The sequence below is a fragment of the Balaenoptera acutorostrata genome, chromosome 12 (genome assembly GCF_949987535.1).
Source record: "Balaenoptera acutorostrata chromosome 12, mBalAcu1.1, whole genome shotgun sequence".
Taxonomy (NCBI): Eukaryota; Metazoa; Chordata; class Mammalia; order Artiodactyla; family Balaenopteridae; genus Balaenoptera; species Balaenoptera acutorostrata.
In genome coordinates, this window is record NC_080075.1 from 87,364,466 (window position 1) to 87,621,043 (window position 256,578).

At 46.7% G+C, this 256,578-nt stretch overlaps 2 protein-coding genes and 1 long non-coding RNA gene across 7 annotated transcripts; 1 reads left to right on the forward strand and 2 right to left on the reverse strand.

The window, feature by feature from the left end:
* Positions 1 to 34,603: 34,603 nt before the first annotated feature.
* GRHL1 (grainyhead like transcription factor 1) lies at positions 34,604 to 81,016 on the reverse strand. Of its 2 annotated transcripts, none has more exons than XM_057558607.1 (16): positions 80,878 to 81,016; positions 77,444 to 77,630; positions 74,846 to 74,916; positions 72,509 to 72,899; positions 71,382 to 71,458; positions 69,762 to 69,918; positions 69,465 to 69,576; positions 68,403 to 68,497; positions 50,013 to 50,171; positions 45,582 to 45,633; positions 44,159 to 44,298; positions 43,046 to 43,083; positions 40,808 to 40,899; positions 40,385 to 40,470; positions 37,797 to 37,861; positions 34,604 to 36,616 (listed from the first exon to the last, which is right to left on the reverse strand). In XM_057558607.1, exons 1-16 carry the CDS (start codon positions 80,895 to 80,897, stop codon positions 36,502 to 36,504), a joined length of 1,857 nt encoding a protein of 618 aa, XP_057414590.1. In that variant the 5' UTR covers positions 80,898 to 81,016; the 3' UTR covers positions 34,604 to 36,501. The 2 variants fall into 2 exon arrangements, with proteins under 2 accessions (XP_057414590.1, XP_057414589.1); XM_057558606.1 differs by having other exon boundaries at positions 45,546 to 45,633.
* Positions 81,017 to 95,808: 14,792 nt separating this feature from the next.
* On the reverse strand, positions 95,809 to 153,360 carry TAF1B (TATA-box binding protein associated factor, RNA polymerase I subunit B). 3 transcript variants are annotated; one of them, XM_057557916.1, is made up of 15 exons: positions 153,286 to 153,360; positions 151,784 to 151,882; positions 148,350 to 148,437; positions 146,088 to 146,185; positions 144,347 to 144,442; positions 141,396 to 141,549; positions 135,373 to 135,529; positions 124,904 to 125,003; positions 112,304 to 112,451; positions 107,402 to 107,579; positions 106,786 to 106,832; positions 104,171 to 104,261; positions 100,537 to 100,607; positions 99,764 to 99,986; positions 95,809 to 96,181 (listed from the first exon to the last, which is right to left on the reverse strand). In XM_057557916.1, the coding sequence occupies exons 1-15, from the start codon at positions 153,301 to 153,303 to the stop codon at positions 95,977 to 95,979; spliced, it is 1,773 nt and encodes a 590-aa protein (XP_057413899.1). In that variant the 5' UTR covers positions 153,304 to 153,360; the 3' UTR covers positions 95,809 to 95,976. The 3 variants fall into 3 exon arrangements, 2 of the variants coding, with proteins under 2 accessions (XP_057413899.1, XP_057413900.1); XM_057557917.1 differs by lacking the exons at positions 106,786 to 106,832; positions 107,402 to 107,579; XR_009009871.1 differs by lacking the exons at positions 95,809 to 96,181; positions 99,764 to 99,986; positions 100,537 to 100,607; ... (1 more) ...; positions 106,786 to 106,832; positions 107,402 to 107,579 and adding an exon at positions 113,067 to 113,267 and having other exon boundaries at positions 112,344 to 112,451.
* Positions 153,361 to 153,376: 16 nt separating this feature from the next.
* Positions 153,377 to 228,496, forward strand: LOC103003672 (uncharacterized). Of its 2 annotated transcripts, XR_009009872.1 has the most exons (5): positions 153,377 to 153,542; positions 164,920 to 165,098; positions 218,936 to 219,148; positions 226,483 to 226,685; positions 227,344 to 228,496. It is a non-coding gene; the product is annotated as an uncharacterized LOC103003672 (long non-coding RNA). The 2 variants fall into 2 exon arrangements; XR_452288.2 differs by lacking the exon at positions 218,936 to 219,148 and having other exon boundaries at positions 153,392 to 153,542.
* Positions 228,497 to 256,578: the final 28,082 nt, after the last annotated feature.

Consider the following 256,578-nt stretch of genomic DNA (forward strand, 5'->3'; position numbering starts at 1 on the left):
GAGACCTCAACTCAGATTTTGCTTTCTTGTTTTTTAATTGGTATTAATCAACCGTCGCTCTTAGGAGTGCATCCCTGGCCTGGAAGAGTTTTGAAAGCCGGCTAGCCCCAGGTGACATCGCCTGCATCTGCTCCTTACCGCAGGCACCCAGAGCCCGAGCTTCTAGGCCTGTGTCTGCCGCTGACCCCGGTCCCCAGGCAGCTCTGGGCTGCAGTTTCCGCTTAGCTCAGTGGGGGTGGGGGCCAAGACGGGTGCCCACCAGAGAGGCACCTGGTGAAACCCATTCTTCCCAGACCAGGTGTAAGCGTTACCCCCTCTGGGAAGTCCTCAGGCCTGAATGAGAGAGATGCCTAGGACCCCTTTTTTTCCCCCAGTACTTCGGTTGCCTGTTTCTCAGGGTGCGGTTTATCCAGTTCTGCACCTCCAAGTTCCTGAAGTGCAGCCTGTTTTATGTGTACCCTCACAACCTGCAGCGAGGCACGAGACAGCCCTTCATCCATCCACGTGGCCCACATTTGCTGGGTTTGGATATGGGTTGGCACAGCGCACGGTGCAGAGGCCACAGTGAGGAAGCCTTGACCCTAAAAGCTCAGAGCAGGTGAAAGTAGAGGATCACTGCCCTGTGGGGATTGGCTCGGAGCGAGAGAAGCCCTGGGCCCAAGGAACAGGCCGTCAGAGCACCAGGCCCTCCCCCTTAAACTGGTAAGGAAGCAGGTGGGACCCGGGGCTCTGGCCACCTTGTTCCTCAGCAGGCCTGCTCTGTTGGGCAGAGGGGGCATAGGCTGACCTGCAGCTTCTCTCCATTTCATCTTCTTCAGATCCTTCGCAGTACCTTTCATGGCCTGTAACTTCTGTTTCTTTAGTTATTTGTTCATTGTCTCTCCACCAGAAGGAACCCTCCCAAGGTTAGGGACCTTGTCTAATTCACTGTGAACCCCCAGTGCCTGGCTCGCTGCAAGTACACAGTAACCACTGGTTGAATGAGTGAATGAAGGCCAACACCATCTGGCCTACCCACTTGGACATGCTGCAGACCCCTCTACTTCACTGTCCTTGAAACTGAACTTCCATTCTACCCCATTCCGGATTTCTCACCTCCAGAAGGGCACCACCAGATACCTCATTCCTTCACCCAGAAATCTGAGAGTCACCTTTGACCCTTCCTTTTCGTGCACTTGCTTCCTTCTGCCAATTACTGCGTGTTCTGCTTCTTCCTAAATCTCTCTCAAACTCTTAACTTCTCTCCATCACCTACTCCTGCTCTGGTCCAAGCCACCATCTTCTCTCACCTGCATTATTCCGCTGCTTCCCAACGGGTCTCCCTACCTCTAGCTTCATCACCTGTAATCTGTGCCTCATCTCACTGCCACAATGATCTTCTAGAAGTAGAGATGGTACCAAACCCATAATCAAACTCTCAGTTTGGAATCCGAACAGCTATGGGACTGACACTTACTCCTTAGGTGGGAATCCATGAGTCTGCGTAACCAGGCCCCAGCCAGTGCTTCCTGCATCATTCCGACCAGTTCCCCAAATCCCTTTCCCTCCTGCCCCCATTGCCTCCGTACGGAACCCTGTGCTGCCCACATCAAGTCAGATCACTGTCTTCTGCTTTGTACGTGGCGTTCCTTCTGTGTGGAACACCACAACCCTTCTCCGCTTTTACTCTGTAAGACAGCAGTGTGCCTCCTCAGCAAAGCCCTTCCTGACCCCCGAACAGCAGGACGACTCAGCCAAGTGCTAAGTGCAGGGTTTTGGAGTCACACCCGGATGCAAATCCCAGCTCTGCCAATGTGGCCAGGCCATGTGGCCAGCTATGTCTCTGCAGAATAGGAGGTGGCATGGACTCTTCAGGAGCCTGGAGCACAAGCTTCTCTCACCTCCAGCTCAGTTTCTGCTCCCTGGACAGCAGGAATACCTGGAAACTTGGGCAGCAGGCTGGCTCGGGGCTCTTCAAGCATAAGGCCCTACCCTTCCTACATCTGTCCATGTGACAGAGAGACAGGTCTTTGCTTATGCTTGTCCCTCCTCCCTTCTTCCCCACCTCTACCCAGATACTGCTTCTCCATGAAGCCTTTCTTCCCGCCGCCCCCCGCACCCCCACCCCCCCGACACACACACACCAGTCTGTGGTTGCTGCCAAACCCCAGATGCTGGTCCTGCCTGTAGTCAGTGGATATTGACATGTTTATATAGCTACTTTATTTATTTATTCATTTTTGGCTGTGTTGGGTCTTCGGTTCGTGCGAGGGCTTTCTCTAGTTGGGGCAAGCGGGGGCCACTCTTCATCGCGGTGCGGGGACCGCTCTTCATCGCAGTGCGCGGGCCTTTCACTATCGCGGCCCCTCCCGTTGCGGGGCACAGGCTCCAGACGCGCAGGCTCAGTAGTTGTGGCTCACGGGCCCAGTTGCTCCGCGGCATGTGGGATCTTCCCAGACCAGGGCTCGAACCCGTGTCCCCTGCATTAGCAGGCAGATTCTCAACCACTGCGCCACCAGGGAAGCCCTGACATGTTTATAAACTGAAGACAGTTACAAGTCGTTCACACAGAGCCATCACGGAGGCCCTCATTGGCACCAGGCCCCACAGACCCTCAGGCAGAGCGCGGTCCAGCAGGCAGGCTGGGCCTCGACACAGATAGTTCCTGGATGAAGCAGAGCATGATGCCCCCAGCTAGACTGCCACCACTTTCTCATGGGTCCTCCCAGAGAGTCTGTGTATATGGAAAAAATACTTTTACACAGAAGGTAGTGTTCTGTGCACCTTGTGCATCTTGCTTGCTGATTTCACAACATGTCTTGGAGCCTGTTGCAAATCAGTACAAAAAGGTCACCCTCGTGATATATCACGGTTAAATACTATTCTGTTATGTGGACGTGTTGTACTTTATTTAACCACTCCTGCTTGAATCACTGGGGTATTTAGGCTATTTCCAGTTTGCCAGGACATCGTGTCCATTCATTGTTTGCCCACATGCAAAAATAACTACAAGATTACTTCCTAGAATTGGAATTGCTGGAAATGCTCTTGCATTTCTTTTCCTTTTCCCTTTTTTTCCCTTTTGATAAATTTTATCGAAGTATAGCATAGATACAGGGAAGTACAAAAACTTAGGTGTACAACTCGGTGAATTTTCACAAGGCAAACACACTTGTGTCACCAGCATGGAGATCAAGAAACAGAGTATTAGCAGAATCCTAGACGCCCCCTCCCTGACCCCATCCAGGATAATCCCTATCATGACTTCTAACACCATAGGATGTTTTTGCATGTATTGAAACTTGTACAAAGAGAATCATATGGTTTGTTCTCTGTTGGATCTGGCATGGAGTTGCATGTAGTTCAAGATCATTTATTCTTGTTGATATAAAATACAGCACGGTGTATCCATCTATTCTCCTGTCGACGGACATCTGGACTTTCCAGTCTGGGGCTGTTATGAGTAAAGCTGCTATGAAAATTCTGATACGTGGGTATGTGCATTTTTAATTGAGGAAAATTGTCAAATTGCCCTCCAAACATGCTTTTGTGTCCATTTACCCCGTGAACAGTGAACTGCAAAGCCAGTCCCCTCTCCCTTCACTAATACTGAACCATCTCGAATTTTTGACCTCTACCAAGCTCAGTGGAAAAAATGAGAACTCATAACAGTAGATTGCATTTCTTTGGTGGAGTTTCCTTGAGAGTTTTTCATGTATTTGAAAGCCATCATGATTTCGGTTTCTGTGAACTTTGAAGGAATTTTAAATGACAGTACAGGAACTTGAGCATGTTTGTACGCTGAAGTGAAGGGCTCAGAGGAGGAAAACGAGTGACGCAAGAGGGAGAGGGAAGGGAAGGAGGTTGGGGAGTGGTGTCAGGGGAGGGCTGGGAGAGCACGTAACAGGGAGGCCGGCCCTGGGCAGGAGGAAGGACCTGCTTCATCAGAGAACAGGGGAAGGAAGAGAAGGTGGCTGGGGAGTCAGGAAGATTCTGGGATGCAGAGGAGAGACGGCCAGGGTGATGCCCTGTGACCTACCTTCTTGGTGACTTAGGAGCCATCAGCTGGGGAGGGGGCCCTGGTGAGATGAGAAAGGTTTGGAACAGACTCAGCGGGAAACGTGTTAAGGACTCGGCCAGGGAGAGCGACAGCAGTTGCCCACTGCACTGAGGACCCAGTTAGGATGCTGGAGTTACCCTGGACAGAGTATTGGGTTGGTGTCCGAGCTTCTGGTATTAAAGTGCTGGATCACCTGGGCAGGTCTCTTTGTCATCTTTGAGCCTGTTTTCTGACCTGCAAAATAATCAGTCGTGAATTGTGATCAAGGTTTTGTTATGAATGAGAAAAATAAGGGCAAAGAATACATTTCTTCCTATAGTTAAGCACAGTTTAAGGACTATCATTTACTCAGAGATTGTATCCTCCTGATTTTTTCTTGTTACAGTCTCACATCTTTTAGGAAGAGATGGTGATAGCAGATGGTACATCATACTCTAAATTGTGAAAACAAAACATTGGCAACCCTATGGCAGCCCCTCAAACTTGTCTTGAAATTTTATGGTCAGTGAAATGCCCAAATCTGGGAATCTCTGTACTAGATGTTTTTGGAGGTCCATTCCATCTTGGATAACCGTGGTTCTACAAGGGTGGTCCCCTTTCCATGTTGAACTTGGAGGAGCTGATTACAAGGCCTAGTCAGAAACAGATGGTTGGCGTGACTCCACTTCACTCTGCCCTGGGCCTGGCAGCTGCCAAGAGGCAAGGATCCACAGAGGGCAGGCAGACTCTTTCTTTCTTCTGACCCTCAGCATCCCCTGTCCGGGTTGCACACTGGCCAGCCCGGGCTTTGCCAGCTCTTGAGTATTTCAGCCTTTGGCCAGAGCCCAGCTGTGGAGCCAAGAGGAACAAAGCGAATCTAGAGGCTGCCTTCCCTGCCCCGACTGCTGCCAGGGTGGGTGGGAGGGCCGGGGAGAGCTGACTGGGGAGGGGAGAGCTGGCTGCTGGCGAGGCCTTGGTCCGGCCCATCCTTCCTGCCTTTCTCTTTCGCTGGGCTGAGCTCACTGTCTGGAAGCCACACAAGGACCGGAACATGGTGTAAACTGACTAGCTGCTTGACCGGCAGGCTGTTGACTAAACGACCTAATCAATGATTGATTAGTGGATGGATTAATGAATCACCGACCCACCAACCCCCCTGTTGGATGATTGATCCACCAACCTGACAGCAGGCATCCGTCACTCCTAACACCCTCAGTTTCTTCATCTGTAAAATGGGGTAGTAACTGAGGACTAGAGAGGTGAAGCAGCCCTGGCTGACACAGGTGGAGCCAGGCTTCATCTCTCAGACCCACGTCCAGTGCGGCTTTCTCCCAACCATCTCCTCCTGGAAAACAGGCACTAAGAGCACGTGTGAGTCCTGTGAGTGGACCTGGGTGGTGGCGGGGGCCTTGGCAGCTCTCACGAGACACAAAGGGGAAGGTCAGCTCCTCCCTCTTCACACACACACACAGACACACACACACAGAGACACACACACACAGACACACACACACACACACACACACAGAGACACACACACACAGAGACACACACACACAGACACACACACACACACACACACACACACAACTTCATGGTGGCTGCGGCAGCCTCGTGGCTGCTGTGCTCTGCCTTCTCTCTGTGTGTCCCCAGGGCCAGGGCACGACCTCTCTGTGTATTGCATCTTCAGACCTTTTAAGAGGGAGAACCGGGCTGTGTGTATGTCAGGTCCCCAGGCCCCGGGTAGAGGGGCCTCCGACTTGCAACATTTGCTAAAGGAAAGCTCCGGGATGCGGCGGTGGGCGTAGTGGGCGCCTGGAGGCTTCTTGGAGGGATGGGTGCTCGGTGGGGCCTTGAGGGCCTGGGCAGGACAGCCTGTGGTGCTGTGGGGAAGGAGAGCCCTGCTATGTGCTGGGTGCTAGGGGACCACGGAGGGACCAGCCCAGCCCCTCCCCTTTGGTCCCACCATTTGGCAGGAGAGACTGACCTACAAACGAGGGAACGTACCGTCCACAGCGGCCACGCTGGAGGCGCAGGTGCGGGGGGAGCGGAAGGGACCTGACTCCCTCTGCCGGCGGAGCTGGCGGGAGGGCCGCCTGGGGCCATTTCTGCAGGCGATGTCATTGGAGCTGGTGTTAAGGGACAAGTGGGCGGTAGCCGTCCAGGGAGCGGAGGTGATGTTTCAGTGTTGACGACACACCTCATCCACCTGTGCCTAGGCAGCGGGTGCCCGATAGGTGGAAATAAGCCTGGGGAGAGACCCGGGACGAGAGCAGCCGGTCCAGCGGTTCTCACACTTGAGCAGCATCGGAATCCCCTGGAGGCTGCGTCAAAACAGACTGCTGGGTCCAGCCCGGCGCGTCTGATACAGCAGGCCTCCAATGGGGTCAGAGAGTTTTCATTTCTAACACGTTCCCAGATGTCGTTGCTGCCACTGGTCCAGGGACCAAGCTGCGAGAAGTACTCATCTAGTCCGCCCTCCTCATTTTGTGGGAAGAGAAACAGACCCAGAGAAGGGGAACGACTCATCCAAATCACTCTCTAAACGACCAGAGCCCACGCCTCCGGGCTCGGTGCCCTCCCCCACATTATGAGGCCCCCTGGAGGGCACCCCAGGACCACTGTCCTGAGAACAGCCCCGGAAGAAAGCCCTCAGAGGCCAGTGCGGTGTTGGGCAACAGCACAAAGTACCTGCTGGCCTAGGCGGGCAGCCTTCCAAGTGTCCCCGTGGCCGCCCAGGCTGCCCGCCTGGCCAATGGCCTGTACCTGATGTGCTGCCAGCCCGGCTTCCCCGGGGACCCAGCTGCTGGCGCCAGCCCAGGCGGGCAGCAGGGCCAGCGGGGCGGCAGCTCGAGGCGTTGGCAGAGTGGCCGGGGGAGGAGCGTCTCACAGGGGGACTTGCGTGGGCCCTGCAGGGCCTGAGCTGGGACCTGCCGGATGCCAGCTCCTCACGCCTGTCCTCTGGGGAGCGCCAGGCCGAGCCTCGGTTGGGGGGCATTGCCCCGGGGGTCCCAAGCTGGCCTGACTCAGCATAGGAGTGGATTTTAAACCCTCGAAGGAGGTACCAGCTCCCAGCTCAGAGCTGAGCACAGCAGAACCAGGGGGCATCGCCCCGCTTCCCTCGGTGGGCTGGTCCCGCTGCCCGCTGCGCCCCGGGTACCAGGGGCTCCTGGGTGCTGGCTCCTGCTCCCCGGTTCCCTCTCTGCCCTGAAGCCCCTCGTCTTCCCCATGAAGCCCCCGCCCCAGGTGCAGTCAGTGCCCCTCCCTCCTCGGTGTCCCCGTGCGGCATCTCTACAGTGACATTTGTTATATTTACCATTTGTTTATTTACCCTTCGGTTCCTACCCTGAACTGGGAGCTCTGACCTCAGAGCAGGCCCGTGTTGATTGGGCCAAGAAATGAGTGAACTGCTTAGCCAGGATGAGTTTAGAAAACGCCTCGTGCCCTGATTTGTCCGGATCCCCTGCCTGGACACCCTTCTGGCTCTCTGTCACTCATGGACCCCCGCTGGGTCCCTCGGGTCACTCACTAGGCTGCCACCCCATCGTGGGCTCTGAGAGAGGTAGTTTGCTCGGGCTCACGATTTGGGAGCCATCTTCACTGGTCTTCTGTGTCCCTCCTGCCGGGCAGGGACGCTGAGAGGTGGGAACCTCCTTGCCAGGAGCGACGCCTCTGCTGGTGCCGCCACCCCGGGGGCCTCGCGGAGACTTGGGGCAGGAAGCCAGCAGGACCTGGCCCCTGTGCTTAGCTCCCCCAGGCGGGTGTGGACAACAGCAGCTCCGGCTTTTGCTCTTTCTGTTGCAAGGCAAGCAAGCTGATGATGAAGCCCGGCGCTCTGCCGGCCACCAGGGAGAGACAGGTGTGACCCAGTTCCTGTCCTCACGGACTCTGCTCACTACCCGTGTGACCTTAGGCAGGTTGCTTAGCCTCTCTGAGCCCCAGTTTCCTCTTCTGTAAAATGGGGATGGTAAAAACATCTACTTACAGGAATGTCGTGGGGATTAAATGAGATGATGTTCACGCAAATACGCAGAGGTGCTTGCCACATAACTACTCATAAATGATGACTAAGAAAGCTGTCCAGTGATAGGGAGGCTCACAAGGAAAGTAGTGATAACGGTATAGTTTGGTAAGTGCAACGAGAGAGGAAAGCACAGCAGGCTGTGGAAATACCGGGGGTGGGGAGCTGTCTTAGCCACTTAGCTCAACTGGAAGGAGGAGACCTGATGAAGATCTTAAAGCGGAGATCATTAAAACGCATTGTAAGTAAGCAAATGGGAGAGAAGAGACAATTCTCCCCCAAGAAGAATCCCAAATGACATGCAGAGATAACCCCCTGCAGGGACTGGAGCTTAAACCTTCTCCCCCAGAGTACGAACTGGATGTAGTGACTCACTTCTAACACATACAGTATGGAAAGGGCAATAGAAACTTCACAGTGGAGAGAGCGTGCAGACATGGTCAGGTGATGGGGGCTAACCTCACTGTGATAAGTCGTATTGACGTTACAGGCCCCCGAGGTGAGGCGGGGAGGCCACTTCCCGTCTGTGTCATTCTTTCCCTGATTCCACAGCCCCAGTCTAACCATGAGCATCCTCAGACAAACCCAGATTGAAAGATGCTCTACAAAATGCTTCACCAGGACCCTTCAAAAAGGGTCAAGGAGAGACTGGGGAACCATCACAGACCGGAGGAGACTAGGGGGACACGAGGACTAAATGCACCGCAAGATCCAGGATGGGATCTGGAAGTAATGAAAGGGCATTTGTGGGAAAACCAGTGAAATCTGAATAAAGTCTGCGGTTTGGTCTGTAGTGTTGTCCCGATGTTGATTTCTTAGCTCTGACAAATGAACCACGGTTATGTAAGACGCTAACCTTAGCGGAAGCTGGGTGGAGGGCGTGCCGGAACTCTCTGTACTATCTGCAGGTTTTCAGTAAATCTAAAATTATTACAAAGTAAGAAAAAAATTTTAAATAATTCACTGTAAGAGATGAATCAGAGCAGGTTTTGCAGATAGCACACGCGTGTGTGCACCTGTGCACATGTAGGTAAGGGAGCAGTACATACCTGCCAAGCGGGCCAGAGGGGAAAGCATGGAGTTTTGGGGAACTGTGAGTGTGGCTGGATCCGAGAGGGAGGGAGTCCTGGGAGGCTGGAGGAAGGCGGGGGCCGCTGCAGGGGGCCTCTCTCAACCACGCTGAGGAACCTGGGTTTCCAGGAAACGGGATGCACCATGCAGAGTTGACACCCCAATTCTTAGGGAGACCGACGCCTGATTTGCCCCATCAGCAGTCTCCATCCACAGTACTGTCCATGACTGTTCCCAGACCCTCAGTGCTCCTGAGCCCTCCTGTTCCTTATGACTCAGCTAAAATAGCTTCAAGCGCTCACGTGCAGCCCTCATCCAGCTGGAAATCTGCATCCTTTCCAGTATCACCAGGGATCCCCCGAGGGCTCCAACTCTCCCGGGCATCTCTGGCTCTGAGACCTGTTTGTACCAATTTCTCCTCCTCTTCTCATCTCTTGGGCACGGACTCCCCTTGGACAAGCCCTTGTCCATCATGGCCAAGTGTGTGGACGCCTTGAGTGAAGGTCACGCTGAAGGAGGGGGGATAAACAATGACAACACAAAAAACGGAACATCCCTGTTACAAAAGCCCAAGTCCTCTGTCCTCCAGGGATTGTTCTCCACGTGCCGTGCCCCCCTCTTCTCTCGTCCCCGGCTCCCTCAGCCCCACTCCGTTAACTATGTCCCACCCTCAACCCAGAGTGGTCAGGCCTTGGGGACTCTCTCCACAACCAGTGACCCACGCGTAGGTGGTTCTCCTCCAAGAATAGCTCTGCAGCCAGCTCTGGGACTGGCCGTGTTTTCTCCCTCTACACCAGTAGTGAATGGGAATATGTATTAGGATTGTGATAAATACAGGGACGCCCTGCAAGGGACGAGCTCCCCAACTTGAGATGCGCCCAAGCCAGAAAGGGCAGAAATCCATCAGGGGTGTGGAGTGATTCCTGCCGAGGGTATGCTGGCTGCTGGGGCCCCAGGGCCAGTCCTGAGATGCTGGGGGCTCAGGGCCACACCGTCTCCACAGCCTTGGGCAGTTCCTCCCAGGACCCCACAGTATGACAGGCCTCTAGACTGTGTAACCGCACTTGGCAGCCCATTCTCATGTAGAGCATTAGCCTTCCCACCAGGAAGTCCCTCCTCAGCTCTTGCCTGAGTTGGCCGTGCTATCTGCCATTAGCTAGGTACCACAAGCCCTTGGGATGCAGTTTTAGCTTGGTACCCCCATTCCAGCATAACAACCAACCCAATAAATGCAGAGCTTGCCAGGGAATCAATCTGAAGTTCACGGCCCCTCATCAGGCGTCTACCAAGATGGCAGCCCCACAGGCTGGCCAAGGGTCCGGGAGAAAGACTCAAATTCCTCTTCTTTGGCAAATGCACTCCGTCTTCTCTTGCCCGCATTCATCAGCAGCGTCGGTTCCCAGTCCTCTCTGGTGCTGGGAAGCCGCTTTGACTGGCTCATGCAGGGGTTGACTCCCAGGGAATTGAGCCTCAGCAGGAAGTCCTCACTCATCACACCAGCCGCCCTCCGGGGCCTGCCCCGCACTCCCGCTTCCGGACTACGTGCAGCACGCCGGTCTGCCCTTTGCCTCCCGGGCTCCTTTGACGGGGCTTCCCGGGGCCTCAGGCCCTGCAGGCAATTGGACGCCCTGGCACTTGGGCTCAGGAGGAGGCTTGAGGAGCCGTGGTAGCTGCCAGGTGACAAGGCACCTCACCTCCTGTGGGAAGACGGCTTCCCAGGGGCAGGTCCCCCAGCCTGGGCAACGATCACGGACCCAGGGAGGCTTGACTCTCTCCCAGCGGGAACCTCTGACCTCTGATTTGTCTGATCTCAAGGCCTGACCCCAGATCTCAGGCCACCTGAGTTAAGAGCCGGCCCACATGAGCCGTCATGATGCTCCCTTACACACACATTTACAAAGCACTTTTTCCTCCATTTTCTCCTGTGGTCACCCAGGCAGCGACCATTACCTTCATAGGAGGTCAGTTTCTTCAACTCTAAAATGGGAGCAATCATACCTCCTTAGCGGGGTTGTGTTAAGAACTGGAGGTGATATTCCACAAAACATGGCCCTTATAGGCAGTCAAATTATCCCCATCCAGAGCAGGTAATTTTTTTGGCTTGGCTGGGCCCAACCTTGCCCTCATGTCAGAACCAGCTTGTGTGTGATTTTGGGGGTGGGAGAGCTTCTTATTCTATGCCTGAGGGAGAAGGGGGCAGCTGGGAACCTCACACTGGGATGGCACCCATTACCCCGGATGTGGGACCCCCAGGAACCTTGGCAGGGACAGGGGCTAGAGTCCCACAGGGCTGGGGGAAGCACCTCCGGAACGCTGGTGTAGGAAACAAGGCCACTGAGTTTGCACCGCCTGGCTGGTGGGCCGGCCTCGGCTGGGGTGGTCCCAGGGCACTCTCAGAGGGCACCCCATCCTGCAGCCAGGCCCTCGAGCATTTTCGGACACACACACTTTGCTGCTCAGCCTTTTCAGAGTGGGGCTTGGAGACCCTTCAGTCTCCCTACCTTCTGGCTTCCTGGTTCACAGAGCTCTGGGCGGCGAAAGAAGGGCGGGACGAGGGTGTCACAGGCCCAGCACATGCTTCGGGGTGGAGGCACGTAGGAAGGGGTGCTGGGAGCTCCTGGTCCCACAGGGCCCACTGAGGGCTTTGTCTGGTACCCCGAGAGCAGGAAACGCCCCACCCTGGGGAAGATCCCTCCCCAGCCTGTGGGTGGGCCTGGCCCGCTTCCCCTGCAGAGGGACACACCCAGGCTGTTGGCCGCCACTGGGGAGGCGGGGGGCAGTGGTCATGGTGAGGCAGGCTCCTTTTGGCCTCAGCCTCAGTTTCCCCTTCTGGGGTATGAGAGGACCTTGCTGGTATGGTGGTAATGGACTGGCGAAAGCACAGATAAAATAAACCAACCAGGCTCTCTGGGTTCCAGCAAATGTCAGCTGGACTGCAGATGCCCTGGCAGTCCAGATCAGGGAGTGGGGTTGGGGAACATTTGTTCCCGAGATTGCCCCATTCATGTGTAGATCCCACTCCTCATTCAGAGGGCACGAAAAGGTTAAATGACCGTCACCCCCCATCCAGAAAGTGGACATGTTATTCACTAATTCATTTCAACAGACCCTTGCTGATGGCCAGCCCTGAGCTGGTCCCAGGTTCCAGAGACAGTGAGCCTTTCCTGCCCTCCTGGAGTCCACAGTCTGGGGAACGATGGGGATTGGGGGGACACATAGGTGAGCAGGCACTGGGGGCTGGGCCAGAGGAACTGCATGGGGAGGGGGGAGCCCAGGGCAGATAGGCACTTCATCCTAGGGTCAGAACCCTGCCTCATGGCCATATTTGAGCTGAGCTTCAAGGAGGAAAGAAAAAAGGAAGAGTAAAGGAGTGTGTGTGTGTGTGTGTGTGTTGGGCGGGGGACACAGATCCAGAAGAAAATGAGTGGATCATGAAAGCCTGGAACATGAAGGGGCTGGGGGGAATTGGTCTCCAGTTCCCACACACAGACAGGTGGCAGTTGGGAACTCATTTAAAAGACCAGGGGCTTCCCTGGTGGCGCAGTAGTTGAGAATCTGCCTGCCAATGCAGGGGACACGGGTTCGAGCCCTGGTCTGGGAAGATCCCATGTGCCGCGGAGCAACTAGGCCCGTGAGCCACAATTACTGAGCCTGCGCTCCGCAACAAGAGAGGCCGCGATAGTGAGAGGCCCGCGCACCGCGATGAAGAGTGGCCCCCACTTGCCACAACTGGAGAAAGCCCTCGCACAGAAACGAAGACCCAACACAGCCATAAATAAAAAAAAAAAAAAAAAAAAAGACCAGATTATCAAGGGCCTTGCAGGCTATGTTAAAGGGTTTGCATTTTATTCTGAGAACCGAGAGCAGGCATTGATAGGACTTACAGGAACAGGCAATCACATTTGCATTTTAGGACCATGCCTCTGACTATGGTCCTAAATCTGCGGAGAGCAGATTGACAGGTGCAAGGCTGGGGGCTGGGAGTCCCGTCTGTAGGCTGCTGCAATCATTCCTTGCTGCAGAGAAAAAAATGCGGGTGTTTTAGTTGTCTATGCTGTGTGACAAATTACCACAAACTTAGAGGCTTAAAGCAACACACATGTTTTTAAAATCTCAGTTTCCATGAGATAATAAAAGAGGAGTCTGGACGCAGCTTAGCTGGGTCTTCTGCTCGGGGTCTCGTTAATCTGCAGTCAAGGCAGCATTTGGGCTGTGTTCCCATGTGGAGGCTCAACTGGGGCAGAACCTGCTTCTGTGGTCTCTCAGGTTGTTGGCAGAATTCCTTCCCTTGCAGCTCCATGACTGAGGGCCAGACTTCCTACTGGCTGTCAGCTTAGGTCCTGGAGGCTGTGCTTAGGTCCTGGAGGCCATGCTTAGGTGCTGGAGGCTGTGCTTAGGTCCTGGAGGCTGTGCTTAGGTCCTGGAGGCCATGCTTAGGTGCTGGAGGCTGTGCTTAGGTCCTGGAGGCTGTGCTTAGGTCCTGGAGGCCATGCTTAGGTGCTGGAGGCTGTGCTTAGGTCCTGGAGGCCGTGCTTAGGTCCTGGAGGCCGTGGTTAGGTCCTGGAGGCCGTGCTTAGGTCCTGGAGGCCGTGCTTAGGTCCTGGAGGCTGTGCTTAGGTCCTGGAGGCCGTGCTTAGGTGCTGGAGGCCGTGCTTAGGTGCTGGAGGCTGTGCTCAGGTCCTGGAGACTGTGCTCAGGCCCTGGAGGCCGCCTACATTTCCCTGCCACAGGCCTTCTCCATAGGCAGCACAGCATGGCAGCCCTCTCCTCCACGCCGGCAGGAGAGACACTCTCTCTGGTCAGCCAAGACAGAGTCTTCAATGGGGGCGGGGGCAGGAATGTAGTCATCAGAGTGACCTCATCTTTGGTGTATCCCATTGGCTAGAAGCAAGCCACGGGTCCCGCCCATGCTCAAGGGGAGGGGCTTAAACAGGGCATAAGGCCAGGGTGGGAGATCATGCGGGCCATCTTAGGACTCGGCTGCCACAGGGGCCTCCTTCTCTTTACTTGTATTCACACCCTTCAGTACCTATGGAAACCTGAAAAGAAGATTTTATATACAAATCCACACACCTAGCTGGCCCTCTTGGCTGGTCAGGGGCCTGGAGCTCTCCTCCCTCCCCACAAATATCCTGGGGAGTTTAGAGGCTGCAAGGAAGCTGCACAAAGCTCTTTCTCTCACATATCTGCTCCTCTCCAGGAATTTACCTGAGGGCTGAAAGGCCTCATCAGAAAAATGTGACCAAGATCTGACCAGCCCCTTTCCCACCAAGTGGTCCACAGCAGCCAATCATAATTCTGCATTCCTCAGGACACAGTGATTGGTTAAAGGGTAGTATGCGGCATAACCCAGACCAATATTGCTTCTTCTGGGACTTGGGCTGGGGCTGGTAGGAATCCCCGTCCCTTCCTCTCCAGGGTGGCTATGAGGATGTGCTGGGGCCATAGAACTACCCCTGTGCAAGGAGTCAGCTCTTCACCAACTTGTGATATTGTCAGACTTTTCCATTTTAGCTGTCCAGAGGGATTGAAGTCACACACTATTGTGGTTTTAATTTGTATTTCCTGGGGACTAGCGATGCTGAGCATCTCTTCATGTGTTCATCGGCCCTTTGTACGTCTTCTTTCGTGAGGTGTCTGGTTGAATCTTTTGTGTTTGTCGGGTTGTCAGGACCATATATTCAATGTCAAAGCCACTTTGTGTGTTTCCATGCTGAGGAGACTTGACACACCGATTGTGTCTATGTGTGTCCTCAAGTGTGGACACACACACACACACACACCTCAATTCTTTTCAACAGTGTGAGAGGAGACTGACTTCCATTTCAGCCTCATTTCAGCTGTTCCGTGAAAGGACACGCAAAGGGCAGGTAACATGTCCTCCATTTTATGGTTGGAGAACCTGAAGCCAGACAGACCAAGGTCATGACGTCAGTGACACAAACCTGAGTTTCTGAGCTTTAGGGCAATGACCCTCTGAGACACCTTTCGTGGCCTCCTTCAGAGAAGCCTTGCCACCGTCCAGGTTCTTGAAGTTCAAATCCACGCCCTGCAACTACTCTCAATGTTAACCAAACATCAGGGTGGAAGGAGGGACCCGCATCCCTCCTCTTCACCCCAATGTCTCTATCTGCCCCCAAACTACCCAGGTGGCGTCTTTGCTGCTTTTCTATCCTCTGATCTCAGCACCCAGCAGAGGCCTTTGCCGTCAGCGCTTGCTGCAAGCCCTCCCCTCCCGTCCCCCCTCCAGGTTCAAGTCCTCCCAGACGCCCTCTGAGTGTCGCCCTCGGCCCACCTGCAGCTTGGAGGGCTGGGCCCGGCTCCTTCTCGGCTGTCCTCCGTCCACACCCAACGAGTAGTGCAGGGTCAGCCTTGCACCTGTACGTCCCTCTCAGCGTCCCCTTTCTTCCCTCCAGTCCTCCCACCTCCCAGCTCCCTGTTCAAGCTGGCGGCTCTGGGCCCATAGCCATGGGGGGAGGCCACACCCAGATGTAGCCCGGGAGCCTTTCCCAAGCTCTGGATTCCGAAATCCCGAGCCCTCCCTCGAGGGAGGAGAAAAGATTCAGGGCACAAAGTGTTCATGGAGATAAGGCTTTTCTACAGCACTATCTGCGGCCACAACACTGGGACTGCAGATCCCCTTGGGTACCCTGGGGACAGCCCCTGCCTTATGCTCGCCTGTTTCACCCCGGAGCAAGAAGGGGCACCCCTGCCTCGGCTGAGGGGCTGAGACTAGGGTCTTCTGCTATTGAGGGTCACACCCATGGTACAGGGTTCTCAGCACCCCTAGTGTATCATGCAGGGTTCCGCCAGAGAAGCAGAACCAGTAGGATGTGTGTGTGTGTGTGTGTGTGTGTGTGTAGCTGTACATAGGTATGTATTTGTGTATGTATTTGTATATGTGTGTGTGTATATATATGGATGTGTATATATATATATTGCAGAAGCCAATTCCTTGCAATAAATCTCTTTATGTATGTATATATATGATTTCCATATATAATATAATATATATTATATAATATGTATTATATAATATATATTGTATACGATTACATGTATATCTGGAGAGAGAACGAGAGAGAGAGATTTATTACAAGGAACTGACTTGCACATTTGTGAGGGCTGGTTAGGCGGGTCAGAAATCCGTAGCGCAGGCAGCGGGCTGGAGCCTCCTGGGCAGGACTGATGCTGCAGCCAGAGGTGGAATTTCTTCCTCTTCAAGGAGACCTCAGCTTTGCTATTCAGGCCTTTCGCTGGTTGGATGAGATTCACGCACATTATCGAGGGTGACCTCCTTTATTTAGAGTCACCTGACTGCAGACATTAACCACGTGGACAAAATCCCTTCACAGCTACCCCCTAGGTTAGTGGTGATTGAATAACTGGTGATGAGAGCCGGGCCAAGTTGACACGTGAAACTAACCATCACACCCAGGGGCCGAGAGCTGCTGAGGTCCTGGTGGCAAGGAGCAGTCTCAGCCTTGGTGACCGTGGCTTTCAGGCACAACCAGCCTCCCCCAGACCGTCGCCCTGGTTCAGCCCTTGCTGTTCTTGCCCCTCCGCCTTTTGGCTGCTGTGTGTGCGTGTGTGTGTGTGTGTGTGTGCGCGTGCCTGTGCATGTGTGTGCGTGCGCGTGTGTGTGCGTGTGCGTGCATGTGCGTGTGTGCACGTGTGTGTGTGCACGTGTGTGTGCGTGCGTGTGGGCCGGTGGGGTGGCGGGGGCGTCTGGAGCTGCAGAGCGGGCTCTCCAGTCCCCAGGGCTTCACTCAGATGCATGCCCTCCGCTCCTGCAGGGCTCAGGACCCGGCTGAAGGCCTCCCCAGGGGCTGAGCTAAGGGCTGGTGCTCAGAACCCATCTCCTCTGGCCGGCCCTTGCCCTGGCCTTAGGGCGACGCCTTAGCCCGGCGCACACAGCCTGGCCGCCGCCTCCGCAGGCCTCCACCCGCCCACATCAGAGAAGAGGGGCCCCGGTTCTCATGCCAAGGGCCCTGCTTCCACATGGCAGAGGCAGAGGAGAGGAGGCAGGTGTGTGCGTGACTCCAAATTCCTTCTGCCACCTGCTGCCCTGAAGGTAAGGCTGAGCCCGGAACTCTGAGTGCCTGTGAAAAAAGTGCTTCTAGCCACACATGTCACCTGCCTTGAGCTCACTCACCTCCGACCTCTGCGGGTTGTCACGTGCTAGAGGAAGGAGAGCTGTGGTGGCCCGAGCCGGCTCGCACCCTGACTCTGCACGTCCCCTCCAGCCCATGTTTAGTGGTGTCACGTTGTAGCTTGAAATCAGCCGTTATGAGAATAGTGACAGCACAGAGATCGGAAAAGCACTAGAAATTAGCCCCCCACCCTCGTCCAGAGAGCTGCTTGTTAAACGCTTACCAGCGCAGCACTGGAGAGACCCAGAGGGAAGGCTGGGATGCAGGGCAGGGGTGTTAGTTATCTGTTATCGAGTAAAGTGCCTCCACCCCCCGCCGAAAACTGTACTGGCTTAAAATGACAGCGATTTATTCTTTCTCACGATTCTGCGGGTTGCGGCGGTGGCGATCCTGCTTCCCGAGTTGGCTAACCTCACTCTGGCAGCTGCATTCAGGCCGTCCTCTCCAGCAGGAATGGCCTGACTTCCCTACAGCATGGCGACTGGGTTCCAGGAGCGCAGGAGAGCAGAGGCTGCCAGGTCTCTCGAGGTCTAGGCCTGGGACTGGCCCAGCTTCACTTCTGGCACCTTATGTTGGCCAAATGAGCCACCAGACCTGTCCAGATTCAGTGTGGGAGGGACCCAGAAGATCATGAACATGGGGAGGTGCGGATCCCTGGGGTGTCAAGCACAGGGGAGGAGAAAAGTGGATCTCAGCCATGATGGGGAATCAGGGTTTCTAAACAGTACACCTCACAGCGCCCACCTGTGTCCTGAATGACGTTGCACCACAAGCACAAGGCACGAGGGCTTTGCATCCACCGCCCCACTGGGTGCTCCCAGTAGCCCTGGAGACAGGCGGGACCAGCCCCTGTTTACAGACAAGAGGCTGAGGTTCAGAAAGGTTCAGACACTTGCTCCCGGTCTCTGCTTCTCAGAGGCTGAAGCTGGTCTGGGAGGTTGAGGAAGAGATTCCTGCTCCAGACGCCCCTTAGATGGTGTGATTCTGGCACACGGGGTCTCTGAAGGGGTGACAGCCATCTTGAGGGTCTTCCCTGGATGATAAGAAGGGGAGCCTCTCACGGAAGAGAGAGCAAACCCTGCTACCCCCAAGTCAAATATCGTTCTCCCGACTCCTGTCCTTGGACTGTTTGCTCAGAGGGGGTTGGCCTCTGGCTCTTGTCCCACCTCCTCACATGCACAGTACAGCAGAGTGAGTGGTGTGACGTGAGGTCCCTGGCTGTGTGGGTCCCGATGGGTGCCTGATGCCCCAACATCCTGGCTTGCCCGTCCACACCACTGGGGCCATAACCCAGAGGAACAGGCATTGTGCCCTTGAAAGCCACCCGCCCCACCTGGATCTCAGTTTCCCCAGCTTTCAAATGAGATATTGAACTTGCAGATCTCTCAGAGCTGCCCCATCTCCACACCAGGTGTTCGAGGCAGGCTCCAGAGACCCACGTGTCCACCTACACTTGGCCGAGTCTTGGCTCCTGGAGAATCTCTCAGAGCTTTTATCCCTGACTCTGGATAATCCTTCCTTTTTTTACAAAAGTGTGGTCACAGTTGGTGCAACAGATGTCACTGGAATCCTGCCCTGTGCTGGGCACTGAGGACAGGAAGGTGGATAGGACATGATTCGTAGGGGAGAAGGCATGAAAGCACATATTACAACTTAAGAGAGTAAGTATGGAGGGAGTGTAAGTCTGTACAAAGTCAAATGTAGAAAAGTCATTTGGCACTATGTATCAGGAACCTCAAAATGTTTATATCTTTTGAGCCAATCATTCCACTCCTGGGAATCTAACTTGAGGGCCTGATGATAAACAGGGGAGAGCAAAATGCTTATTGCAGCATTAAGTAGAAATTGAAAATAACCTAAATATTCAACAACAGAGAACAGGTTAATTGGACCATGTCATAGACATTTAACGAAATATTTCACAGCCATCAAAAACGGATGTTACAAAGAATTTTCAGAAAATGCTATTTTGAAATGACATCAACTGAAAAATGCAAAACAGAATTGAGGAGCCAGGGTTTGAGCTACGTTTAGGAGAAGAGAAAAGGAGAATTCAAAAAGAAGAAACTTACTAGAACACTAACAGTGATCACATTTGGGTAATGGGATGATTTAATGGGTGATTTAAAAAACTATTTTCTTTATTTTCCAACTATCTTTAAGTTTAATTATTTTTTCCCCAGTTTTATTGAGATACAATTGACATCCAACCATCTTTTAAAGCTCAATTCAAAAGGAATCTCCTCCATGAAGCCTTCCATAATTCCCCCAGGCAGAGGTGATCTCTCACTTTCTAACCCCCCAGAGAATTTGTTGTGCCTCTCTGCTGGCATCTACCATCTGTGCAGTTCTCATGTCTGTCTTCACCGAGGCTGAACTTCTCAGGGATGTGGTTGTGTAGCCCACATCTCTGGGTCCCAGTACCTGGCTCCAGGCCTGTCCACACTGTGTACTTACTGGCCATCTTGATCTACTTGGGTTCTGGCTGGCTCTAATGCCTGAGGTCCTCTTTCTTTTGCTTCTGAGGACTCCTTTTCAATATTAACACTTTTATGGCAACTGTATCATCTATCAGTGGGAAAATACATAAGGACAAAAAGTATTGCCTGTTTGCCCCATGAATTCACCAGTGCTCCTTATTGGCTGACTTTTCTCCTGGTTATGATTCACGTTTCCCTGCCTTATCACATGTCTAATCACTTTTGGTTGGATGCTGGACTTTGTGAACTACATTGCTGAGAGTTTGAATTGTGTTGTCTTCCTTTAAAGATTACCGAGCTTTGTTTTAGCAGCTAGTTACATTTTTTTGCAGGTCAGTTTTGTCCTGTCAAGACTTGTTTTTAGGCTTTGTTTGGACAGGTCTAGAGCAGCCCTTACTCCAGGGCTAGTGTCTTTCTACACTGAAAGTGCTGTCTTTTCACCAGGAGCCAGAGGAGGGTGAGAAAATGACAGTCAAAGGGCACAGGGAATGTTTTTGGGTGACAGAAATGTTTTATATCTTTATTGTAGTGTGATTACATGCCTGTATGCATTTGTCAAAACTCAGAACTGTACACCTAAAAGTGGTGAATTTTACTATATGTAAATGATACCTCACTAACCTAACTTTTTTTTTTTTTTTTTTTTTACTAACCTAACTTTTAAAAGATGGTAGCTTTCCTGAGGTCACAACTGGATACCTAGTGTGTTTGGCAAGGTCTTATCGCTCTGATGTCCCCATTACAGGGTGTCTTCTGGAGTCTCCCTCAACTTACCGCTCCCAGGAGGCTCTTTGACAGTTGCCCGGCACCTGTGCAGCTTAGTATTTGCTCAAAAAACTCAAGGGGACTCCCATGCAACTTTCTGGGGCTCCTCCTATGCATAATTCTTGGCTCAATTCTCTTCTCTGTTCTTCTGAGACCCCATAAATTCTAGCCACCTCAGCTGCCCTGACCTCCAGCCTCTGTTTTCTCTGCCTGGTGAGACCACCACTCTCTGGGCCTCACTTCCTGTGTGTGGTATAGAAAGTGACTGGGCTGGCTCCAGGCAGAGTGCCAGAGTGAATGTGGAGCTGCCCTCATGTGTGTCCTCCTCTGGGGACCACTGCCCTGCAGTATCATCCAGTGCCTGAAAACAGTTGCTTCATGTAGTCTGCCCAGTTTTCTAGTTGTTTATGATGGGAAGGTAAGTCTGATACCTGTTACCCTCTTATGGCTGGAGCCGGAAAAGAGTAGTACTCTTTTTTTTTTTTTTTTAATTTACTCATTTATTTATTTATTTATTTATTTATTTATTGGCTGCGTTGGGTCTTCGCTGCTGCACGCGGGCTTTCTCTAGTTGCGGCGAGCCGGGGCTGCTCTTCGTTGTGGTGCGCGGGCTTCTCTTGTTGCGGAGCACGGGCTCTAGGTGCGTGGGCTTCAGTAGTCGTGGCACATGGGCTCAGTAGTTGTGGCACACGGGCTCAGTAGTTGTGGCTCGTGGGCTCTAGAGCGCAGGCTCAGCAGTTGTGGCGCATGGGCTCAGCTGCTCTGCGGCGTGTGGGATCTTCCCGGACCAGGGCTTGAACCCGTGTCCCCTGCCTTGGCAGGTGGATTCTAAACCACTGCGCCACCAGGGAAGTCCGAGTAGTACTCTTTACATTTAGAATTTGGGTTTCTGTTTTATTCCTCACCAGTGCACGTGCGTATGCTCCCCGCTTTGTGCTCCATGAACGATCCAGAATGTCCCACGCTCGTCCCCTCTGCCCAGAACGCTGACCCTCCCCCCACCACACACGTGCTCTTACTCATCCTTCAGATTCTGTCGCACTTCCCCGGGCCGGGGCCCATCAGTGTGCTCCTGTGTCTCCCTGTGCGTCCCCGGTAACATCTTGTTTGCCTCCCCCGTAGCCTGAGAGGCCTGAAGGCAGGTTCTACCACCTTGGTCCCTGCTACATTCTTATGTGCTGGGCCTGTTCAGCATCTGTTGAGCAAAGGCGTGAGGCAGCCCAACACATGCACACACCCCCCAACATGAGTGCAAACACGCACGCATGCATACACGCACGTGATTCGTGCAGTCTTCAGGCCCTGCCCTGCTGCTCATGGATGCCCAGGGCCTTGGCCGTGCTTCCCGCCCAGGCTCCTGGGTCCCTGTGCCCTCAGATCCCTTTGCCATCCCTCCCCGGGGTCCCAGCAAGCGCTGGGGAAGCTAGCGAGCCCTCTCAGTGTGGCCGCTGCGTACACAGCCCTTTCTCCCTGAGCAGAGCCCGGGGCACAGTGGGAAGTGCAGAGAAAGGCTGTGCATTTGCTGTTTTGCTTCTTCCAGGAAGTCAGAGCCACCTTCCCAGAAGGCCACCTGGCCCTGAGCCTGCTGCCCGGGGCCCTGCTCTGGGGGAGGGGACGTCGTGTGGGAGCGCTGCTGCCTGGACAGGCCGGAGGGACTGTCCCGCCGCCTCCCCTCCGACGGGAAGGTTTGTTCAGGTACAGCTGTGTTCCACCAGCCATCAGTCACAGAGCCCCTCTCACGGGTGCCCCCCACCATCTTGTCTGTGTCTGGACTTCATCACAGCCTTCACAGCCCTGCCTCTGGCCTTACTGTGTCCTGTCTCTGGTCCAGCTGGACCCAGAATCCTGTCTCTGTCGCCCAGAGCGGGTTTGCAGCTCCCCTGCTCAAAGCCCCTCAGTGGCTCTGCCTCCCTCTGGGCCAGTTCCAAACACACATGGCAGCTGAGTGAGAAATTCAAGTCCCAGGCCTCGGTCTGTGCCCTCGGGGTGTCCCGGGAAGCCACTGGGCAAGTGCCCACATCAGTGGGAAGGGGCCAGGGCCGAGGGGTGGACATGCGCCCACCCCTTCCCATGGAAGGGCACCCTGTAAGGGGGAGGCAGGCGGCTCCGTCACACTGTCCCTCCAGGTCTGCAGCCTGAGCCCCCGCTTGGGGCCCTCACAGCAAAGCTCGGCCGCTCCGAAGCAGGCCCGGCTCTCCGCCCACGTTCTCCATGCTCTCCTCCCAGGGAGCTCCTGCCCAGCCTGCACGGTCCAGCATCACCATCACCTCCTCTGTGAAGGCTTCCCAGATCACAGCCTCCAGGCCTCCCCGCACAGCTTCTACCTCTCTAGACTCTGGTTAACTCCCCACCTTTCTGAGAGTCCTGGGACGGGGTCATGGGGGATGTGGGCATGTAGGGCCACCCCGCATCCCATCCTTCCAGAAACCCTGCCTCCGGGAAACCCTGGGTAGGAAGTCACGGAGGGGGACGGCTTGTCTTCCTCTGCGGAGGCCCACCTCCCTGCTCTTGCACAGTGGCCGGGGCCTGGCAGTGACCTTGGTTTAGCCTTCACCCTGAGCGAGGCCCAGAGGGGAACTGGGGGCCAGTGCAGGGCCCTGCAGCCACCAGTGACGGGGTGGGTGGAGGACGTGTCCTGGGGCGCTGTGGGTGTGGCCTTAGCTGTGGTTCCTTCCTGTTTCCCATGCTGGTTTCCCGGCTTTCTGACTAAGTTAGAGTATTTTCTGTTGCTTGCAACCAGGACGCCTGCCGAGATGAACAGAGAAGCCAGAAAAGCCAGAATCCCCGCACCCAGCACTGTGCCCAGGGTGAGGTTAGAGCCCAGGAAAGTTAGCCTACTCCTCCCTCAGCCTCCAGACTGGCACCCCTGGGGCCAAATTTCCCTGGGGCAGGAACAGAACGGCTGCAAGTGTCCCCGGAAACAGGCTGACTTTGCATAATTCCCTCAGGGATTCCTGAGCGGCCCCAGGCGGCCCGGCCCGTGGCACCTCTTCCCAGAATCAGAGGCCAGGCCACTGGCAAACCCACCAGGCCACCACCCTCCACAGGCACAGGCACACGCATGCACGCACATCTGTCACGGCCGCGCCTCATCCGCGTAAGGCATTAGGTGCCACTTGAGACCCTGCCCTCCCAGCACTCTCATTGCAGGGGTGCTCGAGCACCCTCGGTTTCAGGGCTGCCTTCAGTGGGGTTCTCTGACTACGCTGGACCCAGATGTCTCTCCCAGTCTTCTCATCCCTCCAACCCCCTTCTGTCCCTTGGGGTCACACACCTCTCCTGTCCCCCCCATGAGGCCTTCGTTGATCTGGTCACAGTTCTGTCCTCCCCGCTACAGGCGCCTCTCCCAGGCTCACCCACAGCTCCCTGGCCAGAACCTGAGAGCATCCTTAGCGAGATGCTCCCTACAGACGCCCTCTCCAGCGCACTGGCTTTGTCTACACTGGCAAGGTGAAACGAGTACCCCCAGGACGGAGAAGCCCCTGAGCAGATGACATCAGACTGCTTGAGGAAGACGCCAGGCCAGAGAATTCTCTGCGGTGCCTCTGAGACGGAAGACGCCCGCTCTGGGCCTCCGTTTGGGCGCCACTCCCCAGCCCTGCTCCACGGACCGCCTCCCCACCCCTCTCAGGCGGGCGGACGCCCTCTTCACCCCACACCCATGCTAGGCCGCTGTGTCCCCCAGCCAGGTGCCAATGCCTACCTTGCTCTGCCTCACCGAAGCTTCGGACCAAATTGTTAGGAAAGGGAGCGAAGAGGAGAGGAGGGGAGGGGAAGAGCAGTTGTTTCCTGATAGAAGGCGGGCGGGGGGGGGGGTGGCAGGCGCTTGGTGCTGGGACAGGGCGTCCTAAGCATCCCTGGCTCACGGACCCGAGCGAGCTCAGCACCCTCTCCATTTCACACAAGTCCGCGAAGTTGGTTTTATCACGGCTCCTGTTTTCAAACTGCAGAAACTGAAGCTCAGGAAAGGCTCAGTGACCATCCCGTCACCCAGCAGAGAGCTGCAGCACCCAGGCGTCGGCTCCGTGGGTGATTCTGTGTGTCTGGGACACCTCTGTAAGCACCACTGGACCCCGTTTCTCACCTGTCGCAGGCCCCCAGCTCTGGGTCCTCCTCCCCTGCACCATGTCCCTTCAAGCTCTAGATAAGAAGGGCTCGCTCAGGGACTGCAGTCACCTCCCTGCAGCCTGTGAGCCCCCAGGGGCTGTCCCTGCAGGGACAGGAAGGCAGGGGGCAGCCCACCCAGGAGCTGGGCAGCTGCAGGCAGAGCAGCGCTTGCCTGGAGCCGCAGGAAGGGCGCAGGCCCGGGGGATGCCACTTCCCAGTTCACTAGCTAAGTCCCCACGACTCTCCCAGCAGCAGGTCCCCGACTCTGGGTGCCCCTGCCTGGCAATCACCAAGCAGCGGGGGAGAGGCACTTTCCCAGAGCAGAGGACGAGGGTGAGGAGGGGAAACATCCGATGTCCTCAGGCTTCCATATGGACGGGGTTCCCTCCCATGATCCTGCTACCCTCTCCAGACGCCGGGGAGTAGCCAAGGTGACCTCCCCACGTTCCCGCCCAACCAGGGAGCTGCACGGTGCAGGGCGCAGGGTGGAGGCTGGCCCGGCGCCCTCCGGGAAGCGGCTTCTGCCCCTCGTGCAGGCGTGACGGGGTTGGGACCGAATCCCTCCTGCCTCCCCCAGCCGCGTTCTGTGCTCCAGGGTCCAGGCAGGGCGTGGAGCTGGGGTCACCAGGCCCAGTTTGTCTGGCCCCTGCTTACCTCTCGGTGCCTCTGTTTTCCCACCTGCGCCTCCAGCTGTGGCTCGGGCAGACCTGCGCTCACACCCGGGCCCTGCTGCCCCGTGGTGGCTCTGTGACAAAGCCCCTTGTCCCCGTGTTGTCACGGGCCTGACGGGAAGAGAAGAGCCGTCTCCCTGTGTCCTGAGGACTGTGTCTGGCGTGTGAGGGCTGAGGGAGCCCGGTGGGGCTGTGACCCCGGGTGGGGGAGCCGAGAGCCGGCCTGGGGGAGTGTTCGGGGAACTAAACGCGGATGACAGAGGCTCGAGCCACAGGGAGGCTCCCAGGCGGAGGACCACCCACAGTGTGGGCAGCGTGAGAAAGTGGGTCACTGAGCGCCGCCCCCAGGGCTGATGCCCACGGGAGCAGGACAGCCGGGGCCGGGAAGGAGCCTGATGGTGGCGGGGCCGGCCCTGGGCCGAGCCGCGGCGCTGGGGGTGGCCCCAGCCTTGCAGCCTGAGCCCCGGCCCCCTGCGGGGCCAGAGGTCCTCCCCTGTCTCTCGGGCGGCCTTCAGGCCCGAGCGATGAGAGGGGAGGAGGGGATGGCCTGGGAGGCCCTGTGCCAGCCGCACGTGACTCCTGTCAACTGCAGGGGCCTGGAATCATCCGGAGGCCAGAGCGGGAAGTGGGGGAAAGGTCGGAGCGTCGCTCCAGCGGCGGCCGTGCGCCAGGGCCCACGGGAGGAGGGTGGCAGGTGGCCAGCTGGGCCAGAGACACCCACGGGCCGGCGCCTGCCTGTCTGCCGGCCGCCCGGGAAGACTGCGCAGAGCTCGTGGAGGCCGGGCCTGCCTCTGCCCTCCTGGTCGGGCGCGCTCAGTGGGTGGAGGCCCCGCGGCGGCCGCCTCCCCGCCCTGCCCCTGACCGGGGCTTCTGCAGCCTCGGGCCTGGCTTCCCCAAGGGAGGGCTTCCTGGGAACGGAGGGCCAGGTGCGGGGGGGCGGCCTAGGGGGTCTGGTGCGTGTGAGGCCCCTCAGAGCTAACTGTCTGTCCCTCCGCACCGGCGGCAGAGGCTCTCGGAGGAGACACAAGGACAGAGCGGAGAGAGGTGGACGGGGCTCAGCCTCGGCGTTTCCTCCCTCGGCGAGGCCTGCCCACGCCAGGCCATAGCTGGGAAACGGGCGGCGTGGGGCACCCGTCCAGGCATCCGGCCCTTTCCGATCCACCGACCTCCCCCGAGATGCCCCCGAACCTCCTGACGGCGAGCACAGAGCAGCCCACCGAGGGGCGCCGCCAGCCACCTCCTCGGGCCTCCAGGGCTGAACATTCAGGGCGCTTCCAGATTCTTGCTGAGCTTGTTTCAGGCAGCGGATGTTGAAGCCCGGCTCCTGCTGAGTGCTTCCCAGGGCCCGTCCAAGAGCCCACCTGGTCCCGGCAGAGGCAGTTGTACGAGCAGGACTCCAGGATCGAGGGGTGGGGCTGCTGGGGTGCAGCGCCTGGGCGGAGAGCAGCAGTGGGGCTGCTGGGGGAGCCCCGGGCGGACCCGGCCCCGGCCTGGGGTGCTCCGGCTCAGCTGAAGGGCGTGTAGACATCCACCAGGTAAAGGGGAAGGGGCCAGTCGCGGGAAGGCATGCGGGCCAGGGGAGCAGCAGGGGCAGAGGCCCGGGGGCTGGAGCGGGAGGGGAGAGGGGGGCCACGTCCACGGGGACCTGGCCGGTGGCCTGTGACTTAGGGAGACGCACCTTGGCATCAGCTCTGGATGCAGGTGGGCTGGGGCTGTGGGGACATGGGGAGAAGGGAGAAAATTGTTTTCAGGTAGTAGATAAACCCACATAGTCATTACATTAAAAAAAAACTTAATGAGGTATAATTCATATATAACAAACTGCACCCAGTTTGATAAGTTTTGACTATGTATACACCCATGAAACCATGGCCACAATGAAGAGGACAAACGTCTCCATCACTCCCAAAGCCCCCCTGTGCCCTTTGTACCTCACCCACCCCTCCCTGCCCCCATCCAATCTCAAGCATCACTGACTTTTCTGGCTCTGTGGATTAGTTGGCATTTTCTAGTTTTCTGTGAATGGAGTCATATAGTATGGTTTGGTTTTTTTTTTTTTTTTGGTCATCTTCTTTAACTTGGCATAATTATTTTGAGATTTACCCATGTTTCTGGGTGTGTCTATAGCTTTTTCTTTTTACTGCAGAGTAGTAAGTATCCTGTTGTATTCTTCAGCTCTAAGGGAGTCTTGAAAATCCAAAACCCACAGCCGCGACGACAGCCAGCGGCCACCGCAGGGGGCAGAGAGGAGCTGGAGCTCCTTCAGAGCCCCTTTCCCAGAGAACAGTTATTATGTGGCCTACCTGGGGGTTCCCTGGAAGACCCTGCTTGCAAAGCTGTCTGTATCTGACCCAACTCAGAGCCCAGCCAGTGCAAAAACTTTTTCCCCATGGGTACTTGTCGAGAATATCTGGATGGAATTGTCCAATTTCACAGCTGCCTGAGAGGCCGGGACAGTGGGGCAGACAAAGGCCAACCAAAAGGCTTACGGGGAAAAACTGGGCCATGACAAGGCATAGGTGCTTTGAAAGGCTCCTGGGAGCCTGGAAGGCCAGGCACGGTCTAGGGCTGTGTGCACACCCAGAAGAGGCCTGAGGGGGCCCTGAGCCCTCGCCTCTGGCTGAGCTGGAGGCCTAAGGCGGAGCTGTGAGCAGCGGGGCTGAGCGGGGACGCTGCACCCCGGCATCCACCCTGAGCCCCTCCGCAAAGACTAGGCGACGCATTGGTTCCAGGCGTTTCAGGAAATCTCTGACCGTCGGTCAACCGCTAAACTAAGTGAGCGGAGATTTCAGTGTCCACGCTCAACGTGCAATGCAGACCCTACAGAATTAGTTCAGAAACGTCACCGAACTAACAAACAACAACAAACCCTGGGAAAGGAGGAGAATCTATTTTCCAGAGTAGCCGTGTTGCCTTATCTAAAATGTTCAGTTTCAACAAAACAAATTACAAGACATGAGAAGAAATAAGAAAGTATGACTCATAAAGAGGCAAAAAACCCAATCAGTAGAAACTGTCCCTGAGGAATCCCAGATATTGGACTTACTAGACAGACGTGTTCAATCAGTTATTTTAAATGTGTTCGCAGACCTACAGGAAACCATGTCTAAAGAACAAAAAGCGAGAGGATGACGCCTCACTGGACAGCAGCCTCGTGCTGTGGGCTCGCTCAGGGTCGCCCGCACTGCCCCCCAGCCTGCGCCCTCTGAGGGCTGCCCGGAGATGGCTGCCCTTGGAAATCTGGGCTGAGGGGCACTAGACGCCCCTCAAGGCCCCCGCCCAACCCAGAGGGAGTGGGAAGGGAAGTAGCAGGCCGGCCGGCCTCCGGGGAAGCAGCTGGTCCAGCCTGAGGGGGCATCCCGCCTGCTTCTACTGAGCTGGGCACACCAGGCTTGGAGGACAGACCCCACGTGAATAAAAATGGGAAACGGGAGTCAGCTACTGGGAGCAGGGTGGAAACTGAAAGGGACACGGCTGTCTTCAGACAAGGCGCCACGCGGCTCTGGGGAGGGCTGAGGGATGGCCGGCTCTGTCTGCTGCTGTGTGATGTGGGACAGGCTGCCGAGCCTCTCTGAGCCCGTTTGTTTCTCTGTGAAGTGGATCATGAACCCCTCTCCTCCCACCTCACAGCGTTGCCTTGAGAATCAAGGGCAGACCGACTGTAAGGGCGGATTCCTCCTGTCTCTCGGCTTCTCCCCCAGGACCCTCCTGGAGAGGAGCTACTGCTGCTGGGGCACCTTCTCTTTCTGGGGCTGCACCCCTCAGCCTGCGTGGCCTGCAGGATGTTTGCCTGCTCTTATCGCAACCCGCGGGCAAACAGAGGTGGGGAGCTCCGTGTGGGCACCTGGTAACTGGGCCATCTGTGCCGGCTGCCAGGCTCACCTCGGGCTCCATCTGCGGCCACGGGGCCAGGAGGCCACGGCCCCCACGTGGTCCAGCAGGACGTGGACATGGGAGGGTGAGGCCGGGGGACAATCTGGCTTGCTGCACGTCCGGGAACCGCAGCAGAGAGAGCTGACTGGCCTCAGGTCCCAGGAGGCCGAGAGGGCTGTGTCCACCTGGACCACCCTCCCTGCACGGCTGAGCCCAAGATCTGGGCACACAGGCCACCTTGGGATAGGGTCACCCCAACACTGCCCAGGGATGCGGAGCCAGCACAGGCGGTCTGCGCACCCCCAAAGGATCACTCTTTGGCCTTGGCTTTGGGTACACAGCCAGGAGTGGAGGGCGGGCTGAGTTCTGGCCGGCTGCGCATTCTCGGGCACCTCAGGCCTGAAGGAGAGCAGGTCTGTGCATTTGTGCGGGAAAAACATTTTTTTATTAGGACTTTATTTTTTAGAACAGTTTTAGGTTTACAGCAAAATCGAAAAGTACAGAGATATTCCATGTATTACCCCCCTGCCTTCACACATGCACAGCCTCCCTCCCCCATTATCAACATCCCTCGCCAGAGTGGGACATTCCTCACAGTTGATGAGCCTCTATGCTACATCATTATCACCCAAAGCCCACAGTCTATATTAGGGTTCACTCTTGGTGTGGCACGTTCTGTGGGCTTGGACACCATACAATAACATGTCGACATGTATCCATCATTATTGTATCATACAGAATATTTTCACCGTCCTAAACATCCTCTGTGTTCCGCTTATTCGCCCCACCCCCATAAACCCTGGCAAACACTGATATTTTTACTGTCCCTATTGTTTTGTTCTTTCCAGAATGTCATATAGGTGAAATCATACAGTATGTAGCCTTTTCAGATTGACATCTTTCACTTAGTAATATGCATTTAAGTTCCCTCCATGTCTTTTCGTGGCTTGGGAGCTCGTTTCTTTTTAGCTCTGAATAACACTCTGTTGTCTGGATGCGTCACAGGTGATTTACCCACTCACCTACTGAAGGACACCTGGGTTGCTCCAAGTTTTGGCAATTATGAATTAAGCCGCTATAAACATCCATGTGCAGGTTTTCGTGTGGATACAAATTTTCAGCTCCTTCGGGTAAATACCAAGGAGCATGATTCCTGGATCATATACATGGTAAGAATATGGTTTTGTAAGAAACTGCCCAACTGTCTTCCAAAGCGGCTGTACCATTCTGCGTGCCCACCAGCAACGTCTGGGGGTCCTGTTGCTCCACATCCTCGCCGGCATTTGGTGCCATCAGTGTTCTGGACTTTGGCCATTCTAATAGGTGTGTGGTGGTGTTTCTTGGTTGCTTTCATTTGCATTTCCTTGGTGACCGATGACGTGCAGCATCTTTTTATATGCGTTATTTGCCATCTGTATATCTTCTTTGGTGAAATGTCTGTTAAGGTCTTTGGCTTCTTTTTTTAATTGGGTAGTTTGTTTTCTTATTATTGAGTTTCTAAAGTTCTTTGGAAACTGTATTTTGGATAACAGTCCTTTATCAGATGTGTTTTTTTTTTAATAGGAAATTTGCATGGGGCAGCTTAATTATTTTTTTTTTAATTTATTTATTTATTTATTTTATTTATGGCTGTGTTGGGTCTTCGTTTCTGTGCGAGGGCTTTCTCTAGTTGTGGCGAGCGGGGGCCACTCTTCATCGCGGTGCGCGGGCCTCTCACTATCGCAGCCTCTCTTGTTGCGGAGCACAGGCTCCAGACGCGCAGGCTCAATAATTGTGGCTCACGGGCCCAGTCGCTCCGCGGCATGTGGGATCTTCCCAGACCAGGGCTCGAACCCATGTCCCCTGCATTGGCAGGCAGACTCTCAACCACTGCGCCACCAGGGAAGCCCTCAGATGTGTTTTTTGCAAATATTTTCTCGCAGCCTGTGGCTTGTCTTCTCATTCTCGTGACATTGTCTTTTGCAGAGCCAAAGTTTTTAACTTCAGTGAAGTCTAGTTTATCAATTATTTCTCTAATGGATCATATCTAAAATTTCATCATCATACTCAAGGTCATCTAGGTTTTCTCCTATGTTTTCTAGGAATGTTATAGTTTTGTATAATATTTTACATTTAGGCCTGTGATCCATTTTTAACGAATTTTTGTGAAGGCTTTAAGTCTGTGTCTAGATCATTTTGGGGGAGAGCTTCTGTACCCATTCTAGGGGGTAAAATGTGAACTACTCTTGGCACTTTCCTGCCCTCCTTTAAGGTGGCCCAGGCACAGCAGTCTGCGTGATAAACAGCCTGGTGAGTTTTAAGCTTTTGGGACCAGAAGGGATCATGCCTCACCCCTGCAGAGGGCTGTTTACAGGGAGAGGCCTCTCCTCCTGCCTAGAGAGCCGGCCACCTGGAACCCTCAAGCATCTTCTCTTCCCATAATTCCCCTGGTCAGCGGTTGAGTTCTTAACATATGGGAAGGAAGGGAGGAAGGAAGGGAGGGAGGGAGGGAGGAAAGCCTCAAAGGAAATAGGGAGTAAAAATACAACTATCTTGCACTATTTTAGTTTTTATCATCTACGATTTTCCTGAAAATTAATTAAGTGTGCTTTTTTTTCAGCGAGGCCATGCAACGAATGGAGAGGTGACCAGATGTGACTGTGTAACTTGCTGTCCGGCCTCAGAGTCTCCTGATCCCAGGGGCTGGTGTGAACTCGTGTGAGGAGGCTTTGGACTTAATTTGCTATAAAGAGAAAGAGGAGACCATGCACGGAAAGGAGTAGAGGCCAGAAGGAAAAATCCCCCCAGATGGTTGAAATAATCTTCCTGCAAGTACACAATGAAACCTGGACACACGTGTGTGCTGGTTGGGAACATTTTCAGGAAAGTCCAATTTTCTTCCCTAATCACTGCAAGAAAACCCACGCACCCACCAGATGCATTACCCTCCTAAAAGCCTGCCTAGCCTTCCTCAGCATTTTATCCTTGAGAGAGAGTATAGTAGAACTCCTCAAGGAGAGTAAAATTTAGGATGGAGCCTCCAAAGGAGGAAAGAAATTAAGCTGCTGGTGACATCAAGGTCCAGGACCAAGCTGGGCCACCTTTCAGCTTGGAAAGCAACACGTTTCCTTTATTGTTTAACCAGCTTGGAGAGTTTCTTATATTTGCAACCCAAACTTTCTAGCTGATATACCCGTCACGAAAGCCAAAGTAATTTAGAAGGTTTTCTTTAACGTTGCATGTCCGAGACAGAGAGAGAGAGAAAAGGGCAATTAGGTCATCGGTAACCTTGAAAAGAGCATTTGCAGTGGACACAGCATGTGACAGTGGAAAGAAACGGAGGGTTGGAGTTGGACGTACTGCTGTCTCTCCCTAGCAGTGTGATCTCCTGAACCTCCTCTGTGAAATGGGGCGATATCCCCCCTCACTGGTCCCGTGAGGATTAAAGGAGATCATCAAGCACCCTGCACAGAGTTCCACAGATGGCGTGGCAGGGACAGAAGTCAGGCTGCCCCGGGCTGAGTGCGTAAGAAGTGAGGAAGCGGGACAATAAACAGATTACTCCTTCGAGGAGGTAAACACACAGTTCACAGAACAAACAGCCACTGAACACGAAGTTACGCTCACCTGCACTCAGAGGTGCACAAATGGAAGCAGTGAGATGCTGAGAAACAGACTCACGTTCAGTGGGCAGGGATGTAATCGGTTTACTCTGGGTGGCAGTTTTACAGTCTCTACAGAATGTTCACAGACCATAGCCTCTGACTCAGTATTCTTCTGCTAAGAACTCATCCTACAATTCTACCTCACAAGTACGTAAGGACAGACCTGCCCGCAGGTTCTTCTGCAGCAATGTTTGTAATGGCAAAATCTCAGCCTAAATGTCCATCAGCGGGTTCTGATTAGATGATGGTTATTTATCTAATGGAACACAACGCAGTCATTAAAAAGAACTCACGTCTAAAGAACAGTGATAGTGTTTTTGTGAAAACGTTTGCAAAAAAAAATAGTACGACCCTACCTGCAAAACTGTATGCACAGTACGCCTGAGTTTGCTTCGAGGACTCTTGTGTGGCCTTAGAAAAATGATCGGTGGTTCTCTCCGAGGCGTGGGATTGGGGTGGCAGGAAATTCATCCCTCAGAGAGATCCTCTCATGGAGCTCCATTCGTTCTAATGGCTTATGTTTTTTTCTTAGCCATGTGTTACATTTATAAAGTTTTTAAAAATTTGGCTAAAAGATTTGAAGTGGGTGACAGCTAAAGGAGTTCAGGGCCAAGGGCGTGTGTCAGACAGAAGCGACCCCAACAGAGAAGGAACAGTCTGCGGGCCTGTTACTCCACACCTGCCGTGACGCCCTTGGCGAGGGGGAGGCGGAGGGGAGGCGTGGGTTCAAGTCCTGACGATGCCCCTTACCAGCCTATATTTGCTGTATCCAGGTGGCCAGCACCTGCGGCTGAGATGCCATACGGCTGACACCGGACGACACTAATGTGCCGCCCCCACAGGGTGAGCAGAGGGCAGCGATCTCGAATGAGGGCGCGCTTGGCGGCCCCAAGCAGGCGTGGTCCAGCCCTCCACGCCTGCGGCCGCGTTCGCCTTCTCCTGCGACTCCGTCCCTGCGATGGCCTCAGCGGCTCTGCTTTCCTGACTGCCGCCAGGTTAGGCGAACGACCCCCACTCCGTCCCTACGGGTCCAGGTCCAGCCTCGCTCAGCTCTGAGCTCCTAACTTCCAAACCATCTCCCTGATGATGTCTTGCAAGGGACGGGGCTCGTCAAGGGCACCAGCGTGGCACTTAATCATCGCAAAATCAGTTACTGAGCGCCTGCCGCGTGACTAGCACCAGGCTGGGTGCCAGCGACCCAGGGAGATGAGAGGCGGTTTTGGGTCACAACGTGCAGCAGGAGCGCAGGGACAGGCGACCCGGGCGCGTCCACTGTGGAGACTGGGGAAGCCCCTCGCCTCCAGGGCAAAGCCAAGCTTTGAGGCAAAAGAAAGAGCTAAGTGACCAAGGGAGAAAGAAACCCAGAGTCAGGAAGGCAGGGAGTGTGAGGGGATGGGGCAGAGGAGTCTAGGAAGGCCCCGCAGGGAGAGGACATGTGGGCCTCAGCCCACAGGCTCTGGAGCCGCTGGGTGACCAGGAGCGGAGTCCGCGCCTCAGAAGTTCTGACGCGTGGCCCAAGGATTAGAGCACAAGGTGCACAGATATTGCAGGACATCTATCAGGGAGTTTACTTCCCTCACGTGATCATGTGTTCACTAGAAATATATTTTAGTGCCTATCCCATTTAGGCCCTGGATTACCTGCATATGCTTACAATAGCCGTTTGACTTAGAAATTCTGATGAACTGAGACATTATTGGTAGAATTTTATTTTATTTTATTTTATTTTTTTGCAGCTGCACTGCACAGCTTATGAGATCTTAGTTCCCCGACCAGGGATGGAACCCCGGCCCTCGGCAGTGAAAGCACCAAGTCCTAACCACTGGACCACCAGGGAATAGACGTTTTCTGTTAAGCTTTTAAAAACCAAGAACACTAAGGTTTTAGGTCTGAAAGCGTTTATCTTAAGCTTTGGTGGTTAAATTTTGGCAGTAGTTGAAAACTAATTCAGGGCCCCCTCAGTTAACAATTACTCGGATCATTTCAGACCCCTCTAAGGAAAAATTAAGAGGAAGGAAGAGACCCAAATATACATGCTGGGAAATAAGGAGAAAATGCTAAGGTGATTCTTTTCAGCTCTACTATTTTAAGATCTCAGATTTTGCTTTACTGACTAATGAAAGGAAAAGTCAAACTGAATAACAGGAAATGACATATTACGAAATAGACATATAAAATTTAATCCCTTTGGTTTAACATACATCTTCAATTGTACAATTAAAAACAAGACAAAATCGATCCCATAAAACAAAATATAAAATATTGTTTATATGACCCGTGTCCCATAATATCTTATCTTAGAAAACCAGCAATTTAGTTCACATACTTCATTGGAATATTTTAATGTAAGAATGTAACTATCAACCCTACTTATACAAATAACCTACCTCCCTGAGCCTAAAGGTACCTGCGATTTTAGTTCCGTTACAAAATTACACTTTTTAGGATTTTTATGTATTTCAACTTGTGTACAAAATGTTCCCCTGCCACAGTAACACAGTCTCATAAATTCATGAATGCCTTCTAGAATTGTTAGCATACTAGACAACCAAAGCTTGAAGGTTCTGGAACATGATAAAACAGAAGTCATTTCTCATAACAGGAAGATCAGGAAGAATTCCATCTTGAGTTGTGTCACCCACTTCACAGTAACCACAGCACGTGTTATGATTACTGTGTTTACTCCCTCTGTCAGGTCCACCTGACTGATACTAGCAGACACAGCAGTCATGAGCTGCAGCAGTGTTTTTTCCTTTACTTCATTTGTTAATCAGTGCTGACATCCACATAATAACATTTGCAAGAGCAAACAGAATCTCTGTCGTCTGAGAAGGTTTTGCTATGCTACTGAATGACTGCTGTGTCTGGGAAAACGCAAAGAAAGCGTCTGAGTGGGTTCCACTAAGCGCAGTATGCTATCTGCTGGGTGTAGGTGATCGAAAATAACTTATCCTCTCGTCTCAAGGAAGTCTTTAAGGTAGCCCTTATCACATCTCTTCACTATATGTACACGGACACCACACGTATATATTATCTATTTATATAAGACAGGTATGTACACATTTACAGACACGGGCCTTCAAGACGTATTGCACTTACATACACGCAGCTTTAGCTTTGACGGACGCACACTGTAACTGTTTAAGTTCTTCATGAGAGAGGCAGTTGATATGTTCAAGACAGTTGCAAAGGAAGACTTCGGAAACTTGCCCTATTGGAGTAAACATTTACTGGGGAATGAGAGGCCGAGGGAGAAAGGGCGCACCTGGTCCTCTTGGGGTGCCGTGCCCATAACCTGAGGCAGCCATAGTTACACCGAGTCTGACGTGCACTAGTGAGCAGGCCCACTAGCACTGAAGAGACAATATTTTTATAAATAACGTAGCAGATACCTTAAGGTTCCCAGGTAATCTAGTAAATCTTGAAACAAAGTTTTCACTTTTAATGCTAAGTATTTATATCAGAAAATTCAAACATCGTGGTATATGCTTTCTCTGTCATCTGAAAAACGCCAATGCAATATAGTCAATGCTGTCGCCAAGCCAAATGCAGCGCCATCTCCAACTGGAAAGGAACCCCTTCCACTGACATCCACCCATGTTTGGAAGGTGGCCGACCGGGGAACCTGCGGCTTGCCAACCCAAAGGCCCACGTGACAGCTTCCCTGAGCTCACTGGGAGTCGTGGGCCGGGGCGCCCTCAGATCTCGGTGAGGGTGAGTTTGTACAACCCCCCGGCCTCTTCGATCTGCAGCTGGAAGGTGTCTTCGTTGGAGTAATGCTTCACGATGTTGTCGTCCATGTTCACCAGGATCCTGCAAGAGGGGAGCCAAGACAGACCCACTCAATCCTGCCCGCTCTGCAGTCAGACCCAGCCTTCACCGTTAGCTCTGCCACTTACTAGCTAGGATGCGGGAGGCAAACTGCTTAAACCTCCCTATGCCTCAATTTCCTCATCTACGAAACGGGTATAACAGTAGTGCCCACCTTATAAGATTATTGTAGGGATTAAACGAGGGACTGAAGTAAAACACTTAACATGCAGGGCATGTGATAAAGAAAACACACTAGCTTAGTTACTGTTATTATTTCAGCATGTAGTAATCATTCAATAAACAGCATTTATTATAATGAACAAAATAAGTCTACAGAGGAGCACTTCATTGGTCCAGCTTTCGAAAGCACATCAGTAAGATTAACCTACATGATCTGAAGCCAGAGCTCCCTGACAAATTATCTTCCCTTTAATTTAATTACCCTTAAAGTTTAGCTGAACTACTATCAAGTCCAACCATTCCCACTAGGCCCATCTAGAAAATTCCATTTGCTTTAGAATTAAGCCAAAAAATTCTTATTCTATACCCTGCTTACCCATGCCAAACAGCACAGACGCTTAAGTAAGACAGTACTAAAAATAGTAACTTCTGGACAAAGAAGCAATATTCTGCGATTTAAAACATGATCCAGGGCAGGAGGATGGAGTGGGAAGGGCAAAGGGTTTGCAGTCGGTCAAAACAGAGCTTGAGTCACGGCCTCGGCACTAACTCACCACCTGCTCTTGGACAAGCCTCTCAGGCTCTCTGGGCCTCGGCTGCCTCGTCTAAAAACTATGAGTAGCAGCATCTGTCTTAGGGTAACATGAGAATTAAATAACACACGAAGGGCCCAGTCCAGTGCCTGACTCACGACAGGGCTCAGTAAACGGGGTAGCGACTGTTGTCGTCCTCAGTAAATTCCATCACGTGTTCTGGAATTTGCAGCCACTGCACTGCAGCCAAGCATGGGAAGAACAAAGACTCTACTTGAAAAAAACCCACAAAAATGTCCTGGAAAAGTAAATCAACTTTATGGGATGATTTAGTTAAGAAAAAATACATGCTTGCATTGATGCTTCTCTAGCTGGTTCTTGACTGGGCACAAATGCACGTGGATGACATGCACGTTACATAATAGCAACACTGCTGAGAGGTATGAAGAATGCCAGTCACTGCTCACCCTTTTTTACACTTCTTGAATATTTTCCCAATCTTGTCTTGGGGAACATCATATTTGTCTGAGATCTGAAAGAGCAAAAGAAAAATAATCACAAAATGCTGTTTTCATGGCTTGAAAAAACAAACAATATATATATTAATATAGTGGTACAGACACTCGACTTTCCATCTCTCACAGATGCACATGCAAAGACACAGATGAGAGCCCATCTGTATGCTGGGGAGGGGTGTTACCTGCCTTTGGAGAAAGCTGGAATCGGGTGTTTGTTATTTCTCGCGAGATTACAGATGTCGTAAGTCTATCATATGGCCATAGTTTTTTTAAATTAATACCTCACAGAGCAGTTTTACGTTTCTAGAGAAACTGAGCGGAAAGTACAGAGCTGCTCACTGCCCCCCACACCAGTGTGCTGCACTTGTTATGTGTGATTGAGCCGACACTGTGGTGACTCAATCGCCACTAGGAACTGAAGTCCATCATCCACTCGGGTTCCCTCTCGGAGCTGTACGTCCACGGGTTTTGACACGCGTACAATGACACACATCCATCTTGTCACAGGTACTTTAATCAGCACATAAAGGCCTCGCTTTGGAGTCAGACACACCTAAACGGGATCAGTTGTGACTCAACTTTCCATTGGCAGGTGACCTTTCTAACCCTCAGCCTCCTCTTACGTCACCTCACCCACCCCAGCACTGCTGTGGGATTAAAACGTGTCCAGCACAAAGCAGGAGTTAATTTCAGGTACAGAATTATGAGAAGGAAAGAAACTATTTCACATCCCACAGCCCAGAAGGAACACCAAGGCCCTGATCACAGCAAGGCCTGCACCTCTGCCGGGGCTGCCCAGAGCCTCTCCAGAGGGCAGCGAGCCTCCGGCCAAGGTGTGGCCCCTCCTCCCTTCATGACAATGGGTGGTCCACACAGTGTGATGAAATCAGTATGGTACAAACTTTGGAGGTTTTCCTCTCAGGGCACAGGCTCTATCTGTACAGGGAGGGGATGGATTACCACAGGACAAACAGCTGATTCAGTCTAGATCAAACGCTTTATCTGCACTGCTGTCCAGACCACTCCCACGCTGGGGTCACTGCCCACCCAGCCTCAATCTGAAGAGCACAGCTCCAGGGGGCCCTGAAAACGGGGCCTCAGGAGACCAACCTTCAGATCACTTTCAATCTAACACAAATATACATTTCAAACCAAATCCAAGCTCCCATCATACAAACAAGTTCATTTCTTTTCTGTATCACTGGATAGTAATTCTTTGTATATTTATGTAATCCCCGCCCAGGAGATGGAAGACTGTAATGAATTCCTCATGAGTTGCGAACAAGTTATATTCGGCATAGTGAGTCTTTTTTTTCACATTCTCCTCTCCCCATAATCAAGAGTTTGCATGATTCTTAAGAAGGGCTGTCAGAAGACAAGGGAAGCCAAAGGGACCCAGGAGAAATCACAGGAAGCAGAGGGCTACGGGTGGCGCTGGCTGTGGTGCCGGGGCAGGAACGGCCGAAGAGCCGCTGTGAAGGCCGAGCTCCCTGAGGGGCTGAGCGATAGCGCCCCCAGCCTCTGTCCCGCTGCCCTGCTTTAGTTTTCTCCATCGCATTTATCAGTACCTGGCAAATTACACAGTAATGTCTTTGTTTACGTTATTGTCTCTATCGTCCTAACTAGAACCTAAGCTCCATTTGGCACTGTGTCACGTACCCTTCTAACTCCAGGGCCCAGAACGGTGCCTGGCACAAAGCAGGCCCTTAACAATTGTTTCTTAAATGAATCCAACACACCGCAGTAGTCAGGGGTTGCGGGGGGGGCCGGGAGAAACCCATCTCCAGCCCAGTTATGGGCGTGCTTTGAGCTCAAAGATCCCGATGATTTACAGGGGGCCGAGGTTGATAAATATCAACACACGGTGCTGATTCCTTGAGTTTCACCCTGGGGCAAAGCCAAAACGGGGAATCAGCATGGCGCCCTTCTCACATCTCTCTCTGATGTCTTAGGGGCAGGATGGGGTCAGTTTGCTTGTGGGCCCTTTGCTGAGGTCCTGCAGGAGGGGCTGTGGTCGTCTCTGGTCACACGTCTGCATTTTCATGAATAGGCTCTGAGTAAGATCTTGACACAAGTTCGGTCACGCCCCAGATCAGGAGTTTCAAAGGCAGACCGAGGCGCCACTGTTTTATGCGTGAAGTTTTTAAGATTTTATTTGTTAGAATTAACTTTTGTTGGCTTCTCAGTAGTTTAAGTGGCAATCTCCCTTTAACCAAGTCTATGAAAATTAAACTATTCCATAGGTCATCGCAAATTCACTCAATTCAGAGGATTAGACTTTGCTGAGTGATTACTAGCTACCAACCAGTGCGCTGGGTGCAGCGGTCTGAGGTGGGGACAGCCCTGCAGCCGCTGAGGAGCTTGGGACGTGGGGTAAAACGTGGCACGTGCTGCAGCCACAGACAGGGCGCTGGGACGCAGGAAAGGCTTCAGTACCACACACAAATCCGGATGGTCCGGTAAGACTTGTTCCAATCCAATTCTATGTAAGTTTGTTTTTACTTTTTAAAGAGAACCACAAAGTTCCTCTTACTTACAGCTTCCATCAGGCCTTTCAAAGACGGAGTCTTGAGCATCAGGGCATCAAAGACTTCTTCCGACTCCTTTCGCACATAGAGCAGCACTGACCCCCAATCGGGAATAAGGAGGGAAAAAGAAAAGTGAACTTCATTGACAGGAGCAAAATAAGAAAAAAGACTGTGGGTATTGGTTAAAATAAAAGGAGACGTCCACATTAAGGACAGCAAGCATGAACCGATATAAAATCTGTCTTAAGGAACACAGCTTTCAGCTCCTTTTAACTCTGCTGGAAGTCCCAGCTCAAGCCAGGAGCTGGTCTGATGGAGGAACACTCAAAGAAGTCAGCACCGATGAGATCTGTTTGAGCAATGTATGCTTTTGACAAATTCAGAGCTCACTTCCCACTGAAGACTCCTACTAGGAAACGTAAACCAACGCACCTCTCTTTGGTTCTTCTACTCGGCTCAGCTTAGCAGGAGGAGGGATCACAAAATCGTCTTCCGAGCCATAAGGCCCCCTTTTCAAGTTAGACCTGCAGGTGATCCGAAGTATGCAATTAGTGACTTCACCTTAAATCACTAGCAGAAACAAAAGAAGTTTGGGGGTGTATCGCTGAATCTTAGATTTAAAATGACTTCGTTCTCTATCTGGTCCAGCTTCCTTATTTTGTGGATGAAAACCTGAGGCCCAAGGGAAGATGCCAAGTGAACCAGGCTCGCGCTACTGAATGGCAGAGCTGGGACTACACTCAGGCACCTGCCAGACACCCTGGCTGCTCTTACACAGCTCAAGCTGCAGGTGCGGGAACGCAGTTTCTTTCCAGGAAAACACTTATGAAGGAGGTGGGATCTGAGACGTACATGAAGGTGGTAACAGAGGAGAGGGCATGTCAAAAAAGGGAGGAAGTGTGAGCGGGAAAATGCAAAGCCAGGCTGGCTGAAACAGAATGTTCCAGAAGAAGATAAATCTGATCTGGAAAATCTTGATCATTCAGCTCTGAGGAATTCTAGACTTTATGTTGCAGTTATCAGGGAACCTGAAAGTTCTGTGAGACAAGAATGCTGTAATCAGTGTGTGGTAGAGATCGGAGGGGACTCCAGGACCTACAAGCAGAAGAACCAGTTGGAGGACTTTGGAGACAATCGCAGCATAAAATTCCAAAGGGTTAAAATACAGCAGTGTCAGCAGAAATAAAAAGGGGAAATGTTTACAGTACGTTTGGGGAAAGAAGCGAAAAGATCACAGTGATTGGCTGTCAAAGTCACAAGTTATGCGGTGTTCAATGTTGTGAGGTTCAGAGTAGGTGAGCAAGAAAATAGTAAAAAAAAAAACTGAAAATGAAATAAGTGCTTGCAGAATTCTGAGCAGAATCATCACTTCAAGAATAGAGGCTGGGCCTTAAAGTACTCTGTCTCAGCTTCCAGCATGTAACAGGCCTCCAACGAAAGCACCTGCAGGATTTATGTCTGAGAACACAATGAGTTAAAGAGGCAGAGAGAAGGCCTGTGGCCAATTCGGGTGGGCACGGGCAGCCAGGATGGCCCAAAGAGGGGGGCTGGACCCTCAACATGGTAGAGTGCTGAGCGGGAGGGCTGCTGGCGTGGGCCGAGGTGGGTGCCCCCAGGTGTGGGGAGCAGCGACACCTCAAGAGCAACAAGCACACCCAGGGGCCTCCTCTGGGTTTCTAAAGCCCAGTCTCCACAAGGAATCAGGGTTTCTTGGAGAAGAGGCTGATTTGAGGGCCGGAGAAGGGAAAACGCAAGTGCCTGGAACACACTCTGCCTGAAAGTGAGGAAGTGCTCGAGCAGTGAAGACAGGAGGGTCATGTCAAAGGGATCCAGGAGCAAAAGCTTGAGGGGCCCCGTAGCTCCGGGACAACGTGAGCAGAGTAAATGACGCTGATGGATCCGAACTTACTGAATAAAACGAGAAATCGCGAGTCCATGCTGATATAAACATGTAAATGAAGAAATGCAAGGTGGGGCAAGGAATGAGATATTTACAAAGCTACAAAGCACCTCCCCTCAAAACACTTACTACAAAAGGAGAAGAGCAACCCCACAGTGAGAAGCCTGGTAGACACCGCCTGATTCGAGCGATCAGAGCGAACGTCACCCGCCGCGGGGTGCACTGAAAGTGTGTGCCCCCGACAGGACACACTGAGAGCAGGGCCTTGTCTGTGACGTTCCCGCCAAGACGCATCATCTACCCCAACCAAGAGGAAACAAAGGACAGACCCAGGCAGAGGGATGTCCTACAAAACACGGGTCTGTAACCTTCAGAAGTATTAGCTCAGGAAAGTCAAGGGGAGATTGAGGCCGTTCCAGATTGAAGGAGATTAAGGAGACAGGACAACTAAATACATTGTGGGAGTCTGAACTGGACGTTTTCTTGCCATAAAGGATATCACTGGAACAACTGGCGAAGCCTGGGTGGGAACACGGACTGGCAGGTACTAAGGTCTCAATGTCAGTATCCTGCCTTCTTCACGCAGGAGAACATCCTCATTTGTGGAAACATCCACCAAAGTATTGAGGGATGATGGATGGGTCACTGGGTCCGCAACTTACTCTCAAATGGCTCAGGAAAAAAATGAGTTCTTTGTATTATAATTATTCTATACGTTTGAGATTGTTTCAAAATAAAAAGAATTTGCTAAAACAAAACATAAATCTTACCCTTCACCCTCCAATTCTTCTGAGGCAATGGGAAGGACCTAAGACCAAAAAAAAAAAAAGATTGCTTTTCAAGAATATGCTAAAATACTTTAGACCTTAAATGAATTATTCCCAAAATGAAAATAATTTTGAATGTGACCAATCTCATACAAAATCCTCTAGCCTTATTTTTCAATGCCCAGATTCTTGAGGATGTCTTAAACTCCTCTAACTCAGGGGTTGGCAAACTACAGCCCACGAGACAAGCCTGGCCCTGTGCCTGCTTATTATTGGCACACGGCCACACCCATTCACGGCGCAGCGTTTATGGTGCTTCTGACCCCACAATGGCACAGGTGAGTGGTCACAACAGAGACCGTCTGACCCCCAAAAGCCTACAATGTTTATTATTTGACCCTTTACAGCACAAGACTGCTGACCCCTGCTCACCCCAAAGCTTCTCATTAGAAACTGAAGACATTGGCAGTGACTTTCCTGAAGAATTCTGAAAACTCATGTCTGTAGGAATCTGTGTACAAAGCCCATGGCGGACGTCTTTGGGGTATTTCTCTGAGCTCAGCTTGGCGGGCACGCTCCACTCCACCCAGGTCCTACCTCCACTGAGTTTCTGCTCCAAGCAAAGCTGACTGCGTATTTGTTAAATTTCACATTAGTCGCCAAAACACAGCCAAACATGTGCCAGTGATGATCCCCTAACTTAAACCATAGAGAGAGCCCTCAGATGTGCTTTATCCCATTAAGGGTCCCACCGCAGGCATTCCTCTGGCTTTTCCCTCCTGTCCACACCCATGTAAGTTAAATTCACAGGACCACAGACTCAAACTCCAAATTCTGTTACTACTCCAGTATCCTTTAAGTGAGCTAAGATACAAATAGATAAGTTCACACAGAATTAACTTGCCGGGTCTTGTACTGTGGTCCCACCAACAATGCTTACACACACTCGACTGCACGGACATCATGTTGCCCAAACCCAACACTCCAGAGAGCTGACGCCTAACACTGGCCAGACCTCGTGAAGTTTTGGCTTCTGTTTGCCATGAATAATGCCAAAGACTTTCTTTCTGTGGAGTTTCACTTCCTTGCAGCCACCCTGGGATCCTGGTTACCTACGTGAGCGCCCCGCTGAAGGTTGGCGAAGTGCACGTCAGGAATGAAGAGGACAGGCTGGGTGTCGAGATCAATGAAGGGCTTGAAAACCGTGATATCCATTCGTTTGTGAGAGGGAAGCAGCGGTACTTTGACATCAGAAACTTAAAAAAAAAAAATGAGGACACCACAGTCAACAGCTTACATATGCAGACTGGATGCAGGCCACAGAGCATTTTCCTCACTGTTTAAGAAACTTAAATTGTAGAGGAATATCAAATACAGGTCATGCTGCCTGAACTGAGAAAAATCACAGCTTATGTGAAGGAATAGGTCGTTCGTATTTGCACTAAAATCAATTGCACATCTTATCAAAATCAGGAGAGAAAAAGCCATCTTTAAGCAGACACAGACACACACACAACCAGAAGATCCAGAACAGAGGCAAAGCATGTTTAGTTTCTGCCTGAAAGGCTAAAACTTATGACTGTATAAACATAATTTGGAAGTAATTTCACGCTAGCTCTCCTCATTAGATAATTTGTTCTGACAGCAACATACTCCTGAATTCAGAACACGAACCTGAACTTCAGACCTTCATCTTCAGAACCGAACCTCAGGGAGGCTGAGAGTCAGCATGACTATCTAACTCTTATTAACTGAATTACAGACTCCATCATCCCCCACCCTGCGGTGCTTGGTGACGAGCTTTCCTAGCCAGTTAGCTGCTCTCTGAAGTGACGTCGTGAGGCTGCAGCGTGATGCCAGCGAGACAGCCCTGACTGTTGCACTCAGGCCACGTCTGCTGGGCGCCAGCCATGAAGAGAACAGGTGCGGCCGCCCGCATACTGTGGATGAAGCGCTGCCCACAAAGAGCAGCTTGCTTTTTTTTTTTCCTTTTAGTTGAGAGCTACAGGATTTTGTGAACGTGAATGCTGGTCACATTAAAAAAGAAAAAGCGAAAAAGCTTTCCCAGTGCCATGTCCAAACAGAAGCCCTACAGATTCTGCAAATGTCAGAATACTCAACATAAGAACACCACACTCATTTGGAATGAAGACAACCTGAATTCCAAAGGGTGTTATTCTTAAAAAGCTAGACAAGCTCCAATTTCATCATGAGCTATTCGGGCGGACTGTGTGCTATTTTTCAGGACTGGAGCCAGCAACCTGAACCAGAACTGACAGCCAAAATCGTCTGAACTCTGGAGAAACTCAGGAATCCTTCCTGCAGTTCCCCAGAAAATGACTTAGTTCAGCCCTCATCTGTCCTTGTACCTGGTTAAAGGAAGCAAAGCTACCACCTCACAGCAGTAAAAAATATCCACCACTCTATCTTCTGCTTGAAACCTTCAAGTCACTGTTCTGAATGGAAAAGGTCTAAAATGCTTGGTGAAAACACTTCTACTTACAGGCATTCAACTGGGAGCTGGGGTCAGTACACTTGCCTTTTCTTTTGCTTTGTTTTCGTTCTTCATCCCTGATTTTCCGTTCAGCTCCCTAGGTCAAGAGAAGACAAGACATGGTTCTGTTTATCTGATCCTCTTGAAAACAGTTAACTCTTATCCTGACCTATGGGGGGAAAATATCTCCTCTTTGGAAATGAGCTGCATCGCTTATTATACTCATGAAGCTTATCACAGTAGTTTCCTCTAAAAAGCCCATTCTTAAAACTATTTTTAACTATATGAAATCACAGGAAAACACTTATTTAAAAAACAAATAAATAGAGCAAAATTCCCCTCAACAATTGACGTGGCCAGGTTAAATGGAAAGTTAAGAAAATCCATGAATGTACCACACACTGGCTTCAGAGACACAAGTGACTTTTCTTGTTGTCTATTAATAAGAAAATGAAAGAAAAAACACAAGTTAACCCTGCTTTGAGTGTACTTTCCTGTATGGGCAATGTGGTCACTGAAAACTGTGATTCTGTCCAAGGACTTGGCATCTACTAAGTGACAGATAGGACCAACTGTGACTCACAAAAGCAAACGTTTAACTAGAAATCTGCAGTCACCTAAAAGAGAAAAAGTATGCTCCCAGGCCTACAAAGAGGACATGTGTACACAGTGTGCTCCAACCACACAGAGAACGGCACTGCCACACAGCTGAACTCACAAGCCTGTTAGTAACAAGCACGACCTGAAAGTAAGCAAGCAAGTGCAATAAAAACAAAACTATTCGTTAGTCATTTTGCTTGACCTACTGGCATTTTTTCTGGATGACGTAGATTTCTTTACAAAGTTATTCAGGTATGAACTTACTTGACTTAAGGTGACTTACCTTTCTGTAAATAAATTCCCTAATAGCAAAGAGAGGCAGTAAAAATCATCCCACTGATTTTGGCACGATTGTACAACAAAACCACATTTTAAAATACGGAATACAAAACCCCCTTCTGCCTTTTAGAGGGTGTTGCTCCACTAATGCACCAGTAAACATACAACCTGCTTATCAACACTGCTACGTGATACTGACACAAACATCCCCTCCCTGACGGAGGAGAACAGGCAGAGATCGCCAGTCTCCTCAAGTTACCGACTGGAGTTGGTCGGTATCTCTCAGGTCCTTCTAACAGTCTAACAATAACTTCATGTAGATGGTTAAGTTATATTCCCTAAAAGGAAGTTTTACAAAATAGGACACTTGGGCTTCCCTGGTGGCGCAGTGGTTGAGAATCTGCCTGCCAATGCAGGGGACACGGGTTCGAGCCCTGGTCTGGGAAGATCCCACATGCCACGGAGCAACTAGGCCCGTGAGCCACAACTACTGAGCCTGCGCGTCTGGAGCCTGTGCTCTGCAACAAGAGACACTGCGATAGTGAGAGGCCCGCGCACCGCGATGAAGAGTGGCCCCCGCTTGCCGCAACTGGAGAAAGCCCTCGCACAGAAATGAAGACCCAACACAGCCAAAAATAAATAAATAATAAATAAATAAATTTAAAAAAAAATAGGACACTTTCCTCCTTATTTATCAGCTACATCTACAAAGAATGAGAAGCGGCTTTTGCTTCCACTCAAGATTTACCCTCTGCTCAGAAACAACTGACAGAATGACCAAGTGCATGAAACAAGGATTCTGAAGGCCCCAGCCACCAGGCAATGAGGAAGAGCAATTCCATAGAAACGGGAAACCAGCGAGGCGAGACCCCCAGGTGCTGAGCACCCTCCAGAGTTTCCAGGCTGCGGCCCAGGGAGGGATGTCCGGGGGTCTCCACGAGCCGGATTCCTCGGAATGAGAAGGCAGAGGCGAAGCAGAGAGATCAAGGCGGCAGGCAAAGTGGCAAAGAGGAAAGTTGGGAGAGGAAGAACCCTGGATGTCTTCAGAGGGGCCCACACACTCAGCAGAGCGCCGAGAGTGCACAGTGTGAGGAAGCCACCTGCAGTCGGGGAGCAGAAAACATCTAGAGAAAAGACTAGAGGCCAGGGCCAGAAGCAGCACCTGCTCCCAGTGATCAGACTGGAAAAACGGATAATTCACGGGCACTGGGTAGAAGAGTCAGGAAGAGCTCGCCTCAGCCGTGGGGAAGAACGGCCTGACACTGAGCACTGCTCCAGACCCGCCCAGCAGACAGGAAACGGGAGACCTGGGGAGACCAGCCTGTTTCCAAGGAACTTCACTAGATCTCAGGACAAGATGCAAGAAGATTCACAGGATGACAGAAACATCCAGCCCCCAACAAGGTAAAACTCACACGTCTGGTGTCCAGTGAGATGCCAGGCATGCAGGGAGGCAGGAGACCAAGAGTGAGGAGGATGATCAAACCACTGAAACAACCCAGAACTGACACGGAAATTAGACATGAACACGGTTACCGGAGCCTCAGTCCACGTGTTCAAAAGCCAGTGGACGGCTTCCTGGTGGCACAGTGGTTAAGAATCCGCCTGCCGGTGCAGGGGACACAGGTACGAGCCCTGGCCCGGGAAGATCCCACATGCCGCGGAGCAACTAAGCCCGTGCGCCACAACTACTGAGCCTGTGCTCCAGAGCCCGTGAGCCACAACTACTGAGCCCGCCTGCTGCAACTACTGAAGCCCACGTGCCTAGAGCCCGTGTTCCACAACAAGAGAAGCCACCGCAATGAGAAGCCTGCACACCGCCAACAAAGAGTAGCCCCCGCTCGCCACAACTAGAGAAAGCCCGTGCGCAGCAACAAAGACCCAACGCAGCCAAAAATAAATAAACAAACAAACAAACAAATAAATAAACAAATAAAAGAAACAGCAGATGTCAGAACATTTTTTAAACGGATAAAACTTTAATTTCTCCCTAGATTTTTAAAAAAAGAACATGGACATCGCAATAGTTTGTCTTTTGGCTAAAAAGAAGAATGTGGTATGAAGGAAAGAGATGTGACTTAGGGTCAGAAATCCCTGCTCTACAGCAGATGCGACCTGTCATTTGTAAAATGCAGCACATATTAAAGCACTGTGGTGGGTAGACTAACGCCCCTCAAAGCTGTCCACGTCTGAACCCTAGAACCTGTGACTCTGTCAGCTTACACAGCAGAGGAGAAGGAGGCTGCTCCCCAGCTGACTTTACGACAGGAAGAGTATCCTGGGGCACCTGCGTGAGCCCAATCTAATCACAAGGGTCTACGGCAGCAGGAGAGCCAGAGGAGCACGTGTGAGGACGGCTCTGAAGGTGGAAGGGGCCATGAGCCAAGGAATGTGGGCTGCCTCTGGAAAGCAGAAAAGCAAGGAAACAGGTTCTCCCCTAGGGACTCCAGAAAGGAATCAGTCTTCCAACACCTTGATTTTAGCCCAGTACGGCTTGGGTCAGACTTCTGACCTACAGAACTGTAAGATGATGGATGTGTGTAGTTTTGAGTCACTAAGTTTGTGGTAATTTGTTCACAGCAGCAGAGAACTAATACACCTAGCACATTATCAGGCACGTGGCCAGTACTCGGTAAACATCGCTGAGCCTGGGTGTTTGAGGGAGTCCTCTGGGCCTGGAGGGCCTCAGGCTCATCCACGTAGGGCCGCATGCTTGCTCTGTGCACCCAGAACACAGGCCAGGACACCAGACCCCTGATGGCAAATACACTGCCAGTTTCCTAGTACTTTCTAAAAATCTTAATAACAGAGAGGCTTTAACAGGATGAAAAGAGGAGACTGGCAAAAAAAATACAGTCCGATATTTCTGAGTGGGAAAAGTCAGAGTCTTCTTCAATCTTAGTTCAGCGGACGGCTCCGCCCCGTTCTTGAGGATACCACTGTCTCCAGACCCCAAACCAGCGTGGGCCTATAGCTTCTCTCTGGATTTAATCCAGCTGAGCCCCTCGCTCTGCACCTGGCAAAAGTGCACATCTCTTCTCCAGAAAAAAAGCAGTCATACCAGAGAGAAGAAATGACACTGACATCATTTGGGCCTGTGCTCTCTCTTCCTGCCTACCTGCTGCTGTCAAGAAGAATCGGAATCTCATTTTCTCCTGCCTTAGTGAGCTGGCTGACAACTTGCCAAACAGCCTGGAGGGAGGTGAGCCAGTGAAAACACACGCGCAGAGTCCTCAGACCCAGAGCTCAGGAAGAGCTCCAACACCGCAGCCGCGGCCTGCAGGTCCCCGTAAGCTGAGGGGCCACCAAGGATTGGGTGCAGCTGGCATGAGTCCCTGTGTGCCACCCTATCAGACACGCCCGACAAAATGTGCTCATCGACGCTTCCAGTTTTTCAGTCAAAAGGAGATTATTTTTCTCCCCTATATAATGCGATTTTGCATGGCTAAAACATGAATTGCTTATTTAAAATAAGGTATTTTATATTATCAGCAATACATTCTTATTGAACTTAAACAGCTCCTGGTCTTTTCCTGTGAGGAAGGGTGCCCCTTGCACGCTGTATTCTAAGTGTCCCTGCTGAGTCGGCAGCCTTACCTTGTCACAGAAGACTTTTATCTGGCAGTACGCCCGATGCACAGGCTTGTTGCTGCGGTTGTTATAGCTATAGGTGTCGATCTGAATGTTCAGAGGCAACCCCTTCACACCTTTCTGAGAAGAGAAATCTGTGCTTAAGCAGTTCACGGAGATGAAAACCTGCAACGCGAAGAAAAGGTTCTGTAAGCACCAGGCACTGACGGTCGACCTTCGCACAGCTTGTAAAAATAGTAACGTCACCGAACCTACCCAAATATGCTCTAAATGAGAGCGCAGCTCCTTGTTTAAAAGATTTTTTAAAGAGGTAACAAAGGGTTTATTTTAAAACCACCTTTGGTCATAAGAATGCAGACCTTAAAGGGAAAAAACAGACAGCAGCTCTGACCCCCTGTCAATTCTCCCCCCAGAACACTTATTTAGTATCCTACGGTGGGGCTGAGGCTGGTTGTCTTTCTTGATGTCATTTTTGAATGTTCCAAATGGTATACATTCTCTCTGCAGCTGTTTTAGAGCTTGCAACTAACTCTTTGGGGATCCGTCTGTCTTTATGTCTACACCACCTCCTAGGATGACCTGTAACATCTATGTCCCAATATTCTGGAATTTAGGAAACTGTTCGTTAGAGAGACCCAGGTGAACCTTGTACAGAATACCAACACGCTCCATTTCCCCCACCCCGCCCCGCCCCGTATTTGTGATTCTGGATTTTAACCTCTCCACACTTGGTCACAGGTTTTTGAGCTCCCTGTCAATGCTTTCGTTTTAGAATTTATTTCTGATGCATGAGCACCACATAGTGGGTATTACTGGAATTACAGTTTTTAAAACCAGTTGGCGCATTTCAAAGACCCTAGACCCTTACTCTGGATTCCTGCCAGACCGTGCGTGAGGTGACAACCCTGCAGCCCTAACAACCAAAAACAGATCCGCCACAGTCGTGGTCGTGCGGGGTGCCGCTGGCTGAAGCAAGACCCAGAGAGGGAGGGAGACGTTTCAGTCAGCAGAGGGGGGAAAACCTGTAAGAAGGTAAGATAAGAGAGAACGGAGTGGGAACAGAGGGTAAGGAGAAAAAAATTATAGCCACAGGACAAAGAACGCTCTCCAGAAGGTACGCAAAATGCTGAACCAGGGTTTCTATTCTTGCTCTAGTCTATATACTGTTTTTAAGTAGGAAGAGACCAAAACATCCTAAAAAGATTGAGAACTTGTCCAAATAAACAGACAGAGAAGTCGTCTCTCACTCGTCCCCCCACTCAGCCTTGTCCGCTCTCTCGTGCTGAGGACACGCTGGCAGCATGGCCCCGCCTCCCCTCTGTCCTGCCCCTCTTCCTGCTCCTGTCCCCTCCTGTCGCAGTCCGGTCCCCTCCACAGCTCCTCTCTGCTGCTCTCCATCTAAAGGTCCGACTCAAGGCCCTGCTCCCGGACTGTCTGCATTCAGCCCACACCGTGACACGGAGCCGACAGCAGCGAGCTGTCGTGCTGGGCATGCACCTTACACACGCGACCTTGTGTCGTCAGCACAGCCTGGAGGGCCTGTTATCCTCTGTTTACAGGTGAGGCCTGGAGAGACTTTTTAAACTGTCCCCAGGGTAGAAAGCAAAGGGCTGGGATTCATATCCAAGACTTTCCCCCTTCACTTCTGGCTGCCTCTGTTTCCCAAACCAACTTTTTATCCTATAGACAAATCACTTGGCTTTTCTTTACTACCTGGAATGGTTTGCCATTTTTATATGTGTATGTTTTATGTCCCTGACTAGATCGTAAATACTCAGCAGGCTGGGTCCATTTCTCCACTTGACACGGTTCCTGATCTAGGACTGCCTTATCTTACCTATGATTTTTTCTTTTCATTTAAGTAATTTGCAGCAAATAAGCAAATTGCTCTAATTTTTTAAATACATAAATCTAGATATGTAGGCAAAAGTGGCACACATGAATTTCAAATCCACTACAGAAACTTAGTGCTTTGACTTTATATCTTTTCCTATACGTTTTTTTAAAAACCGTTCCATATATAATCCAGAAATCAAAGTTAAAAAGATAGTCTATAGAATAGATGACAGAAGGACAAACAGAAAGGCAGACAGAAAGACAATAGTTCATGCAAACAACTGAGCACATAAAGTAACCAAACCACCACATTTTTCATTTTACAACTAAATGGAAAATCTGAAATTTTCTCCATCATTCCAGGTCACCCAGCTCGATTCCTAACTCAAAAACAGCTGCCTGGGAAAGTTACACTTTACCCTCAACAATTCCAGGAAGTCTTTGACCCAAAGTGATGTTCCCTTTACAAGAGGATTTCACGGTAATCCAACCTAAAACCTAACCTGCCCTTGCTTCCCAGTGTCAAGTTTCTATTCAAAGCAGAAATAAGCAGGAGCCAGATCCCAGGATCAGTATAAACATGGAGACTTCAGAGAGACATTACTCTCACTGTTATTCATGATCACTTACAATTGCTTTCTTATGGACATGCTTCTCCTATTTTTATATTAACTCTTTCTAAACCTGGCAGTGTTCTAAATGTGTCAGAGAAAGTGTACGGCGTCCCTAACTCAGCATTAAAAAAGTGCCACCTTCTCTAGATAAACACACAAACATACCAGTAAACAGTGAACGGGTTGTGTGGTATCTAGGCCAGGGACACGAGGTACAGGAACAGTGGGCTGAAGCCCTGCAGGAGAAAAATGGGGGCGGCACAAGAACAAGCCGGACAGTCACAGGGACAGCTGGCCCTGAGGGGGACACGCATGCCGTGTTTAAGCCTCAACCAAAGGCTGGCAAGGGTGCAAGATGCCTTATATATGTTCTAGCAAGAGGTAATGTGGTCAACAGGAAAGGCTTTGGTCTGAAAATCAAAATGCCTAAGTTTTGGTCCCAGCTCTGTCACTGACTGTGCTGTGAGGTGGGCAAGGGTCCCCCACTGTCAAACACAGGGTTGGATTAGACGACGATCTCTAGATGACTTTTAACTGCAGTCCCAGCATATTTACACTGAAAGATGATGAATCCTATATCCCTACTCTGTATTTCTAGTGACAATAATTTTGTGTAATACGTTGATCAATCAACTTTTTACAAATCATGTTCTTTTAGGAGTACCATGTGAAGTTGCCACTTAAAGTTATCATACTAGCTACTTGTATGAAATTAAGAATCTTACAAAGCAGTGGTTCTCGAAATGCGGCCGGAGCATAAGCCTGGCCTGGGAGCTCGAGTGCTTCACACCCTGACTCACGTGGAATCCCCGGGCTGTCAGCCTGTACCGGAGACGGTGACGGTGAGGCCATGTCTACAGTTCCTGTTCCCACGCCTGGGGTGCGTTTCAGGCTCGAGAACTGTCTTAGGTCCTACCTGGGTAATTCTCGTGATCAGCCAGGATAAAAACCACTGCTGTTCAAGTAATTAATCTTCTATATACTTACACACTTTGAGCGATAAAAGATCTCCTTTGGCTCCAAAACTCTGAGGTTATTAAAACGAGTCCCAATATATGGTTTCCTTTCTTGAAAGAGTTCCGATGTGCTTACATGTATTTATATGTATCCCATCAGGTTGTTTTTAATTAAAAAAAATTTTTTACAGAGGTACAGCCCTATCAAATAAGAATAATATTCATTTAATCAAAGGAAAGATAAAGATGAAAGCATATGCTCAACTTTGCTATTCAATAAGGTCGTGTAAATCCTCAAGAACTCCTACTTTAGACGACAGAGACCAGAAAAAAAACCTATTAAAAACCTGTCAGACTTTACTTCTTATGTTTATCCCTCACGTGATGTTTGATTTTCATGGGGGTTGACGTGTACGGATGAACTGTGCGTTCGGGTGTGAGACTGGCCGGTGGCGTCACGCCCACGGAGGACAGATACGACGTTTGAGCAGCCCTTCTTGTTCCTGGAGCCTGGTACACAGCACACGCTCAGCACACAGGTTTTCAGCAAGAGGAGGAAGATGCCAAGGGAGTAGTGAACAAACACGACCAAGAAGAAGTACAATGCAGACACCTAAAGCAGCTTTCACGTATTTATCTAAACCAGCAGTGGGTTACCTTTTTCTGCAAAAGGGCCTGATAGAGTTTTCACCTTTGTGGGCCACATGCGACCACCCAACTCTGCAGTAACGGTGCGAAAGCCGCCACAGACGATACGTGAACAGATGCTGGTGGCGGTATCTTGAAAAATCTTTGTTCACATAAACAGGCCCCTGGCTGGCCAGGGCCTGAGAGCTGCAGTTTGCTGACCCCCCGAGCTACACCATTCTCTAAGCTGCTGGGATGGTAATTGATCCTTACGACATCACAATGTGGTAAAAACAGCGAGGAAGCACTACCCCCCTTTTTGTAATTCAGTATTTCCACTTTCCCCGCAGGTGACCTCCTGAGAAGATACCCGCTATGGACTTCCCATTAGTGTGACCTTCACCCACACACCCACACTCTTGATCAATGCAGCCCACGCTCGTGGACGGGACTACACTAAGTTCTGCGGGAGAAGCTCGGTCAGTGTCTGTGAATCTTTACTTAGGAAGGTGACAATCTTTAATCAGCAGCACCCAAAACAGGGAGAGAGCAAGCGTAGGAACACGAGGCAGAGCTGTGCTCTGGGTCCTGGGGCAGCAACATGGTGGATGTGTTCTGTTCCTCACCGCATTAACACCTGGGGTGGGTTCTACCTTGAGTGACTTGGCCTTGACTTGGCCTTGGACAATAGGCCAAGTCACCCAAGTCTGGATAAAACAAATGTTCAGACCATACTCATTGTGCAGAGAAATATTTTCTATAATGAGATTAAAGAAAAACTCCAATATCACCTACAGAAGGTGGGAAAGAGGTGAAAAGGAAGATGGATTATTACACATCCAACTCCTCCTCTATAAAATACACGTGTGTGTGCATGCACACACACTTAAAACGCCTTATTTCTGAAGTCTGAGAGTAGGCTGAATGATACACAACCTTCCTTCTCTAGAATGACGTAAATAAAGATCTTTAAGAACTCAAGTAATGACCTTTTCTCTGTTTTCATACCTCCTTGCCACTGATTTGGAGGAAAGGTTTGATGTTATTCAAATAATTGGAACATAAATCTCAAAAGATGAGCAACTAATGTTCCCAACTAAACTCACTAGAGAGAAAAAAAAACTAACCACAAAAAACCCTGCTAAACAGGTGGAAAGATGCTCAGCAAGATTCCTCTTTAAATGTCCAGCCCATTTTTCTAAGACAGTTCCTCATTCTTGGCCAAGAATTCATGCACTTAGAACTGCTCAAAAAATTTAATTTTGTTTTCATGCACTTAGAATTTTTCAGAAGATTTAATCTTGTTTTCAAACCTCAGTTTGAAAATGAGAAAAAACCAACAGAATAAAGATTTACATTATCAAAGGAGTAACTTGTATAGATTTTTTCATTCCAAATGTTTATAAGCACAGAACCAACAAGAAATCAGACCTTGAACTAATTTATGATGATTTTTCCAGGAAGCATTATGGCAGCCGCACAATACTGTTCACCAGCCAGCTGCTGTGTCCACTGTTACTCCTCAAATGGAAAGAAAAGGAGAAGAAAGACACAGGGAACTAATCTGCTCAAAACACAGGTCACAATCAGCAGTTCATTTCCCAGTCAGTAGAATGAAAGCAACTGAGAACAAATTTTATAAACCCCCAACTCGCCTGTTCTTTGGGGGTTTTATCATCAATACCACAAACCAAGGCACAATTCCAGAAAACTTATGGACTCTCTAGTCTAAAGGGAGTAGTCAGATGTATGAGCTTTGACAAGTGAGTTTCATTTGTGGAGAGACATTCTAGAAACAATTTTTCACCCACCTAATTCACAGAAAGAAAGCATTAACAAAGCACTTGGAATTCATCAGGAAGAAGTTACAAAAATTATAAGCAGGTGAGTCAGAAGCTACGTGATGAAACCGACTAACTTAAATACATTAGGGTAATTTTCATAAACAAAAAGGCTGTTCCTTTTCAAAAAGTTACCACAACAGTAATACTCATTCTATATTATTATTCCTGTACAAGAACCTGACAGCCAAATAATATAGTTTTAATTTTTTTTCCCACTGAGAGATTTAGGTGGAATTTTACACGTTATTATAACATTGCTTCTAAAATGGTGAAAATCATTTCCTTTGACTTCCATAATATGGTTTTCTCAATGAGTGGAATAAAAAATTTCAAAATGTGAACCTTTAGATTCACTAAGAACATTATATGAACCACTCTTATGACAGTTTGGATAAAGTTTTCTTTTTAATTAAGTTTTTTTAGGGGATAAAGTTTTCATTTCAAGGGCTCTGATTTTTCCACTACAATAGAGTAACAAGGCGTAATGCTCATAAGAGTGAGAGGTCACAGGAGTTCAGCCACATAATGTCACCTCAGTGACCGGGACAACTAAGTCATCAACAACCTGCAGTGCTTCTCCAGAGTCTGAAGGAAGGGACCCAAATTCTTAAGGCCCTCCAAAACCCAGCTCCAAACTCCCATTCTAGTTTCACACCTCCTTTACAGGAATTTTTACACACACGTTGGGGATCTTTATTTTCTCTGCCCCTCAATTTAAAATAACTTTTATTCCTTTCTCTACTGACATCTCTCTTATAAATAAAGACCTAGTAACAACTGATAGAACTTCTCTGAGATGCGTTCCCTAACTATCCCAAAAGAATTACAACCCCGTTTTACTATCTATCACATTGTAATAAGTAGCCCTGCCCCCAGCACCCTGTGGCCCTACTGTGAGCTTCTATTTCAGGCCAAGGGCCTGGTATCCACACCCCCGTCACCTCTACTGAACACTTGGTCACTCTGTCACACTGTGATTATAAGTGCTCTAAGCCCCTTGATGGCAGGGATTATGTGTGACCCATTTTAAAAATTTCTTCCCGTGTTTAGTATATTTTTTGTATTCTCCTAATGCCTATTACTACTAAATGGTACTGAATTAAAAGCTGGTAATGAGAGACAGAAAGACCATAGGTATATAAAAATCCAGCTATTATCTCCAAATCTTAATTTAACAAGCTTCAAATCCTCACAAAACTTTAAATACACACAACAGTGCTCCCCCCCAAAAAAAACAAATGAAAAGACTCGGAAAAAAAAAAAAAGAGCTAATACAAATTTACATAAATTAACCCTTCTTTCTTCCGGCCTCTAGGAGAGGGCCCTTTAAACAATAAAATGGCTACAAATCAGGAAATGAAATGAAAAAAGAGAGACTGCTTCCCTGACATTAGGCAATCACCAAACACCAGTATCACCACAGAATCTTAATCATTTATTCTTACTCAACAATTTTCAGTCGCTCACCACTGCCTATGTAATAGACTAAATTCCTTAGCAGTCAAATGCCGTATGTGATGCAATCTGCCTTTCCAGCCATATTTTCCACCACCTATAGCAGTACTTCTCAAATGTGAATAATACACGTATCCTTTTTAAAAGAGAAAAAAAAAGTTCCTCAACCCCTAAAAATATATCCAATCCTAGTCTGAGAAATACGACTCTACTCAAACAGCTACATAATGTTTGATCACACAGCACCCTAAGAATTCACCTGGCCTTTATCTAGCTCAAACCTAACACCTAGGCACAAACACTAGCACTGAAGCCTCCTGGCAGCAATTGGCACCAGAATATACTTGTGATTTTAAAAGTCTAATCACTGAATTGAAAACGCAAAGAAATTCCAAGCCCTATATACTTGGTCCACAGACCCCAAGGGTTTGAGACAACTCATTTACAGGGAGACGTCCAAGGTCCTCACTAGGGCACCACAGGGCCTTCAGGATCTGGTCCCTACCTCCCCTCCGCCCACTTGCCTTGGATGTCCAGCCCCAATTTGAGCTCTGCACTCATACACATCAAGTTTATAGGCTCATTCTGGGCTCTGAATGCTCAGCTAGTTCTTACTATCCTTTAGGACTCACTCAAGTGTCACCCTTGAGGAACTTTCTCTGCTCTTCCTATTCCAAGGTAAGTTCTATTCCTTTGTGTTTACTTTTATCACTGTACGTACTAGAGTGGCAATCTTCTTCACTAAATTTTGAATTTCCTGAGAACTGGGCCACGTCCCACTCACCTTTACATTCCCAAGGCATCCTTGCAGTGCCTGGCCAATAAGAAATACATGTTCACTGAATGAATGACCCCAAATTCCTAAACTCCAGCCAAATAAAACTACATGCTGCTTTGATCTTTAAGTTACATTTACTGTACTCTTGCAGTGTACTGACTCTTTGGCCCTCAAAACAACCTACGAAATTGGTTCTACTCTGACCCCATTTCACAGATGAAGTTTAGAGGTTCGGTAACTTGCTGCCCAAGTTCACAGGTTATTTATGATCACATCCTTCCTCCAAGCAGATTGAACACCTAGGTCATCTTGGTAGAACCTAGGATACCAAGCAGCTCTTTATATATACTGGACATTAAATAAATATTTGTTGAATGAATAATTAAATTGACTCTATATACCCCCTCAATTTGGAAAAGATTATGGAATTTAGAGGCTCACTGATATATATATAGAGACAGACAGGTAAGTTCTAGGGCAGAGATAAATTCACATGGGGAGCCATGAGGTAATATTCTACTGCATCTATTCACTTTTATACTTTAAAACATTATCTACACTGACCATCTTTCCATTACAGAAACTACAGGTACCTAACAGTCTGTATTTGATAACTAAGCATGTTATCCCTTCACTGTAGCTTTGTGTCATATTGACAGGTGTGGTAACGTCTACAACTTCCTTGCAAGATTTGAGTGTTGCAGCAGACAAATCCCAATGTTGTTTCCTGCACTGCAATGTCTGGGCCTCAATATGTCACAGCACCTCTGGAGAATAAGTAAGCTGTTCCAGGTGCCTCGTTTCCACTTAAATTCACAACAGCTACTCTGTGGGGGAAAAATAAGGAAGAAAAAAGGTCCCATCAAACAGCCTTTGCAAAAATATTCTGCGGCTACAATCTCTCAAAGCATGGTGCCCAGTGCCATCTCTTCCATAAAGTCTTTGACTCCCTTAGCTGCCAAGTACCCCTTTGCCCTGGAAATCTAAAGAGCATTTTAAAACCTCACTTATGACCTGTATCATCACACAGAGAGTGTCACCTCTTTTGAGGACAGGCTTTCTGCTTGCATCGCCTTTTACTCCCTCACAGTGCCTGCAGAGAGAAGCACAATGAATAATTTGCTGAATGAATGAATGTACAGCTGAGAAAGTCAACTCTCTGCAGCATGACTTCCACACAGTAGCAACTGATTAACTACCCTGCATAGAATTTCCTGGAAGGATGTTAGAAGTGAGTTAAATTGATCAATAATAACTGAAAAAAATTTTCAAGGGAGAACAGTGTTTTGCTCTTTTAAGTCAGATTATGTACAACAGACTTTTGGAAAAGTGTCAGCCTACAGAGCTGAGAGCATGCCTGATTACCCCGTGTCAAAATTACATGTGGGCACCGTGTATTATGGTGCACATTCAGAGAGTTCAAGTGAGTTCTAACTGCTTGGTAAATGTACGCAAGAAAAGAGAAAAGATCTAATAGAAGAAAGAAAAGAAAAAAGAAAAATGGGCTGATTTAACTATGGAAGACACTTCCCAAAGCTGATAACTGAAAAATGTTTTATGTCCCAAGAACGCACTTATCCTTGTTGTGTTCCCTGGAAACATTTACCTTTAACACGAGCATCACATGGTTCAGAATCTGGCTACTCAACACCTTTTAATTCAAGAGAGACAGTGTCCAACTACGGCTGAGGTTCAGGCTCTGAAGATACAGACAGTAAAAGACACACGGTACACAGATGACAAAGACAAAGCCAGGACCCACGCCTCCTGCTCCAAATCCGTGCTCTTGAAACCACAATGACACAATGAAGCATAGGAAGCTTGAAGAAGAACCTAACGGAAAAACTGTTCAGTGAAGTAGGGGAAAAAATGACCCCCAGATGGCTGTGAGCAGAAGGTCCCTCTTTGCTCAGGAGGCATGAGGTCAAGGTCCTATACCCCAGATCACGTGGGGAGTGTACGCCAAGTCCCTCTGTGACTTCCTAACGCACAAGGGACTTAGAGATGGCTCGGCCCCGTCAGACAGTGACAGCTGTCACGGGCACCGTCCCCGCTGCCTCTGAGAGTCTTTATCACTCTAACCCATTCTAGTATTAAAATTCAACTTAGTCAAATAAAGAGATCACATTCCTAAGCTCCTTCCTGGAATGTAACTGATCTACTAAGTTGAAAGCAGAAGCCCTAGAACAAGTTTTAATTTAACTCTCTTCCGTATCAGTCAAAAAGATCACTCTAAAATATTTCTCAGTAGCTTTTCTTAGAAACCTCCTGATAAATGAAATTACAATATGAGGTCAATAACATAGTTTACTCTCACCAAATCCAACAGTACTAATTAGAATACAATCACCATTTTCCCAATATGCGTATTTGAAGTTATGCCGGCTGAAACCAATGGAGTGGGAAACAGTTTAAAGGAAGAAATCAAGGTCCAATTCTAAAGTCTAACCAGACAGGAACACTTATTGAGCATTATACAGCAGACACAATCTTAATCAACATTCCCTCCCTGCCAACCAAAAAAACCCCAAACCAAACAAAGCCTGATTATCTTAGTTCTGTATGAGCCTTGTCGCTCCCCTACTTTCTCCCGATGTGCAGGTCTAATTAATTAATTAAGCCCCAGAAGGTATCAGAGACTGAGTCATAAACTCAGAAGCAGGATCCAGTTCCACGACTGATTCACCGGCTAATCCTAGGAAAGTCACACTTCCCCACTATTCTCATGACATGAGGCGAGTAAAAAATCCCACTGCAGAATAACATCAGCGCGAACAAAAAGCCTTCAAACGTGCAACTAGTATGTGTGTTCTTTCTCGGACCATCAAACAACCATCAAGAGACAAGAACCGGAAGGCTGGGGCAGCGAGGAAAGGGGTGTGGGAAGAGCAAAGCACTAACCTGCAATCTTCTCACACGGACACGGCATGGGGCGTCTCCCCAAAGACAAAACAAGGATCCAGTCATCACCCTTACTGTTGCCACAGTGTTGCCTTCCCACGCCGCCCACATGGGCAGCTTTAGTTCCTGCACAGATTGCAGAGAGCCAGGGAAAAGTCCCAAAGAGAGAAAAAGAGAGAGGGAGAAACATTCTGGAGGCACCTGCGGCCCATCTTCCCTCTGTCATATCCCACAAGCAGGGCCTGGTGAACTTAAGGACACTTGCCAGATACAGTGATCGGGCACCTGTTGTCCCAAATAAGTAGAACGTTTGTTTGAAATACGAAGATCTGGATGCAGGTGTGACCAAGGCAAACACAGGCCACATTCCAGCATCTCTAGGGACAGAGCAGGGCAGGGGAGCAGATAGGTCATAAGGGAAGACTTGGCAGGCAAGCTGACTTCCAATCAAAATCTCTAATTAGATACTGTGAACTTTAAAAAGCTAAAGAAAAAGTCCCTGAGTAATGAATGTAGAGTTCACTTATATTTACTACCAGATTTGGACTCTCGGATGAAGAAGATCTGCCATATAAAAAACCCCTGAACTCCCAGACCCTGCATTGCCCTGAAATCTCTATTCCAGGTAAATTCAGTTATGACTAAAAATGTCTGGGCAGAGTCAAAGCTCCCTGGTTTAGCTTACAAGTAGCAAAACTGGTTGAAATGACAGATTTAGAAAACCACTCGAGATGGAATTTCCAGGAAGGACCCAGGAGCAGGAGGGTTAATGTGACAAAGTGTCAAAAAGAAAAAGCTCTAGAGAGGAGCTCATTGTTTCGTGACATGGCAGGGTGGAGGATGGGGAAAACCTGACCCCTCCCCACCCCCAAAAAAAGACTGAAAAACAAGTTCAAGTGACAGCACTTTTCAAGTGGCTGACCAGACACGGTGCCTCAAATCCGTTTCACAAGACGCAAGTTCCACTACTAAACCGAGGCTTTCTTCAGCTGCCACGTGTCCCCCTTGTCCAACCAGAAACATCGTGACTTGGCCCTCACCCGCAGGTGTGTGCAGCGATAAATGCGTGCTTTTGTTACCTGCAGGTTCTGAAGGTCCACCGGATTCAGGACGGACCTCTTGCCCAGACACTAGGGTAACACGTGAAACGCTTTGCAGCCAAAGCCCAACAACCCTCCCTTTAAAAGAGAAACCTCCCTCATAATCAGACCCAGAACAGGTTCTTCAAAGTCAGCTTTCCAACTGCCAAGTAAAGAGTTTATTCTGTATCAGCTAATGGAAAGCATTCTCCACACATTTCCAATCAAGAAAAATTTCTTGTCACTTCCAATACTGATCAAACCACAACTCTAAAGACTATTCATTCCCCATAAAGGAATGTGACTATCTTTCTGGCACCAAAAATTTTATTTTTTACTTTAATAAATATGTATTTTCCAACTGCATGGAAGGACACCCCTGGAATAGAAAGAACGTCAGCTAAGAAGCCTCCTCGGCTGCCTTGAGTTTCTCTAGGGTCTAAGGACAGGACACACGGAGAGTCTAGCCTGCATCTGTCTGGACTCTGAAAGTGTCTTACCTTTGTTTGTTTGTTTATTTATTTATTTTGGCTGCTCTGGGTCTTGCGGCATGCGGACCTTTTAGTTGCGGCATGCAGACTTTTTAGTTGCAGCATGCGAACTTCTTAGTTGCAGCATGCGGACTTCTTAGTTGTGGCATGCAGACTTTTTAGTTGTGACATGCGGACTCTTAGTTGTGGCACGCATGCGGGATCTAGTTCCCTGTCGAGGGATCAAACCCGGGCCCCCTGCATTGGGAGCTCAGAGTCTTACCTACTGGGCCACCAGGGAAGTCCCTTACCTTTGTTTTAAAAGTAACAATGCTTCCTGGCTTCCTTTTCTAGTTAGGCCAGGGAGGATACACTTTTGTTTTAAATCTCCTGCCTATATTTAATTGCAATTGCAAGTAAGACGTTTGACTCACCTCTCCCTCCTCCCTCCTATTCACACTGGAAATGTAAAGTTGAGAAACAAACCAAACCTGTCCCTGCTTAATGCAACCAAACTGGCAACACCTTATTTTACTGGAGCACTTGATGGATGCTTCCACCAGAATGGAATCCCTATAAATGCGAGCAATACGCTCAGTCCAAACAAATTAAAAATTACTCTCACGATGAATTCCAAATATTATGCTTAAACAAAACAACAAACTGTTATTAAACTCATAAACCTGCATCCCACAGCACACACAAAAAGTCTTAAGTTCAAGTTACCAGCATGGTTCCACCCCTCTGACAGAATGAACTCCGGGAGCCTCAATAATCCCTCGGCAGGAACCCCATACACTTTTGCTAAGACAGGAGACAAAAGGGAAAGATACCAGGGCTCCAGCGGGACCCAGGCCCCGGTGCTCGAGCCTCAAGCCTCTCGGTGCTCCAGGCAGGCTCTGCATTCTACTTTAATCCTCTTTCTTTTGTAACACGAGCCTCTCCATGACAGAAAACATTTGGTTCCAAAGGACAATCCTTCAGAATGCCTTGGAGTTCCTCCTTAGAGCTGACAGATTCATAATTAAAAGTAAAAGCACAAAGTACTCTCTCACTGAGGGTTTTCTCCCTCTGGGGAAGGGGATGCTCTGATTTTGTCCTATCCCTTCTCTGCAGGCCAAGGCACCACCCTGAAGGTGAAACATGTGAGGGAAGTGAACCATGAAGAGATGAACAGCTTGTTGAAATGGGCTCTGTCCCGCCAGAGATACGATCCTGCCACAAGGACAAGGTGCAGTTCCCTCTGCCCGCGAGAACGCTCATCACACCTGACCCAGAGTGCCTCCTTCTGTGGGTCTGATGAAGACATCGGGAAGCACCGGCTTCCAGCACGGCACGGTGGGACAACTCCCGAGTCTTCAGCTTGTTTTAAGCCACGAGTGCAAAAGCCAGTATAAAGAAACTCGGACTCCACACCTATTCCTTGTCTGACACTGCTCACTCCAGGTGGAGCTTTAGTGCGTGTCTGACGGCAAGCTCTTTTCTGCTACTATTTAAAAAACGAAATGTATGAATGGTAGCTGCACCCCAATCCACCTTCTAGTAAGGATTAGAAGTCACCTCTGGGAAAAACGTGTTAGATATTTTGTATCCCTGGGGTTTCATTACACCTTTAAAAGGTCTGCTTCGTACTCATGGAGATCATAGCCACATGCAGATGATCAAAGCAATCTTGAGCTCTGCTTTCAACTGCACCTGTTTTCCCTTTTCCCATATTGTCTAGTTAAGTATAACCATGCCCTATCCCACTAAGAGATATCCCTTCCTGTGAGTGCTCCCCTGGATGCCAGGGCTCACTCAGAGCTGGCTGGCTCAATGTTCACTTGATTCCATACAGAGGTTTTTTGGTTTATAATTTCCTCTCCTTTGCAGGTAAACATCACTCATCCAACAATCAACATAAACTGTTTCCTTGTAGCAAAAGTGCTCTACTTACCACAGGAATTTATATTAGTGAATCCGTAATGCTGCTCTATTAATAAGAATGCTGACAGTTTTAAATATTTCCCCCTGTCAGGAACACCTTCTGTCCATTACAAGGTGTAGATTCTTACCTCCTCAGGTGATCTCATTTGGATGACCAAGCAGCAAACATCTTCCCACCTGGAGGACTAAGTACTTTCTCATGGGTACTGAGCAGGCAGCACTGACCCGTTAAGTGTGAACACAGAGACGGCACCTCAGCACAGTGCCTGGCATAAAACCGGCATTCAAAGAAGTTAATTCTCTCTCCCTAACTTCTTTTTCCTCTGTTTATTTTAGATCTTCAGGCTTCATATCACTATCCAAATCTCAAAGCTCTTGTAAACTCTTAGATTTACAATCCAAGCAAAAAATTATACCCTGGTCCACGATGTGCAGCCTATCTAGAGTTACTCACTTGGTTGTGGAAATACTGAAACTGGTGCAGAACAGATAACGCCAACTTATAAATTATTTGTGTCTCCAAAGTTCATTTGTAAAGTTTCTTTTCCTTAGAAACATGATGTTATATTTAGGATCTCAGGCCACAAACGCCTATTTAACACACAATACATCTGAACTACAACACCAGTGTTTCTGCCGGGATGGAGCACAGCATCATGGACATAGCAGGCACTTGGATATTTGTTGGGTAAAGTTATGAATTCCTGCAACTGGGGGCAAGGTGCACAGCTGGCTTTGGATGAAATCTTTATATAGTCTAAGTCTGTGTTTATCTTCCTCCCACCTTCCTTGATGTCTCCCCATGCCCAACAATTTCCTAATGCTCTCTTCCCCAAGTGACCAGTGCCCTCCTATCTTACAAACTGTAAACTTCAGCATCTCACCAGAGTGCCATATTTTAATGTTTCAAAGGGAACCGCTTCTTCTCCCTGCCAAAATTACCTCAAGCAGCTGATCTCAGCCATAAATCAGAAGGGAAGAAATCTGATTAAGTTATTTCTCAATGAAATGTGAATGTCAGATAAACTTTAATTTGTGTAGATATTCCTGACTCTTAAAAAGATGCCCGACCACCCAAACAAATCTAATTTTGTGTGGAGTACAGAAAAATGAATGAAATAGGTCTATACAGTAGAGAGATCAGGGCCGCCAGGGGGGATTGCTTCTAAGATATTTCTGCTTTTCAAAGCAACTTCCTTCTCCCCTGCTGCTTTGAAGTCTAATAACTTTTTTTTAAACAAGTTTCATAACTTCTTCAAGTTTCCATGGTAACAGCAAGTATATGATTATGTTGGTAATGGACTGTGTACAAGCACAGGATAAGATGAGTCTAGCTTGGACAGTGCTTTTCCCAAACTAGAACCTAAGCCAAGGTGTTCAAGATTCAACCTGACACGTCCTAAAAACAATCACCTCCAAAGAGCAGCAGAAGCTACAGAGAAGATTCTCATGTTGACCCTGGGCTGGAATTCTGGTTTCACTCCTCCTGGCTTGGCCAAAAGGGTATATTAGATATCTTTAGAAAGTGGGGGGAGAAGGGAATGCCACATGTCTCCAAGAAACCCTATGTTCGTGGAGGAGAATGAACTGGAATTAAGAATCAACAAATGTGTCCTAAATTAGAACAAGAAAGTGGGTCGCTTTCAAAAAAAGAAGTAGAAAAAAATCTATACAGGATTCTGCATGTATATCTATTCACTCTAGTTGCCCTGGGCCATCAATTACTTTCAGTGTGAAAACAGAAAACATCAACTTGGCCAGGGAAAGCAAAATATCTACCGACTTAATTTCAACACACACTTGAAGCTGATGCCTGATATCAGCTTCAAAAGGCAGCAGCCTCATTAAGAAATGACACGAGCCCCATCTGGGGGCTGGCAAAGGCTTAAAAAATCAAGTCAGTGCTGGGGGTCTGGAAAGGAGAATGAAACTGAATTTACCTACATCAATTAACAATGCTATTAAGGCTACTTAGGACATGCCTCCGACAATATTTCTCTTTAATACAAACAAGCTGAAGACCTTCAGAGTAAAACCAGCCATTATCCCTACCCGTCATCTGGACTTTCATTACTCCCACCCTGAAGAGTGACACATCAAACAAACAAAGCACCCTGCCCACATGCAGGGCCTTTCCGCCAAGATCTCCGTGTACCCTGACAAGTGCTCATTAGTCCTGACGACACCCCAGCAAAGAAGAGAGTTGACCACTGTGGCCTTTTTATTCTCCTAGGCGGAAAGAGGGGGAAAACTGAGCCAGTGAATCAAGGGACCAATCCAAGGTCACAGGTAAGTCAGAAAAATGAACTCAGGACTTAGATGCGCTTGATCAGCTCCTCCACAATTTCTCCATCAGCCCCTAATGGCAAATAGGACAAACTTCCCTAGCTTGATTTAAGAACAGAAGCACCCGGAGGGCACACGGCCAACTTTTCTTATAGGCTGCTTGCACACTGAGTCCTATTATGATATTTAATTTCAGAATAGCTGTAACAACAATAGTATAAAACGGAATGTTTACTTTTCCTTCTACTAGCTTCTCTGTAGTGAATTCACTCTTTAATCAAGCACCAAACTCTGGACTAAGCAGCCTGAAGACGTTTGCATAGGATGGAGGTGGTCAGTAGGAAAACTTTAAGGCAATCACAGCAACTTAAGCTTCCTAACAGACTGGCAGACCCCACTTACTATATCCTGCACTCTTAAGACACACTTTTGCCTTAGACACCACAACCACAGTAAGAAAGGAAAGTAATTATAATACAAAGTTAACATGGGTCTCAAGAATCCAGTCATATGATTTTTAAAAGCAAGCTTAGGTGGGAAAAAATTAAATTCTACAATACTTAGCACCTAACACAGTGTCTTATTCCATAATTGCTAAAATTCTTGTTGAATAAATAAAAGAGAAAATAGAAGAAAGGTTGAGAAAGGACAGGAAGGTGATGGTAACTTTGTACCTGGTCCTTGATATACAAAAGTATTCCTACGACTGCAACCAACAGTAAAGATCAGTCTGACTTGAGCAACTGCCCGAAATTAATGTGTTTCTATTGTGTTGCCTGAGCTCCAAATTTTAAACTAAGGCAAAGAAAAAAAAAAATACCAGGATGCTAATAATTTAGTGAAGAGACGGGTTCTACTAAAAGGGAAGAAGGCTGTAGGAAGGGCAGCAATGACTGAAAAATCTGCTTAATTTTTCTTAAAAGGTACTAAAACTTCCAAATACAATTACCCAAATGACCATCTGAATTGGAGGCAACTCTTCACTTGTCAGAGCCCAAGAAAGAAGAACCGTAAGCAAGCTGTATTCCCAGGGTAGCGACACAAGACAGAACACTTAATGACAACCTGTACTCGAGGGCCTTTCTGAAGAAACGCCACCAGCTTCACAGGCCCTGTTCCAATCACCCTTACTACACACCTGGAGGAGGGAAGAGACAGGAAGTGATTCCACTCTGCAAAGGAGGAAACGGAGCCCAGATTGAGGAGTCAGACTCGAGGCCAGACAGTGGCTGCCGGCCCTGCTCCGGGAGAAAAGAACAGACAGGGGAGAGGGACGGCTCTGTAACATCAGGGAAAGTGCCATATGTCCAGAAAACGTTAACCAATGAAAAGACAGAAAGTGAGAACCAGCTGGCTGAGGAACAGGACACAGGGACAGGCTGAGGAGGGGGCCTGTTTCTTCTCCCGGAGTCCTGTCCTGCTTCAAGCCCCTCATGACCATGGCTGTGACCTGCCTTCCTAGCCTCGCTTGTTCTCCCTCCTCCTTAGCAAAGGAGTGAAAACAAGTAAAGCTGTAAAAAAAAAAAAAAAAAAAAAAAAAAAATCGGCTGTCAAATCACTAAGTTCCTCCCACTCCTCCTCAAAGAGCTGGTTAACACAGGAGTCCCTGGACTTCGTTACCTACCTTTGCTTCATCATTAATGTCCCAAGTGAAAGAAATGGCATTATAAGCAATCTCCTCAATGTTACTGATGGTGTTGAAGCTTTCTTTGTAGTCAGCTGTATGAGGGATGAGAAAGAAAAAGAAAGTCGTGGTTTCTAGTTTCCAACATGAGATTACAGCAGTTCAACCTAAGATTCAGCTTTTAATATTATCATTGCTGGATACTTTAACATTTTACTGGGTTGAAAGAAGTTCAAAAAAGGAAGAAAAAGAATCACAGAATTTTTGTAATGGAGGCAAGCTTAGACATATTTAAATTTATCCCATTTTGTCAAAATCAGGACACTTAGGTCTAAAAAGTTTAAATAACTGTCCCAAGGCCACAAAACCAGTCCAGAGAATCAAGACTGGAACTCAGTTCTTTTCATTCTTCTGAAAGAGAACATGAATATTACCACAGGCAAAGAAAAGAAGTAGCATAAAGATGAAGAGCCATCTTGCGATACAGACAATGGTTTTACACGAAAATTATATACATGGCAAGAACAGGGGTTTTCAGAAAGCTACCTGACTAAATATGGATTTGAACAGGTCTGCTGGTATACTCCACGTGATGAATCTCTGGGTCTATTTACAGACAGAAGAGACTTTCGATGCAGTTCAGCACGTAACTAGGGAAGATCGTGTGTGTTGCTGCACATCAGCAGTATTTTCTTTAACTTGGTGATTTTTTTTCCTCCACCTTACTATCATCTCCAAATTATCAGAATCTCTTAAAGAAGACATTACCCCTCAAAAAATCTGTAGACTGAAAAGCAGGACACTCTTACATGAGCTGGCTCTACAGCTCCTGGCCCCAGTGTCACATGGAAAGCCACCACATGGGGCAAGTGTCCTCATGAAGGAAGTAATGTTAAGAGCACCGATTCCAGGAGGCCAAGGACAATGTTTGGAAGAGATCAGTAGCTGGCATAAAAATTCAAATGCGTTCGGCAGGAAGCTGATCACTGCCAAAAATAACTGGATTTAGAAAACTGGATGCTTGCACCTCTGGGAATGAAAGCAGGCTCCGGAGCTACTTACCTATGTCAATGCATCTTTGTTTAGCCGTGTGCTGCCGCGAATGCCAGTATTTCCAGTGCCTTAACTGATCTTCCCTGCTTTTGTCCTCGGCAAAAACCACCATGATCACGCTCTGTGAAAGAGAATGCATCACAACGTAAAGACACGAAGGCGTGAGTATCTTTTGGAAAACTTAGCTCTCGATTTTGCGGTGAATTAAAACTGCAATTTTAGATCTTAATTTAGAGCTGCCTCAGACCCGGAAACAGTAAGCTCTGACCAGCTCTCCCAGAGACGAGGACTGAGAGCAGGGCTTACTCGGACTTTGCTGATGGGGTGGTGGATGCCCTCGCTGCTGCCCACTTCCTTCAAGGTGACGGGATAGAACTGGCCTTTGTTCAGGTACGTCATGGTGCTATCTCCCGGCTTCTGTCGGAGCGATTTTGAGGCTTCTAGGGTATATTCAAAGTTGTTCCTAGAAAACAACAAAACTCACAGATCTCTAATTCACTCTCTTGGAAGCTTCTTAAATGCTTGAGCTCAAACTTGACATGCTTTAGTGTGGAGGTATGCAGAGAGCAGATGACTAGAAACATCCAACTGACCATGTCATGCTATAAATAGATAGCATTTGCTGCTTTTTCCAAAGTAAATATAATCTTAAGCAACCCAGAAATTCTCAAATCTCTCAGATGTGGGACTACTAAATGCCTACTAGAAAATCTGTGAAGTGATGTTAACAAATTAGAAGTTTGGAGGCAAAGGATATTAATGATATGAACGAGTGAAAAGCACTCCGGAAGGAACTCTCACAAGACATGCTACCAACCTGGTATTTACCCAGCAAAGGTTGCAAACAGGAGGCTGGGAGGCCTCTGACTAAATGTGATTTGGCCTGCACAGCACTTTTTTCTTGTTTTTGCTTATAATTTAAATGTACTCAGATGGCACTCCACGGTTGTCTACATTTTCTTTTATCTTATAGCACCACGTATATATTCCCCTGAAGTTGTTTAATAACCTTGTTGGGCCAGGGGTTGGCAAATTACTCCTATTTTTATAAATAAAGTTTTATTGGAATGTAGCCACGCCCTTTGTTTACACATTACGGCTGCTTTTGTGCTTCAGCGACAGAGCTGGGCAAAGCTGGTCAGTTGCGACAGAGGCTGTATGGCCCACACAGCCTAAAATATTTACTATCTGATCCTTTACAGAAAAAGTTTGCTGACCCCTATCCTAGATCCTGAAGGCATTTGAGTTTGTGACTCCTGTACCTTGAGGCAGGTCTATAAGGCAGTCTCAATTCCCATAAAATCCTAGACTTTTAAATAAAACTTTTATTTTAAAATACAGCACACATAAAAATGCATAAAACGGAATTACAAAATGAAATCCTAGACTCCTAAAAAAACTAAAGATGTTTATATATAACTTGGAAAATATTGTTATTTCCAGAGTGAGATGCAATTTTGTGACGTATAAAAGAGGTTGTCAGCCCAGTAAACAGTTGACTTCATTTATTTTATCACTAGTGAGACTAATAAAAATATAAAAGCCTTTATCCACCTGCTGTTATTCCTAAATTCTCACAGAATTATACATTTTTGGAAACAGAAGGGACCTCAGATCTAATTTAATCCCTTCATCTCTTCTCTGAGATTCCATTCTACTACCACTGCTACTGCCATCATATAAAGAAACCGAAGGAAAGAAAAAGCACCAACACCAAGAATTAGGGAAACATGAAACACAGTTCAGAGTGCAAAATTGAATGCACTAAAGCAAATGTCCTCCAGCAAAGATGTCACCACACTAACTGCAAGAAAGTAAAGTTGAAAGCTGCGAAAGCCACCTCTGATTTTCCAAGATCAAATTAACAAAAAGGAAGTAAGTCGTACAAGCTGAAAGTTAAAAATCAAATTAAAAGACAACTATTACCCAGAAACACTGTCAAAAACATAGTCCTCTGAATTCATGCCAGGCATCCGCAGACTGAGATCCGAGGGGAAGAAAACCTGAAATATCAACGTGATAAGCCACAACGATGTAACTGGTTATCAGGCTCACTAAAGACCGACGTCTGGTAACAGCATCAGAGTATGTGGCTTACAGCAACCCACCACTCTTTCAAAATTTGTCTGAAAGAAAAATTTTAACTCTACAAAAAATTTTAAAAGAAAATTAAAAAGAAAAAAATATCCATTTATACACCCCTTTGTTAAATTAAGACAATTTACATAAGTGCTCCCACAAAGCCCTTCCTTCTTCTCTTTTCCCATCTTTCCCACACATCCCAATTCTGTCCAAACTCTGGAATCTGCAACCAAAATCTCATGACTTTTAGGAGTCAGCTCTATCGCTGCACCGAGTTAAGATACAGTATCAAGTCGGCACCGTGGCTGGATGGATCGGTGCACTTTCCCAGGAAAGGTTACTATTCTACTCACTCCGTAAGTGGAGACGGATGCTCCTTTCCCCCATAAGTCATTAAATACAGTTCCAAACGTCCTCAGCCCCTAACTTTTACCCGAGTGACGTGTTCATCACCACGGAGCCCTCAGAAGTACTTGGAATTAATTGGCAAATGTCACACAATGCGCTTGTCATCAAGCTCTACCCGCCTCCCCGACAATGTACCAAGCAAGAAACACTAAGCAAATATATGATAAATCATTTTATATTAAGAGCAGTTGCGGGGAGCTTGTTTTGGTCTAGGACAAAAGCCGAAAACAGACTGTGTGTCTATGTCTGCTGTCCACGGAAGATTACGTACGCGGCTCTCCTTCTCATTCTCCAGCAAATCACTTTGCTGAAATCATAATTGTTAACTCAGCTGCTTGTAAGATTAGACATGTGCCCTTGATAATAATTTCTGGTTTTATAGGTTTAGTTTACAAATTATACCCATGGACCTTTTCTCTTTAAGAAAAAAAGAAAAACAACTCTTCTGTTCCCAATCCACTGACTTCAGGCTGAGTTTCAAGCTTACATAACAAGGAAGAGGTGGAACCCAATACTTATACAAACACACAGCGTCTTAGGAAGATGCTTTTCATTTCCTGTACCTCCTGAACGCCTTCCTTGAAGGTCTCTGAGAAGGTAGAGTCTGGAGTACGCCTCTGAGCGTTTGGGGGTTGAGCACCAGAGCTGAACTGGTCAGCATTCAGGTTCCGGTCGAAAACCACCACGCGCTCTGTGGGCTCAGGATGATACACTGCTGGCGGGATCCCCACAGCAAAGCCGTGGTGCTGGGTCTCCGTCTTGATGGAGTGGGTAGGCATGGCTGCTATGGAGACAGTGACCGTGGTGTCAGGAGCTGTCAGATGGCCCCTCTTGTCGATGCCCAGCTGGTTGCCGTGGGGAAGCACAATGTTAAATGGCATGTTTTTCAGCACTTGCACTCTGTTTTCTCCAGCAGAAATGAGGGGCTGCTCAGTCACGTTTGATATGCTATTTCTTTAAGAAAAGAAAAGAAAAGAAAAGAAAATTGTGTTTTCAAACTCAATGCTGATACAGTTCCGTGACAATTTTTATTTTCCTAATGGCACTGGGCTATTGGGTCCTGTGCAATAATAATAATATACTTGGTAGAAACCAAATAAAGAGGAAATGGTACAACAACCCATTACCAGAGAAAGGAAAAAAAATGCTTTATAGTTATAGGTCAAGTAAAATCCAAAAGTATTGAATAAAATTTCATTTGAAATGCTGAGAACTCAGAGCTTTCCTCTACTATATTTTATTTCCAATAATCCTAATAAAATTATCATATTTTACTAGAAGCCTGAAGCTACAAACGTGATTAACTGGAGCAGTATAGGCTGGTGCTTAAAGTACAGACCCTACAGTCAGACAACGTAGATTCAACATCTCTCAGTAACTACATGCTCATCTACAAAATGGGGATAATAATGGTACCTATCCTCACAAGGTGGTGATGAGGATGAAACGAGAATACACTGAAATGCGTATAATGACGCCTGGCACACAAGGGCTCAGGAAGTGTGAGGTACTGGTCCTCTACCACCACTTCCCCCAGTACTTAGACTCACTTGCTTTCCTGTTCACCAAAAAAAAAAAAAAAAAAAAAAACACCCTATGATTACATTGTACCAGCAGATAGATTTGCACAAATTACTTTTGGCTTAATAAATATCCTGGGCAATATAAGATGATTTTTAGTTTAGAGTAAAACTGATACATTTTCAAAGCCCCCTCAAACCATATAGGCTGATACCTTTAAGGGAAAAAAGCTATTCGGCAATTTTGCACATTTCAAGATCAATAAAATATTCAAACCTTAAACCATAAGTTCACTCCCAAGACTGTCTTAAAGAAATTTCTTTAGAGAAAAAGGAAAAAGCTATTTAGAAAGCTGTTCATTAAGGTTGTAATAGCAAAAATCAGATACAGCCTTAATGTTAAGGATAGCTAAGGTCTGCCTTAAAATACTCTAGCAAAAATAAATAAAATTTAAAAATTAATTAATTAGAAAGTTGGAGAAGAGGGAAGAGTAGATCAAAAAGGAGGAAGTAAGTTGATAACAGTTGAAGCTGAGTATCTACTGGCTTATACTATTTCTCTACTTTTGTTATGTTTGAAAGTGCCTATAACAAAAATTAAAAAATAAAAGCCATAGGTCCTTTTCCAAATTATGAAGATTAAAACAGCAATATGGAAAATATTTATGAAACATACTGAGTAGAAGAAAATCCTATCTATGAATATAATCACAGCCCCATAAAATGCGTCTGCACGCCCAAACGGCAAACAACTAAACTGTGAGCACAGTGGGATTCTGAGTGATCATTCTTTCTTCAAAAATGTTTCATTCTTTTATTACTAATAGAACACAGGGCAATTTAAAAGGTGCATTTAACTTTTTTTTTTTCATGGCTATAAAGTCAAGTCTTAATTTGAATTTCTGAAAGTTTTAACCTAAAAGATTTCAAAAATAACCTCAACAGGAGTTTGGAATACAGCTGAACATACTTTATTAAATTTTACTAAGTTAGGCAGTTATTCAAGATCACTGACACTTATTTTTTTTAATGGACCCCCACCATCGCCTTAAGCCACATCCTTCTTAAGAGAACCTAAAAGATAAATAAGCAAACAGTGCACTCACGTGATTACTAAAAACATCCCTTTGGGTGAGGAGAAAGTCATTGTTTTTGTTTTCTAGAAAAGGCAACCACACCTAAAGAAATGGGTGACTTCTCAGCAATAGAATCGTAATTAGTAAGAGACAAATCAGTAATGAAACCTGAATTCAGATATTAAGAGTCCAACTTACCCATCTCTTCCACTAGCGCCTGTTCATTTAAACAAACTTTTGCTTTATTTTCACAGAAACATGGCATTTTCAAGTGTACTGTTTTATGCTCTATATTAAACATTACCTTTTGCTATGATCTGGCTCTGGGTGCTCAACATCTGGCTTTGCTGTTGATGACCTTCTCTCTCGCGGAACCTTAGATATTAACACACATGACAACAATTTAGTTCTTACTCATGAAGTAGAGATACAGCCCTTACTTTTCAGTAAGCTCAACCATTCACATGTCTACTGACTGCCTACCAAACCCCAGGCTCTGAGGACACACGATGAATAAGACAGTGTCTGCCCTCAAGGAGTTTACAATCTGGTCACCGGGTTGATATGTAAAAACCAACTTTCATTTAGTTGCCAAATAAATTCAGAATATCCAAAATTTACTTTGTCATTGAGTTTGGGTTTTATCTGTTAAAAGAAATACCTCTGGTTTGGTTCTACCCATTTATCTACATAATGTAATAGAGAAGAAGCTACTGAAAACACAACTGGGCTCTTTCAACATTCTCCCTGCTCTTCTCTGCTACCCTTCCTTTCAGATCAAACACAAAATCAAAAGGATCAGCCATATTAACAGTTCACTCCAAGATCCAAATGTTGGCTCCAAATGATAAATTTCTTCAGATACGTTGGGATTCACACTGTCTGTTACCCAAAGGACAAATCAAACTCTGTTGGGTCTATTCCTTTTTTGATTCTGCTCCTCTTTGCATAGGAGGTGACAGCAGGCAAACATTATTGGGTGTACTGCAGACATCAACCCAGCTGAGACTTATTCCCAACATGTACTCCAAAACCGCTAAGACGTTTGAAACTGGTTTTCAACGTGAACGTAGAAATTCTATTCCTGCATTCTTATTCTACCCTTAAAGACAAAAATAAATTATTGTTTCACGTATTAACAACATGCTTTTAAAGCTTTACCAAAGTTATTATATAAAAATGACTGATGGTTACACCCAAAGAATTGAAACAAATAAGTCAGTTTATTTAAAAAGGAAAATAAATAACCCTACAGCTATTGCAAGAAGGTTGACATACAGTACTACTAAGATTGCCACCCTTAATGGACAGACATGAGGATTTATCTCCTCCTAAGATGTAAAATACTTTTAGGATGACCCTTTATTTAAAATACACACACATACAACCACTACAATTAGTGTTATTACATAGGTCTTTCTGGCACTAAACTTGTTGGTTTTCTCCCATTCTCAAAAGTTTCAATTAAAAATACGTAACTTCAAACTTCATAATTAATACTTAGAAACTTATGGTTTTACACTGAGTCAATAAAACAAGCCATAAGAAGAACAGATAATATAAGTTCTACTTCAAAGGAACCCTTTGTGGCACACGTCCCAGGCAAGGGTTTCTTCTAGCATCCTTGGTTACTGTGCAAGTTTCCATTCATATTTAATGGGAAAAAACTTACCTCGGACCTCAAACACAAGCTGGACACATGGCCTCATACCAGAAAACAATTAAATCTTTTGTTTAGGTCGCCCCCCCCATTTTGATAATCAAACTATCTTCTTTGCTTTTTACCCTCTGCATTTCTTGTATTCAGAGAAGAATACAGTGTCAGAATGTAACAGAGGGCAGGCAACTGGTGAATCTGGGTGAGAGCATCTGGGAGTTAATTATCTTGTTATTCTAAGTTTTCTATAGGTTTGAACGTTTCAAAAACAAAGAGATGGTAAAAATAAGCTGTAATATATAGCCATTCCTGGGCTGTATCTTACAGTTTATATATATACGGGCTATGGGTCAGAGAGAAGAACGCCAAAGTGAACCCAGCAAGCAGAGCCTGTCCCCCATGGGGCAGCAAGGCACACTGAGGGGGGAGCTTGGGCACAACCTGAAACCCCGGCTGCAACACATACTAGTTGTGTGACCTGAGAATCTTATTTTTATCATCTGCAAAACAGGGATAATAGCACACACTTTCCACGGTTGTTGGAGGGATCAGAAATCACATGCATTCTGGTAACACGGCTAGCACAAAACAGGTAATCAGTAAGTGGTAGCTAGTATTATTAGGATAATGATGATGGTACAGATCAGCGGTGTCATCTCCAGATATGAACACCATGTAAAACTCCAGGCAGAGAACAGGCTGTGTTTAATTAAGACTAATCCAAATCTCTAGGAACAGGCAACAAAATATATCCTGACCTTAGAACTAGAAAGTCCAAGGCTAGAAAATACGGGTTTTGCTTTTTTCATGAATCCCACAATCAAATCAAATCAAATGCTCTGTAATATCACTTAGGGAAAAGGAAAGCACTCTCACTACATAGGAATAAAGGTTAGAGCGCAGGTAAATGAACCAGTGTCCACTCTTGATGGCACTAAGAACTACCTTTGGAAAAATGATCAATCTCATTAAGGCACAGGTAACATCTTCTTTTATGGGAGCTTCACCTTTCAGATAGAGCCAGAACAGCTGGCTACTTCACACGTTTTAAAAATGACCCGTTGATTCCATGATTGTAGATTTTCAGCTTTGAACCACGGTAAGTCGAAGTACTCATTAAACTATTTACAGTCACTACAGAAGCAACCTGCATTACATTCTACCAGCAAATTACTGCTTTATATGCTGTTGAATCAAGTGCGCCTCGGACTGTTGTTAGGGTTTTCAAAGAGCAGGCAAACCCACCTTGTAGTAGTCATAGAGCAAGCCCAGCGCAGCTGCACTGTCTTCGTCTCCATTGATGCTCATCATCGCTTTGGTTGCTGCAGTGAGAGGGTTTTCCAGGAAAGATTTCCAGGCTTCATCCTCACTAGTGTAGGAACGACGCTGTGGATAAAGTGCTTCATTCTGAAGAACCAACACTGGCCGTTTGCTTAGGAGAAATTGTTTTAAAAAGAAAAAATATATATTTATCTCTGTCTCACATCTTTTTCTACTGCAAGTCATCATAAGCTAATTTTTAAAAAGGCAAACAACCAATTCCTTGATGTTCCAATAAAATAGTCCATTGTTTCGTCAATGACCCTAGTAAAGTTAAATTAAGACAAGATCAGAAGACAACCCACTTAAATGCAGCCCAATGGGTCACCCAGTAGGATATAGGGTATTTAGGCAGCCAGGGAACCTGCAGGTAACCTGCACATGGGACCCAGGACACACTACCCGGCACCAAAAAAACCCAAAACCAAAAGTCAAAAATCCACTCCAAGAAAATGTCAGGCTATGCAAACACTTTACAAAAACAAACACAAGGACAAAGTAAGGCAAAACAGAACATTCACTCTCTTCAGACATATACATTCAGGACTGTACCCTCTTAAACAGAGTATATATGGTTCAATCACCATGCTGGTACATGACATCTCCCTCTTTCTCCCGGTGATGCCATGCCTTAAAAACTACAAACAAAGAGGAGAGGAGGAGAAGACGGAAAGAAAAAGGGCTACTTGGTTTAATCCTCGGGGGTATATGAGAAAGTTAGAATATTCTACTGATTACCAGCAGATTGAGCATGGAATGTGGCCAAAGGGGACTGTAAATCAGTAAGAAAGCACAATTCTCTGGCTTGGGAGTTAACTGTTTATCGCAGAGATAAACACTTAAGAATCTACAACAATAAATGCAGCCACTGAACAAAAAGAGATTTTTAAGGAAATAGGTGGGGAAATCAGTTTTTAAAAATCTTTACTGGTTTTTCATACTGGGCAAGAACTGTTCTACTTTAACACTGTAGTTCGGTGGGGAAAATCCAGAAAAATCAACGGAGAACTTAGTAGAGTCTTATAGAAGATTTGACTTAAAAGATTAAAGCCAACATTACTGATTCCAAAAACTTGAAATGTAAACAGCCTCAGTAACTGTTCAGTTGGTTCAGTTTAGTAAGTCAATAAAGAGAAAAAGTGGAACACTACCTCCAGCAAAATCAAGCAGTTTTTTTTTTTAAGAAAAGCTTTTTAAATATTCAGAACTACTCTGAACTATCACCATCCTAACAAAGCAAATTAAAGGATCAGTTCTCATTGCAACACACAAATGAAATATGTAAATTGCCTAAAGGTGACCTACCTACTCTAAAAGTGAATGTAGAAAGATTGATTATCTTCTCAAGTAATCAACAAGGTTAGGGTTTGGCAGTCACCCAGGCCCTTTAAAAACAGATATAGATTCAGTAAAAGGAGAACATCTTTGAAAAAAAGGGGGGAAAATAATCCTACAACTTAATTTATCCTCAGTCAAAACTGTCTTATTTCAAAGCCAATGTTTTTACTCCTAAAGTCCTAGGAGCTCACATTTGGTGGGAAAAGTTTTGAGGTGGTATACTATTTGAACACAGAATAAACACGATGGGTTGTTCAAACCACATGGTTGGTTTAAAAATGAAGACTTTCCACAAATCTCAAATTAAAAAAAAAAATTATGTAATATATAAAGGGGCATTCCCTGTGCCGTCAGGAGGACAGAACAACAGCTACTGAACCAGTGGTACCTTGGGGGTGATTTGGTGTCCTAAGCTATTATTAATAGTGTAATAGCTACTTCCAGAAGATTATGACAGCACTTGGCTCATTCAATTCCCATAATGCTAGTTTTTCAGCTTCCCTTCTTCTCCCACCCCCATCCCAAATCTGCACAAGCAACAGAAAATAAATATTTTTTTGCCAATGGTTTTGTTTGTGATCACCCTGAAGGTGTCTTACATTTCCAAACTGTGCCTAAGGCCAAAATTGGAGCTCTGGAAATATGCCTTATCTAAACTATAAGTCAAGAAATAAACACGAAACCAGCTGCCTTTTTCAGTCTACTTCCTCATGACAGTCAGGCTGTTGTTAGTCCCTAAAGCCTCATCACTGCCCTCTCCCTGAGTCTTAAACCCTTCATCAATGATCTCTGGAAGACTTCTGAAATACAGTTCAAGCAATAATTTATCTGCATATTCTACACCACAAGATTAATTGAAGTTTAAGTGATTCCATTTAAGTTATTCATACATAATAATATCTAAACCTCTCATCCACAAGAAGAGCACCCTTAAACAAAGTGATCCTCAGCAAATCATTACAAAGCTGGGAGAGTTACCCCTCTGCCCCGGATTTACTGATCTCAAATACACTGACTGGTCTGGTGCGATTTACTTGGGTTTTTTCGGGGGTTTTTTGTTTCTTCTCTTTTTTGGAGCAATTTTATATTTACAGAAAGGTTGCAAAGAAAATACAGAACTGTCCCTCACCCAGTGTCTCTTAATGTTAGCATCTTACATTATCGCCTTACATTTGTGAAAATATTTCTTTAATCACGATCGCCAAAAAGCACGTTAGTAAGTAAAGTGCTTTCTAGTTTACCATCCTGATTTCAAAGTTCCATGCTCTTGATATTTCTGAGCATTGCTAGTTGCAATAATCTGTAATTACCATCAGCGAGACAAGTGGGAAAAAAAACTCCTGCAACAATTTTCGCAGCCAGGGAAAAGAAAATGCCAGGACACCGGAGCACTTCCACTTTCCCCTCAATTTCTCCTTTCGGAAGTTCTAGCAGCCTGGCCGAATGACACGGCTGAGCGACAGAGATTACCTGAGAAGCTCTCCCTTTCCAGCCGCGGAGCGCGTCCCAAAGAGCTCCACTGTCCCCCCACCCCGAGCGAAAACGCCCCGGCGGGGACACGGGGCCGCCGGCGGGCAGAGCCCCAGCCCGCGAGCGGGGCGCCCCGAAGCTCCCGCCGCGCACCCGGGCCACCGGAGAGCAGCAGCGGGGCGCGCCCGTGGGGTGATCCCCCAGACCTGGACGCGGAGGCCGGGAGTGGCGGCTCCTCTCCGGAGTCAAGGCCCCCAAGGCAGGGGTCTCCTCAGGGGTCTTCGGGGGAACAAAGGCGGCCGGGGGGGCGGACAAGCAGAGGCCGCGGCGGAGAACAAGGCGGACGGCGAGACGCGCGCCGCCCGCCCTCCCAGCCTGGCACCCTCGCCTCCTAGCCCGGCCTCGCACCGGCGCCCCCCGCCCGCCAGACCTTGCACCGCCCCGGCCCTCGCCTCGCCCGCCCGCCCGGCCTCGCGGCAGGTGCGGCCGGCCGGCCGGGCAACAGGGGCCCGGCCGCACGGCCGGACTCGCCCGCCGGCGCCCTCACTCACTTGTCGTACTCCTGTGTCATCGCGCTCGCTCGCCGCTGCCGGGCCGCAGAACTGGACTTTCGGGTTGGGACAGTACACCCGATCCGGGGGGAGGAGGCGGCGGCGGCGGCGGCGGTGGCGGCGGCGGCGGCGGCGGCGGCGGCGGCAGCGGCGGCGGGTCCAGAGCGGCAGCCCCGACGGGTTGGGTTCGCTTTTCTCGCTCTGAGCCGGCTCAGCGCGGGCAGCGAGCACAGGGCGCCCGGGCTCGGCCTCCCATTGGCTGGCGGCGCGCCGGCACGGGGCGGGGCCTCGGGGCCGGGAGGCTGGCGGCGCTGCCTGATTGGCCGGCGCGCCGGGGCGCCGGGGCGGGGCCGAAGGGAGCCGACGGGGCCTAGCGGCGCGGGCGGGGGTCCGCCGCTCCGCGTGGCCGTGTCCGTGTGGCGCGCCCGGCGCTCGCGGCCTCCCTACTGTCCGGCCTGGCAAAGCCGCGAGGCTCCCAGCGCGCACCTGCAGCCCCTCGGCGGTCCTCCGCGCGCCCACGGCAGGGCGGCCAGGCGCTGCGTCCCCGCTCTGCCCCACGGTCACAGCCCTCGGCCGCCCACCCGCGGGATGGGCCGTGCCCTGGCGCCGCCTTCCCGGGCGCTGGGCGCTCTTCCTTCCCCGCCCGCCTGCCCACCCAGGCCACCCGCTCATCCAGTGATGGAGTTTCCCCACGCGGCGGCTGCGCCCCTCACCGGTGCCCGCGGTCCGCCGCTCGGCTGCCTCGGGCACCTTCCCGCCTGGGGTCTGTGGAGCGTCCCGCCCTCCTCGTGCCCCCGCTCACCTCTCAGTCCGCGTGCTCTTACTTACGAGGCTCTGGCTTTTACCCGAGGAAGCTCAGATGTCTCCCTGCTCGTCTTGCCCACCGACACTGTCTGGCTTTAGAACCCCCTGTTCATCCACTTCAGGTTGTCCACTATGTGACAGTCACTGGAAGACTGTCACAGTCTCCTAACCCGTTGTCTCCCCCGCCCCCGGTGCGGCCAGCGTGGGTGCCCGTGGCGTGGTCGCCCCACCCTCGCGGGAGCCGCTTCCATCCCAAGTGCCTGCGCCTCCCCTCTCCTGGGCCCCACCTCTCTGGACGACCCCACCAGTCTCGAACTTCCATTTCTGCCTACATCTTAGCCCTCTGGGAACCACATCCCGACTTCACCCGCCACCCTGCACTCTCCTCCCCACTGCCGCCCCTCCCGGCACCCCTAGAGCCATCTCACTCCTCTCACCAGCCGACTTCCATTCATTTCCACCCCTACTTACTCCTGGCCGCAGTTGTCCTTCCTGAGCCGAAGCTCCCTTCTCCAGGGTCTGCCCTTCATTCAACAAATATTCTATGCCAGGCACTGTTCTAGATGCTGGGGATACTGCAGTGAAAAGAGGGGACGAAATTCCCTGCCTTCTTCCAGCATCCTTCTTGCGGTAACAGACCGTAGACAAAATAAATTGTATGATATGTTAGAAAGTGGCAAGTTCTGCAGGAGAGAAATAAAGCAGAGCAGGCAGCTGGGGAGCAGGCGGTGGCCTCGGTTTTGAAGACTTGAAGGAGGTGAGGCCTTCAGGAGGTGGGGGAGGGGTGGTCCAGGCAGAGGCTCAGCACTGGGGAAGGTGGGGACGCCCGGTGCGTCCGGTGAACAGCAGGAGCCCAGAAGGGCTGGAGGACAGAAGGGTAAGGGAGATGCATTCAGGGAGGTAATGGGGGCAGGGAACACTCTTTGTGGGGCTTGGGTGCCCTTGTACAGCCTTTGGCATCTACTGAGTGAGATGGGGAAGCATTGGAAGGTTTGGAGTAGGGCAGTGACATGACCTCACTCCTGTTTGAAAGTAAATAACCTGGCTGTTGGGTGGTAGGGGACAAATGTGGGAGCAGGGAGACCAGGCCAAAGATACTTGTTGCTTGGCTTACGGTGGTAGGGTGGAGTGGTGAGAAGTGGTCAAATTCTGGATCTTTTCTGGAGGTAAAACCAACAGGATTTCCTGAAAATCGGATATAGGGTGTGAGAGAAAAAACAGAGAGTCAAGGACTACGAGGTTTTCAGCTGAAAACTGAAAAGAATGCTTGGCCATCATTGAGATGGGGAAGACTGCAGGCGGAGAAGTTCTGGAGGAGGTCAGGGTTTCATTTTGGTCATGTTAATTTCAAGGTTTTTATTAGAGATCCAAGTAGATGTATCAGCAGATGGTTTGATATGAGCCTGGAGTCCTGGGAGAAGTCAGGTTTGAAATGACATCCGGGAATCATCAGCACAGAGATGGTATTGAGAGCCTGGAGATGGGATGAATCTCTGTGGCAGAGAGAGAGGAAAGAATGGGACCAACACTGGAGGAAAAGGAAGCAAGGGGGAAGGGTGGTCAGCCAGGTCACATGCTGCCAGGAGGTTAAGGAAGATGAGCATTTAGCAACATGGAGGCCATTAGGGCCTTCATTCAGTACCAGCTGATTCCTCATCCACTCCCACCAACTTCCTGCTCCCTGTTCTCTAGGCCTCTTGGGACCTAAACTGGCAACCACAGACACTTCTCACCATCATGCCCTTCTGTCATTTCCAGTTTCTGTCCTCTAGCCCTGGGTACCACGCTGAAGCCAGGGAGTCTGTTCTTTTTTATTCTTCACTATCTTGTTTAAATAAATTATATTTTTAAAGTGGGCTAACTTAAAAAAAATTAAGTAAATAATAGTACAGGTGGTCCCCAGATACGGTGCTAATCAGCAGAGTTGTGCCGCAGACGTGACTCAAGTTGGGAAACAATGTCTCTTTACCTCATCCTTCCCTCTTCTTCCTCTAATCTGTCTCCAGATGTGGCCAGAGTGACCTCTATCAAGCACAAATTTTAGATCGTGTCACCTTTTACACTCAGGATAAAGTCCAGACGCCTTAGCACGAGTGTGACTGAACAGCTCCGCCTGCCCTTTTGCAATTCTGCTCCTGCCCCTGCTCTGCTCTGCTAAGAACACTCCCTGCCCCCCAGCCCCTGCTCCTCCTCTTCCTGCTTGGCAAACCACTCAAGCGTCCAGGCTGGGCTACGACCCCCTCCCCTTCCTCCAGCTGTCCTCCCCAGCCTTCTAGGCTGGGTTAAGTGGCCTACGTGCACCCACGGTACTTGTGCGTCACCCCATCACCGCACTTACCACATTCTGTTTGTAATACTCGATTTTCTGTTTGTTTCTGTCTCCACCATAAGTGGGAGCTTTTCAAGAGAGGGCAGGGATTGTACCACTTTCATTTTACTGTCCCCAGCCTCCTGGTATTCACATAGAAGCTGTCCAGGAAGTGTTCACTGGATGGGTATGTTCCTCTGCAGGCATCTCTTCTGGCCCTCAGCCTCCTCCCATCTGGACCACATCTGGGATTGGCTTAAATGACTTTCCTATTGCAGAAGACGCATGACCTCGTGCTTCAGTCCCACTGCCTGATACACGATAGGCACAAAATAAATATGGGATGATGAATGAATAAATATCAAACCATAAATCCAAAAACAAGAACAGTAAAGGCCCAAGGTTATTAGAACTTAGATGTACTAATAAAAAACATTGGGTCTATTTTGTAAATCTGAATATTGGCTTATTTAGTTTGTCTCCAAGAGCTCTCTAAAATAGAAGTTAAAATCCATATCTATGAGCTGTTGGCAATACCTTCTTTATTTTAATTTTTTTACTATTCTTAAAATTATAAAAATAATACATGCTTATAGTAAAAAAAGAAGAAGGAAATGTAAGCAATACAGAGGGTTTAGAGCACAGAGTTGCTCCCTCTTCCCTCCTGTCCCTCTCCCCAGAGATAACCACTGTTACCAGTTTTCGTATAATTTTCCAGATATTTCATATGCATCCACAAACATACATATGTTTTATTTTCTTATACAGTGGGATACATACTGTGCACAGCCCTCCTCAGCTTGCTTGCTTTCACTTACTATAGGGTCTTGCACACTTTCCATGTCAGCACCTATACATCTACTGCACCTTAAAAATGGCTGCATATTATTTCTTCGTATTGATGTGTGATAACTAGACCCTATGAGTAAGCAATCAGTGTTTTTTTTAAATTAACAATTCTTTTTAAAATTTTATTTATTTTTGGCTGCGTTGGGTCTTTGTTGCTGCATGCAGGCTTTCTCTAGTTGCAGCGAGCAGGGGCTACTCTTCGTTGCAGGGCGCGGGCTTCTCATTGTGGTGGCTTCTCTTGTTGCAGAGCATGGTCTCTAGGTGCGCGGGCTTCAGTAGTTGTGGCACACGGGCTCAGTAGTTGTGGCTCGTGGGCTTTAGTGCACAGGTTCCGTAGTTGTGGCGCATGGGCTGAGTTGCTCCGCGGCCTGTGGGATCTTCCTGGACCAGGGATTGAACCCGTGTCCCTGCTTTGGCAGGTGAATTCTTAACCACTGCGCCACCAGGGAAGCCCCTGGGTCCTTCTTTTTCTAAGAGAAGGAGGATCTTTGAGGTAACTTCACAAGTCGTGGGCTTCAGAATAGGAAACGAATTCTGGGCCCCTCTCCCGTAGGAGACCACCTGGTTTTAACAGACTTGTGGAAGTAAAGAGGCGGACCGGGAGGTGGATTGGGAGAGTCACAGACCTGTGTTCTAGTCCAAGTTCTACTGACCTGCTGGGTGACCTCAGTAGAGTCACTTCTCTTTGGGCCTCTGGAAAAGGATGAGGTTGGACAGGTCATCTGGTCCCTTCCAGCTCCCGTGTCCCCCAACTCTAAGAATGGTTGCTAAGAATAGTTCTGATCTTAACTACCCACAGTTTACAGACTGCAGTCCAAGCTCCTAAGCCTGGCATTCAAGTTCCTTCCCAATTTGGCCCCAACCTACAGTTCCAAATTTATGTCCCAGTTAAAAGCCCCCAGTGCCCTGGACCCCATCACAGAGTTCCCTGAATACATCCTGCAATTTCAGGCCCCTGGTTTCCTGTGCTGTTCCTTCTCTCCACCTCACCACCCCCGTCCTGCATCTTCTTTCAAGGCCAACCTCCAATGCCATCTCCTCCAGGAACCCTTCCCATCCTGTGCAAATTCCTCCCCCAGCTCCTCAGCTACCCCTGAATAACCGCTCATCACGAGCATCTGTGCCTTTTAGTTAATTCAGTTTTGCATGAGTTTGAGGGGATGACTTGAAGTGCATAAGATCTGGATTCAAATCTCAGATCTGCCTCCTGTTTTTACTTTAAGCAGTCTACTTCACTGCCAGTCCCCAGTTTTCTCAACTGTAAAATGAGGAAAACAGTATCAAGTTTTGCAGAGTTACAAAGGATAATGCAGTTATAAAGAATTTCACGCAATGCCTGGCTCAAAGGCCCTGAATGGTTGGCTTCCATCTTCTTTAGAGACCGGCAGGGCAGGAACCCTGTCCCATCCATCCAAGCACTTGTTTGTTGGCCCTGCGACCTAACTGTAGCCTGACCAGCCATTTGCAGGGCTTGTCACAGGCAGGGACCTCACCCTGAAACAGCCCATATTGAAGGGACAGCTGAAGTAGTAGCAAGACGAGGGCACAGCCTCCATGCCTGACACCCAAGAATCTGTACCAGCGAGTTCACCAGAGCCATTGTGTCTTCCCCCGTTTGCCAGTGCCTCTTGTGAGATGAAAGTCATCCACTCCGGACAAATGGGGTGTGGAAGGGAGAGTGTGGAATCTCCACCCTTGCCTCCCAGCTCTGTGATTTAGGAGATTCTGGAACCTCTGAGCCTCAGTTTCCTCAACTGGGGAATATGAGAGATCCCTATCACCAAGGGCGGATAGGTTTGTTTTGTTTCATGAGAAGTGTTTCAAACAATGCCAGACCTATTAGAACTCAATAAACATTAAATGTTCCATCTCCCCATTTTCCTCACTGTATTATAAGCTGCTTAAGGAACAGAAACTATATATCATATTTTTTAAAATCCCTCATCATCTAGCATGGGGATGAGCGCTTTACAGAGGATCAACGAGTGTTGTTATTCAGGATGGTAATGACAGTGACCTTCTGGAGGTAGCCGGTGTTCAGAGCAATCACATACCTGAGTCATCTGGTTCTTAAAGCAACCCTATGAGGTAGAGAGGGTTACGCCCATCTTGTAGATGGAGAAACGAGGTCCAGAGAGATCAAACAACATTTTCAAAGTCTCATAACCAATAAATTTGGGACATGAACCCAAGCATCTCATTTCCAAATCCCACACTTTCCCTCTAGGTGGTGGTGGTGCTGCTATGTGAGTATTTCTGCCTGATATTCTGGGGTTTCGCCTGTGGCCCCGTCATAAAACAGCCTGGACACTTCAAATGTGGCAGAGCCATGGCTGGGGCTCCTTGTGACAACATCTGGCTTGGGAGATGGTGTTTGATTGTTCTCTAAGTTGATTCCCAAGCACTGACTCTCCATCTTGTGGTCTCCACACACTCTCTTTTCAAATGTCTTCAGTGGCATTGCTGCAAACGTGCTTGCTCTTGGAGACTTTGCCCCTACCCCACCTTGGCCACCTGTTGGGCCAGGATGACTGTGGTCTCAGGTGAGTCTCGTCCAGTACCTGGCCCTCCATCCAGACTCTCTCCCTGTTTCTGAATGGAGGCAGAAGGAGCCATGTCGAGTTAGGTGTCACCCTCCTTCTGGCAACTAGAACCCAGATATCTCACATTCTTTTCTTATGGCTTCACTGTAGATCAGTCATTCCAGTGAAGGCTCAACAGCTGCAACAGGAAACCTCTCTTGCCTGTGACTAACGCTGAGTGAGGTGGGGCCATGATGCTTCCTGCCGGTTCAAGAAAACGCCCCAGGCAGGGGGGCTGGGAGGCCCTGGCTCTGCTTACTGGCTCACATTTGCATATTTTACTCTTCGAAGAAAAGGTGTCTAGTGGTAAAACATCTTCAACTATAAAATAATATCCATTTAAAGCTGTAGCATCTCATCAAATTTTAATACAAGAGATACTAATCTCATAGGTAGGAAAACAGGAAAGGGATTGTCACTTGCCCAAAGTTGACATTTCATGAACTCGGTTTTTATGTGTAGATACACTCACTTGCGTGTATCTTTTCTAAACCATGAGACTATCAATTCCAGTATCTGGAATTTTGAATTACATCTGTTGGTGATAATTAGAGAAAGGAAGATTTAGAGATTGAAAAAAGGAGAAGGGAAAAATCAGGAGAACTTTGCGACAAGCATCAAGAAAGAAGAAGAAGTAGAAATCAGGATTGCTTTCCATGAGGGGAAAGGGACTGGTTGTGTTTGGTCTGAAATTATCGTGGGCATCACTGTGGCTGTATCACTTGGGAATTGGGAGACAGTTGAGCATTACTTACTTAGGTATCCTTCAGTCCTTTTAAGAAAAGTTCCTCAAAGCATCACAAAGCTCCATGGGACTCTACTCTGGGGTCATTGTGGGGATCAGCAGATGAGCTCTGAGAAGAGAAATCAGGGGGCTTCTAACAAGTGGATGCAGGACCAGGCAAAGCACAGAAAATGCTTTTTATACATATGATGCTTAGTAAAGCAAAACCGACGTACAGGCATCTCACTGAAAATGTGTAGAAGAGAAATCCTGCAAAGTTTCTGATGAGCTATGGTGGTAAGTGGAAATTAATTGTATAAACCTCATTATCACCAATTAGATGTGTAAAATCTCCTAAATACGCTTCTTCTATGGCATGTTACATATATCATTTTATCTTTGTGAACTCTATTTTTCATATAAGGTCTCAAGCGTCTTAACCTCAAAATCTCCCACCCAGCCCCAGGTGTATAGGTGCATACTCAACTCACTGTCTGGCAGTCAAACTGCTCCATCTGGAGACAAGGGCATGTTAGCATGAATGTTGTAAATGCCCTAATGAGACGTGTGCTCTGTGCATTGGGAAGGATGGATTCTGCCTGGGAGCTGGGGTGGGGAAAGTGCAGGAGATGGCATCTGGGCAGGGTCATCAAGGAGGAATAAATGTTCTCCTGAGACAAGGGAGGACAATCCTGACAGAGAATGCAGCACGAGAAAGGTGCCGAGCGTGAGTGTTCAGGAGCCCCTTGCCCGAGATGGGGGAAGCAGGGGCAGGGTGTGAGACAGGGAAAGTTGTGTGAGAGCCACATTGTAATGGACCCCAGGCCACCCCATCGGGTTGCAGGAAGCAGGGAGCCATCAAAGGGTTTTGAGCCTCAAAGTGCTATTAGATCTATTTTTGGAAAATAACTGGCAGAGGAATGAGAAATGTTTGGAAAGGTGAGAGGTTTTGCAACCTACCAGGAGGGAGGAGATGAGGGCCTGAGGTGGGCGGTAACTGTGTCGAAACTAGCCAGAGAGAAACTCGGTGGTGGAACTGCCAGGGCTGAGTGATGGATGAGACGTTGGTGGTGACAGGTAGCGAGGGCTGGCGACATATAGCTTGGGTGGTTAGCCAATGGAGCTGTGGTTGAGACCGGAGCACAAAGGACAAACAGGCGTGGGGAGGAGGCTTGGAGGAGGGGTTTGGTGAGGATACACTCTCCTCACATACGCTAATGTTCTCTTCTTTGGAGTAGCATTGGGGTTCCTTAGATTCCAAACTGACATCACCAGGGGTTGAGGTCTTCCAGAGACAGCTCTGTAAGTTGGCAAAGCCCACGGATTCTGGAGCTAGGCTACCTGGGATCAGAATGTCTCGATGTCCTTATTTGTTAAATAATACAGTACCACATCATCCGAGATGATGAAAGGATTAAAAGAGGCGATTTGGGTCAAGTGCTTAGGACAGTGCCTGGCACATTCTGAGTACTATATAGATAGTGGATGAGGCCACAGGTAGACTGTGGGCAAAAGTTATGCCCATTTCTTTCCCCCTTCTGTCTTAAAAGTACTTCAGTTTGACTCCAAACCAACATTTGGAAGGCAGACAACTAAGTTCATTCATGTAGTGATCATTGCACTGTGGTAACTGATAAGAAAGTAGGAAGCTTTTTGTAATTTTCCTTTTTTTATCATCATTACTTTCATCAAAGACATTTATTAAACAAATACTGGTTGTAGGGTTCTATATGGAGCCATGAGAAATGGCCCCCAGTCTCCAACTTCCTGCCTAGTTAGGACAACAGGACACACGCTGAATCAGGCTATACTGAATGCCAAAAACAGGAGGCGCTGTGGGTGCAGAGGAACTGAAAGAACGGAGCTCCCCTTGATGCCTTTTCAGACAGAGGGGCAACTGAAGTAGGCTGGGGTGTGGGCGGAGGCAGGTGGTGGGGGGTAGTTCCTACCCTCTGCGCCGGGGGATGGGTGGTGGGGTGCCAGGGGATAAAATGCAGACTCTGAGGCCAACCCACCCACTCTGATCCTCAGGCAGTGGTGAGGAGGGGGCAGGCAGGGGGGCCCTGTCTTGATCAGATGCAGATCCCTGGGCTGCACTTTGAGAAAGACATTGTGGCTAGACGGGCGTGGCGAGGGGCTGGCGTGTGCAGACTGTGTTTCGGCAGGATGGCTGGGCGGGGAGTGGGAGAGGAGGCCCTGGCCTGAGGGCCCCAGCAGGCTGACTGCTTAGGGTGCCAGGGACCCCAAGCAGAGACCTTCCCAGGGAGACTTTTATTTCTGGTGTGAATTTCTAAGAAGAGAAAGGCAAAAGTCAGTAAACATGTTTTATAACATTTTCTTATCCTCTAACATGGTAAAGAACACATTTTTCCTACTTTAGCTTTGGGAGTTTTAAAATTCAGAGACCATTTTTTTCATTTTAGGTAATGTTTAACTTAATCACTTAATCTGAATTAATGTGGAGGACAATGGTGACAAAAGATAATTACATTTAAGTGGTATTCTAACTTAAAAATTCCTTTGGGAATATCTGTGAGTCACCCTGTTCAACTCAAATATCCATAAAACATGTACCTTACATGTTTTATGGATATTTGATATTTGATATTCGATAATTGTTCCAGAAGGAAATCATTGTTGCAGAGGGCAAAAGGCCAAGTCAGCTGAAATAGCAGTTTCTTAATTTATAGTCAATAAAGGACTCTTTTGTAAGTTCTTCTCAAGTCATAGTGTATTATAAGGTAAGTCTGGCACTAAAATCACTTTATGCTTAAATACTTCACAAGGGAACATACACTAAGGGCTTCTTGAAAACATTTTGTGAGACAATACTGTGTGAATTTACTCGGCTTTCAAGAATGCAAAGGCATTTAAAATTTTAAAAAGTCACCGGCTAAATACTCAAGATAAAAATACACACTTTTAAACACTTTTAGCTATCTGCGATATTTAATAACTCAACAGAGTTCTATAGCCACCATACTTTGGAAATTCTATTCTTCAAGGTTTTCCTTGAGACTCGGAAGTAATGCTTCTTCTTTCCTTCTAAGCAGTGTAGCTTTCTGTGTCAACATAGGGTGGAATTAGTACTTCTTTTTTTTCCCCCTAGGTGGCTTTGTGCCAATGGAGGGGGGAAAAAATCCCAAAGAGATAACAAAGGACTATAGACACTCTGCAGGTCAGTGTTCGGCCTCCTTCCTTTGGGCTACAGAAGTGCCACTTCTGAGTGGCAGTGACAGGTCTGCTGCTTCCCGGCCAGAGGGAAATGCTACCTTTCAGGTGAGATAAGGCTCCTCGCCCTGCGAACCATCATTACGTTCCCATAACAATGTTGATTGATCCCATGCAAGAGGAGCCAAAGCTGGCAGGTAGGAGACACTCCCATTCCTTTTAAGTCTAACACAGAATCTCACACTGCCTAAAGAAACCTGCATTTTTTGAAGGATTAAAAAACAAAAAACCCCAAACCAACAGAACTACATTCAACATGTATGAGCTATTCCTGTAGACTAATGAACTGTTTGGGACAATGTTCTGTATTCTCGTGGGAAAAGACGCTCATTGTACTTTCACCGAATTTAAATTTTTAAAGAAAAATTTTAACACGTTTAAAGTTTTTGCTTTAATCTACTGTGATGAAACCTTTAATTGCTGTAGTTGTAGATGGATAGATTTATCTAAATACATCAAATGAGAAAACGTGTAAAATGTTCAATAAGTAGATAGGTAGATAGGTGCTTAATGAGTGCGTTTCACAGCTGTGCTTTCCGAGATGTTTTGATGATCTAAGACAACTAAAAATACGAAATTTAACTCGATTTCAGCACATGCATGCTATCTTTGCATGGCCATGATCTTAGACTGATCATTGAGAGACATAAAACAATTTGAAGACTTTTTTTTCCCAGAAGTATCTGCTGTATTCTATTTTCACCCCCTAGAAGTATCTGACTTCACACTATTACAATGGTTACTGGATCTGAGACCATGTGAAATCCTACTTGGTTCTACTTCCCTTTAGGGTGGTCCCCTAAATTGTAAAATTATGTTTCACTGCAGTGGTAAGCAATTTAATTTAAAAAAAACAAAACTAAATGAGATTTATTCATAAAAGAGATTCCATCCAAATCAACAAGTATCACAAGTCACTCTAGTGGCAAAATAATTTATTAGTTCCCCTGAAAGGGGAATCAATTTGAAAAGACTTGATTCCTGCTTCTGGCAGGGGCAGTCTGCCCAGGAATCCAGCTCCTCCACGCCCGAGCCTTCCAGGGGTGTAGGTCTCTTCCCCGTCAATGCTCCTTTTGGGCTCTATTTGTACATCCATTATGGCACTTTGCCTGCTTCTGCCTTATTTCATAATCATGTTCCTTTGCAGTTTAGAAATAGCTGAGGCAAGTATTTAGGCAGAGAAGGCTTGAGGAGACCACCTACAGGGTGCCCTGTGCCAACACGGGTGGGGTGATGGCAGCACAGAAGGAATGGCTGCCCAGCCTACTAAGGTGCCCTGAGGGTGGAAGGGACCCAGAAGTAGCTCCCAGCGAGGATAAGGAAGGTGGCTGTTGGAGCTGAGTGCCCCTGCTGTGTGGACGGCCCTGAGGCCAGTGGTTCTCACACTCTAATGTGTATCAGAATCACCTGGAGGGCTTGTTAGCAAATTCAACTCTTTACTCAACTGAAGTACGATAGCACTTCAAATCATGGTGTTGATTCCATAAAATTTATATTCAAATAATTTTCCAGTTCAGATCTTTGGAAAGCAATGTTTTAAGTTATAGAAAGACATGCTTCTTATATACTCCCCCCAGTCCCACCCCTGGGCAGTGTTGTCGCTTGTTTCAATAGTTCGTCTCTTTTTATAGCTAAGTAGTATTCCCTTGAATGGATACACACCACATCCATTCACCTGTTGATGGCCATTTGGGTTGTTTACCTTTTTTGGTGATCTCAAATAAAGTTGCTAAGAATATCTGTGTACAAGTCTTTGTGTGGAAAATGCTTTTATTTTTCCTGGGTAGACACCTAGTAGTGGAAAGGCTGGATCATATAGTAGATATATTTTTCACTTTTCAGAAACTACCAGCCTGTTTTCTAAAATGGTTGTACCATTTTACATTCCCATCAGCAGTTGGGAGCACCAGTTGCTCCAAATCCTTGCCAACACTTAGTATGGGCAGTCTTCTAAAATTTAAGCCATTCCACTGTGTGTGTAGTGGTATCTCCTTCTGGTTTTAACTTACTTTTTCCTAATAACTAATGATGTTGAGCATCTTTCAAGGGCTTATTTGCTCTCTGTGTATTTTCTTTGGTGAAGTGTCAGCTCAAATCTTCTGCCCATTTTTAATTGGGTTGTTTGCTTTCTTATTATTGAATTGTAAGAATTATTTATACAGATACAAGCCCTTTGTCAGGGCTTGTTTTTGCAAACATTTTTTTGCAAATATTTTCCCCGAGCCAGTGGTTTAAATTTTCATTTTCATAACAGTGTCCTTTGAAGAGCAAAGCTTTCTCAAAAAGAGATAGATAACCTGAATAACCCTATAGATATTAAACAAACTGAATTTATAGTTGAAAACCTTCCTACAAAGAAAACTTTCCCAATCCAGACCCAGATGAGCTTCACTTCACTATCTGCTAACAAGTTCCATACACTTAAAAATACTGAGACAGATTGCTCAAAGCTATAAAAAGTTTTCAGCACCCACAAACTGAAAAAAAATAAGGTTTTGCATGCATTTCAACCTTATGAGTTATATTTAAGCCTAATAAAGAAGTGTTACTTCTCTGAGTGCACTCACATCTAAAAACTATTCAGCCACAGGAAAAGCTTATCCACCTACTGCCTGAAAGGGAAGAGGGGGATTACTGCAACGGTAATAGCATGCACTGAGCACCTCCTATGTAAAAGGAAGAACCCAACACAAATGCTTCTGGAAAACAAACAAGAAGAAAAGGGGATACTTCATAACTCATTCTGTGATTATAGCATTACTCTGATACCAAAACTGGATAAAGAAATCACAAGAAAGGACAGCTACAGAACAACATTCCTTATGAATATGGATGCAAAATTTCTTAACAAAATTTCAGCAAATTAAATTCAACAGTACTTTAAAAGGAGAATAGATCATGACTAAGTGGGGTTTATCCTAGGAATCTAAGGTTGGTTTAACATTTGTAACTCAGTGTAAACTACCATATTAACTGGCTAAAAAAGAAAAACCTGCATCTCATAGATGCAGGAAAAGCATCTGAAAAAAAAATCAACATCAATTCCTGACCAAAACCTCTCAGCAAACTAAGGTAGATGGGAACCTGCTCAACTTCATAAAGAGCATCTATGAAAACCTTTTCTCTCTATACTAACTCCCTAGGAGATCCCATGTAGTCTCACCATTTTAAAATATTACTTATATGCTGATGATTCCTACATTTAAGAACTGAAGCTGATCCTTTTGACATAGGTTGGATCACATCTTTCTTTTGCTCAAAAATGTCCAATGGCTTCCTGTGACACATTTGGGACAAAAGCCAAAGCCCTTATCATGGCCTTGAAGGCAATCTCTTCCAAGCCATCTGTTACCTCTCTCCCTTTCAACCCCAAAACTCCAGCTGACCCAAACGATTTGCTATTCCCTGAATCCATTAAGCGTACTCCTGCCTCAGAGCCTTTGCGTGTTTCCTCTGCCTGGAATGATCTTCCTCTGGATGGCTACATGGCTTGCTCCCTCGACTGTACTTCATACAAGTTGGTCTCGGTTCAAATGTCACCTCCTCAGAGGGTCCTCCGTCAATTACTTTTTACAAAATGGCCCACTTCATCACTTACCCTTTACTTTTTCTTCATTGCACTTCATTACCCCAAATATTATTTATTTGTATACTATTTGTCCCTGCCCAATTAGAATAGATGATCTTTAAAGGCCTTGTTCAGTCTTGTACCTCCAGGGTCTAGCATGTGCCTGGAACATATAGAAGTTGCTCAGTAAGGGTTTATTGCATGAATAAATGAACTATGAATCAGAATGCCTCATTTTCCAATATCCTCACCAGGTATTATAAACCTTTATAATCTTTGCCAATCTAACATGTGGGAAATAATATCTCCATAATTTGTATTTAATATGAGTGAGGTTGAGTATCCTATCATGTTTTTTAGCTTGGCCTTTGTTTTTTGTTTTTTGTTTTTTTCAGAAAGCTATCTTTTCATATCTCTTGTTCGGCTTATATTTTTCCTATTGCTTTGCAAGTGGCATTGGTACATTAAAGGAATTATTCCTTTGTCCATCATATACTACAAATATATTTTTCCAGTTTGTCATTTGCCTTTGACTTTGTAGTCACATTATCAATCTTTTCCTTTTGGTTTCTGGTTTTGAGACATCTTAGAAAGTCCTTCCCCAATCCAAGATCATCATAGCATTCACACTTGTTTTCTTCTAATACTTTATATATGTATATATAAAAGATTATAATGTTTAGATCTTTGATCCATCTGGGATTTATTCTGGGATATAAAGAGTTAAGGAAGTGATCTAGTTTAAAAAGAAAATTTAGCTTTAAAATACAATGAATACAAATTCCTGGATACCATTTATACAACATTGTTATTTTAACAATGAGAACGTTCATAATTTTAAAAATAAATTCAAACAAATTTCACCTGTTTTCTAATATACATTTTTATAAGCGGTTTGATACATATATTTGTATGTATGTACATGCTTGCAACAAAATTCTATTTTTCACCATTCTCTGTAATGTTATATTACAATTTGACATTACTGTCACTATTAAAATATTTTCCCCAGAAAGTTTCCATTTCATTTTTCTCAACATTTTCTTACTTTCCTGGATCTTGAAGATTTCTTTTTTGTTGTACTGTATTTTGCTTTAAAAAGTCTCTTTTCTATTAAGCTCACTTCTTCATGGAGAAGGGAGGTCTTTATTCTTAGCAAGAAGGAGAAGAGATTTAGTATAAACTGATAACTCAGAGAAAAATTTGATTCTTCGTAGGTTGTCACATGCTTACAATAGCTAGAAGGGGAAGAAAAAGGAAGACACTACATTTAAAGGTCTTTTAGAAACGTATGCATCCATCCCTTGAACATCCCCCAAGTAACTTAAAAAATATATATGGTTAGGCTTAAAATAGTACTCTGAGCTGGAAGAAAACAGAACAATTTGGAAGGAATCCTAAATTTCATAAAGGAAAAAGATTTCAGCACTGTTCCTGGCCACCATGCAATGGGACACAGGTGGTACAGAGCCAGGTCTCATGACTTCTTCCACTCCAGGTGGGCCCCCCTCTTCTTACCATGGTCAAGGCAAACAAAAGCAGACAGGGAGAGATTCTGGACATATTTTAAAACAAACAAAAGAAAAAAAATAATCCCCACCTTCCATCCAAAATAAGACACCAGGCTTAATAATGTATGTTGCAATTCTGTATGTATTATAGAAAGAAGAGTTTACAAAGCAATTTTGCTTATTTTAAAGTAGTAGAACCTGAATCTGATCAAATCTCTCACTACCATCAAATCTCTAAAACTTCTAATTTCTAACTCTAATTTCTTCTTTTCTAATTTTTCTCTATATTAAGAGAGATTCTTTCAGACAAAATATTACCAACAAAAAGGGTAAAAATATTGTTCTCTTGCCTAGGGACCATAAGGAAAACTCTATTTTTACAACAGAAAGCTAAGAAAAGGTATACTAAGTATCTGCTACAGTAAGACTTTTTATTTCTAAGTTGAATCAATAACAATACCTTTTAAGGATTGCATTCCTTATCATAAACTCAGAAAGTTTAAATTTTCCTAAAGTTTTAAGTGATAAAACCAAATATACTATATAATCATTTAAATTCATCAAGATTGTTGGCTCCGCCTCAGAGAAGAAGGATAAACACCTTCGAGTATCTGAAGTGCTCTTGCGGCCTCTCTCTGCTTAGTTCTCAAGGCCTGAGTGTTCTCAAAATTATTTTATAGTACAATGTTTGTCTCTTCTGAACCCGCAAAAATGAGTCCTTCTGTGTAACAAAATTCTCCATGTAGCTGAAGATCTGCCCTCTTAAGCATCAAAACATTTCATTTTGACCATTTTGGATGGAAATCTTTTAAAACTGAGTTATACATTACTTGGTTATTATTAAGCAGAGCATATTCAGCATATTTTTTAAAGCCTTTACAATTATATTGTGACAACCTGTCCACTTTTATTGTGGAAATATTAGAAAATACAGGTAAGAAAAACAAATCTAGAGAGGATGCACACAATTTGGGGACACGCTCTGTGTTAAAGCTGAGACATGGTCAGGTTTATTTAGTTCTGTGGAGCTACTGTGTGTCACGAATGAACTTCAGACCACTGTAATTTGAGTTCTTTTGTCTGCTTCTGCTTCTGATGCTGGTTCCTCTATTGTTTGTCAAATGAGTATCATTTACATTTGCTGTCAAGACGCTTATCAGCAGACACCTCTCAGTCTCCTGCCTACTCTGTTTCTTTTGATGATGAGGAAAGTGGAAGTCAGACAACTCAGCCTGACGGAAACACACCTTCAGGCAGAGTAAGCAAGCTCCGAGTGAGCTTTCTGAGAAAAGTGTATGAGCTTTAGTCATGGACTTAGTGACCTTTTCATAGGTTAGCTGAACGCTTTTTTGCTTACTCTGTGGTTCTAGGCTATGGTCTAAATAGGCAAGGTGATTCGACGGATGATTTTGGTGCATAAAATCATGGGATCATAAAATTATTCGTCTACATGGTTTGGTGTTTAGCCTTGTAATTCCTACAGAGAAAAATATCTTGGTTGTTTCATCTCCGACTATACCAAGGTCTATTTGTAACTAACTACCTTTTATTACAGTATTAAAGCCATGAGGAACATCCAAAAGTCCACTGATCGTGCCATGTGAAAAGTGTAGGGTACAGGCTCCCCTCTAACTTCCCCAGGCTGACGCTGCAGACAGAACAGCACCAGCACGCCACGTCCTAACTTCCCGGTCCTGTGTGTGGGCCCCTAGCGGGACAGAGCTACAGCCTTTTCTCCTCCTCTCGACGAAACCTTAAATCTTAAAAAGCCATTGCACTGACCGCTCAAAGGCCTGTATCACCGCAGATGCGGAGCTGACCGGGGGTTGGGATTCTGGCCTTTCGCGGTTGCTGTTAAGACAGTTATACTCTAACCATTCTAGACTTGGCTAAAGTTTTTTTGAGCAGTAAATTTCAATACAGATAACTTCCTTTTATTATCTTCTACTGTATTTTCTACATTTTATATATCCTTGATTGATACTCAACTCAGGAAGTTAAACTCTTCAACAGAAAATTAGTTTCGTTTAAAAACATGATCATAGTTATCATTTATTGAGTATTTACTATGTGACAGACACCATACATCTCATTTAATTCTCATGAAAACCCTATGAGGCAGCTTCTATTTTCCATTCATTCATTCAACAAATACTTGGTGAGCACCTACTATGTGCTACGCACTGTTCTAGGCTCTGAGATTTTTCACTAAATAAGGCATAGTCCCCGCACTCAAGGACCTGGCATTCTAGTGTACGTATAATAATATAAATAAATATATAAAAATATGTAATAAATATATAATGATACGTTATATATATCATAATATAATACATTCAATAGTGACAAAAGCTATAAGAAAAAAAGATAGGCAGGGGGGTTAGAGAGAGATGAGGTGTGTGTGGGTGTGAGGGCGGAGCTGTGATATTTTAGCCAGGATGGCTAAGAAAGGCCTCTCCGAGGAAGTGAAATCTGAACAAAAACCTGAAAGAAGTGAGCCCCTGTAGACACAGGGCGGAAGAGCATTCCAGGCTGAAGGTACAACACGTGCCAAGGCCTGTGCGGGGCGTGTGGCTGCCAAGCTCCGGGAACGGCCAGGAGGCCAGTGCGAACCTGGGCGGCGAGCACGGCAGGCGGAGGAGCGGGAGGTCAGAGAAGAGCGGGGGCTGGTAGGCCCCACAGGGGCTTTTGACTTTATTCTGAATGAGACGGGAGCTGTTAGAGGCTTTGAGAAGGGGAGGAAGGTCAGTACTGCAGCCTGCTTTTACAATCAGGGCAACAGAGCTGCAGAGATGGTAAATAACCTGCGCACACGAGCGAGCGGCAGGGCTGGGATATGAACAGCTGGATTCACGAGCACGTCCTCTCAACTGTGGGAATGTGCCTTACAGACAATTCCGACGTCAATATGGGAATGAGATTAGTATAAAAATATAAGGTTACCATCAGAAAAGTCTTTATAATCTAAAACTTCCTCCAGCTTTATTGAGGTATTACTGACATACAACGTATGTGAGTTTAAGGAGTCCGACATGCTGGTCTGACACATGTGTATATTGTGAAGTGATTATCACCGTAAGGTTAGTCAACACCCCCATCCCTTAAACAACACTCACTGTGTAATTCTGAGTGTCTTGACTCTAAGTTCACCACCTTCTAATTCCAACAAATAACCTATCTGGCTCTTACTACAACCAACTCCTTTAAATTATACATGGCCTTTTTTTATTTAGAAAAGACTACTACTTCAGGCCAAACTAGAAGTTTCATCATGTTTTTTATCCTGTCATTTCTAAGAGCATCACATACCTTTTACAGAATTTCTGAGTACTCAGCCAATAGAGGGAATTCTTGGTCATCAGTGACTGGCCTTTCTGCTTCAGGACTCCCTGGAGGCTATGCCCATGGAAACAAGTTCTATCACTGCCCTCTTCGGTCCAGCTGAACTGAAAACTTGAAGGGCTTTTTTTTTCAACAGTTGGTGTTGAATCAACCAGTGTGCTAAATTGTTTTTGTAGACTCACGACCATTTCTGGAAATGAAGGAAAAAAGAAAAGGAATAAAATAAAAACTAATGTTAAGTCACAAATAAAGTCTGTAGTTTACTTGATAGTAATGTACCAATGTTAGTTTTTAGTTTTGACAAATGCACCATGGCGATATAAGAGCATAACACTAGGCGAAACTGACAGTGGATGAGGGATGTCAAGGAACTACTTAAAAAGGCTTTAAAAAGGTGAACTTTATGTTACGTATATTTTACCACAATTAAAAAAAAAAGAATGAACAAAACAACCTAAAGGCAGTTCTCCAGATAAAGAGTTCTGAAAGTCATAGATATATGGCATTTTAGATTTTGGTGGAAACGTAAGTTCTGTTTTGAATAATGCAATGTTCCTGAAATAAATAGGTAAGATTCCTACGGACATTTCTTGCAGAGGATGATGTCTCTTTGGATGTGTATTGGAACACTTCCTAAAGAAGTGAAGAAAGTACACATGCATTTACTTTGCAAGTTAAGATACTTAGCTTTTCTACAACCATGTTGTTACTTGGCGTTAGCAAGAGGAAATGCAACTCACCCCTTCTTTTATAGACCACTGATCTGTCAATGGCTGAGTGGTAGAGTGGCTTTTCACTTTTCCATAGATACCTGTACAAGGTAGAAAAACATTTGGAGCAGGATGGAGAATAAATGGACCTCAACATATTTCAGAGAAGTTTCTCTAAAGCAGTGTCTGAAATTCGTGATAACCCCGTGTAATAGTTCTGACTTAGAATGACCTACTGACAAGCGTCTGTATAGAGCTTATGACCTAGGAGTAGGCAAGTAGCACTGAAGGAGGCAGCAAGGCCACAGAATGATATGCTCCTCCCCAAAGTCTCCCAGATGCCATAAGATCCCAAAGAAATGGTTAATTACATCAAACTGTAGAAACAGCTTCCCTTACCATAAAATTCCCTTGCTGTCTGTTCTCATAAAGTGGAGCCACCTGAGAAATAACTGTTCCTCCCTGTCTTTGGCCAAATGCCCTTCTGCTGAGGATGAAGTTAGTGGTACTTCTGATTCTGATAACTTGTACAAAGTTAACCATAAGTGCCCACCTTCTGATGTAGAGGTGTAATCATGGTTAATAGGTGATGGTCTTCCTGAAAATTATGGGTGAACTAAATTTTAATGAACCATACCACATTTAAAATATTCAGAGAGCTTGTCATTTGTGATTCTTTCAAGTATCTTTTTGTTATTTATTTTATCAAATAATAAGTGACAACATACTCAAGGTAAAAAAAATCTCTTAATAATAAAGAAGTTCCCTAAACAGTCTAATCCCACTCCCTAAATAAACCCACTGTTAAAAATTCCTTGTGAATACCTAATCTAGATAGATTTTCTTATGTATTTATAATAAACGCCCATACAGGTGGCAATTATGCTATAGTCAAGGAGGCACTCCTACTTCCTTGGGGTCATATGCCCAGAAGATGGGAAAGGTGGGCGATCTAAAATGATAATACTGTTTAGATAGTCCTTCTTTAAAAATTTACTTTACTTTGTTTACCTCTTCCCAAAACTACAAAAGCTACGAAAAAACAGAGGCCCACTACAAAGTCCTAACATTTTCTCCAGGATGCCACAAAGCCCCGTATGCTTTGTTTGTCCAGTCTCCCCACGTGATTTGTTTCCCCACTGTTAGAAATTAAGGTATAATTTACATGTAGTAAAACTGACCCTGTTCAGTGTACAGTTCCACTAGTTTTGATAAACACATACAGTTGTGTAACCACCACGATTAATCTACAGAACAGTTCCACACCCCAAAAATCTCTCATGCCTCTTGACAATCAACCCCCTCCATACCCACAGCTGAACTTGATCACAGACAACCACTGATCTGTTTTTCTATCCCTATAGTTTAGCCTTTTCCAGAATGTCATATAAATGAAATTAGACCATATGTAACCTTTTGAGTCTTTCATTAGCATACCGTATTTATGATTCATTCACATTTCTGGATGTATCAGAAGTTTGTTCCTTTTTATTGCTGAATAGTATTCCATTTTACAGATATGCTACTGTTTGTTTATCCGTTTACCAGCTGAAGAGCATCTGGGTTGTTGCCAGTTTTTGGCCACTGTGAATGAAGTATATATATCTACATATATTCATATATAGATTTTTGTGTGAACTTAATATTTTGCCCATTTAAAAACCTGAATTGTCTGTCTTCTTACTATATGAGAATTCTTCATATATTCTAGATGCAAATCTTTTATCAGATATGTGATTTGCACATATTTTCTCCCAGCCTGTAGCTTCTCTTAACAGGGTCTTTTGAAGAACAGAAATTCTTTCTTCTGATGAAGTCTAATTTATCTTTTTTTTTCTTTTATGAATCATGCTTTTGGTATCATATCTAAGAAAATTTTTGCCTAACCTAAAAGGCTGCAAAGATTTTCAGCAAGTGCTTTGAAATTTTCCTCCATGTTCTTCTCAACATCTCCATGGAAACTGGAAGTCATCAAAGCAGTCTCTAAAGGGGTTTTTAGGCTTTCAACTACTGTTTATTAGTGTTTTTCATAATCGCATGCATAGGGACCCATGCTTAGCTATAGAAAATACTTTAATAACTTTTATCTGACAATAGGGAAGATGATGTCCAGAAGAATAGAGAGGAAAATTAGAAATTACATCAGCAATAGAGGTGGGGGAGGGTAAAACAGGTAATCAGCACGCACTGGGGCTCTGTGCCCACACATCAGTCAGTAGTGACTTACGTAAGTTACCTCACTCAGCCCAAAGCACATACTCTATGAAGGATCTTGGTAATGGATGCCCTGGACAAGCTCCTCCCTGGGGCCTGGTGTCTGTCTGGAAAATGCCACTTTGAAACTAGACGTACTTTCTTTGGTCACTAAATTCTCCCTTAAAGTAGCTAAAAAGTCAGGAAGTCTTAGATGTGCAATTGATTGTAGCACTGCAACATGAGTTTGAGCTCTAATAGCTATGTCTGAAGTGTAAGCTGTTGCCCAGTTTGAGTTCATGAATGCCTATTCACTACTGAGACGCCCAAGTGGCATGGCCCCTGAATACCTAGCCTTGCAGTATCGGTCAGGACAACCCTAGCTGGCCCCAAAAAATGAAGGTCCAATGGCTGATTCTCCAAGACAACCTAAAAACACAGGATAACCTTCTGTTCTTGCTGCTACTCTTATACCTGCTGAGATCCAATGACTTCTCCAACAAGGAAGAGGAAGGGCCCGCCCAGTTCCCCGGGTGCCCGCGGCTTTCAGAAGTTCACCTCCCACCTCTTCTCCCTCATCATTATCCAACCCGAACAGGAAGAAACTGCTCATCTTCTCCCCTTTTCGGCAAGGATCCTCTCTCCCACAGCACTTTATTCATCTCTGTAAGTCTGTTTCTCTGTTTAAAAGCTCTCTTAAATTTAGAGGAAAAATAATCTAATTCTACCCGCAAAAACTGAAATTTAGTTCTTAGTTAAGAGTATAAAGCAGGCATTACTAGCCCTATTTTATTGATGAGGAAACTGGAGCTGAATGAATTATCATTTTAACTAATTTGAGGAACCCTGACTTTTCTCAAGGGATATAAAAATTACTTGATCAAATGAGTACTACTGTAAATTTACATAAACTAGAGAGATGTTAACTTTTTCTTCAAAGTCTCACAGAGACTCCAAATTCTAAGAATAGATATAAAACCGTTCAAATCAGAGATCTATAGCAATGTACCCTATATTACATAAGATAGTGTCTCTGAAAATTTATGAGCTAACTATGTTTTAGTGCACTGAGGCTAAGAACTTAAGTCATTTGCCCACAGTCAAACAGCTGGCTGTAATACAATCAGGATTCAAGCCCTGCACTGTCTGTCTCTAACGCTACGCTCTTTCCACTCTACCACGATGGACCTACGTCAGAATGAGAGCTCAAAGTCAAACAGTGAGACTGACTGTATGGTACCCTGGATTGGATCCTGGATCAGAAGGAGGACATTAATAAAAAAGGACATTATTAGTTTAGTTAATAGTAATAGAAAGAAGAAAAAAGTTAATTTGGATAGATGGGTTAATAGTTCTCGAAAAAATGTCACAATGCTGGTGAGTCTAAACTGATGAAACTTCAGCTTTCAAATGTAAAGTAACAGACTTGAAAATAAAGTAGGTAAATCTAAAACTAGAAGAGATAACATACTTTGCCCTGGCTTCCTCCCATTTTTGTTTTTTTTCATCAATAGCTTTCTTCATAACTTGGTACCATTTTCTGAAATCAAACCATGGCTTATCTGAAAGAAATGAAATCCATGATTATTAACCAAATACATCACATTATTATAACACACACTGTTCCTCTGAGTCTTCACTCACTGATGTGACTCAGCATTTATATACCAGCCCTTGGAGATTACGGAGGGAGGTGCTGCTGTCTCCATGCTCTAACACAACTGCTGAGCAATCTGCCGTCACTCCCTTCTCTGAGTTCCTACCTGTACTGTGGCCCTAACTAAATTATACCGAAACCAAAAACGTCTGTTTCTCCTAGGTTTGACGATTACCCCCCTGGGAATAGAAGACATATTTTGTTTGCGTAGAAGACTACACGATCAGGCCTCTTCCTCCTGACCCAGATCCCAGCACAGTGCCTGGCACAGGGCGGTGCTCCAGTATGTCTAGGAGTACGTGAATTAAGGAACAAACGATGGCTATATGTGTGCAATGGCACCAGACTTGTAGCTTCATCAGCTCCTATTTCTGTTCTTCCTAGTCCTAATCCAAAGCCAAAGACTCTAGAGATAAGTAAGAAAGTAGACTGCATTGGACAGGTGGAGTGAGTGTGTGTTCAAGATGTCAAGGTGAGATAGACAACAGAATTGAATATACAGTCAAGCATAAAACTACACTCCTCACTCTTTTATTCAATCCATGTGGGGAGATGGGAAGAGTAGGGAGGAAAAAAATGAAATTAAAGGTAAAGCAGGAAAGAGGCTTAGAGAGTGAGGAAGTTTGAAGAAAGGAAGGCTGACAGGAGGAAGATGGCTGAGCGAAAGGCTGAATTTTTTATATATTCTCTAATGAAGATAGTCTCCCTTCAATGTCTAGTTAAAGATCTTTCAACTGGCCAATATAATCAATACTTATGGCCTTGTAGGCCACAGAGCCACAGAGGACAGGCAACTACCAAAAGAGCTATAAGGAAGAAGGAAAACTATAACAATTAATAGAACACAAGGTTCTTTGACCTTAAGTGAGTCATAACTTCTTAAACTCCTCATCAGTAATGTGGGAAGGCAGGGGACAGTGGACAGCTAGAGAGCAGAGAGAATGGGGACCACAATCCCTGCCCTGCTGACATTGTAGGTTTATTTTGAGGGTCACGGGAAGATAATATGTCAAAGCACCCTTTACTCTAAATGTCTACACAGTCTATGAAGGCCCTTTAACGTCAGAAAACATCTTGTCCAACCTTTTACTCTATGTAGGAGCCAACATGAAGCAATGTGCAGAAAGAAGCACGCTGCACATATTCTGGAAAGAACACACAAACTAATTGCCACCATTAAATCTAAGTTCCTAAAACCAATGAACATATATGTGGAATCTTTAAAAAAAAGTCAAACTCATAGAAATAGAGAGTAAAAAAGTGGCTGCCAGGGGCTGAGGGGTGCGGGAAAGAGGGCGAGATTGGTACAAGGAGACAAACTTTCAGCTATAAGATGAATAAGCTCTAATGTAAAACATGGTGACTATAGTTGGTAATACTGTATTGTATACCTGAAATGTGCTAAGAGAGAACATAAATATTCTCACACATACAAAAAGGTAAATATGCGAGGTGATGGACGTCTTAATTGACTTCATGGGAATCCTTTCACAATGCAAACACATCAAATTGCTACAATGTACACTCTAAATATCTTACAATTTTATATGTCAATTATACCTCAAAAAAGCTGAAATTAAAAACAAAACAATGAACATAAATCCTAGTGAGAACATTAAGAAACTGGAATTGAATGTAAGAATTCATGTATTTACCACACTTTATTAAGTGGATATTAGGCCAGTCACTCTGCTAGACACTAAAGATACATTAAAAAAAAAAAAAGTAAAAAAGATATGGCCCCTCCCTCTAGAAGCTTGCAATCTACCTACTTGTCTGCCTGTCTGTCTGTCATTTACACAGCAGTCACTATGTGGCAGATACTCCAGGCCTTTACAAATACTGGCAGCCTAACAGGGATAGACATGCTTAGTCCGCTAGTTACAATTCAGTGTGTTAAACAACTAAGAGAAGTCTGGGCAGGAGTGGCTGTGGCAGGGTCATCGGTTCTGGTTTGGGAAGAGGTGAGCTGGGGAGTGGGTGTGGAGAGGCCAAAGAGGGCATTTATGTTGCGCCTTGAAGCATGAAGATGGACTTGCCAGGGATAGAAGGAGTTAGGGGGTGAGAAGGAAGGAACACTTCAGGTAGAAGGACCAATGTGAGCAAAGGCTGAAGGCATTAGAATAGACGGTACAGTCACAAAGCTGCCAGTAAGTTCATGGTCTAGTATGGCTAGTGAGTAGCAGCTGGGAACAAAAAAGCAGGCTGGCCTTTACACACAGTAGGAAGTCACTGAGGTTTTTTAGTAGCCTTGAGATATAATTAACTAATTATACATATAAAACATTCTGGTACAAGGTACAATTTGTATATATGTATACGTATATGTGTATCTGTATATTTCTCAAAGTTTCTTCCCTATATTTATTGTATCTTTTAATCCACCATTTACAATCACTTTGAATTTGATTGATAAAAAAAGTAAGTACCTTCTTCATTCTTTTCATTATATTTCTCAGCAATATTAGACAAAGACCTGGAGATACAAATAAACAAATCAATTTATTTAGAAATCATTTATTGGAAGCCAGTTAAATTTTGAATTCTTCTGAAGGAAACGTATAGAACAGTACTTGAAACTGATGCCAACTTTTAATGGAGAAGCAATCACTGAAACAGGGAAGAAGACACTATAAATACTGCCACTCTTTGTTGGCATTTTAAGATTCTTTTACTTTCCAAAATAATCTTTGAAGACACAGTGCCAGAAGCCTAAAGGTATACAGATGAAGTGCTAAATGACTCTTTAGGATTTGTGTATGATGATTTAAAATTCCAAAATCAGTAGAGCAATGAGAAACACGTGTATCTACCTAAAAATAGGAAGAAAACATGATCCAAACAACCTACTAAGGGAAAATGAAATCTCTCACAACTAGCTGAGTCAAAATATTATATAAGAAGTAACTGTTGCTACTAGTCAATGTTCTATTAACACCTGAGAGTCTCTATTTTCTACTGAGATATAGCATATGGATTCCTTTACTCTGAATAATTAGGTAAAAACAATACAATTTTTTCCTCATAAAACTGACATACACTTACCATTCTAAATTGTCATCCAATAAAAAGAGCAGTTTCAATACCACTACAATGACAGCTACAGCTTGTACATCATATTTAACAGTTTTTGCCTTTTTAGCTATAGGATCAAATGTTAGAAAATCCACTTCTCCTATTCCAGTCACTTTCACCACGTGGCAGGTTAAATCATGCATTTCATCTGTTGAAGAATGAAACAGTAAAATGTGAATTAAATTCTTTGGCTAACTAGACTATACTAATGTGTATATCTATGAGATAAGTTTATCTTAAAATATGATACTATGCTAGAACTCTGAGACATACATTTGTAAATAAAGTAAACCAAGAAATGATATTTGTATAGAAAAATTAATGGTTGAATGCCAGCAAGGAGTACCTTCTCCTATTCTGACTTCCCAAAACACCTGCTATTTATAGGACGCACCTTGGCACCGAATGCACAGCCACACACCGCTTTTCTATTGTTTCATCCACGTTCCTTGTCTGTGTTTCTACAGCAATTTGCATTTACCTGAAACTAACTCGCCTGTAAGACCAAGAGCTTCTCTAAAAATGCACACTCACTCACCAGCAGGAAGCCTGGCTAGCACGCTGGAAGCCTGATGTGCATCTCACTAGCTGCACTGCTTTCCCAAAGAAACTACATGCTCAGCACAGACTGCATCTATTATTCAAGGCGGAATAATGTGGGACTTGGAGCCAGAAAATCTACGGCCTATGTATTTAGGCTTTCTAATCATTAGCTTTGTGACTCCAAATTAGAGTCACCTAACCTCAGTTTCTTAATATATAAAATGGGTTATGGTGAGGATAAACATTAAATAAGATAGCACAAGTGAATATACTTTGAAAACTCTAAAGTACTAAGCAAATTTCTTTACTCACTAATTTAAGTACCTAGGATGTACCATATTCTATTTTAATTAAATTCAAGTAGAATGGCTATTATTTATGAGCATAATAAATTGTATTATATTGAATCTCCTACACGCATTCAGTCATTAGGTCCTATTGATTCTATTCTCTTAATGTAGTATACAATACTTTAACTTTATAATAGTATATATAATATTACACACAGCATATATAGTATATATTATTATATATAGAATTATTACTATAAAGAATGGCATTTCTTGAAAAATGTCTCCCCTATTTATTTAAAATTAATTACCTTGAAACTGCTTCTCTTATGCCAAAAGTACAGAGTAATAAAAAAGCAAGTGGAAGAAATGATGAGGAAGGAAGCCAGGACAGCAGAGAAAAACTAAGCAGTACAGGATTCTGAACTGGAGCATTATGTGGAAAGAGCACTAGCTTTGGAATGGGACAGCTGGATTTAAGTATGTACTCAGCCATCTACCAGCCAGGCGTCACTCAGCTTGCCTATGTTTCATCTATAAATGAGAATACCCACCTGCCCACCCTTCCCACCTTCACAAATGAGGTAATATAGATGGAGGCACTTTGGAAACTCTGTAATAAAGTTCCCCACAAATTATATACATGATTGTGAAAGCTGCCAGAAATTCTCTCTGGCAGGCTCCTCAGTCCCAGTATGAGGGACAATACTAAGAAATGTGTTTGGAGTTCACTCAAAGCCATCAAAGAGGCAGTGCTTACTCAGTAAGGGTGTGTGTGACATGTTTGCTAAAGCCTTTCTACCTAGTTCCAGAGATGACACTGTCATACATAAAGGCACTGAGGAGGGGCATTTGTTGCCCCAGTATGCTTAAAACCACTTTTAGCTTTCTGGGAAAGGGCCAAATACACAGGTTTCTTCTTTTGATCAACAGCACCATAGAACTGATACTACTGTAGAGAGCAAACTTTAAATTCTGAAAATGGCAATATTCTAGAGGTCTTCTTATAATCTTATGGGTGCTTTGTCAATCAATGACACATTTTACAATATAAATCCTAAGGTGCAGGGACTTCCCTGGTGGTGCAGTGGTTAAGAATCCACCTGCCAATGCAGGGGACATGGGTTTGAGCCCTGGTCTGGGAAGATCCCACATGCCACGGAGCAACTAAGCCCATACACCACAACTACTGAGCCTGCGCTCTAGAGCCCGTGAGCCACAACTACTGAGCCCACAAGCCACAACTACAGAAGCCCGTGTGCCTAGAGCCCGTGCTCCGCAACAAGAGAAGCCACTGCAATGAGAAGCCCACGCACGGCAATGAAGAACAGCCCCCGCTCGCCGCAACTAGAGAAAGCCCGCGAGCAGCAACAAAGACCCAACACAGCCAAAATAAATTAATTAATTAATGAAAAAAACAAAATCCTAAGGTGCAGGGACTATTACATGTTAGTCTGTCGATCTATTTTGTGTGTTGTTTCCTCCCCACAATTAAGTAATACAAACTCAGTACAGTACATTTACAAGATACATAAAGGTAGAAGAAAGGAAAAAAGGCATTGCCATAGCTTAGAAATAGCACTTCAATATTTTGGTATATTTATTTCTAATATTTTAATGAATATTTTAATTTTATGTAGCTATGGTTATATTATATATAATTTTATAATTTGGCCTATTTCAGTTTTTATTATAACATAAACATTTGCCATGTTTTATATACTCTTCACAAACATGATTTTAAAAGCTGCATAATGTTCCACTGAATATACAAAACATTATTTACTTAAACATTACCTTTCTGTAGGATATTTATTTCTAATTTTTCAGTATAAATAAGAAGGTCAATAACATTTGTGTATACTTTTTTTTTCTACATTTCAAATTATTTCTCTTGAACAGTTTGTGAGAAGTAAAATTTCTCTATCCTGGTTCTTTTTAATACAGTCTCCAAAAAAGGCACTTAAACATATCAGATGCTAGTAGTGTCTCTCTGCCTATTATAATGGTTTTAATTCTACTTGTTACTCTCAGGAAGAGTTAGGTAAGAAATAGTATTAAATCACACACACTGGTCAGAAAATACTGCCAGCCTCATCTCTGTCCAACAGCAACTACGTGAGCTAGACACTTTCCATAACCCAGCCCATGTCAGTTACGTGTTGGTAATTCCTTGTATTCCTTCCATATCTTAGCATTCCCATTATAAGCTCAGGATTTGGGAGTATATGAGAGAACACAGGAACTTTCCATATTTTGAAAGAACCATCAAAAAAGTAAATGAAAAAACCAAAATCCAAAACAATAATCTGATCTATGTAATATGCCAAAGCGCAGAAATCAGACTTTACAAATTCTGGAATCTTTTTTTTTTTTTTTTTTAATTAATTTATTTATTTTTGGCTGCTGCGTTGGGTCTTCGTTGCTGCGCACGGCATTTCTCTAGTTGTGGTGAGTGGGGGCTGCTCTTTGTTGTGGTGCGCGGGCTCCTCATGGCGGTGGCTTCTCTGTTGTGGAGCACGGGCTCCAGGCACACGGGCTCAGTAGTTGTGGCGCACGGGCTCTAGAGCACAGGTTCAGTAGTTGTGGAGCAAGGGCCCAGTTGCTCCGCGGCATGTGGGATCTTCCCAGACCAGGGCTCAAACCCATGTCCCCTGCATTGGCAGGCGGATTCTTAACCACTGCGCCACCAGGGAAGTCCCCAAATTCTGGAATCTTAATCAAATAGCTAGTGACTTCTGAAATCTTTTTTTTTTTTTTTTTTTTTTTTTTTAAAGGATTTTCTTATTTATTTATTTATTTATTTATTTATTTTTGGCTGTGTTGGGTCTTCGGTTCGTGCGAGGGCTTTCTCCAGTTGCGGCAAGCGGGGGCCACTCTTCATCGCGGTGCGGGGACCGCTCTTCATCGCGGTGCGCGGGCCTTTCTCTATCGCGGCCCCTCCCGTCGCGGGGCACAGGCTCCAGACGCGCAGGCTCAGCAATTGTGGCTCACGGGCCCAGCTGCTCCGTGGCATGTGGGATCTTCCCAGACCAGGGCTCGAACCCGTGTCCCCTGCATTAGCAGGCAGATTCTCAACCACTGCGCCACCAGGGAAGCCCCGACTTCTGAAATCTTAACCGGAGACGTACATTCCTTAGCTTAATAAATCATGTATTTGAAAAGTTTATTTTTTTCCTTTTTAAAAAAATACTTTAAAAGTATAGACTTAATATTTACATTTGTGTATATATGTTACTACAATTTATGTTTACTTTTATAGTTAAAATTATGTCATACATACAGTTTTACATATTGCTTTTTTCATATAATATATGTATTTTCCTCCCCTATTAAAAATACATTCAATCACATTTTTTATATTGCTTAAGCAATAATATAGTCACACCATGTTTGTAATTTCTGTTAAGAATAGAAATCCTGCATTTCTCACATTTCTAGTTTAGCAAGAAATTCAGGAATGGATTCCATCGGCAGATTCCATTCGGGTTACCTGTGTCTTGGTATATTGTGAACAACAGCTAGTAAGGCTGTCTTCACATTCTGTGTTTCATCCTACCAGACTTGGATCTCCATTTCTTTTAGGGACTGGAAATAGCAATATATTAGCAAACAACAAAAATGTTGCCATAGATTAACTTCTGGGATTTTTAAAATTAGAATTCTTTATGTAATAATCATGCTTCATGCAAATGAAGAAGTGCTGCTTTTCTGGGAAGAGTGGGTACCTAGGTAATTAATAACACATACTGAAACATATGTTACTTTACTTGTACTCAGCAAACTTACTGTAAAAACCGAACATATTCTCTCAAGCTTATCCCTCACACCAAAATAGAACTCATTATTGCTGAAAAGTGTCCTTTTACTCATTTTAAATGGTCCAAAATATTTTAAGAAAGGATTTTAAAATTAAGCTTCATGTTACTATGGACCCTGTCAGATGACTCTAATAGTCTCTGATTTGAGAAGATGCAATATATTGTTCATAATAATTTAGTAAGTCAAAGCTTGCTCATTATATACACCACACACTTACCAGGGAGATTGACTTCCATCAAGTATTTCATACACAAGATGTTTGGATGAAGACAGCAGTCTTCAGTTATGTCTGGAAAACGTGGCAAATCTAAAAATGTGGCAACTTCAATTATTTTTTTATAGATATCTTCATAGTTAGGCCAAGACTGGAATGAAAGAGATAGTCAAGGTAGCAATTTTTGCAACACAAATTATTTTAAAAACTACTTTCTGATTTTAAAAGTAATATGGGGACTTCCCTGGTGGCGCAGTAGTTAAGAATCTGCCTGCCAATGCAGGGGACATGGGTTTGAGCCCTGGTCTGGGAAGATCCCACATGCCGTGGAGCAACTAAGCCCGTGCGCCACAACGACTGAGCCTGCGCTCTAGAGCCTGCGAGCCACAACTACTGAGCCCGAGTGCCACAGCTACTGAGCCCGTGTGCCTGGAGCCCATGCTCCGCAACAAGAGAAGCCACCACAATGAGAAGCCCATGCACCACAACGAAGAGTAGCCCCCGCTCACCGCAGCTAGAGAAAGCCCATGAGCAGCAACAAAGACCCAACGCAGCCAAAAACTAAAATAAATTTTTAAAAAAGTTTTGTAAATAAAAAACAAAAAAAATAAAAGTAATATGTATTCATTGAATAAAATTTGGAATGTAGAGAAAAGCATTAAGGGGAAACGCCCATAAATCCCAAATATCCTCACTAAGCAGTTTTAAACAGTAATAATGGTAAATTAAAATTCTATCTGGCTCATAGAACTCTTACTGGCCTTACCCATGGTATAGTGAAATCATTACTTCTTGCCAATCATGGAAGAATCTGGTATACAGCTGCAACCCAACTGGAGTTACAATGTCGTCATAATCACTCCAAAGCATGACTTCCCTCTCACCCTCCTTCACCGGCACCCTCTCGCCAATCTTCAAATTCACAGCTAACAGATTTAGCTCAGTGTTACATAATATTCACATGCTTCTATGTGAGAGATGACACCAGGGTTTAAGTCTAATAGGTAAAAATGTGCAATTCAAACTTCTATTTTCCCACATTAATAGCCTATAAGAGTGTCTTATAGAATTCAGGAAAATCTATGAGCTAATATTAATAAATTAATTCTGTTCACTTTAAGATCACCCTTGTAGTTTATTGGGTATGCTACTTATATTTCTGCAATTTCCAAACATTCTTCTTATTAATACTACATATAATTTTTCCTCATTTACTCATCCACTCACATAAAAATATTAAATTTAGAGTCTATTCTATGCAACATACTTTGGGAAATATAAAGGTGAATAAAGTGATCTCTTCAAGGAGTTTATACTCTAGAAAAGGGATCAGTATACAAAAATAACTATAGGATGAGATAGAAAGTTATCAAGTACTACAAGCAAGAGTTTTTTTTAAGGCTTATGGGATTTCAGAAAAACTAACATTTCCGATACGGTAGGACCCCATTAAAACTAGGCCTGAATACAAACATTTTGGAAACCTGTTTGGCAGTATCTATTAAAGTTGAGTGTGGACATATTCTACAGCAAAGCAGCTCTAGCTACATATACCCAACAGAAATGTGCATGCATGTCCATGAAAAGACATGCACTAGAATGTTCATAACACTATTTGTGAAAGTCCCAAGCTAGAAACTACCCAAATGCCATCAACAATAGATTAAGTACAAGAATAAATGTCTAGTAAATTTTGATACAGTCTCACAATGGAACATTACACAGCAAAGAAATGAATGCTCTACATGCAACAGTATGAATGAATCTTCAAAACATAATGTTAAAAGAAACCAGATGCAAAAGAGAATGACTCCACGTATGTAAAGTACAAAACTTAGCAACTCAGCACCGAGCTTCTAGTCTATACGGTTAGAAGTCAGGAGACTGACTGATTACTCTTGGAGTCATGGAGGTAATGACTTCAAGTGAGCATAAGGGTGGAGCTCCTAGGGTGCTAAGAAGGTTGTTTCCTGATCTCGGGGCTGGTTCAGGTTATGAAAATTCATCAGGTTGGGTACATTTGTGATATGTTCACTTTTCTGTATGCATGCCTAGTTAAAAAAAAAAAAAAGCGGTAAGAGAGAAAGATAATATCAGTTCAGTAAACTATTCTGTGTAACAGAATCACTTCATACATCACCTTGTAGGAGAAATAATCTAATTGGCAAATTCAGAGTTGGAAAGACCTTTAAAAGTATATGGTCTAACTTTACAAAATCCCCAGCAGGTATATGTCTAGCCCTTCTTATAAATCTCCAGTGACGGGAACTCAGTACCTTCCCTGAAGGTAGTTTATTCCATTTTTAATGGGTTTAATCATTAAAAAGCTCTTCCTTATTCTAAGCAAAAATCTGTTTCCCAACAATTTGTGCCAATAATACCATTATGTCATGTCTTGCCCATTTTCTAAATGTGTGAAGGTGTTTGGAAGCCAACTGAAGGAATGAATATTTCTCTGTTAAATGTTACTTTGGTACATTCAGCTCATATGCAATTAAAAAGCACAAGGAAATGCTTTATAATGGTACAAGAGTATGCTTATAGGGACTTCCCTGGTGGTCCAGTGGTTAAGAATCCGTCTTGCAATGCAGGGGAAGCTGGTTCGATCCCTGGTCTGGGAACTAAGATCCAGCATGCCGCGGGGCAACTAAGTCCACGTGCCACAACTAGACAGCCCGTGTGCCGCAACTAATGAGCCTGCGCACTGCAACAAAAGATCCCACGTGCCGCAACTAAGACCCGATGCAGCCAATAAATAAATAAACAAATATTTAAAAAAAAAGAGTATGCTTAAGAAAACAATCAAAGTGTTAACTATGCCTGATTTTACTTTGCCTGAGGTTACAACCTTCTTTGTATTGTATTTATTTTGATACCACTATTTCAATGTCTAAACTCTTGAGTTTTATTAGGAAAAAAAAGGCTTTCAATTAGCTATATTATTAACATATGATTAATCTGTAGCTGAAGAATACAAAGTAAATTTCTGTCAATCCAAAATAGCAATGTGGCCTTTCAAGTCTTTTTTTAAATGTTGAGATACAGTAATTCTACTTGTACACTAAAATACTATTAATTGTATTCTAATCTGTGAATTTAAAAGAGAAAAAAGGAAAACATTCTCAGTGACTTTTGGCAAAAGCTCTCTTTTTTCTTTATAAAATTAACTTATTTAGACATCTGCTGCATTTCGCACAAAATCTGAAGCATCTTTTCAAGTTAAAACAATTAACATTACTGACAAGATTTATGGCAACCCTAATCCTTTCAAATAATGAAGGTAGGAGGTGAAATTAAGTACTTTTATCTGCAAACAAAACAAACACTAGAGCAGTGAATGTTCCCCTTTGAAAAATAACCATCTCAAAAACCCAATTTAATGGATGATAAATTCATGACAAGTAATTGCAAGGTCATTAATGAAAAGGAATCTGGTAAGCTAAAAAGACTTAACATATGTGTAAAACATCCACACTAACATCCGCTCCCTTCCACCTCCGACATCACTTGAAGTGGTGGCCCAATTGTCCCTACAGGGCTGGCTATGGACTAACCCCCCTAGACATCTGCTCCTATTCCAACCAAGGCAGGCCACTCTTGAACCACTAGCTCAGCAAAGTATCCAACCTTGGGCAGAAGGCTGGGAGTACTGTTACACAGCATTGTTTTAGAGAATATGATCACAGTGTCACATTTTTCTTTCTGTCCCATTGTCCTTAGCCTGGAGAGGGGGAATCAGGCTCTAATTTTGACAAGATTCCAAAACATGGATATATAATAATTACAGTGAACATTTAATGACTGCGTTAGAATAGTCTTACTTTGACTTTTAGAAAATGCATGCATGTACAGAGCACACCCAAGGAAAGGGTCTCATAGAAGCTGCTGGGTCTTTGTATTTTCATTTGGCGTGGGGAATCTCTGATGTATTAAGTAGAATAAGAGGACTACCAGAATCCTGTTTAAAACTTTGCATATTTAGTTAAGGTATAATAGTACTTTGTTTTATACCGGTCTTTGGTTATCTGCTAATTAGTCTACTTTTTACCTCAAATTTTTCGTGGAATAAGATGTAAACAAAAGAACGACAGAGGCAGAGATAAGAAAACTAGTCTGTACTGCTCAAAGCACCATTTCTATCAGTACCACTGGCAAGATGCTTGCATAAAATATTCCTAGATCCCACACCAGACTTAATAAATCCATCCCTAACACTAGGACTAAGAATCTGTAGTTTAAACAAGCTCTCCACGATATTCTTGTGCAAAAAAAATAATAATAAAATAAAATGAAGTGGTTCTCAACCTCATTTTTCTTGTAGCCTAGAAGAGACCCTCAGATGGTTTTACTTCACAAGCTTGACAAGAGAAGCACACCCACAAATTCCAGTGATGGTTAAGATGTTGTGGGAAGCCAGGAACAAAAGAACACATCAGCTGGTTTCTATTCATGCTGCCTGGCAGTAGTAATTCTGGAAGGGAGTGGGAGTGAGGGAAACTGAGAACACCTGTTATCATAACACTCGTCTTAATTTCCCTCAGGTAGATTTCAAACCTGTTAGATTATTACTCTAACAAAGATTGCACAAACAATCCCAAGAGCTACACACGGCCTACAGAGTAAGATGGTGAAAAAACCTAGAGTTTGAAGACTCAGAGTGTATCAAACGTTGATCCAACAAGACAGTCACTTGGAGAGGCTGAAAGAATGACTGACAGCTCTGGAGGAGTCTTTTTCTTCCTTCAACCAACGGGACCTAGTTTCACAAAGGGTGTAAGGCTGCTCCAAGGCAAAATGAATCATCATGGCAAAGTGTCAGTCAGTGGGTCTGGCTGAACCAGCATTACATCTTTTCTTTTTACTCAGAGAGGATGCTGTTGATCAACATTCAAAATACTGGAGATGTACTTTGGAATGAATTTCCAGCTTCCTCTTTATTACTTCTTGCTGAGTCTAGTGAGGGATGATGAAATGACTAATTCTTGAGAGGATTTAGAATTACTGTCAAGGACCATGGTAGAATAACATGTATGTTACATATTAAGTGTTAAGAAATTGGTCTGTGGGTTTTAAAATACATAAAAATAAAGAAAATCAAGGCTGAAAAGATGGAAGTATCCCTACTGTGTGTTAAGTCATTGGCAGAATAAATTCTATCTGTAACAGAGATAAGTGTGTCTAGGCCCAACCTTGGTTCAAGCAGCAATTTGACTATTTGGTACTCCATATGGAGATGGTATCCCTGAAAAAGAATAGATTTTTAGTTTATTCTACCAGATGAACTGAAAGATTTTTGCTAGAAGTAACTGATGCTTCAAATCAGCACCACACTTCAGAAACTTGACTCAAAAATAAAGCAGCAGAAGAGGCAGAGGCAGAAAAACGAGGAGGAGGTTATCTTTAAATTAAACAGGGACTTCCTTCGTGGTGCAGTGGTTAAGAAACCTCCTGCCAATGCAGGGGACATGGGTTTGAGCCCTGGTCCGGGAAGGTCCCATATGCCATGGAGCAACTAAACCCATGTGCCACAACTACTGAACCTGTGCTCTAGAGCCCGTGAGCCACAACTACTAAGCCCGCACACTGCAACGAAGAGTAGCCCCCGCTCTCTGCAACTAGAGAAAGCCCGCGTGCAGCAACCAAGACCCAACGCAGCCAAATAAATGAATTAAATAAATAAATTTATTTTTTAAAATAAAAAATAAATTAAATAAATAAGGAAAATGAAACAGCTACCTACCAGGAGGTTGGGAATCATAACTCAGAAAAAGGAGATGGTTGGAAATACTAAAACTTAATTTGCACACCTGTCTCCTCTCCTGAACTTTGCTCTTATGTCAGGGTAATGGCAGGAAGACTCAAACTCTTATGGCCCGCTTGTTAGAAGAAACAAACCACATCAATACTCCATACTCTGTATTGCATTACCCTATGTTTTAAAGTGAGTTTTGTCAGATTTGTTGTTAGTGGGACAGAGGGGCCCACTTAAATATTAACAGAACAATTTAATGGAAAGAAACAGTTCACACAGGATAAAGGTTTAAGGGTCTTTAAAGCTTTTTTCTCCTTTCCCTTTGATTTGTTTTTAAGGTGTGCTCAACTTTCTGGAATAACAAAAACAAAACAAAACCAAACACAGAAGAAAAACAGTCCCCAGCAGCCCACACACACAAAACTCCACTGGCATTATCTTCATCACCATCTCCTAGAACAATTGCACCTTTTGTCGTTTCTGGTGGAGGTACAGCTGCTGAAGAAGCCAAGACTTAGTAGAGAAAGCTAAGACATGGAAGGAGGAAAGAAAATGCTGCCTTTGTTAATGAAAAGCTGTTTCCACTTAAAAGTTTCAACATACTATGGAATAGTGAATGCACTTTTGTAAGCAAAGGCAAAGCATACAATGAAGAAAAGCTGCCTGTCAGTTAAGTAAACAGTCATTTGAAGACATCCCAAACCTTCCCGTTTTTCTTGAAAAAGTGGGGGAGGGGAGGAAGGGACTATGGACTATTACGAGACGTGGCTGAGGATGTGTCTAAAAGGCATAGTAAATATGGCACATAGGGCTTCTAGAGTGCTATAGATTCATTTAATTACAATACTAAGAAATCACAAGGCTAATATGTTTTTTAAAAGACCACAAGGCTATAATAAATTGTTCTAGCATGCATTAAAAATGGCGTGCTTGGGAAAGCATTTTATTGAATTTCACAAATATTCCAGTGAGTTTATTTTCCTTCATGAAGCAATGCCTTAAGACAGGTAAGGACAAGCTAGAGTTTCTGTTACACAACAGCAGGCTCTTGTGATAAACCTGATTACAATACCCTGTCAGAGGTGAACTTCCTGCTTTGCTATTAAAAAAAAAAAGTACAGTGCCTCACCCTTACTTATTCTTAGTGTTGTTTTGAAGCAAAGATTCAGCTGAGAAAAAGCTAATGCTACATGCACCTGTAAACCCAAACTTAAAACAAGACTTCCTATTGCAAAGGAAAATTAACAAGGAATAAAAATGTCAGAAGAAATGACAAAGCACTGTAATATATTATTCATGGAGGAAGGATAAAATGAATTCCACATGCATTATGATTCACAAAACAGTTCAATTCACATTTTTACTCTGCTAGAATTATCTTAATGGTTGTAAATCTATCAGTAGTAGCAAAAAATACTTTTTTATGTTCAAAGTCTAATCTTCTGCAAGTTTGTGGTGAATACATTATTTTATGTGAAATACAGTCTTGGTCCTGGGGATGAGATCATTTCAGAAACATGCTGTCGACTTGCACAGACCAAGATAAACCTTATGAATAAATTTGAATTTATGAACTGATGACCAACTGAACAGGAGACAGTTATTTGTTTTGGCCCCAGGATCAGAGCTGGGAAAAACCTGAGTCCTCCTTCTTAAGATGTGCCTGTCCTCCAAATATTCTGCTGACTGTGGAATACCTATGTTCGAATTTCACATAACTGTACTAAAGCAGATTAAAAGCTTGTATCCAAAAGAGTAGACAATCCACAAATAATTTTGATTTGATTTTGGCAGGGTTATGTGATTATTTTTGTAGCAGGCTAACCTTTGTCATTATTCAGTTTTCCTTAGATGAGTATAAAACTTGGTTCTCATTCCTTGTCTTGGGAAGCAGAGGTAGGGGGAGAACTGGGCTGAGCATGCTGGGTACTAGGGGTGGGTACTGGCACGGGATCAAACCAAATCACAGATAATTCACATGAAATCAGTGGTTTCACTTAGCAAACATGAGGTATGATTCTCCTAAAACAAGTATCATCAATGTAGCCTCAAACATACATTTTCTGACTGGAGTAATTTACTATTGGTTTCAGTATATTGGTGAACAGTACAAATAACTGATAAGATTATTTATCTCACACACTGGTTTTCATGAGTGATACTGACACACCCATAACTCAGTTTTTTAACTGTCCTTGCTTATAAGCAGAAGTTATATCCCTTACACATTTACCACTAAAATATCAGTGGAATGCTTTTTCATTTTTTCAATCAAATGCCACTATTTAATAGCCTCTGGGTATATTATATAATAAATACAAAAGAAGCAGTCTGGATGTTTACTACTTAGGTGGAAAAAAATCCCCAACAAATCTATCTGAAATCTCCTCTAAATAAAGTATTTAAACTCATTCTGTTTTTCAGCTATTTCAAATCATTTAACCAATAAACACAGACAGAGTTCTTACCATGTATACATAATTATTATATATTAGGTCTTGATTAGGTATGATAAAATAGAAGCATTACACATGATTCCTACTCTCAAAGAGTAGTTAGGGATGCAAGAAATACACAAACAAACCCGACTGCTACATCTGCCAGTGGACTCCTTTCTCTAGACCTCCCTCTGTGCCTCCCCATCCAGAGGTAACTAGTATTCTGAATTTTGCTTACCATAAACTTATTTTTTAAAAATAGTTTTATCATGCACATAAATATATTTATATAAATATATTTAGCTTAACTTCTTTTGTGAGCTTAACAAAAATGATATCATACTGTATGTAGCTTCCTAAGTCTTGCCTTTTACACTCAATAGAATGTTTCTTAGAGTCATTCCTGTTGCTCGTGGCTGTAGTTGATTCATTTTCATGGTAGTTTAATATACCATGTCTGATTATGTCACATTTTATCCATTTTCCTGTTGATAGACATTCAGATTGTTTTCAGTTTTGTTTTGTTTTGTTTCTTTCATTACCTAGCTGCCTTCTTTAGCCTTTAATCCCCAAACACAAAACTCCATCAATAGAGAACTAGTCAGGTAAATTGTGGCATATCTATACTGTGCAGCTCCTAGAAAAATAAAAAGTTAATAAGAAAATTGCAGTTATATAAGAGAATATCCCTACTCTTAGAAAATATACACTAAAATATTTAGGGATGATGGGCCATGATAAATGTAACTTACCCTCAATGATTCAGAAATAGAATTGCATAGATAGATACATAGATAGGGAAGAACAGCACAAAGGATAAAATAAAATATTAACAATAGTTGAATCTGGGTAAAGGATATATTTTTATTTTTGCAGCTTTTCTATAAATCTAAAATTATTCCAAAATAAAAAGTTTATTTAAAAAAAAAGTTCTCTAAGATACAAGTGAAAAAGGCAAAGTGCAATAGTTACTGTTACCAAGACATAATCTATTTTTATGCTTATACTTCCTATCAAAATCTCTACAAGAAGTCACTCCCCTATTTTACATACCCCGTCCCCTCAACTCAAGATTAATTTAAAAATAGTCAACAAAAGAGATTATTACTAGGCAAGTATTTTGTATAAACAAAAGCCTACAACCATGATCCTCCAATAACATGGTCCAGCTGATGGAAAATTCTGAAGCAAAGATGAGACAATATTCGTGAATAGAGATTATAATTTTCAAAAAAAATCCAAGAATATACGAGCAATGAGATATTTTTAGGCATTCAAGAAAGAGCTGTTTACGTAACACTCAGCTAAAAAGCATCTGAATATTGACTATTTCTAAATGTCTAAAAATGAGTATTTAGAACAATTCTGCTTCTGCCCTTAAAGGATTAACTACTATGGGAAACTACTATGGGAATTGACTTCCCATGATAAACAGAGAACTGGAAAAAATACATGAAACAACAGTTTTAGGCACTGGATAACAGGAAGCACAGGACTATATAATTGCTGAGAGAAGAGAAACAAATGGCCCCAGATTACTGCCTGGAGGCAGTCTCCAAGCTGTAGTGCAGGGAGCAGGGAGTGAAACAGAGCCCAGTGGTCTTGCTAAGTTACAGAGAGAGAGATTAGAGTTCCTGGAAGCTGAGGTGGCTATAATTTGCAGGCAGAGTACCAATGAGGATAAAACTGCAGAGAAAGAACTCTGGAGGTCTGCAAAGGGGTCCTCTCAAGTCTTTGACTGAGTACCAATCTGTGCATGTATGAGAAAAAACCTGAGGCCAGGGGAGAAAAAAAAATCATTGGATTTTTTCCAATGAATCCAAACAATTCTCAGAGTTTGCATAAGGCACCAGCTGGAGTGGAGAGACTTCATAATAGTGGGGGCTCTGGGTAGAGTCTTCCAAAGGGACATGCCTTAGTAGTGGGGCTTACTTAGTCTCACAATATAGGCTGTGGAACAGCCATTAAAAAAACAAGCTTCTAAATGATCAAACTGATATCTAAGTTACCTAATCATACACCAGAACAAAAAAAAAATCCAGTATTCAGCAACACAAAATTCACACTGTCTTCATCCAATCAAAATTACCAGGAATGCAAAGCAGGAAAATATGGCACATAATCAGGAGATAAATCAATCAACAGAAACAGACCCAGAAATAACAGAGATAACAGAATTAGTAGATGATAACCTTAAAGCAACTACTGTAAATATTGTCAATAAACTGGAAGATGTAAAAGAAAACATAAACATAATGAGGGAAACGAAAAAGATAAGACTAAAATGGAGCTTCTAGAAATGAAAAATACAGAATCTGAAATGAAAAAAATACTAGATGGGTTTAGCAGCAGATTAGACATTCAAGAAGTAAAGATCAGTGAATTTGAAGATATCATCTTAGAAACTATCCAAAACAAAACACACTGAGGAAAAGAAAAAGAACAGAAGCCTTAGTGAGCTGTGGTCTAACATGTAGTTGGAAGGAAGGAAGGAGAGAAGGAAGGAAGAGAAGGGAAGAGAAAGGAAGGGAAGGGAAGAGAAAGGAAGTGAAGGGAAGTGAAGGGAAGGGAAGGGAAGGGAAGAGAAGAGAAGAGAAATCAGACAGTCCTGTAGAAAGAAACATTTTTAAAGTGCTGAAGGAAAAGTACAAACCCAGAATTCTATACTAGTGAAAATGTTTTTTCAAAAATGAAGGCAAAACAAAGACATTTTTAGACCAAAAAGTGCCAAAAGAATTCACTGCCAACAGATCTGTACTATAAGAAATGTTAAAGGACTTTTTTAGACAGGAAGAATGCCAGAAATGGCAAAATGTGGGTAAATATGAAGTAGTTCTTCTCATTTTAATTTCTTAAAACGATAAACAACTTTTTAAAGCAAAAATAATTCCAACGCATTGTGGAATATCTAACAGGTAAAGATAAAATGTTTAACACTAAGGGATGGGAGGAGGGAAGTGGAAGTATATATATTCTTGTAAGGGTCTTACACTATACATGTACTGGTATATTATTATTTGAGGCAGATTGTGGTAAGTTAAAGATGAATTTTATAAACTCTAGAACAACGTCTTAAAAAAATAGAGGTATGGTTAATAAATCAATAGTGGAGATAAAATGGATTCATAAAAAAAATCTTAATTCAAAAAAGGCAGAAAAAGAAGAAAAAAGAAATAAAGACTAGATGGGACAAATAATAGTAAGATGGTACAAAAACAGAACAAAAGACCATACAATGAGTAAAAGGCCTAAAGCACTGTAGTTCCAAGTCTGAGACTACCATCTGCATGACCTCGGCAAATCATTCTACCTGTCTGAGGTGTTTACTCACAGGTAAAATTGGAAAGATGGTGAACCATACTCATGCAGGGGTTTAGTAAGGATCATAAATGTCTCTTGGATTAAACTGAAAACAATGTGAAGGTTGTGAAGGTTAGGAAAGCCTTTGAAAATAATTCCTTAAGTGGGTAAATGGAGGATAATATTTAATATTAATATTTAGTACACTGAAAACCTTCTGATGAAGAGCACAGGGAAAATAACCTTTGAGTACTATAAATAGTGATAAAGACTCATAATTAAAAGGACAGAAGCGCTGCCATTGGAGACATCTGAAAAGAGATCTAGAAGAAGCTTAACACAAGCAAAGGACTTAAAATAGTGCCTCTTGAGGGACTTCCCTGCTGGACCAGTGGTAAAGAATCCACCTTCCAATGCAGGGGATGCAGCGATCCCTGTTCAGCGAACTAAGATCCCACATGCTGCGGGGCAACTAAGCCCACGCGCTGCAACTACTGAGCTCACGCACCTCAACTAGAGAGCCTGCGTGCCGCAAACTACAGAGCCCATGCACCCTGGAGCCTGCGCCACAATTAGGGAGAAGCCTGCGCACCGCAACGAAAGATCCCGCATGCCTCAATGAGGATCCTATGTGCCACAACTAAGACCTGACGCAGCCAAAAATTTTTTAATTAATTAACTAATTAATTAAATATATTAAAAAAATAGTGCCTCTTGAAACAACATAATAACTTTCATCTCTTTTCTCCAAAGCAACATAGTGTGCAAACAACAACAAAAAATACTGTTTTTTAAATTTGAAATTACCTAAAGGTCTCTATATAAAACTTTTAGTCTCAACAATACACCTATTTGCAATGCACACACCTCACATTATAGCTGTATTTTGAGGATAGCGTAACCTAAAGGATTAGATATAGCCACATAAGGAAAATAAAAAATAATAATTCTACTCTTCATTAAATTATGACTAATGTCCATATTTGAATAGAACAAAAACTAGATGACATTTTTTAAAACTCCAACACCAAATAAGTCAGGAGAGGAATATAAATCACCAAATTACTCTTGTGTCTTATAAGTGACTACAAAGTAAAAAAGAAAATAACTTACCTCTATAGCAAAGATTCCTTTGTCACGCCCATATAATTTCATCTCTTCTGGAAAATGCTGAAAAGCATTTATATAAGGAATATGTTCCTCTTCAACGAATCTATATTTTTAAAAAGAGTTTCAATAAAAGGTATGTACTGATTTGGCAAAGTAAACAAAAGAGGTAAAAATGTATTTCAAAGACAAGGTAAGAATCAGTTGAGTATACTGTATATCCTACATATATGTAAGGATAATTAATCTGAAAATATCTATTATTCTCTGTACCCTTGTGTGGAGAAAACATTTAGTTGATTAATAATCTCTTAAGTTTCTGCCCAAATAGACAAAATATTTCTAAAAGGTGTGTTTATCTTATTTGTCAATTTACCACCAGGCTTGCAGACATGGCATTCCTTCCTCCTATCCCTAGTTCCTCTCACATGATTAGCTCCTACTTATCTCTTAAATCACTTCTTCAGGGAGACCTTCCTTGATCCCTGTTTTCCTTGTTAGAATACCTCCTTGCCCACCATTTGGTCTCCAGTACCTATGACAGGGCACGGTAGGTGCCTGTCACTGGAAGAACAATTAAACAAAGGAACATTTGTTCACCACTCCATCTCAATGTCTGGTACACAGTAGCTGATCAAATATTTTGAGTAAATTATTGAGTTTGAAGAAATTAGCACATATATATAAATAAACACTCATACATACTTATTTACAATTCATTCATTCGTTCAACAGACATTTATTGAGTACTATATACCCAACACTATTCTAGGCTGGGGGACATAGCAGTGAACAAAACAGTAAAATATTCTTGTTCCCATGGAGTTTACATTCTAGTGAAAAGAAAAAGATGACATAACAAATAAATGAAATTTATAGTATGTCAGATAGGAAAAAACGGTAAGAAGAAAAATAGAGAAGAAAAGAGAAAGAGGGATGGGCACAGACTAACAGCATCCCATATACCCCTCCTAACCAACAAACCACTACTCCAGGCACGTCCCCTGGAAACACTGTCTCTACTTATAATATTATTATACTTTTCAAAAGTTTCAATCTGTGACAGACTGGAAATTTAACAAATTGGTTCTTCATTACAGGTAATTTTAGAAGCAATGCATTAGAGGAAAGTTGTGTCTACCTGTAAAACATATCCTGAACCCCTTCACCTCATTCCATTTCTATTACCACCACCCTAATCCAAGCCACTACCTCTTGCTTTAAGTATAGAAAAGACCACCTGGTCTCCCTGCTTCCACCTGTGCCTACCTAGAATCCACTTTCCTCACAGTTGCCTGAGTGATCTTGAAAACATTAATCAGATTATATGTCTCCTGCTAAAATCTTCCAGTGGCTTACTATCACACTTAAAGCCAAACTCCCACTGGGAATGGGGTTTCCTTTTGGAGTGATGAATATATCCTGGAAATAGAGGTGACGGTTGCACAACCTTGTGAATATACTGAAAACCACTGACTTGTACACTTTAAAAGGGTGAGCTGTATTGTATATGAACTATACCTCCAAAAAAAAAAAAAAATCCGAACTCCTAACTTGGCTTACAAAGACCTACATCTGGCCCCTGTTTATTACCTCCCTGTCCTCATCTTCCTACTTACTCCTCCTTCAAGCTCTGACTCCCATCACTTCAGCCTCCTCTGCTCCTTGATCACACAGAGCTTGAAGCTGCTTTAGAGCCTGGCACTAGCAGCCTCCCTCTACCTGGAACGTGAGTACTTCAGATGTTCAGCTGCTGGTTCTATTTTCAGTCAGAGTGCAGCGTAAACTCCACCTTCTCAGTGAGGCCTTCCCTAATAACCCACTTAAACGAGCCAGCTGGTCATTCTCTATCACATCATCCTATTCCAATCTTCTGAACAGCACTTCACTGTCTGATCGTTTTAAAATTTTTTGTGTATTTGCTCATCTGTTTCCTCCTCTAGTCTTAAACTTCACGAGAGCAGGGACTTGATCTATATATGGTTCACAACTGTATTTCAGGCGTCTAGACTCTAGAACAACACCTGTGTATAGTAGGTATTCAATGAATATTTGTGGAACAAATACATGTTGGCTATTTTTATTTATTATTATTGTTATTGTTAGGTAGGTAGGGTTCTTTAAAGGCTACCTAAGGGTTATGAATTTATCCTAAGGACTACGGATGCTGCTAAAGGATTTAAACAGGGAAGTGACATGCAGGATCAGTATAAAATGTATGGGTATTGGGGCCAGGCTAATAATGTATTCCCTTCAAATCAATGTTCTTTAAGTAGTTTTTCAATAGTAGGTCTCAAACTTTAGCATCCATTAGAATCCCCTGGAGGACTTATTAAAACAGAGACTACCAGGCCCTGTCCCCAGAGTTTCTGATTCAGAAGGTTAGAACGGGTCCAAGAATTTACGTTTCTAACAAATCACCGGGTGACGCTGACACTGCTGTTCGGGGGACCACACTTTGAGAAGAACCTGTGACTTGGAGCTCTCTTCCAAGAAAAGCAGAGAAAGAGGATGAGTGGTGAAGTCTCTTCTCCTATTGCTCCAAGCAGTTAAACTGGGTCCCAAATTTGTATGTCCCACAGAGCAAAATAAAAGCCCTCCAGCTAACTAGATCTAATCGCCTCGAAGGGAATTCCCCTTGGAGGGGGAAGGGAGGAAAGAGGCAGAAGGAGAGGGGGGAGAGACAGAGAGACAGATAGACAAAGGTGCAGGATCTTACCCCATCCTTCCAACCACATAGAATACTCTCCCTGAGAAGAATTTTCGGGCAAATATTACTTTCTCCATCTTGTTAGATTTCTAGGAGAGTTGCGTTACCCCCTTACAGATTGCCCTGGGTGGGATGGCTAACCCTGTTATCCAGCTCCAGTGACATGATTAGACTGCTGTTTCTATTAAGATCCCTCTGGTTATCAGGAGGAAATGGACAGGAGTGGCACAAGACTCACTTGGAAGGTTGCTAAGTAACCCAGGTGAAGATAGAGGGAATCGGGGAAAAATCGTTTGAGAGTTATTTTGGAAGTATAATTGACAGGACATAATGATTAACTATACGTAGAGAGAGGAAAGAGTCAAGGATGAGTCTCAGGTGCTTGTATGGGATGCAACATGGCCCAGGTATTTACGAAAAAGGAAATACTGGAGGAGGAGCTGGATTGAGGAGAAAGATGATGAAGGAGTGTCCAGAAGGCAGGTGAATATATGAATATATGGGTCTGGTCCTCAGTAGACAAGTCTGGGCTGGAAATTCAGATTTGGGAGTCATCATCACATAGATGGTAATTAAAGCCTTGGGAAAAGATGAGATCACCCAATGAGGGCATACAGAACAAGATGAGGTATGTATGTATGTATGTATGTATGTATGTATGTATGTATGTATTTATTTATTTATTTATGGCTGTGTTGGGTCTTCACTGCTGCGCGCGGGCTTTCTCTAGTTGTGGTGAGCGGCGGCTACTCTTCGTTGCAGTGTGCGGGCTTCTCGTTGTCGTGGCTTCTCTTGTTGCAGAGCACGGGCTATAGGCACGCAAGCTTCAGGAGTTGTGGCACGTGGGCTCAGTAGTTGTGGCTTGCGGGCTCTAGAGCTCAGGCTCAGTAGTTGTGGCACATGGGCTTAGTTGCTCTGCAGCATGTAGGATCTTCCTGGGCCAGGGCTCGAACCCATGTCGCTTGCACTGGCAGGCAGATTCTTAACAACTGTGCCACCAGGGAAGCCTCGAGGTTTTTAGCTTAACAGTAAAATTCACTGAATCATGGACTATCTATCTGCATGTACTGGTTTTTGTGTTTTCTTTTAAACATCTTTATTGGAGTATAATTGCTTTACATTGTTGTGTTAGTTGCTGCTGTATAACAAAGTGAATCAGCTATACTTACACATATATCCCCATATCCCCTCCCTCTTGCGTCTCTCTCCCACCCTCCCTATCTCACCCCTCTAGGTGGTCACAAACCACGAGCTGATCTCCCTGTGCTATGTGGCTGCTTCCCACTAGCTATCTATTTTACATTTGGTAGTGTATATATGTCCATGCCACTCTCTCACTTTGTCCCAGCTTACCCTTCCCCCTCCCCATGTCCTCAAGTCCATTCTCTACATCTGCGTCTTTATTCCTCTCCTGCTCCTAGGTTCTTCAGAACCATTTTTTTTAAATTCCATATATATGTGTTAGCATACGGTATTTGTTTTTCTCCTTCTGACTTACTTCACTCTGTATGGCAGACTCTAGGTCCATCCACCTCACTACAAATAACTCAATTTCGTTTCTTTTTATGACTGAGTAATATTCCATTGTATATATGTGCCACATCTTCCTTATCCATTCATCTGTCGATGGACACTTAGGTTGCTTCCATGTCCTGGGTATTGTAAATAGTGCAGCAATGAACATTGTGGTACATGACTCTTTTTGAATTATGGTTTTCTCAGGGTGTAAGACCAGTAGTGGGACTGCTGAGTCATATGGTAGTTCTGTTTTTAGTTTTTTAAGGAACCTCCATACTGTTCTCCATAGTGGCTGTATCAATTTACTTTCCCACCAACAGTGCAGGAGGGTTCCCTTTTCTCCATACCCTATCCAGCATTTATTGTTTGTATATATATATATTTTTTAAGTCTTTTTTTTTTAAATTATTATTTATTTACTTATTTATTTTTTGGCTGTGTTGGGTCTTCGTTTCTGTGCGAGGGCTTCCTCTAGTTGCGGCAAGTGGGGGCCACTCTTCATCGCGGTGCGCGGGCCTCTCACTGTCGCGGCCTCTCTTGTTGTGGAGCACAGGCTCCAGACGCGCAGGCTCAGTAATGTGGCTCACGGGCCCAGCCGCTCCGCGGCATGTGGGATCTTCCCAGACCAGGGCTCGAACCCGTGTCCCCTGCATTGGCAGGCAGATTCTCAACCACTGCGCCACCCGGGAAGCCCTATTGTTTGTATATTTTTTGATGATGGCCATTCTGACTGGTGTGAGGTGATATCTCACTGTAGTTTTGATTTGCATTTCTCTAATGATTAGTGATGTTGAGCATCCTTTCATGTGTTTGTTGGCTATTTGTATATCTTCTTTGGAGAAATGTCTATTTAGGTCTTCTGCCCATTTTTGGATTGGGTTGTTTGTTTTTTTGATATTGAGCTGTATGAGCTGCTTGTATATTTTGGAGATTAATCCTTTGTCAGTTGCTTCATTTGCAAATATTTTCTCCCATTCTGAGGGTTCTTTTTGTCTTGTTTATGGTTTCCTTTGCTGTGCAAAAGCTTTTAAGTTTCATTAGGTCCCATTTGTTTATTTTTGTTTTTATTTCCATTTCTCTAGGGGGTGGGTCAAAAAGGATCTTGCTGTGATGTATGTCATAGAGTGTTCTGCCTATGTTTTCCTCTAAGAGTTTGATAGTGTCTGGCCTTACATTTAGGCCTTTAATCCATTTTGCGTTTATTTTTGTGTATGGTGTTAGGGAGTGTTCTCATTTCTTTCTTTTACATGTAGCTGTCCAGTTTTCCCAGCACCACTTATTGAAGAGGCTGTCTTTTCTCCACTGTATATTCTTCCCTCCTTTATCAAGGATAAGGTGACCATATGTGAGTGGGTTTATCTCTGGGCTTTCTATCCTGTTCCATTGATGTATATTTCTGTTTTTGTGCCAGTACCATACTGTCTTGATTACTGTAGCTTTGTAGTATAGTCTGAAGTCTGGGAGCCTGATTCGTTCAGCTCTGTTTTTCTTTCTGAAGATTGCTTTGGCTATTCAGGATCTTTTGTGTTTCCATACAAATTGTGAAATTTTTTGTTCTAGTTCTGTGAAAAATGCCAATGGTAGTTTGATAGGGATTGCATTGAATCTGCAGATTGCTTTGGGTAGTAGAGTCATTTTCACAATGTTGATTCTTCCAATCCAAGAACATGGTATATCTCTCCATCTGTTTGTATCATCTTTAATTTCTTTTATCAGTGTCTTATAGTTTTCTGCATACAGGTGTTTTGTCTCCTTAGGTAGGTTTCTTCCTAGGTATTTTACTCTTTTTGTTGCAATGGTAAACGGGAGTGTTTCCTTAATTTCTCTTTCAGACTTTTCATCATTAGTGTATAGGAATGCAAGAGATTTCTGTCCATTAATTTTGTATCCTGCTACTTTACCAAATTCATTGATGAGCTCCAGTAGTTTTCTGGTAGCATCTTTAGGATTCTCTATGTATAGTATCATGTCATCTGCAAACAGTGACAGTTTTACTTCTTTTCCGATTTGGATTCCTTTTATTTCTTGTTCTTCTCTGACTGCTGTGGCTAAAACTTCCAAAACTATGTTGATAATAGTGGTGAGAGTGGTCAACCTTGTCTTGTTCCTGATCTTAGTGGAAATGGTTTCAGTTTTTCACCATTGAGAACGATGTTGGCTGTGGGTTTGTCATATATGGTCTTTATTATGTTGAGGTAAGTTCCCTCTATGCCTACTTTCTGGAGCATTTTTATCACAAATGGGTGTTGAATTCTGTCAAAAGCTTCTTCTGCATCTACTGAGATTATCATATGGTTTTTATTCTTCAATTTGTTAATATGGTGTATCACATTGATTGATTTGCGTATAATGAAGAATCCTTGCATTCCTGGGATAAACCCCACTTGATCATGGTGTATGATCCTTTTAATGAGCTGCTGGATTCTGTTTGCTAATATTTTGTTGAGGATTTTTGCATCTATGGTCATCAGCAATATTGGCCTGTAGTTTTCCTTTTTTGTAACATCTTTGTCTGGGTTTGGTATCAGGGTGATGGTGGCCTCGTAGAATGCGTTTGGGAGTGTTCCTCCTTCTGCTATATTTTGGAAAAGTTTGAGAAAGATAGGTGTTAGCTCTTCTCTAAATGTTTGATAGAATTCACCTGTGAAGCCATCTGGTCCTGGGCTTTTGTTTGTTGGAAAACTTTTAATCACAGTTTCAATTTCAGTGCTTGTGATTCATCTGTTTATATTTTCTATTTCTTCCTGGTTCAGTCTCAGAAGGTTGTGCTTTTCTAAGAATGTGTCCATTTCCTCCAGGTTGTCCATTTTATTGGCATATAGTTGCCTGTAGTAAACTCTCACGATCCTTTGTATTTCTGCAGTGTCAGTTGTTACTTGTCCTTTTTCATTTCTAATTCTGTTGATTTGAGTCTTCTCCCTTTTTCTTGAGTCTGGCTAATGGTTTATCAATTTTGTTTATCTTCTCAAAGAACCAGCTTTTAGTTTTTATTGATCTTTGCTATCGTTTCCTTCATTTCTTTTTCAGTTATTTCTGATCTGATCTTTATGATTTCTTTCCTTCTGCTAACTTTGGGTTTTGTTTGTTCTTCCTTCTCTAATTGCTTTAGGTTTAAGGTTAGGTTGTTTGAGATTTTTCTTGTTTCTTGAGGTAGGATTGTACTGCTATAAACTTCCCTCTTAGAACTGCTTTTGCTGCATCTCATCGGTTTTGGGTCTTTCGTTTTCATTGTCATTTGTTTTAGGTATTTTTTGATTTCCTCTTTGATTTCTTCACTGATCTCTTGGTTATTTAGTAGCGTATTGTTTGGCCTCCATGTGTTTGTATTTTTTACAGTTTTTTTCCTGTAATTGATATCTAGTTTCAGAGCACTGTGGTCAGAAAAGATACTTGATATGACTTCAATTTTCTTAAATTTACCAAGGCTTGATTTGCAACCCAAGACATGATCTATCCTGGAGAATGTTCCATAAGCATTTGAGAAGAAAGTGTATTCTGTTGTTTTTGGATGGAATGTCCTATAAATATCAATTAAGTCCATCTTGTTTAATGTATCATTTAAAGCTTGTGTTTCCTTATTTATTTTCATTGTGGATGATCTGTCCATTGGTTAAAGTCCCCTACTATGACTGTTACTGTCGATTTCCCCTTTTATGGCTGTTAGCATTTGCCTTATGTATTGAGGTGCTCCTATGTTGGGTGCACAAGTATTTACAATTGTTATATCTTCTTCTTGGATTGATCCCTTGATCATTATGTAGTATCCTTCTTTGTGTCTTGTAATAGTCTTTATTTTAAAGTCTATTTTGTCTGATATGAGAATTGCTACTCCAGCTTTCTTTTGATTTCCATTTGCATGGAATATCTTTTTCCATCCCCTCACTTTCAGTTTGTATGTGTCCCTAGGTCTGAAGTGGGTCTCTTGCAGACAGCATATATATGGGTCTTGTTTTTGTATCCATTCAGCCAGTCTATGTCTTTTGGTTGGAGCATTTAATCCATTTACATTTAAGGTAATTATCAGTATGTATGTTCCTATTACCAATTTCTTAATTGTTTTGGGTTTGTTATTGTAAGTCTTTCCCTTGTGTTTCCTGCCTAGAGAAGTTCCTTTAGCATTTGTTGTAAATCTTGTTTGGTGGTGCTGAATTCTCTTAGCTTTTGCTTGTCTGTAAAGGTTTTAATTTCTCTGTTGAATCTGAATGAGATCCTTGCTGGGTATAGTAATCTTGGTTACAGGTTTTTCCCCTTCATCACTTTAAATATGTCCTGCCACTCCCTTCTGGCTTGCAGGGTTTCTGCTGAAAGATCAGCTGTTAACGTAATGGGGATTCCCTTGTATGTTATTTCTTGCTTTTCCCTCACTGCTTTTAGTATTTTTTCTCTGTATTTAATTTTTTTTTTTTTAATTTATTTTTGGCTGCATTGGGTCTTCGTTGCTGTGCGCAGGCTTTCTCTAGTTGCGGTGAGCGGGGGCTACTCTTCGTTATGGTGTGCAGGCTTCTCATTGTGGTGGCTTCTCCCGTTGCAGAGCACAGGCTCCAGGTGCTCAGGCTTCAGCAGTTGTAGCACGCAGGCTCAGTAGATGTGGCGCGCAGGCTCAGTAGTTGTGGCACACGGGCTCAGTTGCTCTGTGGCATGTGGGATCTTCCTGGACCAGGGCTCGAACCCATGTCCCCTGCATTGGCAGGTGGATTCCCAACCACTGCGCCACCAGGGAAGCCCTGTATTTAATTTTTGACAGTTGGATTAATGTGTCTTGGCGTGTTTCTCCTTGGATTTATCCTGTATGGGACTCTCTGCGCTTCCTGGACTTGATTGACTATTTCCTTTTCCATATTAGGGAAGTTTTCAACTTGCATGTACTGTTAATCACATCTGAGAAAAGCCTTGTTATTTGGTTGATGTGGCCAAATTCAAAGGCACTATCCTCATTTACCAGAGGCATTTTATTTAATCAAAGGGCCTAGTGCCTATAATGATGATGATGATGAAGAAAACATAAACAACAATAACCAACATTGAGTTCTTATTACGTGCCAGGCGCTATGTGCTTTTCATGTAGTACTAGTTATTGAAAGTAGTTTCAAACCCTCTGAGGTAGATATTATTATTAGCCTCATTTTACCAATGAGGAAACAGAGGCAGAGAGAAATTAAATAACTTACTCAAGGTCCTATAACACATAAGTGGCAGAGCCAGGATTTGAACCCAGGAGTCTGGTTCTAAATCTGTGCTCTTAAAATCACTCTATACACTGAAAAAACCTCAAATGTTATTATTTAGAACACATATTAAACAAGGGAAAATTAACACATTAATGATTTTGGCACATCTTCTATTTAATGAGAAATTCTTATACAGAACGCCATAATTTATTCATTAACTATAAAACCCGGCAGATTACCTTGAAAAATGTAAATGCTGACTATCTACATAACAGGTTCTTTTAAGAGCTTTGTTTTTAATTTTGGCTTATAAACACAGACAACCTGTATTTTAGCTCTTAACAATACCAATGTATGCTTTTGTGCAACTACTAATAACATTTGCCAATGTAAAGGTCATCTGTTCATCCTCTCTCTTAAAAATGAAAAATACTGGGCTTCCCTGGTGGCGCAGTGGTTGAGAATCTGCCTGCCAATGCAGGGGACACGGGTACGAGCCCTGGTCTGGGAAGATCCCACATGCCGCGGAGCAACTGGGCCTGTGAGCCACAATTACTGAGCCTGCGCATCTGGAGCCTGTGCTCCGCAACAATAGAGGCCGCGATAGTGAGAGGCCCGTGGACCGCGATGAAGAGTGTGGCCCGCGCTTGCCACAACTAGAGAAAGCCCTCGCACAGAAACGAAGACCCAACACAGCCATAAATAAATAAATAAATAAATAAATAAAAATAAAATGACTAATACTCTTATTAAATAAAAAAAATGAAAAATACTTAATAATACTACTCAGGTAATTAAATGTCACTTTTCATCTTCAAAGCACTTTACTCACATTAGAAAATTAATTTTCTAATACCCCATCGTAAGATAAATAGTATTATTTCCACTACCTAAATAAGGAAACCAAGGAGATGAATTATTAGCCCAAGGAGAATTAAATTTCAGAGTTAGAATTCAGACTGCCCAATCTTTCCCTTCCTTAATTTAAACCTCCTTGTAAAATCCAAAATATCCAAGGTTGTCTCCTAGTGCACACAGATAGTCAGCAGAAGCATCATTATACGAGAGGCCCAGCTTACCTCAGAAGATCCGCAAGAGTGATTGTCTCCCTCTGCCAAAGCAATGACAGGTAGCAGAAAGCTAGCGTCCGTGGCACAGTCATCTTCACAATTCCCTTCTCCTTTCGCAGTGAATACTCAACTCCGTCAAGAGATCCGGAACAGACAGATGCAGTTTCTAAAAGGACAAAGGGAGATTTTTAAAAGTACAAGCAACTATTTTGGACAACAAAGAAGAAAAACAGCAAAATCCAAAGAGGTATTTTAAATATCTTTAGATTACTGATATAATCTTTACAAAGAACAATTTGGCAATAAAGAGCAATAACGATTCAGAAGAAAATTGGCCAAAAAGGTAACTGCTGGTTCTTTGTGGGAGTTGGATGAGCTGAGATTCCAAGGAGGGATTTGTCTTGTTTGAATTTTTGTATAGTTAACAGGAACAATTTTTCAAATAAATAAAAGGACAAACAATTACAAAGCAAAAAATGTGTAATTCCTTTGAGTCACGCCTCAACTCACACTCACCTGTTCCCTTCTCTGAGAGGCTCTCCAAACACTACCTAAGGCAGCACCCCCTCCCACTCCCATCCTGCAGGCATCCTCCCCCACGGGGCATTATTCCACCCTCAACTCATTCATTCCACAAATACTTATCCACCTCATTCTTTGTGCCACTCTTCTAGGTCTGGGGAAATGACAGTGTACAGTCTCTCATCTCTCCTAAAACCTACATACTGGTAGTGAGAGACAGTAAATAAACACCCACACACACACAAAAATTTGCAGACAGTGGTTAAGCACAACACAGAAGAATAGCACTGGAGGGGCATACAAAATGATGGGAAGGGAAGAGACGTGTGCTATTTTACACGGGTGGTCAGAGAAGCCTCTTTGGGAAAGTGACATCTGAGCAGAGACCTGAATGAAATCAGAGAATAAGTCTTAAGGATCTGGAGAGGAACACCAAGTACATTAGCAGAGTCAACCTGAAGGAACATCAAGGAAGCCAGTGTGGCGAGAGCACCATGGGTGAGGGGAAAGTGTTAAGACATGACAGGAGAGAGTAAGAAACCATATTGCTAAAGGGCTTTGTCAGTCACGATTTGTACTTTAGATTTTCTTCTAAGTACGTAAGAAGTTTCTGGAGAGTTTTAAACAGAAGAGCTACATGATCTCATTTATGGTTTTAAAAGGTTCCTCTGGCTGCTATGAAGAGTGGAGCTGGGGAGGGCACATGGGAGACCACGATTCCAGGTCGACAATGACGGGCACTTGTACTGGAGTGGCGACCCTACAGATGGTGAGAAGTGGCTGGATTCCGGACATATTTTGAAAGCAGAGTCAAAAGGATTTACTGATGGACTGGATGTGAAGTATGAGAAAAAAAGAGAAAACAAGTAGGATTCTAAGGGTTTGGGACTGAGCAACAAGGAGAATGGAGATGCCAGTTACTGAGACAAGGAAGATGGCAGAAGATCAGGTTTGACAAGAGAAATCAAGATATCAGAATTGCACAAGTATAAGATTTTATTAAGCATACAAACAGAAATGTCGAGTAGGTAGCTGAATATACAAAATCCTATAGTTGAGAGGATGGGCAAGAGATAGGAATTTTAGGGTTGTCAGGATATAACTGGTGTTTAAAGTAAGGAGTGAGGGTAGATTAAAAAAGCAGGATGAGGAATGACCCTGAGAAACTCCAAGCTTTCTTGGGCAAAAACTCTCCAAATTATCCCTCAAAATCCCCTTTCCCAAATCCTGTAAATCCTTTCTTCATTGCATTTATCAGGAACTGAACTTTCCTTTTTCATGGTTGCATTTATTGTCAGCTCCTCCCAGCACACTCTAAGCAGCCTGAGGACAGTCTTGCTCACCACTGCGTCCCCAGAGCACAGAACAGTCTCTAGCACGGAAGAGGAACCCAATAAATATTTGGTGACAAACGGTCTAGCAGTTCTACCTCTCAGATTTCATCCTAGTGAAATGATTTTAAAAACATGCAAAGATTCTGGGTCAAGGCATGTTGTGGCAACACTGTTTATAATAAGACAAAAATTTCAAACAACCAAGTGACTGGAATAGAAATGTAATTAAATAACTCCATGCAAGGGAGCAGTGCATAACAATTTACACAATGCTTTAGATCAGTGGTTCTCAAGGTACAGTCCCTGGAGCAGGTATATTAGCATCACCTGAGAACTTACTAGAGCTGCAAATTATCGAACCTACCAGCCTGTGGTTTAACAAGCCCTCCAGGTGATTCTGGTGGATGCTAAAGTTTGAAGACTACTGTTTTATAGGAATATACAAGGACACAGATTCCCATAAAATATTACGTTAAAACTTTCTATATATATCATATATATAACTACATGTAGGGACTTCCAGTTAAGATGGCAGATTGAAAACATACGTTAGGCTCTGTTCTGTCCCACTTCAATTATAAAGAAATTTTCAAAAGCTATAAATACAAGAACAAATAACATGGAAAAGGAGACAACAGCAATAAAATTTTAAAAGCTGGAAAGCAAATGGATGGATGATTATTGCCTTAGCAGTGCTGAGAAAGCTGGATTCACAGCCAGCAGTAGGGAAAGCCAGAAATCAATCTAATTTTCCCCTGGGGACCTCTAAAGAAAGCTCAGGAATCGGTTAAACCAGGTACCCCTGGAAACTGAGTGAAGTAGGACTAATACTGGGAGGATAGCTTGAAAGTCCGATTAAGAAGAAGTTAGGCACCCAGACTTCTCCCCAAACTCCATGCGGCCAAATGACTGCTCCCCAATCTTGCCAGAAAATTGGAAGTTTCTCCTCTAGAGAGTAAAACAAAGGGCTCTCTGGGATAGGGAGTCAGTCACATACACAGTTGAAGTACGGGTATCTTACTGAAAACAGGAGGATTAAGAGAACGTTTACATATTGAGTATAGAGACAACCCCCTCCTCCCCTGAGGCCTTTTTCCCACCCAGTTCCCAGAACAGTCAGGGTTACAACCTCCAAATGGAAAATCTGATTAGCTAAGGGGGGAAAAAATTAAAGATGACAATGCTGAAGGTTCACTAAGAAAATAAACCAAAAAAAAAAAAAGAAAATAAACCAGAGCAGAGCTGACAAGATCAACCACGGGTACAAAGTTTCAATCAACTTTTCAATCTCCATTCTTAAACAGGACTAGCCATTTTAGGCTCGGTAAACACTTGAAGAAATCCTCTAATATAAAAAGGCAAGGCCAAAACAAATTTTCAGATCAGTGGGAAATAATATTAATATCCTCAGCAAAATAAGAAAAGATGCTCCACAAAAATGAGGGAGTGAACCAAGAGGGAAGATGAAGTGAGATCAAGGAAATAAGAAATTTAGCAAAAGAGAGGTGACAGAATCCTTGGAATGGTGGTAAAGAGATCCCAAAGACAGCTGGGACACAGGTCTAGAAATACATCATTCTAGATCAGAGTAGCTCAGAAGCTCCAGAAAGTCTATTACAGAAGATGAAATTGACAGAATATCTAAGGAATTGAGAGATTTTCAGAACTGAGGGGAAGTGTGGAGATACATTAGTAATAAATTATAGATTAGTAATAAATAAATAGAAAACTAAACAAATAACAAGACAATTATCAACTCTGGAAAAACCGAAAGATATGCAGAAAAAGTAATCATAGTAAGCTATGTGGTTCAGTTCTGAATAGCATTTATACACTTACAATTTAAGCACCAAAACTTGATCCAGTAAAAAATTATATTGGAAAGATAGAGAATGAGAAATTCATAATTGTGTGTTGGTAACTACATGGGGAGGGGGGCAGTGAAGGATGAGCCAAAGAGCTAAGGCTTCATCTTCCATAGTGGGAATTTAATTGCTAATGTCCAAAACCGGAAATCAAGATGTAGTACTAGAAGCATGCGATAGAGATACGCAGGTTGCAAAAGAGTTGAAAATGAATGCCTCTTGGAAACAGGACATTTCGGGGAGACAATGAACTGCAATTTATTTTTATTTGTTATTTTTGTAATTTATTATAACAAGTCATAAATTTATTTGAATTAACATGCATGTAGAATTCTGATTAAAAAAATTTAAAGAATGAAGAAATAGCTCACATTTTTGCAAAACAAAATAATAAAACTCTTTCCCTTTCTCTTTATATATACATGAATAAAATACCTGAGCTGGGACGAAGTGACAGAGTGGCATGGACATATATACACTACCAAATGTAAAATGGATGGCTAGTGGGAAGCTGCTACATAGCACAGGGAGATCAGCTCGATGCGTGGTGACCACCTAGAGGGGTGGGATAGGGAGGATGGGAGTGAGGCCCAGAGGGAGGGGATATGGGGATATATGTATACTTATAGCTGATTCACTTTGTTGTACAACAGAAACTAACACAACATTGTAAAGCAATTATACTCCAATTAAAAAAAAAACAAACCTTTTGGAGTATAGTAGAATACAGTGGCAGTGGTTATTCTGGGGTGATACAATAACTGGTGATTTTATTTTCTTTATGAATATCTGCATTTTTTTGGCCGCACCTCGCAGCTTGTGGGATCTTAGTCCCCCGACCAGGAATTGAACCCGGACCTCGGCAGTGAAAGTCCTAACCACTAGACCGCCAGGGAATTTCCATGAATATCTCCATTATATAGTTTTGTAATAAGAGTTGTTTTAATAGTTACACTTAATGTAAAAATGAAAATAAGGCTCTAAGGATCATCATTTACTAAAAAACAAACATGCAAACAAAAACCCCTAACATAGGTAAATAATCACGATGCTTTATTTAAAAGGCTTGGATGGGGGTACTTCCCTGGTGGTCCAGTGGGTAAGACTCTGCACGCCCAATGCAGGGGGCCTGGGTTTGATCCCCGGTCAGGGAACTAGATCCTGCACGCATGCCACAACTGAGAGTCTGCATGCCGCAACGAAGATTCTGCGTGCTGCAACTAAGACCCAGCACAGCCAAAATAAGCAAACAAACAAACAAACCAAATAAATAAATATATTTTTTAAATAAATAAAAGGCTTGGATGGTTTAGAGTCCTAGTCCTCTGGGACTATCTGAGCCAGGCTTGCCTGAAAGCATGGAGAAGGAAACGCCAGAGATTCCATGCTGCCCAATTAGCCTATGATTCTAACTTCTTTGGACACAAAATGTAACTTAACTGATATCTGTGTCACTGTGCAGTCCAACAAGAAATGTAGATAAGCTGAAGAAAACAAAACAAAACAAAACAAATGGGGATATGCTGATAATAGGAATGTTTAATATTTGGAGGGCAAGGGGCTTGCAAAGAAGCACTCCATACTTCTGATGTGTTTTGTTGAAAATTTTATATAACCATGCTTAATGCAGATTTCAACAATCCCTAACACCAGAGGTTTTGGAAGCTATCTCTCAAAGAACTCTATCAGCACACACCAAGATTCTAGCAATCTATAATAAATTCTTGGTCTGTTCTTTGAGCTCTGTTTTCTACCACTTTTTTTTTTTTTTTAAAGGAGTGTGGAAACAACTAAAATCATGAATGAATGCTTTCAGGAGGTCTATATCTGTAACCTTAAATATATTCCTTACCTACTTTAAATTATGGAATTAAATCAGAAGGTAAGACACCTGTATACACACACATAATATGGTACGTTTTATTCAGCCTGCTATGCTGAGAAACTGGGCGACTTATCTTTGACTCTTGTCTATCTTACCTTATGGCTAAGTTCTGTCATTTCTCTGCTGCAACTTTTCTCCGAAAATTCTGAGCCCACACCTATCTTTATGGAGCTAGCATCCTTTCTGGATCTACTTACTGTTTAGCTCCCTTTAAAAATCACACCAAAAAACTCATGTAGAGACGATGTACCTTTTTAAAAACTGCACTCAGATTTCATTTAGTTTACCTTTCTCCTTGCCATATGATTCAACAAGTCATTCTTCCTTGCTAGGCCAAGTTTCCCTCCTTGGAATATGAAGAGATTAGACTATTTTTAAGATGCATTGCCAGCTTTAAAATTCTAGGTAGTTTGATTCTCATCTTACCTGATTGTGACGCTTTGATGATGGGGAGAGGCTTCTGAGCGTGGACCTCCGGCTGAGATTCCGCTCCGCTTTCAACAAACGAAGGACAGCTCAAGTCACTCAGCAGCTCAGGCTCACTGTCCCAGTCTGAATGACTTGGATTATCTTCTAATACCTATTTTGTAAAATAATATAAATTGTGACTTTACAGGAATTTACAACATAATTAACTTCCGCAAACTTAAACAATTCCTGAGCATCACAAACACCAGAGGAGGAGCCCCCCTAGACAGCTGCAGCCGCCTGCCCAGTCCGAGGCCGAAAGACCCTGACTTCCGCACGTAGCTCCCCAGCACCTCCCGGCAATGCTTCTTGGAGAAGGGCTTCAAACGAGCGTGAGCAAGGAAGCAGGCAGACGTGTCAGGCCTCCTTCTCTCTGTAACTAACACCTCTCTTGCAGCTCTAGTATCAACACCAATAAAAACATCAAGTGTCAATAATGAGTCCAGGCACACTAAGGCTTGACAAGGATATACTATCTCTTACCCTTGTTTAATTTTTCACACACGTATTGTTGAAATGGTGGTCAGAGTGTCCCTAAGAAAGGTCAGCTGGCTGGCTACCTAAAGGCCTCACTGACCGACATTACCTTGGGGAACAGATCACAGTCAACAAGCCATGCTCTCAACCATGCAGGCCAAGAAACTTGATCTTATTATGAGGAGATAAAGCTCATATTAAAGAAACTCACAAGAGAATGAGACAAAAAAATCAGGGACAGGATAATGCTTGTGTCTTCTGTCAAGCACATCCCCTCCGACAGGCGAGCCCACGAGGGGCCAGGCAACCATAAAGCTGGCTGATAAGCGGAGACTCTGAGAAAACCGAAGCAATCCTGAGGAAACTTCCACGGGCTCCCGCAGGCAACCATCTGCGGGCAGCTCCACCACGCACTCTGCCCTCTGTCGGATTCTTCTGGTGTGCTGTCCACGCTCCCCTCTAAAGCCAGTGTCTCCCTTTGTGCACTCGATCACACCCCCTTTCTACTCAAAGATTATCACTCCCTTCTATTCCTTCTCCATCAAGAATTTCTTCTTTCTCCTGTATCATTCCTATCAGTGCACCATCATGAATTCCGCTTGAAGAAAAAAATTCCCCTTGACTCCAGCTACAACGCGATCTCTCTGTACTTCTTCGCAGCGAAATGCCCAGAGAGAGCTGTCCAGACCTGCTGTCTGCAGTTCCTCTCCTCTCAGTGCCCCGTTCCAGCCGAGGTTTCGATCCCACTGCTCCGCTCTTCGACTGTCAGCCCTCTCCCTTCCCGACCTGGAGGCAGCACTTCTCCCAGTGGATCACGCCCCTCCTCGTGAAACACTCTGTCCCTTGGTTTCCAGAATGCCCCCTTCACTCCCTAGGCTTTCCTCCCACCTCACCAGTGGCTCCTCAGACTTCTTTGCTGATTCCTCCCTCTTTTATCCCAGACACCTTAACCCTGGAGTGGCCCAGAGCTCAGTTCTTGGTCCTCTTCTCTGTCTTCACTCCTCAGGGATGTCATCTGGTCTTGTGGTTTTAAATACCATTTACTACATATATTGCTTTCAATTCTAAAATGCACTCCCATGTCTCCACATTTTAACATCCCTGAAATCAGGATGTATCTTACAATCAGTGGCATGTCATGATTTAATCTGCAGCATTATCTTTTCTTGGAAGTACTTAAAATAATGGTGCATCTTACAAACAATGGCATTTTAGATTTGATTATAGTGTAAGCTGCCAGCTTCTAAATTTACATCTCCAGCCCAGACCTCTCCTCTGAGCTGAAGATTTGTATATCTGAGGACTTGACATCTCCTCTTGGATGTCCAAAAGCTGTCTCAAACTTACGCCCAAAACTGAACTATCATTATTCCTGCTCCACCTGCTACTTCTTTTCTTTTTTCTTTCTTTCTTTATTTAATTTATTTTTGGCTGTGTTGGGTCTTCATTGCTACGCACGGGCTTTCTCTAGTTGCGGCGAGCGGGGGCCACTCCTCGTTGCAGTGCGCGGGCCTCTCGTTGCGGTGACCTCTCTCGTTGCGGAGCACAGGCCCTAGGCAGGCAGGCTTCAGCAGTTGCGGCACGCAGGCTCAGTAGTTGTGGCTCGCGGGCTCTAGAGCACAGGCTCAGCAGCTGTGGCACACGGGCTTAGTTGCTCCACGGCATGTGGGATCTTCCCGGACCAGGGCTTGAACCCATGACCCCTGCATTGGCAGGCGGATTCTTAACCACTGCGCCACCAGGGAAGCCCCCACCTGCTATTTCTAAACTTCTCGTTCTTAGGACCTATTTCTTTCACTGCTGGGTCACTAAATTCTGCATGTGGAACCTACGAGACCCCAACCAAACAAGGAAACACTGGGCCAAGTTTCTAAGCTCTTAACAAAAGTCTGTCAAATAGATTCAGAATCTCTTCCCAGCCCTGGAGAGTAAGTATCACACATAAAACACATCAACGCTTACCAAACCCACGTTTCTCAGCAGTGGAATCCTCCCCTGCCCCAGATAAAATGACCCATGGCACACTTACAAAGCACTAATAGCAAACTGCTAAAAAATCTAACTGCTTTGATGGATGGGGGTGGGGTGGTGAAACACCCAGATGATAACTGAGCTGAATCTTGAAACACCAAGTAAAGGAAGTAGGTGCTCCAAGCAGAAAGAATAATATATGCAAAAAAGTTTTTAATAGTACAATGGTAGAAACTCCTTAAGCTTCTATTTAGAAACTTAACCACAAATTTCAGATGTCAATGTCTTACTTGGGGTCAATGTCTAGATCAGTGACCCTGTCCTTCTGGACTATAAAGGAAACCTCTTCACTGAAAATCCTCTGACAGGCATCATAAACCCAGGTAAGGTTGAACCTCATCTTCATCTCTACCTTTCGCTAGACATGTTTTCTGGTCCCACTTTTCAGAATTGTGACTTACCGTAGTTTTCCTTCTACTGGTATAAACTGGGTTTTTGCAGTATGCCTGCTTGCTCTTCTGAAGGTAGCGCTTCCAAAAGTTATGTAAGACTTCATTCTAAGGTAGAAGGGAAACGCGCGGTGCTTCAGGTTATGATGAAAAACATACTGGCATATCTACACCACAGAATCTCTACTCTCCTGTACTTTACGTGCTGCTTCCATCTAAACGTATCCTTACCTTTCTTACCTAAATTTCCTTTAGAAGAATGATCATTTCAACGTCAGGTATACGGGAAGCATGGAATAAATTCTTCTTAATCTTAGATTTTAGTTCCTTAAAGTCACCTAGTTGAATCCCTTCCTTTGACAAGTTAAGCAAATTAAGATTCAGAGAAAGAAAGCAACTTACATGTGACTACACTTCCAGTTAGGGGCAAAGCTGCTACTGGGTCCAGTGACCTACTGACACCCCTCCCTCTCACTGCCCCCACCCTCGTCCACGTGAAAGTAAAACAAAACAAACAAACAAAACCATTTTTCCATTTATTCATCACCTGCTAGGTACAAGGCATCCATAAGCTTTAACACAATCCTGCAAGATAGCTATTATCTCTTATTTTACCACTGAAGAAACTGAGTAACTTTGCCAAAATGACCCAGCCAATAAGTAGAAGAGCCGTGAATGGGATGTGGAGTCGGTCCTGACTCCCGAGCCTGTGTTCTGGCTGTACCATTTAACCGCTCAGGTCTAAACAGTTATACTCGTTGGTGAATTTCAGAGAAAGTGTTTTCAGGATCAATCCCGATGAAGCAGGTAGAAGGCTACACAGGTGTAAACCCTACTGAAGCTATCTGGTGTAACTAACAGAAACCACTTATTGAAAAACACTTATACGTAGGATGACTATGCAAGGAGAAACCAGGTTCACAGAGCCCAGACCACCAGTAACCTTGCCTAACGCGATGACTGCCACGGGTAAGGCTCAGGGTCCACGTAGGCCACGCACTGGCCCCCGGGTCATCCTGCCAGCCTGCCGCAGACACTGGTTTGAATGGCAAAGGCTACTTTACGGATCTCTTCTTGGTGACTTCAGGAGACATTGATCTTTCTCCCTTTTCTTTTGGCTCTTATTTGCATTTATGAGCATATTGCTATATACTGTCGTGTTTACTCACTCCACATATGCATGAAACCCTCTCTCCAGCTAAGCTGAATCCAGCAGCACCAGTGTCATCTGGAAACTTGTTAGAACTGAAAATCCTTGGGCCCTACTCCAGACCTACTTAATCAGAAACCCTGGAATGAGGTCAAGCAATCTGTGTTTTAACAAGCCTTTTAGGTGATTCTGATACACACGCACTCAAGTTTAAAAACCACTGGTTTAATGTATCGCTCCACAAAGCGCATTCTCTGGAACTCAAGCCCCGATGGCTGCTACCCACACACACACATGCCAAAGGACTTTGCTCTCAAACTGTGAATACTGCACACTACATCCCCTAGGAAATTTAAAAGCACATTAACACATAAAAGGCACCAGTAAGTGGGCAAAGTTATTTGTTTTGCTTTAACCCAGTGTTTCCTAAATACCTGAAGACTAAAACCTTATTTTCTTTTGGATGTATTGCTTGCATCCAAATAAATGATTCTTTCATTAGGCCTAATGTTATTACTGAGAGCCCTCCTTAGTATCACTCTAAATCTACTGTTCTTCAAACAACAAAATGTAAAGCTAACATCTAGGCACAAACGGACTTACCTTTAACTCTGGGCCTACTCCAAGGGTCTGTAAGGCTTTTGCTTGTTGATAAAGTATGTGCTGAAAACCTTCGCACACATACCAATCCCAGCCTTTCTCTAAATGACAAATGACAGGTTTCAGACATTTGCATTCCTAACTTACTAAATGTAATGTTGCTACATAGTTACAATTGTGTTTTATACACTTCAACTGGAATTTTTTCGTACCCCTGAGTAGAGTTTCCATTCTTATACTCTCTTGTTTCCCATCTGGCAAATCTGTACATAAATGCTAAAGCTAAACATCATTTTAATAATTTATCAGATTTTAAATATTTTTAATTATCTGTAATTTTTCTGAAATGTTAATGTCAGAGACAGAAAAATGAATAGTCACCACATTAAAAAAATGAAATAAGTTTTATAAATGTATACTGCACTGAACAATGCCCAGCAGAATCCTAAATGAAAGGATCCTCAACACTCAGCCACTGCTTCTATGACTCCTCTGTTCCAACTCATATGGAAAGGGAACAATGAGTATTTGGAGAATGAATGAACAAAAGTGAAGATGAGAAGCTCCAAGATCGCAGGAAAGGATAATAAAAATATACAAAGAAAATAAACTGCTCAACGGCATTCTCCCTTTCTCAAGATGGTTCTAGGTTCTGGGGTGAAACTGAAAGCAAGGAAACTAAGATTTATTGAGCTCAGCCTAGTTACCAGGTATTTTAAGTAGGTTATTTTCTTCCAACCTCAAAACAACCTTGAGAGATTGTGACGAGAACTGCCACTACAATGGACAAAGCTACACGTTTAAATAAAACTACCAGTTGAAGAGAATGTTAAAATCTGTTAAGACCCTTATGTTTTACCTCTCCCTACTGTACAAATACTGTAACTCTTTGAAAAATATGTTATGAGTGCACAGCTTCTGAAGTCTGTTACCATGACTCCAAGAGGCTCTCTCCCCTCAGAATGTCACAGGACTCCTATGCCCCTCCCTTACCTCAAATGTCACAAGGCCTCCCCACCCCTGCTGACTAACGCACTTTCTGGAAAGGGTCTTAGCTTGTATAGAGTAAAATAGGAAGCCTGTAATTTTGACGCTTTCCAAAGGTGAGGGAGTTTAAACTCTCCAAGCTCTATCCATGTGTGCTCTCTCCTTCCTGCACACCGCTCTGACAAACTGATAAAGTCGTATTTTAAATTCTCAGTCTGGGTTCCTATTCTATATAATAAATGGTATTACATTCTCACTTTACAGATGAAGAAACAACTAAGGACAAAGAGGTTGAATATAAGACTCAACATTTAATTTGAAGCACCTGACGTTCCCTCAGCAATTTAAGTTTAAAATATACAGTTTTAACTATTAGATAGGTCAAGTCCAAATTAATCAGGTTTTACTCTAATAAAATTTAATTAAAATTAATCAGGTTTAGCCTAATAAAAATAGTCACTACTAAAGGTTAAACAGGAACATGAGTTGGCATTTAGGAAGTCTCTCCGTTATTCATCTAAGAACAGCAATGTATTTCACTAACATTTATATATATAATACATTTCATGTGTGTATCCTTAAAGCTACCTCAGATAGAAGAGTCCACCATTACCATTAGCCTAGTTTCAAACCTGAGAATCTGGCCCTAGGCAATTAGTCACAGAAATAAAAAGCATCAGCTAAACTTAACCTCAGATTCTTCTCAATAATGGTTAATTATTATGTACTCACTGGATTAATGAAATAGATTACCTTTCAAAGCACACCCATCCTGAGGTTATTTTAAGGGAAAATAATTTTCCCTATTTTAAAAGGGTGTGTTCAAAATTCAGTGTGAGAAATGGATTTCTGAAAGCTGAATATCATGTTTAACTTGCCTAACCTGACAACTCCACAGCTGATTCATTTCAGAAAATAAGCATTTTTCTTTAAAAGCACAGAAAATCATATAATAGATAACAGATATAAAACAGAAAAACATATACCAACAGACAAAAAGAAATATGCTACCTTTGCTATTATTATTTTTTGCATAATAGTTGCTCCACTGAAAAATCAAGTCATTAACAATAAGCAGAATAAAAAATGGACATGTTTTAAGACATGTGCTTCCAATTTTACCATCAATAATTATCCACTGTAATTCTACTTTGGATTACCTGCTTAAAATTCTGGCAACTTCTTTAGAATCTATTTAAAATTCCATTCCACATCCCCAAGTAATGAAAGTGAAAACATGATTGAAAAATGCTAAGCACATATGACGAAAGAGCTTACCAAGTTTTCGTTTTCTTTTAAGTCCCCGGTTGATGGCTTGTATTTTAGTATTAGGAATAGCCCCAGTGTTTATAACTTCCCTAGATCTCTGCAGGAAATAGAAGCAGACCATTAAAAAGACCATAAAAAGATAGTTTTACATCTCCTTAAATATACTGCCAAGCATGCTCTGGGATGTATAATGAACCAGACTGTGAGTGCCAGGACCAATGATGGTAATATTTTGGGAAAATTAGATAAAGTGTAACATTCTGGTTAGCCTTTTTATTGCTTTCTGATTCAAAATTTCTCAGTACCTAAAACTGTGCCAGGAATACAGTAAACACTAAATAAATGTATGTCAAATGAATAAACTTTTATTTTAAATCAATTTTTAATTGTTTGAAACCAATTGTAAAGTCAAATTTATTCACTTTTTTCTCTATCCAAAACATACTTTGAAATTAAAATAACTTCTGTATTCACTGTAGTCAGCAATGCCTAAGCTACATACAGATTAGTTTCATCCTACTTTTCTGTGTGTCTGAATAATACTCTAAAACAGCTTTATTTATGAAATTATAAAAGTGCTACTTTTATTTTTAATCAAACCTATAGGATTTTAGAATGACTAAATGCTGAGTACAGTTCATCCCAAAGTCTTCAATTCCAAGTCCTCTCAAGGGCTGGTACCTAAGATTCTGGTTCTCTCACAACCAAAATATAAAAGAATTAGGTCTAAATGATGGGGAAAAGGTGAAGATTTTTAACCAACAGGGAACATTTATATATTTGTCCAAATTTAGAGATTTGGAATGAAATTTATCTTCAACTTTCATTAAGAACAAAAGAAATGTCTCTAACAGGATCTTTGGAATACATCCTCTCCTGTTAAAGAAACCACATTCAAAGCAGTTCTGGTGGACTGGGTTGGCCACACTGAGAAAATAAGACACGTGAGAATACACACCGAAGCAGTTACCCAGCAAAAACAGGTAAAACCTATAAAGAGTAGGCAAGGAAAAAAAAAAAAAGGCTTAAAATCTGGATTAGACAAAATGTGAAATAACTAAAAGCTAGAAAAAGCTACATATACAAACTGAAGCTGTAACTAATTAAATTACTGAATAGTTATATTGTGGAATATTTATACAGTCAGTTAACACGTCCACAAATGTTTAGAATAACACAGGACAATATTTATTAAGAAAGAAGATTCAGTGGTACTCACCCACGTCCCCTTTCCCTTCTCATATACAGAAAAAAAAAAAGACTAAATGGAAGCTATCGAAAGAAATGTTGTATGTTGAGATCACTGATAATTTTAGCTTTCATCTTCATAATTTCTAAATTGTCTACAATAAATCTGCTCTTATGATCATAAAAATCTATTAAACTCACACAATTCTAGCATACACCTTTATTAAATAGCCACAAAATACTTCCGAGAATGTCTATAATATAAATTGGCCAGATTTAAGACCTGAAAATTTTTTTCCTGTATAAAATCAATCAAGATAACATTCTAATTCCTTTATCAGTTCAGAAGGCCTTCTTCCAGACGGTGGAGTATCTAAAACATGAGAATTATATACAGAGTAAGTTGAAGGGCAATGAAAGGAGCAGAAAAACACGGAAAGTTGTGCCACAGCTTCCACTCTTTGCAGGAGCAAACCACCGTCTCATCGGCCGTCCCCCACCCACTGGATTTCCACACCGCCACGCCACACCCCCGCTCTCCAGGAAGGACTGATCGTGTCACACTCTATATGAAGACAATAAAGCCAAGAGAAACCACTGAAGTTGTGCAACACAGAGCTCTGCCTATCACATGGGAGGCACTGAGACAGGTTCTGCATCTGTTGAAAGATGGTGCCCACCCTCAAGAATGCTACATTCTTGACAAGTTGTTCCATACAGGCTGATATCTTTCAGATGTGGAAACAGTGGTATTAGGGGCTTTCAAGTTAAAAAACGACTGCAGCAGATTTTATCAGACAGAAACAAACAGAAACATTATCAAAGACAGAAATAAAAGGAAGCAATTAGTTAACATAGTTTAATTTCTCCGAAAATGGTATATGCTGACTTCATCTGCTAACGATAAACAGTCCATTTAGACACATCTTCCTTCACCATGTTTACATTTGCACTGCTGGTACAAAAGCAAAAACTATTAATGCCTCAATATACATCAAAGCAAACTGCACACATTTAAAGTGTACAAGCTGATGTGTGAGTATGTGTGTACACCCACGAGACCATCACCACAAACAAGGTAATGAACATATCCATCACCTCAACAATTTCATCGAGTGAGTACGTATCTTCTTAATACTCTGTGTGACCAAATGGGAAGCAGACTGAAGAACAAAGACTGTCTCAAGGAAAAGCTCTTGGGTGACTGAGTTGCAAGCTAAATTAACCGCTTTTCTCAAGAAAACAATTTTTACTTCATACATTTTGTCCAGGCTTTTAGTTGTTTAAGGTGGGCTCCTGTTACTCCATCCTGGCCAGAAGAAGTTCACACAGTTACTTATATTTGTCCCAAATTTACCTTTCTTATATAGGCCTATACGGCAAAGGTAGTATATCTGTTCCTTCCTGGCTCTGTAGACTTTGAGCAAATCCTTTTCCAGAGAGCAGAGTCCTGGTACGTTTAGCCTGTCCCATAGCAGGCTATCCACACCCTTGATTATTTTGGTTATACTGCCCTGAAGGTGTGGTAACCAGGAGAGGACCTAGCACTCCCAGTGTGAAGGTAGCCTCATTTACCAAGGTTCCACAGGACAGTAGGCCAACCTCTACCTTAAGAGACAGGTGTGGTGGAATAAAATGACCACTGGCATCGGAAGCCTGAGGTTCAAGTCCTGGCTCAGCACTCTATCCATGTGACTATGGCAAACTCACTCAACTGATGAGTCTTGCTTGCCCCATCTACAGATAGGTGTAATAGTATACATATCTCACAGGTTGTTATGAGGAGGGGATGAATTAATGGATGAGAAAACACTCTGTAATGTGTAAGGCACTGTACAAAGATATAATGACGATGAAGCACATTTCTCATACTCCCAATAGTCTAACATTCCGTCTTCCAAACCTCTAAGCTACCACAATACATTAAAAACTCTTAAATAAGTGGTAACTAATAATAAATGCATCATCTTGTAAGTGCAATTTTAATTATTTCCCCTTATATACATACTACACAGTCTGAATCAGGAAAACATTTATATATGTGGCCCAACATAATTTCAAAAGCTCATCCTAAATCTACCTTACAAAGTCTTCAACCCTTGTGTAAGCATTTGAGGACCGCTTACATTCTTCATATTTGGACATTGCCTGAGTAATAAAAATAGATCAGTTTTGGGGGGACCTATGCCACACATTAGGCTGAAACTGCAACTTTTAAAGCACAAGCAAATTCATAAATGAGGTCTGTTACTTACTTCTGTAACATTGTGGCAAGAAGTGCAATAATATTTGCCTTCATCAGTGAGACCCCAAGAGACAGCAGCACACTGAGAACAGCGGTCTTTGAACTCTTTCTGTAGGACAAAAGGAAAACCACATTCAATACATTGTACCTAAACCCTGCAGTTCTACTTAGAGGGTTCCCTACAATTTTACTCTATACATAAAGAATCACTGAGAATAGAAAATATACCAGAGGGATTATCTATAAACAAGAAGAACAGTTCAGTCTGAGCCATTTGAAACTGAATTAAACTATTAAAGAAATGTTTCTAAAATATGCAGTGTGTGAGGGTGAAAAAAAAAAAAAGACAAAGAAGACAAGGTGGTAGGGGTAAAGTGGGGGAAAAAAAGGTGAGTAAATAAAACTCCTTGAACATGCTGTGAGGAAAAAGATGATAAGATTCAAGTATAGAGAAGACTTAAAAAATAGAAATAGCATACCATTTGGAACTTCCTCCAGGACACTAAGAACACATACCCTCCACAAAGGAACCAGAGTTTTATTAGGGTTGTTTCAAGTTTCGATTTGTTCACTCAGCAATATAAGGAGTACCAACTATGTATGTACTACGCACTTAACTAGGTGCTGGGGATTTGAGGGTGAGCAAAACAGACAAGATCCCTACTCATAACTATACATGCTAATGGTGAGTTCTAATTGCTAATTTCATTAACCTAGCATCTACAGACGTTAACCCTCATTCAGTAGACATTTATTGAGCATCTACAATGAGTAAGGCCTTCTATCACCATAATGCTTCTGTACATACATAGACTGGCACCAAATTATCCATTCGCAACTCTCTGCTGCGAGAAATCTTACTATCGTTGATCTAATTACCAACTATTCCTCTAACGCCATCAAAGAGTGGCGTTTTATGAAGTGGGTCAAAATGCATGCCAAATCTATTTCGACAAGTTGGTCAAGTTTTCAGTGACCCCATGTGGATAACTATCGTAATCTTGGAGTGTCCCCAAACGCGAATTTGGAATTCCTGCACAGGCCATGGCTAAGATTCGCAGAGACACCGGCAGGGGTTACTTGGGGGCATTCTGGTTCCAAGCCCGGTCTCCCTCGCCCAACCTCCAGCATCAAAGGGAACTTCTAGGTGGTCCCGTTTAGAGGAGATGAGCCACGTGGGTGACCACCCCACAAAACCTACAACTTCAGCCTCCTCCCGAAACACACTCACATCGACCAACACCCCACCGTCCCTTCACCCACAACCTCACCCAGCCAGAAACTCCAGCCTCTTCCCCCAAAGCGCGGGCACCCGCGGCCCGCCAGCCCCGCCAGCCCCATCCCTGTCGCCAGCCCCATCCCTGTCCCCACCCCGCAGCCTTCCGCCCCGTCCCCGTTCGGCCAGTGGCCGCCCCCACAGCCAACCGGCGTCCTCCACCCCTTCTCCTCAGCCTCCCTCCCCTCCCGCCCCGCCGCCCCGTCGCCCGGCTGCGCGATACTCGACCCACTCACCGCCTCCTCCAAGTCCATAACGGCAACGGCGCCGCCGCCGCCGCCGCCGCCGCCGCCGCCGCCGCCGCCGCCGCCGGAGCCCGTTACCCCGGCAGCGAGCGCAGCTTCCGGGAGCGGAGGGAAGAGCCCTCCGGACGGAAACCGAGACCCTTGACTTTGGATTTCCGTCTCTTGCGGCGGCGGGAAAGCTTCCGCTAGCTCCGGGATGAAGCTCCACTAATCCTGCATCCGCAGACAGCATCCCTTTCCTAGTCGAGGTAACTAAAACCAATCAGTAAAAAAGTGGGCGGTGCCTACTGCTGAGAGGATTCAGTCTCTGTTCCGACAGCCGTTCCCTCCCGGCCGCTCTCCTGCTTTCGGGCTGCGAGGGGGGAGCGGTGGCGTGGACTCAGAGCGCTCGGGGCGCTCCACCTGGTTCTGGCACAGGAGAGGCACCGGGTTCTGGAGAAAAGAACACGTGGTTGAGTTAGACCTGGGTTTGTAATCACGGCTTTTCTGCTTCTTCGTGCCTCAATTTCCTCCTCTGTAAAAATTAGCTGTTACCTGTGGGTCCCTTGCGAGGGAGCCTCACATGGTAAATGCGCGTTAAATTTAGCTTTATTGTTGTCCCTTCATTGGGCACTTTCATTTCATTAAACAGGCGCTGTTTTAGGTCTTGGGGATTCAGCAGTGAACAAAGTAAACAAAAATTCCTGCCTTTATGGAGATTATAATCTGGTGGGGAGAGACAAAAATACATAAGGAGAATATATGGTATGTTAAACGGGCATGAGCGCCAAGGAGAAAAATAAAACAGGAAAGGAGAATGGGAGCCATACTGTGGTTTCAGTTTTAAATGGAGTGGTCAAGAAAGGTCTCCCTGAGATGGTGACCTTTGAGGCAAGGGAGCAGGAACCATGTTGGGAACCTCATTCCCGGCAGAGGGAACAGTGAGTACCAAGGCCCTAGTCCTGAACCTCATGCCAGACCATTTAAGGATCAGCAAGGAGGTCAGCGAGTGGCTGGAACAGTGAGCTAAAGGGAGAGTAGAAAATGAGGCAGGGGCAAAATACAGCTCTAAGGACTTAGACTTGGAGAAATTGGAGACGCCGTTGGGGGAGTTACACAATCTTACATGTTTAACAGATTACTCTGGCTGTTGTGGGGGGAATAGACTGCTAGGGGGCAAAGATAGACGTTGGGAGGCAAGTCAGGAGTCTGTTACAATAATCCTGGTAGCTTGAACCAGGTAAAAGCAGTGGAGACAGTGAGAAGTAGACAGATTCTGGACATGTATATTTTGAAGGTAGAACCATAAGGATATCTTGATGGATAAGAAGCCCATCAAAGCAGCTATCGAGGATGAAGGGAGTCAAGGATGACTTCAAGATTTTTGTCCTGAGCACCTGGAAGGGTGAAGCTGTATTTGACAGAGTAGGGGCAGACTATGGGTGGACCAGTTTGGGAGGGGGGTAGAGGAGGAATCAGGAATTTGACTTTGGACCTGTGAAGTTAGAGATGCTTATAAGACCTCTAGGTAGGATGAGAAGGCAATTGGATATAGCAGTCTAGTATTCAGAGGCAGGTTCTGGACTGGAGATATATATTTGGGATTTATCTCTGTCTAGATAGTATTTAAAGTCATGAGAGTAGAGGAGATCACCAAACGAGTAGCTCTGTATTCACTCACTCCTTATTCACCTGTCAATTCATTTCTTTTGCAAAGTCATTAAACACCCACTATATGGCAGGCACTGCACCAGCAGTTGGGAAATGAGAGATAAACAGGACAGAGTCCTTGCCTTCAAGAGGCACCCAGTCCAGTGGAGCATTCAGTCTTATTATTTTAATCATGGCATTAGATAAATGCTCTTCTCCAGCTGTGTCACCCAGGTCATTTACCAGGCTTGGCTCTGAAACTTCAAACTCTTTCCAAAAAACCTTACCCATCTTCAAAGCATTAAGTATTGTCATATGAACAGCTTGATTATAAGCCTCTAATTTTATAGACAAACCCTGATTTCAAATGTTGAAATTTTACAATGGGAAGGGGGCACTGCTGACTGCCCAACTAAATTGGAGTTAGTATATTGAACTGAAATATGAGCACCATGGCATCAGGAAGTTTTGTCTTTTTGTTTATTGCTATATACCCAGGGCCTAGAACAGTACTTAGCTTATAGGATGTGATCAATAAATATTTGTTAAATGGATGGATGACTTTGTAAGATTTTTATATATATGCAAAATAGTTCAAATAGATGACGTATCTTGATTTGAGACTTTGGACATGTGGTTGCACAGAAATGAGTCACAGATTTTCCCAGCCATTCCTTAACAGAAAATTGAGTGTTTTGAGCAAAGTCAGACTCCTTGGAAGAAAATGTCTTCTTAGACTGTAAGACTTCTCTTTTTCAGCAGAGAAGCTTTAATATGCATTTCTTAAAACTGGTTCACATGCCATTGCTGACCTGTCAGATTGGCACAGATAATTTTTGCTTAATGGAAATAATCAGTGGCAGAAGGGCTCAGTGAGATGGACTCTGTCTTGTACTGCAGGTGAGAGTGAATGTGGGGCATATTTCTGGAAAATAGTTCAGCTGCATAACAGGTGATATGGTGGAGCAATATTGAGGCAATGCCAAGAAGAGGAAACAGGGAAATAAAATTAGAATGGAGATAATAAACCCTTACAGGGATTGAAGAGTCCCTGGGCCAAGATTTGATATAACACCAAAGCCTGATTGAAGGTATTAATATATCTAAAGAAAGAATGTGTAATCAGCAAGAGATGTATTTAACCCTTCAATCCTAACAAAAGGAGGACCTAACCATAGCAAGGACCCCCATACCACTATTAAGCCCATGCAGTCAACGTCCCCAGGGTACCATACCTCTTAAGTGACAGACACAGAATCCAACACAAACTATTACTCAATTCTGCCTGTAGGGAGAGAGGACACTGAATATAAAGGATATTTTCTCTGGGTATAGATTACTGGATTAGCAGTTGTTCTTTCAGCTCTCTGAAGACATGGTTCAATTTCTTCTAACTTTCATTGTTTCTGTTGAGAAGTCAGCTACCAGTATTATCAACTATATGCTAAGTAACTAGAAAATTCCCAATTGTTTGGAAATTAAGCAATAAACTTCTAAATAACCCAATCAACTGAGCAGTCACAATGGACTGACAGAACATTTTGAACTGAATAAAAATGGAAATGTATCACAGCAAAATTATGAAATGCACTTAAATCTGGAGGGAAATTTATAGCCTGAAATTCATGTATTAGAGAGAAAAAAGAAAGGCCGAAAATCAGTGATACAGACATACATCTCAAGAAGTTATAAAAAGAAGGTTAAACCAGATAATAATAATAATAATAATAATAATAATAATAATAATAATAATAATAATAATAATGGAAGGAAATTAAAAAGAAGAGAGATTAATAAAAGAAAAAGCAAACATTCGGTGGGGGGGGCACAAACTAATATTAACTCTTTAAAAAGAATCATAAATTCAGTAAACCCTGGAAAGACCAATCAAGAAGAAAAGCAAAATTAATCAATATTAGAACAATAAAAGTGACATCACTACAGATACCATAAACATTAAAAAGATCATAAGAGGATACAGCTCTAAGACAACAAATTTGAAAATGTTGATGAATGGACAGATTCCTAGAAAAACACATAATCAAGAGCTATGCAAGAAGAAATACAAGATTTGAACAATCTTATATCTATTTAAGAAATTGACTCTATAAGTAAAAAAAAAAAAACTTCTCACAAAGAAAACCTCAATCTCAAATGGCACAGCTGGTAAATTCCACCAAAATTTTGAGAAAGAAATAACACCCATCTTACACAGACTGTTCCAAATAATGGAAAAAGAGAGAGCAGTTACCAATAAATTTTGTGAGGCTACCTTAAACTTGACACCCAAATCTGACAAGGATATTTCAAGAAAAGTAAAAATTAAAGTCCATTCTCTCCTCAGAACAAATGAAATATCAGAAGATTGAGTGCAAGTCCTTTGCTGTATTCAGCAATATATAAATAGAACAGTAAATCAAAATGACGTTGGGTTTATTCTAGGAATGCAAGGTTGGTTAAACATTGAAAAACAATAACAACAACAATTTAAATAGTAATCCAGATAGTGTGGTGCAAGGATAGACAGAAGATCCATGGAACTGAATACAAAGTCCAGAAACTGACCCATAAATACATATAAGATAACCTGATTTTCAACAACGGTGCTGCTAAAATTCAGTGGGGAAAGGATTGTTCTACAATAAATGATTCTGGATCATTTGAATTGAATTCATATGAAAATTATCGACCCCCTATCTCACACAAAAATTACTTTGAAATGAATCACAGACCTACGTGTGATAGGTAAAACCATAAAGCTTCTAAGGAAAAAAAAAAAAGTAGGTAAATATCTTTATGGCTTAGTATAGGATAGATTTCCTTAAAAGATCACAAAACAGCACTATCCGTGAAAGGAAAGATTGTTATATTGGACTTCATTAAAGTTTAAAATTTTAGTTCATCAAAAGACATTGTTAAGGCAAACAAAAGACTGAGAGAAGGTATTCATAATTCATATATTCAACAAAAGACTTATCTCCGTAACAAAGAATTCTTACAAATCAATTAAAAAACAATTAAAAATAGGCTAGACTTGAACAACTATTTCACAAAAGAGGACAGCTAAAAGAACAATAAATATATGCAAAGGTGCTTAACATCATGAGTCATCAGAAAAACAAAAATTAAAACAACATTGAGATGCACCACACATCTACCAGAATGACTAAATATTTTTTAAAAATTGAAAGTATCAAGGTTTGCCAAGAATATGGATGAATTGGGTCTCTTCTACATTCCTGATGGGAGTATAAATTGAATATTTTGGAAAAGTCTTGGAAGTTATACTAAATCTATGCTAATTATGACCCAGCAATTCCACTCCTAGATACATACCCAAGGTAAATTAGTGCATATGTTCACCAAAAGATATGTACAATTATTTTCATAAACCTTTCTTTATAATAGCCAAAAATTACAAACAACCAAATGTCCATCAACAGGAGAATGGACAAGCAAATGTGATTTAGTCATCCAATGGAATACAGTACAGTAATGAAGAGGAATGAACAACTGCTACGTAAAACAACATGAATGAAACACAATGACACGCAGAAGAAGCCTATGGTGAATTTAAAATGGCCTTAAATTTTTTGCCATTTCTCCCATTGGTTCTCTTTTTTTTAAGAATTTCACTTTTATTTATTTATTTATTTATTTATTTTTGGCTGTGTTGGGTCTTCATTTCTGTGCAAGGGCTTTCTCTAGTTGCGGCAAGCGGGGGCCACTCCTCATTGCGGTGTGCGGGCCTCTCACCATCGCGGCCTCTCTTGTTGCGGAGCACAGGCTCCAGACGCGCAGGCTCAGTAGCTGTGGCACACGGGCCCAGCCGCTCTGCGGCATGTGGGATCTTCCCAGACCAGGGCCCGAACCCGTGAACCCTGCATTGGCAGGCAGACTCTCAAACACTGTGCCACCAGGGAAGCCCCTCCCATTGGTTCTTGAAGTAGAATATGATGTAACAAAAACCTGGGACTTCCCTGGTAGTGCAGTGGTTAAAAATCCACCTGCCAATGCAGGGAACATGAGTTCGAGCCCTGATCCCACATGCCGCAGAGCAACTAAGCCCATGCACCACAACTACTGAGCCTGCATGCCACAACTACTGAGGCCCGTGTGCCTAGAGCCCATGCTCTGCAACAAGAGAAGCTACCACAATGAGAAGCCCATATGCTGCAATGAAGAATAGCCCTCACTCGCCACAACTAGAGAAAAGCCCGCACGCAGCCACGAAGACCCAACGCAGCCAAAAATAAATAAATAAATAAATAAATTTTTTAAAAAACCAAAAAAACCTAAAACATGTGCCCAGATCTAATCCTATCCTAACACATATCCCTTAGACAGCAAAATACCAGAGAAAAATTATGAGCATGCATACCCATTATACAGATATGTATTTTTGTATATATTATATACATGCAGGACTGTTCTAGTGATGTATATAATAGAACACTCATAAATATATGAAATAAATATATGTTTATTGATAAAATAAAAATTTAATTTACTTATTAACATAATAAATAACTTTCCTTTCAGTGAAAATACTAGTAAGAGTTATGTAATTAAAGAGTTCACTAGTCTTTAAATCTTGGCTTAATACTGTAATACAGCGATTTGTAGTTTTTGTCCTAAGTTCAATTTAATACTTCTTTTTAATGGCAGTCATAACAGAAAAAGATACCTCACAAAGATGCATAGACCCAAGTGTTTTCATAACAATGGACACATTTGCAAACATCTAGTCTCAAAATGCTCTCTCCATAGCATAAGTTACTTCAAAAAAAGCAGTTACTTTTTTATGCATTAAACAACTGAGTGCCTAGCTTGTGCCAGACACTTCTTATTTATTTATTTATTTATTCATTTTTGGCTGCGTTGGGTCTTCATTGCTGTGCGCCGCGGGCTTTCTCTAGTTGTGGCGAGCAAGGGCTATTCTTCGTTGCGGTGCATGGGCTTCCCATTGCGGTGGCTTGTCTTTGGTGCGGAGCACAGGCTCTAGGTGCGTGGGCTTCAGTAGTTGTGGCGCCCAGGCTCAGTAGTTGTGGCGCCCAGGCTCAGTAGTTGTGGCTCGCTGGCTCTAGAGTGCAAGCTCACTAGTTGGGGAGCACGGGCTTAGTTGCTCTGCGGCATGTGGGATCTTCCCGGACCAGAGATTGAACCCGTGTCCCCTGCATTGGCAGGCAGATTCTTTTTTATTTATTTATTTATTTACTTTTGGTTGTGTTGGGTCTTCATTTCTGTGCGAGGGCTTTCTCTAGTTGCGGCAAGCGGGGGCCACTCTTCATCGCGGTGCGCGAACCTCTCACTATCGCGGTGTCTTTTGTTGCGGAGCACAGGCTCCAGACGCGCAGGCTCAGTAATTGTGGCTCATGGGCCTAGTTGCTCCGCGGCATGTGGGATCTTCCCAAACCAGGGCTTGAACCCGTGTCCCCTGCATTGGCAGGCAGATTCTTAACCACTGCGCCACCAGAGAAGTCACCAGACACTTTTTAGATACAAGGAGGAGATAAAGCAATAAACAAAAACATCTCTACCTCATGAAGCTTACATTCTAGCTGAGGGAGACTCATAATAAATAAATAAATAATTATAAAATATGTCAGATAGCAAAACACTGCCATGAGGAGAAAGAAAGCAGAATATGAAGATTGCGGGTGGGTGGGAGTTGCTATTTTAGAGAAAATGGACTAGGAAGGCCTCTCAAAGGTGAAATTTGAGAGGAGACATAAAAGAACTGGGGGACTGGGACTTCCCAGTGGTCCGGTAGTTAAGACTCTGCTCCCAATGCAGGGGGCCCCAGTTCGATCCCTGGTTAGGAAACTAGATCCCGCACGCCTCAACAAAGATCCTGCGCGCCGCACCTAAGACTTGGCCCAGCCAAATAAATAAAATAAATAAATTTTTTTTTTTTTAAAAGGAACTGGGGGACCTAGCCATTTAGATTTGTTGGGGGTTAGCACTCCCGGTGCAAAGACCTTGAGACAGTAAGGTGGTCTTTAATAAGCCAGGAGGAGGTGGCAGAGGGCAGGAGGTCAGAGAGGTGGCCAGACCAGGTCATGAGTAAGGTCTTGTGGATAATAGTAAGGACGTTAGAGTTTATTCTCGGTGAGATGGAGAGCAGAAGAGTGACAGCAGCTGACTCATAGTTTAGAAGGGTTGCACTGGGGGTCTGGAGAGTAGATTGGAAGGGGCTGGTGGAGGGGCAGGGAGATCACTTCGGAGGCTACGGGAATGAGCCGGGTGCGGGCTGCTGGTAGGGTGAGGGTGGTGATGCTGATAAGAAGTGGGCACCTTCTCCATAGATTCCAAAGCCACAAGCAAAAAGTCTTTCCTCACGGGAAGGGGTGCGAGGAAAAGAGAAGAGTTAAGGATGACAGCAAAGTCTGGGGTCTGAACCTACATAAGAATGCAGTTGCCATTTTACTGAGACAGGGAAGACTTAGGTGTGGGCTTACGGTAGAGTTTGGGGAAAAAAATCAAGAGTTCAGTTTAGAAGGTGTTTAAGTTAGTGATGCCTATTTGATATCCAAGTGGAGATGCTGAACGTGCTGTGGAATAGATGTTTGATGCTCAGGGGAAACGTAGGAACCGGAGGCATAAAGTGGGGAGTCAAGAGCCTGGCTAAGGTCATCAAGGGTGTGAGAGTAGACAGAGAAAAAGGTGTGAGGAGTGAGACTGGGCGCTCCAGCATATGCACGAGGAGGGGCCAGAAGGAGGACCCGGAAAAGGAGCCTGAGCCAAATGCCTGGGGGGTAGAAGGGTAGCCAGGAGCGTGCGGTGTCCTGGACGCCAAGTGAAGAGAGCGTGTCCAACAGGAAGAAGCCCTCAACTATGTCCAGTGCTCCGGAGAACTACGGTAGGACAGGAACTGGGGGCTGACCGGCAGATCTGGACAATGGTGCCATCAACGACCTTGACAAGAACGCCAAATAGAGTGTGTTCAAGAGCGTAGACCTCACTTGCGCGGAATTCTGTTGCAGACAGAGGCAGGGGAGCCGTAGCTGGTAGGTGATGTAAAGTCCAGAGAGACTTTGGTCTGCTTTTGTTTCTTTGCTTGCTTAAGACGTTTATAAGCTGATGTAAATGAACTGTCAGAGAGAGAAAAATGCTGTTGCGGAAGAGACAGGGCACGATTTCAGGGGGCTCTCCCTGAGCTGCGAGAGGGGCGCGGGATATGCGGCCCAAGCAGAAGGGTTGGCCTTGTAGGCAATTCATCTGTGAACTGAGAGCATGTGCGCAGGCTCAGGCACTGGTGGGAATGGCTGGAAAGGCTTTTCTGACTGTTCCGGTGAGATGGAAAGGAAGTCATCAGCTGAGTAGGGTGGGGGCTTGTACGAGGTCTAAGGAGGGATCGGAGGTGTAATAGCTCTTGGAAATGGGGGAGTTAAACCAGAAATCTAATAAATTGTCAGGCAGCATGAGGGGCCCCCTGGACGTCTGTGATCGTAAATATAGAGATAAGGCCACTCAACACATGCAGCCATTCAGCTGCTCACTTGGTTAAAACATCCCATTTACTCCAAAGGGACAAATCAGGTGTATTCACAATTCCAAAAATGTCCGCCAGGCAGTATGCCACTGACAGCCACTTGTTATCACATGTCCAAATCTGATACTTGCATTTTGTGTAAAAAGAAAAAAAAGACGACTCATCTGCAAGTCTGACAGGTCTTTTTAGTATTTTGCCATGAGACAACCAACACACCTTCGAGGTGGAAAAAGGACTTTCATGGATATTCAGCCCGTTACAGGTTACGGTAACAATCCTGTGGCATCTGCAAGGTCTTGTGTTTATAAAATCAGCCAGATCCATGGCATCCTGCAGCGATGTGCACACTTCTACCTTCAACCTTTGCTGCCACTTCCTGCTAGTGCATGAGGCCATGGATGGATTTCACCCACGGCGTTGTAGGCAACCTTATCTCAGAGTCCTTTTATTATTCTAGTCAAAGCAGCCACTCTTTCACTGGTTATATGGACACAATGTTACCCGAAATATTGCTTTTATAGAAGAAATTATTTACTGTTGAGAATATATGCTCCCTGGTACATCTTCCCATTAGCAGCTCCTCGAAAGTAATTCTTTCCATATTTCATTTTGGAAACAATCTAGTGACTACCATGAACAGGGACTTGTTAGAAACATCTGTATTTTATCCAACTATATAGCAAACCTTCAAATTGCAAACCTGTGTAATTTGTTTCTTCTAAATTGTCAGCATTTTCTACATCTTCCAACATTATTTGTTTTCTGTTATTTCAGCCATATTTATTACAACAGAATAGAAAACTGATAACTATAAAATATAACTTTAGGGAGTAGATAGATGCTTTAGAAAACGCAGCTGGGTAGGTATATACCATGACTGGGTGGGGTAAGTGCACAGAATTTTTATGGGGTCATCATGGAAACCTCTCTGAAGAAGGGCCAGGTGAGCCAAGGTGGGAATGCAGTGAGAACCATGCAGGACTATGGGGGACTATGTCCCAGGGAGAGCGACAAGTCCCGAGACGGAACCGGGCTTGGTGTGTTTGAGGAACAAAAGGAAGCCTGTGTGTCTGGAGGGTAACAGGTGAACAGGAGAGTCATTGGCCTCGGGGTCAGATGCTGGGCAAGGCCCGATTGCTGATTGCTGAAGGTCTCCTGGACCCACGGGGCTAATACGAGGCCAGTACGCCCTTACAGCCCCTTCTACGTGTTACACCAGGCGTCCCTGGTGGGTCCTGCCTCCTGGCCACCATCACTGGCTCCCACCAGGGAGGCGAGAAGGGACTCCCGGTGGATCAGCCACGGCTGCCTTGTCCTGCCCGCTTAACCCGGGCCTGTGTGTGGGGATAACAGGCTTCACAAGATTCTGACTCAGAGAGAGCAGGGAGAGCCTGGGGGAGCAGAAAAATGGGGCCCCACATAGGCATAAGCCAGGCGTTGGGGCTCCACTGGGAGGCCAGATACTCCCACCCCAGGAGTGGAGGGAGGAAGGGCCTGAGGACACCAGGGTGCAGCCCCCTCTTCTCACCATTCTTACTGAAATTCACTTCCATCTAAAGGCGTGCATTTGTTAAAACCCTCCACGAGTCTTCCGGTCAAGGGCACTTAACAGCGCTGGTTTCCTTAGTGAGTGAGAGCCAATGCATATGCAACGTTTTCTGGGCCAAACACCAGTCTAAACCTGTTAACTCCTTTGAATATTATCATCATCAGCAGCCCCATTTTACAGACAAGAAAACTAAAACAAAGAGATTTTAAATTTCTGTAAGTGGCAGAGCCAGGAGTCAAAACCAAGTAGCCTAGTGGAGAACACAATTTTGGCCACATGGCCCTCTCTGGAAGGTCAACCTCTTGAAATACGGCAAAATACGGCACTCCACAGTAGGTCCCTGTGGCTTAGCCAGTAATAAGATATTGACTACGTTAAGAACCTCAGATGATATTGTAAGGCTCAGAAAATGTTTGAATATAATTACTCTTAGTTCAACAGAAGCTGAGGGACAATTCAGTACCGCAAACAATATCGTTTTATTAAGAGAAATTCTGTGTTTCAAGACCACAAGTGACCTAGTGGCTACTGATTTAATGGGGATGTTATTGGAGGAGTTTGATGTGTTTCACTCTGTCAAATCCTAGCCCCAATAGGGACATTATTTAATTAGTGAGAATATATCAAACCAAAGATCACACGAAAACCAGAAATGACTTAGAAATTATTACACTGATTTGATGAATGCTCTGTCTGTAAGCAGTTTTATTATATAAACAGATATAGTTTGGTTTATTTAGAAAATAGAAGGGAATGTATTTTTAAATTGTGATTTACGTAGAAACTTATACATAATATATATTTCCCTACCAGTTGTTAAATATGAGTATTTCAAATATTTCTTCTGAGGCCACGAAAGGTATTTCAATTTAATTCTAAATATTTTGAGAAGTCATTGAAGGATTTTGAACAGAGGAATGACATGGTCTAATTTATTCTTTTACTTATTCAGGTCTCTGTATGGGGAACAGCCACAGATCACAAGGGTGGAATGAAGATGGCTAATTGGGAGTGTCGACTGAAAAACTGCACAACCTAAAAGTTGAGAATTATGTTTTATTCAGCGGACATATTGAGGACTTAAGCCTGGAGACAGCCTCTCACATAGCTCTGAGGGATTTCTCCAAAGAGGTAAGAGAGGAGCCAGGATATATAGGAATTTTTGCAACAAACAAACAAAAAACAAAAAAAACCCCAGGTAGTTGGAACATCAAAAGATTACTGTTAGTTAAAGAAAAAGCAGAATCTCAGGTTAATGAATTTAGCACTTTTCTATGTATGGGCAGATGCAGGATGCTCATTGAAATCATTTCTTTGATATGCACCTTAGCCATCTGGGGCCCATATCCTGCTCTCTCCATCCTGAACACCCGACGGGTGCACCGTGGGGGGGTGGGGCGCCTGTGGTTGCTGATGGCTTGATGACCACAACATCCTTTGTTTACTGATATGGCAGGCGACATTCTTTGTCCACAGGAGGCTGTTACAGGAATCCAACCCAGACATGGGTGTACTTGGATAAGAGCACCGTCGTGGGCAATGGGATATAGATATACTTTGAAGGTGGAGCCAACAGTGGATTGGGTGTAGTTGTGAGAAAAATCCTAGGAATCTAGGATAACGTAGTGAGGTGAATGGTGGAGCTGAGATGGTTATGAGCAGGTTTGGGGTGAAAATCAAGATTTGGGACATGTTAAGTTTGATATGTCTCTTAGAAATACAAGAGGAGATATTACAGATAAATGAATCTGGAATTCAGAGATGTTCTGGCTGGAGACGTGGATTTGGGCATCCTAGTGTCAAAATGCGATTTAAAGCCCTAGGACTAAATGAGAACACCTGGGGAGTGAGAGCAGCGAGTGAATGAGAGGCGAGAGCCCCAGGCTGAGACGCGGGCTCTGTGACGTTTAGAAGTCAGAAGGGCAGAACAATCTAGTAAAGGGAGTAGAGAAGGAGCAGCTAAGGGAAATGAGGAAAATGGGCTGAGTATGGTGACCAGAACCACGTGAAGAAAGTGTCAAGAAAGAAGAAACATCAAATGCTATTAAGAGTTAAGCATAAAAAAAAAAAACAAAAATAGTTAAGCATAGAGTTGAGCTTAGCACAGGACTTAGCAAGATGCACGGCACTGACAAGACGGTTTTAGTAACGTGTTAAGGATGACAGTTGAATTGGAGTGGGCTCAAGGCAGAGCCGGAGGAAAAGGGTAGACCGTCAGTAAAGGCCTGTAAGGAAGAGCGGGAAGGTACAGAGAGGGTAAAAATGTGAACTATTGCAGCGGGTTTGTATGTGAATGGAAATGAAACATTGACTGGGGTGGGGGGTAGAATTACAGGATGAAAGTCCTTGAGTGGATGAGAGGGACAGATCTGACCCCAGATGAGGCCACCCTGAGGGGCTGCATTATTCTCACCTGACCAGGCCATGGAAATTCCTGGAATGTGGCCACCTCTCAGCCAGGCTGGGGCCCCTGTCTGCCGGGTGTGTCCACATCTGAGCATCGGAGCTGGTTCCACCGCCTCCTCCGGACCTACCCTCCTCCCCTGGTGTTGCCAACATCCCAGGGCTTGGAGCCCAGGACAACTCAGCTAGGTTTTAGTTAAGAGGTTCTGCTGAGTGTGGAAATAGCTAAATACTATTTCTAGGAAGCGACAGAGCAGAGACTCTGCAATCAGGAGAGTAGATTTGAATCTTGGCCCTGAAACTTACCTGCCAGCTGTGCGACCTGGGCAAATCACTTCTCTGAGTCTCAGGTTTCTCATCTGCAATGTAGAGATGATAACTTTACCAAGACGCCTTCTGAGATTGTGAGGTAGAAACGGGATAGTGGATGTGCAAAGGCCGTCAAAGCTCTGTAAGCTGGGACGTGAGATACAAATGCCATAAATTGTCATGAGGCTTCATTCACTATATCATTCCCCCATTCATCTCACAAAACAGGCACAGCTTGTAGAGGAAGCATTTCTTGGGACACATTCCTGGGCCACTCCTCTCTGTGGGTTTAATTTTCATAACTAGACTTTTAAGTTTTTTTAAAGATAAGAGCAAGTCTTGGCTCCTTGTAAGAGCCTCCAAATTTCATTACAGACATAAATATATCACGTCAAGATCACCAGTTGAAAGGGAGGGGAGATGTATTATTATCTTCAAAGCTTTCTGGGAACCTATTAAATGCTAATAACAAAGCACTGGGATAAGCCAGAGTGCAAACACCGTTCTTGACACCTATCACATGCATGAGCCTCCTTTCTCCCTGGGCGCCCATCAACATTTCTGCTGGAGGAAGAGAGAATCAAGTGTGTCCCCAAGAATGGACCCTCCAAGGCCTGCTAGCGGCCTGGCCTATCCATAACTGAAGCTGAAACCCCCTGTGTTTTGCGTAGTGCTAGGGAGAAAGGTAAAGACATGAATACTGGCTGGGTACAGAGTGCTTGGTGCTATAAAAGGCCCATTACTCAGGTTATCTCATCATTGAGTTGGGAGGTAATCGTTCTCTCCTCATCAAATTAGGAGGGAAGTTGAGGCTCGGGAGGTCACATTGGGTCATGTGGCCAATAAGAGCCAGAGGGGGACATTGTAACTCATTTCTTCCTGCTTCAAAGCCCACTCTTTCTGCTAACAGAGTAGGTGCTTCATAAAGGTTTTCGTAGTGAATGAGTGAGTGGATGAATGAAGTCCTCTGGTTGCAAAATTGCCTTGTCAAAGGACACCAACAGCCAGAAGGCACAGCCCCAATTAAACAGAAGCAAAACAACCTTGTAAGATTCATGTGAGGTACTCAGAGTGTGGCCTAAATATCTCAGGAGTTTCCCAAACTCTCGAGTGATAAGATCACAGGCAAGTTGCAGAACCTGCTGGGGGCTGGTTTCTCCATTTCTAATCTTGGGGCAAACATGTCTTGCTCCTCCCTCCCTTCCAGGAAGCAGAGTTAACAGAACACAGGTGTTTGTAGCTCTGGCCACGGGCCTTAAAGTCCTTGAAAGATGAGTCCTGGCTTGTGACCCTCCCGTGGCTAGTACTAGCTACATAACTCGTGGGGCCCAGCACAAAATGGAAATGTTATGCCCGTGGATTGAAAATTAATAAGAACTTCAAGGCGGTGACCTCAGAGCAGTAAAGCGAGGCTGGGGCCCTTCTGAGTATGGGGTCCCGTGTGACTGTACAGGCTGCACACCCACGAAGCCAGCCCCGCCTGTGGCCGTTGATTCCGGAGAAGGCAAGAAAAGATCTTAAAAGGAGATTGGTGGGACATCTTGGGAGCACCAAAAATAGGACAAATCAATAAAGTCACCATGGAGATCAGGTTCTAGTTTCTTGAAAGACACAATTTCAGACTAGAAAGAGTGTTAAAATTCATCTAGTAAAGACAAATATCATGTGATATCACTTCTTTGTGGAATCTAAAAAAATAGTACAAATGAACTTATTTACAAAACAGAAATAGAGTCACAGATGTAGAAAACGAACTTACGGTTACCAAGGGGGAAAGGAGGAGCATAAACTGGGAGATTGGGATTGACATATACACACTACTATATATAAAATAGATAACTAGTGAGGACCTACTGTATAGCACAAGGAACTCTACTCAATACTCTGTAAGGATGTATACGGGAAAAGAATCTAAAGAAGAGTGGACATATGTATATGTATAACTGATTCACTTTACTGTACACCTGAAACTAACACAACATTGTAAATCAACTATACTCCAATAAAAACTAATAAAAATAAATAAAATTCATCTAGTACTAGTCTTCCATTTTATAGGTCAGGAAATTGAGACGCAGACAGAAGCAGTGACTTGGGGAGTCGTGGGGTACCACAGAGAAAGCAAATCCTCTCTGAATCTCATTTAGTCTCCTTATCAGTGAAACAGCGCAGGCCAGATTGAATAATGCATTATTTCTTTTTTTTTCTCCCCTATCCACACTAAAATAACAGTAAAATAAAAGGGTTAAGTCCACTACTGTATAGCACAGGGAACTATACTCAATATTTTGTAATAACCTATAATGGAAGAGAATGTAAAAAAAGAATATATATTTATATATATGTGTGTATAACCGAATCACTTTGCTGTACACCTGAAACTAACACAACATTGTAAATCAACTATATTTCAATAAAAATTTTTTTAAAAAGTATTAAGTCCACAAGGACCAAGGAAATGGGAGGAGAGGCAATGGTAATTGAAGAGGATTTGAAAGTGGGCATGTGGGGTAGGAGGACACACAGACCAGAAACGGGGGAATTGAGTGAAAATCTGATACTGCCCCTCCCCCTTCCCAGAATGCCAGTAGCAAGTTTTATATCCCCCCCAAGGCAGGAGATAAGAATCTTCTCTGGAGTAAATCCCAGAGACTACCATTTGGGATTCTTTACAATGAGCTGGTTTGAAGTTCTGTCCTGTCAGTCTGAAGCCCTAGGACCCAAGTCTGGCTTATGTGCAAAGAGATTCTAGGCTCCCAAGTGAGAGCCGGTGGCTAAGTACCTCCAGACACAGGGGAAAGCTTCTAACTTGAAGGCAGAAAACAAAACAAACAAAAAAAATGGGAAAAAGAATTGGGAGGATCAGAGACAACCTCAAACTGACAATCTCCCTGAAAAGAGTAGGGATGATCTATGAAAGAAGAACCAGAAAGCTTTGGAAAAAAAAAAAAAAATCCACGAAATAAGGAAAACCTCTGGAAAGTTACATATATGAGTCAAAATAAAAATTCAATATAAAAACTAGGGCTTCCCTGGTGGCGCAGTGGTTAAGAATCTGCCTGCCAATGCAGGGGGCATGGGTTCAATCCCTGGTCCCGGAAGATCCCACATGCCACAGAGCAACTAAGCCCGTGGGCCACAACTACTGAGCCTGTGTGCCACAACTACTGAAGCCTGCACACCTAGAGCCCCTGCTCCGCAACAAGAGAAGCCACCGCAATGAGAAGCCCGCGCACAGCAACGAAGAGTAGCCCCCGCTCGCCGCACCTAGAGAAAGCCCGCGCGCAGCAAAGGAAGACCCAACGCAGCCAAAAATCAATAAAAATTTTAAAATCTAAAAAAAATAAATAAATAAAGCAAGAGGATAAGTCTAAGAGGTGAAAAGCCAACTACTAGAAATGCCAGAAAGAGAACCAAGGGAACAAAATTATTAACAAATTAACAAAACTTCTCAGAACTAAAGCATGAGTTTCCAACTCAAAAGAGCTAGCTCAAGGGATGTGCCCGGCACAGAGAATGAAAAAGACCCATGGTCAGGTACACCACTGTGAAGGTTTTGACTATCGGGGATACAGAGAAGGTACTATAAACTTCCAGAGAGAAAAAGAAGATCAGAATTAGTGGACCTCTCCACAACACTTTGGGATCTAGTGGACAATGGGCCAATGCCTTCAGTATTCTAATTTATATCCTACATTTCTATATTCAGCCAAACTGTTCATCAAATGAAGATAGAGTAAGATATTTTCAGACATGCAAGAACGAGAATCATTTACTTCCCTTGTAACTTTAGTGAACTACTGGAGGTAGTGATCCAATAAAACGAGGGAGTAAACCAAGAAAGGAATACATGGAATCCAGGAAGCAAGGGATCCAAAGCACAAGAGGCAACATGAATCCCCACAATGATGGTGAATGGAAATTTCTGGTTGACATTGGTACGGCATACAGTTTAAATTGGAGAACTTGGATGGAAGGCTCTGAGAAGAAGGTCTCTAGGAATAAGATGAATATGATATATTTGAGATTATGGAAAACATTATAATAGAATTGAAGCAGGCTTTATTGGGATATTAGGAAAAATTAAATGTGTAGAAAATCAGGCACATGGGAAAATTGTGTAACTCCAGTAAAAGTGAAGGACTGAATAAGTCAGGTGATATGGGGTGGGCAGAGAGTTCAAGTGATGCTCTAGTAAATGACATTTGCACAATCATAATTAAATTATGTTGGGGGGATAGGGAAGTGGGAATGGGAAGGTGAGGGAGATCTGAGTCCTTATTTATCATTGTAGGGACTCAGTAGTAGTGTCTCAAAATGTAAATTAATAATTAAGAAATAGGGATAGCTCCAGTCCATGGTTTTTAATATCATCTGTAAGACTTCCAAGTTTAAAATGGTGAAGGAAAGGTGTTCCCACTTCTTTTTTCACTCAAAAAAAACCAAGGAAAATAACAAGAAACACAAACTCTATTCTTGACACTTGGCAGACATTGCAAATCTGAACCATTAAATGTGAACCACTAAGTGGCTAGAAGAATGACAAAAAAATGAACGAAGATGAATCCAAATGCCAGTAGAAGTATAATTTATTTATAATAAAATTCACCAATTTTAAGTCTACATGATGAATTTTGACATATGTCTTTAGTAGTGCAACTGCTGTCAAAAATATGATTTAGAACATTGCAGTCAATCCCCATCCCCAATCCCCGAACCCGTAGCAACGGCTGATCTGCTATCACCACTTCAGATTCTCCTTTTCTAGAACTTCATATAAATGCATATAGTATGTAGTCTTCTGTATCTGACTTTTTTCACTTAGTAATGCTTTTGTGATTCATCATGTTGTTACATGTGTAAGTAGTTTATACCTATTAATTGCTGAGTAGTATTCCATTTAGGTATAGATTTTTCTTTATCCATTTACCAATCAATGGACATCTGGACTGTTTCCAGTTTTTGGCTACTCTGAACAAGGCTCTTATAAATATTCACGTACGGATCTTTGTGTAGACATATATTAAATATTTTCACTTCACTTGAAAAATACACAAGAGTGGAATTCCTGAGTCATATGGTAAGTGAATGTTTAACTTTGTAAATAAATGCTAACCCATTGCTCCATGTTCTAGCCAAACTTGGCATTGTCAGTCTTTTAAATTCTATCCACTACAGTGGATATGTAGTGGTATCTCCATTTGGTTTAAATTTGCATTTCCCTAACAACTAATGAGTTGAACATCTTTTCATGCGCTTATTTGGCATCAGTGTTTCTGATAAAATGTTCAGATCTTTTGCCTAATTTTAATTGTCTTGTCTTAATATTGAGAATTCATTACATATTGTGGACATAAGTCCTTTATTTTGTGTATGTTTGCAGACATAGTCTTCCAGTCTGTGCCTTGCCTTTTCTTTTCTTTCTTTCTTTTTTTTTCAAAAATTTATTTTATTTATTTATTTTGGCTGTGTTGGGTCTTCGTTGCTGCGTACGGGCTTTCTCTAGTTGCAGCGAGCGGGGGCTACTCTTCATTGCGGTGCCTGGGCTTCTCATTGTGGTGGCTTCTCTTGTTGCTCTAGGCTCTAGGGCGTGTGAGCTTCAGTAGTTGTGGCACACGGGCTCAGTAGTTGTGGCGCACGGGCTTAGTAGTTGTGGCGCACGGGCTTAGTTTCTCCGCGGCATGTGGGATCTTCCTGGACCAGGGCTCGAACCCGTGTCCCCTGCATTGGCAGGTGGATTCGTAACCACTGCACCACCAGGGAAGTCCCGCCTTTTCTTTTTCCTAATTGTGCTTTCAAAGAGCAGACATTTTCGATTTTGATGAAGTCCAAGTTATTGATTTTTAAAATTTTATGTGTCCTATTTTTAAAATCTTTGCCTAACCCAAGATCACTAAGGTTTTCTCCTATTTTTTTTTTTTTTTTTTAATAAGTTTATTTATTTATTTATTTTTGGCTGTGTTGGGTCTTTGTTGCTGTGCGCAGGCTTTCTCTAGTTGCGGCGAGTGGGGGCTACTCTTTGTTGCGGGGCTTCTCATTGCGGTGGCTTCTCTTCTTGCGGAGCACGGGCTCTAGGCACACAGGCTTCAGTAGTTGTGGCTCACGGGCTCTAGAGCACAGGCTCAGTAGTTGTGGCGCACGGGCTTAGTTGCTCGGCAGCATGTGGGATCTTCCCGGGCCAGGGCTCGAACCCGTGTTCCCTGCATTGGCAGGTGGATTCTTAACCACTGCGCCACCAGGGAAGTCCTCTCCTATTTTTTTAAAGGTTTATAGTTTTAGCTCATTTTTGTACACATACCCACCAATTATTTTAGCACCTTTTGTTGAAAAGATTATCCTTTCTTCCATTTAATTGTCTTGGCACCTTTGCTAAGAAACCAATTGACCACATATATGTGTGGATCTATTTCTGGACTTTCTATTTTGTTCCATTGGTCTATATGTCAACCTTTACTTGAATACCATTCTATCTTGATTTCTGTCAGCTTTATAGTAGGTCTTGAAACCGGATTGTGTAAGGCCTCCAACTTTGCTCTTTTTCCATGTTGTTTTGGCTATTCTACATGCTTTGCATTTCCACATAAATTTTAAAATTTGCTTACTAAATGTTTCAAAATAGCCCTGCTAATATTTTGAATGTCATTGTGTTGACTCTATAGATTAATCTGGGGGAGAATTGGCATTTTAACAATACTGAATCTTCCAGTCCATGAGTATGGTATATCTCACCATTTGCACTCATCTTTAATTTCTCTCAGTAATGTTTCATAGTTTTCAGAGTACGGTGATTGCATATATTTGTTAACTGTATCCCTATTTCATAGTTCTGTGCATGTGTGCTTGTGTATGTGTTTGAGAGAGAGAGAAAAAAAGGGAGGGAGGTAGAGAGTTTCCTTTATGTTCCCAAAGTTGAGCAAAAGAAAATTGGTTAATTAAGGATTGTGGTTAGCTGAATTCCAGTTAAGTAAGATTTTACTGTATTTGGCATTCACACTAATAGCTCTGATTATGTCACACCCCATGTTCAGAAACCTTCACTGGGAAATAATTATGGGATGTGCTCAAAGAATGTAGTATCAGTTTACAAAGGGAAAAATTGGAAACAACTGAGCAAGCTGATTAAGTGCTGCTATGCTCTTACCTTGCAGCCATAAAAATGACATTATGCAACAGTGGTTTGCAGAACGGGGTCAGGGTGTCTTACAGGGTCAGGCAGGCATCAGGGCTCCCACTCATGTTCTGATCACAGTAGTTCTACTTATATCCCTTTTGGCCTTTGAGGTTCCTGGTAGGATTTTGTTTAAAAACAAGAGTTCAGGTGCATACAATATTTAAAAACCATTATTGCAAAAGAATTTTTATTGACCAAGAAAGATGTTAATGGAATTATAATCAGATTAGAAAAGAATCTGTGTTTTATGTCCCTGTTTGGGGAAAAAACAAATATGTGTCCAGAAAAAAATTGGAAGGTTATACATGTTTCAAAATATTAATAGCAATTACATCTGCACAGATTGTGACTTATTTCTGAATGTTCTCATTTGTATTTTTCTAAATATGTAAAGTGTAAAGTGTATTGTTGTTTAATGAGAATAGAATAAACTACAAATTCCTTAGCATGTCATTCAAGGCTCTCCACCATCTGATATTAAAGGTCTTTCTAGATTCCTTGGTAAACCTCAGCTCATCATAGAGTTACAAGTTTAGTCTCGAAGAATTACTCATCGTTTCCTGAATACGCCCTTCATTTCCCTGTCCCCACACCTTTTCTCCAGCTATGTTCTTTCTTTTTTTTTTTCTCTTTTTATTTGGCTATGCTTGGTCTTAGTTGTGGCCGGCAGGCTCCTTAGTTGCGGCTCGCCAGCTCCTTAGTTGTGGCATGCATGTGGGATCCAGTTCCCTGACCAGGGATCGAACCCAAGCCCCCAGCATTGGGAGCGTGGAGTCTTAACCACTGTGCCACCAGGGAAGTCCCTCCAGCTATGTTCTTAGTCCAGAATTCCCTAATCACAGACCCACTGGCGTTTAACCCACTCAAAGTGAATGTGATAAAATGTACATTAAAGGGGAAAAAAAGACAATTCAAAGCTATATAGAGAGTATGATTTCAACTAGTTTAAAAAACACAAAGAAAAAACTGGAAGGAGCAATGTAAGTGATTTATAGAGGCAGCACCTCTGTATCAGGATTATCCGTCTTTTGTTTGCTGCATTTTATTACACTTTCCAAATCATCTACAATGACCTATTAAAATAGGAAAAAAGGAAAAAAATCATAGCCATTTTAAGACCTGTATCAAATGCTAATCCCTCCAAGAGCTTTTCACAAAATAGTAATAATAATAATAAATTTTTTAGATTCTCTGGCCTGTGTCTCCTAACAATTTCACTGTATCTGTGTGTTGCATGATATAGTATGAAGAGCCCTGAATCTGTAGGCAGAAGACCTGGGATTAATCCTGGCCTCTCCTCTTGCTGGCCTGTACTTGGCAAATTGCCTTACCTCTCTGAGTGTCTGATACCTCCCAGGGCTGTAGTAAGGATTAACTGAGACAACATGAATAGGCTCTGTAAACTGTAAAGTGCTTTTCAAATGTATGCTGTCTGATTCTCCCACGAGGCTGAAGTTCAGTCATCCCAAACTATCCACCATAGGCGACACTCAACAAAAGGCTGTTGATTTAAATCTTCCCACGGTTCCAAAAGAGAGCAAAAATCTCTTTGTATCCTGAAATGTTACCAGTAGACTGGGATTTAAAAAAGGCCTGTGCTCCGGAGAGCTGGTGATTTTCGTTTTGATTTCCCTTTGCTGTTCCCAGGACCTGTGGCCTTAATAAGCCATCCAGTAATCAGTGGGCTCCAGCACAGCCTGGGGATGCTATTCAGTGTTACTAAAAACAAGAAATTACAGGCCAGAGCAATACTTACACTGAAGATGGCTCTGGGTTTATGACACCTACCCCCAGGAGTTAACTCCTTCAACTGCATTCAAGACCCTAACCAAGGGACTTCCCTGGCGGTCCAGTGGTTAAGACTCCGTGCTTCCATACACTGCACAGGGCATGGGCTCCATCCCTGGTCAGGGAACTAAGATCCTGCATGCTGCAATGTGGCAAAAAAAAAAAAAAAAGAAAAAAACCAAGACCATAACCAAGAATGTTACAGAGGATTAAGCATTTGTATTTGTGAGCTCAGAATGAACATGTCCAGATCGAAGCCTGCACTTACTAGAATATTCGTTCCAAGGGCAAGGTGTGGGAGAAAGAGCATAGAACTGCAAACCAGAATTCCAATCCCAGTGTTGCCACCAGGGCCATGTGTCCCTGAGTAAGTTCTTTCTTTGCTCTGGGCCTCAGTTTCTCTATCAACAGCGTGAGCATCTGGACCAGCCCGCTTCCAGCTCCGGAGTTCTCAGATGTTAGCATCCCTCTCAGCTTAGCTTCCCAGTGCTCCAGCTTGTGCCCTGCCATGGGGACCCTGCCTGTGTGACCTGGTGCTGTCACATCCTAGCCAGGGCCTCTGCCTTGTCCCCAGGCACACGTGACCCAGGCGGGCTGAAACTCTGCTGGAAGCTCAGTGAGAAGGATGGGCTGACTTAGGGCTTGAATTGACTTCCCAGAGTAAAATCAGACAGACGGGGGAGGCAGATAAATACCAGCCAGATGGAGGCTCCATGGAAAGTAGACCCAGGACCTTCTGAGGCTTTGCTTTTGTAGGGGAGCAAGGTCTTCCTTCTACCTTCCTAGGGTTTTTCAGCTGGCCTGAGAATTAAATTGACATAAGACAGATCAACAGGAGAAAAGCATACAGATTTATTTAACAGAAGTTTTGTGTGAAAACTTAGGAGCCCTCAAAAGGACATGAAGACCCAAAGAAGTGGCAAAATCTCTGTGCTTTTATACGAGGTAAAACAGAGAGAAGCAATGGTGGAAAAGAAACTAAAGTAAGTGGGTAGGCTAAAGGAAGATAAGAGTTATTTTAACAAGGCACAGAATTCTGTGGTCTCACCTGACCATTCTTTTTTTTTAAAAACTTCGTTCTCATAGAATTTTTTTTTTTTTGGCTGTGTTGGGTCTTCGTTTCTGTGCGAGGGCTTTCTCCAGTTGCGGCGAGCGGGGGCCACTCTTCATCACGGTGCGCGGGCCTCTCACCGTCGCGGCCTCTCTTGTTGCGGAGCACAGGCTCCAGACGCGCAGGCTCAGTAGTTGTGGCACACAGGTTTAGTTGCTCCGCGGCATGTGGGATCCTCCCAGACCAGGGCTCAAACCCGTGTACCCTGCATTGGGAGGTGGATTCTCAACCACTGTGCCACCAGGGAAGCCCCACCTGACCATTCTTTTTTTTTTTTTTTTTTTTTTTCTAACCATTCTTGATGATAAGCATGTTACCGTCTCTCTGGTGTAAGAAGGACATCTTTCACATGGGAATTTCATCTCTTGCTTTTAAGAAAAAAAAAGGAAAGTCAGGGTGTTCTTCTTGTATCTGCTGTTTTTTTTAAATGCCTTTAACTCAAAATGGGCGATATGCCAGAGTGGCATATTTTGAGGTGGCGTGTTCTGACCTCCTCCTTGAATTGATGGCGTTGGACCAGAGTTTTTGTAATAGCAGTCGTTGTATTGGGCCCTGGCCTGTGCTTGGCACTCCACAGAGTGCTTCCACACGCATTGCCTCGTTGTGCAATGGGTCTCCTTACGCTGAGGCTACAGGTTGGGAGACAGGCTGCGGGATTTCCCCCACGACAGAGTCACCTGTGGGGAGTCAGGGCCTGCACCCCCGCCTCTGCCCGCGGTACTGTGGGCTGTAGTGATCATGCATTCACACTGGGCCTACCATTGGGCAGGCACTTTCTGCCTTGAGTCATTCAATCTTTACAACAGCTCTGCAGGGCGATAGGTTTCACTAAGGAGAAAACCAAAACGGAGCAGTGGAGTAACTTCCCTAAATTCATGCAGCCAGTAAATGCATCTAAGGGCTGGAACCTGGGTCCCTCTAAGTCAAGTCTGAGCTCTTAACCCCTCTACCCTGCCCCCATCCCCCAGTGCCTGGAAGAGCAGGAAGGTCTGTCCAGGAGCCAGGTTTCTGATTCTGTGACTTCATCTGAGATTTTAGTCTGGGCTTCTGGAGGAGGAGCCCTCTTAGGTTTGCTCTCATGATCTCCCCTTTTCTCTCCTAACCCCGAAGCCGGAACCACATGGCATGAACTGACTCTCCTCTGCGTGACCCTGGACAGGTCCCTTGACCTCTCTGGATGGGGCCTCCTGGTCTGTGAAGGCAGAGGAGAGGCACTAGATGCCTGCTGAGGGCCCTGTGCTCCTGTGTGTGCTGGTGTGTCCCCCTGAGACCAAAACCTGTGTGAAAAACACAACCCCAAATGCCTGCTCTGCTTCTGAAGTATCATTGGAAGGATTAAGGAAGAACAAGGATTCAGACTAGCTAGGAGTCAAGTAGTCCCTTGAGACCCACGAGGCCTGCATTCTAGAAACTTCTAAAAGTCCCAGATTCACAGATGCCAGTAGAGCGCACGATTTCTCCTAACAACACACGCTGAACACTAGAACTGAGAACATTCCCGGGACCCCTTGGCCGTTTAGTGAGCACAGTGCTGCTGCACGGGCGCCCCCTGGGAGACCCCCAGCTCTGTGCCCAGCCACCCAATGACGTTTCAGAAAAAGGACGCATTACCACGTGTGGTGGCTTCCAGGGTGGCTCACGTAAACCAGACTCTGAAGGCCAGAAGCCACCTGGGAACCGTTGGGCCCCAGAGAGGGAACGTCCTCACCGCTAGCGGCCAGGAAGCCTCTTGCGATACTTCTGTCAACTTCAACATCTTTGCACTCTTCCCTGGGAGACACTGCAAATGATGAGAAGACATTTCTGGGGTCTCTCACCATGTGAACCGGGTGGCCCCAAAGAGAGAGTTTCTTTTCCCTGCACGTGGAACTGAGAGTGAATCACAGGAAAAAACATGATGTGCCTCAACATGAGGCTTTGAGCTGAAAAATCACACGTGAGATCCGGCTGTCTCGTAATTTCATCCCGTTCAGTTTGACAAATATTTATCACTGCCTCTGCACAGAGCTGTGCAAAATACCAGTGGGAACCACCCCAGGGAACCTCTAGATGCTTTTTCGTCCCACCATCACCCAACCTTAAGAGGCTGCTTGTGATGGTTCCGACTTTTCAGAATGAGAAAACGGAAGTTGGACAAGAGAAAATGACTTGTCCAAGATAACACCATTCATAAAATGGTTAATCCAGAATTTTAACCCATTTCTATGTGTCTCCAAAGCCTGAGAATGAGTGGAGAGGAGAGGGTGATTTTCTATAGGTATAGAAAAAACACTAGAAGGAAACACGGAAATGTGAGCAATGCTTCTTTCTGGTAGTGGGGCTACAATCATTCTTTGTGTATCATTGTGCTTTTCCATCTTCCAATTTTTCTCTGTCCTTGGACCTGAGGTGCAGAGGATGGCACTGAACATACTCCTCAGTCCCTCTCTAGCTTTATTTATTTATTTATAATTTTTTTTTAATTTTATTTATTTTTGGCTGCATTGGGTCTTTGTTGCTGCACGCGGGCTTTCTCTAGTTGCGGCGAAGGGGGGCTACTCTTCGTTGCGGTGCTCGGGCTTCTCATTGTGGTGGCTTCTTGTTGCGGAGCACGGGCTCTAGGTGCGTGGGCTTCAGTAGTTGCAGCAGTCGGGCTCAGTAGATGTGGCACGTGGGCTCAGTAGTTGTGGCTTGCAGGGCTCAGTAGTTGTGGCACGTGGGCTCAGTAGTTGTGGCACACGGGCTCTAGAGCACAGGCTCAGTAGTTGTGGTGCACGGACTTAGTTGCTCCGCGGCATGTGGGATCTTCCCAGGCCAGGGCTCGAACCCGTGTCCCCTGCACTGGCAGGCAGACTCCTAACCACTGCGCCACCAGGGGAGCCCTCCAGGTTTATTTAAATGATGAACCAATTCCCTTTATCCCCAGACCCTACTCCCACTCCCCCCTCCCCTCCAGACAACAACTCCTCTACGTGTTAGATGTGTATTGCTTTGTTAGTACTCTTGTAAAATGTGTTTTGTTTTGTGTATTATATATTTAATTTACCTAAGAGAAAATCTCATTTTGTTTATCACTTTTAAAAATACTCAGTACTCAAGAAAACAATTTTTTATTCCAGAAAATTTCCAGCTTTTAACAGTCGAGAGAATAATATAGCACCTTGTATATCCATCACCCAGCTTTGGCTATTGCCAGTGCGTGGCCGGTCTTATTTATCTGTACCTCCTCCCATTTGTTAACTCTTTGGATTATTTCAAATCAAATCCCACACATATTATTTCATCTGCAAATATTTTAGTCTATATATTTAAAAGATAAACGCTCTTTAGAAGAAATAAAACTATTATCACACATGAACAGAATTAAAAATAACTCCTTAATATTATTAAAAACCTAATCAGTATTCATAGTTTCTGTCTTAAAATTTTGGGGGGGTTAAAATTTGTTTGTTTGAATTGAGATCAATGAGGTCCATACATTGTGATTGTTTGCTATGATTCTTCAATCTCTTCTAATCTAGAGGGGTTTCCTCTATTTTATTTTCCTTGCAATTTTTTGCAAGGAAAAAATCTTGTCAAATTTCCTACACTGTGGGTTTTGCTGATTACATCCTTCTGGTGTTGGTTAACATGTTCCTCTGTCCCTGGTATTTCCTGTAAATTACTAGTTAGATCTAACAGACTCCAGTTGTTTTGTGGGTTTTTTTGTTTGTTTTGTCTGGACAACTTCCTAGGTGGTACCATCAGGAGGTGTGTTTGTCTGGTTCTCTCTTTGGTGGTGTCAGCCATTGGAGATCATTGCCCAGATCCGTAATTCATTAGGAGTTGCAAACTGGTGCTTGTATTAGTCTGCCTGGGCTGCCATAAAAGATTAACACAGACTGGGGGCCTTATACAACAGAAAGTTATTTCCTCACAGTCCTGGATTCTGGAAGTCCAAGATCAAGGTGCCAGCAGGGTTGGTTTCTGGTGAGACCTCTCTACGTGGTTGCAGATGGCTGTCTTTTTGCCGTGTCCTCACATGGCCTTTCCTCTGTGAGCCTGATGAAAAAGAGATCTCTGGCATCCCTTCCTCTTCATATAAGGACACCAGTCTATTGAATTAGGGCCCCACCCTTATGACCTCATTTAACCTTAATTACCTCCTTAAAGGCCCGGTCTCCAAATACTGTCACACTGGAAGTTAGGGCTTCAATGCATGAATTTCAGGAGGACAAAATTCAGTCCGTAACAGTGATATTTTAATTTTTATCATTCTTTCTTTGTGTATTTGTTGGAATATATATATAAAGAGAAATGTTCCGTCATCACCTATTTGGTTTAACTCTGAAGTACGGTTCATTTCAGAAAAGCATGATAATTACTTGATTCTTTCCCTTTATTTATCTGCTTTCAGAATAACGAAGCAGTTTCCTAGTATTGTCTAAAAGCAGTCAATCCTTTTTTGTTTGCTTGTTTTTGGCATCATTATGAACTCATGAATATAAACACGTTCAATTGGTTTCCACTGTGGTTATTATCATTATTGGTGCTCGAAGCATCCCATCTTTGGCCAGTGGGAGCGTCTTCAGGTTGGACACTGAGTTCTTTTAACATGACTTTAGTGTCCTCATCTGGTTCCTTGAGAATCTGGTCTGACCTATTTAGACCTGGAATCAATCAATCATGATGTTCCCCAGAGATGCCTCCACAAACAAGGCCACAAAGAAAGTCCCTGTGGGTGTCCAGGGCTGGAATTGCTGAGTCATGTACAGGATTAACCTAATTTAAGAATCAGGTTAAGGAACCAGAGTAAGAATTTCCAACTCAATCCAGAGGATGGCTGGACGAGTTCCCACTCCCACTGCACACTTCGAGGGGCCTCTACCTGCTTCCTGCCTCTCCCCTCCCTGGCTCTTGGCTCATTCAGCCCTTTGCTGTGGGAAACCAACCTTTTGTTATTCTGGTTTCCTTTTCTGTGATTACTGATGAGTTTAACAGCATATGCTTGCTTGCCTTTCAGATATCTCTTTTGTAAAATGTCAGTGGATCTTTGGAATAGGTTATGTTGTGTTAGGTAAGGAACAGTTTTATTTTTCTCCTTATAGTGAGCCAGTTTTCCCAATACCATTTACCTTTAAAAAAAAATCTATCTTTCCCCTGTTGATTAGTGATGCCAAGTTATCTTATATTAAATTTGCAAATATGCATGAGTCTGTCTAAGTGCTCTGCTGTATTACATTGGTCCATTGGTCTCTTTTAGGACTATTTTTATTACAATGACTTTGTAGTAGATCTTAACTTCTGGTAGGGTAAATCCTCCCTCTTTGCTTTCCTTTTTTAAAGATGACTTACCTAGTCAAGGATCTTTTTTTTACTTCTGTGTAAATTTTAGGGTAAATTTCTAAGCTCCTGTAAAAAAAAATCCCATTCTTTTAATCTGGAAATTTCTCCGCCTTTCTTTGTCTTTCATGACTGATGTATTTGAAGAATGCAAACCCACTGTTTTGAGAACCTCCCTCAATTTGCATTTGTTGGATTGTTTCCTCAAGATTTGATTTGGATGTCTCAATTTTGGCAGGACCGGTGCATAAGTGCCACTGTGTTCTTCTCAGCGGGTTACACCAGGAGGTACCTGATGTCAGAGTGTGTCATCACTGTTGATGTTTACTTAACCACTGGTAAAGCCAGAGGCAGTGCGCTTTACCTTCTCCACTGTATTTCTCTACCATAAAGATATCCATCTTTTCTCTTTGTAATTACTAAATAATCTCTGGGGAGATACTTTGAGGCTGTAAATATCTGTTTACCTAACGATCATTTACTCAATAGTTTGAATATTCTTGTTTGAATCAATTACTCAACGATGGTTGCAGAAGGTTTGTTTTCTAACTCTCATCCCTTCCACATTTGTCATCTTTCTACTATAAAGAAGAGCTTTCCCATCTCCCCCAGTTTATCTGTATGTTGGTTTCATTTTTAGGATCACTGTGGACTCATGCATTCTTTTTGATTCAATATGTTATAATCCATTACTGTCATCATTCTTTCTGCTGCTCAAATGGTCCCAGATTTGGCCAGGGGCATCCTCTTCAAGTGGACTTGCTCAGCGTCTTTTTGACATGTCCCCACCATTCCTATATCACGCCCTTCCTTACTTTCAGGCATAACAAAAAGTTCCAGGCTCATCTTGTGCTTTTCCCTTCCCAGCCCTAGAGTCACCCATTTATCCAAGGAGTCCTGTCCCTTTTGGTGGAGAATAGCATTTAGAAACCAAGATCTGGACATCAGTTGTGCTCGTTCCTGCTGAGGTGACATAGGGGCTGAACTTGGAAATTGAATTTTTAAAGCATGAGTTCATTCTGAAATCTCTCATCCCAATCCAACACTACAAGGTTTTTCATCACTGTTATGGGTTGAACTGTGTGCCCACAAAAGATGTTGAAGTCCTAACCACCCCCAGTACCTGTGAATGTGACATTATTTGGAAAAAGGGTCTTGGCAGATGATCAAGTTAAGATGAAGTAATTAGGGTGGGCCCTCATCCAATATGACTGGCATACTTATAAAAAGGGGGGACTGAGACACATACAGGGAGAACAGCACATGAAGACAAAGACAGAAATGAGGGCAATGCTTCTATAAGCCAAGGAATGCCAAAATTGCCAGCAAACCATCAAAAGCTAGGGGAGAAGCCATCTCCCTCACAGCCTCAGAGGGAACCAACCCTGCTGACACCTTGATCTGGGAATTCCAGCCTCCAGAACTGTGAAACAAAACATTTCTGTTGTTTTAAGCCACCCAGTTTGTGGTACTTTTTATAGCAGCCTTAGGAAACTAATACACTCACCTTTCTCTGTTCCTTACTTATGCCTCCTTTCTCCCACAGTGAAAACTCTGGCTCCTAACAATATCTCATTTTCTCAGTCTTATGATACACAAAAATTGTCTCAGAATTGTTACACTCATATCTCTACCAACCACAAAATTATTAGGTAAAGTTAAAGATTCTTTGCAGTTCTTTTTGTGTTTATACGAAGGGTATAAAGTCAAAGTACTGCATTCAAAGCTACTTGGATTAGTTCTTTTTGTCCCTCCTTTTTCTTATGCGGTTATGTTATTGATTTGATACATAGTTCAGTTTATTTGTTTTGGTTTTATTCAGTTTTAGGGGTGGTGACCTCCCCATTCATACTGATGGAATTTTATTTACTCAACATGTGACGCATTAACAAAGTTCCAAAAGTTTGTCAAAACTATGCAGAAAAAGTATATTCAGAGAAATATCATTCTCTTTCCTTTCCCTGTCACTCCATTCCTACCTACCCCTGTGGGTAATTAAATGTGGTTTCATTCGTTTCTAGTTTACCCTTCTTGTGATTTTGCAAAAATATGCAGATTTGTATGTATTTTCTTATTTCTCTTTTTACACAGATGATAACATACAATGTATCACTCTGTTCTTCTACTTAACAGTATATTCTGGGAATCATTCCGTAAGAACGTTTAGAGCTCTTTCTCATTCTTTTTTTTACAGCTGCCTAGTGCTTCATTTTGTGGGTGTATCACGTTTAATTCATGCAATCTCTGATTATGGGTATTGAGGCAGTTTCCACTATTTTGCTATTACATATAATGTTGCAATGAATAACCATGCACATATGTATTTTCATAAAGTTGGAAATAAATCTTCAGGATAAATTCCTGGAAATGGGATTGCTGGGGCAAGGGTTAAATACATGTCTAGTTTTGTTCGGTATTGTCAAATCATCCCCCTAGGGCTTTAGCCCTTTGATTTCCACCAGCAATGCCTGAGAACGCCAGTTTCTCCACAGCCTCTCCATGTGGTGTGTTGTCAAGCTTTTGAATTTTTGCCAACCTGATGGGTGAAAATGATATTTCAGTATAGTTACAATCTGTATTTCTCTTATTATGAGTGAAGTTGAACATTTTTCTACTATGTTTAAGGGCCTTTTATTCCATTTTTTGTGAATTGTATATTCATGTTTTTTGCCCAGTTTTCTGTTGGAACTTTGGTCTTTCCCCTCACATTTTAAAGAGTTCTTTAAATATGAATCATATTCGTGTTTTATCTTTGATATGTGTATTACAAGTACTTCCCTTCAGTATGTCATTTTCACTTTGCTTATAGTGCTTTTTGCCATGTAAAAGTTTCTTTTCTTTCTTTTTTTTAAAATTTATTTATTTATTTATTTATGGCTGTGTTGGGTCTTCGTTTCTGTGTGAGGGCTTTCTCCAGTTGCAGCGAGCGGGGGCCACTCTTCATCGCGGTGCGCGGGCCTCTCACTATCGCGGCCTCTCTTGTTGTGGAGCACAGGCTCCAGACGCGCAGGCTCAGTAGTTGTGGCTCACGGGCCTAGTTGCTCCGCGGCATGTGGGATCTTCCCAGACCAGGGCTCGAACCCATGTCCCCTGCATTGGCAGGCGGATTCTCAACCACTGCGCCACCAGGGAAGCCCTCTTTTTTTAAAAAACTTTCCTTGGATTTATCCATTTATTAAACTTGGATTTATCCATTTTTTAATTGAAGTATAGTTGATTTACAGTGTTGTGTTAGTTTCTGGTGGATTTATCCACTTTTAAAACTGCATCTGGATCATATTTGAAGCGTTAATGGCTAAACAGTAATAGCATCCCTGTTAAATCCTAAGCAATCAGAACACTTGCTTCACTAGATTTTGCCAAATACCAATCATACTGGACTGAGCTAATCTACCCCTCTTTCTGAAACTATTATGGCAAATAATTAAAATAAGACTTCCTCTTATTTTTTTTAACTTATTTATTTGGCTGCACCGGGTCTTAGTTGCAGCACGCGGGGTCTTCGTTGTGGCGTGTAGAATCTTTTAGTTGTGGCATGCATGTGGGACTGGTTCCCTGACCAGGGATTGAACCCGGGCCCCCTGCATTGGGAGAGTGGAGTCTTAACCACTGGACCACCAGGGAAGTCCCAAGACTTCCTCTTACTTCATCTTGCTGGGCCACAAATCGTCCCTTGCTCCGAGTTCAAACTGTAACCACCTTCTAGCTACAGTAAGGGGGGCCTGGGGCAGAACCAGACGCTAACGGTGGACCAGCTGGTCGACGTATTGTCACTGTGAATTAAGCAGGAGACGGCCTTGGGAACCAGAGAAGGGTCCAAGGGAGCTGATTTTACTGGTTGTGACGGGGACCTATTTCTCTCATATGATTTGAGGCACTTCAGAAGGCTCCTACCTTCCATATTTGGTCATCTCCAAATACGGGCCTGCCATTCTGCCTGAAATTTCACTGCGGGCCCCCGCTTTGGGCTCAGACGTTGAAACAGAAAGGTTATGTGCGTGTACATACCTGCTGGTCCAGAGGCACAGAGTGGTCGTGAGCTTGTCAGCTCCCTCTTAGCAGAGCTTGGAAGGAATGGGACATAGGAAGGTCATGCTTTGATAGGAAGACTGAGCCTGGGACCAAGGGTGGTAGAGGGCATTGAGGTGGGAGGACGTGCCCTCGTGTGACCATCTAGAGAAGGATGTGGAGCTGAGGGTGCAGACACGGGGCAGAAGTGTCAGGACAAGGGGTACCACCTCTGGGAACCGTCCATCTCTGCTCCACTTCCTTGCCCAGGTCCCCAATGCAGGATGTGGCTTATTCCCTAGTGACCCTGCCTACTCCTCTCACATGCACCCAGAGTGATCTAGAGCCTTCCAGAGGCTCCCTGTCACCTTCTGAGTCCTAAACAAACCCCTTACCCTGGCATTCAAGGCCCATCTCTCCAGGTTCCTGTCCCTCCAACTTTGCCCACAGACCCTATGAGTCTTCTCTGAACAAAAACACTGGAATGTGCAAAGTGACAAGGACAGAGTATTCATGACAACTGGGGAACTGTGATGTACAACTAGGACCTTTCTCATAAATCTGGGTTCAGGCGCAGCCAAGGTGGGAACTGTCTCAAACGCACTTTCAAAACTCCAGGTCCTCTCTCCGTCTTGGGGGTCCTTTCCCCATCCCTGGCATCACCGAGGCCCCGCATTCTGAAAGGCTCCAGGATGCCCCTCTGGCAGAAGCTGTCTCTGGTCCCCCGGCCCTAGCCCGCAGCCTTGCCCCAGCTGCCTTGCTGAATCCAAGCTGTCTGAGCACTTGGCCCCGAGGGAGGGGTGCAGGCGCCACCTTGTGGCCCCAAGCGTTTATGGCACTGAAAGCTGACCCTGGACGGGAGAATTGCTGTGGATCCCAAAGCTTGAGGGCCCAAGACCGTGGGTGGGAAGAGCGCATGCTCCCAGCCTGCCTGTCCTGACACCCCAATCCCGCTAAGACGGGTCACCGGGGTGCCCCGGGCCTCCTGACGGGGAAGATGGTTTTAGCGCTTGGAAGGGGAAGGTCCCATTGGTCTCATTCCTACAGGTCCTTATGTTCCTCCATCCCCGCCCCCCAGGTCTCACCAACTCTGAGGCTGCCAAGTGGGGCTGCGGCAGGATGCTGCCTTGTTGGGGTGCCGTGCGGTGTAGGAGCTGAGGATGAGCGTGGCGTGCAGAGAGGCCCGGGTCGATCAGTCTGCCGTCACAGGAACACCACTTGATCTCCTGGGGCCTCAGACTTCCTCTTTGTAAAGAGGGTAATGATTCACACCACGGACGTTCCTGAGAGTCGGAGATATGGACATAGACTCTTGGCACTTAATAGGTGCTAAAAATGGCAGCTTGTGAACGTGAGTGGCGGCCAGACACCTTCTCCAGGAACGCACTCCCTGCCCTGTCGGGGGGACGTCTCCCCTCAGCGGTCCCTGGGCGCCCTCATCGCTACCCTCAAGCCCCTGTTGGGCACCACTTACTTGCTGGCACGCCCACCAGCGGGCAGATGGTACATGGCAGGTGCAAGATCGTCTGCCACAGTACCAGGAACCTGGTACGCGCTCAGATGGACACGTGGGTCAGATGTGACTCCTGACATGGGGGCTGTGAGACCAGCGTAAAATGGACGAGAAGGTCGCCCTCAAGTCTTCTAAGAGACGGTCAGTGAATGAAGAAGTTGGGGGGAAAGCACTCCCTGAGTTTCTCTCAGGAGGACTTGAGTGTCAAGATGCCAGCCAAGAGACCAGAGCTCTGCCCCATCCAGTCGGAGCAGCGCGGCGCCCACTCCATTGCAGGAAGGGAGCTACAGAAGGGGAGCTGCCCCCGCGGCGCCCACGGGCTGCGTGAGGTGAGGCCTGGCGGGACGGGCGCGGGTCTGCGCTGGCTCCAGAGAGAGGAACCTCGAGCCGGGGCTGCTTCCAGAGCTTTCTGGAAAAGAGGGGACTGCACTCCCTTCCTGTGCAGAGCCTTCTGAGTCCACAGGCAAGAGGAGAGACCGTGGGGTGCAGGGCAGACACCGGCCGGGCTGCAGGGCTCTCGGGCCCCGAGTCCCCGAGCGGGCTGACCTCGGGGGGAGCTGGGCGGGCTGAGCCGGCTGGGCCTCCGAGGAGGAGCACCCAGCTGGGTGAGGCCGCAGCCCCACCCTCTGCGTGGTGCCCTTGCCACGGTGCCCAGACGTTCCCGGGGCCGGGCAGGCTGCGGGGCTGGGACTCCGGACGCACTCTCGGGGCAGCTGGAGAACCGCACTCGGCTGGCCTCCCTGTGGATACTGCCCGGCCATACAGCCCTCTCCGGCCAGCCGCCTGGTCCCGGGAGGAGATGAGGGCAGCTCAGATACCCCCGTCCTGAGCCCCAAATGTGCTGGACCGTTCCCAGAACTTCCCACAGAGCAAAGGGGAGGCCTCGGTTAACCAGGAAGGAAATCGCCTTCCCTTCCTCCTGCTTTGATTCACCTCAACAAGTACTTACCATCACCCGCTCTGCGCTGGGCCCTGTGCTGCCCCGAGGGCTCCCGTGACGACAGAGTGCAGACGGGCGGGCAGGTCCTGCAGTGCAGCCCCCGCCTAGCTTGGTCTGAGCCCACTTCCTCCAGGAAAACTGCCCGTGCACCCGTGCGAGGTTGGTTGGTTTGAGAGCAGGAAGGAACCTCCGGTTGGGGTAGAATCTCACTGCCGCCTCCCAGGGCAGGGGGGCACAAGAGACTTCTCTGGGGTCTGGTCTCATGCCCCTCACTGGTTTCAGTCCTTGGGTCAGAGGCGGGCGGAGGGAGCTGTGAATCTGGTCAGCACCTTCTCTGAGCTCTCAGGCTGCGTGATCCCTGTGGCCTCCCTGGCCAGCGCCCCGGGGCATAGCCTGAGCTGCGTCCCTCCTCCTGGGCCTAATCGGGCCTGCCACCCGGAGGCCCAGCTCCCCTCAGACGGTGGCCAGGATGTGGATGGTGCTGGTACAGTTACCCACACGTAATAGCAGGACAGTAGCAGCGGGCATTAATCATGACACAGGCGACACCTGCCAGGAACGGGCTGGACCCACATGAGATGGAAACTGAGGCTCCGAGTGGTGAAGTGACTTGCCCTTGGCTGCACAGCTGATGCGGCAGGGCCTGGTGTGGTCACAGGTCTGCCTGCTCCCTCTGGCCAGCCTTAGGGCTTCCCACACTTTTCTAAGTCAGGGAGTGTGTCAGTTTCCTAGAGCTGCTGTAATAGAGGGCTTGAAACAACAGAAATTTATTCCCTCCCAGCTCTGGGGGCTGCAAGTCCGAGATCAAGAGCACCAGGGCTGTGCTTCCTCTGAGACTTTTCCAGCTTCTGGTGTGGCCGATGCTTGGTGCTCCTTGGCTTGCCCTGTGTCACCTCAGTCTCTGCCTCTGTCACCTCTCCCTCTGTGTCTCCATCTTCACGTGGCATCTCCTCTTCCTACAAGGACATCAGTCATACTGGATTAGGGCCTACCCCCATGGCCTCACCTGCAAAGACCCTCTTCCAAATAAGGTCACATTCGCAGGTACGAGGGGTTTTGGACAAGAACATATCTTTGGGGGAAAGGGGGGACAACTCAACCCACAGTCGAAAAGAAACTGAGATCAGGGGCAGAGCCTGAAACCATGAGTTCCAGGTTTGAAATTTCTTTGTAGTATCAAGTTTCATCTTAAAAATTCTTGCATTTCATACATTATTCTCTATTATAAATTCATGTTTGTTTTCATAGGAAATATTATTTCTCCAAAGCTTTGACACTTTGGTGAGGAGGAACATGTATATCCTATGGCTTCATGAGCCTTCAGGACATTTCTAAATTTCCTCAAGGGAAATTATATCCCAGTTGGAAAAGTATCAACCAGCAGAAATTCATTTAATTCCCTTAAAAACCCAGAGAGGCAGGTATATTTAACCAAAGAGGAAACTGAGGCTCCTAGAGGTTCATGATCTGCTAAAATCACACCATAATGGAATTTGGTTCTTCTGGCTCCTTGATCGGCTCCTCTGCTGTAAGCGTGTGACGGGGGGGGGGGGGGGGGAGGGAGAAAGAGGCGTGTGCCCTTCCCCACACGCCCACATGTGCAGGGAGGGATTTTTGTACCTGTTGTGAAGTTCAGTTACATGAATTCTGAAACATAAACATAGTTTGCTACATAAAACCATAAATTTTTCATTAAGATAGAAAAGAAAATCTACCCACACCGCATTCAAATGTTATATTCGCAAATACTCATGCTAGAAACGCCCTTCAGTGTTTGCTTGTGAGAAGGGGCAGTGTTCTTCATCAGCTCTGCTGGTTATTTGGTGGTTATTTAGAAGGTAGTTAGTGGACTCTTTGCACGGAGAGAGTTGTTTCCAGCAGCTGCTGTGAGCGGCTCCAAGTGAAAGTACTCGTGTTAGGTGGGTGGCCACCTGGCTTCACCCAGCCCCGCCCGTTCACCTGGTCGCCCACCCTCCCTCCACGCAGCAAATCTCTGCTGGGCATCACTGGGTGACACACGCCTCTGCCCGCAAGGATCTCGTGCGCTGGATCACAAGGGCCCCTGACACGAGACATCCTCGTACCCGGGAAGGAGCAAGGGGGAGCCTCGGGGGCTGGGAGAACAGCCCCGTCCGCGTGCCAGGCGGGCCGAGTGTGCATGTGTGTGTGCACGTGCGTGCGAGTGGGCAGGTGGCAGCCCCAGAGCTGCCCATCGGCTCGGTCTCACCTGGCATCCATGGCCCCGCCCTGAATCTGCCTCCTCACCTCCAGGGGTGGGTGAAGCCAGGACACCCGTTGCAGACGTGAGCACCTGCCCAAGCCAGCCTCGGACTCCAGGCTGGGACCCCTGACACCCCTGCCCTGCCCGGGCATTGGGCAGCCTGGTCCTGGTCCCCCCTCCCCTGTTTGCTCCCAGAGGCCGTGGCCCTGGTCTGGGGCTGCGTGAGCATCTCCTTGTTTTCACTCACAGATCCCAAGGGTTCTCAGGAGGATTTGCTAGAGGAAGGAGATAATTAAGGCGACACCCATGCTGGGTGGATCAGGGTGAGTCTGAGGTCTGTTTGGGAGGCTTTCGGTTCTTAGTTCTGCCACCCCGTTGGCTGAGGGAACACCAGCTACTACTTCTGAGTGTCATGGTGCAAAGCGCCGTGCTGTCTCACCACAGACACTGCTGTAACCCTCTCTGCAGGAATTGCTTGTTTCCCTCCCCACAGAGGTTAAGTGACTTGCCCGATGTCTCCCAGCCAGGAAGTGGTGGAGCAGGACCGCCTGCCATACATAGCCTGTGGCGTCTTGGCGATTTGGGCCCCTTGGTCCTGGCCTGGGAGACGATCTCGGGACGCAGAGCAGACGTTTCTCACGGAACCAGCCAGTGCGGTGTGTCAGTGAGAGAAACTGGACGGGCCACGGTGCCCACATCTCCCCGCTGCCTTGTCTGGGTGCCTGAAACTTCTCCCCTTGAGCACCTTTCCTCTGTGTGGAGTTACCGTGTCAGCGTCCTTGGAGAAGCAACCCACTCCACCACCAGCACCGGTACAGACAAAACCTGGCGCAGATGTCCAGGCTGGTCCTGGGTGGGAACGGCGTCCCTGGTCCGGGATCTCTCTGAGTCCTCGTCTCTACTGTGAGTCTGAGGTTCCAGGGTAGGAAACTGAGGCCCAGAGGGGCTCCCAGAGTTGCCCAAGGTCACCCCACAGGTAAAGAATTGATGTTTAACTCTTTAACGTGCGGTGATGACAAGGACACTCGTAAGTGTCTGCAGTTGAGCTGCTCCTGGCACACCAGCGCCGAGGCTGATCTTCTGGGAACAAGTTCCAGTAAGATGCCACCTGCAGGCTGGTAGCAACTCTTCACGGCAAGAGGAATACAGCAGTAATAATACTCACTGCCGCCTTCGAGGGCCCTCTCGGCACAGTGGTGATCCCAAGCGCTTAGCACATAGAGATTATGTTTGATCTTCAAACAGCCCTGCAGACAGGCATTCTCATTTCCCAGTTGAGGATGTGATGGCGGCAGAGAAGTTATTGATCTGACCGAGACCATCCAGTGGTGGGGAGGATCTGGTCCTGACCCCAAAGCTTTTCAGTTGCACCCACTCGTTTTCTAGAAGTTTCGCTACGTGATGAGGCACGTCCTCTGCAAACATGATTATTTGTATCTGCTCTTATACCAGACGCTAGGCTGAACCAAGGGAAGAGGTTTTGTCCACACCAGGTGAGCGCGGGGTGCTGCAGGGAGCAGCGGTCGGGCGCCCGGCCAGGAACGGATGTGCGTCCTCCCGCCTCCTGATACGGTCCTACCTCTCCCTCAGGCTTGCCGCTCAGCAGGCCAGTCCTTACACCAAAAACCCCGAAGGGGGCTGCGCCAGCCTTTGTGAGCGGGGAGGGAGAGGGGTCGACGGAGTCTCGGGGGCAGCCGGACAAGGAGGGGCCCAGGCAGTGGACCTCTGGGGTGGAGGATGGGGGTGAGGAGGCGTGCCCTCTGGGTAAGGTGAGTGACGCTGTACCTCGGGCCAGTCTGGGCAGCGCCCCGGAGCCTGGGGGGCACTGGGGTCAAAGGCTCCCAGAGGAGCAGGGGAACTGAGACCCCAAATGTGTCTTCAGATATCTGTGGACCCATCCACTCAGCAACTCCTCCTAGAACGGCTACGTGCGCAAGCGCGGTGGTACCCGGGCTCTGTGAGCCTCTCGTGGGGGGGCCGGGCTGGGGTGAAGGAGATGGAGCAGGGCATCCCCTGGGGCTTTACAGGACGTGGCACCAAGCTGGATGCGCGGAGGGAGAGCAAAGAGACGGTCTCGTGGAGAAGAGAAGCCATAGAAAGAAGAGCTCCAGCTCCGAAAGGGGTGGGGAAGGGCTGCAGGGCTGGAGCAGGGCTGGTGCACATCATCGAGCTGCCGTCAGAAGCAACCCAAGTTTTAAAGAGAGAGTGGACCTCTGAGAAGAGAAGGTGACGTGTGTAAAGAGATAAGGACGCGGGGTCAGGGCCGATGGCCTCGGCGGCCCCAGCTCCTGAGCCAGTAGGGAACAGGCGGCAGCTCCAGCCCCTCGAGATCCAAGCCACAGTGACCAGGCCATGCTAAGTCCAGCTCGGAGGGCTCGAAGGGAAGCTTCTAGATAGAAAACTCTGTTGGACCAGCCACCAGTCAGTCACTGGCCGAGGGCCACCCCAGGGGACTGAGCAAGTGCTGGCCAAGTGGCTTCAGGAGCCCGAGTCGGTGCTCCCAGGAGAGCTGCGGGCGAGGCCACAGGGAGCACCGGCAGCTGACGCCCGAGAGGGGTGCCCGGAAGGAGTCCCAGGGGCCCGGCGTCTGGGTGGAGCCGGACAGCGTCCAGCACAGGGAGCGGAGGCGAGGGAGGCCCAAGGGCCGCCCGGACTGCTCTGCGGACGTCCGTCGACTTGCCTCCACTCTGCCTTCATCCCCTTCCCCTCCCAGCCTGTCTCCAGTGCTGGGCCTCTCAGGCTCAGATCCTCCGGACACGCTGTCTGCGGCCCCCGGGGATGGGAGAGGATGGTCTCCTGGCTGCATGGAGAGCGATGCCCACCGGGGTCCAGGTCTCTGAATAAAGACTTTGCATCACTCCCCTCTTACCAACGCCAGGCCTCCTGCGGTTCCATCGGCTTCAAGAGCTTCAAGAGCCTGCGATTCTGCACGGCAAACTTGACCCTTACCGCCGCCGACCTGCTCTGCAAGGCTTTATGTGTAACTTCAGTGCTGCTACCTCCGCTACCTTGGCTCCGTGTGCTTCCAGACAGCCCGTGAACTCTCACTGCTGTTGCCCCTTTGTCTTTGAGCCCCCATCACTCTATGGGGCTTGGGGAACCACAGGTGATAAACACACGGGCCAGTCTGCCATTGCACCGGGAACCAGGCTCTAACCATTCACCCATCAGCTTGCCTGGGACAGATGCCAGCCCCAGGGTCAGAGGCAGGACTGGCGTTGGGGCTTGGAGCCAAGGTTCTGACTCAAGCAGAGACAGGGCTTGAGTAAGAAGTCAGGGTGGAGGGCGGAGGCTCCAGGGGGCTGCCAGGCCCGCTTGCGAAGTGGGTGTGCAGGCTGGCCAGGGCAGGGCACACATAAGCTGGGGCTTTGACTACAGCAGGGTGACCGGCCGGGCTGGCCTCAGAGGCCAGGCCTCAGGCTGTAGGGTCAGGAGTCACCATAGGTGAGGAGGCCCGGAGGTAGATGGTAAGCAGCAAAGCTCCAAGGGCCCCGGAGCGGAAGGCAGGGCATCAGAGAAGACCGGAGAGATGGGGTGGTGAGGCTGTTGGGCATGGCAGGCAGTGTCCAGGCACCAGGGCAGGGGAAGTGGCGCCTCCCCCTGTGGTCCGGGCTGAGGGTGGGCTCTGCTTTGGACCAGAAGCTGTCTGTCCGTGGCCCCCAGTCAGGATGGGCCACAGCACCGTGGCCTGGGGGGGAGGCTAGGCAAGGGCCCTGGGTTAGGTTGGAGAGGCCAGTGGGCCCAGAGTCACAGAATGGAGAGAAAACAAGACAGGCTCTCCCAGGGCTGGCGAGAGTGTCACTCTGGAGGAAGCCGCCCAGTGGCAAGTGGATAAAAAACACATTCCTGGAGGAGCCCAGAGACGAGGGGACTCGGGGGAGGCTCTCAGAGGAGGGCTGACTGAGCCAGAGTGCCATTAATCCTCATCTCTGAGGGCGCCACGTGGGGGGAGGCAGCCTGTGGTGAAGGAGCGTTCAGCCAACGCCATCGCAGACGGGTCAGGGCGGGGCAGTGCCCAGCCGGGAACAGCAGGCCCCTCCCTCCCAGAAAGGTTGCTGCAGGGCCCGGGCCTCCGAACCCTAAAGGATTTATTCACCCACCAGGGCTCTGGATGTCAGCCTTGCAGGTTCGGAACCAGATTTGCCATCTCTGGGGGAAGGGCTCACATTGACCAAGCTCACGTGACTGATGGATAAAATGTCGATATATCACTAATGAGTGTCATATGGACCAACTTTTTTTTTTTTTTTTTTTGGCTGTGTTGGGTCTTCGTTGCTGCACGCGGGCTTTTCTCTAGTTGCGGCGAACGGGGGCTAGTCTTCGTTGCGGTGCGTGGGCTTCTCACTGCAGTGGCTTCTCTTGTTGTGGAGCACGGGCTCTAGGTGCACGGGCTTCAGTAGTTGTGGCGCATGGGCTCAGTAGTTGTGGTGCACGGGCTTAGTTGCTCCGCGGCATGTGGGATCTTCCCAGACCAGTGCTTGAACCCGTGTCCCCTGCATTGGCAGGCAGATTCTTAACCACTGCACCACCAGGGAAGTCCCTGTGTTGAAGTCTTGAGGAGAATTCCTTCTTCTTGCATTTTAAGTTCCGGAGGCCAGAAGTCTGAGATCAAGGTGTCAGCAGGGTTGGTTCCCTGTGAGAGGTGTGAGGAAGGACATGTTCCAGGCCTTTCTCCTTGGCTGGTAGATGCCACCTTCATGCTCACATGGTGTTCTCACTATATGCAGGCCTGTATCCAAATTTACCCTTTTTATAAGAACACCAGCCATATTGGATTAGGAGCTCACCCTGCTCCAATATGACCTTATCTTAACTAATTACATCTGCCAGGACCCCATTTCTAACTAAGGTTGTTTTCCGAGGCCCTGGGGATTAGGACGTCAACATATGAATTTTAAGGAAACACAATTCAAACCATAAGAGAGACTGAATTCAAAGGAGGGTGGAAAACCAGGTCTGGGCATGGCCAACAGCCATGGCAATTCTAGAGGCTTCAGAGCAGGAATTAAAAGATCTGATTTAGAGCCCACACAGCTGGGCCAAGCAGCTGCCCCTTAGCCTCTTGAGAGGACTGGCTCTCCGTGCCCAGGTGCTGCGTCTCTCCAGAATTCGAATCCCAGCGGGGAGCAGCTGGCTGGTCTAGTTGAGCCAAGAGCCTGAGCCCTGAGCCTGCAAGGGGGCGGCAGGAGACAGAGGGGAGCCGAGGACAGGGCCCTCCGAGGTGGGCCCTCCAGCCCGTGTCCCACATGGAGGAGGTCACTCCAGTGTACACTGGGGGAGCGGTAGGGAAGAGGGAAGGGGGCAGAGAGCAGGCCTGCCCAGCCCTGCCTCTTTTAAGCGGCTTTCACACCTCTGCTGTGATCTGTATGCACTGATGTCACGGCCTAATTCTCAGAGAAGGTTCACAGGTGTAGACTCTGAAGCTCAGAGGTCTGGCCAGGAGCCTGGAGGCCCAGGTGCCCCTGACTCCACCGGGGAGCCCTGGGCCAGCCCTCTTTCATGGGGAGCACTTGGGCCAGGTGAGCTCTAAACACCTTACAGCCCAAACGTCTGCACGTGTAGTGCGCGTGGAGCAGTTTCTACAGCCCCTGCGTCCCCTCGTCCTCATCTCCTCCTAAGAAACTGAGGCAGCAGCCTCCCAGCATCGGGGAGGGAGCTGGGGCCACATTTCCAGGAGGGCTGGCCAGGGGAACGTGCCAGGCTATTTTTGCCGAAATCTCGGCTTCTGTACACTGGTGCCGAATAGAAATACGAAGACAGAATTTAGGAGGAAAGAGAAAGTGTAACTTTACTCTTTGCCAGGCAAAGAGGGAACACTGCAGCCTAGCGCCTCCAAAAACCGTGCCCCCGACCCTTCCAGAGGGTAGTGAGAAGTTTATAGCAATAGTTCAAAGGGGGCGTGATCAGCTCATGGACATTTTTCTGATTGGTTGGTGGGGAGGTAAGTGGGAGTCGGCATCATCAACCTTCTGGTTCCAACTGGTCTGGGGTCTGCGTGCTTGTGGGCAGCATACCGTCATTAATCATTAACTTCTCCCACCTGGAGGGGGTTTCAGCACCTGCAGAACAGCTCAGAGATATTGTTGTGTGTATCCATTGATGGGGCACCAGCACTTTGCCCCAAGGCTGAACTGTTGTTTCTCTTGACTTTGTTTCTCCCTTGTCTCCTTTGTTTCTCCCTTGTCTCGCATTCCCTCCCTTCCCTAATTAACAACTGCTTGAATCTGCCCGTTGGAACTCAGGGAAGGTCATGGAGGCTGAATGAAGCCTGTTTCCTGTAATCAAAGAAATGGGGGACACAGACTTCGTGCCCAGGAGCCCCACAGGGCCCTGCTCGGTATCATTATCTGTTGGGACTTCCCCGCATGGCCCGAGAGGAACCAGTGGGCATCCCTCCTGAGTACACGGACCTTCCACCCGCTGGCCCAGGCCAGGCCTCCCGGCAAGGTCAGCATCCTGTGCGGCCCGGAACCCCATGCATGGCCGGAGCTTGGAAGTCTGGCTGTGGGTTGTCACTGATGGGAGGCCTGGGCCAAACTCTTCTGAATGGCGAGCTACCAACATACAGATGGCGTTGGGGAGTGAGAGATGACCTTGCAGCAGAGGTGGGGCAGAGACCCCCGCCCCCCAGCCCTGGGTGCGTTCCCGCCTCTGCCCGGAGGGGCCTCGGCTGGCGGCCAGCTTGCCACCTCTGGGTGCAGCCACAAGCCTGAAGCCCGGTATCTGAACGGCCACAGGGACTGGGATGTCTTTGAGGAATCACGGAGAGAAGGATGTCCAAGCTACAGGAGCCTTCAGCTAGGAAATTAGGCTCCGAGAAAGGCGGTACTTGGACAACTGGACAAACCAGACACTGAGCTAGTTCCTGACCTTCAAACTTCTGCTCTCTGAGAGTTCCTCAAACTGGGGTCCCCTGGGTCTGCTTGGGAGTCTAGGAATTCTTTACAAAGAAGACTTTTAATTGGGTGTTTGTAATCTAAGAAAAATCTAAAAGGAATACGATTGGCATATTCTGGCTCATCCTGACAAACCTCTAATAAGTGGGGACAGCCATGCTCTGTCTGGGGCCCAAATCACGTGGGGCTCTTTGAACTACTTCAGGCTGGTGAGAGAAGGACCCAGAGAAGCCGGATGATGTCATGGCCCCCGGCTGGGGAGGGCGGGCAGCAGGGAGAGAAAGGCGGGCAGCCCCAAAGAGGAGCCAGGCCTGCGGCTCTGCAGGTCTGAGGTCTGCGGTTCCCGCCAGCCTCTGGCAGCTCCTAGGCATGCAGCTCCTCTGACACAGCCCCGTGATTCATGCCTCATCTTGGCTCAGTAACTGGAGCCAAGCCAGGGGCAGAATTTTCTAGGCTGTGTGGCAACAAGATCAGCCATCCTGAGAGAACTGGGTGTGCCAAGGTTGGGGGCGGGGCTTGCAGCCGAAGTTGGGAGGCTCTGAGTGATCCCCGGGGCAGCAGGGGCTGTGCAAGAGTCATAAAGAAGAAACCGGCCCCAGACATGGGCAGAGCCCCTCCTTCCAGGGACTTAAATAGCGTGCCTCTGTTGGGTGCTGCCCGCCTCCTACCCCTTACCCCCTACCTAACAAGGTTCTTCACTCACTGCCCTGAGGACAGCCTTGCGGGGACGGGCAGAGCCAGGCTGACACCAGGAAGCCCACGGGTGGATAGGCAGGTGTCCTCCCACGGCCGGTCAAGTTTCTGCGATGTCGGTCATGGATTCTTTTTGGGCCTCTGAGAAGCCGCGCTTTGCCCTGCCCTGGAGGTGTTGACAGAGTGGCCTGGAAATCTGGGTCAGCAATGGGCAAGTCCCGACAAGTGGCCCCAGTGCCAGGAGAGATGTAAGAAAGCATGAGCTCAGCTGGGGACCGAGAACCCACTGTCATGACACATCTCGTTTCCGGGCCCGCCCAGAAACCCTTTCTCTGGAGGCAGCGTGGTGTAAGGGAAGGGCCGGAGCTTGGAAGTCTGGCTGTGGGTTGTCACAGAGCCCTCAGTTCCCTGGGATTTGGACTGGAGCATCTCGGGGTCCCCCCTGTCTGACCCTCTGGCCAGTGACTTCCTTTGAAGCTGGCTGACTGGTGCTGCAGCCAGCCCAGGATGAAGGAGTAAACCCTCACAGTTAATAGAATCCTTACCGCCCCCCCCCCGCCACCCCGTCCCCAGGACAGCCTAGACCAGGGCCATTGGTCCCCTAGGGCCACCACCAGTGGGAAATCCCAAAAGGACAGGGAGCTTCAAAAGGGGTACAGGCTCTCAACTGACTTCATTTGGAGCCAGGCTCCAAGAGGCTTAAGAAGGCTTTAGGGTTCCACTGGCAGTGGGTATGAAAATCCCTTTGCTACAAATGCTCTGAAGCAAGTCGTGAATTTCTCTCCATCCATCCATCCATCCATCCACCTCCGCCTGCTTGTCTGGCCCAGCTGATGTCCGGCGAGCATCCTAGCACAGACGGCTACGGCAGCTCCTAGGCTGGAAAAGGAGTGGTCCTGCCAGTACAGCCACTTCAGCCAGCCCCAGGCAGCACCACAGACTCAGACCTTGAGATATCGTCCACCAGGGATGGAGCAGGAGGCCTGATGAGGACACAACTTACAGCAAGGGGGACACGATTCTGCCTCAGCACAGCCTGGACCTCCGCCCTGAGAGCAGGGAAGGGCCAGGCTAAGGGAAGTATAGCCTTACACCGAGGACCCCAAGTCCCTAGGTAGGAGAAATGTGCAAAAGCTGAGATGAGGAAACTAAGACTTAGAGGGAAAAGGTGTCTGGCTCAAAGTCACTCAAAGTCAAGGTTGACCCAGGAACCTGGAAGGGGAGAGGGGAGAGGAAAGAAGGAGGGGAAAGAGGAAGGGAAGGAAGAGAAAAGGGGGCCTCTGGAGCTGAGGCTGGAGTTAGCAGGGGAAGTGCAGAGATGTCCTAAGCCGCAAGCCGGCTTGCCTGGCCTTCTCCTGTCCAGAGGTCCAGTCGCTGGGCGCTCAGGGACCCACACAGCCCCACCTTCTCCCAGTGGCTTGGCCTGCGTTCCCGCTGCTGTGTGCGCCTGCCCTCTGGTGGCAAGATCTGGAAGTGCATCACCGCTGTAGGATGCAAGTCCGTTCAGCACCTACTGTGCACCAGGTGCAGAGCTGGAAGTCAGAGAAAAAGGAAAATGGCCCCAGTTCTGAGAGCGCATGGATTAGGGCGGAAGACAGAGGAGAAAACAGGCCATGATAATACAACGAGGAAGGGACTTCCACTGGGGAAGTTTGGGGTGTTACAAAATAGGGCTGGTTTAAAACAGGACAGCCTCCAATCTGGGAGTAGGAGCCTTTGCCAGCAGAAGGCACCACCAGGTCCGGGAAGATTTTGCCAGCCTCCACTCCGGAGGCCCGAGGCTGCCCAGGAGGGGTGGGAGGGGCCCCGGGGTACTCTCCAGTAGTGGTCTGTCTGCGGCCAGAGCCCCAGAGCCAGAAGGGACGCCTGGAAGAGGTTTGCGACCGTGTCTGCAGAGGAGCCTTGGGGCTGTGGCGTGAGGGGTGGAGAGGATCCCAGTCCTCCCTGTCTGAGCCCAGCCTCACACTAGAGAGGCCTCGGGGCCAGTTAGTTCAGTGCCTGGGCTTCGGAGCCAGACTGTCTGGGGCCTCACAGCACCATGTGACCTTGGGCAATCCCTCTCTCGGGACTTCAGTTTCCCCATCCGTAAGATGGTAAGAAGGCAAGTGCCCACCTCCGAGGGTGGCCATGGGCGTTAAAGACGCTGGCACAGGAAAAGCACATGGAACGGTATGTGGCACGTGGTAAGTGCTCTTTACACCGGTCCTTCTTTCTTTTAAAAGTGTCCCCTCTTGGGACTTCCCTGGCAGTCCAGTGGTTAAGACCCCACCTTCCAATGCGGGGGACGTGGGTTCTATCCCAGGTCAGGGAACTAAGATCCCACATGCTGCGCAGTGCGGCCAGAAGTTTTAAAAATAAATTACTAAAAAAAGTGTCCCCTCTCTCACTCTGATGCCAGACAGTGCCCATGGGGCAGAGACCCCAAAAGAGGTGTCCTGCCCGAGGACACTGGCTCTGCTGAACCTGGAACCAAGAGCCGGGCACAGGCCTGGGTGCTGCAGAGACTGTGCCGTGATTCCAAGCGCCCTCGTGTGATTCCCCGAGGCCCGGAACTGCTCTCCTCTGGGAGGGCTGCTCTGGATTCTCCCACGGGCCCTGTGGGCAGCTGCAGGCTTATTTCTGAGCTGCATCGTCCAGTTTGCACGAAAGCGTTGGCTACAAGCCACACATCTATTGAACTTGTCTTTCCGGGGGCGAGCTCTCAAGCCTCACCACTCAAAGTGTGGTTTGATGCTAAACAGCAGCACCGACGTCACGTGGGAGCTGGTTGGAAGTGCACTCTCAGGCCCCGCCCCTGACCTACAGAATCAGAACCTGCATTTTAACCAGAGCCCAGGTGATGCACGTGCACATTACACTTTGAGGAGCAAGAGTATCTTAAGCAACAGGGCTAAGGGGGCAAACGAATTGCAGGGTGATGCACGTGCCCACTGAGCCTTCCCTGGGCAGCACCCCTGCCAGGGCCTAGAAATGCCAGGGATGTTGGCCAAGGTCAGAGCCTCCTGGCCTCCACACAGCCCGGGCAGCGCTGACCAGCGAGTGCTGAGAGGGACAGAGGCGCACAGGCCCCCTGTGAGCCCAAGTCTGCCCAGGGAGAGTCAGGAATCCGAGCTGAGACTTGAGGGGAAAATTGGAGTTGGCCAGGCAGACGAGTGGCAGAGGGCGTTCCAGGAAAGGGGACAACCCGTACCGATTCCAGGGCTGGCGTTTTCAGAGGAGAGGACTTCGCAGACCTCATCCTAACACCGCCAGGCCCCGGGGCAATCGGAGGCCCACATCCTCTATGGCTAAATATTTTAAAGCTATAAATCAAGCTCATAAACTATTAAATAAAGTATGTTCCAGCCTCTTACCTTGACAAATATGCCTTCACGAGGGCCTGCAAGGCCAGGTTCAAATTTAGAATTTTGGGCCTCCTTGGAGTTAGACACCAAAACGTGATGGTGCGGGGGAGCCGGCTTTGCCCGCCCCCTTCTGCTCCCGCCCGCACTGCACCCCGAGGACACACGCGTGCAGGCACACGCGCGCCATCGGCCCAGCCTGCCCATCCTCACACCCCTTGCCCCGCAAACAGCTGCCTCGGGTGGCCTCCAGAAGGACAGACCCCAGGAACAAGCCCTCGGAGTTCCTGGAATTGGAGGAGGGTGACTCCGGGAGGGCGTCTCCTTGACCCTATCGGGGGGGCCCCAGCTGGAGAGGCTCTATGACAACGTAACTATGATACCCTCTATAAGATACACTCTAATTTCAGGGATGTCAAAATGTCAACAAAATGTGCATTTTTTTAATTTAATTTTTTATTGAAGAATAATTGGTTTACAATGTTGTGTTAGTTTCTGGTGTACAGCAAAGTGATTCAGTTATATGTATATAACTGATATATATTTTTTTCATATTCTTTTCCATTATGGTTTATTACAGGATACTGAATATAGTTCCCTGTGCTATACAGTAGGACCATGTTGTTTATCTATTTTATATATAGTAGTGTGTATTTGCTAATCCCAAACTCCTAATTTATCCCTCCCCCACTCCCTTTCCTCTTTGGTAACCGTAAGTTTGTTTTCTATGTAAGTCTGTTTCTGTTTCGTAAATACATTCATTTGTGTCATATTTTAAATTTCACATATAAGTGATATCGTATGGTATTTGTCTTTTTCTGACATACTTCACTTAGTATGATAATCTCTAAATCCATCCGTATTGCTGCAAATGGCATTATTTCATTCTTTTTTATGGCTGAGTAATATTCCATTGTATATATGTGCCACATCTTCTTTATCCATTCATCTGTTGATGGACATTTAGGTTGCTTCCGTGTCTTGGCTATTGCAAATAGTGCTGCTATGAACATTGGGTGCATGTATCTTTTTTTTAAAATAGATTTTACTTAATTATTTATTTATTTATTGGCTGCATTGGGTCTTCGTTGCTGTGCGTGGGCTTTCTCTAGTTGCGGCGAGCAGGGGCTACTCTTTGTTGCGGTGCGAGGGCTTCTCATTGCGGTGGCTTCTCTTGTTGCGGAGCACAGGCTGTAGGTGTGTGGGCTTCAGTACTTGTGGCACACGGGCTTCAGTAGTTGTGGCTCTTGGGCTCTAGAACGCAGGCTCAGTAGTTGTGGTGCACAGGCTTAGTTGCTCCATGGTATGTGGGATCTTCCTGGACCAGGGCTCGAACCTATGTCCCCTGCATTGGCAGGCAGATTCTTAATCACTGCGCCACCAGGGAAGCCCCTCACGTATCTTTTTGAATTATAGTTTTCTCCGCATACGTGCCCAGGAGTGGGATTGCTGGACCATATGGTAACTCTATTTTTAGTTTTCTTGAGGAACCTCCATACTGTTTTCCATAATGGCTGCACCAACTTACATTCCCACCACCAACAACAAAAAAAATGTGCATCTTATATTGGATGTCCAGCAGCCTTCTGATTCCCTGGCTGTGAGAGTGTTTTTAAGCCTAATGTTGCACTGAATCTATAGGTCAATTTACATAGTATTAGCAATATTGACAACTTTAAATCTTAATGATGTTAAATCTTCTAATCTTTCCATTTATTTAGGCCTTTAATTTCTTCAAATGGTGTTTTGTAGTTTTCTGTGTGAAAGCCTTGCACTTCTTTACAAAGCCTTTTTATAGTTATTCCCTCTTCAGAGCTTTGAAAACCCTCTGTGAAGTAGAGATCACATTCTGTAGATCAAAGATGCCTCAGCTAGTAAGTGACAGAGCTGGGATTTGAATCCCCAGCCCGCCAGCAGAGCTGGGCCTAGACTTGCTCTGCTGGGGGCCGCTCGTTCTAGCCCCTAACTGCATGGGGACCGGACATCTCTCCTCTATCCGGGAAACCTGCTGACCTGGTGACAGTCCCTCTGACTTGGAGGGAGGGATGGAGGGAGGGACAGGGCAGGACTGGCATGAGATGCTCAGGGTCAGGGAAGGAGGGTCCAGGGAAAGGTCCCACACACAGGCTACAGGCAGGGAGGGAACCTGTTTGGCTGAAACAGTGTCCCCAGCCCTTGGCTTCCATGAAAACCACCTGGGCGCTTAAAAAATTCCCAGCGTCCAGGCTCCACCTCAGACCAATTAAAGCCGAACCCTGGGGGCAGGGCCAGGGAATCCGTGATCTTAAAGTCACCCAGGTGAGGCTGCAGCTCGGGCAGGGAACCGCCGGGTCAGGTGGTGAAGTTGGCCATCAGTCCTGACCCATCAGCTCTGCCCCAGCACACACTGAGACCAGCAGAAGAGTCCAGACTTTAGATCAGACAGACCAAGCTACAGTCCCGGGTGTGGATCTTGGTTCCATGTCACAGGTTCTGTGACCCTGGGTGCTTGACTTCTCTGACCCTCAATCGATTAATCTGTAAAATGGAGACAGTTATACCTACCTTGAGAGATGGGATCTGTTTCTCCTCATCTTGAGCCTGGACTGGCCTGTGACTGCTCTGACCAGCAGGGTACAGCAGAAGGGACACTGCACCAGCTCGGGGTCTAGACTTACAAGGATTGGCAGCTCCCCCCTCCGTCTCTTGGGCCTCTTACCTGACTTTTCAGGTGAGGAGAATGAGGCTGAGAGGTGACTTGCCCAAGTAAAACTATCAAGCGCTCACTGCTTTCCTGGCTCTGAGGGAGGAAAAGGCAACATCTGGGGCAGCAGATTTGACCAGACTTTGGGAGTTTGAGTCCTGGCTGTGCCACTCCCCAGCTGTGTAACCTTGGGCTGCTTGATAACCCTCTCTGTGCCTATGCCACTTCTTTTGTAAAATGATGATAGATGGTTGCACCTCAGGGCTGTTGCAGGGGTGAACTGAGAGTACCGTGTCTTGAGGCAGCGGCTAACAGCTACTGTTAGCAGGGAGGCTCTGCCAGCCCCGGCCTGGAGGTCATTAGGGGCCTGGCCGCAGCTGTGCTGATCTGGCGGCTTATTTTTGAGGAAGAAGCAGGACCCAGCACGGAAGCGCCTGGGAAAACCCCCTATTTCCCACTGGTCCCCTCTTCTCCCCTCTGGAAACAACAGAGCCATCCAGGGGGTGTCAGGGTGGGGCAGAATTTCCCCTCTTGGGATAGACCCTCACTTCCTCGGCTTGCGTATCAGAGCCAAGGTTCAAGTGTCGTGCGGGGCTGGGGAGGCAGCATAAGTTTTGCCCTCCTCCTGAAGCCAAGGGCACGTGACCCCACCTTTTTCTAGGGGTGAGCCAGATGCCAGGTGGGCCTCCTGGTCCCTGGATGCACAGGTCACCGCCTCTGGGCTCTCCCAGTTCTGAGGCCTCTGGAGGCGCATGGTCCTGCCCAGGTGTGCCCGGTTCCCAAGAGCCTTGGGGCTCCTGTTCCTTATGCGTAAACCTTCTCTGTGCTTCTCCCTGGGAGCACGTCTCCCTGGGGAGCACGTCTCCCTGGGCAGCACGTCTCCCTGGGATCACGTCTCCCTGGGAGCACGTCTCCCTGGGAGCACGTCTCCCTGGGCAGCACAGACGACCCCTGCGTGGAGTCCTTCCTCTCACTGTAGTGCATCGGTCACATCTCAGACGACAGTAGACAGAATCTGGTGCCAAAAGGGGCCTCAGAGATGATCTGATCCAGCCCTTGATCAGAAAATTATTTTTATTGTAGTCAAATATAAACGTGATTTACCATTTTAACCATGTGTAAGTGTACCGTTCAGTGGTGACTGATTTTTATAGCTGAGGAAACATTCATTCAAACAAAATTCTCAGCAGAAGCCTGGTATAGAACTGTCCACATATTGCGGCCCGTGAAGGGCTGGGCCTCCACAGCCCCTGCAGGAGCAGGGAGGGAGCAAAGTGCAGGGCACGGAGGACAGAGGCGGCCCTGGCCATCGTCCCCGCCACCGCCCCTGCTCTCCATCAGGCATTTGGCCCCCTCGTCCTCGCCCTCCAGGCCTGGTCTGACCCTTGAACACCCCGTCCACTCGGGGACTGGTGGCCTGCTCCCCAGAGCCCACCGGGACCTCCAGCCCCAGGTCAAGGCACTGTGGACAGTGGCTTATGGCAGGTCCGGGTGATGGACGAGGGGATGCTGGGCCTGAGCCTGGCAGATAGGGGCCAGGACAGCGAGATGCTGTCTAAAGCACTAAGGGTGGCCCATTCAGTGCCAGGAAGGACCCGCTGCCTGGCAGAGCCGCCCACAGAGGCACAGTCCTGAGATGACTGGGCAACCGTGGGGCCGTGAGCTCAAGACACAGGCCCATGGGGGAAGGAGCCTGGCCACGGGTCACCCCCCAGGAGCCCCGTCAGGCACGCTTGGACTGGATGGGACAAGCTGGCCCCACTGAACGTCTGTGAGATGTTGGGACACTGCCCGTTCGGATGCATTTCTTCTGAGTGAAAAGCGGGTCACGAGTGAACCCCTTGGATGAGGCCCTTCGGTCCTCTGCCCCTGCCCAGTGGCTGGAGGTGCAGCGTGAACAAGGAGGGCCCTTTGGGGACAGAGGGAGGGAGGGAGGAGAGAGGAGGACCCTGTGTCCCTGGTGGGCAGGAGGGCATCCAGCTGCAGAAGGAGGCTTTAAGTCAGGAGATGTGATGATTTTGTCCTCTACAAAGAGGGCCCACCACGCTCCCCTCCTTCCAAAGGCTTGAAGGAGGAAAACAAGGAACACAGGAGACATTCTGTGAAGAAAAAAAGCAGGTGAACAAAGCACTTACAGTTCAGATGAGAAGCCTCCAATGTGAGTGAACACATCTGCAGCCTGAAATCCCACAGCTGGATGGCGAGGTGCAGGAGCTGCCACTGAGGCCTCACATCCTGCCTGCACCTCACCAAGAGCAAGTGCTGGAACTTGGCAGAAAGGTCGTGGAGGGGGCAATTTACCGCTCGGAGGTAGAGAAGAAGCTCCGCAACGTGCGTGGAAACATCAGCCTCACAGTCACTGGAGCGACCTCCTGCAGGAGGAGACGGGAGCGGGGACAGGAAAGGACCACCGCCTTCCCTCCAACAGAAACGTCTTATCTCTTCTGAGAAGGAAGCTGGAGAAAAGTGGGCGCCAGCTCTTCCCACTGAGGGGAAGCCCAGCTAGTGAGAAGCGGGGGGGACGCGGACACCAGCCGTGGAGGCCGGGGCCCGGGGCTGTGGGTCAGCAGGTCCCCAGGGCAGGAGGCCGCTGAGCCTCCAGGACTGAGGGACCCGGCTCACTTGCGGGGGTGATGCCACGTTCGCAGCAGCAGCCCCGCAGGCCCAGAGACCTTTACCCGTTTTCTCTCCTATAAGCAATTTTGATCAATAGTTTTTTAGTTTAGTTGCTGTTATTTAATTGATACAGCACCTGCTCTTATTGAAGTTTAATAAAATTGTGTTTCCTAAGACAGTGTTCTTCAAAGATGGATGAGTTTTATATAATCATTACGAATGCATTATTTCCACTTCATTGGACCCTCTAGAGTTAGATAGGATAAGTATTGCATTTTGATTGAAACAAAAGGTCCACTATTACTTAACCTGTAATTGAACTTGGACACGCTGAGATGGAGACGCGTGAAAAATAAATCCATTTCTATGTTCTGGGGAAAAAAGTGATGAGAGTGGGCTCCTGCCCAGGGTGTCTCCTGAGGGGCACCCTGAAACCCCGGAGCTTTTCCATGGATTTAACCCTTCACGTTGCAGGTGGGGAAACAGAGAAGCGATTTCCCTGGGTAATCCAGCGAAATTCATGGCAGCACAGGTACGAGCGCCATGTCTCTTTGTTTCCAGTCTAGCTTTGAGCCGCGAGTTGCTCAAGAAGAATAGGCTTCTCGGCCCCGACCTGTAATTCTAAGAAAATTTAATCAGCTTCCTGGTGCTTTCCAAAAAGAGCCAGCTCTTTCTACCTGTTTGCAGCCTGGCCTGATATTACCTTGGCAACAGCTGTCAACAGAAATATTGCCTCCCCCGGGCCTGTCACATTCTTTATACCAGACATGTGTGTGCCCACGTGAAGGGCAAAGCAGTTGGGCCTCATAGACCCGGCTTTGGGGCTCCTTTCTGCTAAGATCTGCTTATTTATAACCCAAAGGAAATTTGTCCTAAAAACAGAATTTCCGTGCTCGCCTGGCTAATTTTCTTTTTATACTCCATAAGGACTTAATGGGGAGAACCTTGCCATTTGAAGAGGTTATTTTTAACGGCAGTATTAGCCTGACATCCTAAAAATGGGATGTTACAGATCAGTAGGAAAACACACCGGACCTCATTGTCCAGAGGAGAAAAGGAAAGCCCCCTCCAGGAGAGCTGATTGCCCAAAGTCTGTGTAATTTATTGGCAATGCAGGACTTGAACTTGGCTGGAGTCCTGGTTGCCTTTTAGGGGTTTGGCATTACTGCAGGTCTGGCTTGCTGACAGCAACGCTGTGTAGGTGCCGTCATCCCAGGGGATGGGCACAGGCTTGTTCGTGGCCTTTATTAGAGATGGAGGTACATTCTGGGGGGTAGATCCTGAGTCATCTTATGGGAACCCCATTCTCTTGCTCCCAACACTCCCTTCGCTTGTCTCCCAACTGTCCACCACGGCCTGGAGACCTGGAATCTCTAGGGTTTGGGCAGGGGACGGACTGAGTGAGGTGGGCAGGGTGGGGCTGGTGAACTGGTCATCTGTCCCCACTCGGCCTGCATGGCATCTGGGGCTGGAGCTTTGTGTCTGTTCCTTCTCCCCTCAGGATCCGAGGTCCATTCTGCTCCCAAGGCCCCTCCTGGACTTCCACAGGCTCCATATGCGCCCCTGGCGTCTGGCTGCACCCCCAGGTGGGAGGGGGAAGGCTTGACCTCTCCCCTCTTAGGTCTCCAGCTGGGCCTGAGGATTCAACTGACCTAAGACAGATTAACAGGAGAAAAGCATGCAGATTTTTACCTGTACATGGGGGCCCTACAGGAAAACGAAGGCCCAAAGACGTGGCAGAACCTAAGTGCTTATATACTAGGTTGGACGAAGAAAGGAAACTGTGGAAAAGGAACGAAAACATCTGGGGAGGCTACAGGAGGAGAGTTAGTTCAACAAGGTCCGTCTGTACGGCATCCTCCCTGGCTTGACTCCCTGTCTCTGATGATGAGTGTTTCTTCCTCCTGAAACAGGGAGGTGTGATGGGAACGCCCCACCCCGGCCCCACCCCATTTTGATCTGCCTGCAGCGGGGATGCCTTCTGCGGTTGGGGACATGTGACAACCCACAAAGACCCCTTCCTGGGGGACACGTATTAAAATAGGCAGGAAAGTAGATTTCCCGACAGCCATCATGGTCTGCACCCCCAGGGGAGAGCTGTGGACCAAGGATGGGCGCTTGCTCCTGGTCACCCAGGCTACCAGCTGGGTTCCTCGTTTTACTAAAACGCTCACCTTTTCACTGTACTGCCTCCCCGCCCCCCCAGCAGGGTGACCTTTTGTGCGTGGTTGACTTTTCCATGACTTTCAGGATGCAACTCAGGCAGCATCCCCCCTGCAGGCAGCCTTGCTCTGAGCTAAGACGAGATGTGCTACAGGGGAGGGGTGGGTGCAGAGAGTCGGGCTGAGGTTACTCCACAGTCACACTTCAGATCCCATCAAACCCTTCATTTGGACTGTTTGGAGGGGCTCACTCTCACCACTTTCCAAGGGCTGTCCTGCTCAGAACACCTTCCCCCTGCTTGTCCTGGAAAAATTCTGTTCTTTCTTCCAGAACCAGTAGCTGAGGAGCCATTTCTCACTAAAAGCTTTCCATGAAGTTGAGTTAGGTTCCAGTACTAGACAGAGGTCCTATTTTGGCTTTCCATCATGAGTCCCCCTTTCATGTAGAGCGGTCCCCAGTTCCTGCCTGCCTCCCGCTATGGGAGCAGGGAGACAGAGTTCCCCCTCTTCTGCCCCTGGCTGCAGGGCTCGCGTTGTGGTCCAGGCCGTGACTCTGTCATCAGTGGTGGAGGTAACCATGCTGGGGCCCAGAGCCGGAGACCCAGGCTGTGACAGCAGCAGGGTCTGGCTAGGTGGTCACCACTGCCTTTGGCTGATCTCACTGGGGCTCATTTGATTTCTGCCTCTGACTTTTAGCTTCCTATCTATTCTGTGAGCCTGCTACATCCTTCAAAAAGCAACAACAACAAAACAAAAAGCAAAAGCAAAAGCAAAAACAAAACAAAAGCCCTCGTTTGCTGAAGGCAGTCAGAACTGATTTCTGTTTCTGCAGCCAGGAGTCCTGATGGATGGAGAATCCTGCCTGGAACTCTGGGATCCCGTGTCCTTCTCTGAGGTGGTTCATACATGCAATGCTTCAACAATAATAATGGCTGGTTCCTCAAGCCCTTTCTGGGAACTGGGACCTTGACAAGAGTTCTCGCATCAGTTCTCGGGGGCCTAAGATCCAGAGTGATGTCCGTGGGCTCTGATGGAGCAAGTGGAAACGGACCAGAATTACTGGAGGATTTCCCAACACGACAGTGTGTAGTGACGCGCTGCCTGGGTGCCTAGATCCCCCTGTCTGAGTCCCAGGGCGGGCGTGCTCAGTCCCCAGCGGCCGGGAGGTCAGGTCCTGTCCCCAGGGCAGCCTGCATCTGTGGTGCCGAAGCAATGGCCAGGCATCCTTTGACATTTCTTCCATCGAGGGGTAAAGTCTGCATCCCCTTCCTTGAATCTGGGCATGCGCTGGGACTGCTTGGCCATGGATCGCAGCAGGAGGAAAGCTGCCCAGGTGTCTGGGCCGAGCCTGGAGAAACCAGTGGCTTCCATATGGCCCTCGTGGTGGTGCCCTCTCTCCGGGAGCCCTGACCGCCCCATGAGAAGACCAGTCGTCTTGGGTCAGCGTGGATGTGGTCAAAATAAACAGTAGATATGGCTCAGGGCTGCGTCCTCTGTTTTTATGTCGCACTAAGTGTGTTGGCCCCGCCGGGGGAGCAGGGGGAGATAGGATGGGGTGTGTCAGGTGTCACAAAGGGCCTCAGCAGCCAGGCTCAGGCTTGGGGACTTAACCTATTGACAAGAATGAACCTGAGCAGTTTCTGAGCGGCGGGTTGGGAGTGATCCCCGTGGCTCTGAGTGGGAAGGTCACGGGGACGGGGCAGCAGGGGCCAGAAGGCAGGTGAGGCTGGTGGCCAGGAAGCCAGTTGGGGCTACTGGAGATTTGGGGACACCTCTGCAGAAGAGACCGGGAAGGAGGCACCTCTTCCCCGAGCTGTGATGGGCTCAGCCATTCTCTTAGCCTGAAATCCTTCATCCTAGTGATTCCTGAAGTCCCCGATTTAGTGATTCTGAGAACTCATGATTCCTCGATCCCACGACATGAAATGCCCGTGTTTCTCCAGTTGTGTGATCTGGTGATTCACAGAACCTCTCACCCGGCAACTCTAAAATTCTCTGATTCATATGCTCTGCTGAATCAGCCCTTGCAGTTCCTGCCAACCCCTGGCCCATGGCTTCTCCTGGGAATTGAGGAAAGGCTGTTTGTTTCTGTCTTTTCTATTCAGACAGGTGTCGCTGGGGGGCCTCTACCTTCCTCTGAGGTGGCTGAGACAGGGATCGTGCAGGTGGGGAAGATCCCGGAGTCAGTTGGAATAATGCGGAGTGTGTGACCCCCAGGTGCCCCAGGTGCCCGAGTGCTGAGGCGGGAGCAGAGCCCCACCTTCGGGGGGCACTGAGAGGTGCTCCTGACCCAGGGCCCATCACCCACCCTGCTCATGCCCACCTGCTGGAGCAGCAACCCCAGGACTGTGGTCTCCCCTGCAGAGCCCTCCAGAGACAAGCACCTGGGCTGGGGTCGCACCTTTTCTTAAGCCACAAGCTGGAGTCACCCATTGGCATCCCTAATCACTGGAGTTGACAGAAGGCCTGAGGACATGGGAGACAAGCAGAGTGGCCTGTGGATTTGGGTGACAGGGATTATGGGGGACAGGTGAGCGGTGCTAGTGGCAGGGCCACAGAAACAAGAAGCCTGGATCAGGGGACTTTGATAGGCCTGCTGGCCCTCAGGGCCCACAGTCCCATGAGCTGGTCTTTATTCTTCTCCCCCTCAGCCAGGCTCTCGGCATCAAATCCTGGAGATGAGGCCCCCGTGCCAGGTTGTTGTGAGGCCCAGTCAGGGAAACAGGGAAAGCTGTTGGCACTGCGTCCGGGACTCTTGCTATTAGTTTCTAGTGGCTCTTTTAGGGCCGTGCGTGGCCCTCTCTGCCGGCCAGGCCCCCCTGGCCCTCCATGTGCACGAGTCTCCCTGCAAGTGGGCTCTGAGATGGTATCAAGAGAAGGCGGCGGTGTGGGAGGGAAGCCAGGCCCACCTCTAATCCACACGCCCCTCCTGGCCCCTCCTTGGCCAGCCTTGGGGTTTGGGGGGCTGCTCTGAGTTGGAGATGAAATGGGCCGCAACCATGGTCACTGTTGGTTATGAAAAGTGGGGGAGACATGATCCAGCATGCATGCACGCATGCATCCATCCATTCATCTATCCATCCATTCATCTATCCATCCATTCATCCATCCTTCCATTCAACTATCCATTCATCCATCTATCCTTCCATGCATCCATCCGTCCATCTATCCATTCATTGATCCATTGATCCATCCATTGATACATCTATCCATCTATCCATCCATCCATCCATCCATCCACAGTTTATTAAGTGCCTACCGTGTCAGAAAGAGTGCACCCCACCCCCATGGATGACTTTCTATGCCCCTATCCTGCTCTGTTATTATTTATGCCTTTGTTCATCTGTTCATGGTCTTTCTCCCCCACTAGAATTTTAATTGCATGAAGACTTTGTCTTATTCACCACTGCATCCACACATCTAAAATCAAGCCTGGCACTTAATAGGTGCTTGAAAGCATTTCTTCAATGTATGTATTTAACCCCCCTCCTGCAGCAACCCTAGGAATAGGTGTTATTATCCTTCATTTATAGATAAGGAAACAGGCCCAGATAGGCCAAGTGACTTGCCCACGGTTTCATTATTAGTAAGTCGTGACCTGGGAGATGAAGCCAGGTTTCCAGAGCTGGGTCTAACCCTTCATACTGCTCCACGCTTCGTGAGGAGGGAGAGAAGGGCACAATTAGTTCTCACTGGGCAATCGAGGGAGGCTTCCTGGAGCAGGGGGCCATGGGCAATGGAGGGTGGGTGGGACGTCCCCAGGCAGGGGAGTAGGTAAGGACAGCCAGCTGAGGAGACTCCTTTGGCCAAGGCCTGGGGAATAGGAGGGTGGAACTGGCCTCTGGGGTGAGGAGGGAGGCCTTGCAAGATGCAGCCAAAAGCCTGCCAGACTTCTTGGGAGCTAGAAGCAATCCTCCATCCCTGCTGGTGGCTCTCGTTAGGACATCGGTGCTGAGTCTGGTCTGTCCTTGTCAATCAACTGACAGCAAGACATGTCCCCAAACACCTCTCACTGAAAGGGCCTTTCTCCCAGGTTGTGGGCTCAGGGGCACCTCTGCCGTGCAAAGTGGGCTCCCCCTGGGCCCAGGAAAAGGGTCACCTTAGCCAGGCCTGGGGGCCCTGCTTACACTCTCCCTACCTGCTGGACAACACCTTCCCCGCCCCGGACCTCAGCATCCCCATCTGTAATGGAAATGGTTACTGCAGCCCTTTGTCACCTGTGATGCCGGTGACCTCACCCAAAGCTGACTCTCCTGTGCATCTCTCTGCAGGTGAGGTATCTTTTCGCATTGGACCCCTCCTTTGATCATCAATAACCCCGTGAAAGAGGCAGGGCGGGATCAATTATCTCCATTTTCTCAGACGAAGGAACTGAGGTTTGAGAGAGAGAAAGTCGTCAGCCCAAAGTCGCTGAGTCAGTGAGTGGCGTGTCCTGGTCTGGAATCCCAGCTCATCCCTCTGCGGCCACGAGGCCGGAGACTGCAGTCAGAATGGTGTCATGTTCTGATTCCGCTCGGGGTCCCCGGCCAGGGTGTCCCTTTCTGAGTTCTCCTGTCACGCCACCCTCTGCCCACCCCCAGGGAAGAGGCAAAGGGCCCCCCTCAATACGCCGGAAGTGACTCCCCTCCTCTGATCTAAACCCCACATCCGCGTTTGGGCCACCACACTGGAGGCTTCTAAACTGCCCCATCATTGGGGCCATCCTGCGGTTCCCACACTGCCCATCCCAGGGAGGAAAGCTCGGGCAAACTTACAACCTGACCTCATTTCCAGGAGAGATTTCTTTAACCCAGAGAAGCTAAGCCTAGCTGGCGCTGGGCGTGGGGGCGTTCTCAGGTGGGGAAAGCAGCTTCTTGGGGCCAGGCTGACTGCATCAGCAGCGGATTCTCAGGGTAGGTGCAGCGGGACCACAGCTTTGGCCCCTGGTGGACAAACACCAAGTCCTCGTGGAGGCTGAAGCCTTTGTTCCAGAACTCTGGGCTCGTTACTTCCCTTTGCTAGGCCTCCCTGCCTACAGAGCGGGGTAATAACCCTTCCCCAGGCCGTCCGGATCCAACAGGACAGACGAGGTAGGGAGAGAGGGGAAGGGTGTGGGGTTCTAGGTGGTGACGCAGACCTAGATTTCCGCCCTGGTTTTGCCACTTACTAGCCTAGTGGCCTCATGCAGGTTACTTAATAATAAATTCTATTCACCTGCTAGGATTGTTTGGGGTCAGGGGGGGTTAATTTGATAGAAAGCACTTTGAAGACTGCTGAGCTCCCCAGGGAGCTGCTGTGTTAGGGGTTATTGTGACAAGGTCCCAGCAGCCGAACAAGCAGAGGGATTAAGGCTCTGAACAGCATGATGGTTCAGGGCCGGACAAAGGCTCAGGGCATGAAGCCCTTCGGAGATGCAGACGCTAAGGACGGGGTCTGGGTTGTAGGGTGGCAGAAGGAGCCAGGGCCAGATGGGGGTGGGTTCTGGTTTGGGAGGAGACCTTAAGCTGTGGGTACCCTTCGGGGTAAGCTCCAGGGAGGGGACCAGACGTGAACGGTCATTGGATGAGCAGGGAAAATGCACAGTGACAGTAGCTGAGAGCCTCTGCAAGGCTGCCTGGGCCTGTGTGGAGGGCTGTATTCTGAGACATCGCCTTGGCTGGCTTCCCTGCAAGATGCTGGTCCTGGGGGAGCTGTGCTTTGTGAGGTAACAGAGGAACAAGGTGGGGGCTGTCGTGGGGAGGAGAGCCCCCGAATGCTCGAGCTTTAGGGCGCAGGTGGAGACTCGAGAAGCCCCGACATCCCCCGGGAGGAGAGTAGGCCTCCCCTCCCCCAGCGCTCCCCGCTCTGTGCCTCTCGGCCACCTGGTTCCCTGCCTTCTCTCTCAGGCCTGTCCCAGAGAGACAAACATTTCTGTAGGTTGTGGGCCCACTGTGTGTCAGGTCTGGACATGGACACGGGACCACCGAGGACGCAGACTCGCTGAATTCCCTCAACAGCTCCGAGAGGAGGTGTCATGACCCCCACGTGCCCATGAGGAAGGGGAGGACTTGGGGGATGGGGATCTGGCCGTCGCCCGCTCTCCATGTCGCCCAGGGCCCTGGGGCTCTGACCCAGCTCTCCCAGCAGGTCCTGTCCCCTCATGCAGCAGATCCGTGGACAGCTGGGGATGCTCAGGGTTTGTGGCCTGTCCAGGGGGCGGCTGCCACAAAACCCTTCAAAGGCCCTGCTCTGGCCCCTGCTCCCGTGTGCTACTTTAAAAAAAAATCTAGAATGAAAAAGAAGAAAGTTTCTATTTTTGATGAGACACCAACGAAATGAAGGCTTTTAAATTATTAAAATCCAGAAATAAATTATTTATTCAGGTCAGCCTTTCATTTCACGCACATTAACCCCACCAGCACACTGTCACGAATTTGCTGAGTGTCCTGGCAAGTCATTTACCCTCCGAGGACCTCGGTGTTCTCTTCTGTAGGATGGGTCGGGGGCCAGCAGGGGGCTGGGTTTCCCAGGTGCTGGAGGAGCCTCCCGGGAGGAGCCCAAAGACCGGCCAGAGCAGGCCTGTCTGTTCCCTTCATCTCTCTTCATCCTGTACCCTTGGCCTTCACGATCAGACCTTCCCTGAGCAGCTCAGGTGGGTGGGATGGGGAAGAGCTATTATTAGTAATAATAGTACTACATGCCAGCCCTGCACAATGGTTTACACATCCAACTTATTTATCCTACAACAACCCTCTAAGGTGGATAATATTACCATCTCCAGGTTACAGATGAGGAAATTGGGCACCGAGTAGTGAAGTGCCTTGCCCGATAACACCCAGCTTCGAAGTGACACAGCTGGAGTTCAAGGGCAGGCAGCCTGGTTCCCGCACTGACTGCTGCAGCACACGGCCTCGCCTTGGGTGTGAGTGAGGCCCTTGGGAACCTCCCGAGATGACTCTTCTTGCAGGTGCCGTGCCTGTTCTCTCTGCTTTTGCACTTGCTGTTCCCTCTGCCTGGGGTGCCCTCCCTGCCCCAGGCCAGCAAAAATGTCACCTCCTCCAGGAAGCCCTCCCATCCTCCCTCTGTGCTTCCACAGCATTCTCCCACTTCCCTGTGAAAGCCCTTACCCGCCGAATCGTCCTCATTTACACACCTGTCTCCCCACCAGACTGTGGCCTTCTTGAGTTCCGGGACCGTGTTGGATGAATTTCCACAACCCCAGCACAGTGCCTGATGTAGACCAGTTGGTGTTTGTTGAATGAATGAGCGAGTGAGTGTTTGAAGGGATGTGACTCCCTTGCCCGTGGGGGAGGGTTGCGGGTTGCCTTACGGCCTGGCCCTGGGAAGACCCCTAAGTTTGCCATCCCTGGCATCCCTGAGATTGTTCTCCCACCAAGAGACTCAGCTTGGCAGAGAAGACATTCGGTTTCCATGGCAACGGAGTTTTCTCTGCCTGAGCAAACATTTCCACAGAAATCCCAATAGATGCCAGTGGGTGCAGTGGGCACTGCCCCTCCTCCCACATCCTGCACCCCTCCTGCCTCCGCAGGGCTCTGAGCCCAGAGCCAGCCCTTCTCCTTCTGTGGGTTTCCACTGGGTTTCTCTCAACCGCCCTATTGGAAGCTGCTTGCCGCCGTGCCAGCTTCGCCCCACACCCTCTCTGGGTGAGGAAGCGGGTGCCCTGGCCCCAGGCTGTCGGCATTAGGGAGTCCAGGCCCACCATCCTCAGACGGGAAACCTCGGCCCAGGGCGGGGAAGCAGAGGGTTCCCACCCCCTGCCCTGGCTTTGCGCTGCCATCTGCAAGCCCCTCCTCCCCTCAGGCATGGGCGCCTGCACCTCCCCCTCCCCCAGGGCCCTGGGGTCAGGGGGCCTCACAGGGCTCACCTGGCAGAAGCTGAGAGGCCTGAGAATTACAAGGTGTCCGGCCTCAGACCCTGCCGAGCACCAGACCCACTGCCCTGCGATCCCGGTTGAGCCTCTGGGGGTGGGGAGGAAGAATGGGGCAAAGGCATTTGGTGGTAGAAGCTCAGAGAGGTCCGTGGCTTTCCTGAGGACACGTGGCAGAGTGGCAGAGGCAGGATCTGAGCTCTAGTCTCTCTGGTGACAAGGCCAGCCTCTACCCACTCTCCGGCCAGGCGGGAGCCCCCTTTCCCCACCTAGAAACAGGGGGTAGACGGCCCCTTCTGGAAGCACGGGCAGAGCGCCCAGTGTGCATGTGGGGCACCGGCTGGTCAGTGGAGGGTCCAGCCCGAGGACTGAGAGCTCGCTTGGCGCTTGAGACCATCAGACCATCAGAGAGGCGAAGTGACTTCACCCAGGCTCACAAGTGGTGGCCCAGGGGACGGATATGGGACCTGTCAGACTCTGACCACTTCCGTCTGTCCACGTGCCCCCCCCGCACGGCTGTTTTCCCAAAGCCAGTTATTACCTTTCACTGCCAAGTCCCTGCTCTGCTCTCCCGGTGGGCTTTGCCTCAGCTGTAGACTCGGCACAACTGCCGGTGAGGGAAGAGGGCCAGGGGTGCGTGGCCCTGAGGCAGGGACAGAGGCCCCATGGTCTGGCTTTGTGCAGCCAGCCGGAGGCCAGCTAACAAGCTCAGCGTTTCGTGCCCAGGCCTGCCACGCGGGCAGCTGGTCCTGCCATCTCAGATCACCTCAGCCCCACTCCGGACCCCAGGGGTCTGCCTCCCAGCCCGGACCCTCAGACGCCCGCCCGCCCTCCCTCCTGTAGTCCGTGGATCTGTGCTTGGACCCATGGTGTTCCGCCACCCACACGGAGCCGGCCTCCCAGCCTGGCATGTCGAGCTCTCATCGCCATGGCAACACTCACCACCCCGGCGCGGGACCACTGTGCTCAGCTAACCCGCAGCCTGTCCCCTGCCACTGGCCACCCATTTGGGTAGGGAGACACCCACACACCCATTCGGGCCAAGACTCGGAGCTCGCTCATGTTCCTGCCTCGCCCACAGGCCAGAGTGATGGTGTGCGTGGGTGTGCACGTCCGACCCGGTGGGGGTGTGCACAGGCGCACGTGTGCACACGTGTAGGCGCAGGTGTGGGAAGCACCGACGGCTCCTCCGACTCCGGTCTGTGGGGCTCGGGGGCTGCCGGCGGCAACGCCTAATTGTGTGTTGTGGGTCCTCTGGGTGGGTAGTCTCTGTGTGCCTGCACCTCATCAGGTGTGCGTGTCCGTCTGTTTGTCTGTGTTTGTGTCTCGGCAGAGGCCAGGGAGGGGAGGGGAATGTGTCAGAGATTCTGGACGACAGCTCCTTTCACTGCATTTCTCCAACCGCTGGAGAAAGACACCCTCTCCTCTGGCCCGTTCTCCTAGGACATTCAGGACCCAGCAGTGGCTGATGGGCGCGACCCACTTACCATCTTTGCTGGGATCTCCCCTGGGGCCAACAGTTACACTGGACTTTGGCCCTTGGAATCCGCATAATCTTCTCTTGAGGCACCACCTGATTCCATTTTCCTATGCAAAACACAGAAGCTGTAGAGAGGGGCCCGGGCAGGACATTGGGAGAAGGGGCACGTAGTCTTGGTTCTGTTGACAGCTGGCCTTGTGACCTTGCGCAGGACACCGTGCCTCTGGGCCTCAGTTTCCGTGTCTGTTAATGATTTCTTGTGGACTTTCTATCCGGACTATCCAGAATTCCATCAAATGGCAACTGTCCCAATACATCTTCCTCTCGTCTTTATGACAGCCCTCGTGGGTCACCTGTTATTATCCCTGGACGATAAGGAGAAAACTAAGCGCAGAGGATGCTGGTGGGATGGGGGCCCAGCCGCATCACCCTGACCAGAGCCCTTGGTCCTTTTGTCACCCACTGCCCCCCGTGCTCTGCCCACAGATTCCAGGGCCAGGATGGGCCCTCCATGCCACCTGCCACAGCGCAGCTAGCCCCTCACGGGCACCAGGGCAGGGAGCTGCCACTGACAAAGGGCACCCGCCGGCCCTGCTGGGAGACCCCTCCTCACCCTCGCTGTGGACAGGGCCAGATATCAAGGAGGAGAGTGTGGGAAGGCAAAGGAAAAAGACAAAGCCGTCAGGCTGCCCTGCGCTGGTGAGTAATGACTCATCGAGTTCCGAGATCGACAGGCAGGGCTCGGCTCCAGGGCCGTGTGCGGATGAGCCTCAGAGCTGGAGCCGGCAGGCGGGACGGGCTGGCGGGCGCTGGGTCAGGTGGTGGAGGAAGGCCCCGGGCTCCGTGCGGGGCAGTGGGGCAAAGCTTCTCAGACTTCCCCACGCAGACCGGTCACCGGACACTTGTTTAACTGTGCGTCCTGGTCCAGCAGGTCTGGGGTGGGGTCTGGGTTTCTGCATCTCTAACGAGGTCCCAGGTAATGCTGCTGCTACCCATGGTCTGGGACTGCCTTTTGAGTGCCTGAGTGTGGGCTGAGAGGTCACACGAGCCGGGTTTGAACTTGGATCTGGCCCTAATTAGTTGTATGAGTGGGCATGTGAGTTCCCAACTCAGCAGGCCTCCGTTTCCTTACCTATAAAGTGGGGATCATAATAGTACCTGCTTCAGGGAGGCGGTGGTGAGGGTTCAGAAGTTAATCTATGTTAATCTGTGTCAAAGCCCGTCGATGGTGCTTGGTAAGTGTGTTATTATTCTACAATGCCGGGCTGGAGAAGATGTGCTTTTTTGCTGTGGAGAGTGGGTCGCTGTTAAGTGTTAAGTGGGGGGTGATGTGACCGAAGAAGTCTCACTGGAAAGACTTTCTCTGGGCGCTGCTGGGAATTGAGCTGGAGGTGGTGGCCGGGCCTGGGGGAGCCGCGTGGGCCTGTCGCAGGAGGGGTGTGGGTGAGAGAGGAAACGGAGTCTGGAAATGGTGGATGGGAGGGACGGAAGGAGAGAAGGGGCAGGAAGGACGGACATTTCCGAGGCAGATCTAACCGGAGGTGGCCTGGGAGGGCCTGGTAGCTGGCGTTGCGGTCCTTGGGTTCTACTGTGGCCGCTCACCACTTCCACTCCTCAGCCCGGCCCGGCTGACTCTATTTGACTCTATTTGACTCTATTTGGGAGCACAGCAGGCAGAATCCTGAAAGAGGCCTGCCTGTTGGTTTCAGCCAGTCTGGACACCATAACCTTGACTCCAGCTATCGGGAAGAACCCCCCTGCGCAGAGAGCTATCTGTAACAACACATTCGGGGGATTCGTAGGGAGTGACCGAACCAAACTCCAGAAGGAAACATAAGAGTTTGTGCATGTGGGTATGAATATGTACACACATCAAGAGTATAACAGAGTGGGCCTTCCCTGGTGGCGCAGTGGTTAAGAATCCACCTGCCAACGCAGGGGACATGGGTTCGAGCCCTGGTCCGGGAAGATCCCACATGCCACGGAGCAACTGAGCCCGTGCGCCACAACTACTGAGCCTGCACTCTAGAGCCCGTGAGCCACAACTACTGAGCTCGCATGCCATAACTACTGAAGCCTGCACGCCTAGAGCCCATGCTCCACAACAAGAGAAGCCATCGCAGTGAGAAGCCCGAGCACCGCAACCAAGAGTAGCCCCCGCTCGCCGCAACTAGAGAAAGCCCGGATGCAGCAACGAAGACCCAATGCAGCCTAAATTAATTAATTAATTAATTAATTAATTATTTTTAAAAAGAGTACAACAGAGTGAATTTTGTTAGCAATTCCTGCTTTTTCCCTTCAAAAGAATTGAAGGCAACTGTAGCCAGTGTGGTGAAACAGGTGTTTTCTCTTCTACATGCAGCCCTGTTCTGATGTCCCACATTTTGTTGGTCCTGTCCTGGGGGTGTTTCATTCTCCGTAAGTCTTGGGCCCCAGCTAGCCCACAGGGGCCTTTTGTGTGAATTAGGGGAGGGTGTCCCCTCTGGACAGATACAGCCCCATGGGCACATAGTGTGGTGAGTGGAAGGCAGACTGGATTCTAGTCCCCACTTGTCCCTCAGGTGGGCGCCCTTGTGCAGTGGACAACCTGCACAGCTGTATGTGTCATCCCTGCACATGGACCACACAAGCTGTTGAGGAAACGGACACTGTAGAAAATTCTTTAACTGTAGAAAATGCTTTATCTGGGCATCAAGCTCAGCCCTTTAGCCCAGGTTCTTTCTTCGGGTGATTTCTTCTGGGCCTAGGTCTCCCCTTGTTATTCTCTGCACCCTGCATCTGCTGGCTTTAGGCTTTAACTCAGGGAAAGGCTGCCTATTGCTGCAGCTCCCTGGGCTGCTCTTTGGGGCGAGGGCCCCGTGTCCACATTTTCTTTGTTGACAGTATTATCTCCCCAAGACGGGTGTTTAAAATTGCTTCGGGCTGGACCAATGATTCTTATGGGGGGGTCTACACCGAAGTGGCATTATTCTGTTGTGCAAGGCTGTGACTGCCTATTGTAACACCAGTAAACATCCCCACCATTCAGAAGGGTTACTCTGCACCTTATGCCAACATCATGCCAGCCACAAAGGGAAACCTTTATTCTTTTCTCCAAACTTTCTATAATGCCATATAGCTTTTACAACATGAAAATTTTGACTAAACTAAACAAAACATAAACAAATACCCTTTTGGGGTAGGGTTGTTTAACCAGAAGAGATCTACCTAACTGCACCAGAGTTGTCTAGAGCCAGACTGCCTGGGACCAAATCCTACTCTGCCACTTATTAGAGGTCATCTTGGAGAAGTCATTTGACCTCTCGGTGCCTCAGTTTCCTCATCCATAAAATGGGGATAATAATAGTACCTACTTCAAAGGCTTGTTGTGGGGACAAAGTGAATATAAACTCTCGTAAAGCTCTTGAAACCACTCCAGGAACATGGTCAATGCTGTGGGCGTGTTAGCTCTTGCTCTGGTGACCAGACCAAGAGGAGAAAATGGTCAAATGCCTTGTTGAAATCCTGATTCTGCCTTTCTCCAGGCTTCTCTGGTTTCTGCACTCAGAATCAATTCCAGTGTCTTCTGGGTTTGTTTTACATTTTTTCTAGTGTCTCTATTGAAGCTCCCAGGACAGTGTCCGTCACTCTGTGGCTCTAATGGTAACCCGTGTCAATCTGCCCAAATAGAAGCTCTCCTGGCAGGCAGGGACCCCCTCCTTCATTTTTGCATCCCTCATGGCAACAAAAAGCCTGGTACGAAGCCAATGCTTGATCAAGGACTGTCGGCAAGTCGGTGGCTGCATGACCAAGGGCATCCTTTCTCGTCTTCACCCCCCACTTCCCTCCTGGCACCAGTAGGTCCTCAACAATTTTGTTTGAATTGGACTGAATTTATTCTGGAAGCCTGAGACCACACACCCTCACTGAATGGGTGTCTTGGAAGCCCCGGAAGGTTATGGGATTTTTTCCCAAAGGGTGCAGTAAAATCCTGAAGGCGAAGTGGTCCTTCTGCCTTTCCAGATGGACTGAATGGGAGGTAGAGATGTATCCAGGAGTCTTCCACTCCCCGCAAGATGTTCCCAAGTAGTTGGCAGAGACGTTTCACATTTAGATTACCCTGCCGAGATACCCACTGCCCACCTTTCTGGAAGCATCTAGAGTTTCTCTCTGGTGCACTCTTCTTCTAAGTGATAATTCTAGAAACCCATTCCTTTGTCTTTGGCAATAACAACCCAATTCCCAGGACTCCAAATGGAAAATAACAGCCTTAATTTCCAGACTCCTGGGGGAAGGAAAAGCCAGACAGAATCCTCCCAGCTGTTAAGGTTCTGTCTGCACCAGGCCAAATGCATCAAGCCCAAATGACTACTTGAAGCGTTATTAGAATTCAGGTTGCCCCATCATCACAATTCTCTCTGAGCTGGGAGGCTGGGGGAAAAGAAAAGGCAGATTGTGTGCCGTGTGCAAAAGCTGGACCAGGGAGCCTCTGAGATTAATTACACCTGGTGCATCCAATGTCTGGGAGCCCCGGGGAAGTGCTATCTGGGGGAAGCATAAACCAGGCTCCCCAAAAGGAAGTAGAGATGAGCTCCATTCCACTGTGCAGACAAAATTAATGCTGCTTATCAAAGCCCTTCCTCATCAATATAAAGTTGGACTTCTATTAGTCACCAAGGGCCATTTGACTAGATGCAAATGGCCTTACCGAGCTGGATGATTTTAGCGCAACGTCTGATGGAGGTTCTGGGGAGCAGACAGCCCAAGCCAGTAGATTTAACAAGCACTGGGGCTTTTTCCTTTGGCTCTGAGGCTAAGCTCGTTATCCAAGGAACAAATGGAATATGAAGGCTGCGTCGGCGCTGCCAGAGACCATAAGAAATTTGCTATGAAACAAAATTGGTGCATTGTTCAGCTGTGCAGAGAAGAAACTTGGAAGCAGAGAAGGTAAAAACAAGGGTGGAAACCCAGTTACACGGCTCGCTCTGTGCTTTTCTGCAAGCTCATGTTCACGTCTCTCACCTTTTCCCACCACCTGGCGCTCAGCCAGAACAGACTTCCTCAGACAGTTTCCAAAGAGCCCCCTCTGACCCCCATTGCACTAAACCATCCTAATTAAGAAGCAACTCCCAACCAAAATGTCCAATTGTTTATTCTCACCTGCACTCTTTAAACAACAAACAAGAACCACCTGACATCTTTCTTTCTTAATTCATATGCCTCAAACTCGGTCAACTCAGTACCTTCTGAACTGCTTCTCTCCCCACTCTCCCAAACTCGCTCTCCCTCCTGTGTTCTCTCTTCCAAAGCTGGAACCCGCGGAGCCCTCATAAACCCCTCACTCGGTCAGTGCTCATCCTGCCTGCACGGGAGGGTCACCTGGGTCCTTTTAGGAATTACCCATGTCTCCTACACCACCCAGACCAATTCACTGAGACTGATTGCCGGGCCCAGGTGTCAGAGCCCCTCCAGGTGACTCTCTACTTCTCTTTACTTGCCCACCCGGGCACCAGGTCACGTAGACCTTACCTCCTGGGCTTTTCTCCTCTCTACGTCTCCGCCCTTCCGCCTCTGCCGTTCCTGTAGACAGTTTGCACTTTTCACCTGGATTATGACAATAGCATTCTAATCAGTCCCTCCCAACCCCAAGTCACACCTCTCTGCCATCTCTCCTCTATTTGCTGCCAGAATGATTTTTCTCCAGTGCACAACAGATCTTGTCACTGCCTTTCTCTCCCTCCCTACCTTCCCCCCATTTTCTAACCATCCACTATGACCAGGACCTCTTCTAGGTCTAGAGAATTATAGGGTGGAACAAAAAGACATCTTAGTCTCTGCTTTCTTAGAGATTATATTAATATTTGCTTGGAGGAAATGCTAAATATCAAACTATATCAGTAGGTTTTTTGTTTTTGTTTTTGTTTATTTTTGCTGCGCTGCACTGCACAGCTTGCAGGATCTTAGTTCCTGGACCTGGGATCGAACCTGGGTCATGGCAGTGAAAGCGCCGTGTCCTAACAACTGGACGGCCAGGGAATTCCAGTAGTTGTTTAATAACAACTATGTTGTTATAAAGCAGAAACTAACACACCATTGTAAAGCAATTATACTCCAATAAAGATGTTTTTAAAAAAAACAAAAAAAAACTGTGGTTCATACCTGGAAGAAGTAAGGGGTAGTATGAGAATGTTTTCCCTGCTTAAAATCTCCCAGCAGCTCACATACTAGACTCCTGGCTGAGGGTTAAAGCTCAGCTGTTCCCATTCTCACTGTGCTACTTAAGGACCGTCTCACCAAACAGCCCCTTCTCTGAGTAAACAACGCTCTCGTACCTGAGCCTCTCTCTGCTGCCTGGATTTCTTTCCTCCACTTCTCTTGTCCAACTCAGATGTCACCTCCTCCAGGAAGACTTCCCTGATATGTCTGGCATGGATTAGTTGTCCTTACTCTGTGCTTCCAGACCTCCTTCTGCCTTCCATTGTCCTTACACTTTCCCTATCACATTGTAGAGGTCTGTTATGTGTTATATGTATCTGCCAGGGCCCCTGAACCACCATTGGACTGGGAGTGCCCCAGAACAGGACAGTCTTTTAACCGTGCTCCTAGCACAGGGCCTGAAACACATTCAGTGAATGAATGAAGGCAAAATAAAGCTAACAGTATCTGATTAACGGGAACACTGAGAAAATTCTAAGGAAAGGGGGAAAATTTGTTTATTTATTTATTTATGTATTTATCTATCTATCTTTGAGACTTTACTGAAGTTCTGGAGACTGGGAGAGTGAGTCTCCTGTCCCCCTCTGCCTCTAACAGGAATGCTACAGTTGAACCCTGACAAGCTCTTAACCAGGATGTGAACTTAACATAACAGAAGGGAGTAGAAGTATTGGGCTGGAAAAACCTGAATGAACTTTTTGGCCAACCCAATAATACTCTAGTAATATTTATGTCTTGGATCTCATATTACTACAAGTCATATTTATGATAAGTAAATAGAGTTGTTAAAAATCAAATCCAATCTAAATACTTCAGAAGCCTTGCTCCCTGGTTTCAAAGCCCTGTTGATGTAAAGAAACCCCTAGAATAGGAGCCAGACAGTCCCTTTATACTCACAATCCCTGACACGAGGTTACCACGTATGTGGGAGCAGTTTGTAAACCATGGGCACTAAACAAATGTCATTCATGAAATGCAATCCTAAAGCAAATAAGTAAGCACACCTCTTTTGCGTAATTACCCATGTTTAACCTTAGGAGTTGCTCACGGCCAGGAACACCTGTTGCCCTAACCCGCTGGCTAAGTCACCCAACCCCAGGTTCTGCCACTTGCAGCTACACCCCATCTCTGCAGCTGGTGGGCCTGACCTCAAAGAATTCTGATCAGGTCGCAGTGACACAACGTCCGTGAGAGGTAAATTGAGGATTATTTAACCAAACTAGTATCTAGAGGTCAAGAGGGATAGGAGCCCAGTGGCCCAGCTGGTGTCACAGAGGCTGCTGAAGGGACACAGGACGTCAAAGGCGGGCCACCGAGGGAAGTGCTTCAGGTCTCCGTCTGTGTCTGGCTGGAGGACCTCAAATGTAGTCACGATGGACAAGGCACAGCTGTGCGGACCAGGCCAACCTGAGCGTGAGCCCCAGCTGCATCCCTCCGTCACGAACCAGCTCCATGAGCAAGCCGCTGGGACTGGGCCTCCCTTTCCTCACCTGTGATAGGAGAGACTAATACCGCCTGCTTCCTGGGGCTACCTCGACAGGAAACAAGAGAATGGCGTGGAGGCCGGCCTCCGTGCGGGACTACGTCAAAGGTCCAGGCTTTCTGTCTGGTCCCTAAGAGATGCAGGCGGGGGAGGGCACTGGAAGGGCAGCCACTGCTGAGGTGGGCACTTTAATCACAGCTCTGCTTCTCACAGCCCGTTGAAACAGAATCTGTGGTTACGGCCTCAGAGATTTCAGCTGCCCTCCCGGGCGGATGCTCCAAATCTGTTTCTCATTCGACTGATTTCGGAGATGCTGCTAATCGGTCGCTATGGTTTCTTTATTTTCTCTTGACAGAGAACAAATTAAGCCTGCTTAGGAATAGTTCTTTCAATTATGTCCCAGCGAGAGAAGACATATGAGGAGGAGCCAATGCTTGGAACTAGGAGGAGCTGGCCGACCCCAGAGGCAGCCTCGTGTCTTCAGGAGGACGGCTGCAAGAACTCTCCGAATCCACTGCCAAACCCGGGGACACAGCTGCAGCCCCTCCAGCCAGCCCGGTGAGGACCCACTTCCTGAACACCCCTCCCCAGGCCTCCCAGTCTCCCTTTTCCTGCATTCATTCAGGACCAGATACTGACTTAATGCTATTGTGCCAAGAAAGTAAATAGGGCGGGCTGGCCAGGGAATATGGGCGGGGGTGAAATCTTCAGTAGAGCTGTGAGGGAAGGCTGAGTGAGGAAGCGACAGCTGAGTGAAGGCCCGAGGGAGTGGGGACAGAGGCAGGAACTACTGTCTTTGATGAGGCCAAGTCCCTGGGAATGGCCTCGTGGAAGGGCTGCCCTTTCCTCCCTGACTGCTGAGGACTTAACATGTATTATCTCACTAAACCTGAGACCCTGCTGAAATCTCCATACCAAGGGGGAAGGGGGGGAAGGGATAAATTGGGAGATTGGGACTGACAAATACACACTACTCTATAGAAAAGAGATAACTAGTAAGGACCTACCGTATAGCACAAGGAACTCTACTCAATACTCTGTAATGACCTATATGGGAAAAGAATCTAAAAAAGAGTGGATATCTGTGTACGTATAACTGAAGCACTTTGCTGTACAGCAGAAATGAATACAACATTGTAAGTCAACTATACTCCAATAAAAATTAATTTTAAAAAGTAAAATCAATAAAATAAAAAATAAAATCTCCATTTCACAGGGGACTGTGATGGGGGACTGAAGCCCAGACAGAAGAGGAACCTGCTCAAGGTCGCCTGCCCAGTAAGGAGCAGAGCTGGGATTTGTCCTCTTGCACCCTTAGCACAGCACTGCCCCCAGAGCCTGGGAAAACACACCTCCTGACTCCCCATGCCCGCATGCCGCACCTGGCAGACAGGAGTGGAAGCCTCTTCTGGTTCAGGTTATCAGGGAAAGCTTGCTAGAGGAAGAGGCATGTGGGACAGGCCTTGAAGGCTGTGTAGGATTTCAGTGGTCAGAGATAAATGAGGTACAGGGAGAAGCGGACAAATGCACGAGAAAAGCCTGTGCGGGGCAGTGAATAAGCCCAGTACCGGGAGTCGCAGGGGAACTGAGCAGGGAAGCGGTGGGCCAGAGTGCGAAGGGCCTGAGCGATGCAGACAAGGCAGATCCAATGTCGGTTCTGCATCTGGGCTTCGCTCCCACTGCTGCCTGAGATCTCTCATGTCTGTGAACGGTGGCAGCTCCCGAATTTCCACAGGAGGGTTGCCCTGGCCTCCACCTGCCCTTCAGCGCCGCCACTGTCTGTGGGGAGGGTTCTGTGCCCAGACTCGCCCTAAACAAGGGCCGGTTCCTCGGAGCATTCAGGGCCAGGCAGGCCGGGTTCAGAGGGGTCTGAGCGCCTGCGTGGGGTTCAGTTCCCCTCCTCTGTCTTCCTTCCCTCACGCTCTCCTTGCTGGGAGCTGGGGTGTGGACAGGTGTGTAGTGGCACAGGTAACAGCAAAGGTAAAAAATAAAAGCCAGCTGTGCGTGGGCAAGTTGGGAAAAACAAGGAAGGTTAGAAAACATGGTGTCCGGGATCTGCACAGGGACCTGCGGAGGGCTGGGCGCGGCCTGGGTCCAGATTTCCTGAAGGTGGAATTTCGGGGAGCAGGTGTGATCCTGGACTGATAATGTGGCAGGCAGTTCTGGGGGTGGATGGGGCTCAGGGGCAGCCCTGAGAAATGTAACTCAGCTGTCTGTGCTTGAGGAGCGGTAGCGTACAAGAACCAGGAATGGAAGAGGAGAGGGCCCCGGAAGCTCATCTCCAGTCATCTGGCGTCGACACCATAGCCTTGTGCTGCCGTGGGCAGAAAACCTCTCGCTTTGATGAACTTGTCATAAAGTAATATTTCTTTTTGTCTCCCATCCTGTATTAGTTTTCTAACGCTGCCGTAACAAAGTACCACAAACTGGATGGCTTAAAACAACACAAATTTATCATCTCACAGGCTGGAGGCCAAAAGTCCAAGAAGCGTCCCCTTTCATCTTCACACGGCTTCTCCCTGTGTGCATGTCTGCCTGTGTCCAAATTTCCCCTTCTCATAAGGACACCAGTCATGTTGGAATAGGGCCCATCCTACTGACCTCATCTTAACTAATTACAACTGTCATGACCCTGTCTCCAAATAAGGTCACATTCTGAGGCGCTAGGGGTTAGGGCTTTGTATTAGTTCTCCAGAGCTGCCATAACAAAATACCACAACTAAAACAACAGACATTTATTTTCTCACAGTACCTGAGGCTGGAAATCTAAGATCAGGGTGTCGGCAGGTCCGGTTTCTCCAGAGACCTCTCTCCTTGGCTTGCAGACAGCCGTCTTCTCTCTGTGTCCTCAAGTGGACTTTCTTCTGTCTTTGCATTCCTGGTGCCTCTGTGTGTCCTAATCTCCTCTTCTTACAAGGACACCAGATTGGATAAGGACCCACAGAAACAGCCTCATTTTAACTGAATCATGTCTTTAAAGGCCCTGTCTCCAAATACAGTCACATTCTGGGGTGCCAGGGTTAGAGCTTCAACATGAATTTTGGGGCACAATTCAGCTCATATCAGGCTTTAACGTATCTTTTGGGAGGGACACAGTTCAACCCATGACATATATCATGTAGCACGGTCTCTTTTTTCCTTCGAGCCTCAAACATTTTCTCAGCTCCCATTCTGTGCCAGATCCTGTGCTAGATGCTGGGGATACACAGAGAGAAGCCAAGAACCAAAGTGCTGTCCTTCAGGAGCCTCCAGTTTGCAGGGGGAGGCAGACCGGTCATGATTGTGGCACAGGTGATAACCCCAAACTAGAGGCCCAAGTGTAAGGGGCTATGAGAGCCCAGAGGGCCAAGCTAGCTCTACCTGCGTCAGGGAAGGGCTGGCTGGGAGTCAGGGCTGCGCCTGCAGACGCTCTGAAGCACCAGGGAGCCTGGTGCATTCCGGAAACTGCAGGTGGTGACATGATAGAGCACAGGGGGTGGGGGGGGGGAGCGCGGGGAGAGGAGTCCAAGCAGGTCCAGCTGTTGGGGTTTAATGGGTGACCGTAGGCCTGGGAGTGAGCTGGTCTGATTTGACAGGTGATCAGAGTGTTTGTTTGAATGAGTGAATGAACAGATGAATAAAGAGATGAATCCATTAGGCTCACAGACCATGCTAGACATTATAGATAATTCAGAACAAATGAAAACAGCAGCCAGTCTCCCAGAGGCCAGGAAGATTAAGTCCTGTGCCCAAAGTCACCGTGCTAGGAGGGGGCAGAGCCGAAATATGAACCACACGGATGGGACCCTACAGGCGGCCCTCTACGCTGTGCTACCTGCACAGCCTTATTCGCCACCCGGATTCATTTAAGACCAGTGCTTCACAAAAAAAAAGCCTGTGAAGGCTTGGTCCCCGCACAGGGGTAAGGGCAGGGGATCAGGAGGGGAGCGGGAGTGCCTCTCTCCCGAGACAGTGCCACTCTGTGTGCTCATGGCCTTGGGCTGGCCTCAGCTACTACTCTGACCCACAGCTGCTTCCTCGCTGTTGTTTCTAAATTGTGGGTCAAAGGCCTTTCTCTGGGGCCTTTTCAGGCTCCTGTGCGACCATCCATACTCAGCTTTCCTTCTTCCCCGCCCGGCACTCCTGCAGGAGCCCCTCCCGCCTGCCCTGAGCTCCCGCAGTCCTCCTGGCAGAGCAGCATGGCCCAGAGCTGCGTCTGCTGTGACCCTGTCAGCCTGGATAGCATCTCCGACAGGTTCTCCTGGCTAAAGCGTCTCTTCTGGCTCAGAAGCCTGCTTCTCTCCCTGCAGGAGTCTGCTCTGGTCTGCATGCCCACACCGTCTTTCTCTGAGCAAGGGATGCCCGGCATGACAGAGTACCTCCCGCCCTGGCTCCCGGTCCCTCTAGCTGGACATGCTCCCGTCTTTCCTGGGATCCGTTCTTCCATCCTGCGCCCACGTACCTTCGTCACTCCCCAGCCCGTCCTCCCCTATCCTCCAGCGTATAACTGGATCTAGCAAAGGAAAGGGGTTAGTATTTGTGGTAATTACACCTCACGTAGGCACGTGCTCCAGAGTTCATACATCTTAGGTGAGACTCACTGCAGTCCTGTTAGATTCATGGGCTCAAAGAGCGCCGTGCTCTGTGTGTGTGTGCACATGTGAGGGGTAAAGAGAATTGATGTTCACTGAGCACCTACTGTGTACCAGGTGCCGTGCTAAGCCCTTTCCTCCATGCATGTGTGCACGTGGGGGCAGGTTCTAGCCTGAGCCAGAAGAGTGCCCTTGCTACTCAGAGCACACTTCAGAGACTAGAGAGGCAGCTCCAAGATGCACCTGTTTGGCAGGAGGGATTGAGGAACCCCTGGATCCTGAGGGAACCCCAAATAGGCGGGCAGGCTTGGCCCGGAACAGAACCCGGTCTTTGGGAAGGACTGACTCCAAGCCGGGGTGCAGTACAGCTGCTCAGTGTGGCCTCCAGCCCAGGCTTTGGGGGCTCAGGTGTGAACCCCATGGAGGTAGTGACCTTGAGGAAGACCCAAATGTGCCATGGTCACTAACAGTTCTTCAGGGCCAGAGCCAATATTGCTTTGGTCCCCAGTAGAATGCCACAGAGGGCAGGGACACTGGCCACAGTGTGCCGACCACCCCAGAGGATGAGGCGCCGTCTGCCTCAGCACTGGGACCTCCCACCAGCAGCCCCAGATGGTGTCCAGAGGGGGAGGAGCCTCTGGGGGAGGGGGAGGGGAGGAAAGGGTCCGAATGTGAGCCTCAGAGACGGGCTGGGAGACAGAGGAAGACTGGGCACCAAACATCGCTGCGGGCAACCCGAGTGGGCACTGACAGATCTCCTCAAAGGGTCCTGAAAGGTGTAGGGTGCGGGGGCTCTTACAAGTGTCAGGCAGCTGTGGTTTAGCACGGGGGCCTGGCCCAACTGCCAGCTGGCTCATTTCCACAGCAGAACCAGGACATGGGCATCTTCCCTTCCACTAAGGCTGGGAGAGGCTCGGTCACCTGTACAAGGTCACTGGTCTGACAGGTGGGCAAGCTGGGATTTGAACCATTTGGCGGCTTAAAGAGAAAGAGGAAATTCTTCTTTTTTTAAAAATTTTTATTGGTGTATAGTTGATTTACATTGTTGTATTAGTTTCTGCTGCACAGCAAAGTGCTTCAGTTATACACATACATATATCCACTCTTTTTTTAGATTCTTTTCCCATATAGGTAATTAGAGAGTATTGAGTTCCCTGTGCTATACAGTAGGTCCTTATTAGTTATCTATTTTCTATAGAGTAGTGTGTATATGTCAGTCCCAATCTCCCAGTTTATCCCTTGCCCCCGTTTTCCCCCCTCATAACCATAAGTTTGTTTTCTACATCAGTGACTCCAGCAATCCCACTGCTGGGCATATATTGGGAGAAAACCATAATTCAGAAAGATACATGCATCCCAATGTTCACTGTGGCACTATTTACAATAGCCAGGACATGGAAGCCACCTAAATGTCCATCGACAGAGGAGTGGATAAAGAAGATGTGATACATATATACAGTGGAATACTACTCAGCCATAAAAAAGGAACAAAATAATGCCATCTGCAGCAATAAGGATGGGCCTAGAGATTGTCATACTGAGTGAAGTAAGTCAGACAGAGAAAGACAAATATCATACGATATCACTTATACGTGGAACCTAAAAAAATGGTACAAATGAACTTATTTACAAAACAGGAAGAAGAAATTCTTGAATAAACCGTCCTAAGCAAGGCCGATGAGCAGGCAGACAGTCAGAGAGGCAGCACTCAGAGAGGAGAGAGGTCATCTCTCAGGGTCTGGAGTGTAAGCTGGGCCAGCCTTAGAAACCAGTCCCCTCCGTCCTGAAGGGGAGCCCACCATGGTGTGCACATTCCATGCTGCCATCGCTCTGTCTGGGGTTGGACCCATAAGAACCACGACAAGTGAATGAACAGACTTAGTGAGAATCCAGGCTAGTGCCAACTAATCGACATTTACTAAACAACCGGGTATCCCAGATGCTTCCCTTTTTTGTCTGTCTGCTTTTTTCACTGTGAAATATGCGCTTGGTTGTCTCTAAGACGTTTTTTTCCGATACGTCCCTGTGGAGGTATAACTGACATTCACTGAACTGCACACATTCAGGGTGCACAATCTGACGAGTTTGACATATAAACACCCATGAAACCATGAGCACCAAAATGTCCCTGTGCCTCTCCATCACCGGTCCCTCTCGTCCCTCCCCACCCCTCCATTTCCAGGCGGCCACTGGTCTTCTTTCTGTCACCGCACATTAGTTTGCATTTTCCAGAATTTCAAACAAATGAAATCGTGCAGCACGTGCTCTTCTCTGGCGCTGGCCAGGTGATGTCTAACTTTTTAAGGAACCGCCAAGCCGTTTTCCAAAGCGGCGGCACCATTTTCCTTTCCCGCCCGCGGTGTGTGAGGCTTCCAGGCGCGCCACGTCCCCGTCAGCCCGCGAGGTGCTCAGGCTCGTCCACCTCGGCGCCCCCGCAATGGGCATGAGGGGGTCCCTCACGGTGCACCGTCCGCGTTTCCCCGGTGACCCGGGGGTCGGAGAAGATGCCCGCTGTCACTGTCTGGTTTGACCCCACGGCTGCCCCGTGGCTGGGCGGGCTGACCCCGTCAGGCACGGAAGCAGCTCCGGGTCAGAGCCCGTGCTCGCCAGCGGCTGCGCGGCCGAGCCGGCTTCGTCCCTCTCGCTCGGCTCCCGTTTCCGGAGTCGGCTCGTCTTCCGTGACCCCATGAACTCTGAGCCGCCGCCGGGCCTCCAGTGAGGGCCGGGGCGCGCGAGCTTCTGGAAGGCATCCGTCTGCGGGGCCGAGTCAGCCAGGCTCCCCGCGGCTCCGTCTTCAGGAGCAGCACACACGTCGGCGCTTAGCACGGAGCGCGGCCGGCTGCCTCCCTCCTCGGATCAGTCCGGCTCCCAGGCTCCCCGAGAGAGAGCCGCCTCCACCGGGCTCTGCCGCCCCTCCGCGGAGAAGGGCTCCCCCGCCGCTGCGTTTCCTCACACGCAGCCTCCGGGCTCGCGAGCCGGGCCTCCTGGAGCTCAGGCCGCTGGGCCATCTCCGGAGGCTGCGGGTCCGCAGGCCCGCGCGGCCCCGGCGTCCTCGGGGTGCAGACAGGCCTCCTCAGCCGCTGGGCCACCCGGCTGGTGTCGGAGGAGGAACAGCGGTCGGCTGGGCCGAAGGCCCCCGAAGGTCTGAGGGAGATGCAGACAGGGGGTCGGGGAGGTGGGAGGAGAAGGCCCAGGCGCCTCTCCCCAGCCAAAGGCCTCCTACCTGCGGCAAGGGCTCAAGACGGAAGGCGAGAGGTGCCCATCTTCAATCAGATTCAGGCCTGGACCTTTAAAATTCCTGGACTGAGCCCATTTTATCAACTAAGAGCCCCCAGAAAGGCCACAGGACTGGACTGTTCAGAGGGGACCAGGGAGAAGGGGACAGAGGGAGGAGACGCTGCCTGGTGTTTCGTCCCACGAGCCCAGCTCATTCGGCCTGTTGGGTAGCTTTGGTCTGAAGGAACGAGGCCAGTCGAAGAGCTCCTGACAGGTGTGCCTTGGTCTCTTAGCTGCGTGACTAGCCTGGCTGGTAAGTGGTGGAAGGATGTGACCCAGACCTGTCCAACTCAAAGCTCCCACGTGTGTCTGCCTCAGAGGGAAGCTTCCTGTGCAGTAAGAGGAGAAGGCCATGAATGCAACTAAAACAAAGCAGGATTAAGTAAGTGCTACCATGAAACCCACAAGCTGGAAGCTGCCCGAGAACAGAAGAGGAAGCCATGTCTGAGAGTGGTGGGGAAGAGTAGAAACCAGGGAAGGCTCCCCTGAGGAGGTGGCGTTTACACTGGGCCTGGAAGGGAGAACGTCAATAAGCAGAGAAAGGTAATAATTTTTCATTGGTTTTTAAAAAAAATTTTTATTGATTGATTGATTTTTGGCTGTGTTGGGTCTTTGTTGCTGTGCACGGGCTTTCTCTAGTTGCGGCGAGCGGGGGCTACTCTTCGTCGCAGTGTGTGGGCTTCTTATTGCTGTGGCTTCTCTTGTTGTGGAGCACGAGCTCTAGGTGCGCGGGCTTCAGTAGTTGCAGCACACGGGCTCAGCAGTTGTGGCTTGCGGGCTCTAGAGCACAGGCTCAGTAGTTGCGGCGCACGGGCTTAGTTGCTCCGCGGCATGTGGGATCTTCCCAGACCAGGGATCGAACCTGTGTCCCCTGTGTTGGCAGGCAGATTCTTAACTACTGCACCACCAGGGAAGTCCTTTCATGGGTTTTTAATTTACTTCTTCCAGTAACTCTCCCCTCATCCCCTTTAATGGACTGTATTGGGAAGGAGCTCGAACAAAGCCAGGCCTTTCCTTATCTAGATTTTGCCATTTCACATGAAAAAAAAATCACCTCTAATTTTCCTCCTTGGGAAGCTTTCTTCTAAAACACTCATCTGTTCAACACCTATTTATTAAGCACCAACTGCATACCAGGCACTAGCAGCATTTCATGGTTTAACCCACTTAACCTCGACAATCCTTTGAAGTGGGTACCAGTATTATTCCCATTTTACAGATGAGGAAGCTCAGGGACAGAGAGATTAATTGCCCAAGGCTCCTGGTGAGTAACTGGCAGAGCTGGGGTTTGGGCCCAAGTAGTTGGGCTCCTGAGTCTAAAAGCTGGACCATCACCCTCTACTGCCCTTTCTTTAATAGAAAAACTCAGGGTGACTGGCCATTTGGAAAGGAGGAGAAAATGTGCCGCCACTGTCCGGATGGTCTCCCATAAGCTGACGCAATACCTCCCCATGTCTGAGGCAGCTCATTCTGTGCAACCACAGTTAGCTTCGTGGCTCCAGCTTGTGGTCAAGGCATCTGCTCCCACCACTTATGGGGCTAAATTGTCAGAAGAGGGAAAAACCATACAGCAGGCGTGGGGCAAGGAAGGGCGGGTCTCTCCCGAGGCACCGGGAGCCGCCTGGGGAGCTTGGGCTCCAGAAAGGCCTCTATCACAGGCCAGCTTGACTTCCCCTGAGGGACCTGCAGGACCCGAGGGATGAATGAACCGACACTCCCCACGGCCACCCTAACATGAGTGTAGCTGGTCATCTCAGCCTCCCGTGACCTCTCCCTGGCCCAAATGCTCCACGGGGTCCTCCCAGCCCTAACCCCACACACGCAATCAGTCGTCCGGCTTCTGCCGCGCCCCCTGCATGCTAACCTTCCTGCTCCCAGTCCATCACCTGAGGCCCTCAGCATGTCTCACCTGAACAGTTGCAATAACTTCCTAACCAGTTTTCCTGTCTCCAGGCCTGTGACCCCATAAATCATCTTCCAGCTCCCAATTCACTTGTTAAAGTGAAACTCACTGTATTGCTTCCCCACCTCAGGAGCCTTTGGTGGCTCCCCAGTAACCTACCGAAATAAGCATGAACTTGGCAGTCGAGCCGGCACGCGTCCATCCCAGGCCACCAGCCTTCACCGGCACAGAGGAAGCGAGAACAGTGCGCCGCAGGCTTAGGGGTCAAGTCCTGGCTCTAGCACTTGCAAACAGCGTTACCTGGAGTAAGTCCCATAAAGTCCTGGAGCCTCACTTTCCTCATCTGTTACGGGGGGATAGGAAACAACCTCCCAGACTTGCTAGGAGGAGTAAATGGGGAGATACATGTAAGTGCTCAACACATGTCCCCTCCTTCAGATGTGTGCAGTAGAGAGGTGTCCACTGGCTGAGCTGCCTCGGAAGCAGGGTGAGGACAAGGCAGGTGGATTTGGCCAGGGGAGATGACTTCCCCCCTGCGCTTTCATATTTACATAAAGAATTTCACAGATTTTTTCTGCAGTGAAATTACATCCTGACACATATTCAGGGAACTCCCAGCAGGTGTTTCTCCAAGAACAGAGAGTATGGGGGGGACCCACCTCCAGTCCATCAAGGCCCCAGGCGCGGAGTCACCGGCCCGGCCCAGACACAACCGGCACCATCAGGAAAAGCAAACAGCATCAAATCCACGAGGAGGCCATTTACAGAATTAATGGGGGCGGGGAGCACAAGCCTGGGCCTTTCCCACGTTGGCGGTAGAGGTGGAAGGTCTGATTTGCCCAGGAAGACACGAATCGTGGAGGAGCCAGTGCAGATCACCTGGCCTCAGCAGTCCTGCCCTTTTCGTGCCACGGGCCCCTTTAGTAGTCTGGTGGCTGCCAATAGTATTTTTGAATGAATGAAATAAAATACATAGGATTTAAAAGGAAACCAATTATATTGAAAGACAGTTGACAGAGAATGCGCAGTATGGTAGCATAGGAGCGTCGTTAGGGAAACATTAGATAACAAGATAGCAGCAGACATCAGCCTTGGTTTGACTGTGTGATGATGCACGTACCCTAGATTTGGAGCCGTCCATGACAACTGTCATGCTATCTGAACATACCTGTGACTGCACTGTTGATAAAGACACTAATAATGCACTATTAAGTGCTTTGGTTTGTTGCCCACATGTATGATTGAAAGAAATGCCAAATTTCAGTTTGAGATTAGGGAAAATACAGCTGCATTTTTTCTGAGTTAGGTTATAGAAAATACTGTGGCCTCTGTTCTGCTCTCTCTCCGCATCTCATGCACATATGCGCACACAGGTATCTCACTCTGGGGGAGCCAGTTGCCCTGAGAGACTCTACGTGGAGTCTGGAGGTGCTCAGGAAGGAACTGAGGACTCCAGCCAATAGCCACTTGAGTGACTCTCTTGCAGGTGGGTCCTTGAACCCTTTCACGGCTTTCGATGATGCCGGTCTGGCCAACAGCTTGACTGCAGCCTCGTGAGAGACCCTGACCCAGAACTACCCAGCTCAGCCACTGCCGGACTCCTGACCCTCAGAAATGGTGGGAGAGAATAAACTGTGGATCAGTAGATAATACATCAGCCTCTGATTTCTCACTACCCCGCCTGCAGCAGCCCCGAGCACTCAGGAGTGCCGGGCCACCATCCCCGTGCGCACCCAGCACATCCAGGCACAGGCAGACATCGCTAAGGACCTCTGGAAGTAACCGAGGACGGGCGTCTTTGAGGGATGCTCGGGGCCTCCAGGTGAAGGCAGACCAGAGAATACGATTTGCTGCAGAACGGTGCTTGTGATCATTTTCGGCAGGTGCTCTCTGGCCAGGGAGAATACGAATCTCACATCTGCTAAGTGCACTTCTCAGTGTAAATTCTCCCAGAGGTAAATATTATGAACTTTTAATAGAATCCAGGTTTACCTCATATTTATGGAGCACTTACTAAGTACCACGCACCTAATCCTTACAAAAGCCCTGTGAGGGGTGGCTATTCATCTCACTTTTGGATGAAGAAACTGAGGGTCAGAGGTAAAGGAATTTGCCCAGTTTCAAAGCTAGTGAGTGACAGAAAAGGAATTCAAACCCAAAGTCTTTGGATGCTAAGTGGCCTTTCCACCATACCACGCTGCTTCCCGCAGGGCAGGAGGGGTCAGAGAGAGGGTGGGGACGTAGCACAGCCCTCCCCAAGGTGCGGGGGCGAGGACGCAGCTCTGGATTCATCAGGATCTCTACTGGCTCCCTCTCGAATCCTCTCTTCTGCTGCAGGAAAGAAGACAGGAAACTCCAGGAGCGTGGAGGCCCGTCCACAGTGGGCTGAGGGAGTGGCCCTGGAGATCACAGCAGGGGATCCCCAAACGTTCAAAACATTTTTATTTATGTTAAAATAATACATTCACATAGTTCAAAAATTCATACTGTTATACCTTTTCCACTCCTGTCCTTCAACTAACTATTCCCCTTTCCCAGAGGCAACTAAGAAGCCCAAGGTTTCTTGGGTACTTGTATTAGTGTCCTCTTGCTGCTGTAACAAATTGCCACACATTTAGTGACTCAAAATAACACAAATTTATTACCTTTTAGTTGTGTAGGTTGGAAGTCTGACACAGGTCTTATTGGCTAAAATCGAGGTGTCATACATTTTAATTTAAAATTTAAAAAGCAGTGTTGCATGGTCAAATGTGGTATATACCTAATTTTAACCTACTGAAAATGTGCAACCTATTAATTGCCCTGCTTCATGACCATCATTTATTTTTAAGGAAATAGGATGCATAGCATATAATAAAAGTAACTATTGCTTTGTGAAAAAAAGAAATCACAGCAGGGGGAAGGGTGGGATCCAGGAGGGAGCGTGGGACGCTGGTGTAGTGACAGGGATACAGTCAGATCCAATGTGACTTCAGGCTTTCCAAGAGCCAGAGCTGACAGCACAGGGGCTGCCTTGGAGGAGGGAGCTGCCTTGGAGGAGGGGCTCCCAGCCCGCAGGGCCTTCTGCAGGGGTGGGGAAAGGGAGGTGAGGGTCGCAGAGGACATCACCCTCCAGTGGGACAGGCTCCCCACATTTTGAGTATGGAGACCCTTTTGAGACATTTTATAACACTGTTTTACATCAAAGCCCCTCGTGATGTTGATTGTGCTTTTAGTATCCATCATCTGAGAAAATGTGCAAGGATGAAAAGCCATTATAAATTTAGTAATGCCTTTAAAAAGCTATCTTTTATTAAACACGACAGCTTCTACAGATGTGTTTAAAATAATAAGTACAGAGCCAGGCTTGGAAATATGCCAGTCCCTCAAATATGTCATTCTCTTCCCTTGGGAAGAGAACCTGGTGGCAAACACATCACCCACCGCTGGGTACCACCAGACCAGAAGCCAAGCATCTCGGTGCTGAAGTGCTGCCCCTTCCCTGGGTGGTCCAAACCCGCCTCAGTTACTCTGCAGTGCCGGAGGCTCCCTCCACGAGGGAGATGGCCCCAGGAGAGCAGCTATTCCTGCAGTACGTTTAAGGTTCCCAGGCAGCCCTCGACTAACTCAGGCCCCTGTGGATACCCTGCTCAGCCTGCCCAGCGGGAGAGGAAGCCCAGAGCCAGCTGGACTGGCCACCCGCTGCCATTGCCCTGACCCCCTCCTTCAATGCTCACTAGTGACTTCCCTGAGGCCCCTTTCAAGGCTGGCATCACTAACCTCTCCTGAGGTCTGTAGCTCAGAAGCGCGTGTTCAAGGCCCCCAGGAAGAGGGGTGATCTGACTGACTGGAGAGATTTTAAAAATACTGGAAAGGCAGAGCCCCTTCTCTTTTTTAAAAAATTTATTTATTATTTATTTAATTTATTTATTTTTGGCTGCACTGGGTCTTCGTTGCTGCGCGCAGGCTTCCTCTAGTTGCGGCGAGCGGGGGCTACTCTTCGTTGCGGTGCGCGGGCTTCTTGTTGCGGTGGCTTCTCTTGTTGCGGCGCACAGGCTCTAGGCATACAGGCTTCAGTAGTTGTGGCACGCAGGCTCTGTAGTTGTGGCTCACGGACTCTAGAGCGCAGGCTCAGTAGTTGTGGCGCATGGGCTTAGTTGCTCCGTGGCATGTGGGATCCTCCCGGACCAGGGCTCGAACCCGTGTCCCCTGCATGGGCAGGCGGCTTCTTAACCACTACGCCACCAGTAAAATCCCAGAGCCCCTTCTTAAAAAGAATGCCCTGGCTTCACTTTGACTCGATCCTGGAGAGACCACCATTAAATTGTCCATATTTGTGTATTCATTTTGCGGAGACCCAAATGCCCACAGGGGAATTAAAACCTTAAATACTCACGGGTTGTGGAGCGTATCCCCCTGGAATGCAAGGTTCCTGGTGGGGCAGGAACCATGTGTGAGTTGTCATTGTATTTCCATGCCTGCCCCACAGCAAGGGCTCTGGACCTGTTGGATGGATGGATGGATGGATGGATGGATGGATGATGGATGGATGGATGATGGATGGATGGATGGATGAACAAGGAGTGAAAAATACACAAATAGAGGGGAGAGGAAAATCAAAGAAGTCTGTGTCCTTGCTTGTTTCCGGGAAAGAAGCACACTGCTCCGGACCTCCCACCACGTTTGTGCCTGGACAGTGGGTCCCAGGACCTTCTCAATGGCGTCAGCCATCTGTGCAGAGAAACAGCTACCTGGGCCCACAGGCCTGGATAGAGGTCAGGCTGCCTCCGCTTCCCGTGCACGCACCTCGCCTGGGGAGTGGTCCCAGAGGGCGTCCACAAATAGCAGAGCCATGCGGGACAGGGAGAGGAAGCCCTGGGGTGAGATCAGGCCCCCCCTCCTTGGGAGGAAGGGGCATACGGGTCAGTGAGAGGGCTGATCCCTTCCTGGGGCTCAGAAAGTCAAAGGCGCCAGCATTCCTAAGAGAATCAGCAGAGGAGCCGGTGTGTAAAAGCAGGGCCTGGGGCCACCTCTCCACACGGGCTTTCTGGAATGGGACCCGAGAGCCAGCGCAGGCTTATCTCTAATCTGCAGAAGCAGGCTTGCAGATAAGGGAAACCTCACGCCAAGAGATGCCGCCCTCCCTGGCTGCACACCCGCAGGAGGGCTGGGAGAGCCTCTCTTGCCCCTGCTGCTCCCCTGGGGCCTCCACGTGCCTACAGGCAGAGCAGACATCATGTGAGGATTCCTCTGGTTGTTAAACTGATGCAGTCACTGCAAAGGGACAGCGAGAGCCGTCTGACAGGACCACGAATCTTTCAGTGCAGTCCGTCTACGATAGGAAAGGAGGCTTTCACTCCCAGGCCTGCCAGGCTGCCTGAGGATGCGCTGAGGATGCAGACCTATTGGTCACCTCGGCCGACCAACTGGTTCCCTCCGAGTCTTAGTTTCCTTACTTGTAAAATGATAATAACCCCTCTCTCGTAAGGTTATGATGAGAACAAGAAATAAGGTGGGTGTGTCAGGCCCGCACGCCTCTGGCTCCCCTTCCCGGCCAACAAACCAGAAGCCAGCTTCATTCAGGTATCCCTGTGCTTCAGGAGAGGCAGTTCTCCTTCCCAGCTCAACAAGCGTGGGTGCTGATTGGTCTAAGCCAGTTATGGCAAGCCCATTTCATCTCAATGGTTAGTTTATGAATAGGCATGTAATTTTATTCTGGCTAAGGGGCCAGGAGGGGAAGCATCTGGGGGAATTTGCAGATGTTTCCTTCATCTTAAAAAGAACCATAAGGAAGGGACTTGCTCTTCTGATGGCCTTTGGGTGTTGTTAGGTAAGGATGTGATACTTGGAGCTGCTGCAGCCATGTTGTAACGTAAAGGGATAATACTGAACAAAAAAGCCAAGAGGTTAAAGATGGCAGAGCACAAAGATGAAAAGAACCCCGGTCCTTGGTGGCAAAGTTGAGCTGTTGAATTAGTTGCCCTTGGAATGTTCCCACCTTGGGACATCTTGTTAAGTGAAAGAATCCTATCCTATGGTTCAATGCACAGTATAGTGGTGGTCCAGAGTGTAGGCTCGGAGCTAGACTGCCAAATCCAGGCTCTACCACTTATGACTTTTAGCATGCTTATCTCTCTCAGTCTTCTCATCTGTAAAATGGGCATGGAGATAATAAACTATATCTACTTTATGAGATTGTTGCAGGATTAAAAGGGTTAATATGTTGGCCATTATTATTACAAGCCATTTGGAGTCTTTTCTGCTTTTTATAGCTGAAAGAAAGCATCCTGATATAGTAAGCGCCAAGCACTGAGTAGGTATCCAATCAGTAGAAGCTGTGTCCACTACTTACTAGACAGAAGGAATGTGTGCTTGTGTGTTTGTGTGTGTGTGTAAAAATGGCAAAAATGATCAAATGAGCTTCTCAAGGCACAAAGGCTGGCACTGGAGAGGCAGGGGGTCGAGTAAGGGGCAGCTCAGGAGTGACATGTGAGGAGTAGCAGAGGACAGTCCTGTGTGCGCACCAGGAGCAGGTGCTGCTGGCCAGGACTTGTTCCCTGTGCGTGAAGGCCAGACAAGATCAGACAGGAGCAGAGACCATCCCATAAACAGATCCAGGCCTCTGGAACGGGGCTGGCGGGGGAGGGATAGCCAGTGCTGAGCTGGAGCCAGAATAGGGAGTGAGGGCCCAAACAAAAAAGCCTTGGTTTCCAGTGAGAGAAATACTCTGGCACTGAAGTACGAGAAGGGATGTAAGGTGCACTAGAAGGGAAGCTGGGAGCCAAGAGGAAAGCTCTGATTACGGGGGACACCTCGCCTGAATCAGAAGGAACTGAACACTGAAAAACTCTCCCGGTGACAGGAGCCACTGCTGTTGAGTCCCCAGTGGCCAGAAAGCCAGCAGGGGGGCCGTTATCTTGTCATGGGCTTGGAGGAGCCTTCGTAGGACCACAGGAGAAGACAGTGCGACGCAAAAGACCTGTGCAGCGGCAGCCCGGACCAGTCCCCAGCCCATCGTGTGATTCAGGCCAGCCCTGGACTCAAGACTCACCCGCGTCCAAAGTCGCAGAGAGGTTTCTGGCAGACTCTTGGCTGTTCAAGGAGTCCCAGAGGTTCATATCTTTTCAAGGAGAAGGAGGTAAAATGTGACCCCGTCCCCGCTCTGCACCCTACCTTCCCCCACAGATCAATCGCTTTATAATGAACAAATACAGTAAACAGTGACCGTCTCTGAAAGAGAAAAATGAAATTTCCTTAAATCCTTCTTTATTTCTGGCATTGGAAAGAGTCAACCCAAGTGTGGTTAGTTAAGGAAACACTCTACTAACCTCTCTGGGAAGGACATAAAGAAGGTGGCAGCCCAGCAAGGCCTCCTGTGGACCGGGACTCATCCAGTGACAATCAGGAAATTTCAGAGAGTGTGGAATTTAGGACCAGACTGTTCCTGAGTCATCCAGTTCAGCACCTTTGGCTGCCATGTGGGAAAAGGAGCCCCAGAGAAGTAAGCGCCCCAGGAGCCCAAGTCACCCCGGGGGCATCTAGCCCAACCGGCTCATTTTCTAGCCGAGGTAACTGAAGCCCTGCAAGCTTCGAAGATTGGCCTCAAGCAGCTCAGCAGCCTGGGTCAGAGGGTGACCAGGTCTCTGAGTCTGAGGCCCTTTCTTCTTTACATTCCCCCTCCCCAATTCCCCACCTTCCTGTATTATTGAGAAATCAACCCACAAACGCCTGTCTCCTTCCCCATCCTATGCAGACAGTATTCCAGACTGTTACAACCTCGAATAACAACCCCCTCGGTTCCCGGAGTGAACATTCCCATTTTTTCAAAACTCTGCATTGATGCAATGGTTTCACAACATCAGAATTATATGTTTTCAAGAGCAACTCTTGCAAAACATGCAATTTCGTGAAGAACATTGTTTGGAGCTTTAGCAATGACTCCCCTACCCAATTAGAAAAGCAGAGTTTGGCTCCAGGGCAAGTCGAGATTTTTAAACCTTCATGACAAATTTGCATAAACACTCTCTTTTAAAATGAAAATTGCAAAGGAAAGCCCAGGCTTCAGATGACAGCCTCTGCTGTAACGCAAGGTTCACTGAACCTCAGCTCTAATTTAAATGTGTCTCTTTCCAGAAGATGGGTTTGGAAGAGCCTTCCGGCTATACCAGACCCTGGCAGAGATAAGGAGGCAGATTTTTGGAGCCAAAGCTAGTTCTTGACCAGACGCAAGTCTCAGATTCAGTCTTCGACACCGATGGGCCTTGTGGGCCCCTGGAGCACAACCCAGCCAGTGGTTTCTGGGCAAGGAAGAGCCCGAGGACTCACCTGGGGGGCTGCCTGGGGTGAAGTGGGGGACACGGTGGCCGCTGACAAAGTAGCTCATGGTTTGAGCCTGTCCAGGAATGAACAGAGGTGGCAAAAGACAGGAGAAAGAGCGCGTTCTTGGATTTTTGCGAACCTAAGTTCAAGTTATCGGCTAAGGCCACCTTACTGATCTGTGACCCTGGACAAGTCACTCGTCTTCCCTGAGGCCTCATTTAGCACGTCTCTTCAGTGGCACTAACAATATATGCCGTGGGCATGTTGTAATAACAGAGATCACAGAGACTTGGCCGTTGCGGGGAGTGGACAGCATGATTCGGGGGAAAGTGGGGTGGTGAAAACTCTCAAAGACCGGAAATTAGTGAATTCTGCTATGGGGACACCAGAATTCCCAACCTGCTCATTATTTGACCTGAATTCTGTTCCGAACGTATGTGAGTGATGTGTTCCTCACTGGGGTTAGCAGCACCGTGATGAGGACCAGATGTTAGACTCTTTGTAGAGGGTCTGTGGAGGCAGGAGGGCAGCAGTGTCCTGAATTAGGAAGAGCACTGAACCATGGGTCCAAAGACCAGGTGTGACATCCACTCTGGTCTTAATAACTATGGCCTAGACGTTTCCCATCTCTGGGGTTCACGCCTACCTCTGGGGCTAGAACAGTGGTTCTCTATCCTGGCTGCACGTTAGAACCACTTGGGGGGCTTTAAAAGAATATCAGTGCCCAGGCCTCATCCCCAGAGGCTCTGATTTATCTGGTCTAGGGTGGGGCGCAGGCATGGGCATTCCCAGGTGATTCTAATGGGCAGCCGGGATGGGGAACCCCAAGACCTCCATGCCTTCGAGGCCTCACCTTCTCTGATGCCCAGGAAAGATAAGATGCAGAGCACAGTGGAACAGGCCCACCTAAGAGTCAGTAGACTTCAATTCCATTGTCTTGCTATGTGGCCTTGGGAAAACCACCCTCCCTCACTGGGCATCAGCTTGTCCCACCTGCCAAGTGGGGAGAGGGGAAAATTCAGGGCCAGTTTCAAATGATGTGAGGCTATGCGTCTGGCAGCTCTGTGATCCTGAGACCCAGACCCTCCACCACAATAGAGACCGTCGGGCCCCAGCTCAGTTTCCCTGGAAACCCAGGCCCAGAGGTTCCGAAGACCTGTGCTCTATGAACTCCCGTTGATCTTTCCCTGAGCCTGGGAGAGACTCGAAGGGAAATTATGAATAGTGCTGCTGTAAACATTCTTGTGCATGTCTTTTCATGAACATAGGAACGCATTTCTATCCAGGAGTGGAACACCTAGGACGCAGGATATGCGTGGATGCAGCTTCAGAGGGAAAAGCCTCCTGAGAAGACAGCGTTTGAGTCAAGGAGGGGAGGGAGCTGCCCTGTGCTGTACGCGGAGGATGGTCCAGGGAGGAGCAGCCAGGGAAAGACCTGGGTCCCGGGAGCCTGGCCATGTGCCCAGGAACCGCGAGATTGCCAGCGCCTGGAGGGAAGTGAAGGCAGAGAGCGGAGATGGAGGACGGGCCCGGGTGACTCCAGGCTGCCGGCTGAGGTTAGCCTGGGGAGGAGATGGTGAGCGTGAGCTCAGCAGTGCTGCTCTGGGCAGGATATGCTGAGATGCCCATTAGACAGTCCAGTGCGGCGTCTGTGTACACTGCGGAAATGAGTCTGGAGTTTGTGGAAGGGGCTGGATCGAACAATGACAGCACACGTACGTGCTAATGGGAATAAAGCACTAGAGAGGAAACGTTGATGCAGGTGACAGAGAGGCTGGGATCTGGTGCACGTCTGTGCCTGAGAAGGAGCGTGGACAGGTCGTGGAATAAGGCTGGCGGAGGAACTGATGGGGATTTGGAGGGAGGAGAGGGCTGAATTCATCACCAAGAGAGTGGAGGAGTGACTGGGTGGGGGAAACATTGGGTTGCCAGGTAACTCAAGGGTTTAGTGGTTGTGAATGAGGGTCGTGTGTGATTCAAGTTTGGCGGTTGTAGATTACAGCTGTGATGACCGAGAGGTCATCACCACTGGTGGTGACAAGGCTAGATTTTGACCCTGGAAACAGGGGGCTAAGGTAGGGTTCATTCATTCAGCAAACATGGATTAAGCACCTTCTACAGGTGTAGACCCTGTGTAGACCTGTGCAGATTAAGCACCTGTGTAGCCCCTCGATACTGAGTGATGACTAAAATAGACACATCTATTTCCAAGTCCAGAATTTTCTGTTACCTGAGTTTCCATTAATCACAGGCTGGCATTGTACTAACAACTACCATTTACTGAATGATTACCTCATGCCAGGATCTAAGCTAAGAAAATGTCCATACTTTATCTAATTTAATTTTTACCCCAAAGAGTTTTCGCTTCCAAAATGTTACGACTTGGGCATTTGACCTGGACTACTTAAAGCTGTTTCTACTTTGCCTGTTTTTTGAAATAGAAGTGGGGTTGGATTAAAAAGTTGGTGGAGACACCACCCGCTTCCTACAGGTGGCCCTGGAGTGGAAGGACCTTTCACTGCAACGAGTTCTCATCCTGGAAGCTCCAAGCCCTTCATGATGCTGAACCAAGCTGGTCTCCCCGCTTGCAAATTATTTTCCCTCTAGGAGTTTTTCACTGCAATGTCTTATTTCTGTTTCAACTCATACACTTTGGGAAATGTCCTATATTTGAACCTGAAAAAGAAATCCAACTTTCTATTCTTCCTCTTTACTGAAGAGGAAAAAATAGGGGACACTAGTGAGCTGTGTGACTTTGGACAACCTCCCTACCATCTCTGAATCGATTCTCTCTCACCTTTTCCTGGACTTGGCCCTGCCCTCTTTGCCCTTCTCCTCTGCATAACTCTTCCTACGCTTCCGGTTAGATCATCCCCATCAGCACACAGCATGTGCTGTCACCTCCCAGATTATAATTTTAAATCCTATAAACAACAAAGACTGACTGTATAGCACAGGGAAATATATTCAATATCTTGTAATAACATATAATGGAAAAGAATCTGAAAAGGTATATATATAGGCCGAATCACTTTGCTGCATACCTGAAACTAACACAAGATTGTAAATCAACTACACTTTAATTTAAAAAAAAAATCTCTCTGTAGCTTCCTTCTCACTCTTTAGTCCCCTTCAAGGCAAACGTCCAGAAAGTGTTGTCTAGGCATATGTTTCCACTTCCTTATCCTCTAATTCACTCTTTGGAGACCTTGCTTCCACACCAAGCCTGCTCTTGTTGAGGTCGCCAATGACCTTCACATTGCCCCACCCAGTGGACAAGCCTCTGTCCTCTCCCACCTGAACACTCAGCCCCACTCGGCACAGTTGACTGACTTCCGGGGTGCCGCCCTCTTGGAGTTCCCCTCCTGCTCCTCTGGTCCAGGCCCCATTTATTGGCTGGATCCTCCCCTCTCCCCTTCCTCTAGATATTGGGGTTCTTCAGATCTGGTCCCAAGCTCACTTCTTTTATTCCTTTTCAACTCTCACCCTAGGTAATCTCATCAATTCTCATGTCTCAATTTCCATTTTTAGTTTTAATTTATTTTTTGGACTAGGTGATACACACAGTACAACATCTTCAAAGTACACAAGGCTTACAGTGGAAAGAATGTGTCTCTCCCTTTCCTGTTGGCCACTTCCCAGAGGCAGCCACTGCTCCTAATTTCCTGTGCATCCTTCCAGAGATGTCCTATACATTACAGGCAAGTGTATATATTTCTCCCCATAAATAGTCCATGTTACACAAAGGTCCTGCGTGTGGTGGCCAGGAAAACGTGCCCACCAGTCTCCTGCTGCAGGGAGTATAGTTGGCTGACAGCCCAGCTGCTGCCCTCTGGATCCACTGCCTTTCTTCCCTGAGGCCTGGCTTCCTTCAGGGTATTTCCAGCTGGTGACTGCCAGCAGGGGCACCTAGGCAGGCCTGCGCCTTCCATGAGACAGGAAACTCCTCTGGACAGGCCACTTTGATGTGGGAACGCCCCATTAGCCTGGTGGAGACTTTCTTGCCCTGAGCTGCCATCAAGATGCTTCCTAACTTCTCACCCGCCTTCCTTCCTGCGCTTCTCTCACAGGTGTGAGACCTGCACCCAGTCTGATGGCTGCCGCCACCCCTACCTTCCCCTGATCCCTCCCCCAGTAAGTGTTTTGTACTCTAATCCCATCTTGGAATTGGCTTCTAGTGGGACCAGAACTATTGCATTGCTGAACTATCATATTTCTCCCTTAAAAATATTTTTAGAGAAATTTCCTTTTTAGTATATATAGAGATTTCTCATTGTTTTCTCTGCCCCATCTTATTCTCTAACTTATTTAACCAGCCCCCTACCAATGGACACTGAAGTCGTTTCCAGTCATTTGCTAGCAAACAGTGCTGTGGTGAGCATTCTTGCACACACATCACCTCCCCAGGTGCGAGTTCAGCTGGAGGATAAACACGCAGTGACAGCGGCAGGTCACACCCCAAGTGTGACAGGGGTGGCCAATTGACCTCCTTAGACGTGGGAACAAGTCACACTCTCAGAAATACAGGAGCTCAAAAACTTGGCCGCTCCCTCTGTGTCCTGGCATTCTCAAACGCTTTGATCTTTACCAACCTGAGAGATGAGAAATGGTATCCCTTGTAGTTTATTTTCCATTTCTCTTATCACAATGAAGGGACATCTTTTCATATTTTTAAGGTCCATTTGTGTTTCCCTTTTGTGCAACTGGTTGTTAATAGCCCTTACCTAATTTCCTATAGTTTGTTAGTCATTTTCTGAATGATCTGTAGACATTCTTTGTTGATTTATTTTAGCATTTATTCATTATGCCACTTGTTTAGCTATTTTTTTTTTTAAAGACAGTCTTTTTTATTTTTATTTATTTATTTATATTTTATTTTAGGCTGTGTTGGGTCTTCGTTTCTGTGCGAGGGCTTTCTCTAGTTGCGGGGAGCGGGGGCCACTCTTCATCGCGGTGCGCGGGCCTCTCACTGTCGCGGCCTCTCCTGTCACGGAGCACAGGCTCCAGACGCACAGGCTCAGTAGTTGTGGCTCACGGGCCCAGTTGCTCCGCGGCATGTGGGATCTTCCCAGACCAGGGCATGAACCTGTGTCCCCTGCATTGGCAGGCAGATTCTCAACCACTGCCCCACCAGGGAAACCCTTAGCTATTTTTTAAACTGAAGTATAGTTGATTTACAATATTGTGGTGGTTTCAGGTGCACACTTGCTTACTTATTTGTTGTTTTGGGTGGCTTTTTTTTTGCTATAAATAATAAAAGCAGTGTCAGTTTTACTGAAAGGTTCTGCCTTGATTTGCTCATTTGCATGATGAGGATGGGAGCGTGACTCGTTACCCACGTGGGCTCACAGGCCCCAGTCCAGGGGCACAAGCAGCTCACCAGCCTCTGGGAAACAATCCTTTTCTTTCTTTTGCTCCTCTAACCCCCACCCCCTTTGTTTTTTTGTTCTTCTAACCCTCCCAACAGCTGGAAGCCAGTTGCCTATATTAAACTCCCTCTGAAGTGCCTAGAATGGTTTCTGCTTCCCTGGCACTGGACCAGACGCCGACTGTCTTTGTCAGCTAGAGCTGCTGTAACAAAACATCTCAGAGGCCAAGTGGCTTAAACAACAGAAAATTACTTCTCACAGTTCTGGAGCCTGGGACGTCTGAGTTCAGGGTGCCAGCGCAGGCGGGTTCTGGTGAGAGCCCTCTTCCCGGCTTGCAGACTATCACCTTCTCACTGTGTCCTCAAACGGTGGCGAGCCAGCGAGCTCCAGGCTTTCTCTTCCTATTGGAGCACTAATGCCATCCGAGGGCTCCACCCCCATGACCCTGTCTTTACCTAATTACCCCACCTCCAAATATTATCACTTGGGGATTAAGGGTTCAACGTACGAATTTGGGGATGGAGGCAAAAACATTCAGTCCACAGCATTGACTGATACACTTAACTGAGAACAAAACATGCTTTGTGATTTCCCCCCGACTTCATCTACTTTGCACATGCTAGTCATGCGGCCTAAGGTGCCCTTTCCCCTATTCTTTCCCAAGTGACTCATTCTAACCATTCAGCCCTTTAGCTGAAACGTCACCTCCTTTGAACGACCCGCCCTTATCCTACTATCTAGGTAGATTTACCCCACAGACACATTAATCTCTACTCTGCATCCTGTGTTCTCCCTTCACTGTGCTTGTCACTATTTGTAATTATTTTGTTTCTTTATTTCCATGGCTCCCCACAACCCTACACTAAACCATAAGGTGCTTGAGGGCAGAGTCTGCTTCATCATTGAAACTCCAGGGCCTAGAACAGTTCCTGACACAGGGTAGGGGCTAAATGAATAAATGACTAGAGGAAACGCTAAGGATGGTAGATGTAAATTGAGATTGTGGATGTGGAGTGCTGTACGAACACAATATAATTTTGATATTGCTTTTAGCATAATTATTATTGGCCTTGTATTCTTTCTTTCCACTCCTTCCACGGTTCCCTGGGCCTGGTGACTGCTCTAAAGATTGGTGAAATTGGTCGGTTTTTTCCAGGGACTTCATTTTCTCGCATGCACACCTCTCAGGGCTGAGCTGGAGACGCAGCTGCCGGAGGTTACCATGGCAATGGCTTGACAGAGAGTCTGGTAGCTTCAGCCTCATGTCTGTGCTGGTGGAAGGGGCAGCTTTGGGTGACAAGGGCCTTGTCCATGGACTTTGGGGTAAGGGGGCAAGGGTGCTGCAATCTCCTCAGGGGAGTCTGGCCCCAAGCCTGTGGTCTCCACAGCTGGGTGTGTGGTTTTTTGAGAAATGGGAACAGAATACCTGTGCTTTAGCAATTAGTGACTGATGAGAAAATACAGAAGAAAGCTAGAGACCTAGAATCAAATCACTTGACAGGCAAATAGTTACCGGGAGGGCAGGAGTCAGCCAGCTCCCTCAGCCAAATCTATCCCTACCTGTTTTTTAAAATTCAATTAAAGATTCTTTCAATTCTGTAGTGCTTTACAATTTTCAAAAGCTTCACACACATGATTTCACATAATCCCATAATAACCCTTTTCCCCACTACCTCTATATTGTCTCTCCTGCCTCGGTAACCATTAGTTTGTTCTCTATATCTGTGACTCTGCTTCCTTTTTTAAAAAAATTTATTTTTGGCTGTGTTGGGTCTTTGTTGCTGCATGCAGGCTTTCTCTAGTTGCGGCGAGCGGGGGCTACACTTCGTTGCAGTGCACGGGCATCTCATTGCGGTGGCTTCTCTTTGTTTCAGAGCACGGGCTCTAGGCACGTGGGCTTCAGTAGTTGTGACACGCGGGCTCAGTAGTTGTGGCTCGCGGGCTCCAGAGCACAGGCTCAGTAGTTGTGGCGCATGGGCTTAGCTGCTCCACGGCATGTGGGATCTTCCCAGACCAGGGCTCGAACCCATGTCCCCTGAATTGGCGGGTAGATTCTTAACCACTGCGCCATTAGGGAAGTCCTCTACTTCTTTCTTCTTTTATTCACTAGTTTGTTGTATTTTTTAGGTTCCACATATATGTGATATCATACAGTATTTGTCCTTCTCTCTCTGACTTATTTCACTGAGCACGGTGTCCTCCACATCCATCCATATTGCTGCAAATGGCAAAATTTCATTTTTTTATGGCTGAGTAGTATTCCATCCTATATATGTACCACATCTTCTTTATCCATTCATCTCTGATGGACACTTAGGTTGCTTCCATACCTTAGCAATTATAAATAATGCTGCTGTGAACATTGGGGTGCATTATCTTTTCATACCCCTGCCTGTTTTTGTAAATAAAGTGTTATTGGAACTCAGCCATAACCATTTATTACATATGGTCTCTTTGCTGTTTTTATGCGACATGGAAGAGCTGAGTATTTGCAACAGAGACTTAGTGGCCCACAAAGCCTAAAATATTTACTAACTGGCCATTTACAGGAAAAGTTTACCAACTTCTGGGTATGAAGTTTTTGAGGGTCGGGGGAGGAGAGAACCAGAGATAGTTTATATGGTCTTCTACAGGTGCTTGTGTTTTCTTTTTTAACGTTCACTGAATGCTATTTCGCGGTGGATTCTTTAATACATTATCAAAGTTAATCTTCACAACAGTTCCCTTTTACCTTTTAAAATTAGAGGAATAATTAGAGTTGTCAGGTGTCTTAGTTTGTTCTGGCTACTGTAATAAAATACCAAAGACTGAGTGGCTTATAAACAACAGAAATTTATTTCTCATAGTTCTGGAAGCTGGAAGTCCAAGATCAAGGTGTCAGCAGATTTGATGTCCGATGAGGACTCACTTCTTGGTGCACAGATGGTTCCCTTTTGCCGTGTCCTCACTTGGCAGAAAAGGCAAGGGAGTCCCTTTCATAAGGGCACTAATGCCCTTCACAGGGCTTCACCCTCATGATCTAATCACCCCGAAGGCCTCACCTAATATCGTCATCCTGAGGGTTAGGATTTCAACATATCAATATTGGGAGAGACACAAACATATAATCTACAGCACCAGAGTTAGCAAATATTGCATGGAACATACTTATTCTAAAAACACCTATTCATTGTTTACCTGAAATTCAAATTTAACTGGACGTCCCGTATTTTAGCTAGCTATTGATAACACGCTCAAGATTACACAACCAGTAAGTGGAAAAGCCATTATTTCACCCAGGGCTTAAAGCTTTAAAAAATATCATCATGGGTATGGGCAGACTGTGAAAAAGTCACTGGCTTAGAAGGCAGAACCAGAACTCCTGGGCCCACCACAAACAAGCTCTGACTAGGGGAGAGTCATTTAACTCTCCAAGCCTCAGTGTGTCATACTCATAAAATGGGATAATAAACCCATCTTCCGTATCTCCCTGGTTAAGAATAATAGTAAACTTCTCTAGTCCTCTGAAGGATGACAGTGTAAGAGAGAAAACATCTGGGGACCCACAGAGGGGAAGTCTCTTGTCTTTCAGAAATAGCTCCGATTCTCCAAAAACATATGGAAAATTTTTCCCCAGAAACGTTCCCCAGAGCATTCTCTGTCTTCCAAATCTGCAGGGCTCAGCAAGGCATCTGCTAACCACGCAGGTGTGGACCTCATTCTTCCCCGATCGCTGTCGGATTCCTAAGTTGAGGTACCCCTTGTGTGGGGGAGGTTGAAGTGACCCCTGACCTCAAGGTCGTCACAGCACTGACCCAGGGCCAGAGAGGAGTCAGATGCCAAGCCTCCCCCTGCGCCCCTCCCTCTGAGGGGGGAATGCGCTCTCTAGGGTGGAAATCTCTCAATCTTGGCCTTGCCCGCTGCAGCTGAGCGCAGGGAACCCCGGTAGCAGTAGCTAACAGGAACGAGTCCCTTGGGATTCTGCCTGGCAGAATCACCTGTGGAGTTTTCTTCCATTGGAATAAACCTGAGTCCCTTAGTGTGGCCTTCAAGGCCTCCATGGGATAGAAAATGTTATCCCCATTTTGAAGCTGAAGAAACTGATGCTCCGCGAGGCAAACAGACTTGCCCAACGTCTCCCGCTTGTGATGGGCACAGGCGGGCAGGCCAAGGTCCCCACCGAGAGCTCAGCCTCCCAGAGGATCTAGGGCCCGGAAAATTCACATGTACCAAACTGGTTCCCGGGGGACCAGGGTGGGCTGCTTCGGGCCTCTGGGAGCCGCAGAGCTCCTGGCGGCAGGACCATGTCTGATGGGTTCTAATGAGGCTTGTTTATTATTTTTTAAGTTTATTTTGGCCACGAGGCTTGTGGGGTCCTAGCTCCCCAGCCAGGAATCGAACCTGTGCCCCTCACAGTGGACGCGTGGAGTCCTAACCAGTGGAGAGCCAGGGAAACCCCAAGGCTGGTTGAAATAGAGCGCCAGAGGGGTGCCACAGTCACCTCCCACACCTGGCAGGGAAGCATCTGGAAGCTCCCATTGCTGGCGAATCAGAGAGACGGCCCCCTTACCAAGTGCACACTGAGGGCGCACGTTGAGCTCAGGGGACCCCAGCTTTGGAAGCAGGTGAACCCGAGTCCTTCCCCAGCTCCTCTGTTGCTGTGTCCAGCTGTTCCACCTTTGCGGCCACCTGACTGCTCCATGCTTCTAGTTAGGATCTAAGACAACGTGGAGGGAAACCGCTCCGCCGACCGGAGGACTCACGAACGCTTCCTTATTACAGAGATTTTACATGTTCGCTGCAGATAAACTACAAAAATGAGGATAACCAAAAAAAACCACGGAAAAGTCACACACAATCTCACACCTAGAGATTAACCATGTAACATGTTTGTGTATACCCGCTAGAATTGTGTGTGTGTGTGTGAGTGTGTACACTCTGGCATATCACTTTGGCTGGCACTTAAGTAACCCATCAAAAGAACACGAATCCCCTACCATCAGTTCTGTGGGTTACACCCAATCATTTACTACAATAGCCAATGCTATTAGGGGTGAGCATTCTTGTAACTAAATCTTTGAGCATATTCTTAATTATTTAGCATATTCTCTTAGACGTAAAGTTTCTGTGGCAAAATGTCCTTTTATGACTTTAATGTATATTTCCATATTTGTTACTTTTGGTTTTATATGCAAAACTGTATTTTCTTGTTTTTTTTGGGTTTTTTTGGTTTTTGTTTTTTTTTGGCTGTGTTGGATCTTCGTTTCTATGCGAGGGCTTTCTCTAGTTGCGGCAAGCGGGGGCCACTCTTTATCGCGGTGCGCGGGCCTTTCACTGTCACGGCCTCTCTTATTGCGGGGCACAGGCTCCAGACGCGCAGGCTCAGTAGTTGTGGCTCACAGGCCCAGTTGCTCCGCGGCATGTGGGATCTTCCCAGACCAGGGCTCGAACCCGTGTCCCCTGCATTGGCAGGCAGATTCTCGACCACTGCGCCACCAGGGAAGCCCTCTTGTTATTTTTTTTAATTTTTTTTTTTAATTTTTTTTTTTTTTTTTTATAGCTACTTTATTTATTTATTTCTTTTTTTATTTTTGGCTGTGTTGGGTCTTCAGTTCGTGCGAGGGCTTTCTCTAGTTAAGGCAAGCGGGGGCCACTCTTCATCGCGGTGCAGGGACCGCTCTTCATCGCGGTGCGCGGGCCTCTCACTATCGCGGCCCCTCCCGCTGCGGGGCACAGGCTCCAGACGCGCAGGCTCAGCAGTTGTGGCTCACGGGCCCAGCTGCTCCGTGGCATGTGGGATCTTCCCAGACCAGGGCTCGAACCCGTGTGCCCTGCATTAGCAGGCAGATTCTCAACCACTGCGCCACCAGGGAAGCCACCCTCTTGTTATTTTTAATTTGCATTTCTTTTATCTCTAATGTGGTTAAGGTTTTATTTGAGTGTTTACTGGGCATTTACATTTCTTACCCTGGACAATTTGTCCATTTTTCTATTGGAATATTTTTCCTGATTTATTTCTTTTTTAAGTGTTCTTTTATATTAAGTGTACAAACACAATAGTTATCAAATATCTTCCCACTTCTGTTTTTAGTAGTAGGTAATAGTAGTAATACCACCTGACCAAGAAGCTATGCCTGAAACTAAGATTTTATCTACTGTGTTTGTGGAAGTTCTGACCAAGCTGAGTGTGGTGTATGTGTGTGTGTGTGTGTGTGTGTGTGTGTGTGTGTGTGTGTCCCCACCTCAGGTCACCAGGTCAGATTAAATAGATTTTAAAAAGCAAACACAAGATAAAGCAAAAGTCACTGCATGCTGGTTAGCAGATTTAATCACATAGTGTTGTTTGTCTTTCCTGTAAGCTTTTTCTTTTTAAGTCATAACTTTACTGATCACACACTTTAGGTTTCCTGGTCTTTCATCTAATTTGCAACCCTTAGATAAAAGCATAAAATAAATCTGTGTTTGAAGGAAGTCCTTAAAACTTATGAAACTTTTCACGTGTATTCTTCCTTGATGCGGCATCTCAGGAAGGAAGCTATTTATGCCCATTCCATAAGTGAGTAATTGAGGCTCCAGAAGAGGAGTATCAGCGTGAGGCTATAAGGGATGGAAACCACACTCAAACCCACATACTCTTACTCCAAGTCTGGAATATTCTCCACCAGCCCACAGTGGCTTGTGGCCCATGTGCAGAGCAGGCAGTCAGAAACTCTGCCTTTAGAACCCGGGTGATTTGGTTCTTCAGCTCTGGGACCTCAGTTTCGCCGTCTCTGTTATCATGGAGGCGTTAGCTAAAGCCCCACAGGGGCGTAAGGGGTGGAGGACCCTGTGTCACAGCAGATGCTGTCAGCAGGGTGCAGAATTGCCTGCTCTTGGGCCTCCCTGGTGGCGCAGTGATTGAGAATCTGCCTGCCAATGCAGGGGACACAGGTTCGATCCCTGGTCCGGGAAGATTCCACATGCCACGGAGCAACTAAGCCCGTGAGCCACAACTCCTGAAGCCCACGTGCCTAGAGCCTGTGCACCGCAACAAAGAGTAGCCCCCGCTCGCGGCA

What these genes read in the sequence shown, in the direction of transcription:
- GRHL1 (XM_057558606.1), bottom strand. Translation starts at nt 80,897, where the DNA reads ATGACACAGGAGTACGACAA. An exon ending in ACAAAGATGCATTGACATAG is followed by an intron (nt 68,498 to 69,464) that starts GTAAGTAGCTCC and finishes TCCCTCATACAG; the next exon opens with CTGACTACAAAGAAAGCTTC. An exon ending in CAGCTCCCAGTTGAATGCCT is followed by an intron (nt 44,299 to 45,545) that starts GTAAGTAGAAGT and finishes TTTTTTTTTAAG; the next exon opens with TTTCTGATGTCAAAGTACCG.
- TAF1B (XM_057557916.1), bottom strand. An exon ending in CATCAAAGCGTCACAATCAG is followed by an intron (nt 135,530 to 141,395) that starts GTAAGATGAGAA and finishes TTGTCCTTTTAG; the next exon opens with AAACTGCATCTGTCTGTTCC. An exon ending in AAGGAATCTTTGCTATAGAG is followed by an intron (nt 112,452 to 124,903) that starts GTAAGTTATTTT and finishes CTTTCATTCCAG; the next exon opens with TCTTGGCCTAACTATGAAGA.